The 288358-nt window shown below is 43.6% G+C and overlaps 1 protein-coding gene across 2 annotated transcripts; it reads right to left on the bottom strand.

Moving 5' to 3' along the window:
• Positions 1-768: 768 nt before the first annotated feature.
• LOC119655049 (CCR4-Not complex 3'-5'-exoribonuclease subunit Ccr4) lies at positions 769-243363 on the bottom strand. 2 transcript variants are annotated; one of them, XR_005249873.1, is made up of 4 exons: positions 241204-243363; positions 8014-8174; positions 1878-2046; positions 769-1824 (listed from the first exon to the last, which is right to left on the bottom strand). XR_005249873.1 is itself a non-coding variant. In XM_038060736.1 (3 exons), the coding sequence occupies exons 1-3, from the start codon at positions 242000-242002 to the stop codon at positions 1987-1989; spliced, it is 1020 nt and encodes a 339-aa protein (XP_037916664.1). In that variant the 5' UTR covers positions 242003-243363; the 3' UTR covers positions 769-1986. The 2 variants fall into 2 exon arrangements, 1 of the variants encoding a protein (XP_037916664.1); XM_038060736.1 differs by having other exon boundaries at positions 769-2046.
• Between the last annotated feature and the right edge of the window lie 44995 nt (positions 243364-288358).

Raw genomic sequence — 288358 nt, forward strand, 5'->3', positions numbered from 1 at the left:
AATTGATTGTTTAATTACACGTTTTTCCTATTTATTTTTTTTAGATTGAATTTATTTATTGAAATTCACCCAGCTTTCTGTCTTATATTTTATTTAACTGCTGAAAATTACAGGCATTTTTCCTGGTTCGCTGCTCTTTATTCTGAAATATAGATTTTCTCTTATTCATTTTTTAGCATGTGCTATAATTATATTACATTTTCAGTCCAATCGCCAATGCCCGTTGTCCATATATTTCAATGGCACTTTTTAATTATCTTTGAAACTCTTCGCACTTTATACATATATCCTTTCAACTAAAATGCCACTCCATTGCTCATGTTCACTGCATATTATATGTTCGTATTAGATGTGTATATGTATAGTTAACACTAATCTCATTTAATAATATAAAACGGTGGAAATCACAGAAAAATATCAATGCATTTACATATACATGTGAATGGTTTAGCTCGAAGAATAAATATAAAAAGAAAAATTGTTAAATAATTAAAATTGTTAAAATAATAAAACGCTAGATATTATATCCTATCCAACTATTGAAGAAATCAAGCACTTTATCATAATAAAATAATTCTGCTTTTATATTAAATATTTTTTAAAAATATATTACACAAAACTGGATTTTATGTTTTAAGTGATTAATATCACTGCAATTCTTTTTTTTTTTTGTATTTTTAAATTGTTTTTGAGTTTTGTTCATGAATTTATTTAAATTTAAAGTTTTAATTGAGATATAACTAAAAAATATGTTCTTATAATAAATTTAATGTATATATATATAGATTTTTTTTCAATAAGGTTTTGCATTAATTTTATAAATCATTCATATATATTTATTCATATTACTTTAAATATATTTATCTACACGTTTTTGTTTTTATAGCTGCCATCATTTCCATGAGAGTAGTTTTATTCATTTTCCTTGTAAATGTGTATGTATGAATACAATTGATGGTTATGCTGAATGCTGTTTTTGGATATTATATGTTTCTTCGGAAATTTTTTTAATTTCAATTTAAATTCGGCGGTTGAAATTCGTCATTACTAGAATAATATAATTGTTTTTTTTTTTTTTCAAACTTCTTGGGAACTGAAAGGGAATGAAATAATGGTTGTTTAGTAAAAAAGATACTTTAAAAAAAATAAGAAAAAAATTAGCATTTGATTGTACACATTTTGGCCTTCACATGCTGCTTTTTAGTTTGAATTAGTCACATAGATTTATTGATTTAATGGATTTTCTTTCAGTAATGGTTTAAGAAGAAATGAATAGCTGGTAGAAATTCACATTGAAGTATAAATAAATGAACATTTAGATATAAACAAATAAGATCACTACATCAATATTGTTTGTTTATAACCTTGCCATTATTTATTAGTAATATACAATTGATTTAGTTTACACATTTAGAAAAAAAATAGCAAATTCCTAAAACATGACTTGTTTTTACGTTTTTATTTTTCTCTTCACTGTTTGTTCATTGTATCCTAATTGATTAAGATAGGATTCATTTATCTTAACATTAGATATCCATTTATTTTTTTTCTTGTTTTCTTCGTCTATGCTGATCATTGATTTACTTCTACTAATTCTGTAAGTCTTATGTCCCTTCAGTAAGTTTTACATTATAAATAATATTATTGTTATTATTTCGTAAGATATCCTCTTCACTTATGTTTCGGTCAATGGTTTTTTGGGGTAGTTTCATTGCTTTACTGTGAAACTTTCGATCGTGCTGGAATTTCACTTAGTTTTGAAGTTGTTGGTTTTTTTTTCTTTGTTTTTATTGAGTAAATTTAATAGTATAATTTTGTGTATTACTACAGATATATTTATAAATACAGGTTTTTGCTTTTTTATATAATTTATATACCTATATATATAATTTGTATACCAGTCATTTCGCGTGAGATTTCTTCTTGTTGCTTCGCTCTACTCTCCAGATTTGTTTGATCGCTTTACATAGAGTTGGATTCGAGCCTTTAGCGACCTCGCGCCCAACGTAATAACGCATCGGCTAACACATCTAGATGGGCCTTTGTCTGAAATAAACCAAAGAATAGAATAGTCTTGCTAGCCCATGCGTATATGATTTTAGGGTGTGAGACTACTCACTTCAATGTGATACTGACATTCTGTTATAACTAAAAGCCTGCATTGAAAAGTTCGTAAATTTGAGCCCCTTTTTGGCACGCACTGGAAGCAGAACTCTGTCACTTTTTGCTGAAAATTGTTCAGGGCTATTCCGAGATAGAGAACTTTAGCCATGGCAGGAATTCCCGCAATAACAAGGGAAGAAATGCCGAATATTTATAGCAAAATGGGACAGAACATACCAAACAAAGGGGGACACTTTCGTGGAGTCTGTCTTGGATTACTTGGTGGATTGAGTGTTCCCTGCGTTAGTGCTTTGCATTAGACTGATAAACCCCTTAGGGGATCATTATTATTGACTCATACTCCTATTGGACACTATAGAGAAACACTTGAGCGAGCAATCTATAATATATTGCCTCCCGTTATTTAGAGTCTCAACATTTTAACAGACTGAGAATTCGGTTTCCACAGAGAAAGGATAGGCCCTAGGACCTGCATGGTTTCGCGTTAGATTCACTATTCTAGAAAGAAAGTATAATGATATAAATAATGTTCTGCTCGCAAAAGAACCCTCGCGTCGCTCACGTCAAAACATACCGACCCCGTTGACTTGCACTTATCCGAAGTAATTGCTGCTATAAAAAAACAGCTGAAAACACAGTCTTGGCACCTGCGAAGAACAAAATTGAGCCTGCGCCAATTACAAACTCGCACCAGAAAATGACTGCTTCCAACATTCTAGATTGCCATATCATCATTTCGAGCGGATGGTCAAATACCTTGGGGTGGTAATAGACACTGAGATGACCTTGGCAAGTATAATACCATACATTGGACCTACGTGATCTATTTGTAAGATGCTTCAAGCCAATGGTTAATCCCATACTGCTTTTGGCAGGATCAGTTTGTAATTGACCAGTTGGAATCAGGGAATGCTGCACTCTTAGATCCGCCTCAAACGCTAGGGGACATGCAATTTCTGGAGGTTTCTCCCCTGATCGGCGCACGGAAAATTCAAAAAGAGAGATATCTCTGAGTTGGTGGCAACAATGATGAAAATGAACGGATAAATTAAGGGAGGCATCTCTCCTCCTCTTTTTACGAGGCACGAAAGATGAGGTATCTTGCATGCATAAGTCTTCTTGAATTATCCTAGATTCATTGAGAACAGAATAAAATTTTGCGAAAATACTTCGAAGAGCGTCTTTCTAAGTGGGAAATTTTTTAAGTAGCAGTAAAATGGCAATGTAGGTAACCACATGGAAGAACGCTTTCAATGTGGACTAGGGGAAGAAGGGGTGAGATAGGAGCATTTGCCATGGTTCCGCGGAGAAGAGAGACATCATTTAAGCGGCATCGCTCGCAGTTACCCGAAATGCGCTTTAATTCCCCCCAACACTCTCCGAGAGGCTCGCACTCCCACTCTACTGTTCTGTGCCAAGTGCCTTTGAACCGAACCACTCGTGGGCCACCTTGGGAGAGTGGATTCCACTTCATGGCGCGTTCTTAAAGTGTGACCTATCCACTGCCATTTCCATCTTCCGATCACAGTGCATACGAGTGTTAGGCTTGTGATCTAGTTCTCCGTCTCAGTGGGATGACACGACGCAGACAGATAACGGAAGAGAATACTAGCACAGAACCTTGACCTTGGTGTTGAGATAACTTGATTTCCAGATTTTAGACAGGGCAGCAAAGCGGATCTAGTATTATCAATGCGTCGGGCAACAACTAGTTTGGTACCACAATCGACAAAAACCACGCTTCCTAGATATACAAATTTATCAAAACTTTCGATGCTCTGCCCATTTATGTAGATAGGGAGAGTTGATGACCTGTCACATTGAGAACCTTGGTTTTGTTCAACTCCAGAACCAGTTGGCCAAGATCCATAGCCCGGTAAGAGAGCAGACAGATGTCATCAGCGTTGTCGAGGTGTTTGAGGAAAGACGTCATTGTCCATTGAACGCCTCCACGTCGTCCGCACAAGGTAGCATACGGAACGTCACCGATGACAAGAAGCAATAATATCGGTGACAGGATTCAACCTTGGTAGACTACGTTTTGGACTTCAAAATCTGATAATAACTATTACTTTCTCTAGAATGCCCCTCCTGCGTAGTTCAATCCACATACATTCCCCGTTCACGTCATCGAAAGCTTTTTTGAAATCACTGATGAACATTTGCGGGAAAAGTCTAAACTATTCCAAAATGATCCGTGGGGTATTGATGTGGTCAATGCAGGGGGATCCGGAGCGGAAAGCGGCATGTTCTCTGTCGATTAAGCTTTCGAGATGTTCTTTGATGCGCTTTAAAATTATTTCTGCTATTGCAGCTTTACAGCATACAAATACCGGGGTGCCCTTCTTTGGAATCCTAACGATCATGTATTTCTTACACTCTCTGGCCAAGGTGTCGGATTCCCAAGATTTGCATACGAGTGGAAGTAGCAAACCTGCAATAACTGCAGGTGAAGCGACAAATAACTCTGCCGGGAAACCGTCAAGCCCAGCGACTTTACTCCGTTTGAGTGCATTGATGGCCGAAATAATTTCTCTTCTGCTTGGAGGAGCAGTCCGTATCCGCATGTTACAGTGACTAGCCATTTCACCCATAAGCGGAAGAACCTCACTGGATGTAATACGGATAAGGACCTTGGCGAATTGTTTTTGCCATCTCTTCAGGTACTCTTCATCATGGATAAGAAGTTGACCATTAACGACGTGCACAAGACTATCCAAAAGTTCGCGACCATATGCTAGCCCTTTTGTAATGCGGTATACATTCCTGAAATCATTGCGATCTGCGGCATGTTCTGCTTCCCTGGTTAGCGCAATAGCAAATCCCGTTTTGTCACGTATGCACAACGCTGAACTTCTCGGCATTTCGCAGGGTATCGGAGTTCGAGCGCGTCATGGCTGCCTGTTAGTAGAGCTTTCAACCCTTGCTTTTCATCAATCCGGTTTCATGCTTCCGCAGTCGGCCAGATCTTATAACAACCTTTTGGGACGTGGCCGACGACCACCCGTAAAAATAACACTTTTGATGGCGGCTTAATGATCATCAGTATTGGGTTGGGGTGGGTTACTCAGTATATCTGCCGCTCGATCAGCAAGATAGCTCTCGGGCGACAGCTGGGTCATACAAGCAGTCGCCATTGAATCCATTGGGCCATTGGGCCGCAGCTTTCCAAATCTTCGAGAATACGCAAGCGAACGTAAATGACCATCAGATGGTGATCCCCTTTTAGATCGATGTCAGCGTCTCTCTTGTTGCGCGCATCCAGGAGACAATCCCCAGATCTCTTGCTGATCGCGAAGTGGTCGATCCAATTGTCCGTACTGCTTCGGTGAGTTGAAGCTGTCACCAACCGCCTTCGCCACCTTCGCATTCAGATCAGTTATCACAATGTTTCTTTTACGAACCCTTCCCTCAACTGCATTGAATTGCTCGTAGAAAGCATCCTATTCCATAATATTGGCCTCCGTTGGTGCATTGTACAATTGTGATGCTCCTTAAGTAATAATCGTTGGCGCAACAATTCAATTAGATTAGGGCGTTGAAGTGTGTTAGAACACTTCGTAACGGTACACTGTAGGATTACAGCACCATATAGGAGACAATGTGGTCAGCATTGCGCTTGCCCGAGATTAGTACCTTGATTTGACTGAGAGAGAGTCGACGGATATCCAACGTCAAATCACGGTACAAATTCCCCTACCACCAGTGAGATTTGAACCGTTCCCTTCTGTACGACAGCCTTGTTGTCTAACCAGCTATTCGGACCGGAATCTTGCAGTTAGAAATCTGTCAAAAACCGGCTCTCAGGTCAAGAGAGCGCGCCTTGCGGTAGAAGTCAGAATCCACCTGCCATCGGATTCGCATCTGCTACCACATGGTTTTCCAGACTACAAAAGCACATTGCCGAAAGAGGGAGAGGGGTACTCTCCAAGGCCCCGACGTCATACTTCGCATAGGTGCAGAATGTCCAGCTTATATCGCTGGAATTCCCGCTAAAGTTGGACAAAGCGAGCATTCTGGGGACCCTCGCTACCGTTGTTGTGGAGCGTGTGCACATTCCAGAAACCAATCATGGTCGATTTTCGGTAGTCAAAGGTCGTTGCCCCCCTATCCGAAGCATTGTTGACGTTCACCTCCTACGATAATCAGGGTAGATTTTGAGTGTATTTTTAAACCCCAACTCACAGGGCTAATTCCTGAGGAAGAAACCGGTAAATCTGATATTGAACACCTGCCCCGATATGTTTCTCCTCTTGTTTCCAATCGCAGTGTTGGTTATATCCAACCCATGTCCAAAAGGATCTTTGGTAGATTGGCGTAGGAGGGTCGGTACTGGATATCGAATTTTTTTAAGCTGGCGAATTGTTTCAAGGTAAATCCAATTTTTTTATTGCGTCAACGAGGCCCATGCACTCTACCTCAGCCTTTCTAACCTGCTTTGACTGACGAAATTTTGGTTTTGCGCCAACAATTAGCTTGTCCATGGTCTTTGATCGAGACCATTTTCTAGTGCTACTATGTGAGCTTTTTCAACAGACACGTGGAAGTCAGCGACGTAGAAGACTGGATAGTTGGTGGAAATCCTAGTCATTCCACATCCTAGTCCTTCCACGTAATCGTTAGCTTAACAGCCCAATTGGATCCGGGTCTTGAAACGAACTGGAGCACTTTCTTTAAAACTGTAACGTTACACTAGGAGGCGCTCGCCTATGATTATTACCCTGGTTTGACCGAGGTATTCAGTTGAGGAACTTTCGATGACTACAGGAATTTATTGTCAGTTCCTAACGCGGATGAAATAAAGTAAAGGACTCAAACAGATTTTCGAGGTTCTATTAATACTAACAACTGGGAAATCATCAAGCCACCGATAACATAAATATCACGGGTGCCATATTGATCTCAAGAGCCAAAATAAAGCGCTCAGGATCATCAAAGGTAGAAATACCCAATTAGTGGCAAAATAATTCGGCAAGTAACCGGAGACCAAACTTTTACGACTCCACGATTGGTTGAATTCACTATGGCTTTTATTGAATTTGACATTCATGTCTATGAACTAGACATCTCCAGAGCTCGTATCAATGGGTTCTTGAACACGACTCTTTAAATAAAGGCACTCAAACCTGTTCGTTTTGAGGTGTCAAACGAATGTTGGTACCAAAAAGAGCTCTTCTCAATGATATCCATAAAAACACCTCTTTTACTATCTTTTCGCAATCGTAACGTGGATAGGATGCAGTTAGTCTATTAGTCTTCCAGTGCAACTGAAAGGCTCAATTGAACGTGGATGGCGGGGTTAAGCCACGTTTCGGTTTCTAAGGAATTTTAAGGTCACCTTTGCTTCCACTCAGGGGGAAGCTAGTGATTCTGGATGCATAAGCACCCTTCACGTTGCCTCGTCAAGACTTCTATTATTCCACGGTTTGTTACCGAGTGTTACGAAGTTGTCAAGGGTCCACCGTCGGCCTGTAGAGTCTTTCTTTCCAGCCAGTGTAAATTACCATGCGGATCTTAAACGCGAAGAATTTAACATTCGCTTCAGATTTGCTTTTAAGGGAGGGCACCTTGTATCACCTGCTGTAATCGCTGATGAATCTCAGGAATCATCTAGTACACATTGTGACTAGACTCATAGGTATGGGTAGGAGCACTTCTTGAGACCCGTTTGAACAAAGGGGAAATGGAAGGTGGTAACTTCGAAGTCTGCTTTTGCCCAAACCTGGATATTGGCGTATCTGATGTGCTCAAGCCCATCTAGTCCCTATCGGGGCATTATTTCTGGGCGGTATTGTTACTTCTCGTAAGAGGTAGAAAAGATCATATCAACCTCCTGCCCCTAGAGATATTTTATGAGGATCTAAATCAAAGCTGATAGATTTTACGTACCGTTTTGTAGAACATACAAGCCTGTCGGTCTTCATCTTCACCCTCCGGACAGTCTATGAAGCCATCACATAATACATGGTCGTCTATACATCGATATCTGCCTTGCCTGTCTGGTGTTGGGCACGCAAATCTTTCCATACCATCTATCGCAGGAGGACATTCTGGAAAAAAGAGAAAATATTTAAATTATAGATTAACACCTATTTAGGTTTGAAGTTGGTTGAAGTCGAACTATGAGTCCTATACAATTATCATTCAATTGTCCTAGAAAGGCGAATCGCCCAGTGGAGGAAACCTAACCTACTTTCGATTAACTATGGAATGCTCATTTTGAGAGCATGCAAATATTGGGTAATTTTTATCTCAATAAAATCAGTTCAATGTCTGTCTGTCAGTCTGTATGTATTTTTCCTTTTTTTGAAGGATGGAGGTGGAAATTTTGGAGAGACCAGAAATTGCAGTAGTATGCGGGATTATCACCCACTAAAACCGTCCCCACTCTCTCCTTCCCCTTGGGACCACTGTAAAGCATTAGTTCGCAGGGGCAACTGCACTTTGAGCGTCCAATACTTCGGGTCACTACCAGCCCGAACAGGCTGGTATTGGCCAGATGCTATGTTTCCGACGAAGTTGAAGGGGGACCTTTTGTGACGCGGCCGACGGGTGTTAATAATAGTTTTGCCTGTGCGATCTCGCCCTTTTCTTGCTCACATTGTTGGAGTAACGTCATGCAGGCGTCCTGATTCTTAAGTAGGTCCCGTAGTCGCCGTGAGGTAAGTAATCCTTGCTAGAATGGGGTCAGAATCATGAGAGACGATTTGGCTTTTGGTAATAGAAGCCATGTTAGCACAAGAGTTGCTAGTCCGCTCGAACAGGTCTTTCGTCCCTTCGATGGTGGTTGACTTGGTTTGCCTTCGGTGGCTCTTTGTGTTTCTTGGTCTGGTATTTCCGCCTCATGTGCTTCTGAAGTGGCTCCTTCTTGATTGGTCGTGTCTACCGTCGACTCAATGCCCCTATGGACGGGTCACTTGACAATCCTATTGGCGGTGCGGACCTCAACTACCCTAACAAGGTTGTCGTCACTTGGGAACGTCCTGATCATTGGGCCTAACAGCTATTGCATTGGGGGAATGTTGTCTGCCTTTAGTAAAGGGTTGATACTTTCGAGATGTTATCCTATTTTTGCTCCCATTTGTAGCGGTGCTGCAGTTCATTCATCTGCTCCAGAATTAATGTGCGCTACGAGCTTCCATCGTGTTAGCAGACCGGGTTGAGTCAAACCGCTAGCATAATCAGGAGGCGCATTGAGGGGCTCTCCTATGAGAAAGTATCCTGAGGTCAGAACAGATAGATCATCTTGGTTCGCGGACAATGGAGTTATAGGACGCTGCTTCGACTTCGACTATGAGCGTCTCCAACTCTTCGTAAATTTAAGAGGCTTCGTTGTAAAAGGTGTTCGGCAGACTTAACAGCTGCTTTTTAAAGCCCCCAAAATGAGGGGGAATGAGGGGAACTCGGTGTCCTTGAGTTGACATGTGCTAACAGTTTGGTCCAGTGCATGGCTTGACAGTATGACCTGAAGTAATTCGCGGAGTTGGTTGCTATCCCCCACGAAGTCGGTGGCGTTATCGCAGAATATGTTGTTGCACTCTCCGCGCCTGCCAATGAAGTGGCGTAAAGCACCTATGAAGGCTATAGTAGCTTAGTCTGTGACAACCTCCAAATGTATGGCTTTGGTGGCGAAGCAGCAAAGCACGGCTACGTACGTTTTTTTTTTTGAGTTTCTTTCTGCGCACCTTATAATGGGTCCAAATAGGCCCGAAGAAGTCCACTCCTGAATTGTTGAATGGACGAGGGGGTTTTATTTTTGGTGGAGGTAGGTTCCCCATCATCTGAGAAAACAACCTGGGTTTGACCCGATTGCATCTCGCACATTGCTGGACGATTGCGCGTGCCGTCGACTTGCCCTTTATTGGCCAGTAGCGTAAACGCGTTATGGCTAATAATGCTTGCGAGCCGATATGTAGATTCTCGGTATGGATATACCGTGTGTGGTAATAGGGTTCGAGTATGCCAACAATATGGAATATTTCCTGTCATATTATCTCTTGGCGGCCTCCGCCGTCATAATCTATGAACGGAGCTGGGGTCGACAATGGACTTTGTTACCTCATTATAACGAGTGAGATCTTCTATTTCCTTGGAGAAATGCCACCGCTGCATGCAGCTAGTAATGGTGGTGGTTACTTTATGCAGCTCTGGGAATGATATTCGGTGGGAAGAGATTTTGACCTTTGTTCCAGATTGTGCCTAGTAATTTCTGATCTTTACCGGATTAATGTCTCGCAAGCTTAAGTCTTAAGCTTGTGAACGGGACAAAGGCTGAAGAAGAAGAAAAAGAAGAAGCTTAAGTCAGCTGGACTTTGTTTGGAGTGCCACGTAGCATCACTACTGAGCTATTATAATAACCTCACTCTTATAATACCGTGTTGGTCTATGGATCGTAACAACGAATAAAAGGGGAAGAAAGGAGAAGTGGAAACTAGCAAAAAAGGCATGCTCAGAAGCTAGGCTAAAGTGGGCAGTGGGAACTTTTAAACCACTGAAATCTCCCGGTGTAGACGGCATTTTTCAAGCACTAATCCAGAGAGGCCTAGGAATTATTTTAGAGTCTCTTCTAAGGGTGGTAAGGGGAAGCATAGCACTGGGATACATTTCAAGGGTATGGAGACGGGCAAAAGTGGTCTTTATTCCGAAAGCGGGAAGAAGGATCCTTTTTAATCTAAATCTTTCAGACCAATTTGTCTAACATCGTTCGTACTCAAAACGGTGGAGAAGGTCATAGACAACTATATTAGAACTAACGTTCTAAAGCGTAATTCCCTACATCACTGTCAACACGCTTACCGGGCAGGACAGTCAACTGAAACTGCTCTGTATCAGCTGACAGAGGTACTACGGGACGCCATAGAAACAAAAGAAATTGCATTGTACGCGTTTTTGGATATCGAAGGAGCATTCGACAACACATCGCACACAGAGATACAGGATGTCCTGAGCCGCAAAGGAGTGGGAAACACCCCGGCACTCTGGATGGGCAAAATGCTAGAAAGCAGACAAATAGAGGTACAAACAGGTACAAATTCCATTATCATGAACACCACTCAAGGCTGTCCACAGGGCGGAGTACTATCGCCGTTAATGTGGAGTATGGTAGTGGATGAACTCCTGGATGTGTTAACAAATACTGGAATACAAGTCAAGGGTTACGCGGACGACATTGTTTTAGTCTGTAGGGGCAAATATGAAGATACCCTATGTGACAGAATCTAAACTGGACTAAGGGTTACTAGTGCCTGGTGGGATTGCGGATCAACCCAGCCAAAACCACCATAGTACCATTCACTAGGAGACGTGAGCTTGATCACCTGAGAGCCATAACATTACATGATAAGTCAAATGTTTGGGAATTACGCTAGACCAAAAATTTCTCTGGAAGACACATGTCGGGAACAATTGTCGGAAAGCCACGAGGGCTCTGATGACTTGTAGATACATAGCAGGAAAAAAATGGGGTTGCAGCCCGAAGATACTACTTTGGATATATACCATAGATTAAGGCCAATGATTGCCTATGGAGCGGTAATCTGGGCAAAAAGAACCGAATTCAGTACCCAAGCCAGGGAATTACATAAGCTTCAAAGGCTGGCTTGCGTGTGTATCAGTGGGGCAATGAGGAGCCCAACGGCATACCTGGAGGTCCTTCTGGGATTAACCCCTCTTCATCTGCACATACAGATGCAGGCAAGAAGGGCAATATTCAGCTGCCTAAATCGAAGGAAAATTGAAATTGTTTCTAGGCAGTATCCCGAATTACTGATACCAAGGGATAACATGACAACGAGGTTTCACTTCGATAAGAAGTTTGAAACACATTGGAGTAATAAGACAAACTGGGAGAGCGTGGCTGCGACGTACGGCTTAAACCAGAAACTGATTACTTGGTACACTGACGAATCCTTCACAGCAGAGGAAGCGGGTGCCGTGGTTCAAGGAAAATGTACTTTGAGCCAATGGGCAGGTACACTACCATATTCCAGGCAGAAATATACGCCATAGACAAATTTGCTTCCTTTAATCTGCAAAGGAGCTACAGGGGGCAGAACATAGCTATTTTCACCGATAACCAAGCAGCGATCAAGGCACTTAGGTCCAACCACGTGAACTCTAAACTGGTATGGGAATGCCTTGAGAGACTGAATACCCTCGGCTCGTCCAACAAGGTCTGGATACTTTGGGTTCCAGGACATGCTGGGTTGGAAGGCAACCAGGCAGTGGACAAACTAGCCAAGAAGGGAGCAGGGACGCCTTTACATGGGCCAGAACCCTTTTGTAGAATCGGAAACGGTTTCATGGCTATGATTCTAAGAAATGAAGAGGAACGGCTGAGGGAACTATACTGGGCGGGCCTACCAGAGATGGAGCAGTCCAGGGTGCTTATTGGGGGATACGAACCCCTGTGCACAAAGGATTGCTTAAACCTCACCAAAAAGAACCTCCGAGTCATAGTGGAAATTCTCACTGGTCATTGTCGGCTAAACTATCACCTAGGGAAGCTAGGGATACCTACGGACACTGCCTGCAGGTTTTGTGAGGAGCATGACGGAATACACGTCCTGGGACAGTGTCCGGCACTTATGCAAAGTAGGTCGAGGCATTTGGGAGAACACTTAATACACTTCACACCCACTAAAAACCACCCCCGGTCTCACTAGACCCAGCCCCGCGGGAGCACCATTGAGGTATTACTTCGCGGGGTAGATTTGCTCTTAGGCACTCATCCTTCTCCTATTTGCAGCTTTCCTCCTTCTTTGTTCCTTCAGCAACTCCTCCTGCATTTGGATGATTGCGGAGCCAACCGCAAGCCACTTCTCCTCGGACTCCAGCATCTCAGTAGCCAAGCTCTCCGGGGTCCCACTCCTGCCCAGCACGTGGTTTAAGCTCCTTCTCTCCATCGCAAGCCGTGGGCAGTGAAACATCACATGCTCTGGATCCTCCGGTATGCCATCGCATCTGGGAGAATCATCCAACCCAAAATGGTGCAGATACTGCCTGTAGCAACGACCGTGCCCCGTGAGGAACTGGGTAATGTGGTAGTTGGTCTCCCCATGTTTTGGCTCAAGCCACACCCTAGTGTTGGGAATGAGCCTGTGCGTCCACCGACCTTTCGCAGACTCGTCCCATCTGCGTTGCCAGAGATCAAGCGACTCTGACCTTGCCGCAGTTCTACGCTGTGCATGCCCCTCCATATGTCTTGTATTGCACAGGACACTCATTTCTTTGGCCAGAACGTCAACCGGGATCATACCTGCCACCACCAATACTGCCTCATCTGATGTGGTTCTAAAAGCACTGCAAACCCTCAAAGCCATCCGCCGCTAAACCAAGTTCACCTGCTTCCGTCTCTGAGAGGTTGCAAGCGCCTCTGCCCACTCAGGCGACGAGTAGAGCAGGATGGAGCGCACCACTCCGGCTAGCTCCAACCTCCGGCAATGTTTCGGTCCACCAATATTTGGTGGCACTGGCTGCCTGTTGGCATGCATACTCTAGGTGTTCTCTAAAACTCAATTTGGTGTCAATTATTACCCCCAGGTATTTGATAGCCGGCTTTGATACGACCGTATGTCCACCGACCTCCACTTTTACAGTGTTATTTTTCCTGCGTTTCATTATTAAGACCGCTTCCGTTTTCGCGTTCGCCAAGGTCAGCCCGGCCTTTTCTAGCCAGGACTTTGCCGCTCTCACTGTTTCCGTTGCGTAAACCTCCACATCTTCTGGGTGTTTTGCTGCAACAACCACAGCTAGGTCATCAGCAAAGCCGGCGATCGTAGTCCCCTCTGGGACGGGAAGAGCAAGCACCCCATTATACATGATATTCCACAACAGGAGACCAAGCATCCAAGTATCCCTGTGGTACCCCGGCTGTGACAATGTACTCTTTGGGGCCCTCATCCGTCCCGTACCAGAGAGTCCTCTCTGAGATGTAGTTTTCCACCAAATTCGCTAAGTATCCGGGGACACCTATGTCAGCCAACGCCCCTTTAATTCTATTCTAGTTGGCCGAGTTGAATGCGTTTTTGACATCCAACGCCACCACGGCACAGCAGCCGCCAGAAATCAGTGCACCTTTTGCCAGGTTTACCACCATGCCAATTGCGTCCACCGTAGAGTGGGCGCGTCGGAAACCAAACTGGCGTTCCGACAAACCATTGCTGGCTTCGACGATGGGCAGGAGTCTGTTGTAGATGACTCTCTCCATCATCTTCCCCATTGTATCCAACAGGCAGATAGGACGATAAGACGCTGGGTTTCCAGGTGGCTTGCCAGGCTTCGGAAGCAACACCAACTTTTGCTTTTTCCACTGGGCAGGGAATATTCCTTCTTTTAGATACGCCTCGAAGGTGTTGGCGAAAAGTTCGGGCCTAGTCTTCACTGCCAGTTTCAAAGCTCGGTTGGGGATGCCATTCAAACCTGGGGCCTTGTTGTCACCGAACCTACCACATATTTCCCGCAGCTCCTCCACAGTTACAGGCGGTATTATGCCGTCATTTAGCTGGACAAAAATTTGCCTTCCCTTATTTTCGTGGTGAGGGAACAGAGTGGTAACAATCTGTTTCAGGAGGCGCGGACAAGTCACCTGGGGTGATTTCCGCAGTCTTTTCATCACCACTGTGTAAGCCTCGACTCAAGGGTTTATGTCGGCATGGTCGCACAGCTGTTTGAAGCAGTTCTTTTTGCTCATCCGAATGGCTTCCTTTAGGCGGCCACGCAATTGCTTGTGTGCCTCCTCTCGACCGTCGCCACCGGGTTTTCCCCTGAGCCTCTGGCAAAGCCTCCTTGCCCGAAAACATGCGGCTCGCAAACTTGCGATTTCGTTGTTCCACCAGTAGTTGGGTTGCCTACTGGGAAGCAATCGCCTTCTGGGCATAGTAGCATCACATGCTTCCGTCACTCATCGAGTGATCTGGGTGGCTTTCACTCCAGCCGTATCATTCAGGGATATGTCGGATTTGAGCACCGCGGAAAACGTGTCCCCCTCGAAAGCTTTCACTGTCCAGCCAAGCATACCACCCGGCATTCTGCGAAAACTCTTTTTCGAGCTCGATCCGCCCTTGATCTCTATGCAGATTGCCTGGTAGTCGCTGTGAGTATAGTCCTCACTGACATGCCAAGCGATTCTACTTGCTAAAGTAGCACTCACGTTTGTCAGGTCCACTATAAACCCCAGGCCCCTTCCCCGGAAGGTGTACGAAGACCCAACATTCGCCAGTACCAAGTCCAGCTCCGCGAATGCTTCGAGGAGAACACGTCCCCTGACATTAGTTATCCGGCTGCTGCATTCAAGAACCCACGCATTGAAATCGCCTCCTATTATGATCGGCCAACGTCCTCTTGCATCCAAAACAAGAGCAGCAAGCATCCGCTCATACTCGACGAGTTTAGCGCTGGGTGGAGCCTAACAGCTGTAGATGTGGATGCCCTTCACCTTCGCTCTGATGAAGCCCTCCTCCGGGTGCTCCATTATTTCCTGGAAGACTTGTTCTCCACAAGTCCACAGCGCTGCTTGGCCCGTTTGGTCTTTGACCTAAACGCTACCACCGCGGTTTCGGTATGGTTAACTTAGTATGGCCACATCGATGTTTTTCTCGCGGATGGTTTGCGCGAGTAGATCTTGCGCTGCCTCGCAGTGGTTGAGGTTGATTTGTATCAACTTCATCTGCGATTTGTGCTAAGGGCTCTCCTGTATTCCGGGCACCTGCTGCTGCCCGCAATGTGCCGATGGTCCACACCCTCCTTTCCTTTGCACAGTAGACAATTTGGGTCAGCTCCGCAGTCCTTGCTGATATGGCCGTCCACTCCGCATCTCCTGCATTGCTTTGACCTGTCATTTGGGTTAGTGCATGCCTTCGCAATATGACCAAAGCCAAGGCATCTAAAGCACCGTTTTAATGCCACCTGTTCCCTAAGGCGACACATAACTCAGCCTATTCTCACTCTCCCTGCTGCTAACAGTTTGAGTGCGTTCTCCACTGGTAGGCTGATGATGGCGGTTTGTGTTCCGCCATAGGCTTTCCTTAGCGTTTTCACCACTGACTCTTGTAGTCCGGCAAGATCGAACTGTTTCTCCAACGCTTCGCGAACCTCCTCCTTCGTCGTGATTTCATCTATATCTTTGCAGATTATAGTGATCTCCAGCCTGCTAGCTCTTATGTCGGCTTCCTGCCCTAAAGTCTTCCCGATTTGGCTTAAGAATTTGTCCGCGGTTACATCCTTGGATTTCTTAAGTTCCAACATAAGATCTCCCTTCTGCGACCGTCTAATGCGGCTGACGTTGTCTCCCAAATTGGTGAGTTCGGGGTCTGCATTGACTTTCCCCCCTGAAAGATCTAGAAGTAGGGAACATACTAAAGTTCCTAACGGTTATAGGCCTGTTTGAGATACTATGATCAATAGGCACACTATGACCAGTAAAAGAGGCACAATAGTTCTTTAAGGACGCGGTGCAATTTTCCCTTAACAGAATAATAATAAAAATGGATCGTATGTAAACCGCTGCCCCATATGCCTCATCAGAAGCTTCCAAAATGCATGAATTGGATGGTTACTCGTTGGCACATTATCTTAACTGCGAAATGGAGGCTAAAATCGTTATATACTTTCTTTTTAATTGATTAGATTTAACTAGAGACGGGAATGGACACTTGGGAAGCCATTGTTAAGCAAGAGTAGAATAAGTCAGTTAGGGGATTGTCAAGTATCGTACCCTCCTTAAGGAGCTATTTGTACGAAAATTCCTGTTCAGATACCAATCTAAAATGTTACATATATCGAGGAAAAGGCCATTCTTTACTATAAGAGAATATCCCAGAAGTAGCAAGTGTTTGATGACGATTCAGAATGGGCGGAATGTGGGAAGGAAGTTTGTCTAGGCATAATTTAACCTGCCACACTCATAAATATTCAAAAAATCAGAAAGTGGAGCATTTTTTGAATTCATTCAGTTGATTTTAACATTTTCCAAATTTAGATGAAAATATATCTATAAACAGTTCCGACTTGCCCGTGTGGGTTTTTCATTGCTAAGGCAATTCATTACATCGCCTACAAACCTAATTATGAAGAAAATGAACTTAAAGTTCTAAATCTGTCCTCCAAATAGAACTTTCCATGGAACCTGGGGATGACTTAAAAAAGATAACAATTTAAAGCAAACGAATACGTCCCTCAATTTACATAAATAATGCTAGCAAGATTTTTTTTTGCGCTTTATTCCGCATTGACGTTGCTATTTTGTAACACAATCCACCTGAGTTCATTCATATTCCTCCTCAGATACGAACACGAAGACAATGTCCTATCGCAAATTATATCAGCAATACGTCTTTCGAAAATTTATATTTTTTTTCCCGAAATAGATGTTGTATCTTTTCGTCATCCTAACGAGCAGTCGACGTTCCGTTTCTGCTTTCTCTTATCCACATCGACAATGAAGATGGATAACGAATAGCCGAAAATTGTATTAAAAATAATCTGATAAATAAATCAATAAAGATAGATACAAGAAAATAATAAGAAGAAAAGCGACAATGACGACGATGCGATGAAACCAAATTGCCACAATATTGTCACTTTAATAAGAAAACAATAAATTTATCAGATGACACAAAATCACAATAACCAGAATCGTATTTAGGAGCCAGTTGCTTCTGACACAGAATATTTACGGCAAAGTGAATTTCAATATAAAACATTTATCTAATGCTGGAAAAGATAAATCAGATCAGATAGGAAGGCTTCGAAAGGAATCTCGGTGGAGCGAACATGTCTAAAAAAGATGCGAGGACAGCATGGGAGAGGTAACAACATAGCAGGGAAAATAAGGAGACACCGTATCCTCGGAGCTGTACCAGTGCCACTTTCAGGATCAGAAGTAGTCCGTGTATCCTCGCTGACTTGGGAGCTCACATGAATACCAAGAGGGAGATATTGTAGACATCCAAATGCTCAACTTGTATGGAAAATTTTCAGAAAATAAGATAGAACCTAAGATTAACAGATATCTATTCTGTAGAGTATACTCTTGAATAGTTTGCCAAGTACAGTGTTACGTAAAAAGCTGGCCAAGTTGCTTTTAACCGTTATATTGCTTGCAATGGGAAGGCAAATTGGTAACACCTCGGATTTTCGAGAGACTGGATATCTGTCAGCTAACTATAAAATTAGACTGAAAGATAAATTTGCATAATTCAGCATGACCTTTGAAGAGCGACCAAGATAGCCAGAGGCGACGCAAAAGTTCGCCTAACTTTACCAACGTTTTGGTCAGAGTTTTCGGGGCAAGGGAACCTCTTTTCAGGCACATTTGATTGACCATTTCGTCGAGCGCAAACACTGAATCACCTGGTAGTGGACAGGTTTTCTTTGCCTTCTGCAAAAACGTCTCATAACCATTTAGGGTGGGTGTCAAAAAAGGGAGAAAAGTTTGGTCCAATCTGTCATCGAGTGAATGCGAAATCAGGACTCCTTCAAAGTAGTACAAAATGATTTCTGATTCGGCCAACTGAGGACTAAACCAGGAGGTTTCCCTTAAATATTACGCACTCCTTTGATACATAAGGCAACGGACAGCATCCGCCAACTATTTTTGGTTTGATGTTTCCGGCGCGGAGATGGAACAGATGATTTGCCTTTACCCTAATCGAAACTTTCAGTTATTACTTTTTAAGGTTTTGCCTAAACACGAAACCTTATTAAAATCAGTTTACTGTCTGTCTATCTGTCCATCTGTCTGTCCGTCTGTCTACCTTTTTTCTCGATGGAAGGGGGAAAGCTTCAAAAGCTACCGCAGGCACCTGCCACACGATTATGTGGGACTCTTACCCACTAAAACCGCCTCCTTCTCCTTCCACTCTCCCCGCGGGACTCCCATTTGGTATTATGTCGCGGGGCTAGATCAGAATTTATTCTGCGCTCATGTCAATATTCGTGTTCCTCCCGAGTTCATCATTTCGGATGACTTTTTTCCCCTTTGGCTTTCACCTTAAGTTCCATGATATTTTCGGGTGTATAGTGCTCCCCGGTTGTAGCTTCTAATGTAGCCCTTTGGGCTTCAAATCTGGGGCAGTGAAAAAAAGACGTGTTCTGCGTCCTCTGGAATATTTGGACACTTTAGCCTCCGTGCCCGCTCAGGAATTGAGTTAGGTGGAAACCTACTTTGCCGTGAGGTCGCTCGATCCATTTCCGGATATCCCATATGATTTTGTGGGTCCAACGGCCTTTTTCTGACTCGTCCCACTTCTCTTGCCATTCCACGACAGTTTCAGCTCGTGCGTACTGTCGCCGACGGGTAAGAGATTCTCCGGTGAGGTACGTTCGATCGTAAAGTCGTTGAATTGCTTTCGCCAGGATTTCAACTGGGATCATTCCTGTTATCACGCAAGTTGCTTTATTGGATATTGTTCTGTGCACTTATGCGATACGCAGCTCTAATCTTTCTCTTATGTACTATATTTTCCAATGCATCTACTCATATTGGGGCTGCATACAGCAGGATCGAACTGACCACCTTCGAAATAAGGAGTCGACGGCTCGGCTTTGGGCCACCTATATTTGGTAGCATTCTCACAACCAGTGCTCCGATGTTATATGCCTTGGTTGCTACACCCTCCGCATCCAATCTGAAATTTAACCTCTGGTCAATCATTCCACCTAAGTACTTAAGTGGAGGCTTGGAATGAATTGTTTGTGTTCCAACTTTGATCTTAATGGAAGTGCAGTTTCTCCGCTTGGAAATAGGTACTACTTCCGTCTTATGCTCTGCGAGCTGTAGACCAGCATTCTTTAACCAGGATTCAATCTCATAGACTGCTTCATTTGCATAAAACTCGACTTCTTCGAGAAGGCGTGCAACAACCGTCACACCAATATCGTCTGCGAAACCAATGGAGGCCATACCTGAAGGAAGGTTTAACGTCAGTACCCCGTTATACTTAATAATCCACAAGAGTGGCCCTAGGACAGACCCTTGTGGAACTCCGCATGTCGTTTGGTATGATTTCCTTCCTTCATCTGATTCGCAGCACAGAATCCTATCGATTAGGAAGTCGGCAACGATATGCACCAGGTAGTTTGCAACGCCTAAGTTGATTAGGGACTCAAGTATCTTGCTCCATCTAGCGGAATTGGAGGCATTCTTCACATCAACTGTAATCACTGCCCAACATTTGCCCTCATCAAGTGCGGTCTTAGCTGTGTTAGCTACTAGGACAATTGTATCCGTTGTAGACCTCCCCTCTCGAAAACCGAACTGATTTTCGGAGAGACCGCCATCCTTTTCGGCAATTCGAAGTAATCTGTCATAGATTACTCCTTCGAATAGTTTGCCAGTGTTATTTAGGAGGCATATTGGCCTTTAGGACGAAGCTTCACCCAAAGGTTTGTTTGACTTCGGGACTAGAATTAATTTCTGCTTCTTCCATTGTGTAGGAAATGCTCCTTCTATGTGGTGAACGCCTCGGCAAACATATTTTGAGCTATTTTGGCTGCTGCCTTAGGGGATGCTATCCAAGCCAGGTGCTTTATTTCCAACAATTTTATCCGCAACTTCGAGGACCTCCTTTTCGCTTACTATGGGAACTTCGGCAGTGTCTATCTCGACATTGGGAAGGTTAGCGGTACTCACATTCTGTGGGAAAATATCAGTTACTATTTTATCAAGCAGAGTAGGGCAGGACATCGGTGGGGAGCGTTTCTTTTAACTTTTGATATTATAGTTTTATAGGCGCCACCCCAGGGGTCCGTGTCAGCTTCATTACACAGTGGCTTAAAGTGTTCGCTTTTACTTTTTATGATGGCCACATGCAATTTCTTCCGAGCGTTTTTATATTCTTCACGTAATTGCTCGTATCCAGATCGGTTTCTATTTCGATGACTGCGCCTTCTAGCCTTGAGGCAGACCGTACGGTATTCTCCGGTTTCAGAATTCCACCAAAAGTTCAGAACTTGCTTCTGGGATACAACATACCTTGGCATGTCACATGCTCGCCGAAACTTTTCGCCAATCTGTAAAGCTTTATTTTCTGCGCTTCCTTCAAGTGCTGTATTTTGCTGCAGAACTTCTTCGAAAATCTCCCACTTTTCAGCTCTCATCCGAGACCATTTCATTCGTTTATTATGTCTGATTTCAAAAATGATGGCCTGGTGGTCGCTATGTGTATATTCGTCACTGACATACCACTGCAGATCCTTAGCTAAAACATCACTAACAAAAGTGACATCTATCACGGACCCCATTTCTCTCTTACGGAAAGTGTTCACGCATCCAGTGTTAGCAACTACAAGATTCAGACGAGAAAGAGCTTCGAGTAATATACGTCCTCTTGCGGAGAGCAAAGAGGGGAAAGCAAAGAGGAGAGAGCAGAGAGGAGAGAGCGGAGAGGAGAGAGCAGAGAGGAGAGACAAGAGAGTAGAGAGTAGAGAGCAAACACCAGAGAGCAGAGAGCAGAGAGCATAGAGCAGAGAGCAGAGAGCGTTCGTTTCTCGGCTGCCCCATTCTTCAGCCCATGCGTTGAAATCGCCAGCCACTATCTTAGGGCTATGGTTGTGTGCATCCGTTGCTGGCCTCTCCAACAAAGAATGGAACTCCGCCGTCGTAATTCTTGGAGCCGCATAGCAGTTGTAAATAGATATTCCGCCTATGTTTGCTCTAGTGAAGCCATTCTCGAGGATCTTCGTGGTTCCTTCTATGGCCCGATTTCACCACTGTCTAGATTTTTGTACTACTCGCAGATAATAGCAATGTCGATTTTGTTTTCGAATATCGTCTAGGAGAGCAGGTCCTGAGCCGCTTGGCAATGGTTCAGGTTTAGCCGTAGGAACCTCGTTTGCGCATAGTGTTGATCGCCTTCCTATACACCGAAGATGTGCTACTGGCTGTGAAGTGGGCGCTGTCAATGTCGTTTATTTGCTTGCAGAACAGACAATTGAAATTCTCTTCGCAAACTTTTGGGATTCTCTTCGCAAACTGTCTGTCTGTCTGTCCGTCACACGCATTTTTCTCGGAGACGGTTATAGCGATTGACACCAAATTCGGTGGGAACTGTGAATGCTCAAATTAAAGGACTCGGTTAGTACTTCTCAAAGCCGGTCTTAGTTTTCAGATTTATTGGAAGGGTGGGAAGTGCGGGGAGTTGAAAGTAATCATTTCTTTAAGGGGGCCATTCTCAGAAACTGCCAAACCGAAAAATCTGAAAAAAATCATGATATTGTCACTATAGGTGACTGGTAACTTTCCATACCGATATCTGTTCAAATAAAGTTAATAATAGTATATCACTATAATTTTTTGAAATTAGCTGGATACCCCCCTTAAGTTCATCCTAGAACCATGAAATTTTGCAGTGATGTAGGTTATAATGTAGAGCACGATCTTACCAAGTTTGGTGAAAATATCACTAATACTAGTAAAGTTTTAATACGTCAAAATGGTTGCTTATTTGAAATTTAAAGACTATGAATGTCAATATCACCCGAAAGTGGATACTCTCACATAATATATGGATATATTACGTGCTACTTACTAAGAAGTCCACAAAACCTTTCGTACCTGAAGCGTCCAGCTTCCGGTTTCCCGACTTGTTCATAGCTGTTGTTGTTGGAACGTGCGAACAGTAAGATAGAGATAATCAGATAGACCAGGCCAATAGTACAAGAATGAACATAACCTAGTTAATTTCACTGGGAAGGTATTCGATCGAGGGTCATTTGATCGAGAGAGAGAGACCGCCGCGCCGCCTTGACCCGTAAGCACCAGTGATGTTCGAAGTTAAGTCGTTAAAACAAGGTGCCGATATCATCCCTAGTTGAGCAACAACTAGAGACAACAACTCCCGCGGAAAACTGCTTACATACCTAGGGCCGAAACCCTCGCATATTCCTCAGACTCCGTAGTCTGGCTTTTTTCAAAGACAAACAAGGCAAACCAAGTGGGAAATTCGGCGTCAATTTGTCCCTTTCCATATAGGCAGCGCCTGGCCGAATGCTACCTTCGCAATGCACAAAGTGACGCTCAATTTTTTTATCATCACGAGCGTGCAATCAGCTATAGGAGCTGCCTGCCTCGACCCAGCCTCCTCATTGCAAACAATTTCCGAAAGAGAGAGACGAGAAAAAAAAAACAATTTTCAGTTCATCGGCAGTCAGTGAGCCAGCTCACGCCACTTCATCTCGAACATAAACTGCGTTTAATGACCCGTAGGTCATCGCTGACATGACACCAAAGCATTACCCTATACTTATCATCGAATACAGGCCCTTAAAGATAAGAGATAAGGTTTTCTCAGTAATCAATCTCCGCAAGGCTTTCTATCAAACTTTATTAGGGGAAAAAGACAGCGAAAGTGGCCACCAAAACACGATTCGAACCCTTTTAGTTTACCCGGTCATTTAAGGAACGCAGACGCTCCTGCACACCACACATCACCTCCTGCGATAATGGATGACATTTTCGTGGCAGTAGATATTAACACTTTCGACATTTACGGGTACTTTCCGTTGTCCTATTACAACTAAAGCTACGCGCTATAATGTCCTTACACAAGGTAACAGGCCTTCAATCTCGTAAGTCTTTAAAGATTTTCTGCACCCAAAAAAGTTAATCTTAAGAAAGCTTAACTTTTATCGCTATAGCAATCTAAGGACTGTGGATGTATTAATTGCCGTGAACGGACTATTCAAGGACAATAGGCAAAAGAAGACCTGCTTGGCAAGGATACCCGAAGCACTGTGAAGCAGCAGGAAAGTGCTCGGTGGTATCTCTGCCATTTCTTTTCTGACACTGAACGCCATGCAAGGCTGCAGAAGGGCTTCAAAGCTTCGAATACCTCTATTACCACCGTACTCGGGCAGGATTTTCGCAATAATGTCTGATGTCCCCTAGAGTTGTTCTCGACAAAGCTGTTTGACAAGGTGAAACGCTATATCGCTTACGATCTGAAGTTTCAAGGCTTTCTGAAAGGTCGCTTCTTCACGATGTTCACAAACAATATCTCCCTCAGACAAGCGCATCAGCTGGATTACGTCCTGCAACACCAAATTACGTTGAAGTTTAAAAAGGGAGTGCGAACCTGCACCATCTATCTCGTTCAACAACCAAGTCATTGCCGAACCTAATTGGAAATCCTAGATTGGCGGAAACCTTTCTTGGGCTCATCATCATCATATTCGGGATCTAGACAAGCAGCGTTAGATCCTGATTACGTAAAACATTTTTCGACGTGCTTGAGAACCTGCCTATTTATTCGGAAGTAGGATGGGGCCAGTAATCCAGTCGATCCAAAGCTCCAAGGTAGTTCTGACAAAATAGCAGTGAAAAGGGGGGATTCACCCAAGCCCGAGGTTTCCTCAGAGGCTCGGAATAGAAATTTTAATGAAAAAAAGGAATAATGAAGATCCGCGTAATTTTCTGAGCCCCGTTTTTGTGCCATGCTTCAAGGTGCATCAACGCAACCGTCTCGTCCTAGGAGACTTCGATGCTATGAACGCCCGATTTGATCACTTTCATATCCACTTGATAAAACAGCCATGGATTGCAATATTGCCTAACTATGACCAATCGATTTTTCAGCTTATTGTTCACTATTCTTCCGGCAGACTAGTGAGCCACCACCATTGTCAACCCCCTGTCTTTGTTCTGCATATATGTCTTCGGCTCACTGCTTCTCCTTACTTCTGATTAAGGTGCGTAGTTTGAAGCAGTAATTTGTACCGAGCTGGTTAATCTCCCTGCAAAAACTGAATTAAAATAACTCCGTATCGTTGGTACTCACAAGGTCTTTACAAAGTTAAAGCCGCTTTTCTGTGTAACCTTCACGCCGCACCACTAGGCCTCCTCCGTCTTGGAAAAGCGTTCAATGATGATCACGAGGCATCTGGCGCTGATATGGTTTCAGAATGATGGTTCAAGTGCCAGGCGAACTGACTAAAAGAATTTGAGCCCCTCATCATCTGTAGAAGGTTAATATCATCTTGCCCAGACCATCAAGTCAACTCCACTCTTCAAGCATGTCTAAGACTAAGAAAATCTTTGACTTTAAATATAAAGCGCCACTTTTGTCTATTTCCTTGTACATCCCCATATGTCAGAATTATGATACCAATATCGAACCGGGTCCTGGCGGGCTAACTTACCTCTCCATTGTTAACTGCAAATAAGACATTTCTCTCTTCTGTGCATAATCTTTAGCAAACTTCTAGTTTTCTCATCTTTGGAAAGAAGCTCTCTCTGTCCTCAAGAACGGACGCCCTCCATTAGTTGTGAAGTACCTTTTCACCACTTTTTTCTCCCTTTTGCTTCAAAATCCTTGATGAATACGACAACGAATGGGTGACCATGCATTTTGGTCATCTCATTGTGAAAGGACATCATGGTTTGGTGAAACATCAATCTACCTCCGGATCAAACCTCATGATTTTCACCAATCTTCCTTTTGGCCACAGGGGGTCATCGTCAAGCCTTATCAGAGATCTAAAGACCAAGCTGTCGGTTGTTAAACTGTTTGCGTTAGCATTCCAACATCATGTCATCTGGATTTTTGAAACCTGGTACATAATAGCTGTTAAGTCCCCTCTCCGTGCCGAAATCATCTTTTCCTCCTCCTCCTACGATTCTGTCACTGTAGGAGCCATTTCGCCACGACAATGGAAGGGGGATTTTGTCAAGTCCCGCCGATTTTTTACTTTTGGAGGAGGCGATAGACGTAATGACGGAGTTTGGACAGACAAAGTGGGTAGGGAAGGTATATTCACGTTGACTTGAGTCGGCGAGTGTTTGGCTGACGGGGTTTTGGGTATGTTGAAAGATGTGGAAGGAAAGGAGGAAGAGAAGTTGCGAGATGTTTCCGCTTACCTCATTGTCAAAACGTGGTTCACGGAAGTGAAGGGCGCAGTGGTGTGCTTAAAGGAAGTGGTCTGCGTGAACGTGCAATTTTCTGTGCGCGGATGTTCTCGGGTAGGATCTCGTTTTGTTGGACTGATTGGCCTAAAAGCGGGCAGGTTTTACAGAGTTCTCTGTATGTACCAGGGTTCAGTTCAGTGTTGGAAAGGCGGTTGTGGAGATATTTGGTGTATAGGGCAGGATTCTTTCGCAGATGGACCTGTCCAGTTCACGAATTTGGAAAAGTAGGTGAGAGGATTGCGGGGAGTATCTATTTCTAAATAGTCTCCGTCTGGAGGTCTTTTTGTATTTGATATTGATATACCTTGATATACCTTGATATACCATCAAGGAAGGTAATGAAGTTGCGGTAGTGCAAGGGACGGAGTGGGATCAGTTCGTCACATACTTGCTGAATTGCATCAGTGTATTGACGAACTGTTTGGTAGATGGTGTCGTTGGAGCTTACTGTACAGCAGGATGGAAGTAGGAGGGGTTGAAATTTAGATTTGAGGGCCAGGTTGATGCGTTTCCAATTTGTGCGCTGGAATTCGGGGACCGAGGGTGCGTCGGAACGAATGGCTCTTTCCGGGAGCTTGATGTATAGTATATAAATTACAAGATACTTCTGTCCAACCTCTAGTCTTTAAGCCTCCTCATACCACTTGTTTTATGGCTTGCCTCTTACCTTTCCAACCAATTCTGCCGCGTCCTTTTGATGGCAGTACATCCCGCTTTTTCTTCCCCTCCTCTGGCATCCAACTGAGATTTATTCTAGTTTCTTTATTAGTTTTATTTTTTATTAACGGCTTCCGCTCTCCTTACTTTTGCCTGTTTGCTCTATGCCGAGACCTTAAGCTGTCTTCCGCTATATCCTCCCTTATGGACTGTGTTTGCTTTTAGTCTAACCTAGACACTCTGGTTCGTTGCTGATCTGCTAATAGTTTAACGCTAAACGTCAGGAAGTGTCACGCGATCTGCTGTTGGTTTAAATCTTTACCCACTTCTGTGCTATCTTAGCGGTCATTCCTTACTGTATCTGAACTCCACTCAAACCTCAGAGACACTTTCGACAATAAGCTCTGTTCCGACACCCCCTGTCGCAAAATCACCAATTAAGCAGCAAAATTGAGATTTTGGCGGTATCATGTAATTTTGATTATTTTGCCCTTCAAAATGCGCGACGTAGATTTTCCCCTTCGCTCTCCCTACCCCGTCTTCGCCTTTTGAACTTTCCCTTCCGGCAACAGTGTAGAACCTATCTAGATTTATGCACACTTTTTAAACTTTCCTCGGGTCTGATGGACTGCTCCGCCTCTAACGACATCACCTGCGTCCTGCGTCTTATAATACCTGCAGCGTAGACAGTTTCAACGTGCCCTTCGTTTCGAAGTTACAACACACAACCGCTTGTTCTTTTAAACTTCTCTTCTTTTAGTAGTTTTAACCATAGGTTGGGATTATTGCTTTCTCCTCCTCTTGATTATTGCTTTCTCCTCTCTTGCTTAATTCAGGACAGGATGTACACGCTACTTACACCGATTTCGTCAAAGCCTTTGATACTGTCGACCACAATATTCTCCTCTCCAACCTGTCTATGCTCTACATCCTCCATCGTGGCTTTCCGCATACCTTTCAAACGGATTCTGCAGAGTTTCTTTCTATAGATATTCATCCCGCCGCAGTTTTCGTTTTTTTGGTGTTGTTTATCAATGGTCTCCCCTGCACCCTCACCTACCCTGTTTACTTTATCCTGACGACCTTAAATTATTTTCCTCTGTTTCATCACAGCTGGACTGTGTTCTCTTGCAGCCCAGACTTCATACTTTTATTCGTTGATACTCGGCTAACAATCTGACACTGAATGTCAGCAAATGCCATTGGATAGGTACATGTTCCCCCTACTCCTTTGGTGGACAACCTCGTTCGCTACTGTCCTGCTTTCAAGTCCTGAGTGTTATCCTCGATGACAAACTTCATTTCAGTTTCCAGTTCGTTGACATTGTCAACCAAGTTTCTAAAATGTCTGGTTTTATTCTATGTTCCTCTTCCCACTTTACCTCTATCCAGCCGTCCTTAACGCTTTTCAATTCCCTTGTCAGAAATATCCTTGGATATTGCTGTGTAGTCCGGTCCCTCTTCCTCTGACTGTCGCATTTTTGAAACTATGCAACGTAAATTTAAGGAGACCCTCTCCTTTGAAAAACACTCCCTGTGTGGGCTATCCGGGGAACCTTAAAAAGAGGCGGAATTATTCTACCCAAAGTCGCGAGCCGCACTACAGTGGGAGGGCCGTAGGGTTTTCACCACTCAAATCAGTTTTGAACCGAAGCCAGAGGCTTTCACCAATCAAGGTCGCGTTACTTTTAGCGCTTGTATGAACGTCATATCGCGCCATTTTACAGGTAGTAGGCATGACACTGACGTTTCTTCATTTCTGACCAGAGGAGAAGGCGTCCTCGTCCTTGAATTGACCCTCTTTCTGAAAGTTCGCCCAGCAAAGAGGTAGGGCACGTTTTCCGAGTGTCAACTCATGGCAGAATCGAGTGTTATACTTCACACTTTTCAATTTTTTAATAAACTGAAACTTCACTAATTGTAGGGAGTTTATTTAAATTAGTTCAGATTCTCCTAAATATCTTTTTCTCTCATTTCATAAAGCGTTACTAAAGTATCTATCATGTGAAGATAAGCCACTCTTCCTTCATGCTTTTTTTTTCAATGACTGTATCTAGCGACACATGGTTTAAAAGAAGTGGAAAAGTTTTCAGAGATATAAGTTTACCTGAAATATAAAAAGCTGTTAAGATAGATACGTATGCAGAAATCACTGGAGTTGCTAGGATACTTATTCCAAGATGAGGCAAATACGCCAACTTTCTAAAACACCTTCGAGCTTTGTTCTGTTTCGATAAAACAGAGAACAATTGCACGTCAAGTATTGGTTGGAGTTATTGAAAATTGATTTTCCTTGGGGCGTATATGATTGTGTTTCAAAATCCATTTCAAAATATATTCTGTAGTAAAATACGAGAAAGGATCCTTTTGTCCAGTTCCTGGAAGGCAACATGTATCAGTTTTATATGAAAGTAATGATGAGAATTTCCCTAGAACAGGGTATTACTGTAAACACCTTGCGTACATCAAAATGATTATTATTACCGCCGAGGAACAAGGTGGGGGAGGGGGCTGCTATCATTTTAACACCCACTTTCTCTTTACATGTCTGTTTCCATCAAAGCTGTAATGCTAGATAAGAGCTGCATGGGATAGAGACTTCATGGAAATTTGTTGGAATACCTGCCAGGCGTATGAAGGGTGGGATGGGTTTCAACTGAATGTGTAGGGATAGGGATGTGATTTCAGGTTGTGAATAACGAATGACCCGAACGGATGTGGGTTCAGACTGGTTTTCCATTTAAAATCAATTTTCTTGTCAAGAGCTATCAGGTCTTCTCATTTGTTGGTTTTGATATGTCATCTGATTGGGAATTTATTATAATTTGAGACCAACAATTTGAGGGATTGAATTGAAAGTAGTCATACCAGCACCATTAACTAAAACAGGCCAGCAAATTGTCTCTACTAAAATATTTGGGTTCAATATTTATATCATTGGAATACCACCTCAATGCAAAGTGGTTGGAAACGTTCACCAGGCATAGCCATTTCATATGTTTACCCAAGTGAGAAGGAAACTCAGTGAAACTATAAATCCACTGACCCTTCATTGTGGAAAGCTTGTAAGGAGATCGACAAACGAACAACTAGAGAGTTCTCCTTAATGATAGAGAATTGGGCTAAAGCTGATAAGGACAAAAGCAGAGCATACATGGCTCATTTTTTATTGCGAAAGAAGTTGACATCGGCCGGCGGAGGGACTCGATGGCAAGGAGTTCCATGAACTAAAACCTCCTTCCTCCTCTTCCCTTCCGTTGTCAGAAGAGCTGGAGGGCAAGCCTGAAGTAATGTGTCAAACGGTTCCAGGCTTGTTCTCTGATGACAGGGACATGTTTAGTTGGTATTCCAACGGCGTACTGTTACGGGAGTCCAACACTCTGTGCGTAAACGCAAATCTACTCTCAAAAACAGAGATAGCTCCCTTTCAGTGTTCAGACCAACCGAGCCCCTGATGCCGCTTAGACGTTCTGGATGTCCGATCGGTGCCAAACCAAATCACCTTTAAACATCCTCGAAGCGAGTGAACTCTACCCTGAAAGAGCTACAAAATATGATTTGGTCACTTCTTTCATGTTGATATTCAGATATTTTCCGAACTGTCGGGAAGAGCATGGTTCGGCACTCGGATCTTATTAATACAGTCAAACATCTGCTCCATGGTTGTTTCTATTAGCTACTGCAGAACATCACATTTAACAATATGCAGACTCCCGGTGAAATACGAAGATGTTCTCATTGAAGAACATAAGATCAGAGTAGGGCTCCCTCAGGGGAGTGTGTTTGGTCCTCTACTATACTTTATTTATTCGGTGAATTTTCCCGTTAGTGGTCTAATCACCACGATTACTTTTGCTAACGATATCCCCAATTGAAGTTCAGATGAGGACCCAAAACTATCTTTTCTACACGTGAAATGACATCTAGAGGAAGTAGAAAACTGACTTCAGTTGTGAAGGATGAATCCAATCGAATGGAAATAAGCACAAATATGGGGCAAGCAGTGCATTGCAGGATAGACTGACGCGGAATATAGCTCTCCGGGGTCAACCTACTTCTCTCTGAGGGTGAGTTGTCTCTCCTCCAGGGCAACGTGTGGCTTTCCAGCGGTGAAGCCTCTCCTCTACCAAGGCCGTTAGTGAGTCGTGATGGCCACACCCTGTACAAGGTGACTCTACTATTAACAAAACGCTACGGATTTAGACTGGGGAGTCGAAAAACACCTCTTCCGATCCAAGGTGTCATGCAAACCGTCCCCATTGAATAGTTTTCAGTCGGGGATAACTGACTTCATTCGAACGGAGCCTCACTGATACCCGGTCGTCTCAGTGAGTGAGTTTGATCTTACCGCGCTACGGGGGGCTATGGTTCAGCGGACCTCCTAACCCCATAGTCGTGGGAATCAAATGAGCATCCGTACTAAAATAAAAAAAATACAGCCAAACAATCAAGACCCCGTACCGCGCAGAAACTGGTTAATTAGGCCGAGGCACGTCTTCGAAATACTGAGACCCAGGTGATTACACCGAAGAAGGTAGAAGTTGGGTCGTAAAAGTGGATCCAAGGTTAACATTGGTATACTGTGAAGACAACAACCAACAAACACCACTGCTCAAAAAACACATCTGAGATAAATATATCAGACGTCATGAAGGAGACAGGTCTAAGTAGTGCAGGGGCTAAATGGTAATTGCGTTGTCTGAAGGAGGGCCTCAAACCGAAAGAGGCCCTTAAGAAGACTCAGGATAGAGGTAAGCCATCTTTGTTGGATCCAAGAAAGCGTAGCAGAGTAGCTGAACCAGAGAGAGTAGAATACTCGGGTACATCAGAGGTGAAGGCCAGAATGAGGAAGCCCGCCATTAGCTATGCTAGTGCAGTCAAGGGCATTCGACTGGCCATACCGCCAAAAATGCTGTGGGATTTGTATCGTGATTTGACATCGGATACCAGTCGAGTCAGCTGTGTATGAGTACCTGAGTCAAATCAGGTTAATAAACTCGGGCGAACGTAATGCTGACCACGTTGCCTCTTACAGTGTACTGTAGTGTACCGTTACGGTCTTGAATGAAGTACTCTAACACACTTCAAGGCCCTGATCCATGCGAAAACTGCATCTGCGGTAGTTGTAAGGGCAAGTTCCAAGAAGAACATTGGAATAGTGCTGACTCAGGAGCCCTTGATATACCGGGCCAGATTCGCGGTCTACAAGGAGGAAGCATGCAGGGAATTTGAGACCTTTCTTATGAAAAATAATGAATAAAGGAGGAATAAAGGAGAACTGGAAACTAACAAAAGAGGTATGCTCGGAAGCTAGGATGAGATCGGCAGTGGGAGCTTATAAACCACTGAATAGATGGTATCTTCTCAGCAATAATCCAGAGAAGCCTAGAAATCATCTTGGAGTCTCTTCTAAGGGTGGTAAGGGGGAGCGTAGCCCCGAGATATATACCCAAGGCATGGAGGTGGGTAAAAGTGGTCTTTGTTCCGAAGGCGAAAGGATCCTTTTCACCCTAAATTTTTCAGATCAATTTACCTAGCATCGTTTGTACTGAAAACGGTGAAGAAGGCTATAGACAACTATACTCGAACTAACGTTCTAATCAGCAATCCTTTATATCGGGGTAAATATGCATACCAGGCAGGACGGTCAACGGAAATTGGTCTGTATGAGTGACGGAACGAAGCTTAATAGGATTCAAAGAACCGCGTGTGCAGGTGCTACGGGGGCTCTGCAGTCTTGCCCGGCAGATGCTCTCAATGTACTCCTGCATCTCCTCCCCTTAGACCTCCACATCAAATATGTTGCAGCGTGCAGTGCCGTCAGACTACGTGAGTCCGGATGCTGGGCAGCGAAGTCCTACGGCCACAGCAATATTCTAGATGAAATACCTAGAGAAATCTGGGCATCCCCCACGGACTATGTCACACGCAAGCTGAACTTCACGAGAAACTTTGCTGTGGACCTTCCAACCAGGGCAAAGTGGAAGGCCGGCGGCGTGTTGCAAGACTATGACACGGTATTCTTTACGGACGGATCAAAGAAGGCCTATGGAGTCGGCGCGGGGGTTTTCTCGAATACACACGGTGTATCCAAGTCGTATGGTCCCCCAGGTTTCACCAGTGTATTCCAGGCGGAAGTACTGGCGATATTGGAAGTCTGTCGATGGCTGGAGCGTGATTCGAGCCCCAAGCGTAACATAGCCATTCTGACCGACAGCGAAGCGGCCATCAAGGCCTTATACTCAACGACGACATCTTCCCGGTTGCTGGGGCAGTGCAGAGACACGGCCAACCATCTGGGCGGCACGCTCAAGATCACTCTACTCTGGGTTCCCGGGCATAGGAACATAGAAGGGAATGAGCGGGCTGACGGATTGGCCAGGCAAGACTCTGCTCTTGGCAGTCCCTCGGGGAACACAGTCGGTGTTCCGCTGGCGGCTGTCGGGGGCCGAGTCTACTCGCACTACCTAGCAGCCGCGGGCCTGAGATGGCGAAGGCTTACAAGCTGTGCCAAATCAAGGAAAATTTGGCCCGCTTATAACATAGCCCGATCACGAGAGCTCTTGTGCCAGACGCGTGCAAATGCATTCAAGATTACGGCGGTCTGCACGGGGCAATGGCCCATAGGGGACCATGCCGCTAGGCTCGGCTTACCCTACAACTCGCATTGCCGAAGCTGCGGAGAAGGAAGGGAAACCCTCATGCACTTTCTCTGCGATTGCCCGGCTCTGGCTCGAGTCAGGCTGCGGACACTTGGTAAACCATTCTTTGGGGACCTCAGTGAGATTTCTAGTTACAGGGTCGGAAAGCTGCTTTCCTTCGTGAATGCTACGGGCTGGCTCTGAAGATCCGAGCCAGCTGGACTCCGCTTCCCTGTTCCTATAACAACAGTCACGGTCTTAGGAGTTTGTGGCATCAAAACGGCGCACCAAAGCGCTAATTTGGTTCCTCGGAGCGGCCACTGATACCTAGCCTACCTACCATGAGTGACGGATGTACTACGGGATGCCATTGAAACAAAAGAAACCACACTGTGTACGTTTTTGGATATCGAAGGAGCATTCGACCACACATCGCACACAGAAATACAAGATGCCCTGAGTCGCAAGGGAGCGGGAAACACGCTGGCTTTCTGGATGGGCAAAATGCTAGAGAGTAGGCAAATAGAAGTACCCACAGGTACAAATCCTATTGCCATGAATGCTACTCAAGTTTGTCCAAAGGCCGGAGTACTGTCACCGCTTATGTGGAGAATAGTAGTGGACGATCCATAGACGAGCTAACAACTACTGGAATATAGGTCTAGGGTTATACTGGCGACAGTATTTTAATCTGTAGGGTCAAATATGCGGATACCCTATGTGATAGAATCTAAACTGGATTAATGGTTAGGTCAGGAAGGCGAGGATGCACATCAATCCAGCCAAGACCACCATAGTACTATTCCCTAGGAAGCGTAAACTTGATCACCTCAGAACCATAAGCAGAGGTCAAATATTTGGGAATTATACTAGATCAAAAACTACTTTGGAGGAAGCATGTCGGAAATCAACAAAGGCTCTTATGGTTTGCAGGTCCGTAGCAGGAAAAAAATGGAGTTGCACCCCGAAGATACTACTTTAGATATAAATACCGCAATAGTAAGGCCAATGATTACCTATGGGGCGGTAATATGGGCAGAGAGAACGGCATTCAGCAGACAAGCGAGAAAGGAGTTACACAAACTCCAAAGACTGGCTTGCGTGTGCATCAGTGGGAAAATTATAATATGCCCAACTACGTCCCTGGAGGTCTTTCTGGCATTAACCCCTCTTTATCTGCACCTACAGATGTAGGTAAGGAGTTCAATCTTCAGGATGGCCGGGAGTATCAGTGAGGCTATCTAAATCGAAGGAAGATTGATATTCTTCTAGATGGTACCCCGAATTATTGATACCAAGGGATATCATGATGGCGGGGTTTCACTTCGATAAGAAGTTTGAAGTACGTTGGAGTAACAAGGCAACCTGAAAGAGGGTGGCTCTTACATACGGCTTAAACCAGCAACTGATTCCTTGGTATACTGACGGATCCCTCACGCACAGGGAGCAGGTGCCCGGGTCATTGGTCCAATGAAAATGTACTTGGATCTAATGGGTGAGCACGCTAGCATATTCCAGGCGGAAATATATGCAATAGACAGATGTGCCTCCTTTAACTTCCAAAGGAACTAAAGTGGGCAAAACATTGCTATTCTATTCTGACTGATAGTCAAGCGGCGATCAAGGTACTTAGGTCCAACCAGGTGAACTTTAAACTTATGGGAATGCCTTGAGAAACTGAATATGATCGGCTCGCAGAATTAGGTCTGGATACTCTGGGTCCCAGGCCATGCTGGGTTGGAAGGCAATGAGGCAGTTTACCAACTGGCCGAGAATGGAGCAGGGACCCCTTCATATGGGACAGAATCCTTCTGTCGAATCGGAAGCGAGTTCATTGGTATGACATTAAAAAATGAAGAAGAACGGTTGAGGGAACTATACTGGTCGATCCTACCAGGAATGGAGCAGTCCAGGGTGCTTATTGCGGGATACGAAGCCAAGCGAACAAGGGACAGTTTAAATCTCACAAAAAAGAACCTCCGCATAATCGCAGGAATTCTCATTGGTCACTGGCGACTAAACTGTCCTTTGGGGACCAAGGGAAGCTAGGGATATCTCCGGATACTCCCTGCGGGTTCTGTGTGTCGAAACCAGGAAGTCGCCATCCTCCCCTTCTGAACTTAGTAACCCCAAAGCTGACTTCAACGTTACCAAGGTAAATTACTTTAGTGGGTGATTTAGGTCAAATTTGATCAATAAAATAAACAATGATCAATGATCCAAGAGATATTGAGCTAATTCTCGGAGTTAAAACCTTCGGAGGGATTGCTGAAGAAGGGTTGAGGAAATATAATCGTTTACTAGCTCAGAAAATTACGCTGGGTTGGATAGTTTCCAGGAAGACTATTAATCTCGGATGAGCTCAATTAACCAGAATAACGTACATGATATCGATGACAGAGTTACATAAGCTGATTAAGCAATTTTTCAAGTTCAGTGGAAGTCGAAAATTAATCAAGTCCAGTAGAAGCAAGATGTCAGGAGCTTCATCAGACAATATTCCAAAGAATATCAATCAGCCAAAATTAAGTGAAACTATCACGATCAACCAGTTTCAAAACCCTTAGAAAATTCAAGAAGTGCCAGTATGTCCTTTTAGATATAAGGAACTGGAGAAAAGATAAAGAGCTGGCTGAGATTTATCATGGCTTTCGGGAAAAATGTTGAGGTGAAAGTATGTACCCTATTTGCCTTATCGTCCTGGGTTTAAGCGAAGCACCATCATGCCTAAAATATGGATGGTTTCCGATTCTTCTGCCAAGAACTTTAGTGAGTCTAGCTTGATCACCTTTCTACGAGAGCAGGATATATCCCAAATGTTGTGCAGATGTAGAAAATACGAGCTTGTATACACTGCTGAAGGACGAGGAAGAATATGGCTTGAAAACTGTAACTTATAGCAATTTGACAAGTTCTTAAAAATAACAAAGAGGCAATTGCTATATAATATAGCCGCGATGCCCATTGTCAGGGGCGACAATGAAGCAGGTCTGGTAAACCAGGCTGGAAGAGAGGAGGTGGAAAAAGGGGGATTCCCCGGCCCTCCCTCCGTGTTTCGAGTTTTCGTGGAGGTGTAGAACAAAAGTTTTGATGAAAAAGGGATTTTCGTTCTTTTTTGAAAATTTGGGTGTTTAACCCAACAAAAAAGGAATCCGTGGACCACAAAAGAGGAAGTAAGTTGCTTCCCAAGGGGTCCGGTTCATTACCAAGTGAATGCGGACTTAGGACTCCAAGCATCCTTAACAATAAATTTACTTCGGCTTGGTTTAGGTCTGGACTTATGGCGGATTTCATTTGAATATAATCGGTACTCATTTCGCGTTTGCGATTATATTTAAATGGAGCGATTAACATCTGACGTTACTTTCGGTCACGTTGCTCTCAGGGCAGAGGTGAGGCAGCGCCTGATGAGTTGCCTCTGCCCTGGGCAAAAACGTCAGTCAACTTTTTCGTTTTTCTTTGAGAAAACTTGGGTGTTTAACCCAAAAGAGAGGAGTCAGTGGACTACAAAAGAGGAAGTAAGTTACTTTCCAGGTGGTCCGGTCCTTCACCAAGTAGGAGCGGACTCAGGACTCCTAGCATCCTCAAAAATAAAAAAGAGGGAGTAATGGAGCCTTCCCAAAACCTGTATAAAGGGGCCCGTTTCACTCATAATTTCCACTGGGTTCTCTCTCGCCAGCCTCGGAAAGCTGACATAGTTTTGAATGAGTCTTCAACAGACAGGAATCTTGCATGACTGGTAGTAGTTGAGGCAGTTCTTCCGGCAACATTTTCAAAACTACAATGATCTGGGTGAAAACGAAAGTCGGCCTATATATCGCGCCCAAAGTCGAGACCTATGTTGTCAACGGGGGGGTCACGTCAGGTCTAAGGATAATTCAAATGATTGCGATGGAACTATAAAAAAGTAACACTTATATGGCAGATTCATGTGACTCCATCGTTTTTTAGCAGAGAAGAGAGTCTTGTGACTTCGAAATGTAGGCATATCCGGAATGGTGGAATCATCCCCTTACTTTCTATTCCTTCTCGGCAGACCTGCAGGTCTATGCTAGGAAGTTCGAAAAGTTTTCAAAGAGGTTAAGGCATATTAACTAATTTTACATGATATTCGTATTGTGAATATTAAAACGGTCTTCGTCTACCCCCTGGTGCCAAGCAGATTCTTCTCTACCTCATATTCTACTTTCCTACTTACATGCAAGAAACTATATTTATAGATGGTTGAATTAAGCAATATTAAATCCAACATTTATACCGTCTTGTTTGCCTTTGTTAAAGCGTTTAAACTTGCACAGCAATCATGGCAATTCCTTACACTTGAGGAACTTCCAAGAGAAGCAATGAAAGCACTACATCCACAATATTTCTGCAGAACTTAACAATTTGTTGTCAGAGACGACATGGATTCTTAGCCTGACGAAATGCAATATCCATGCAGGCGAATTGAAGCAAATATTTATGTCCTTCCATCTCATGCAGAAAGTTTTCACTGTCAAGTCAAAGTGAATTCCAGAATATCGTTTTGTAAATTGAATCAAATAAAGTTCTCAACCCTTGACAGTGCTTCAGATTGCATAGCAGAAATAAACACAAATATTGAATCACCTTTGAGAGTCCAGAAAAATTCTATCAAAAATGAATTCTAGATATTCCCATTTCGAATGTTTTCTTTTATATAGAAATGTTGATTTAATTCCCTTTTCTCTACCAATTTAAGAAAATTAAATTATTTATTTAACATTTTCGAATCTATCGTGGCACAGCAAAGAAGCTTCGTATAAAGCACTTCACATATTTCGATTATATTATTATCTAAAGTGGCTACGAGGACATTAAGCTGAAGGACTTTTGCGAAAGATATTTCATAAGGACGTCAAGGCTTTCTGTAAAACAATTTATCTGGAAAAAAAATTAAACCCGTTCTCAATAAATTTTGTGGGAATTTCGAAACTATGCCACCCAGGAAAGGAATGGGACACTTTAACGCTTTTGCTGAAAAGAGCCTCTGGGAATAAGGAGTAGATATTATAGCGGCTTTGCGATATTGGCACCTTTTTTTTACCATGTCCAGAGACAATCTGACGGGGAAATGCATGTAATAATATGCAAGAATCCTTCATTTCCTCCTGTACTAACACCACTTAGCCTTCCCAATTTACTACTTCCAATTTACCCATTCCTATCCCTACATTCAAATTTTAACTGCCAACTTCAACATGTAACTATTAAATTCAGTACTTTTATTTATTTTCTAAAAAAACAAACCACTGGTCCCTTTGCCCTATCCCCCCAAGCATTTATTTATATTTGCACAATTTCAAATTCTATTTTAATTTCCCGAATAGCGCAAGTGAATAATGTGATAATGTACATTCACCACCGAGGCGGCATGAATTTCTAAGTTCGAGGCCCTGTTTACAACAGGACGGGGACCGGCTGATCGATGGACAGTAGAATAGCTGGACCGAGGAGTTCATGGTATATCTTGGAAGACGTGAGACGATGGTCATTAGATCTTCGACAAATCTTATTAGTCATTGCATTTGGAGACAAGTATTTTATAAAGATTGCAGTGTAAACTTAACTCAGGCAGAATCTTCTGTTGGGCTCTCAGGAATCAGTGCGTAACTTTTGTAAATTTTTCTCCTGACCACTTTCTTAAAGGAAAGAAAAAGGGAATAAGATTGCCAAAAAATGGGGCTTCATGGCTTGGGCACCACGTACACATAACATATATATGTCCTCAGAATTTGAAGCTGCATTTGCATGTGCTGACCAAACGACTATTAAAAACATGTAAACATGTGAATACACTAGTTAGCTCGGAAGTGTTGGAGTCTCTTGACAGCTTGTGTCCCACATACGACATCTACCAATTATCATGTATTTTGATTCTGTTGCCTCTGAATTTTACAACAGGTGAATTAAAAATCAACGCAAAAAGGACACCATTGAAGACTATACCTGGAAAACGTGCCAATGAGGTGGCGCATATCCTACGGAGACAATTACATTGGGCTCAACTCAGAGGAGTCACATACATACGAGCTTCCTCCATCTCCTTTTTTCATTTTATTTCTTCACGTGCACAAGCTCATCTGATTATTTTGAAGAAGTTTCTCCGTTTAATGCAGAAGTTTCGAAAATGTCCTCTTACTGTTTCAGATAATGGTGTTGAGTGGCGTTAAGGTTCAGGAGGGAGTCTGGCTTCCGATATTTCTTGGTAAAAAATGTGGTATTCTTTCGTGTCTTTCGAACTTTCGTCAGGGAATGGATTTCAACATTTTTCAATTCAACAATTTAATGCGTTTGTACCAACTTTTTACAAAGTCAAAGTTTTTGAAGCTTCTGGGCCATGTTATCCTTTGGCGTAACAAAGGAATTTTCCTTCAAACGACCCCATAAAAAGTGTTTGTCAGAGCTAGACCAATGGGTGAACTTATAGCTGAATCGCCCACTAGCTTGTAAAGAAAGTATCATTGGTTCATGATTTTACCAACCCCGATTTATCTGGGAGAATTAGCGTCCTAATAACCTGTAAGGATTTCTTCAAGGAGATGCGTAGAAGCAGGCTTTTAAAACGGTTCTTCTAGTGTGAACTTATTGTCCTCTAGGTTACTTATAGGTTCAATATGGTTTTTATTAAAATTGATTTACTGTCTGTCTATCTGTCTATCCGTCCGTCTGTCTGTCAATATGCTGTTCTACCCTTACTTTAAGGGGGGCGTTACATATATGCTAAAAGGGTTGTTGTTTCACTGAATATGGTCTTGAGAGGTATCAAACGAAATATCTCGATTAGTACTTTCTAAAGCTGGCCTCAGTTTTGTTATTCAATCATTGATTGATGTGCACCAAATTTTTGTTGACTCCAAGCAGACATACGCAGTTCCAGCCTGCGGTTCGTAGTCAGGAACATAAAGGTGAAAGTGTTCCGCTCTGCAAAACTGGACGATAGCCTGGATCCAACTGACGCCTCCAACGAGCTGTTGGAGGAGATGAGGATCGACGGTCTGACGCGGAGTGATGAGCCTCCCCAAGCAAACTCTATATGCACGGTTTTCTGTTTTTACCAATCTAGTCATAGTCAAACTGGAGCAGGCGGGAGCAAAAACCGTGTATATTTTGCCGGGTTATATGGCTCACGATCGATAAGCTCAGCCAGAAGAACTGCAACAGTTGACGACCACCATAGCAGGTCGACTTTTTACCTGTTGATATGCTACGATGCCAATGCAAGGCATACGCTTTGGGGCTGCTCGGAAATCAATGGAAAAGGTGAGTCATTGTTTGATTTTATTATTAATACAAATCAACCGGTGTGTAACAGTGGCAGTACACTAACCTTCCATTTTCCAAGCTCGGAAAACTGTGACGGTTGGGAGGAGGTCCTTGATATTGATCCTTGCCTATTAACTGACAATCGGATTCTTAAGGTGGAGAGCTGGAGAGTATCTGACCAGAGATACTTCTCAGATCATACTTCGTGTACCTTTCAGTCTAAATCTCGCTGCAGAGGTCTCTAAACCCTTCACAGATAGATAGGATCGACTGGAGGAAGCTCGGTAAAATTATCAATTATAAGCCCCGGTGAGTAAATTGGCAAGAAGACACTGAGTAAAGATCTCTCCAGCCTCAGGAAACTAATCAGGGAGCTTTTCAAAATCTGCGACAGCCATAAATATTGGCAGCCATAAACAGATCACCTGAAGCAGTGCAAGTCGGCCACCAACACTCCTATGAGGCGGTTTTGGTTGGACTATTGTCAAAACATCGAAAGCATCAGCGAATCCGTAAGGCTCAGTAAGATTCTGTCCAAGGAACATAGGAGCCCATCCTTTCTTAAAAAGTCGGAGGGCTCCTGGACGGAATTTTCTGGCGAAACCTTGGAGCTGTTGGTTCAGATGCATTTTCCTGCAGGCGAGGAGGACTGTGAGCTAGAACCTTGCTTTGAGGTTCTGCAGTCGCCCCAGCCGAGCGAGACTATCAAATCGGTAATTACCGAAGATAATATCGGTTATGTTATAAACAGCTTGTTCGGATTAAATCTCCGGATTCAGATGGCCCAATACCAGTCATGCTACAAAAGTAGTAAGAAAGGGTTGTGCTGCGGGTTGTCGAGATTTATCGGAGCTGTATCTCTTTACGATACGTACCACATTCTTGGAGACGCGCAGGAGTGGTTTTCATGCAGAGAGCAGGTAAGTGCGGCCATAAGTCCACGAAGGACTTTCAATCAATCAGCCACAACTCTTTCGTGTTGAAGACCCTAAAGCGTACCCTGGACATTCACTTAAGGACGATTATGGAGAGAATGCCTGTCTATAAGCCCCAGCATGCCTACTTCAAAGGCAAATCCACAGAAATTGCCCTCCACGAAGCAATTGCCATGGTTAAGCTATCATTGCAATTCAATCAGTACCCTCTAGCTGCCCTCTTGGATATACAGGGAGCATTTGACAATGTTAGTCCCACCCCATTAAGGAAAACTTGACCAATATTGGATTGGAGGGGTATTTAACGCATTGGATAATGTTTATGCTAAGTACCAGGATAATTCAGTCGGATCTGGAAGGCAACCACTTGGCCAGAGCTGTAAACAGGGTCACGCCAGCTCTCCAGTGCTCTGGTTAATAGTGATTGTCGAAATTTTGCGAATTTTGAACAGGATGAAGGTTGTGACGTATCCCGACGAGTTGGTTATATTAGTGTCAGGGATGTTTCCCTCTATATGAGCGACATCATAGAAAGAGCGTAGGGGAAGGTGTGCCTGTGCGCCGCAAGATGCGGACTCGGCATAAACCTACCCAAAACAGAACTTATGCTATTCACCATAAAACCAAGGATACCCGAATTTCACCTACCGCGGCTGAAGGAGCAAAGGTTGGTTCTTTCCTCCAATTAAAAATATCTTAGTGTTATCTTCGATCCAAAGTTAAATTGGAGATTGAACCTTGCCTGCAAGAGAACAATTGGAAAGAAATGGGGTCTCCTGTCGAGGTTTGCTCTCAGGATGTATACAGTTGTGGCGTGCCCCATCCTAACATACGGCTTTATTGTATAGTTGAGCAAAAAGTACAATAGAAAGCCTTAATAGGATTCAAAGAACTGCGTCAGCAGCCGCTGTCGGGGATCTGCAGTCTTGCTGGGCAGAGATACTTTCAATATACTCCTGCATCTCTTCCCCCTAGACCTCCATATTAAATGCATTGTAGCGTGCAGTGCTGTCAGACTACGTGAATCCAGATACAGTGTATCTGACTCATATGGTTTCCCAAGTTTTGCCAGTCTATTCCAATCGGATATCCTGGCGGTACTGGAAGCCTGTTATTGGCGGGCTTAATCCAAGCCCGAAGCATAACATAGCCATTCTGATCGACAGCCAAGGTCCGTATTCAGTGGCGATATCCTCCAGGCTGGTAGGGCAGAGCAGAAACGCGCTGAGCAGTCTGCGCGGCTTGTTCTAGGTAACCCTCCTCGGGTGCCTGGGCATAGGAACATAAAGGGGAATGAGCGGAATCTATTCGCACTACTTATCAGCCACGGACCTTAGATGAAGAGGGTTGAAAATCTGCACCAAGTCAAGCAGGATTTGGCCCGCTTATAACAAAACCCGATTGTGAGTGCTTTTGTGCCAGGCACGTGAAAAGGTATACAAGATTACGACTGTCTGTACGGCCCATAAGAAACCATGCCGCCAGGCTCGGCTTACCCTCAGGCACCTCCTTTGCAATTGCCCAGTTCTGGCTACAGTCAGACTACGGACACTGGGTCACCCATTCTTCAGGGGTCTCAGAGAAATTTCTAGCTTTTTTTCATGAATGCCAGGGACTGGCTCTGAGGATCTTAACCGGGTGGTCTCTTGTTCAAATTTTGCCTGGGCTTGTCGGCTACAGGTTCTTAGTACAAAAAGTCTAATAGAACTTTCTGAATTTAAATTCAAAACTCTCTCGTCGCACTTGCTCCCCTCTATATTCGTCTTTCAATAATAGTATCACCAAATGATCACCGGATGTGGATTCTAATTTAGTATGTGTTAACGCCGATTTCCCCCCGATTTCTCCAGAGGTTTTTCCTACCCGATCGTGAAACAACGATGCAACTTACTTTTTCCGGAAGGACAAAATGATCGCTCAATCACTAATCCTTTGTCTCCGAAAATGAACCAGAAGTTCATTCCGTCGAGTTGTCTTTTGTTGCTGGGATTTTTGCCCTTTGGTATTAGACGAAAAAAATTCTCTATTACCTCAATCGATCCGTTAGATGAAATGCATAGAATGGTATATTATTTAGGACAAAAATAGAAGGGCAGCGATGATGGAATTCCGAGAATTTGGAATGGGATAATAAAATGAGAGAAAAGTTTATTGGAGGAATGAGGCCATGTTATATGCAACCTAGTAAATTTGTCTGGCGTTCGAGCCAAGATGATAAAGAAACAGATGTTTGACGTGATACGGAGCCTCGTAGACTACAGACTTATATCATATATAAGACTTGCAGAATTTGTCAAGAGGGCAATCTTTGAATGTATTTCGTAGTTAAGTAGGTATTGTCCATTAGTTATCATGTAGCTATGGTACTTGATCCTTTTTCGTCATTTTGATTCGTTGAGTACTTTTGTCATCTTTGGTTTCAACAGGCATTCCAATTTGAATTCTCCCTCCAAAAAGGAAATATCTAGTAATGAGACTTAGAATCTCTAAGAAGAAGAGGAAGCATGACTTCTCATCTGTAAAGAAGGTCAAGAAGAAGTAAAATATCCTTTTGTACTAAGCCCTGTCAAACACTCGGCTTCAGTGCAGAGTAGTAACTCACCCCAAGCTCAATCCGTGCAAACACTATCTATAATTAGCTTTTGAACTGTTCATCCCTCTAACTTTAGAAAATGTTACCGAATTAATATTTTACATAGATACTTACTCAAAGGACATGTTTAAACATTCAATGAATTTTATGGTATTCCACTCATCCTCCTTAGGAGTGTGTACCTTGTATCCCATACGACTCTTTATGAAGCATGACAGCATTTTGAAATTGCCGTGAAACGAGTTGGTTACATCGGCAGAGATATACGAGCGAATAAAATGCTAATGATTGGAACTAAGTAGGCTTTTAGAGAACAAAGTCATTAATATGGATGAGATCCTCAAGTGAAGTTGTTATAAGTGAAATATATTTGAATGGATAATTAAGGATAATGGGATGAGCGATTGGGTGGGGGGAGAACGTCGGGGGAGCCAAGTGTAATCGAAGTTGGTTAATATTCAAGTGAACTAAATGAAAATGAGAAACTTCACGGAAATTTATAAAGTTTCTAATTCAATAAGGACACTGCATCTGTTAGATATTTGCTGACTTAAATTGTGAATAGAATAGTTCTATGTATGATATTGTAACCTCCTTTCAATCATTGGAACACTATCTCATAACCGTGGAAACCTTGCTTGTGAATTGTAATCACTAAACGTGGTTGGCAGTGGTCTAAAGGCCGTCCTAAGTGGCCGGAGATGACCAAGAGGGGAGAGCTATCCCAAAACCTAAAAAGATGGCGAAATCGACTGTAATGGTCCGTTCGCTCCATCGAAATGCCCCGTCGATACCTACTTGTACCCCTCTGTATTAGCCAGGCTCGGGAATGTGGGGAATCCTTCGAACACTTCGATTCCCTAGGTGTCATTTTACAAAAAATTAGGTGCGCACGCAAGCTGAACCTAAATCTAAATAAAAATAACAAAAATTATGGATCGACCGCGCCTGTGGAACCGTAACACTCCGGACCCCATTGCCGTAATCGAAGAAGAGGTTCCATGATGGACCACATCCTTGATTGATGTTCTTTCTACCTCCAGTGTATGATGAAGCACGACCTTCGAGGTTCTCTCCCTGCCTTCGCATCCTCAGGCCATAATATTCGAGGGTGCTCCTTTTCTCTAAAAGAGTTTTCCGGGACTAAAGGGGCAAGAAGGTCTTCAAATTAAAAAGAATTTAGCTCGAAATCTTTTGAAAATATATTCTAAATCATGAATTTAAAAAGAAATACTAAAAAATATGTAAATAAATGGCGCATGGAATCAACCGGCCTAACTTCTGGCTGGTGAAAAGATACGAAGAAAAGTGCTCAGATACTAGCAGCAAGAGAAAGTTTCGTTGAGTTTACTCGTTTGCTTGACTAGATAATTTTTTGTTAAGAAGGTTTCACTTCCTTTTTCTCGTTTTTACATGAAAAAGTAGGAATCAGAATTGACAGGAGTAACAAATACGAAATCGAATCCAGTTCACTTCCTCAGGGAAAACCAGGACTCAATTCAATTGGGAACATTTTGTTAAAAAAGGAAAATTTTATATGTACTGTTAATAGTGACGTGGTCTTATGTAGTCATTCACGTCTTATGTAGTCATCACGTTCTTGGGGACTTCGCCCAATATCATCAAAGGATCGGAAGGATGCACAGTAGTTGACTATGTAGGCACACTTCTGGATGGCAGCTTCCTAAAATGCTCTTCAAATGAAAATCTTTTCAGGAAGGCTAACACACTGAATAAGTCCCAAAAATAACACGTAAAGTTATCGCGCAATATCTTTCACTGTAGCCTGTCCCAGACCCGAATCTGCACGGGGACTCATCTGAAGTAGCAATTTGGTCACGAAACCTTACCAGGGGTATACTGGTACCATGGGAACCGAGATAGCTCCTGGACTTTCGTACTTCGGATGAACTCCCGTTGTATGTGAGTACAGCTCGGTTGCTTGCGGTTGGCTCCCTAGTGGGAGTTTCATGAGGGTTGTGGTTATGCTCAAGCGAGAAGAGACCTTTGGGCCTCGGTGTGGTGTTGCGTTTCAACACGGCTGCCGTACTCCCTAGTTCGGTAGAGATTTAGGTAAGTCTTGCAGCCAGCAGTATGAATGCTAGGCCATGCACTTGGTATAGACTAGTACCGTTGTTGCTTGTCTCAGCGGGACTTTGATTGTGACCACAAAATCAATCCGTGTCCGTGGGATTAAGTCGTTCAGACAGGTGCTCACGTTAAACCCTCAAGGACTTAGCTGTAGCCTGTCCCAAACCACGGTTGAGAAAGTAGGGGGGAGGGCTAGCTATAGCCTGAATGGCTAAATTACACCTAAGCGTCTCAGATAACTAGGGTGTCACGAATTACCAAGCCGGACCTGCAACATAGTTGTTTGAACTCTGGCACGTTTTGAATCACCCAACCATGTAAAAACCACTCCATGTCAAGAGAACTAGAACACTGGCCTCGGATTGGATGGATAAACGACGACGACCAAACAAGCGTATAACGGACTATTCTTTTGGATCCTGAAATGCACGCTCCCTGAACAAACAAGGGGCGTCAAGCCTCTCTTTAAACAGGTCGAGATTCATAAACTGAGCATGATTGCAGTTCAGGAAACAAACTGGATTGGTAGCGAAGTAAGCGATGTGAATTCGCACACAATTTTCAAAAGTGGCAAACCATCGGGTCACAAGGAGTTTGCGGTTGCATTAATAGTGAGTAAACAGCTCAAGCTGCACATCATGGACTTCAAACCTATTATCGAAAGGTTGTGTGCGATTCGCATCAGGACTCGTTTTTTCAACCTGCGTCGATGTGTACGTCCCAATTGAAGTCAAAGAAGGTGCAGTCAAAGACAAGTTTTATGTAAGCCTGGAGACACTGTTTGACTCAGTCCCAACAAATGATGTCAAAATACTGCTCGGGGATTTTAATGTGAAAATTGGAAACGAAAGCTGGCATCGTGCAACTACTGGAGGACACAGCCTCCATGAAGAATGCAATCAGAACGGTCAACGATTAGTTGACTTCGCCAACAGTAGAAATCTTGTGGTAAGGTCCACATGCTTCTCGCACTGGCACATTCAGAAACAGACCTGGAAATCACCAGACGCATATACCGTCAATCAAATTGACCTAAAAGATGGGCGTCCAGTGTATTGGACGCACGATCTCACTATGAGCAAACTGCGATTCAGGCCATCAGTTGGTGAAGGCAACATGTCAGTGCAGAATCTCCTCAGTGCATCGGGAATTAGCCCTACCGAAATCTTTGTAGCTGATAAAATCCTAAGCGATGCTACGATGAAGGCATATACAGTCGCACATATCTTTGCTATACGACATCAGCAATCCAGATGTACACGGGTTTTAGGGAGAATTTGGAGGCACCATCAGGAAAGTCACAGATATGGTCATCGGATACAAATCCTGGTTAACGCGAATTGACTTGTTTGAGGATGAATGCAGAATATCACTCGACGTAAAGATCGAAGCCTACACGTCAAAAAAGAAAAGTATGACAAGCTACGGCGCATTTCGAATACAATAATTAGACGTAAGAAACGGAACTATTTTGAGAAGGACTTGCTGACCATCAATTAAACCTTAGCCAATAGAAACATCAGACAAGCGTATAGACTAATGAACACAATTAAGAACGGTTGTCAGCCCAGGACTAGCCTGTGCAATGAAATAGATGGAAACATCATCATCGATGCCGATAGCATCAACAAATGCTGGGAGTCCTACTTTGAAGAGTTTCTGAATCCGACACCTGGCGACCCCATACAAGTAGCCCAAATAGATAGGTCTAATGGTGATCCTGGCCCCACCAGACATCTTTCGACAGCAAAAGAGCTTGATTCCACTGGGTGGTCACTGAAATCAAACAAAACACCGAGCTGTCAAAATCCGGTGGAACAAATCTACTAAATGCGATTCACCAACTAGTCCTGCGAATCTGGGAGGATGAGGAGATCCCAGACTAGTGCAAGAGTCCACAAAAGGGAGATAGATTACGTTGTGAAAACTACAGAGGTATTTCACTAGTCTGTTCGTCCTATAAAATATTGACGAAATTTCTGGAGAATAAAATATGACCATACGCCGGACGACTCATTGGCGATTACCAAGGCGGTGGCGGACCACCTACAATCGACCAGCTTTTTCAACTTCAAGCAGGCATACGCAGTATAGATGGTGGAGTACTGTACAACATAATGTTGGTATACTGGCTAAACTAGTACGACTAACAAAGATGAACATGACCAACTCCATCTCATAGGTCAGGACCCAGAACAGGTTGATTGATCCTTTTGGTATGCATCCTGGTTTAAAGCAAGGCGATGGACTGGCGTCGACGTTCTTCAACTTTGCACTGTAATGCGCTATCCAAGCAATATATACCAACACCAGCGGGACGCTACTTATTGAGTCGACATAATTGTTAGCATACGTAGATGTCATCAACATCATGTCCCGACAATTGCTCGACGCAGAGGAACTTCTGCATACCCTTGAGGCGAAAGAAGCTGGACTACAAAGCGAAAATAATGATGCAATCAAGAGGCAGTAGGCCAGCTCACACGAGCATCAACGTAAGGGACCTTAGCATGGAATTCGTAGACAGCTTTATATACCTGGGTGGCAGTCTGTCAAAGGACGTCAGTGAGACTGACGAAGTCATGTCCTTTCCATAATGAAATCGTAGCATGTGCACAGAAATACGAAGCTCCGCGCATACAAAACCATCATACGATCAGTGCCAGGTTATGGGTGCCAAACCTGGATCTTAACCTACACCTCTGAAGATTTTCTAAACTCATTCGAAAGGAAAGTCATTCGACATATTTTCGGAGCAGTTTGCGACCGTGATGGATAACTCATCCGGTACAACCATTAGTTGCATGAACTGTACGATAAGCTAGAAATTCATTAAACTACAACGCTTTCAGTGGGCAGAGCATGTCCACCGAATGAGGGGCGAATACAAAATTTATGAACGGACGACGCGTCGACAGAGCGAGACCACCAAGAAAACTGCGAGCACAATACATATGGACGAGGAGCAACTACTGGGTTTCCAAGATTGCAGGACGCGGTCACGTGAAAAAGATTACTGGAGGACAACGATCCAGGTGGCCATATAATGCCACAATGATAATGATGATGATTCTGAAAGAATGGAAATTAACTCCCTTTTAATTCGCTATAATTTTTCTTAGGTCGGAAGAATTCTCAATGAAAGAGCTTACATTCGCAATGGCACCAACAATTTCCCATGCAACGTCCGGCTGATCAGCTGGCAGCCCAATCAGCCGATGCCGTTCTCGTTCATTTCTTATCCCGCCGACCTTGGCCTTCAAATTCAAATTATACGTCGGCTTAGCGGAAGGAAAACGTTACACAAGTGTTGCATGACCTATGATTCAATAATAAATAATCGGGGCAAGTTTAGATACGAGAAAAGAGGGTCAACGTACATTTTCCCCGGTCAGTGTTTAATAACAATTAAATTCAAATTGTTCAAATGACATTGGATTCCTAAGTTTAAGGGAAAGTGACCAATTGTTAGGCGTTTTCAAAAATGTTGTACCTAAAGTAATGTCGGAATAGGAATTATGCAACTGAGAGGCGTAATTGGGAAAGATGAAAACTGTTATATTAGTAGGGTGTGCCATCTGAAACCATCTCAAATAGCTTTCAAGTGTCCTTTGTCACTGGCGTTCATACAATTATCAGAAAACAATTTGTTGATATTTTCAGTGATACGAGAAAGGATGCAACTTACTTTATTCCTCGAATTTAAAAAACAAACAGATCCTGAAGGACCAAGTTGAATTTTATTGTAGTACCGAAAAATTCTGGGAACAGAAAAATTGAAGCGCAATCCCAGTTTTGTGAAGGACTTCTAGCAGTGTATATGTAGTACTGAGGGTAGGTACTGCTTGTAAGTAGTGGAGGAGTTGTCCATCAAAGCATTAATAAGTGTGAACAGGGCACGTCAAGTGAATGAGAGCCTTCAATGATGGAACTCAGGGAAATTGAGTTATTCGCAGTTGAAGCAGTTTTCCAAAGAAAATAGTCTGGGTAAACATACGTTCAACTAGTTCAAATACGGCGCAATATTCATAAATTTGAAAGGGGAATCCCAGAATAATATTTGCTTATTAAAATGGAACATTGAATTGAGGTTAATGGAAATAAGTCTAGGGAGGACTTTGAGTGTTTAGCAGTAATTCATGGATGGTTTCATAGAATAAACTGAAACTGTCATTCGTCATTGACATGCAGCGGCCACAATAGTATGAATTATTTGAAGTAGCTGGTAAGGAACAAAGGAAATAAATCAGGTATCGGGGATAAAATCTGAAAAATTGCACGGTACCGAAAAATTTGCAAACATAATTGAACAAGTCTAAAACCGGAAGGACGATGCTGCAGGTATGAAAGGTTGTGTTGGAGTTTTATGTAAGAACCTTTGGCTTGAAGGTGGTTCCACTTATCTATAGCCCATTTCAATATGGTACGGATGAGATAAGTTGGGAGTAGTAATTTGACCCGAAACGGGCAATTTTGACCCACTATAACTGTGTAAGTAATAGTGGGATTTCCACCAAACTTTCCAATATTATACTTCCTATTAAATTTCTTCATGCTGCACTACGCCCCCCCCCTTAAATTTAACGTAGAACAATGTTATTCACTGCATGCAAGAAGATTCATAGCTTCCACCTTTCCACCAAATTTTGTATCAATAAGAGTAACCATTTCATAGGAAATGTGTGTGAAAACTGACAGACGGACGGGCAGACAGACAGGCAGTAAACGTGGTGGGCGACATTCATATCTGAGAGGCCTGGAAAATGAAGATTTTGGATCATACGAATAGAATCAAACGAATATCATTAGAAGCATCTATTTATTCAAGGGATCACAGGATACTAAATTTACTGAAAATGGAAGAGGATCGGCCAAAGCTATAAAAAATGACTGCAAAAAAAATTGACTTTTCGACTTTTAAGACATGGCGAAATAATATGATATTTCCTGCCGGTTTCGTGGTTGCAGAAAGTCTCTCCCTTTCATGAAAGCGGTTAATCCTTTAAAACTCCTATTCATATTGACCTTATGACTACGACCTTTCACTACCGAAAACGGACTACGATTGATTTCTGGAATATGAGGGGTTACCCAGAATGCTCGCTTTCTCCAACTTGAGCGAAAATTCTAACGATGCAAGCTGGATATTCTGCAGGATTCCGGTTCAGGTTTAGAAGCATCACAATTCGTACAATGCTATTCACCAACGGAGACTTCCAATATAGTGAAGAAGAATGATTTCGACGAAAAATTACATGCAGTTCAGGGGAGGCTTCCTAAAGGTAACGATGTGATCGTGATGGATGATCTGAACGTGATAATGTTGGGGGCTCGTGGCTTTCTGCGCTTCCCCCGCCTCTTTATTGGTAGCAAATTGTGTGAGCACAGAGCCTGCCATAAGATCAGTCAACTGGCCGACACCACACGAAAAATCAAATCGACCACTTCGCGATCGGCAGTAGATTTAAGAGTTGTCTCCTGAGTAACCCATCTGAAAATTTTTTGAGGGGTCGTCAGAAGATCGGGCTGACCGCAAAATCATGGAACCGAATGGGCGAACGGATGGGGTTAAAGGCTCTCTTAACCGTTACAGGGGATGTTAAGCGTGACGGCCTCGGACTCCGACACTGAGCGAAAGCCCGGGGAGTTCAGTGTGAGAGAAAACGCGCTGGTCGGGGAAACGGAAGATATCACAGAACATAATGATTTCAGAAGCGTATATCGCTTTACGAAAGAGCTTGCATGCAATTTTTGATGATCCTGTGAAGGACGTTAATGGTCGACTTGTCATTCACCATGACAAACAACTGGAAAGGTGGAAAAAATACATCACTACAATTCTTAACCGTATCAAACCTGGTGAGGTCTGTCCTGGTTTAAATGGCTAGTCATCGTAACATACGAATACGGACTATTCAACAGCAAGCAGATGAGAAATCATTTTGGCCATCAATCCATCCAAACGGGGAAAGCCGCTAGGTTTGACGGTCTCCCCGCAAAATTGGTTACCGTTTCACCTGCAGTTACTGCAGATCAGCTATTTCCACTTATATGGAAATCTTGAGAATCCCAGACCTTTCTTAGAGACTGGAGCCTGGGGATGATTGTCAAAGCTCCAAAGAAGGGCACCCGTTTTGAGTATGACAATTTCAGAGGTATCAGGGTGCTCCCTACCGTCGCAAAGATTGTAGCTAAAATAATTCTGGAATATACACAACATTTCGAAACCTTGATCGGCAGAGATCAGGCTGGTTTCCACTCCGGATCCTCTTGCATTCACCGCATCAGCACATTACGGATAATTTTGCAACAGGTCATGCAAATTAGATCTTCGATTTCGAGGAAGCTTTCGCTAGCGTGAACAGGGAGTGTATCTGGAGTGCTCTGCACCGAAGCGGCATTCCGGAGAAACTTGTAGCATTACACTATTGCACTCTTACGGAAAAGCTGTAAGCCATTCTCAGCACCTGTCTGCGTCGGAGTATCGGATTAACCTGTCCTGATACTACCTCAAACCATAAATTTGGTCGGCGCATAGCTCTGCCACTCATAGGCACTGTGATCGAAAGATGGATGTGGCAGTGGATGGATCATACATTAAGGAGGGGAGACATGTAGTGGAATCTACTCTGTCATGATGGCCGATGAGTGGATCGACCCAAGGGGACTAGGCTCTGAATAGTAGAGGAAAAGTACACCTGGGGAAATTGTGGGGGGAGCTGAAGCGTATTTTGGGTGACCGTAAACGATCGTACTTAGGTGTGGTTGACGCGCTGCACCCCACCAAGGCGTAAGTGACAACTATATGACAGCCCCTGTGTGTCAATTATTGTATGCTTTTCATGCTTTAACATAGTCGAGCCGATGGCAAGGAATAGAGATTTGCTCATGGAGTAGGTGTAAGTGCTCCCCAATCTTGTTCTGATGACAAGCGAAACAAAGCCGTGCCTACTATTTTAACATCTTTAACATACTTGGCGATGTGACCTGGTGCGAACTGACATTTTTGAATGCTAGTTGGCTGGGATAACAAAGGGCAAAGGCCATGTCAACGATTTACTTTTTAAAACGCACTGACACATTTCGACACGTGGTTTCAGTCAAATTATTGCAGAATATGGTTATCTTAGCGTCTCAGTTCGTGTGGAGGGAGTGGACACTGGTGCAACTCTTTCTCGTCTTGCTGTGCTGCGGCTATGTCTTGGCTAGTGATAATGCTTCTCGTTGACTACAAAATATTTTTGGCCTGAGTATTAAAGTTGTCACTCTTAACTGGGAAGAGCTTGCCCTAGTTTCTACGTCAAAGCGAAGGAGTCTTTCTAGAGAAGCGACAAGCGGCTCTAATGGCTCTTCTGCCATTGAGAAGAGCATATTGAACAAGCTCGCCTTGCATGCGGTTGGGCTTTTACAGTGTCTGGCTTCCACGTAATCAGTTTTTTGTCCTACACCTTCTTGCCTTTGTTCTTCTACTTAAGGTTTTTGAGAAAGTCATGCAGCACCGTTTGCATTTCCGCTTCTTCGTGGAGAAACTTACTCTATTGTCTGTGATATTTGTCAATAGTTCGTAGTCCCGGGTAGCTTCAACCTCAAATCTTACCAGGTGAGCCTGAAACTGAATTAAAATTTGCAAACCCTCACAAAGACGGTCCTCAAATGGCCTCTGCATTATTGCGATGACTTGGAAGCGAAGATGTTTCCGATGTACTTGGAACAGAAATTCGAGTAGTAGAATTAGGCATTGGACCCGTGGAAGATTAATTTTTACCGAAAATGAAAAATTGCCTGACGCGGAGTAATCTGTACCAATCGAAATTGGTAGTGAGTTCCATGCTCCGTATCCAGCAGTTTACAAGCTGTTATATATGAGATCACTCAAGGTGGATAGTGGGTAATAGCTGACCAGGAGATGGATCTTTTGCGGCCAATAATTTCTACCATCATTTGGCAACCAAAATATTGGCAAAATAGTTTTTGAGGTATAAGTGGCCGCTCCGAGGAATCGAATTAGCGCTGTGGTGCACCATTTTGATGCCAGAAACTCCGAAGATCGTGAAAGGAATGAAAGAGACACGAAGACATTATTCATCACTTAAAAGCGTTCCGGTCAAAGAGACTTCATACATGAAGAGCACATCAAGTTTCTAGGTAGCACGGAATGTCATTGCAAATACGCAGGTTACTGTGTGCTTCCCCATCCCATGTATCACATACACGATATTAACACCAGACTAAATGCGGGAAATTTTTCACGCGCAAGTGATTGAAAAACGTAGAATGTTTGCAATGCTCTTTTCTCACCATACAAATTCAAGCAATGTGACGGAAGACAAATCTCTTGTATGCAGTCTTCTTGGTTCCGGTGTAAGTTACGAGTACATATCTGTTAAGATTTCAAGTCTCGAAAATTAAAATATTCCGAAAGAGAAGGACAGTCTATCGACAATGATGGGCGTTTAAAGGAGTCTCACCTAATCGCTATAAAGGCAGGCTGGTCGGTGTTTTATCGAAAACTATTCATTAGGTTTTGATTTCTATGAACAAACAGAGGTGTCAACCGAGGATTTTTGAGAATGACTAAGCTCGCTTTGACTGCGTGATTTGATTAAAATGAAATTTCGGCCCCAACGGGTTTGAGTCGTGGAATCATCATCATCATTACCTTTACATATCGCCCTGGAAGAGGTGAGTAGCGAGTTCCATTGATACATTAGCATTCACCTGTTCTCTCTTCTAAGGATCCACATTTCCTTCATTGTAAATTCGAATAGCCCCGAAGAACCTCTTCAAGATGGAGGAAGCATGTGATCACTTCTTTATGTGGAACCTGGAGCAACCCAAAAGGATAGGCCCTCATGGGATTCACTGTTGATTGGTGACCAAGCAAGGAAACTTCTTAATTTTGGAACTTCGATTATTTAGGGCATTATGAAACATTGAATAATGACAAACTGATCCGCGTTGACTGATTATTCAAAATCTTAAGTTCTCCATTCGTTGCAAGGACCTACACTTAGAGGCTTAAACTGTAGGACCCAACAGAGACATCCTTTCAATTTCAGAGGGGAAGGGTCGTATAGTGGCCTATGGACCACAGACATACTATTAGCAACAGAGGTACCCTGCAAGCTCCTAGAGAAAGGAAAAGTCCTGTGTGGAGCTGCCAAATTCGATAATCCGATTTGAACCGATAAAAGTATGTTACGGTAGTACGCGCGACCGTTGTATTATATAAAGCCTAACATAGATATGTTGTAGGTTATCTATTCTATACACCAAATAAGATACAGGTATGTCATCCCTTTTTAAAGATGTGAAAAAATAACAGGAAAGTCCCACATTGGGCGCCATATGGAAAATGTTGCAAATTCATGATATGTAATTGTTTTAAGGGCACAGGATATATTCAGGATGCTACAACAGCGTCTCATCAGCCATTATGAGGGTAATTGTTGGTGTGATTGTTGTTTCTTGTTTATTTCAGCAGCTTGAGGGGTATTCAATTGAAGGCAATGAATACCATAAAATTTAATATTTTATTATGTGATATTTCGGCAGGTAAACGCAGAGCTGAATTCGGATTGTGAATTTCGCCTTACCATCGAAAAGCGTATGGGCGTTTGCCGCTCACGCTTATATGTAAAAGAGACCAACATATATTTACAAATCTATACTTCAATGGCCCCATATAGTGATTCATTCACGCGCCATATATCGGGGGTGGAACTGAACTATAGACTTTTAATGACATCAATTATTCTCCCAAAATGCATTTGTAGCCCCGGGATTTTTGCTTCACTGTTTCCAACCACCCTCTCTTGCTAGCAATCGAGCAAAACTGAATCATGTGCACATCTCCGAATGGATAAAATCTGTGCAAACAGCCACCCCCAATTGTCTGGACATAGCGGCGCCACCCTATGATCTACTCAATGGCTTTTTGCTCCCGATTTTCGGGCAACGAGATAAGTAAACTTGAAGAGAAACTTTCTTAGTGATGGTACCTGAATCTAAGAATTTGAATTCCAGAAAAACAAACGAAAAGGGGAGCTAATTGGTTGTGTAGGTGATTCGGGTTGGAAGCTAGTGGGAATCTGAGCAGGGATGTATTTCCATTAAGGCGGTTTTGTTTAAACACGGGGGCCAGTTACAATTCGGCAGTTTAGTTTTTCCAACCCCTTGAAAATCCGGGGTCCAACAGAGAATTCAAAATCAAGTTGGCTTCACCCTTGCTGAAGTTATTGCGACCGAGCTCGGGTTCAGTATTCCGGCATACAATACCTGGTGGAATTTGTATTGATCGGCTTTGGGCTGGAATATCCTCCACACACCTTGCCGTCATCCACTTTGTTCCAATGCTTCCAATATTGCTCGTCTGAAAAGCAAATACACATTTAAGTACGACATGTAATAGGTTACCGTGTGCACCGTTCCTGCCACTTCCTCCCCGTGCAACTCGGCTCCTCATCTCATGCATATGCATCCTCTGGCCACACTGTAGTAGTCGCCCTGGAGGAGTCGGTGTACAGTGTCTAAGGATATGTCTCCGATTCACTTCTATTTTTTTCTCATCTTGGTTCATGCCATCCTATAATATGTCCTTCAGACTACTATAGACAGGAGCAGTCTTCAAATCCACCAACTCATTCCCGCGTGGAGTGCACCGGATCGAACAGAATCCTTTTCATTTCCTATTTCTTATGTACACATATATGTATGTCGTGCTGATACAACGAGCGCGAGGGTGTTGAACTCGAATTTTCTTCGGGCATAGCTCTTTTGGATTTTGCCGATGTCGTCGTAATGGTTGTTGTTGTCGTTTGTGCAATCTTTAGTTGGTCCTTAAGTTCCTTGATTCGCTCTTGTTGCTGCGACTGTTTGGTTCCGCTCTCGACTAGTAGTTGTTTGCTATACAAGGATACTAATGATGAGGATGATGATACATGGTCTACAATTTCTTTGGTGACTCTATTAATGGTATGCGTTTTCCTGAAGGAGAATGCTTAGACAAGGGAAGCCCTCCGAGGAATTGAAATTACAATATAGAAATTGACTTGGGCATGCAATTTGTTGGATGCAAAAACGGCTTCCTTCTTTTGGAAATGCAACTCAAATGAGAATTCGATAAATCATTACTCCATTTCCTCTTGGGGACAGATGTGCCGTCGTAAATAGGAATGCTTGGGCGGACTATGTTGCAAGGAAGTGGAGCTTAATTGTGTGGGAAGGGGATGCATGCAAATTATCTTTTGGGAGGAAAACTTGTGATAGATATTCGTATGGCTACAAAATGGAGACGAAGTACCCTGCACATTCATTGTTTGAAGTTTGACTTTGATTTTAAAAGGGAAGGATCCTTTAGTGATTGTTATAGGTAGTTTTCCAGGTCCTTGAGTAGTTGTTAGTTTTCCTATACCAGCTTGCCCTTTAAATTGGGAAAGTAGAGATAAGTAAATGAAATAGCCTGGGAGCGGTAAAGCCTGTGATCACTGAGACTCAAGTACCAAGTACCCATTGTATTCCCCAGTCTAAGAGAATATCCCGGATTCGTTTAAGTATCGCAGGATTTCCTTTGGTGGATGTGACGCGACTGGTTGGAGAGTTGCTGGAGAGAGTACCAAAAACCTGATGTCTGATGTGTTCATAGGCGGGGCACTCACATACAAAATGTTCAAGGATCTCGCTCCCTCATTCCAGGATGGACGCGTATCATCTTGAATAATCCCTTCAGCCCATGGGATGGTATAGCGCGTCAATCACACCTACATGCTATCGCTTGCGCTTGCGTGAAATGCCCTTCAGTTCCCCTCACGACTTTCCGAGACAATCGGACTCGTCCTTTACTGTTCTACGCCAAGCGCCCTTAGGGTGACCCACTCGTCGGACAAAGTAGATTCCTCTGAATGACATATCCCGCAATGCAATTGTTGTTCTTCCTCAATGTGTCACCTATCCACTGCCACTTCCGTCTTCCTATCACATCGCATACGAGTGCTAGGCCTGTGCGGCGAACAAGTTCTCCGTTTGAGATAATGTCAGACCAGCGTGCTCAGATGATACGTCAGAGACAGGTATTGCCGAAAACTTGAAGCTTTTGAGTAATAGTGAAGTTCACTTTCTATGTGCTACTGCCATGTAGCAACACGTAACGTAGGCTAGCATAGAACAGCCTCAACTTGATCATAGCGTCGAGATAACCATATTTCCAGATTTTAGACAAGACAGTAAAAGTGGATCTAGCGCTATTAATGCATCGGGTAACAACTAGTTCGGTACTGCCGTCGACAGGAACCACGCTTCCTAGATATACGAACTGACCGAAATTGATGCTCGTTTCATTAATGCAGATAGGAAGGGTGTGATAACCCGTCAAACTAAGAACTGTCATTTTGCTGGTGGTTATCTTCAGTGCAAATCTACTTGAACCTGTATCCGAACCTTCGAATCATAGTGGGAATTCTCACTGGTCATTGTCGGCTGAACTACCACCTAGGGAAGCTAGGGATATCTACCGACATTGCCTGCAGGTTCTGTGAGGAGGAGGACGAAACCTCTATGCACGTCCTGGGACAGTGTCCGGCACTTGTGCAAAGTAGGTCGATACATCTGGGAGAACACTTAATACCAGATGTAAAGCTGAAACTTCTGGAAGTGGGGAACATACTAAAGTTCCTAACGGTTACAGGCCTGCTTGAGATACTATGATCAACAGGTACACTATAACCAGTAAAAGGTGCACAATAGTTCTTCAAGGACGCGGTGCGACTTTCCCTTAACAGAATAATAATAATCCGAATCCAGAGCTATTCCGCCAAGGTCCATGACCCGGTGAGAGAACAAGCAGACGTCATTAGCGTAGTCGAGGCGTCTTGTGATAGATTTCGTCATCCATTGAGTCCCGCCGCTCGTCCGGACAAGGCATCATGAAAGACGTCACAGTTAATAAGAAGAAGTCTGGCGGACTCTGCTTTATACCTCAAAATCTGCCCAGATTTCACCTCGGTGCAGTATGTGACATTTTGCGCCATCATATGTCGCCCTGATAATAGCTATTAGTCTCTCCGGAGTGCTCCTCTTGCATAAAACACTTCATATATACTCCCTGATCACGCTATCGAAAGCTCTCTGAAATCGATGAAGAGCAGGTACAGCGAAGGCCTATATTGCGCACACTATTCCAGGATCCGGCGAGGAAACCAGCCTTTCTCGCTGCTCTCTCTCTCGATCAAGGTTTCGAGATGATCTTTGATACTTTCCAGAATTATTTTAGCTATTACCTTTGAAACGGCAGGGAACACGAAGATACACCTCTAATTGTCACACTCAAAACGTATGCGCTTTTTTAGAATCTTAACTTTCATCCCCTTTCACTCTCTGGGAAAGGACTCGAATTCGCTAGATTTCCGTACAAGTGGAAGCAACAGATCTATGGTAGCTGCAGGTGAAGCATAATTCTGCTGGGAAACCGGCAAACCCAGCGGCTTTACTCCATTTGAGTGCATTGATGGCGGAAATGACTTCTCTTCTGCTTGGGGGGCAGTCCATATCCGGGTGCTACGGTGGCTAGCCATTTCATTCGCAACTGGAGAAACCTCAATCGATGTGAGACGGTTAAAATCCATGGTGAAGTGTTCTTTCCACCTTTTCAGTTGTTCATCATCGTGGATGAGAAGTCTACCGGTGACGTCCTTCACGGGACCATTGAAACATTTGCGACCACATGTAAGTCCTACGCTGAACTTTTCGGGATTCAGCTTTGTACCACAGTTTGAGCCCCTGACTCCCGCCTTCGCTCGCAGCAGTCAGTAGAACCTTCAACCCCTTCTGTTCATCGATTCGTTTCCGCGACTCCACCACAGTCAGCCAGTTCTTATGACGCCCTTTCGGGACTTGGCCAACGACCTGTGCAGACCCTGAGAAAAGAACATTTTTGATGGCGCCCCAATGCTCATCGATATTTTCAATCGCTTTACTCAATAAATATGCCGCTCGACCAGCAAGATAGCTCTCCCACTTTCGAGCGATAGCTTTGTCATTCAAACGATCGATGTTGAAGTTAGGGGGTCAACCTATGAGAAATGGTGAACGTATCACACATGATCCCTTTCAAGGCCGATGTCAGTGCCTGCCTTGTTATGCACATCCAGAAGACAATTCCAAAATCCACTGCTGATGGCGAAGCAGGCGATATGATTGCTCGAACGCTGTTAGTCAGTTGAAACTCAACTGACCTTATGGCAGGCTTTGTACTCGTACCTCTTACCGTTACGGTTGCCAAAACCGTGTTTCCCCATCACAAGCGCTACTAAGGTGTTGTCAGATCCTACCCTGATATCAAGATCACAATGTCACCTATAGGAAGCTTGCCCTGACCGGAAGGTGTTATTAGATCCCACCCTGGCATTCAGATCACCAATCACGATCACAATGTCACCTTTTGGAAGCTTCCCCGGAATCGCGTTTAAGTGCTTGTAGAAAGGATTCTTCTCCACTGCATCGGACGCTTCCGTTGGTGCGTAGCATTGTGCAATTGTAATGCACCTTAACTTGGACGGAAACTTCGCAGTGAGAAGGTTATCATAAACTGCCCCCCTACCAAGAGAAACGCCTCCTGTATTTTAACATCGACAGCTCCGCACCTCCATGCGGTGACCACTGGGTATTTTGCCATCAAAACAGCAGATGGAGGAGAGTAGAGGTGAGCTTTCCGCGTTTTAAAACGGAAACCTATTATCCAGAGTGGCCTTCCTGGTAGGGAACTCCAGACATCCCCGTTTTTCGCTGAGGTCCACCAATTCGATATACCTAAAAGTTGTCTGGCGTCCTGACCTACGCTTTCGCTCCATCTGAGATAGGGTCTGGCACTTCTTCTTTTTGATTACCTGCCATTTCATTGCTGTATATGCGCTACAAGGTGCTGATGAATATATATATATCGAACCACAACTGGGAGAGTATATAGACAACATCAGCGGAGAATACCAAGGTGGCTTCAGATCCGGACGATCAACAATGGACCAGATATTCGCAGTTGAAAAGTGCTGGGAATATAACATGGATGTTCACCAACTGTTCATCCACTTCTGTCGACGATACGATAGTGTAAATCGTAATGTTCTGTACAGAATAATGATTGAGCTACAAATCCTCCCCCCCCCCTCGAAACTAATCCCACTACTTGAAGCCACAACGATTAAAAATAAGGACCAGGTAAAAATCCAAAATCAACTGAAACGAAGCTTTCTAATAGTGTCAGGACGTAAGCAAGAGAATGGTCTCGCCCCAACCCTCTTTAACTTGGTACTTCACTACGCCGTCAGGAAGGTGGCCCCAACTGATACCAGAGGTGCGTTACTGGTAAAATCTGTGCAACCGGTGGCGTATGTAGACGATGTGGATATTCCTGCCCAATCCACACTTCGTGCGAAAGAAGTGTTTGAGTAGTTCGAGTCAGCAGCGAGTGAAGCGGGGCTCAGGGTCAATGTATCCAAGACGAAATATATGACCTAACTTGAAAGTCGGCTACTAGTATGCAAAACATTCTAATGAGCGAGCATAATTTTGAACAGGTGAACCAGTTCGTCTACCTAGGAGCTCTACTCTCGAAGGACGAAAACTAAAAGCCCGAAATCCAAAGGCGGATTACTATTACTTATAAAGCGGTTTGTGCGACCATTCCCAAGATACAAAATATTAATTCATCCCCTGCTGCTGTTTGGATGCGAGACATGGACCTTGGTGCAAGTGTCGGAAAAGCAGGTCGATATCTTCGAGAGAAAAGTCCTCCGAAAGATGTTTGGAGCCGTGAAGGAAGGAGATGCCTGGCAAATCAAATACAATCATGAACTGTATGACCCACTGGCATCGACGCTAGTCAAAATCCTGAAATTGCAATGGGCTGGGCACAACGAAGGGATGCACTAGGGAAGGGTTTTGAGATGAATCCTGAAAGGCAGAGCCGATGGCAGCCGACCCAAAGGGAAGGCCAGGGAAACGTTGGAAGGCCTCAGTTGGCGCAGATTGCAGATCAATTCCAAGACTTTCTAACTGGAGGACGCGGTCTTTGGATAGAGATAATTAGAGGCGATGCATCCGCGAACCTAAGGCTCGATTTGGGCTGCAGCGCCTTCGAAGAAAAAGGAAGAGTTTTGAGTGTTTCGCGACATTAAGGCTTTACCGTTTGCCATTATAGGAAGCTTGCTCCCAGTTAATCCTTGAATAATTTCCAGGCATACAATTCCAAGCAACATTGAAAAAACTCTTCCCAATTTAAACCGGGCTAAAAACAATTACGTTCATAACATTTACATGTCCAAACACATCTCATTAACTCGCAGCAAAACCAATACCACTTATAAAGAATATCCTCAAAAGAAAAATGGAGCGAATATCGAGACATGAACTTTATTTGATTTGAAGCTTCAGCATAAGCGTGGAATGGAACGTCTAACCAAAATGACTACAATATCGTGTTGACATGCAACCCAGTACTTAACGTAATGGCTCGAAATGGCCAAAAGAATAGTATCGAGAAAGTTAAGAAAAGCATGGAGTCTGGAAAATGGAAATGAATTGTTTCTTATGCTCCACATTTTTCCGGTTTCCCCATACTAAGTTTCAAGGATTTTCTTCTGCAGAAGGAGAAAATTGACGTCAATCAAATTAATAGCCGAACAGGTCGATTTGAGGCATATGACTTGGAAGTTTTGAATACCTGACCTGCCTATCGTCTATTTTTGGAATTGAGGTAAATATAATTTGTTTTATTTATTTTTTCAAGGCTCGTTAGATTAGTTATATTTACTAAATAATTCGGAATGATAGCGAGTGTAGTAAGGTATAGCGTTGGTCTCCCCCGGGGACAGTTGTGGCTTGATTTGTGTTTTAAGAGTCACAGTAACAGGTCATCGTTTTGTAACGAACGAATTCGTAAATTGGGAGATACTTAGCTTAATTAAATACAAGGATGGGATGAGAATAAGAAGTTTATTCGCAAAATCGAAGCAGATATTGGGTATTAAATTGCCGATAAAAAGTTAGGCTATATTGGAAAGAATGCGCGAGGATGGCCCTGCGGGAGCATAATATAACAATTTAATATCGACTTATTTGCTTGGTTAGGGGACATGATATCATATTTCGAACACGTTCACATTCTTGAAGGACCTTCATATTCGTCCTGTGTAACTGAGTTCCACGTTGCAACACGCACAAATAAGGTTGTCCTTCCTGCAAAAGCTCAAATGAAAATCAGGTGAAGATTGCTTCAATGCAATATTTTCTCAATGCCGTTAAAAACAGGCTACATCCCTACACCCAGTTCTGACACTCTTACGTACAGTGATCGGAAGACTGAAGTGGCAGTGGATAGGTCACATAATAAAGACGGGCGACAATTGCTTTGCAGGATTCGTCATCCAGTGGAATCTACTCTTCCAAGATGGCCAAGACGAGCCGGTCGCCCGAATGGCACTTGACGCAGAACAGCAGAAGGGGGGAGGGGGGGCGGGGTGCATGAGTCCCAGGAAATCGTGGGAGGAGTTAAAGAGCATTTCAGGTAATCGTGAACTATGGCGTGTAAATCTGGTTGACGCGCTATATCCCATCAATGGGTGGAGGGCAACCATATATATTTAGCTGATGCGGGGGTCTGCACCAGATCCTAAAAAAACAAACTAACAAGGGGATTCCCGGGAGTCTATCGACAAACTAACACGTCAGCCAACGCTGAATTATGAAATAAAAAGAAAAATAACGGCTTGCGCAATCGAAAGGATAGTTCAACGGTAGATCTCATCTTCATATGATGATTTTCCTCTCAGATATACAGTGATACGCGGCTTAACCCATCTGAACCTTATTGCTGGTTTCTTTTGCTATGAACGAGACGATTAGATCCCAATATGAATGATTAGTAAATACCGCATCCACACTAGCATCAGATCCTCGCATGAAATTTCACAAAATTACCCTTGATATTTGCAATCATCTGCCAAATTATAAAAAATATCGCTATTATTTAGGCTACCAAGTAAAACATTGCCAATAAGGTACTTTTGAGTTGACAGAGACATGCGGAATGGGGTACTAAACCTCCAAAAATGCCCACATTATTCAAAGGTCCTTGTCGTACTATTCACATGAGCCGATCGTATATTACAGTCACTAATTAAAGATCTCCCTCCGAATTTCCATGAACACTCCACAATTGTCAACCGCCAAGCTAGGACCCTCCGTTCTGCTCCCACTGCACGAATCCCAATCCTCTTCCAATTGGCACAAGGAAAATTTCCATCCAATTCCGAGAGGAGATGGCAAACAACGTCACTGACTTAATCGCCTTTTTCTCTTATGTTTCACTTGAAAATGGGAAAAAGCGGGTGAGTTTGTCAATGAGTTCCCCTGGTTTTTCTGAAGACACACCGTATGCTTTTGCTTCCAGAACCCAGCTCCAAGGGCCACTTATTTCCAAAATCGAATGCCAACTTATTCTCCGAATTGATTTCCTTTCATTGAAAGACAAAATCGATTTTCCGTGCCACGTCCAGCTGTCAACCTCATCAGCCGGTCCCGATCCCCTTAATTCTGACTTTTGCTCATCTCCACCTTGAATTTCAAAATTTAAAGTCAGCTCAGCAAAACCGAAAGAAACAACAAATTGTATTGCATAACGGCATGCAGATTCGTCCCAATGAAGACCAATCGCTTTGCCTGCAACCAACAATGTGTAATCTAGGCAAGTTCAAGTAAAGGCAGAAATGTCAAGAAACGATTTATGCGGTCAATTAGCGCTTTCGATATTCGAAAATTATTAGGAAATAAAACTTGGAAATGTTTGAATGAAAATCGATTTTTGGATTTAGGGGAAAGCGACCAATTGTTAGGCTTTTTGCTAATAAAATAATATTGGAAATCTGACATTCATTGACGGGTTGGGAATTGAGAAATTGAAAGAAGTAAACGAATCATTGGAGACAATAACCTAAATGTCGTCTAAGATACCCCTCCTTCAGGAAGAACTCATACAGGGAAGCCCATGTAAGCAAACAGATAAATAAGATTATTACTCGCCTCCTTGGATAATCTCAAACTGAAGGATAGATATGAAAGTCCTGGGGGTTTAACGAGGGTATGAGTAATCCCTCTGCTCTCTTCCGACGTCGATTGATTTGAAAACTCTTATCAAAGCCCCGTTGTGAGTGACTCAGTGGTACTCAGCTTATACTGAGTTCCAAACCAACAATCATACCAGTGGATGCGAGGCCTACCTTTCACCTCTGCATTAGCTAAAATTTTTCACCGCAACACGATCTCAGCCCCCAAGCAACTTTGTCCGCACATCGACCATAAATCTCCAACCACTAATAACTGGGCCGGAAATACATCTTCAAGGAATTCTCCCAAAGCATGTGCTATCAGAGGGCCATCGGGATTCCCATGGTACCACAAAACTTTCGGTCAAAATTCGTGGCGAGAACCACTTTAGATGAGTCTCATTGCACACTCTTCGAGTACTTGGATAGATCAGCGCAAAAGTATAAGCGTACATACGGCTCCTATTTATCGGAAAAATTACTAGGTTCTGAATGAATAATAAGGAAAACTCCATCTGGAGACGAAGCCCAAAAGATCATTATTCAGTTTGTTACCGAAACTTTTAAAACGAAAACAAGATTTGTCAACTTTATCCTAATAACGGAAACTCTACCCACTGTGAAAACAGGCACTGCATTGTTGCGCCTTTGTGAAACCGTGAAGCATAGTGGATCAGCAGAGCTTCCAGGTCGAATCTGGATCACTGTTGGGCGAATTTTCAATTTTTCTCGATTTCGGCCAGGCCTTCCCGCGGTCAATTTTCTCCAATACCTCGGGTTCCCAATGTCGTAGCGTGGAAACTCTCCGATTTCTTGAATCTGGGGCGCACCCCCGTTCGAAAGAGGTATCTTGGGTAGGAATCCGACGATTTAGCATTTTTGGTCATTTTTCCGACCCCGGAAATTTTCAATTTTCCTCGATACCGGCCAGGCCCTCCAGTGGCCGATTTTCTTCAATATCTCGGGTTCCAGATGTTGTAGCGTGAAAATTCTTGGATTTTCTGAATCTGAGGTGCATCCTCGTTCGAAAGGAGTATCTTCCGAAGGAATCCGAGGATTTTGCATTTTTGGCCATTTTTCCGACCCCGAAATTTTTCAATTTTCCTCGATTGCGGCCAGGCCCTCCAGTGGCCGATTTTCTTCAATATCTCGTGTTCCAGATGTCGGAGCGTGGAAATTCTTGGATTTCCTGAATCTGGGCAGCCTCCCCGATCGAAAAAGGTGTCTTGCGTAGGAATCCGACGATTTTCCATTTTTGGCCACTTTTCCGACCCGAGTATAGAGCAAATTTTCAATTTTCTTCGATTTCCGCTAGGCCCTCCAGTGGCCGATTTTCTTCAATATCTCGAGTTCCAGATGTTGTAGCGTGGAAATTCTTGGATTTTCTGAATCTGCGGTGCATCCCTGTTCGAAAGAGGTATCTTGCGTAGGAATCTGACGTTTTTGCATTTTTGACCATTTTTCCGACCCGAGTATCGTGGAAATTTTCAATTTCCGCCATTTCTGCCAGGCCCTCCAGCTTCAGATTTTCGCCAATATCTCAGGTTCCAGATGTCGTAGCGTGAAAATTCTTGGATTTCTTGAATCTGAGACGCCTCCCCATTCAAAAGGGGATCTTGCGGAGAAATCCGACGATTTTGCATTTTTGACTATTTTTCCGACCCGGGTATCGTGGAAAATTTCAATTTTTCTCGACTTCGGCCAGGCCTTCTCGCGGCCGATTTTTGCCAATATCTCGGATTCCAGATGTCGTAGCATGGAAATTCTTGGAATTCCTGAATCTGGGGCGCATCCCCGTCGTAAGGAGATATCTTGCGTAGGAATCCGACGATTTTGCATTTTCGGCCATTTTTCCGACCTGAGTATCTTGGGAAGTTTCAGTTTTCCTCGATTTCGGCTAGACCTTCCCAAGATAATCTTCAATATCTCGGGTTGCAGATGCCGTAGGTAAAGATGCGCTGAAGCCACACAAACCAGAAACGGCGAAATCTGGGATACTCCAAAACTCAGGTGGCTCTAAATCTGGGACTGGAAGCACTTGCAGAGGAACACAAGTTGCGATAATTAACCTTCAATAGTAGAAAAAGAACAGTTCCGCTGGATTGCCTGTCGGATCTGGAGGTAAATATCGCTGAAGAAGTGCATTACATGTATGAAGTTTAGGGTTACTTTGCTGAAGACTGAAAAACTCTGAATACAGAGAGAGAAACAAAGAAAATTGCAGTGCTCTGATCACAGGCAGCAATAGATATTTATTGCAGCTCTGCTGTCAGAACTGTAGAGGGACTTCATCGTCTATACAAAATATTATCTGGATTTGAAGTTCCTTGCGAACCAATTAAGCCTTTCAAAAATTGTACTACCTAATTTTTTAAAATTCGTTGCATTAAGCAAAAGGGCCTGATTTTTGTTTTACGGATGTGAAGAAATCCTTTGTTCTTCTTTTACTGTGCTGAAACCAAGGAACCTAACTAAAATGGATGACTACCCACTGTCAAGCTATAGGTCACAATTGAGCGAACTCGTCGAAAATTCTCTCGTCCTAAGTGAAAAATGACTGGAGAGGTCGGCATTAGCGACTTCAGCATCCGCACGGTTCTCAGAATGGAACATAAGATCAAGTCTTTGTAGACTCCGAGAGTCCAACATGATGATAAAAAGCCCGAATTACTTCTGGAGCGTTGCTGACAATCTCAATAAAAAGTGTGCTTCTCAGAAAAAGGTTCTTCAACATTATTCAAGCTCACAACGTCAAAAAGGCTCTTCTGAGTCTCCAGAAGCCACCAAAAATGGACTGGCATACGACTTGCGGTTTTGTTTAGAGCAGAGGCAACTCGTTAAACACTGCCTCACCTATGCTTTGGGAGCAGCGTGACAGAAGTGATCCTGAATTTTACAATGCAGTTTTTGTCTTCACATGTCGAGTTTTTGATCTGATATAAGGAAGCAAGTGCCACCTTGTAACCACTTCGGTCACGCTGCTCCCAGGGCAGAGGTGAGGAAGCATCTGATGAGTTGCCTCTGCCCTGGACGATACGGCAAGTCATATACTTTTTGCAACTTGGGTGTTTGCCCAAGAATGAGGGTTCCGTGGACCACAGCAATGGAACTATATTGCTTTCGAACTGGTCCGGCTTGCCATCAATTGGATGGCGAACTTAGGAATCCTTCGTTTTTCAAACAAAATTAATGGATTGGTAGTTTTGCGAACTGGCTGGAGTCAAAACCATGTCGGCTGGAGTGTTAACAAAGGGTAAAACCGGGTTGGTTTTTAAGGAAAACGCCATTAAAGTCAATAGTTCCGTTTAGCAGTCAAGTATTTCAAAAATGGAGAAGCAGCATCTGATGAGTTGGCTTTCCCTTGGATGAGACCTTATGTCACCTGCGCTTCGTTTTAATGCATGGTACTAACTTAAAAAAGTCAGGAAACCGGAAGCTGGACGCTTCAGGTACGAAAGGTTTTGTGTATCTCTTAGTACGCAGCACGTAATATATCCATATATTATGGGAGAAGAAGCAACAACTTTGACTTATTATAACTTTGTTAGTAATAGTGCAATTTCCACCAAGCTTGGCAAGATCATGCTCTACATTAGAGCCTACATTACTGCAAAATTTCGTGGTGCTAAAACGTACTTAAGGGGGGGGGGGGGGGGGGAAGTCGGGAAACCGGAAGCTAGACGCTTCAGGTATGAAAGGTTTTGTGTATTTCTTTTATAAAGAGATTTGGGTGTGCATTTGTCCCATTAGCATGTAGCACGTAAAATATGCATATATTATGTGAAAATAGCCACTTTCAAGTGATATTGACATTCATAGTCTCGAATTTGCAGAGAAGCGACAGCTTTGACCTAGTATTACTTTGTTAGTAATAGTGCGACTTTCACCAAATTTGGCAGGATCATGCCCTATGCTGTAGCCTATATTGTTGCAATTTTGTGATTCTAGGGTGAACTTAAAGGGGGTTTTCCTGTCAATTACTAAAAATTATAGTAATGTACTATTATTAACTTTATTTGAACAGGTATCGGCATGGAGGGTATTTCGGAGCCTAGGCACCATATAGTGACAGCCCCTTGATCAGATTTTTCGGTTGAGTAGTTTCTGAGAATGGGTTTGTTAAAAAAATGACCACTTTCAACCCCCCCCCACCCCCCACCTTTTCAACAAATGTCGGCTTCGAAAAGTACTAATCAAGACCTTTAATTTGATACCCCACATGACTATATTTGATGAACAAAAAATGTACACCCTCACTTTGCATGTATGGGGACCCCCCTTAGATTCGTCGTAAAAGGATGTAACTCACTATATGCGTGAGAGTTCACAGTTCCCATCTTTCTACCAAATTTGGTGCCAATCGCTACAACCGTCTCCGAGAAAAATGTGTGTGACGGACAGACAGACAGACAGACGGAAAGACATACAGTAAACCGACATATGGTACTGTTATTAACTTTATTTGAATAAATATCGGTATGGAAGGTCTTTCGGAGCCCAGGCACCATATAGTGGCAGCCTCCTGATTTTGAGATTTTTCAGATTTTTCGGTGGGGTACTTTCTGCGAATGGCTCCCTTAAAGGGAGGTCCAAAGGTGACAGCCGGTGACTTTAATGCGTGGGCTATCGAGTGGGGCAGCAAAGAGACTAACACAAGAGGGCGGCCCTAATTAGAAGCATTTGTCCAGTTAGATGTAATTCTGGCCAACGAAGGCGATGTAAACACTTATTGGAAAGGGGGAACTGGTTCAATTGTAGATCTGATTTTTGTCAGCCCTGCGCTGGCACGTGACATGTCCTGGCAAGTTAGCGAGGACTTCACGTACAGCGACCATCAGGCAATCACCTTTGAACTATGGACGGAGCCACAAGGCAGGATACGCGCACCCCGGAAGCCGAAATCCAAAAGAACAAGAGGATGGTCTGCAAAAGCGATGGATAATCAAACATTCATGGAAGTGTGGCTAGATCTGTCTAGCAAAGCAGGCACCTCCACGGATAGAGCTCTCCATGTTGCGCAAGCCATCTCTAAGGCACGTGACGCGTTGATGCCTAGGAAATGCTCATTCTCCACTAGAAGACCCAATTATTGGTGGAATAGTGAACTTGCCAGCCTTCGATCGATTTGCCACAGAGCCAGATGAACGGATCAGAGGGTAATAGATAGGATCGATCGAGGGCAAAAGGAGCATGCCTATAGGAAAGCTCGCAAGAACCTCAAGCTCGCCCTTCAGCGGAGTAAGAGCGAATGTTTTAAGGAGCTCTGTTTTGATGCGGGCATAAATCCGTGGGGTAGCGCATATAAAATCGTGACAGGACGATTCAGAGGCCGATCATCTCCGCAGATTACGTGTCCTATGCTCTTGTTAAAAATAATCCAAGGGTTATTTCCCCAACAAGAGCGGGGTACTAACACTTTCCAGCGCCCTATGAATGTGATGCCGATTCCACTAGTCACGAGGGACCAGCTGCTGGAAATCTGCAAACGAATAGGCGACAGCAAAGCCCCGGGTCTGGACGGCACACCAAATAAGCCCCTCAAACTTGCCGTCAAATGTAGACCGGATATGTTCGCGGAGCTGTTTGAAACGTGCATGTCCGAGGGTATTTTTCCAGCACCGTGGAAGCGGTAGAAGCTGATGCTGCTGCCTAAGGCTGTCGAACATCCAGGGGAACCGTCCTCCTATAGACCCATATGTCTTGTAGACACTATGGGGAAAATGTTGGAACGGGTTATTTATAATAGACTACTCCCAGTCGTCGAGAGCCAAGGGGGTCTTTCAGGTAGGCAGTATGGGTTCCGCAAAGCCAGATTAACCATTGATCCCATCAAACTGGTTACTGGCTTAGCCGAAAATGTAATTCACGGAAGGGGTTGTCCCTGAAAATATTGCGTGGTGCTGACCCTGGATGTGAGATGCATTTAACTCGGCCAATTGGAACCTTATACGAAAGTCTCTGGCGACGATTGGTGTTCCCACCTACCTCGACGCTATTATAGATAGTAATTTGCATGAGCGAACACTCTGGTATAATACCGATGATGGACCTAAGGAGTATGTTGTCTCCGCGGGTGTCCCACAGGGCTCTGAACTGGGCCTCCTACTGTGAAACATCATGTTTAATGAAGTGCTTAACTTTCAGGTTCCGGAAGATGCCACGGTGGTGGGTTACGCCGATTATATAGCACTGGTTTTGGTCGCAAAGCATCTCAAGGATGCTGGGTTGTACTCAAGCGAAGCAATCCGTGTTGTTAAGGCTTGGTTAGAGAGTGCTGGACTGGCATTCGCGGAGGAAAAGACGAAAGCGGTCCTCATCACTAAGCGCCGCAAATAATTGGTAGTGATGATAGACGGAAAACTTAATTTTAAGCAGCACATAGAGCATATTTGCGAAAAAGCATTCACCACGAGTATGGCTCTTGGAAGGATGATGCCGGAGGTAAGCGGACCTCGGCATACTTGCAGGCTGCTCATAGCCAGGGTGCTGAGTTCTATCACGCTGTATGCAGTCCCAGTTTGGGGAAACGCGCTACAGGTTTTAGGCAATGCATATAAACTTAGTACGGTTTACAGAAGAACAGCCTTAAGGGTGTGTTCTGCCTTCAGGACCGTTTCAAACGATACAGCGTTCGTCATCTCGGGAATGATGCCGATTGACGTCCTAGCAACCGAAATGATGAACATTTATAACACCACGTCCATCTCTCCCTTATTGCAGGTGAAAAAAGCCGAGGAAGAGACATCCATAAGCAGATGGCAACAGCGATGGGACCAGTCGGAAAAGGGTCGTTGGACTTACAAGTGATCCTTTCCATCAGGGAGTGGCTGGAGAGAAAGCATGGGGAGATCAATTATAATCTCATCCAGTTTCTCATCGGCCATGGATGATACCGTCAATACCTGTACAGGTTTAAATTGGATACTTCACCTAATTGTCCAAACTGCGACGGGGTCCCAGAGGACCCAGCGCGCATATTCTTCCAATATCCTAGGTTCGAGGAAAAAAGAAGGAACCTCGAGGAAACTCTAGATTAAGTGCTATCACCGGAAAATTTTGTCCGGAGGATGACAGCTTGCCAGGAAGACTGGGATGCGATCAATTCCATGATCGCAGTAATCCAGGAGAAACTGCGAAAAGCAGAGGAAGTGTGGAAGGCGCGGTTACGAACCCTACGGGAAGACGGAAGGAGACCTAGCTAAAGTAAACTAATTTCGCCCCGTGATGTAATACCTAAAGAAGGTTCCCTAGGGGGGGGGGAGTCGAGTGTGGTTTAGTGGGTAAAAATCCCACAATCTGACGTGCCCAGGCCAGAATCTTTTGAAGATTTCCACTTCCTTAAAAAAAAGGACGGACACACAGACAGTAAACCGATTTTAATAAGGTTGTTTGTTTACACAAAATCTTAAAAAGTGTGGTCCGTGGACTATCCCGTCAACTATATTGAAAAAGACAAGAAAACTGCAGAAGAGTATTACATGAAATTATTAGATGGTTTGAATGAAGAAGTAAAGAAGGACAAGCAGGTAACGGTGACTTTGCAAGGATTACAGTAAGAACTTGCTCATCCACCGTAACGTCCAGTGATTACTATTTATTTTTTAACTTGAAAAGATGTCCTGAGAACAGGATTTCACTCGAATAAAAGAGCGAAACTGCAAATCGAGGTTTACTTTGAAGCGTTTGTCAAATCGTATCTCTATGGTATCTTAGAGGATTCAATCTGTTAGAGAAGAAGAGAATAAACGTACTACTCTTGAAAAAGAAAATACATTTTGACAAAAAGCTTTTTTTTCTCGTAATCAGTCCGAGGGCTTTTAATTCAATGTGGTAAGAATATCTTTTCACTACTGCCTGGTTGGTATCTAGCCCACGAAAAAAATTACACATTTGTACTAAGATACACTTCCACATTACACAATTGTATTATACTCCATGATTAATGGCTACGTCGGAAGTCTGTCCGTGTTTCTACAATTGATGATAGTCGTCGAAGTTAGTCCTGCTCTCCTTTCAAATGAAAATTGTCAACCAACAGTCAGTGCATGGTTATTTGCTCATTGTTCCCTCCCATATCCACGTATTATCTTGAAATTACCTCAGTTCTTACACTGTCGTGCGTATCCTTACTTTATTCCCTAACCCAATGATTTAGGGCGTAAATAAAAATATGAACATTATATATTAACGACGATATTTCAAGCATAAATATACAGAACCTTGTATGGAGTTCATGAACTCGTGCCATCTAATCAACTAAAAGTATGGTTTTATGACTGAATGTGACGTCAAATGGGCGGAAAATAGAAGGAGGAATGAAAAGAAACGACAAAGTTTCGGAATAGCTCTGAGACAAGATTAGGTGGATTGAATTATTTAGAGAAGAAGTCCTACGTTCTATGCGGCTATTATTTATGCAAATTAAACTCAAATGTACTTTCCACGAAGGACGGAAGTCTTCGCTTAAAATTTATTCACACGCCATTTAAAATTAATGAGGGCTGGTCCGTTCTTCAATGGAGCCTCAAGCCAGCTATGCACAGGCAAATCGTTTCAAACTATTTAATTCAATGAAAATTCAACCACCTCCACCGCAGATTACGCAATTCTGGCCCAGCTTCATTTTTGGCATCTCAACTCAATCAAAGAAACCCGAAAAGTTTTCCCCGAAAGCCCGAGGAAATTCCGTGCATCCCCACCCACCGATTATCTCCCCGGCCGACTTTTTTTCCGTTCGATTAGGAAAAGACAATCACATTTCATCAGTTTATAAATATCATCAAAGTAACCCTAAAAGTTTATGTTCACATATTATTTGACTGCATTGGAAATGGAGCATCAACAGAAATCGAAGGACCTCCAGGGACTAGAAACTTTTAATACAGAGGCAGGGCAGAGAGGAGCCGGGAGAACGACTGCTCTGCCAAGTTAGCATGGTTACGAATGGTATTTCTGAACAGGTGTTTTTCTACCGTCTTCTATCACGCACCTTTTCACTCCCATCGTAGTCCTTCGGCCCCTTCATTCAGTTCTCCAATTACACTCCATAAAATTACTTTCCTTCCTCTCTCCTTTGTGTTCATACCAAAAGCGACAGGATTTCTCCACGGCTACTGTCCCCGTCGTCCCTTACCTACCGGTGATACCACTATGTTCTGAGTGTCGCTCAAGTTGCTTTCCAGGTTGTTTTCTTCAGTCGGAGAAGTTTATGTGCGAAAAGCCGCCCCTTGGAGCTATTTTTAGCAGCAGAGCAACAACGAAACTACCCTTATATTGCTTTTCTGTTAACGTTGAATTTCATCTGTTTTCTTGGCAACTTTTTCATTCATTTTGGTTTTTTATCGTCGTTGGTTTGTTCGCATCTTTTGTTATTTTTAGTATCTTCTTGGGATATATAGTTTCTATGGATCTGCCCGTGTAGGCTATTGTGGAAAAGTGCAAACCAATTCGAAATGAAGTAAAACCAATTTTTTTATTTCCAAGGGTTCGTGGGGGAAAACATTTGTGAGCTTTCTGGATGGAGGAGTTAATGAGAAAGAAATGGAAGAAAAATCGGAAACATTCCATTATTTACTAGGTCTTTCTAAACTTCACAACATAATACCTTCTGCAGGATTTTTTTTGTGTATCTGAATTGGGAGCTCAATAATGCTTATTTATCATGAAAACTGAGGCTTATCTATGATTTTTACATGAGGGATTCTTTTCAATCATAATCGGTTTCATCTATCATTTCCCTTGGAGGTCAAATTTTTATTTTATGTTTATAGATTTGACCAAGTTGGCTTCATTCTTATGGTGAATCTTTACAATTGACCCCATTTCCTGCTGGTTTATTTGAGGTCAAATTTCCTAAAAGGTATTCAAATGGGATATATTTTGAGGCCCAGATATCGTATAGGTACGCCCTTGTGAACTTTTTTCACATTTTTTGGTTGAATTGGTTTCGAGAAGGGGACCTACTACACTTTCCACGGCTTAAAATATTGAGTATTGAGTCCTGATCAGTTTCGAAAAGCATAAATCGAACCCTTTCATTTGATACCCCACATGACTATATTCCCTCAAAAAAATTTACACCCCCCTTTCGCAAGTATGGAGAGCCACCTCCCCTCCCTTATACCCAGCACTAAATGACGCCACTCATTGGAGGTTAAGGGACTCACAGACTACATGTCCCCACCAAAATTTCATTACAATAGGTTCAGCTGTTTCCGAGGAAATCGAGTGTGACATACAGACAGGCAGACGTTGACTTGATTCTAATAAGGTTTTGTTTCGCATATTGCGTGCTACCTATAGAGTCCTATTCAATTTAAAGACAACATTAGCAAATGCAAAAAGAAAACAAGTTGGAAGCCGGAATCTCAGCACTTGAAGTATGGAAGGTTTGTTTCTTCTGTAAGTATTCTTCTGTGTGGAACTACCCCATTTGTCTGTAATGTATATGCATTTAGCATGTCAGACTACTTACTTTAAGGTGATATTGACATTTAGTACTTTCATCATCATCAACGGCGCAACAACCGGTATCCGGTCTAGGCCTGATTTAGTACTTTGGGTTGCAGTAAATTTACACGGTAAAGACAACTTGGAGCTACTGCAACTTTGACAAAACTAATACTTACGTCAAAAAGTACTAATCAAAACCTTTCATTTGAGACCCAACATGACTATAATCTGTGAAAAAAAATTGTACAACCCCCTTTTCCGTGTATGAGGTCCCCTTTAATCTCAGCCTAAAAATATGTAACTCAGTGCATGTTCGTGATTCACAGTTCCCACTTTCTCACCAGATTTTGTGTCAATCGGTACAGCCATTTCTGAGATAAGTGCGTGTGATAGACAGACAGACAGATTTTTCAGTGAAGCAGTCAATATAGATGGAAGGCCCATCGGAGGTCATATTCACCTTCGACGTTGGTGTAGCGATCTCTATCCCGAGTTGGGTTTCCCCATTCTGCCATGCTTAGTTTATTTCAGCTTTACTGAAAAATCACATATGGCTAATAACGAATAACCATTCAAAAAAAAAAGCATGAGGATAGTAAGATCACCACCAAGTTGAGAATCAAACCAAAGGAAGAGCTCTGCTTTCAGCGTAGCTAATGTGACAGAAGAACCAAAAGGAGAAACCGACACCAGGAGAAAAGAAATAACGCGGCCAACATGAGACAACATAGCCAACACCAGCGCAAATTCAACCAAAATGGATGAGTTAACCAGGCTGGGTTGACTAATCATGCAGCTATTGGAATACGTCAGCACAAGGAATAATGTGCACTACATCATCAAAAATCAGGTGCGGGCCATACGAACTTCTTATAATAAAGCCCGTGAGGAACTCTTCAATGATTGCCTAACACTGCCAAAAGAGACGATGGCAGATAGAGCAACACAATCATCCCCAATGACGCTGTTTCATAGAAAGAATCTGACCGAAATCCGGGTTTAGAAGATCCTTTCACAGCCAAGGCACGAAACACAAAAGTGTGTCAGGGAACCCGTTGACGATGCAACCGTACACAAACAGGTACAAAAGAATAAAAGAAAGGATTGCCCTGCAAAATATGGGTCAATGCTGGGGTAAAAGGCAACAACTAAAGGGATCCGTACCCAAGTTGGACTCTGGTTAAATCAAGGAAGAAGCGGGATGAAGCAGGGACAATGAATTTGAAATGAAACTGCCAAGGAGCACTGGTAATAACAAAAAAAGGGTATGTCCCATGTTGACATTTTACGAAGGGCTAAGGCAGATCAAACGCTGAAGGAGCTTAGTGTCAATGTAGCTCGAATTCGGGGAATACAAAAAGGAGGATTGCTGTTGGAATTATCGAAGAAAAAGAAGGATCACGGCGACTTATAAAAGAATATCGAGGCTTCACTCGGCGAGCAAGCGTCCGCCCTCGTAAGTCGACTAATAGTTACGATAGAGTGTAACGATTTTGAGGAGGTCCCTACTAAGGAGGAAATTTGCGTAGCGCCCAAAAACCAATTAAAACTGCAGGACCTGCAGGAAACGGATATCAAGAGCCAAAGGAAAGCGTACGGTGAGACTCGGGCAGCGACCCTAACTATGTCTGTGAATCGCTTTAAGTAACCTGCCTAATAAATGAGAGTCATCCAGCTGAATCTAAATCACTGCCAAGCCGCCCAGGACCTTTTAGGCTCGGTTGTGGTTCTTACTTTCGTAAGTGATTCGCTGCTCAGCTGTCTACACTGGCATGTTAGCGAAGAATACACGCATAACGACTACCACGCGATATATATTGTGCTACTATTGATAAGGAACCCAAAGTAATAAATCCTCACCTGAAAAAACCAGAAACAGGTTGGTCATCAAGAGCACTTTATGAAGATATATTTCTGGAAGTTTAGTGGAACAGCCATAGAAAAAGCATCCCAGCTGCCCCAACAGATATACCGAGCATATGACGCTTCCATACCAAGACATGCACACTCTCGGAAGGGCAACCCTAACTACTGATGGATCGCTGAAAGAGCAAAGTATCGTACGGAATGCTTGAAGGTGAGAAAGCGGAGTCAACGTCAAAGAAACCCGCTAGTGTATGGACAAAGACACATCAAAAATATGGGAAATCTAGCTGGCTCAAATCTTTAGAGCCACCTCGTAGCATTTAGAATGACAGAAGCCTTCCTGCCCTAAAATCAAAAATGTCTTGGTGGTTACCAAAGAATAGTTTACCTAGTGTCCGCTGCCTGGCACTAGCATTACTCCTCCCCGCAACTCTGACAATTAGGATTGTAAGGTATGCCGAGTTTGGCGGTACAGCCATATACAGGCCAGTATTTCGTGCAAAACGTTTTATCTTGAACGTGTGATGACACAATAGAATTCTGATACAAAAATTGAACCTGCGTTCAGAAAAAATCATGAAGCGGATGAACCTATGTTCAAAGATATAAAAATAGCAAAATGAGCCCACGCCCATAGAACTAGATAGAAAAAGAAATAAAGAAGAAAAACAAATGAAGAAGAAAACAAAGAGAATTAGAGAAATGAGCCCAGGTTCAACCGAAAAGTACCAAAAATTAGGTTGCGCTACGCTTCAAATCTCTTGCAAAACTCGTGGACGACCGAACAGCCATCTCAACCTCAAAATTTTATTGCAATATGTGCGCAGGAAAACTCCCGCCCACAGTGCTTATCAATGGAAAAACACCAATCTAGTTGGCATCCGCTGTACAATAGGAGAATGAATAAGTAAAACACAAAAAGGAATACGTGAAAATCCACTCTGCTTTGTCTGCAATCCGTGAACGAGATGAGAATGCACCATTGGGAACAGCCGGACCCAGCATCTAGCTGCGATCTCTGTTATCCAACCAAATGCCATACACTCATCCGTTCGTTCCTCCCTACAAAGAGAGAAGATGATACCGAAGTCATGACGAAATCCGCGGCAATCTAATCTTCGCTGTTTGAAGTCGGAAAATAAGCCAGAGATGAAGTATTGAGGACAGCCACACGCTACCGCCGTTTTCAACCGAAGGCTGGCCACCAACCGACATCCTTCTCCTGACAACGATGAAAACGTCTTTTTAATCATCATGCATATTGAAACGCGACCATTTTTAATTCCATGTATGATATCAGGAGCAAGAAAGAGCGGAATTTTAGGGTTGGTCAGGACTAGTGTCTTGCTACAATCTTCCATTTCCAACCTAAAACGCGTTCACACCGCTTCTTCAACCCGACATAGAAGTAAAAATGTTTTAGTTTTGACCTTTCTACCTTGCATAGATTTGGAAAGTTAATCGCATCCGAAGCATTGGGGACGGCGGGGCATGAGACTTCGTCCTTGTCCCCCATTTCCAAATCAATACCTGCAACCGTCAGTTTCTTCTTCGCCATAAGAAGGAAAGGATCAGTAACCGCGTGCCGAAATCTAGAAAGCATTTTTATTCACATAAAGGCAAGAAAAGACAGTTCCCAAAAGCTCGGAGGGTACAACCTTTGAGCCTCCAGCCGACAAGGCCCCTATTCCAGAGACTTAAGAGATGTTTCCTTACGAGACCTAAAGCCTCAAAACACAGCACAAAATTAAGGTTAGGGCAAGATACTCTACAAAGCCTGGACGCATCTCCAACGACATATGAGAGGCTTCCCTAGTGCGGTCTACACCTTAGCCTTTGGAACAAAACTAAACACACTTATCAGAATGACTCAACTTTCATGTTATACTATAAGGAAAGGATAGGACAACTCTACTTACTTACTTGTTTTTAGGGAAAAAGGAGTTAAACCTCAAACTTGAAAGATGAAGTCAATTGCACGCGGAGCCTACCCGAGAAACTTTTGTTTCTCTTTCTAGGCAATCTTCAACTGATTTGAGGAACCTGAAACTGGGAAATGTGTTCGTCTGAGTCTATGAAATATTGGGCGCCAGTTGTAATGACAAAATAGAGATTGCGATGATCAAACGACCATTCAGAGTGGCCGGAGAGGACCAAGAGAAGAAAGCTAACCCAAAAACATAAAAAGATGGTCCAAATATTGAATATTGTACTCCTCTGTGCTAGCCAGGCTCGGGAATATGGGGGGATGGGAGTTCTTTCAGCGCTTCAATCACGTGTCATTTTCATACAGTTTCACGTGTCCTTTTCAGTGCGAAATAAGTAACATGTGAGCTAAATCTGAAAAAAATTTAAAAAAAAATGGGTTCGATCGTGTGCCTGCAATCGTCAAATTTAGAATCGAATCGAAAAGGAGGATTCGCGACAGATCACTTCCTCGACCGCCGCTTTCCCTGCCTCAGATGGTTTGTGACGCACGGTATCTGAGGTTTCCACTTTTCCTGTCCTAAGGATGTCAATGCTCAGGCTGGGCGTCGGTTCACTCTGGAAAGAACTCGTGAATCATCGTGAAAATGACCTAAACTCTTCCGTGATCCAACCTTGTGATACTAGCGCCAAATTCTCCTTTACTTAGCGCAAATAGTGAATTTTCGTCATACGAAGTTAGCGGTGGTTAGGTTAGCCGATGAAACTTCAAATGCACCCACCGAGAAACTGTCTAGATGACAACCCAGCCTAGACAGTATTTCGACCTCTTCATTCCTTTCTATGGCCTATGACGGTGAACCAATAGGACTTTGAGTGTGCCGCCCCGAATGTTGACCTTGTCTCAGAACTAGTCCAACAGCCTGAAGGACACAATCAATAATTCCATTTATACATTGGTGACAGCTTAATTTCTGGCAATTGGCTTGTAAATTGGCCACTGACATTACTCCAAAGCTCGTCATTCTCTGTCTCTCTCCCTGTGTTAAACATCTTGAAATGCTTAAAAATAAAGGACCAACTGTTTTAGATACTAGTGACACGGATCAGTGGTAGTAGGGTAGAGGTAGCGCACTTGATAGCATAGCATAGGCCAGATAAGCGAGAGAGTGTCTCCTCGTAGTGTATCGGAAGACGCTTATCTACGCATAAGAAACGAAAACGGCCTACGGTTCTGTCCAGGGGAGAGGCTAACTTAACAGCGACACCGGGGTTGTTCGCAGATCTTAACATTCCCTTTTTATACGTTCGTAAAACACAACGTCGGGGTGAATTATAACGATCGTAAGTCCGCCATAATTCAGAGGAAAATTTGGCTGGAGCTAGATTTTTTGTTTAGGCCTTGAGGCATGCTAGCCTAAAAGTAGGGCCTGTTAACCAAAAAAAGTAGGGCAAGGTTCTTTCTATTTGGTCCGGTACAAAATCAAGCAGAAGCAGACTTCGGATCTCTTAATTACTAAACAAACAAGTCGGGAAACTGGAAGCTGGACGCTTCAGGTACGAAAGGTTTTGTGTATTTCTTGGTACATAGCACGTAATATATCCATATATTATGTGAGAGTATCCACTTTCGGGTGATATTGACATTCATAGTCTTCAATTTTCAAAGGAGCAACAAATTTGAGATATTATAGCTTTGTTTGTAATAGTGCGATTTCCACTAAACTGGTAAGATCATGCTCTATATTATAGCCTACATCACTGCAAATTTCATGGTACTAGGATGAACTTAAGGGGAGTTTCTAACCAATTACAAAAAATTGTAGTAATATACTATTATTAACTTTATTTAAACCGATATCGGCATGGAAGGTATTTCGGAACCCAGGCACCATATAGTGGCAGCCTCCTGATTTTTTTCAGATTCGGTTTCGGTTTGGTAGTTTCTGAGAATGGCCCCCTTAAAGAAGTGATCACTTTCAACCCCCCGCGCTCCTCACCCTTCCAACGAATGTCAAAACTAAGACAAACAACAAAAGTGCTAATCGAGACCTTTAATTTAATACCCCACATGACTATATTTGATGAAAAAAAATTTTACACCCCCCTTTTGCATGTATGGGGACCCCCCCTTAAATTGGATGTAAAAAGATGTAATTCACTGTATGCGTGAGCGTTCACAGTTCCCACCTTTCTACCAAATTTGGTGTCAATCGCTATAACCGTCTCCGAGAAAAATGCGTGTGACGGACAGACAGACAGACAGACAGGCAGACAGACAGTAAACCGATTTTAATAAGGTTTTGTCTTCACACAAAACCTTAAAAAGGAAGAATCGCCCTCCAAAATATCGGTCAACACTGGGGTAAAAGGAGCCAACAGCTAAAGGGATCCGAGCTCAAGTTAGACTCTGGTTAAATCAAGGAAGAAGCGGGGTGAAGCAGGAAAAATGATTATGAAACAAAGCCGCCAAGAAGTGCTTGTAATAACAGCAAAAAAGGGTATGTCCAATGCTGGCATTTTACGAAGAGTTAAGGTAGATCCTACACTGAACGAGCTTAGCGTCAATGTAACTCGAACACAAGAAGGATGATTGCTGTTCGAACTATCGAAGAAAAAAAAAGGATCACGACAACCTACAAAGGAACACCGAGGGTTCACTCGGCGAACAAGGGTCCTTCCGCGTATATCAGCCAATGGTTATAATGGAGAGTAAAGATCTTGATGAAGTCACTATCAAGACGGAAATTTGTGCAGCGCTCAAACACCAATTGAAACTAACGGACATGCGGTAAACGGACATCAGGAGCCTAAGGGAAGTATACGGTAGGACGATGACAGCGTCCCTAACTATGTCCGTAACTTAAACTAGAAAAGCACTGTCTGCGGATAAAGTCCACATTAGTTCGGACCTGTGGAGGCTACACGAGCAAATTGCATTAAAAAGGTGTTTCAATTGCCTCAGGTTCGGATATATGGCGAAAAATTACGCTAGTACCGCTGGTTAATCCAAACTGTGTTGAAGATGTGGAGGAGAAAATCATTTGGGGAGGGACTGCAGTGAGAACTCCCACTCACTGAAATAATTAATTTATCTTGCAAAGACCGATATTTTGGGAACCACTTGGGGGAATAAAAAATTGCTATTGCATCCACATAACGGATAGGACTAGGTGTCCAGTCGACAGGATCGCTTTAGGTACCCTACCTAATAAATGAGAGCCATCCAGCTGAATCTAAATCACTGCTAAGCCGCCCAGAATCTGCTAGCACAGAAACTGTACGCAAAAGAAATCAATGTTGCTATTGTCTGCGAACAATACAATAGCCTCAAAGAAAGCGTTTAACAAACAGACATAAGTGGAAAGGTTGCTTGGAGTAATCGACCCTTGCAGCAGCAATGGAGCATCGCGAACATGATATACTGAGTGTTACGACCGATGATCTCTACATTTACAGCTGTTATGCCGCTCTAAGTATGACAATACTAGAGTACTGGTACCGGATTGACAACCGAGAGACGAGAAAGATTGCAACCCCAAAATTATTGCTGGCGACTGCAACGTTTGGGCAATGGCGTGGCGAAGCCGGGAAGAAAATGGAAGGGGAAGAATCCTATTTGAGGTATTCTCCTGCTTAAACGTCACCCTAGCTAATATCGGAAGCGTAAACACTTTTAGGTTCTGTTGTGGATTTTACTTTCGTAAATAATTCGCGGCGTCTACACTGGCATGTTAGCGAAGGATGTAGGCATAGCGGTTACCAAGCGATATATATTACTGTTGATTAGCAGCCCAAAATAATAAACCCTCACCTAAAGAAACCACAAACAGGTTGGTCGTCAAGAGCACTTGATGAAGATACATTTCTAGACGTATCCCAGTGGAACACCGAGTTCACTGGAACGGCGGCAGATATACGGAGAATCTGACGCTTCCATTGCCAAGACGTGCAAACTCTCGGAAGCGCAACCCTAACTACTGGTGGATCATCTGAAGGCCAGCTGGCGGGGTCAATGTCGATGAAACACGTCAGAGTATGAAGAAAGGCACCACGAATATAAACAAGCACGCCAAAAAATGCAGTGAGCCATCATGAAAAGCAAAATTTGTTAATTCAAGTGACTCTATTATGAGCCAAACTCTGATCCATGGGGAGGAGCGTACAAGTCGGTTATGTAGGCAATAAAAGGCAAAAGGTTTTCTCTTATTATGTGTATTAGATTATTATGGGAGATAGTTTCAACATTGTTTCCTCAATGCCCTGGAAGCTATCTTCCAAATGATACCAACGAGTGCCGAAGACATCACTCCAGTAACCACAGACGAAGTCCTGGACATAGTGAAAAGGGTCTGGAACACGAATCTCCAAGAAAGCGCTGAAACTGGCAATTAGAATGGCACCATGCTCGCACAGGTAATTACCGACTGTCTAATAGATGGATACTTTCCCGCAGAGTGGAAAGTACAAAAACTTCTATTGATACCGAGGACATGTAAGGCCTGATTGTCCGAGAGAATATGGTTGACACATTTTAGCCATGAAAGCATGCAGGTCTATCGCAAGCATCTCCACTTGGCAGTGGTTTATTATCCTAGGGGTTGTCACAGGTCGTATCTCGGGTTCACTTAGGAAAGATTGAGTAACATGATAGCATTGGAAAATCTAGTTAGAGAAATGTTTTCACACGCAGAATAGACGTAGTTAGTTAAAAATTAGTCCTCCCCGCGATGTAATATTTTATGGTAGTTCCCGGGAAGGGAGGAGGTCAGGCGGATTTAGTAGAAATAAATTCCACACATTGACGACTAATGGGTCAAAATCTTTTAAAAACCATCACTACCGAGAAAATAGAGTGTTGCTTTACAGAAAACTTCAAAAAGAAGGTTGCGAAAATAAAAACGGAAGGTCTCTACTTTGCACATTCAGCAAGATTTGGACGATAGTTTCTAGAAACAACTGGAAGTCGTCAGTTGATGATCAAATATTTCCAGTCAAATAAATGAACGAAAATAAGGTAAACCTCATTGCAAAACGCTGAGAAACAGACTGGCATGTTGAGCAAGTTAACCACTCTGTTTACCTAGGGTGCCAACTTTATGGATAATATTAGTTGACGACGACTTTACGGTTTTTAATTAGGGCAGAGGCAAATCGTCAGACGGTGCTTCACCTCTTTCGTTGATCATTTTAAAAATTAAATTTTTAGTAGGGATGGGAATTAGGAAATTAGAGGATTTATATTCAAGACGCTAACGTAAGAGGGCTGCATATTAGCAAATGCATTTTATTGTCAGATTGTCACTGGACAAGCCGAATAAAATGTTGCGCGTGTCGCAAAACTGCGTTCACTCTCTAAATCTTTAAACTAAAAATGAATAACCGTTTTTCAAATTTTCTGTGAGGGTGACATGTTTTTTGTTCCCAGAATTTCCTCATCGACTTAAAAGAAAAGATTCCACTCTTAATAATTTTTCCCTGGATATGTTCATTTTTCACCCGTTCCTGTATTTGACCTTTTATTACGTTATGCATAAAACTTTCTAGAAATACCATGACTAGTTCCCAGAAATCCCTAGTACCAGCTTCAAACTACCCCCACTATCCAATAAATTTGGACGTAAACATTTATACAGGATGCAGGCACGGAGCTGCAAATATTATCTATGTAGCAGCGCTAAAAACATATCAATAAAACTTTAAGTCAGAGATTTCGACAAATCCACTTGAATTAAGTTTTCAGATGAAGCGCGGTTAGGAGCAAGGACGAAATCAAGGGTGAGTGAAATTGCCGAGGCGAAAGAAAAGTTTCGCTCTGCATGTTTACGATAAAATGTGCACTTTCCCGGTAATATATAACTGTAATGTATTGGAAAAGTTTACCACGGAATATGTATATGGGAACTGTGAAAGTGAGTACATCTGAATACGTACATATATAAAAGCATGCACTTGCTGTGGCTGCGTTTCAATGCGAAAGCCATAAGAATGCCACTCCCTGGCGATAGCGACGTGATGGTTAGCGAAATATCCCGGAAAACGGATGCAACGAATCGCTCATTTATTTTCCGAATTTTAGTTTAAGCGAGTCCTGTCCAATTTATTTCGAGGACTATTCGAATTAATGTAGAATCCGAAGGTTGTCAGGGAGAAATTTTCGGCTCTAAGGGCTGGTATTTATGACAAAAGTGAGGGTTGGCATGTGTGACAAAATTTTCAAGGGTGGTACTTTCTACGTTTTCATGGGTATTTCGGATATCGAACATTGCAGCAAAAAATTATCTTGCCTGTGACTTTGGACATGGAAATATACAAGAGGCAGCCATTGATGCAAGTCATGGTAGAGCATTTTTTTCCATGCACATAGCTGCATGCAGGTTGCCATTGATGGGTTTCCAAAATGTCCGAGAGTTTGTATTTAACCGAAAAATTCAAAATTTTATCAAGGATGTAGGTCCGAATTTTATATATAGCAAGAAATCCTCAGTGATTTTCGAGAATTGTAAAATTATCATCCCGACAGGAACGAGATATGTTTGTCCGTCGTATTGTATTCTACCCTGGCACGAGGTAGACATTTTTTGTCACAGACACCCTTAGGAGTCTTCCTAATTATTATATTTCGAAACCTGCCACAATTGAAACATTGCTTGGGGAGCGAAATCTGCTTCCAAAAAAATAATCTAGGGATGTCGACTTCAGGAACTACCTTCTTGTTTTGGTAGAGAACAAGTTCTTCCGGGTTATCCGGATTTGTTTTATTAAGACACGGTTCACGTCTCCAATTTTGATCCTTAAAGGGGATTCCCTTGATTATGCGAAATTTAAATATAAAGCTTTGAGGAATGATAAGCGTCCGACCCCTAGCTTTGCTTTACAGACGTTGAACATTGAGTTACATCGTTCTACGTGGAACCTAAGGGGAGTCGCCATATACGCAAAAGGGGGTGTAAAATTTTTTTTGAACGAACATAGTCATGTGGGGTATCAGACGAAAGATCTCGATTAATACTTTCTAAATCAGGCTTTAGTTTTGATTCCAATTGGGAAACGGAAGAGTAAGATAGTCATAAGAGGATCACTTAAATTAAAACGCCATTTTCAGAAACAACCCCCCAAAGATGCCTCTAGATGGTATCTAGGCTCCGAAATACCCTTCATACCGATATCTGCTAAAATGAAATTAATAATAATATAATAATATATTTTGGAAATTTACAGCGAACCTGAACCTTAAGGGTTCATCCTAGACTCGGTAAGATTTTGTATTAATATAGACTTTAATAAGGAGTCGTCTACTGGAAAGTTTGGTGGAAGTCCTAATATTATTAACAAACTTACAGTGCAGGTTAAAATTGCTTCTTTTGCGCACAGTCCCTAAGTCATAAGAGATAAAATGTGAGTACCACATCGAATTGAATATTGGATACGTTCAGCGTCTACCCAAAGCGTTTCCCGACTTTTCTTTCGCTCAGACTTATTGCAGTCCCTCTTAAAATGATTTTGCGTTGATGACCCTAGTTTCAGGGCCAAAAGCAATGGAATTTTCGGTATTTACAGGTAATTTCATGAATTCTGTGTTAATCCAACCTCTGTCTGGAGGAGTATTTTCATTCCCTTCCATACCTACATACCTGGAAACTCACCTTACTGAGGAAAAGTGAACACGCCGTAGACTAAGGGTTTTGGTAACCTCGGGTCAGAAATGTTTTCCAGAAAACTCGATTTGATAGAAGTGACTGTATAACATGGATCAGATGCATCAGATGCAACAGAGCAACCGGAATAAAGGCTACATGATACATAGCAATGTTACTATAACGAAGTAGGGGGGGACTAAGTTGAGGCTCCGACGAATGATGGAAGATCGTCGTCTTCTACTTTGGAACTTCAGCTTGAAATGACTCCAGGGGAAAAGTATTGGAGCGGTGACGTTTGTGTCATTCATGGGACTGAAACGCGCAGCAGCAGAGGTGTTATAATCTGTTCCGGATGAAAAATGAAATAGTTGCTCAGTAAACTATATGGTCTTCTAATAAATAGTACTGCACGGTATTGAAAACAAAGACGTTGTCTTGGACGAGTGGCGTAATATGCAATGATCTCATCTGTAATGAGGGCAAGCTAGATCGATATGTGGTTGCATCGATCATGACCTAATTTCTAAAGAAGCGTTTTCAACGGTATGCACATGTAATTCTAGTTCACGCTGATGAACACTCACCTGTTAACTTTGGGCTGAAAATCAAAATCAACGAAAAACAATGAAAAGGCCGACGAAAATAAAGAAGACTTGCTACGCTAGATGGTGAGCCTCTGGGCTCCATGTAGATCCCAAATGGAGTAATCGATTGAGAAGAGCCGATCCAGCTTACAAACAGAATAAGGGCTTTTAAGGAGATAGAAGGCGACAGAACTCCAGCGGAAATAGAGGAACCAGCATAGAAAACAAGTCTTCCAAATGGAGTAAAACACTAGGTCTCAACGAGTTATTTAATCTCTGCGGGAATCTGCAACAAAAATGTAAAGGATTGCACATGGCATACGCAGATTGATCAGGGGACTATATTTGTGAAAGGTGATTGCGACTCTGAAAGAAAGTGAATGACTATTGGCTTTGCAAAAAAAACTTTGATGAATACTGTTTGGACTGCACTATTTTCGTTAGCTGCTTCTGTAGTATATTAGCCCAATTTCAAAGCGCGAGAATGCGGATTGTGAAAAGAATGGATTCACAATGATTCGCCGTTTAATGAAGATTTGGGGATGGTCAGCATCATCATCATTTTCATCAACGGCGCAACAATCGGTATCCGGTCTAGGCCTGCCTTAATAAGGAACTGTAGACATCCCGGTTTTGCGCCGAGGTCCACCAATTCGATATCCCTAAAAGCTGTCTGGCGTCCTGACCTATGCCCTCGTTCCATCTTAGGCAGGGTCAGCCACAAAGTAGTGAAAGCCAGTTTAAAGGAGCCTGAGTTGACTCCCATTATGGACTGCCGCAATATGTCTATTTTGTAGTCTGCACAGAATGTAAATTGTCTGCCGGTGGATGGGGTTTAAGAAAACGGGCCTCTACGGAAAGAAAATGACACACAGGAAGTTTCTTTCCCAGCGCATTGCTTGAAGTTGTATGGTGGACAAAAATCATTGCACACGTTCGAACTTCTTCGGTACTTACGCGAGAAAAATTTCACGCATGCATATAAGACAGAGTATTTGTGTGGGGCATGTGGTTGTGTGGCTGCCGGCATAACTGTTCATGGCTTCTTCATATGGGATGGAGAATGCATATAAGAAGGCCATCTAGACATTATCGACACACCGATACACCAATACATGAATTACAAGGGCAACTGGCCAGATAGTCAGCTCGTTTCCACTCCACGAATAAGCAAGGACATTTCGTGCTCACTAACATGGAAGTGACATTGAATGTAAATTTGAACTTGGGCTCTGAAAGAAGTTCGCTGTGGTTAGACGAAGTAATCAATGACGACTCCAAACGGGATTGGTGCTATAAAAGGATTATATTCAGAAGCTACAGGACAGTTGGAGGCTAAGCGGAAAAGAAAAGCAAAAAGCTGGGCTGAAAAACTACTATGGAGTGCTTGTTAGAGAAACGGTTGCAGAACTTAAATTGTAAAGTACAGAATTGATATAAGTGATGGCGGTTACCATTTGCAAAGCAAGACGAAGTGGAAGAGCTAATAGAAGAAGCGTAACCCAATAAGATCATTGAGCCATCAGCAAATCCAAACTATATGGATTTCAGTGATGTTTCCGAAGAAAAAGGAGACAATACTCAATTCTGTGTGAATTACGGAGAGTTACCCGCTGCTTCGAATCGTTGATACTTGGGACCTTACACCTTCGAAATAGGTACTGAACGGTGGAACTTTTGAAAGATTAATGGAACGTGTCTTGAAGAACTTGCGGTGGAAAGATGTTTACTTTACCTAATCGACATTATTGTTACGAGAAAAGGCTTCGATATTTCAAAGTATTCAGGAGGCCAGACTCGAATCCCAAAGAAGAATTCGTCGTCCAGAAGAAATGTCCATAAAATTACGGCGAGAGAAACTCAAGCTGAGCAGATACCCACCGCAGCGAGATTGAGATCGTTCAACTATTGCGCCTTTAAGAGTGCCGGCGAAGGTACTGATGAAGGTAAAATTATTCCGGCGATAAATTGCCAAGATGCAGAAACAAGAGCTGGTAAGCTATCTAGGCTGGTGTATAGCCGATTTGTACTTGGATGGACCTTGCGAGTAGTCGACAGGAGCGTACTAGAAAGGGTCGTTAATATTCTTGAGGTGAGGGACAAAAAAGTCCTTAGAGTTGTAAGAATCACTGGTGCTCAGAGGTGGCGGTGAGGAAGACGGGGCGGCGGCCCTGTCGGGCAAACCAAAACCAAGTGGCCGAGGAGAACCTCCATAGTGATGGCACCGGGAGACGGTGTACTCATTTTGGCTTGCCGGCCGTGATGCAGAAGGCGAATGCTCCAAAGGCCTAATTAGGGCGATCAGACCCGAGTCTGCACGGGACTCATCTGAAGTGGCAATTTGGTCATGAAACCTTACCAGGGGTATACTGGTATCATGGGAACCGAAGTCTCATACTTCAGGTGAACTCCCATTGTATGTGAGTACAGCTCGGCTGTTTACGGTTGGCTCCCTAGTGGACGTTTCAAGGGGGTTGTGATGATGCTCAAACGAGAAGTGACCTTCGGGTCTCGGCGTGTTGTTGCGTTTCAACACGGGTGCCGTACTCCTTAGTTCGGTAGAGATTTAGGTAGGTCTTGCATCCACCAGTATGAATGCTAAGCAATGCACTTGGTATATACTGGTACCGTTGTTGCTTGTCTCAGGGGGGCTCTGATTGTGGTCACAAAATCAATTCGTGTCTTAAGAAGACCGTGCGATTAAGTCGTCCAGACATGTGGTAACGTTAAACCCTCAAGGACTTAACTGTAAGAATGACTTTGCAGTGTATCAATTTTAGCATACCCTATTCTGGGAAAAAAAGTCTAGTCGGACACTGATGTAAGTAATTGCGGGATCGTTGGAATTCTACCACAGGTTATTGATCAAAAAGGAAAACCGATACCAGCTTTAGCAAAATCCTGATTAAACCTAGGAGGAAATGCTGTCAAACGTCGCAGTTGTAGATAGTAATTAAATCCGTAAAACAGTCATGGCTTAAAGGTAATTGCTCCAAACTGAGAATCAAGCGGAAGCAATTGATTCATTGGATTGAGAGTCTCCAAAAGTATGAATGAATTCAATACTGAATACCGTAGAAGAGGTGACCATGAGAACGCAGATGCACAGTCAAGTCGGCCCTTTGATGTGGAGTACAAGTTCTTTAATCACGCTCAGGGAGAAGAGGGAATCATCGATGCTCGTCTATTAAAGATTCTACCCCATTAAAAATGTGCCAAGGAACTCTTAAGAAAACCCCAGAAAGTTGATACTGAGTTAACCACGAAAAACTGGAAACCTGTTTGTGAGGAAGTTACAAGTGAAAGTCCAACTTCAAGGGGTTATTGGGTTCAATGGCAGAGGTTAGGGTTTGAATATGAATATTTTTAGCATGTCTGGAAAGTGAGCATGAAGAAACTATACCAAAGCTGATCATCGTTCCAAAGGCAGAAACAAAGTAAATTATTAGGCTCAATAGAACAAGTTGTACGCATCTGGGTGTGACAAGGTGCGTAGGGAGAATTAAGCATCAATTCTACGTTCAAGTCGGATGTCAACAGTCCGTGGCAAACTAGATAGAAACATCCATACAATGCATTTACAAAAGGACCGATAAACAAAAGACCAGGCAAACTATCAACATATTTTATTTCAGGACAATTGGCATGAATATAGCAGGATAATTTCTTAAGAACATAAGATATTCCCAAAACGAAAGTATGCTCAAAAAGTTGTAAGATGTTTCGTCACAAAGTAGGAAAGTCGTTTTCTCGCAAAGTATTTGTGTTTCTTTTTGGAATATTCAGCGGTTTACTATCGGGTCTAGGCAAGAAGACTACACACAGGAGGAGCTAATCAAGTTTATAGGCGACACGATATGTCATTGCAGATATGCTGGTTTTGTAAATATTTTTTTTTTGTGTATGCTTCCCTATATCTCATGCATGACATTTATGACAGTAACACCGGAGAAAATGCGCGATTTTTTTCACGCAGTGATAGCAGCATTTCGAACATGTGCAATGCTTTTGTTTCACCATACAAATTCAAGCAATGCATCGGGAGAGGAATCTTGGGTAGTCTTCTTGGATCGGGGGTTCACTCTTAGAGTTAGGATGATAATTATCCTGCTTTTAATTCTGGGATCAATTTACATAACGCTACGTAATTCAACGAGTTTAAGTACCGAAGTCTCGGCATCTACGGAGGCATACACGTAAAAAAATCAATTGTATAATATTTTCCTTTAAATTAACAGCTGTTACGCAAAGGAGCCTCGAGGATTTTTACCAGGATTGAGCGAGCTTGTGATACCAGAATCCAGCACAAACATCCATGCTATTGGTTGCTTTGGGATTCTTGAGAGTGTGATGAACATAGATAATCGACTCATTGACCAGGGTTTCTCCACGTAGAGCTTTTCATTCAACCACGCACAATTTTAGCAGTGATTAGGCCAAATGCTGAAATGCTGAAACCATCCGGAAAATTCCCAGAATACTTATTCATCCAATATCATTTTATTGGAGGACATCACGTGAAATTATTTCAGCGATTATTTTGTATCACATCTCCTGACTTCCACTGCTTGATTATGCCCACGTCCAGGTAAATTAAAGTAAATATTAGCAGAGGCAATTATGAAGCGTTCCCGCACCGTAGAATCCCATTCTATAAAAGTATTAAAAAGGCCATAAACGGCTCGAATGTAGCTATGTCATCAACTTGTTGGATGTTTGCGCAAACATAGAGAAATGGTTACGGCATACAGACTGGCCAAAAATAATACGGTAACGATGTGCGGCCATGTTGGCGGTGGAAGTAGTAAGCGGTCCCCCCACCGAAGCAATTCTGAAAATGTGAAACATGAAATTAACTCACCCTTCTGCTCAGTAGCAGATAAAAAGTGTTATTTTTTCTCAGTAATTTTATGAAGTGTTACGTGCTCTTGCTGACCTTGTTCCACCCTTATTTCGAGTGGTATTTAAACACTTTATATAAAATAGAATTTCATTATGGTTTTATGGTGAATGCCTTCCTCTTTATGTAGACCCTCCATTTAAGTGTGTATGGAAAACATTTCAGCAAATTTACATTTCACGGAATCCTCGCTCGCAACACTCTCCGGGACGTGAGTCCTTTTGAAAGACTCACAAGTGCTTGATAGTTTATATTTTCATATTTGCATGAGAGCGTGCTCTCTTGTGGGTCTGCTTCACAGGTGGCGTATTGCAGAGTTCAGGACGATTGAGGTGCTTTCCTGGTGCATAACGTAAAGTTTGTAAAAGTTTCGCTCACGTATCCTGGCTATACATATAAGTATGTGGACAAACAGCGCGATTTATCCTTGCACTTGTTTTCAGGTATGCATTTCGAAACTGGTGAGTTGAGTTTGTTGCAATGTTTTGAATATGTCGCGGTTGTTATTCGTAGCTGCACTTGGCCTCTCAGGATAGCATGCATACCGTGGGAAAGGTAGAGTGAAAACTCAATCTGATATGAGGATTGAAAATCTACGTGAATTGCTAAATTGTTGCTGTTGAAGCATGTGTAGATATTGCAGATACATAAGCATCAGGTTACTGATGAAGTTTGCATAGTTTCCACAATTTTCCATAAATTGGGATTTTTTAAAAATTAGATAAAGATATAAGTGGAGATGTTTTAGTTTTAGCTGGTAATCCTCATTTATTAAGAATGTAGTTAGGTTTAATTAAGGTCACTTTACTGCACGGAATTGCTGCACATAGTAAAAGCGTATTTATATATATCGGGACAGTAAATTTCCTTAAGAAAATCATTCATCAGGGGTGAAGGAATTGGTGCACCTATCGAATGAACTGCAGTGGCTTGACTGCGTCCCCCCCCCCCAAAATATATTCCCTATCCTAACCATGGTAACCATGGGGCTCTGGAAGTAACATTAGGACTCTGTTGCAAGGCTGATTGCTTCCTCACTCCTCGTGGAAGAAATTGAGGATAAGACTTGAAACTCTTTTAATAGGACTCCAGGAACGGAAGACCCTTGCGTCGGATGACTTGGACGAATCAATTAAACAAATTTATCATCCGCGGACTGAACAAAGGAGCAACCCGAATACTCCACCTGTAAGGAACTCCATGAACCCGGTAGTCAGGGAAAGCTTAGTAACAGAGGGGTTTCCTCTTCTCCTTTAGCTTTTGCCTCGTTTGCAAGCAAGGTCGGCTCATCTGCTCACTGGCCTGATCTGGATGCAGTCGCAAAACTTTCAAATCACCATCAGCGTATTAAGCCGTCATTGTTTCGGTCAGCCTTTTGGTCATTTACCAGCAGCTCCACTGATCAATTGGATGAATTTTCGTTAGCAACAATTATGTGACCATTGAATACGTCTCTCTCGCAATTTGTCCACGATCGGTGCAACCACATGTCAATCGTGAATATTACCATTTCAGATATGATCAAGGCGTATTTCTCCACTACTCCACCGAATTCACAGAATATACTGACATTCTTCCAGACACCAGGCCAAAGATCCCCAAGAACTAAACTTTACTTCGGCAACTACCAATATTATTGCTGCCGTTGACAAAGTTTTGAGTAATGTTTTGGCTAGCGAGATTAGTACGACAGAGGCTAATATCCTGAACTATGTTGCGGCTGTCACGGCTTTTTATTTCCATGATCAATATCTTGGAGGTACACGAAAGAGGACTTCAACGTCCTGGGTGTTTTGACATAACAAAAGAGTCGGAAAGTTAAGAAAGGACAGTGGCCGTGTCTAGCAAGCACTTCTTGGAAATCCATTACCAAAAATGCTCAGATATGTGTCGCGGACATTATTGGAAACTCCCATCTTCCCAATGGTATGTCAATCCCTGAAATCCTCGAGATACCGAAGAAGAAATTTGCGGTATGCTCCTATCGTATCCGGTAGGTAATAAAAGAGCATTCGGCGAAGGAAAGACAACACCTCGGTTTTCCAAAACCAAAGGCAATTTTATTAAAATCTCACGAAATCATGTTGGGAATGTAACCTCGATCTTGACCAATTAAAAAAAAATTTTGAAACAAGCCAACCGTTGTAATGTAGAAGCATCGTGGTTTTCACATCCTACGCATTCATACGAGGCCCTCCCCGAAATTACTAAGCCTGATATAACTGAAGTTGACGTTAAAGTAGCCTTTGAAAAGGCAGGTAATTGGAAGACCCAGGGACTTCACAAAACTCATAACTAAAGGCGAAGAGCACTCACAGGGCTGGATTATGGGCTATATATATAAGGATGCAAAAAGCCATCAACCTTGCAACCTACGCCGTAATCCAAAAAGTCCTGTCCGATAACAGTCTGGCCAAGTGGGCTTTACTCCAGGTTTGCACTGTCTTCTATATACGTTTTATATGTCTCTGCAGCTTGGAACCACCGCGTCATGGCTTGAAGTGTTTGAAACAGTAAAGAATGTAGCGATATATTTTCCATTTTCAGTCCAGGCTGGCCGAAGCAGAATTGATTTTTGTTTTGAAGGAGTTCTGAGTCCTTGCACTTGATTGAGAACTGGATTAATTGGAGAGAAACTGTCTTTTACTTTCTTGGTTTCCCTCCAATCGGTATGGCTCGCCATCAAATGGATGAACCTAAAACTCCCCACCCACCGAATATTTTTGAAGATGTCCTTCCATTTCTTTGCCACTCTGGCTTCAAACTTTGGCGTACACGATTTAGAATCGACAGTAGGGTTGGCAGTGGAGATATTATTATTAAAAAAAGGATCAAATTTGAGACATATAAAAGAAAGTTTGAAGCGCACGTAGAAGAAGCAGCGAATCGTGAACGAGGAGAAGTCAATACGCTTAGATTGGCATCACTAATGCTTATTATCCAAAACATTCGGAGCCAAAAGATAATTTCAAACTGGTATGACGCAATAACCGCAACGCCTATAAAGCTAAGTAATTTAATGGTGGACAATCTCTTCTAGATGAAGTACGACGCATCAACCATACCTATGCGTTATCACTCCTCCTTTACTGTTTTCCGACATGTACTTCCAGATCGACCCGCTCATTCGCCACTTAGCAAAGGTGGATTGCAATGCATGGCATAGTCAGCAAAATATTTTTCACCCTTTTTTAAAGTGTACCCTATCCACTGCCCCTTCCGCCTCCTAAATAACACATCAACCAATACCTAGACCATATGACGACTCATCTAATTGTCCTAGATTTTCTCAGGCAAAGATACTCAGATGACACGGCGAAAACAAGTGTTATCAAAATCTTGGGGCTGTTGAGTAACAGGGGTTGTCAATTTCCTATGCTATTCTCATATAACAATAAAGGGGGAACATTAGCCTGGAATAACTTCAACTTGATGTTGGTATTTAGGTATATGCATTTCCAAATTTTAGGGCAAACCGTGAAGGCAGATCTAATACTGTTAGACACCCTCGATCTGGCTGTTAATTCATTTATAGTTTATGCCTCTAAACCTTAACTGAATTGGTCCATTCATATCCTCCACGTCTTCCAGTCAAGGATAAAGTCGAGGAATAATATCGACAACAGGATGCAACTTGCCAAACTCCACCTTTCACTTCAAGTCATCAGAAATTTCGATTAAATGTCGCTCTGATAAAAGTTATTTGATTTTTTGGAATGCCCCTCCAACGTAGAACCCATTGCTTGCTCTGTCCAGCTTTCTCCAAACCGATGAAGTGTAGGAGAGATGGAGATCTGAATTCCCCCACTGCTCCAAAATAATCCGAAGTGCGATCATGTGGTCAATACAGGAGAATCTAGAGTGGAAGCAAACTTGCTTTCTGTCAATCAAACTTTCGAGATGTTCTTTAATGCATTTCAGGATACTTTTAGCTACCATATTTGAGACGAAATGAACCATGGACCACCCCAATTGTCGCGCTCAAGACCAAACCTTAACGATCAACTGATCTCAGGTAGCTAGTATTTATGGATGAATGGGAGAAGCAACTCTGCGAAGGCAGCAGGTGCTCCAATGAGCCAATCAGCAGGTATACCGCAGAGCTCTGCTCAGACCTTGCCCGGCTTGAGAGCACTATTAATCGCGATAATTCCCTTGTATTACCCATTTCATCCACAATAGGTGGAAGTTTACCATATGTTATAAGGTAGATGGGGAGCCCCCCCCCCCCCCGTTAACGTTCCTGATAGGACATTGAGAGACTTCATGATGTTTTCCGTGGTATTGGAGCTCAAACAAACCACGTTTTCCTCAACTTATAGCAGCAACAAGAATCTTCCGTTTTCTACTGTCCTTGATACGTACACTCCTCCCCCCCCCCCTGTTGACAGTCAGCCAGACTTTATGATGCCGCTTTCTAAAGTGATCAATAACCCAATTTGCACCGACGAGGAGAGCAATTTTGAGTGGGGGGGGGGGGCAGTGCTCTTGAGTATTTTGCGGTGAAATGGTCCAAGATGTCTGTTGTTCGATCAGTAAGATAGTGGCCCCGCTGTCAAACGACAGTTGGGACTCCTAAACGACCCATGTTTGGGGGTTGAACCTCCCCACCACCGCTGGAAGGTACGGACATTATACAAAAGCTAAAGCGGTTACTCATGGAGAATCACCGTGAGAAGCATCGCCCTCTCTACATTGCCTTTCTTGATCTAGAGAAAGCGTTTGACCGTGTACCACACGAACTCATCTGGTATGCTTTACGACAACGCTTCGTGCCAGAAGAAATCGTGCGCTGGGTTCAATTGCTCTACCACGATCCGAAAAGTAAAGTTCGAAGTATGGCCGGTGTATCAAAACCGCTTCGTGTCTCTGTTGGTGTTCATCAAGGAAGTGCCCTCTCACCACTCCTCTTTGTCCTTGTTATGGACACCGTCACACGGGATATCCAACGTCCAGCGCCCTACACACTGCTTTATGCAGATGATGTTTTCCTAGCATCTGATAGCAAAAATGATCTCGAGCAACTTGTTCAAAAATGGAATGATCGCCTCATGCAACACGGTCTCAGATTGAATTTAAACAAAACTGAATTTTTGACGACCGATCCCCATGAAACAGGCACAATCACTGTCAGCGGCAGTGATCTGCCCAGAACTGAGCGATTTAAATACCTCGGGTCAATGCTATCAGCCAATGGAGAACTGCGTTATGAAATTGCTTCACGCATTAACGCAACCTGGATGAAGTGGCGTTCCACAACTATTGTCCTTTATGATCGACGTCTTAAATCTAAAATTTACCGCAATGTCGTCCGTCCAGTCACTCTCTATGGTTTTGAGTGTTGGCCGACCATAAAAGACAATGAACGGCGTCTTTCGGTAATGGAGACGAAGATGCTACGTTGGACTAGTCGCATCACATGTTTAGATCACATTCGAAATGAGAATATCCGCGATCGTTATGGGGTTGCACCGATCGTGGAAAAGTTGCGAGAGAGGCGTCTTCGATGGTATGGTCACGCAATTCGTGCAAACGAGAATTCACTTGCGAAGATTGGTCTGATCATCGAAGTCGATGGTAAACGACCAAAAGGCAGACTTAAACAACGGTGGCTTGATTCGCTGGATGGGGATTTGAAAGCCTCGAGATTGCACCCAGATCAGGCATTCGATAAAACCAAATGGCGAAGCCGATCACGACGAGCCGACCCCGCTTGTGAACGCGACAAAGGCTGAAGAAAAAAAAGAAGAAGAACTAAGGATTTGGAAATACTGAAGGGAACTATATGAATGAAAGAGTATTTCGGGGGTAAGATATCCCTGTGGGGATATTTTGTGATGGAAGGTATATATTATCATGAGTCTTTTTAGATTTTTCGTAGGTAGCTTCTAAAAATGACTTCTTTCGAACCGCCCACTTGGTAACTGTTGTCAAAGTAGAACTTGCGTCGAAAAGTACTGACCGAAACTTTTCATTTGATTTCATTTGTTGCATTTCTTCTCTTAACTCCTTTGTGGACTATAAGACATAGTATTAGTTTTCAATGAGACCTGTGTTTCAGTTTCATTATCGCTACACTTAATGCTGTGTAAATGACAAACCTGTAGCAACACATCCAGCCATGGCGACTGGGATTCGAACCTGAGGTCATGATATTGAGACGCTAGCTCTCAGCAAACTCGACTATCGTACCTGTCATTCCTTGCAAGAATTTTTTCTTTCCAATCCAAGCTTGAGTTCAACGTATAATAATCAAACTTTCCACTAAACCTTCCACTGAAATTATGTTCGATCATGGATTAGGCTACCAATCTTCAGCATTGTCAAGCCCTCTACCTCCATTCCATTGAAGCATCAAACAGTAGGACTCGTTCTTTAAATTTTGCCAAGGGTATTTACTGGAGTGTATCGAAACAACCACTTCACAACATAGGGTACTATGGGGACGATCCACTGATGTTAGTTCTTTGTTCTGCAGGTTTTCTATAACCATTTGGATCTAAGGCAGGCATCTGATTCTAGGTGAAGAGGATTCGGAGTGTCCATAGCTGGGCGAGGTTTTCGGGAACCAGTGAGTATTCTTTCAATGCTTTTTCAGTAACAAACAAAAGAGATCCAAAATACCTAGCAGAAGCAAGTGGAATTGATAAGGTCCTTGCCTTGAGTTTTGAAACGCCTACATTAACCCAAAAACGAGGCTAGTCAATAGACGTTTCACGAAATAAATAAGGGATGCGAAATAGGCTAGAAAAAAATAATGGAAAGACCATCCAGTCCCTGGTTGCCAAGCATATAGTAGATGAGTGACACCGAAAAGACATTAGCAACTTACAGGCGCTTAGGCAACTTCAAAGCTTCAAGTAATTAGACCTGCCTTAAAACCTTTGGATCAGTAGGCCACCTATCAATACGGCCCCGCAATGCTACGGCGGCATTTACACAAAGTGGGAAACCAAACTACTAATTGAAGCAATTGGCTTTGACGTATCGTCCTTCCTCCTATTAAACAGACTTTTTGAAATAGCAATGGGGAATTCAGACCGCCGAGAGCTAGAAAAAAAGTACCGCGATCTCTAAAGTCAATGCTGATTGAGTGCAAGGACCTAGATGGGATCACTACGAAAGTGGAGATCGACGAGGCCTTAAAGACTCAACTCGGGCTAGATTCGATCCTTGAGGCCAATATGATCATGCATATGGTGGTACTCGGACGGCCACAATAGCCTTATCATTTGAAGCAGTAAAAAAGCTATTGTTGCTATTAACAAATATCGACTACGAAAATAGATATGGCCAAAGAGGAGGCTAAATTGCCTGGAATAGATCTAAGTTGTGCCGAAGATGCCGGGGAGAAGGACATATTACCAAAGAGTGAAATGGGTATCCTAAATGCCGGCTAAGCAAATAAACACAAGAAGTCAGTTACAGATGTTCGGCGTTAAAAGTGACAATTTCAGCTTTAACCGATATAGAAGAGCGAGGAAAAGATTGCAATCATATCTAGATGTAAAACTGAACACTGCAAAAGGTTATGCAATGAAGCGAACCCTGACCCATGAGGCATGACATCAATCAAGGTTAAGCTTATCACCAACCCTGATTTGCTGAGGGAAATAATTAGTATTCTCTTTCCACAAGTGTCAAATGAATCGATCCTACCCTTTCCCCAGGTAGATTCCGATGAAATTCCTTTGGCAACCACTGGAAGCCGCGAAGAAGATTGACGAAACTTAGGTTTAGATGGCATTCCGCTTCCCAGCTCCGTTAATCGGTCGTCAAAACAATTCTAAGCTGGTTCCCTGAAATATTTACGACCTGCTACAAAGAAGCGATTTTCCCGAAAAAGTGGAGGAAACAAAAGCTCGTTCTAATCTCGTCCTAAGCCAAAATAAACTTTTGGATGATCCTTCGTTTTATAGAAAGGAAGGAAGCAATTGAGGCATCTTGCGTGGTAGTTACTCTCCATGAGAAAAATGGCTTCAATACAAAACGGAACAAAATAATTGTGGCTTTACTCAAATTAGGCACTTTCGGATACCCGGTGCATATGGTCATGGAATTTCTCGGGGAGAGGCCATTGCGATTGAGACGATGGACCCAAAACGTATTCATTCAATGACCGCAGAAACAGCTGACGAACCGACATGAGACTGGGGCGAATAAAATTCAGGGATGACAGTTTGGTGTCAACAAGAGAGTCGAGCCACGGCGGTCAACCAGAGAGAGTAAAAGCAAATGTAACATTGACATTGAGAACATATCTGAACTTAAGGAAGAAAGAAATGTAGTACTAACGGAATTGATAGAATATATTATGATGACAGTGATAAGCAAAAGAAGTCTTTAAATTTCGTGTCACTAAAGAGCCATGGTCGATGACAGACTAAAATTCAAGCTGCTGGTAACCCTAGGTTAAGCCCTATCTCCAGAATTCAACAACAAAGTTTTCCGAGGTTGTTACAGTTTTAGCAAAGATGTTACCGAATATAAACTGCCCTTGCAAGGCCGTCGGCTCCTTATCTCAAAAGTTTTCAGTTCCATTTTGTTTTATGCGGCTCCAGTCTGGACACCGAAACAAACAGGAGAAACATTGCATCCCCATACCGATTGAGTATATCAGACGAAGAAGCATGTGTGATAGCAGGCATGGTTCCCATTGACATCTTGAGAACGTAGGTCGACTCCTTCATAACCCATCACATGCAATCAGCGAGTCCTGTACCTACCGTCGGAAATTAGTACGAGGTGAAGCTATTTCGGAGTGGCAAAAAAAAAATGGGATGATGCAACGGACTCAAAATGGATCAAACGAAGACACGGTGAAGTTATGTTAGCTACGGCCTAACTCAATTCTTAAGCGAATGCGGCGGTTGCCGTGCATAGCTTTATGGACCACTCTCCCTATCCGAGGTTCTCCACACATAGGGCGGAGGGGGAAATTGACACCGGAATGCGGTTATCACCAGAAAATATCGTGGACCATATGTGGAGGGCGGTGGAAAAAATTAATAAAACTCATCCTGCCCCGCGACTTAATACCAAAATGACAGTCCCGTGGGGTAAGCGAAGAAGGAGGTAGTTTTAGTGAGTAAAAATCTCACATGATCATAGGGTAGCAACTAGCGGTAGGTTTTAAGTTTTCTTCCAATAAGGTTTTGCTCCACTCAAGACCTTAAAGATCAGTTTAGAACCATTCGGATAAGCCTCAATCCAAAAGGAAATTGGACGTATTTGCCCCGAATGGGGGAAAAGCCAGGAAGTCTTCTGCGATTTGCTGGGAATCATATTCTATGACATGACCTGCTCTTTAGGGCGAAACTGCTAATTGAAACCTGTATTGGCAACAATTAGATCATTTGAAGGAAACAATAATCATCCTTTAGCTAATAGAATAGCAACTGTGTTTCATCAGGACAACGCCACGCAGCAAACCTCGGTTGTAATTCGACGGAAGCGCAGGGAGTGTAGTTGGGAGATTCCTTTTTAATCCGTCTTAGAGTCGGCCTTGGTACCAAGTGATTACCGCCTCTTCTGGTCCGTGGCGAACAGTTTTGTGGGCAAAACACCACTTTAAAAGAGACTTATGAAAATGGGCTGTCCCAGGTTTCGCTAATACCATTACCATCGAAATGCGCGAGAAGTTGTCGAACAAAACAGATCATTCTAAGTATGCTGTCGATAACTTTTTGCCCAAGAAGAACCTCAGGCCGCTTATCTCTCGGTTTAGGAACTTCATCCATTTTTACGTGGTTTTGTTCTAGGTAATAGTGGACAGTGCTATGAATCGTAAGAGAATGAAGGTTAATGTAAAGTTAGTGGAGTTACGGCAGGGAACTTGACTTAGGACCTAGGAACCTGACCTAGGAATATTGTTAGCATTAATGAACATATATAAACTTCGCATAAATATATGTACATCTGCACATGTACCTGACAGAACATTTTATAAAAAAATACAAACTGTAACATCCTACCCCCCTGGTCTCCCAGATTTCGCCAGTGTATTCCAGGCGGAAGTACTGGCGATATTGGAAGTCTGTCGATGTCTGGAGCGTGATTCGAGCCCCAAGCGTAACATAGCCATTTTGACCGACAGCCAAGCGGCCATTAAGGCCTTGTACTGAACGACGACATCTTCCCGGCTGGTGGGGCAGTGCAGAGACGCGCTCAACCATCTGGGCGGCACGCTCAAGGTCACTCTCCTCTGGGTTCCCGGGCATGGGAACATAGAGGGAATGAGCGGGCTGACGGATTGGCCAGGCAAGGCTCTGCGCTTGCAGTCCCTCGGCGAATACAATCGGTATTCCGCTGGCGGCTGTCGGGGGCGGAGTCTACTCGCACTACCTAGCAGCCACGGGCCTGAGATGGCGAAGGCTTACAAGCTGTGCGAAGTCAAGGAGAATTTGGCCCGCTTATAACATAGCCCGATCACGAGAGCTCCTATGCTAGACGCGCGCAAATGCATTCAAGATTACGGCGGTCTGGCCCATAGCGGACCATGCGATTGCCCAGATCTGACTAGAGTCAGGCTGCGGACACTGGGTAAACCATTCTTTGGGGACCTCAGAGAGATTTCTAGCTGCAGGGTCGGAGAGCTGCTTTCCTTCGTGAATGCTACGGGCTGGCTCTGAAGATCCTGCTCCCATAACAACAGTCACGGTCTTAGGAGTTTGTGGCATCAAAACGGCGCACCGCTTTGGTGCTAATTGGGCTCCTCGGAGCGGCCACTGGTACCTACCTACCTACCTAACATCCTACCCATATAGGGAATGACGTAATTGGATGTCGAATTTAGGGGATTTTACAACGGGGGAGTAAATTTTTTTGTTTTTAATGTGCCCATGTAGGATACGAAATGAAAGGTCTTGATGAGTACTTTCCACAGAAGATCTTAGGATTGATATTGATTAGAAAGTCGGGGACTGAAGGGTGGATCGGTACAACCTTAAAATCAGACATGACTAGTACCCCGGAATCAAAAAATCACTTAACCAAAAAATCTGCAAAAAATTGTAGTGATACGCCTATAAAAAATCTAGGCGGCAAAATACAACCCTTTCAGATGTCTGTATGTATTCAAGTAAAGTTGAGGATTTTACACTATCATATTTTGGAAAATTTGTGTGAAACCAATCTTAAGTTTACGTTGAAAGTTCAATTTTTGGATATTTGCTAGGCCCATTTCATTATTCCGTCGTGAAAATATGGGGACTTGCTTGCATTGGATATACGTTTCTGTGACATATCATATCATATCCTTCGTTTAAAATATTAATTAATATTAATTTCTGAGAAAAAATGGCATGAACTTTTCCATGTTCAGTACACGCGTATGCAGGAGTATCTACGACATATAATATGTAGATACACTTTTAACCAACGATTTTCATCTCAATTAAGCATTATGTGCATACCATCTTTTAGTGAACATACTCCAGTTATGCATTTCGCTTCATTTCCGGAAATATCCTTACGACAGGAGTACACTCGTACATCCCAGAATTAGGGCTTAAGCCATCGTTATCTATCTTGAAGAGGAATACCACACAAGGCAAAGTGGAAGGAGAGCAAACTGCTTTTATAATGAGATTGCCTTCAAGAATATTCTTCCTCATTATCGTGGATATCTGGTTTAACAAGAAAATTGCTCAGAGAAATTTGATTCCTTGCAATAGGAACCGTGGAATCTGAAAGTAGAATCAACGGTTTCATGCAGGAACCTGATTTATGAAACTTTAATGATTTGATAAATTGAGAAGTGCAGTTTACGTTCCAGATAGGATCAGTGGAAGGATTGTGTAAATTCCAAGGATTCTATCTGAACATGACCTGGTATTCTGGTTGCCCTTTTCACTTATTGAGAGAATACGCATCTGGATGTTGATACCATCTTTTTAAGGAATCATGATGTTTGCTTTTAGAAATGTACATACACGAGTATCTTTCTTTTGAAGATTGAACAAATTTTCCGAAAAGATTGGATGAAAAATTCCATTGTTTTATTGTAATTTTTAAGGATAATTCTGTTGCTACCGTTTGTATCCTAAATGAATGCAGTAAATGCTTCTGGCACCGCCACAGGTGGCCTACCCGAAAACAACCGTATTTGATTTCAGAAAAAGGGTTGAATATCAACTGAAACGTAACGAACTCTATCTAAAGTTAGAGTTACCTTGAACTCATGTATCTTATTCTATTTGTAGCAATCTCATTTGAAATTCCGCAATAAAAATTTGAAGAGCGATTGTAGCAAAACCAAAAAGTAAACTCTTTCAATTTTGGGCCGGGTATGAATTGCAGATGGAAAAATTCACGGTGAATATCCTACGCACTCACATGAGCAAATAATGTATTTTCCTTTGAATTTTTTACACCCACAGTTAAATTTCTAATGTATAAGGGAGAATGGTGTTTTCATCGATTTCTTTGAATATCAATTGATTAAAACTGGAAATGGCAGGCGTAGGGGGTGAAAAGGAATTTTGTTGATGCCGGCGGAAAGCAAATGTGGTTCCTTTGTAGGTTTGCACTTGTGGCTGATCGTTTTTCGTAAATGATACTTTGCTACTGATTGCCTTAGCCATAGAGAATCCTGGACAGGTGGATTCGATAAGACGTGGTAATATTCTGTCCTCTTCGGAATTCACTTCATGGAAGATACAAATTTAATTTGTTTTAGTCTGCGCTTAGTGACGACAGCGGATATAGAATGGAAGAGCTTCCATATTAACTGATACAAGTAGGAGGGGAAGGAGTAGGTATACTCATTGGTTTAGTGCATTTTCTGAGGATTCGATCCGGTTGTAGTGAATAATATACGTAGCGACCAACTTGTCTGCCTTTAGTTCGAGAATTCATTGCACTGAATTAAGAAGGATGAAATTACGTTTGACAAAGTTATAAGTGAACTCGACTGCGAAGGATTCACTTAAATTGCGGATATATCCCGATTCCCGGAATAGGGCAGGTACGATGCTTACGCAGTTCCGGAGAAACATGAAATCCACTAGCTGTTAAGAGACAAACGAGAGAGGACGTCTCCTGAATCCCGAGTTGGATGTTGGGAACTCACTTACGTTCAGAGGGAGAGGCCTGGGCTCTATTGTCGACCTCACGTACGTGGACGCCGCGTTGGCAAGGGGAACTGCCTGGTATGTCAGTGAACATTACACTTACAGCGACCACCAGGCGAACTTTTTTAAGGTAGGTAGGTAGGTATCAGTGGCCGCTCCGAGGAGCCCAATTAGCACCAAAGCGGTGCGCCGTTTTGATGCCATAAACTCCTAAGACCGTGACTGTTGTTATGAGAACAGGGAAGCAGAGTCCAGCCGGCTCGGATCTTCAGAGTCAGCCCGTAGCATTCACGAAGGAAAGCAGCTCTCCGACCCTGCAGCTAGAAATTTCACTGAGGTCCCCAAAGAATGGTTTACCCAGTGTCCGCAGCCTGACTCGAGCCAGAGCTGGGCAGTCGCAGAGAAAGTGCATGAGGGTTTCCCTTCCTTCTCCGCAGCTTCGGTAATCTTGAATGCATTTGGACGCGTCTGACACAGGAGCTCTCGTAATCGGGCTATGTTATAAGCGAGCCAAATTCTCCTTGACTTGGCACAGCTTGTAAGCCCCCGCCATCTCAGGTCCGCGGCTGCTAGTTAGTGCGAGTAGACTCGGCCCCCGACAGCCGCCAGCGGAACAGCGACTGCATTCGCCGAGGAACTGCCAAGAGCAGAGCCTTGCCTGGCCAATCCGTCAGCCCACTCATTCCCTTCTATGTTCCTATGCCCGGGAACCCAGAGGAGAGTGACCTTGAGCGTGCCGCCCAGATGGTTGAGCGTGTCTCTGCACTGCCCCACCAACCGGGAAGATGTCGTCGTTGAGTACAAGAGCCCCCGTAGCACCTGCATACGCTGTTCTTTGATTCTTATTAAGCTTCGTTCTATTGTATTTCTTCTTCAAAACCTGCCACCATACAATAGAGCCGTACGTTAGGATCGGACGCACTACAGCGGTGTACATTCAGAGAATCATCCTCGGCCGGAGCCACCATTTCTTTGCAAAGGTTCTCTTACAGGCATAGAAGGCCAGGATTACAACCAGATACTTTACATTAGAGCAAAGAACTAATCTTTGTTCATTCAGCCGTGGTAGATGGAATTCGGGTATCCTTGTCTTGGTGGTTTTGGTTGGGTTTATGGTGAGTCCGCATCTTGCGGCCCACAGGCATACCTTTCGCAACGCTGCTTCCATGATGTCGCTCATAATCGACAGAAACATCCCTGATACTAATATCACCAAGTCGTCGGCATACGCCACCACCTTCACCCCGCTGCTGTCCAATGTACGTAAAATTTTGTCCATTACTATTAACCAGAGCACCGGGAAGATGGCACCACCTTGGGGCGTGCCTCTGTTCACAGCTCTGGTCAAGTGGTTGCCTCTCAGATCGGACTGGATTATCCTGGTACTCAGCATGGATATAATGCAGTGCGTGAGATACCCCTCCAATCCAATACCGGTCAAGGTTTCCATGATGGCGTTGGTACTGACGTTGTTGAAAGCTCCTTCTATATCCAAGAAGGCTGCAAGGGTATACTGCTTGTACTGCAGCGACCGCTCAACCGTGCTAAATACCTCGTGGAGGGCGGTTTCTGTGGATTTTCCTTGGAGGTAGGCATGCTGGGACTTAGAGAAAGGCGTTCTCTCCATAATCGTCCTTAAGTGAATGTCCAGGACGCGTTCTGGGGTCTTCAGTACGAAAGAGGTCAGGCTAATTGGTCAAAAGTCCTTCGCGGACTCATGACCTCGCCTGCCCGCTTTCGGTATGAAAACCACCCGTGCGCGCCTCCAGGACTGCGGTACGTATCCTGAAGTAATGCAGCTCCGGTAAATCTCAACAAGCCACGGCACAACCCTTTCCTGCTGCTTCTGTAGCATGACTGGCATTATGCCATTTGGGCCTGGAGATTTGTATGCGGAGAAGCTGTTTATAGCCCAGCCGATCCTATCCCCGGTAATTACCGATTTGATAGTCTCGCACAGCTGGGGTTGCCGCAAACCCTCCAAGCGAGGTTCTGACTCACAGTCCTCCTCGTTGGAGGGAAAGTGCGTTTGCACCAGCAGCTCCAAGGTTTCGCTAGAAGATTCCGTCCAGGAGCCTTCCGACTTTTTAAGGAAGGATCGACTCTTATGTTCTTTGGACAGAATCTTACTGAGCCTCGCGGATTCACTAGTGCTTCCAATGTTCTGACTATAGTCTAGCCAAGACCGCCTCTTGGCGGTCCTGATGGCCGACTTGTACTTCTTTAGGCAGTCCTTGTATGGCTGCCAGTAGTTTTGCCTGTAGCAGATGTTGAAGATTTCTCTGGTCAGCTTCCTGAGACTAGAGAGATCTTCGTTCCACCACGTTGGCAGGGTCCTTTTGCTGTACTTAGCAGGGCACGAGACTTTGAAGGCGGTATCAAATGCCTTCTCCAGAGCCTCGACCTTTGACTCCAGTTCGTCTGTCGAAAGTCTTTCAAAATCGCTGATGGGCCAAGTGGCGGGTTGAATGCTCGCAGAAAGCGAGTAGGGATGCCTGGCTGGATGAAGAGGGCGTTCGAGCAGGATACGTTCTCTGCAGCTCTGGCAGGTCATGACGACTTGAATGGCACGGCGACCGAAATGGCATCGAGAATCACGCGATGGTTGACCGAGGCATGCGACGCTACTATGCCCCGGAAGCGAGAGTTTGCAAGCAAACAGCTAAGATCGGCACGCCGTCGAGCAAGAAGGCAGTTCCAGCGATCTAGGGGAAGACCCGATCACGAGGAGCGCGAAAGGGATTATAGGACGTTGCGTGGCAGAATAAAGGAGGCCATTCGTAGGAGCAAAAGAGATTGCTTTAGGCGACTGTGTGTGGATTCCGACATAAACCCCTGGGGCATGGCCTACAGGCTGGTTATGAAGAAGTTCGAGGGGCAAAGGTCGCGTCAGGTGACCTGTCTACGGCTTCTACAAAAAATTTTAACCACGCTCTTTCCTCACCATAGCATAGCATCCCTAATAAAGCGCTGAAGCTGGCAGTGGGGACCAGACCTGATTGGTTCATAAATATTATACCTTCGAGGCGTGCATGGCGGAAAGCGTATTTCCCCAACAATAAAGAAGGCAAAAACTGGTGTTGGTGCCCAAACCCGGCAAGCCAGCGAGGGACCCAGCATCCTATTGGCCTATCTGTTTGTAGGACACTATGGCAAAGATTGTCAAGCGCATCATCCACAATAGATTGCTCTCAATCGTGGAAGACGGGAATGGTCTTGCAGATGAACAACATGGGTTCCGAAAGCTCGCTCTGCTGTTGGCGGGGTGGGTAGAGTGGTGGACTTGGCTCGAGAGGCAATGCTTTCTGGCAAGTACTGTGCCGCGGTGACGGTGGATGTAAAAAAGGCGTTCAACTACCCCAACTGGGGCCGCATTAAGGAGCCATTGGCCAACATTAATGCACCTGCTTACTTGGATAAGCTAATCGAGAGGTACCTGTCGGGCAGAGCTCTCTGCTCCGGAACGTGATGTATAACGGGGTGTTCTTGCTTCCCGTTGCATGGGAGGCCACGTTGGCCGGTTTTGCAGATGACCTGGCTATAGTGATCGTTGTAAAACTCTCGGAGGACATGGAGGTTTACGCCACCGAGTCGGTGATGGCTATAAGGTCGTGGCTTGAGGGGGCCGGACTGTGTCTGGCGGAGGGAAAAAAACGGAGGCAACCCTCATTATAAATCGCAGGAAATGAAATACGGTCAGTCTGTGGGTTTGAAACCATATGATCGTCTCGCTGCCAGGCCGAGTTTCAAAGGTTATATATCAAACGCCTGTGAAAAAGCTGCAAAGGCCACCCTTGCAGGGTGACGCCGAACGTAGGGGGCCAAAACAGTGTAGCAGGCTGCTGATACCTGAGATCATGTGATCCATATTGTTGTACATGACGCATGCGTGGGCGGAGGCTTCGGAGAACGTACAGAACTGGAGGAAGATGAATTCTGCCTACCGTCTGATTGCACTGAGGGTACGCAGCGCATTTCGAACTAGTTCGGATGATGCGGTGTTCATAATCGCAGGGATGGTCCCTATTGACCTATTAACGAGAGAGATGCGATGGCTGCATGGACGGAGGCAGGGGGAGTCCATCAGGAGCGGAAGCACATCACCGGCGATCGGCAAGAGAGGAGTCGCATAGACTCTCGCATCGACGGTGGGACGAGTAGTCCAAGGGTCGGTGGGCATATAAGCTAATTCCTCATATTAGGGAGTGGTTTCACCGACGACACAGGGAGGTGAACTATCACCTCACGCAGTTTTTCACTGGACACGGTGGTTGCTACTGAACGTATCTACATCGTATCGGTGTGGATGATTCCCCGAACTGTTACAGACGTTGTGGGATCCCAAAAGACCAGGAGCATGTGCTGTTTGAGTGCCTGAGATTCCGGGAGGAGAGAAGAAGCCCGAGCGAGGCCCTGGGAGTCGGCGTGAGCCCCCAAAACTTTATCCCGGAAATACTCGGCTCGAGGGGGGGGGGGGGGGGGGCAGTATGAGTTCCGTAAAGCCCAATCAACAATTGATGCCATCAAAATGGTTATTGGCTTGGGCGAAAATGCATTTCACAGAAGGGGTTGTACCAGCAAATATTGTGTGGTGGTAATCCTAGATGTGAGGAATGCATTCAACTCGACCAATTGGAACTTTATATGAAGGTCTCTGGCGACGATTGGTCTTCCCTCCTACCTCACCGCTATTATCGATAGCCACTTGCAAGAGCAGAGATTCTGGTATATTACCGATGATGGACCCAAGGAGTACATTGTCTCCGCAGGGCTCTGTACTGGCCTCACTAGTGTGGAACATCATGTATAATGATCGTCCGGTTCCGGAAGAGGTGGCGACGGTGGTGGGTTACGCCGACGTAATAGCGCTGGTTCTGGTCATAAAGCAGTTCGAAAATGCTGAGTTGTACTCAAGCGAAACAATCAGTGTTATTAAGGCTGGGTTTGAGAGTGCTGGACTGGCACTCGCGGAGGAAAAGACGGAAGCAGTCCTTATCACTAAGCGCCGCAAGAGAAATTACGCCTGCATTACAATCGGAAATCGTAGCATCAGTGTCAAGCGGGCCATCAAATACTTGGGAGTGATAATAGACGGAAAGCTCAATTTTAAGCAGCGCATAGAGCATACTTGTGAAGAAGCATCCACCACGAGTATGGTATTGGCAAGGATGATCCCGAACGTAGGAGGACCGCGGTGGACTTGTAGGCTGGTCATAGCCAGGGCGGTGAGTTCTATCTTGTTGTATGCAGTCCTAGTTTGGGGAAAAGCGTTGCAAGTTTTAAACAATGCACATAAACTGAGTACGGTATACCGGAGAAAAGCTTTAAGGGTGTGTACTGCCTTCAGGACTGTCTGCTGATGATGCAGCGGGAATAATGTCGAATCACATCCTGGCAGCCGAGATGACGAATATTTATAACACCAGGTCCATCTCTCCCTTATCGCAGGTAAAAATAGCCGGAAGGCGGAGATCCATAAGCAGATGGCAACAGCGATGGAACCAGTCAGAAAAGGGTTGTTGGACTTAAAGGTTGATTCCTTCCACCGGGGAGTGGCTGGAGAGAAATCATGGGGAGATCAAGTATAATTTCACCCAGTTTATCATCAGCCTTGGAGGATACCGTCAATACCTGCACAGATTTAAATTGGACACGTCACCTAATTGTCCAAACTGCGTCGGGGTAACAGAGGAACCTAGAGAAATCTCTAAGTCAAGTGCTATCATCGGAAAATTTTGTCCGGAGAATGGTAGCTTGCCAGGAAGATTGGGATGTGATCAATTTCATGATAGTAGTAATCTAAGAAAAACTGCGAAAAGCGGAAGAAGTAAGGAAGACGCGGTGGTGAACCCCACGGGTAGACAGAAGGAGATCTAGCTAAAGTAAGCTAAATCTGCCCCGGGATGTAATACCTAAAGGTGTTTCCACGGGGTAGGGGAGACTTGGGGGCGGTTTTAGTGGCGTGCCCGGGCCAGAGTCTATTGAAAATTTCCACCTCCTTACAAAAAGACAGCCAGACAGAGAGACAGTAAACCGATTTTTATAAGGTTTTGTTTTACACAAAATGGGAGATGGGTATTTTAATACCTATCTGGGTTATATTGCAAAGCTGAATCTCGCTGCTTTTCGGGTGATGCAAAAATAGATAATGAACAGCGGAAGGTGGTGAAACTGGATAACAACGTTTGAATTGACAACTGGTATACCCAATATTGGCAGCATGAAGACCCAAACCAAAGAGCACTGGAACATCATTCCAAAATTTATTAAGGATGTTTTTCGGAAAAAAGAAACCGTATCTGGATGAAGAATCCCGAAGGCCAAGTCAACTAAGCCAGTAGGGCCTCAAAAAAGAAAGTCGAAACCAAAGACTTCAAAAAAGTTTTAGAAGTCATGACAGAAAATGTAGGCTTACACATGGCTTTGATTAAAAGGCAAAGGCACGGGATATATAAAAAGGTGACCCGCCTCGAAGTAATCCAGGAGTTGCAGGAGGAAAATTTCACCAAACTCATCAACAAAAAAATGCTGCTGGTGTACAAATGGAGGTCCTTTTTTCAAGTGAGTTATTATTAGAAATCAGTAGATTATGTTCCATTGCCTTCAGGTTATTAAGTGTTTTCGACAGGAAAAGCGCAAGGTCCTTAAAGATCCATCATGATTCCATTGTGCTACCCACTGTTTCAGTCAGTTTTAAATAACGTTATATCTTTACTGAGTTTGAAGCAGCTAATTTTGGTTAAATATAATTGTTTCAGATAAAAGGGACCATGCTCTTTGGTCTTATGATTGTAGGTTCTTATTAAATTGCCTGGAGACAGTTTTTGCCGTGGGGATTTCCCTGTTTGATTCGTAAAAAGTTTGATTACTCAAAGATTATATGATACTTCTTTATTGCGGCAAGTGGTCCTTGAGCTTGACACTGTATTTCATCAGGTCCACAGCTTGCAAGGGTTTGTGTTCAATCCCATTCTTCTGGAGGTGCAATAAGCCCAATCACATAGGTTTCCAACCCCAATTTCCTTGCCACCTCTCAAGAGCTAATCCATGCAAATGCAACCCTTCCTTTGAACCTGCAAATAAAGTGCTAAACTAATTACCCTTTGGTCTATCCAGTCAAAGTGGAATATCTCTGGTGTTAAATTAGCTGTGATCTATTAAGAGGCGGCTCCATTGAAGTTCACACATAACACCCTCATGAGTGTATCCTTATTGGCTTATTTCGCGATTCAAAAATGTATCCACTGACACGTGAAAACAAAACGCACAAGACAACCACCTGAGTTACTCTAAATGGTGTAAAGAGTAATTTGTCTGGCAAACAATTCAGTTGAATGTAATAGGTGTGTTCACACTAGGGGGCTGACAATCCAAAGGGAAGCTTGGCGATTGTTAAGTGGATTGTCTTGTGCATTGCCATTGCTTTGATGTTTAGACAAGGGCGAACTGGAAGGAAGTACTTTACAAGAGACTTAGAAGCCCTCAGGCAAGGAACATGGTGGAGATGGAATGGAAGGCCTAACTGTCATGAGAATAAATTCCTCATTCTCCACGCCGTAGAAGGAGAATACCAAATGGAATACAATGTCGAAATCATTGAGGAAACTCGTTTCCACCAGTACAATTTTCATTCACGTGACTCAAGGCGTGTTCATGCCATTTTCTTTATTAGCCAAATGTTCCCTGAGGGTCATCCAGCTGTTTAACATATCCTAATTATTGGACGAAGTTTTTCCATTCCTAATCTGCAAAAGTTAGATGAACACAAAAACAAAACAAGGACGAAAATTCGGTAGCCTAATTGTGCAATAAATGATTCCCGGTAACATTAAGTGGGCTTCCTCGCAGGAAAAAACAATCTACTCGTAAGAGCATATATCCTTGTTCAATGAATCCCCAATGTTTCTGCTCCCATCGCTTTGCACATGAAAGGACATAACCTGTCGGCGGTTGATGTAGGATTATTCCCCCAGCTTAATAGCTACGATACACACCAGCACACCTTCGCTTCTATAGCACAATTCAAAAGAGTCTCCTGAAAGGATGAGTGGTTGCTTTATCAGTGCTATGTCAGTGTTCTCTGCTCCCGGGTAGCGAACGCTTTCAAGTCCTGTAGACAGTATAAGAAATTATTCATAGCCGAGCCTTAGACGCTCGATACTTAAAAAAACACTTGTAAATAACTTGATCCATTTTTTTCCAGGACATCGAGAGACAACGTATAATCCTGGGATTAGACACCGACCGGTGATGACACCCCTAATACTTTAAGATGAAGATGATGCTGCTGAGAAGCAGGAGGGGGTGGGGGGTGGAATGGAATTAAAATTAATTTCTGAGAATTAAATGACGGTTTCTGAGAATATTTCGTCCTTTTGTTCATGTTCTCAGCATTCGACGGGAGTTTTCCTTCTTCCCTGCTCGCTATTAAGCAGGTTAAATTCTATATCTCTGTACACATCTCGCAGGATTGCGTTATGTGTTAATTAACGAGATTTTCCAGGGTGCAAGTTTCGTAGTGCGTGAAGTACTACCTGATATTGTGATATTATCAAGCTCGCTGTGGGTTTAATATGAAAACGCAATTGTTCGGGATCTGAAATTGTCAACACTTTCTCGGAACTCAAGTTGAAGAGTTGAAATTGGCTCGAAATGTTAGTCTACGCTCCTTGTTCAAGCTGTCATCCTACCAATTACACAGCTCGTAAATGAATATTTTATTGAAGTTCAGATTTGCTTCAATCTTAATGAGAAGAAAATCTGTGTCTGCATCACGTAGTATTTTGAAAACTGTATCCCTCATTCTGTATTGCTAGTTGACATTTCAAGGAATTTTGCGAAAATTTCATCCAGGTCGGTTCTGTTCTAACGACGGATTGAATCACATGGTCGATGAAACTGCTCAGCGTTGGTGAAGGCACCTTAATTAGTGCAGGGATCAAACCAGCTTTTTTGGTTACTCGCATCGGCAGGTTCAATCTTTTTCTGGGGAGCAAAATTTTACGTACAGTAACGATTTGAGTTATTACCTTATATAACCTGAATAATTTATGAGCCACATCATTTGCTAAGTAGACAATATTTCTTATAATGAAAAGGAGCAAAATGGATTGAAGGGAAGAATGAAAATTATCTCTGAGGTTAAATGTCACAAGGTGGGATCGGGGCTGCTCTTCGTAACAAAAACTTGGGCAAGACGCGCTTATTTATAGTGGAAAATCCTACTAACAAATCCTATCTTATTCCTCTTTGGATATAGGCAATGCGAAACAACAGAAATGAAAGAGGGAATGGTACAAAAGGGGGCCGAACCTACAGGATCGCTGCATACCAGGCTCTAATAGGTTCACAGAAAAACTAAATATCATGGAGCCTTTTTTATCATTCAATAGTCTATTCTGCTTTTTGTTCGATAACCTTTTGCTATCTTTTGGTGAACTTCATGCTATCCCGTACCTAGAAGGACCTACTTTCTGGTGAAAAACTGAGAAAAGTGCTGATTTACCGGCTCATCTGAATTTAGCGTTACTGCATTCAAGGAGATATGCAGACATTAAAATAAGTGTAAGTCTGATGACGCAGGGTCAAGCCAGTATCCAAGGTGAGGCTGCGCACCTCATCCAAGCTCCAACAACAGATCACCAAAGATGTGACCGTGATGGAAAATAATTCTTTTACGATTGACGTGCTCCAGCGCTTCTAGATGATAGATGCGTCCAAACTGCCAAAATGCTTGGAATACTCACGCAAATGGATCGTCCGTATTTTTCTTAGGAGCCCAAAAAACACCAAACTCTTCGAATCTGGCTCTCAGGGCATAGCCTTCCTTTGACGAAGTCCTACTTGCGAAGTCACATGAAGCAGTTCAATGGCATTGCCTTTCCAGAAAAGGATTGTTTTATTGATATTCCATCTAATAGACTTCAGTAAGTTCATAACTTTTGACTTGGCCCATGCTATAATTTTGTCGTTATCAGTCTTGTTGGTCCGCCCTGTCCGAACAGCATCTTCAATATCAAAATTCCAAGCGCGAAATTTGTCAAACCATTTTTGGTACTGAGGTTTTATTAAAGCATTGTCATTGTAAAGTTCTGTGCTTCACTCGTGTTTTTCCCTTCACGGAATTAAAAGAAAAATATATAACGAAAATGCGTAATTTAGTCTTCCATTTTCAACTTGTTGTGAATAATCCAAATTTCAATCAAATCAAAGATTTAAACCAGCAGCTGTCAAACGCCATATGTCAAACAGGTATACAAACATCACTTTTTACTCAACTCAAGATATGACATCCTGCTCCCGCATGATAAGCATATGAAATACCGTATTTCGGGAATTACTTGTTCTCTTTCCTGGTGCTTTGTTCCTAGGGATTACCGAAATACGGTGTTAGTTTAGTAAGGATAATGGAAGCCAACAAAGACGAGTGACTAACAGGCTCACTCTAAATAATTGATAAGAAGTTCATACCGGGCGACTTGAACGCTATCTTTGGGGAAGAACAACTGCTGCAAACTTTAGGGTTAGAAGTCAGCTTCTACGACATAACCAATGACCAGTCAGTTAACCGAGTTTTATGGAGAAAATTCCGTACAGGGTAAAGAAAATTCAGTGAAAGTTGCACCGAAATTCGCAATGAGGGCTGTCAGTTTTAGACATAGTAATGAAAAGTTTGACAGCAGCGATCAGAGGATCACGATTCGAGAGCTTGCTGTTCGGATTTCTAAGATTTTCAGTATCACAATTCACAAGATTTTAACCGAAAAAGTAAACTATTATATGGTGGGTACCGAGAGGGTTCGAAGAGAACCATAAACATAAACGCTTCCAATGTACCCTTTGATGCATCCATGAACAATAATAAATTTTGACAGATATTGTGACACCAGAGAAGAGGACTGTGCAATGGTGCGATGCTACTGCCGAAGGTGTCAGGCTACCTACTGACAGATTTCGGCTGGACAGTCATGGGCCACATTCTTTAAAGTGCTTACCTAGCCGCAAACGGTTACCAATTATTCTCAGAATGATAGGTCAGGTCGAAATACATATTGCACATTACGACAAAAATGCATTTGGCCTGGTATGAAGAGAGACATTGTAAAGTGGGCTAGAAACTCTATTCACTGTCAACGAGTTGTGTCCAGTGACCCAATAGACTCAAACCAAATCATATGGAAGCTGCAGAGAATCACTACAGCCATGCGCACATCGATTTAATTGAATCTCCAATAATAAAGGGAATGTGATACTGTCTCATCATAGTGGATCGTTTCTCTAGATCCCCAGAGGCGATACCCTTGGCAAACATGACAGCAGATACGGTCGCTTCAGCATTTTACACGCATTGGCTATGACGCTTCTGTGCTGCACCGTCACATCAGATCAATAGTCACAGTTTGAATCAGCCCTGTTCTCAGCTTTAACCAAACTAGTAGGCGTTGACCGAATTAGGTCAACCCCGTATGACCTGGTATCCAACAGATTGGTAAAAAGAATGTATCAAACGCTAAAGGCTGCTTTGATGCGCGAAGCCCATATACCATGGCCGGAATTGTTATCAACAGCTAAGTAGGAATGAGAACCGCATTCAAAGAAGATTTCAAGGCGATACCTGCAGAGCTTCTATTCGGTAGCACTATACGAGTACCAGGAGAATTTTTTGTTAACGTTCGCCCTCGCCCGATCGATTGTGTTTCTTCCAGATGCGCCTGAAGTTAAACAGTCCGGAAACCTACAACCGACGTTGTCAGTAGTGGCGACTGACAGCGTCCAGACACATAGCCGCCTTTACATCTGGGGCAAGCCAACAAACCTTTCTTTTTTTTATTGACACTGGCGCTAATATCTCGGTTATTCTGCACAACAGCGAAAGCAGTACTTTCGGACAGCAGTTATTAACAGTGAACTTGGTTTTCGGCGAAAGCTTCCCTGGAAATTTTGCGTGGTTGACGTATCCCGACCAATCATAGACGCGGATTTTATTCGCGATTTTGGCCTCATTATCGACATTCGAAATCAACGTATCATCGACCCGGCCGCAGGTGAGTTGTTTAAAGGATGCCGGATACCGAACAACGGCTGATCGTCACCGTCGCGGATCAAATCCGTTTTCATAAGATCCTTAAGCAGTTACCGACACTAACTTGTTTGAATCCATCATGAATAACCCGATGCTATTCGTTTCGACACCATTTAGATCCCTGCAGCTCGCCAGTGACTCAACGAGGCTGACGACTCACGCCCGAAAAGCTAGCGGCAGCTAAGGTGGAATTTGAATACCTTTTGAAGAAGGAACACTGTCGGCTGTCCAGCAGCCGGATCATGGCGCCCTTGCGCGGATTATCGCCGCCTCAACGCAATCACGCGTCCTGACCGCTATCCGATGAGGCACATTGAGGGCATTTACGCAGGTTTTAGTAAAGTCGACCTGATGAAGGCGTTGGATTAGATCTCGATTGCCGAAGATGACCCCTCCCTCGCCCCCCGGGCCTATATAAACTCACGGTAATGACTTACGGCCTGCGTTACGCCGCGCTATCATTCCAGCTTTTCATGGATGAGACACTTCAGGGGCTTGATTTTTGCATGTCATTCGTAGACGATATTTTGATCGCATCGGAAAACCCCGACCAACACAAAAGGCACCTGCGCGCATAATTCGAGCGACTTGGCAGCCGCCGAATCATTATCAACATGGCCAAATGCGTTTTTGGAGTCCCGGAAGTTGAGTTCGTGGGCCACATCATGGAGTTGCCCGCTACCCACCACATTCAAAGACCTGCGAAGGTTCCTGGGCGCTTTCAACTATTACCGACTGTTTGTCCCTAGTGCTGCATATCTGCAAGCCCCGCTGCACGATTTATTAGCTGGAAGACCTACTGGCGATAGTACCAGAACTGCTTGGCGTTGCCACCAAAGTTGGTACTATATTGCTGGTTTATTTTGAACCTAGGAAGCCCTTGTCGCTAGTAATCGACGCATCAAACGTAGCGGTTGAAGCAGTCTTGGAACAGAAGTACGGTGACAGGTGGCTACCGCTTGCATACTATCAGCAGAGATTATACAAAGCGGAGCATATCTATAGTACGTACGATCTATCTACGAGCTGCTAGCAGTGTATATCAGCATCTAGCGTTTCCAGCATCTTCTGGAACGAGTTCAGTTCGAATGACATGGCGGGCGAAGAAGCCTATGATTTGGAGTTGCAGCAGCTGGTCACTTTCGGTATATCCTCATTAGCCCCCGAGCTAGTCTCCATCAAAGAGGTCGATATCTGGTGCCACCTTTCTCTTCGGACCCCTAGTTCAGTTGTCCCCAAGACACTACCTAAACGAACATTTGACATAGCCGATCGCTGTTCACATCTAGGAGGGCAGCCTGCCTTGCGTGCAATCGGTAAGAAGTTTGTGTGACCTGGAATGCGTCGTGACGTGCGACAATGGACACGTGAATGTATTCAGTGTCACCGGTCTAAAATCAGAAGGCATACAAGAATCGAAGTTCAGCGCTTTCCTCTTACAGACAAAAGATTCCAGCAGGTGCACGTCGATACTATTGGTCCTTTTCCTTCATCAAATTTTCGGGTTGGCTGGAGGTTTGCCCACTCAAGGACCAGTCAGCGGAGTTGGTAGCCCGAGCTTTCTACGTAGGCGTCCCGTTTAGGCATACCGAGTACCATCACTACTGATCAAGGGACTCAGTTTGAGTCCCCGCTTTTCCGAGCATTAGCGAACCTCACGGGGTGTAAGTGGACTGGCACCTCGCCATACCATCCCGAGTCTATTGGACTCATAGAGCGATGGCACTGTTCCTTCAAAGCAGGATAACGCCTACACAGAAGCGCTATCTGGGTGTTAGCCTACGAACTTTTCAGTCCAAGTGTTTCATGTAATTTACTGATACAACACTTAAGATGTGCAAGTTATGCTATATCTTAGTACTGAGCCAATTGAAGCGTTTTTCCTTCTCTTTATATTAGTACGTGATTTACCCTTTTGGTTCAATTTCTTGCCCTACTTTAAATTTGCAACCCCCATTCCAATCCTGCAGATATTATAGTTCAAGTTGTAGTTCCTCTGATTTGTTTAACCTGACCTGCATATACTCATATAAGTCGTTTACCTCGCGTAACTTTGCATGCCATACTCCATTACTTCTGTTTCTATTTATGTTCAATATTATTCTAAATTTCATATCAGAAAGCAATTTTGAGTGTCTCCATGTTTTTGAGCTCGAATTAATGCTCGTTGATGTTGAGAAAAAAAATAATGACTTTTCCGATAACAATTACTCAATTAGCTTCTATAAATATACGGAGCTGAGTGAGCTGAACCGTGTGCATACTAGACGGTAGTTGTTTTTATATTTAATTGGAATTTCACAAAAGATTGACTGCATCATGGTAAATAATGCATTGGAACAGTTTTCCCTGTTGAAGAAATAGCCTAGCTCCAATTATTTGGTTCGCCAATTATCGGTAATTGAGGAAGATGAAGATTGGTCTCGCACGCTGCATTAAACGAGGACAGTGACTGAGTGACATCATGCGTCGAGGAAAAACGTTGGTGAAACGTTTATTTTAGGTCCTGACAATTGAAAGTCCTGACAATTGAAAGACGTCATAATTTTCTAAGAAACAAAAGCTAATATACCGATTCGTATGCAAATCCTTGTCACTTTTCAAGGAGGATTCATCATCATCATCATCAACGGCGCAATAACCGGTATCCGGTCTAGGCCTGCCTTAATAAGGAACTCCAGCTATCCCGGTTTTGCGCCGAGGTCCACCAATTCGATATCCCTAAAAGCTCTCTGGCGTCCTGACCTACGCCATCGCTCCATCTTAGGCAGGGTCTGCCTCGTCTTCTTTTTCTACCATAGATATTGCCCTTATAGACTTTCCGGGCTGGATCATCCTCATCCATAGGGATTAAGTGACCCGCCCACCATACCCTATTGAGCCGGATTTTATCCACAACCAGACGGTCATGGTATCACTCATAGACTTCGTCGTTATGTAAACTACGGAATTGAATTTTTGGCCCCCTACATGAGGATGATGTAGGGGGCCAAAAATTCTTCTCTCGGACGCGGCCAAGAGTTCGCAGGATTGTCTAACGAATATCTTGCTCGGAGTAAAAATGATGCAGGTTCTAGTAGCTTACAGGTTCTTAGCTTATCGTGGAGACTGTGGATCCGACACCACCTCACACCCTACAACCATCACAGCGCCCCTATCAAGCTATACTGCGGGGAGGAGTTAAATTATAAAACCTTTCCAATATTTTCCTTTGGGTTGCATTGGAAAGAAATTATAAATCTATAATGAAATTTAAGGAAAACACGATGGGCAAAGGACCACCCTGGTTGGCCGAAGACGATCTAAAGAGAAGAGCTATTCCATAAACCTAAAAAGGTGGCGAAATTGACCGTGAAGGTCCGCCGCAAATACTGAAGCTTCATCAAAGCGTTCGGTTGACACGTTCTGGCACGCCTCTGTGCTAGCCAAGCTCTGGAATTTAAGGGGTCCTTTGAGCGCTTTGATCCCTCACCTGTCATTAGTACAGAATTAACGTGTCTATACCGATGCGTATCAGAAGTAGACTCGCTGAAGCGATACGCGCTGCCGGAGATTTATCTCCCCGGCAGTTTGGTTTTAGGGCAGAGAGATCGACAATTGATGCTGTCATGCAGGTCGTGGACGCCGTTCGACGAGCAGAGGCACATAGCCGCCGAACTCGACGGGTGGTGCTCCTCGTAACGCTTGACGTCAGAAACGTCTTCAATTCCGTAAGATGGAAAGACATTCTAGACACACTAGACAATACCTTCAACGTGCCGAACTATCTCTTACGGATTTTGAGGGACTATCTGAGGAACCGCTCCCTGCTCTATGAAACACTAGAGGGTCAAAGGTGGATGAAGGTCACGTCGGGGGTAGCACAAGGATCCATCCTAGGGCCGGACCTCTGGAACGCTACATATGACAGTCTGCTTAAACTCGACATGCCAGAAGAGTCGCACCTGGTCGGCTACGCAGATGATGTCGCAGCGCTTGTTGCTGGACGCACTGTCGAACAGGCACAAAGCAGACTCGGCATATTGATGCGACGGGTAAGCGGATGGATGACTACTCATGGTTTCAACCTTGCACTGGAAAAAGCCAAGGTAGTCATCCTGATTAAGAAGAGAATTCTGACCCTGCGTCCCATATCGTTCGGCGAGTCGATAATCGAGTCAAAATCAGCGGTAAAGTACCTCGGGTTGACTCTTGACTCAAAGATGAGCTTTTCTGAGCGAATCAAAACCGCAGCGAACAACGCTGCAGCTGGAGTTTCGGCGTTAAGTAGGCTAACGGAAAACATTGGGGGTCCTACGTGTAGTAGGCGACGTCTCCTGATGAGCTCAACGCAGTGTGCCCTGCTCTACGGCGCAGAGGTATGGGCTGGCGCTCTTAATAAGGAGGTATATCGTAGACGCCTCGCGCAAGTACAGAGACGGGGAGCTTTACGGGTGGCGTCTGCGTACCGCACAGTCTCTGAACCGGCCGTGATGGTGATCGCGGGAGTTATCCCCGTTGCCCTTCTTGCTAGGGAGCGTCAGGCCATATACAAGCGCAAGGGGGATGAGCCAAGGGAGGTGGTTGCTCGCGAAGAACGGTAACACACTCTAGACGAGTGGCAGCTCTCTTGGCAAAATGAAACTAGAGGCAGATGGACTGCGCGGCTCATCGGCAACTTAGGTGCGTGGCTGAATCGGAAGCATAGTGAGACTGACTATTTCCTTACCCAATTTTTAAGTGGACATGGAGGTTTTCAGTCTTACCTGCACAAGATTGGAAAGGCGCGTTCTCCGGATTGTGTGTTTTGCAATGGAGTTGTGGACGATGCCCACCACACTTTTTTTTCTTGTGGAAGGTGGGATGGGGTTCGTCAGCAGTTCTATTTAAACACAGGGGATCTCTCCCCAGACAACATTATGGAAGAGATGCTGAGGACTGCTGACAGCTGGAACCGTGTTGCCCATTACGTTCGGGCCCTTCTCGCTGCTAAGAAGATAGAACTCAACCGGTGGAGGAGCCGGATGGCAGGGGGTTCCTTGAACTGACAGTTCCCTTCCTCCTCTACCCTCCCGTTGGTGAAAGGAATTCCCTGATTTGAAGGCTCCGCAAAGCGGAAGAGTTCGGGGGCTGGCCCGAAGTAATGTGACAAACGGTTCCAGGCTAGCTCTATGAGGATGGGGAGGTGTTTAGTTGGTAGTCCGACGACGTACCGAATCGGGAGTCCAACACTGTGTGCGTAAATGCATTCACCTACCCTACCCCAAAAAAAAAAAAAACCGATGCGTGGGTCCGCACCGGAGCTAAAAATGAAAAAACAAACAAAGGAATTCAGGACGGCCTAATGAAATACACCAAAACGCTAGCTAAGCCTGGAAAATAAGAAAAAAAAAGTCCTTCCAAGCGCGCGGAGCCGTAAGTTTCCTGGCCAAGCGCCGCGATCGAGAGGGAGGATCCACGACAGATCACAGTCCCGATCATTGTTTCTTCTGCCTCAGATGGTTGTTGAGGCGCGGCCTCTGAGGTTACCTCCCATCCTTGGCATCCTAGCCTAGTACACCTAATAAGGTTTTGCGGGGTCAAGGAGGAGGAGAAAGGAAGGAAGTCCTCAAGTTAAACAAAATTTGACCCGAATTCATGCTACCCTTGTCTCAAAAAGAAAGGAGGAAAATATATGTAAATGGAAATATGAGAACGTACTGAATTGAAGGCATAAATATACCATTACGGTATATTTTGTCTTTTCCTTGTTTTAATTCTCCGTGATCTTCCCGGCGAGACACATGCGAACGAGAAAATGTTTCACGCATACTTCGACTAGAAATTCTTGGAGGCTACAAATGTGATATTCTCCGGATGTCGCACACTCAAACTAAAAAATTGTTCCAGCTTAGAAACTCAGGAAATTCACATCAGCGCAGCAAAGGAAGCTCCTCTTTGACAAACGTTTTGCCGTTCGTTAATCAGGTCGTCTTAGTACACTATGTTTTCTTTCGCTCTTCATTCTGCCGCCTTACTCCCATGCATAAATTTCACGGAACTTGATTATTGGTAATTATAAAGTAGAAAGGATCGGCCATCTTCACAACATCGAAGCTAGCGGTAAATAGCTAGCTCATAAAATTAATTCCCCGACTTTCCAACTACGCCTTCACGATATCCATACCCTTGCTCGCCAACTTCCTTCCGCAATCCCAGCGTTTTCCAACTCACTTCTTATCAAAAAACTCCACTGGGATCCACCAATGCACGAAGCTGAAACTCGGGAGACAAAGAAACCAGCGATTCGACAACTCCACTCTAAACGGTTCCAGCGAAATTGACGAAATTTTTAAATCCCGGTATTTACTTCCTTTTTTCTCCAAAATTCATTCGAATTCAAAAACCGATGTAACATGACATGACAACTTCCATTCACTAAGAAAAAATATGATTCAATCCTAAATCTTGGAAGACTTCTGTCATCCACTGTCTAGCTCGCGAAAAAATTTTCAATCCCACCGGCCGTTGATCAGCTGTCCATTCACGAACCGGTCTCCATTTCGCTACGCTCGCCTTAAGCTCGATTTAACTCCGAGAGTTCATGTTGCAGCAAAATGCACGTACACCTACGGATGCGACAAATCAATCCCGTCTGTCAAGATATCGATTCGCCCGAATGCATTCAATACTGTGCAATCTGCGGCGAAAGTTAGGATAATTGCACATTATGGAATGCATTATTTGAGCAAATTAATTCAGCAAAGGCGAATGAGATTCCGGTCCCGTCGCAAGGCCGCGGTCACCACAAATCTAAAGATTTTTTCTTTCTTGACATTTCCGTTTCTCTCCATACTCTCAAACATCCTCTTTCTCTCCCTTCATTATCAACTTCTATCAATAGAAAATCCTCCCTTGGTAGGTGTTAACTTCCAAAATATTCCACCGAGCACTATTTCCAAAGTTTGATCTTTCCCCAAAGGCAACTAAGTGTTGAACTTGATACAAATTCCATGAAAACATCCTGTTGAGAATCCATGGATTTTGTGGACGTCCTATTGATTAATTACACAAACTCAATACGTCACAAGAAACGGGATCCCACAATCTTCCTCCGGTATCCATAGCTATCATAGAATATTCACCCCATTATGGATAATTTACAGGGTACGTTTTGCATGTTCCCGCTCCCTTTTCATTAAGGTATTTCCCTCAACCTATCCTGGTTATTGTTATTTGTGGAGGATACAAAATAGTATGTATCATCAACTTTACAACCCGAACCTGACCTATGGTGCCTTTATCCTTAGGTAAAATAATTTGATGGTAGATAGGAACAAGTCCTGATAAAGTGAACAACCGGAAGGATAGTATCTGAAAACGTGTTCAGTGTTAGCCGGAATGGTTGATCGGCTTACAAGCTCTAAAGATGATATGATGGAAGAGGATTACGTGTACATACCACCAAGGTAAACAAGCCATCAATCACAACGTTTACGGAAGTGAGAATGGATGTATCTACGTGTATACATATCTGAATCACTCACTTTCAAGGAATATCAATGAAACTGTTAAGGAAGCTTGATGTACTCTCCTGGATTGTTTTAATGGATTGCAATCTTTGCTTTGGCTCTTCTGTATCTACAGCTTAGTTAAAATAATTGTCCTTTTTGGTGCATCCTGCGCTTCTGGATGGATTATATTGTATTGTAGATATATGCAATTTTTTTATCCTTGTACCGACCTGTCCGCCTTATTGTCCTTACTGCCTTACTACGCAATTTAATTGAGATGGATTTAATTTCCACCACGACATTTAGGGAGAGAGCGAGAATTGCGTATCTTTAATAAATGGCCTGTGTTCAATAGAGTCCTCAGGCAAGTAAACTTATGCGGTGTATTGAAAGGATAATCTCAATTAGTGCTACCTAAGATAGCTTCCAGGGGAGAAGATTCGGCGTATCTATAACCATTTTTGCAAAGTCGATCGAACAGAGAAATCTCAACCAGTACACAGCCCCCATCCAGGACTATTTCGTAGATAAGAATATTCTATTCCAGAATATTCCAGTCAGTTTGAAAAGGTCCTGCTTCATAAAGGGAATAACAAGAACGGTCATTCCCAAAGTTGTGATCCCGAGTTCGAAAGAAGAATTGCCGGGTTGAAGAAACGCAGTGGCAACTACAATGACGAGAGCACTCAACAAAACTGTAGACATGAGTACGACTCTGACCGCGTTAAACATCGTTCCAAAAATTCCCGGGCTTTACTCCACAGGAGACCGAAATTTTATTCCAAATAGTGGAGGATCGCTTTATGAGGTAATAGGAGACCCCCAATAGCAATATTTCCAAGTCACAGAAGTGCTACCAGCGCGGTATGCCACCGAAGTCCATGACAAATAACTTTGAGTGACAGCCAGAAGGGGAACACAAAGCAACTTATTGGAGAGCACATCCATGGGTGACGAGAAACCCTCCCACTTCCTTCGCACCCGCAGTGTCTCGGCAGTTCCGCAGTTCCAGAGCTGCTAATGCGTAGTCTATGGGTAAGATGCCTACTATCTGCTCTTCAACCGGTTATGACGACAATGAATGGTGGGTCACTACACACTGCAGCCAGTATAGTTGATAAGGTCTACGCCGCGCTTCCTTCTACACCAACCATCGCAGAAGTAACATCAGACCTGCAAACATCCTTTCCTTCAGCAGCGGAAATGTACGTAATCCAGCTAGTTCAACAATCATTAAGTCAGCTTGCAGAGTTGCTAGCAAAGATATGCGCAGTTAAACAATAGATACACTTCGTGAATTTATCCAGACGGAAACCCCAACGTTCTCGGTCCAGGGAGCGTACACAGCGCATTTCCAAAAATCCTCGTCCCAAGGTACCACTCATGGTTTAATTCCCTGCATGAAAAGGTGAATGAGAATGGCCCTGTTCCATCTTTTTCACGACGCCTGTCTATGTCCACTCGAAAGACGGAAATACGGTTGTCTTTAGACACACCCGCCGATGCAATCATTTACCCGCGCTCAAAAATCCAAGGACCATATATAAAGAAGCATTCCCCGGCAGTTAGACAAGGTCAACAGCATCAGTAATCCAGGAGGTGTGGCGTCAATATCTGCGCAACCGATTCAACACAGCACGTCGCAAAATGAACCTGCAAACAGTGCTGTTGTCTTAAGTTTGCTAGACAGTGCTCCTGTGGCAATGACCATCGCGTCTTTTAGTACCATCGACTGATTTGCATCTTCTTATGCGATTACTAACGACATTGAAGGAAACCCGATCTTGAACCAACATCAGGAAAGTATCACGTCAATACACGCTCCCGGGAGGGACATCCCAAAAGTCGATCTTACTCCGGTTCAACAAGGTGCAGTGGCAAGCCCAATGGAATCCAACAGAAGAGTTCGATTTTCTGATTGTTACTAGGCAGGACTTCATTAATGTCGTACACCACCTGCAGTTCAGCAATCACAACACCACAAGCCCTCAGCTGACGTCACGGTGTGGCCAGATGAATTATCGTTATTTCCTTGCTCTTCATCATTTCATCACAGGGGGTTGTTGTGGCGGTGCAAATTACTCCCAGACGCCTATAACAGGGGTACTGAAATCGGTAACCCCAAATCAACAGTATCCTTGAACTCAGACAACATTTCCAAAATTGTCCTCCTTTGTAGCCTATATATCGTGCGCTACAAGGATTGACTCATCTTACTTGGATTTGCTACGTCCCTCGATCGTAAGTAAGTCATTGCTTTAGCCTGCGATTTGTAATCTGCGCAGGATGCATGACCATACGATCCAAGAAGCTTCTCCCGCGAGGAGGGCTCTATATTGGTCACTGCTGCCCTGAACTCGTTCGTGATCATAGCGTGATCCAATGCAATATCTGCATTTTCATTGATGTGAGATGATGACTATTGTTTTTGGTGATCGCCACGACACAGGATCATATAGGACAACAGTACAAACAACGTTATCGTTGTCGTTGATGTTCAATTGTCCCTTCTGAACCTCGGCTTTTACAATGCGCCCTCTCCATAAATCTTGATCCTATGATCATTTTCACAAACTCCTGAATCCGAGCACTGTAGTTCTATTCTGGTCTATTGATTTGGCCCAGCGCTTTCTTTTTATCCTTGAGGGGTTAGACAGTGAAATGAGCAACTCCGTGTGTCAAGTTAGTCTCCGGTGGTTCGCAATATCATCGACTACTAGGGTAGTATCAACAAATCGTACATCCTGATGGAAGACAATACCAAACGCCTTATTTTAACCTCATCGGGATCACCGATTGCCTCTTGGCTCCTGAATGCTTGGCAATTGCTAAAAAATAGTTCGAGGCAATGGTCATACTAGGAATGGCACCTTGTCATGTAGCAACTGGACAGTGCGGATGTACATGGCCCCGAGAAGGAACGGAGATTGGCGACCCTGTGCTGTCTACAAGTGGCTTAATTCAGGCAGGCACCCTGATCATTATCCAGTGCGCCTCATCTATGACTTTGAGCAGCACCTCTGTAGGACGAAGATCTTCCCATAGATTGATCTCGTGAGAGCCTTCAATCAGCTACCCATCGCCGAGGCTTAGGTTCCCATCATCACTCCATCCATTCAAAGTCCAGGTTCAACCAGAACAAAGTGTTCCTCCTTGGTTTTATCGTCTCGAGCGTCGGTATTGCTCTAGCAAAAAAACTACTCCAATTTGTCGGTGTGCTCAATTTTTACAGGAAGTACATACCCTATGCAATGAAGGCACAGGGTAACATTAAGGATATTTAGGACACCAGCCTCTCGTAGGGCTTTTCAAAAAACAGGGACGTGCTGTGGAAACAAGCGCAATTTGCTGACACAATAGGATTCCATTCCACTCCTCGACAGTTCCCCAACGCTCCCTTCTCTAGCGGTCCTATGACCGTAATCGGGTTGCCATCGAGTTCGAATATTGCCAATACTCCTCCAAACACCGCTCCGACTTAGGTGGAAGTAAACCTTGTGTATATGGGCGGTTTCGCCATACTCTATCGTACCTGATCCTAAACATTGACTGGATCCTCAAGGTTGGGGGACGGACGGGGGACGTCGTAGCTACAAAGTGATCAACGGAGCTGAGTTATGCAATGTTAGCGAAAGCGAATCTTAACTCAGGCAGAGAACCTTCTGTAAAATGGGGAGTGCGAACTTTTCACGAAGGCCCAGATGGAGTCAAGGCATAGTATGATTTATGAAAAAAGAAGGAGGGAAGGAGCGGTTCGGGCTGAAGATGAATGCGGCATCAATTACGAAAAGGAACTATAGGAACTCTACGATGAGCCATTATAAGTAGCTTAGACTGAATCAAGGTAAGTTGCTTTCAATACTTCAAGAGTTTCTGTGTTTTACTCCAGCGGTTACCTTAAACTAGACAATCATCCTAGAAGGCTCCGAAAATGTCGAATTTCCTTCACGTCCACTCTCATTGAATCAGATTAAAGCACCCTACACGGTCACAGGAGTATGTGTTTTTGCTTTGTTCCACGAGGTCTGGTTTACAATGACTCCCGAGGCAGCCTGTTGCCTATGATGCCAGCGGTATGGAATGATGTCAATAGGCCACAAAGTTGGATGTTGAAGTCCTTCCTTAGTGAGGTTCCGCGCCTTAAGAAGAGGCGAAAAGAGAGGCTAAAAGTTTCTCCTTGTTGAACGGATGTGGAGGGTAAGGTTATGATAGTGTACATTGATGTGTGAATCTGGTGTTATCAAAAGTGGAAGCGCAAAGAAAAGAAAAATAAAAAAGCGCATGATGGTGTGGGTACAAAATATGACCTGCGAAACATTCTGACAAAAGCTATAAATTTGAAGTAAAGGGAAAAAGGAGTTTAAAGCTAAAGTCTGATTCCAGCTTCTAATCTAATCAGGTCTATCCAAAGGGAGCAATCACACGCGCGAGAAGGTCTAGTGAAGAACTTTTCGAATTAGTCCAATCAAGGGCGGTCCTATGCCTCGAGAATTTATCACACTGAAAGATGTTTCGTCAGTTTAACAGCGGCCACAGGCCGGCAAAGGAACCGCCCCAATCTTGTCGACGAAGACTTTGTTAAAGGAAAAACTGGTGGTCAATCTACTGAGAGTCTTCGCATCTTTCGTATTGAAGGGAATCCTGGGACCAAGGCTTCCTAGGAATGCCATGGAAGACTCCAGCAAAGAACTTGCCTTTCTTCAAGGAGATCAGTTTCGTATTATTATTTCATTCGGAACAAACTGTGTTGTGAACAGAAAGCCATGTGTTTGAGTAAGTAGCAGGAAGGGGCTCTTTTGGTCGCCTCATTAGCCTTTTCATTATAAAAGTTACCGCTATGCCTACGAACCCAGCGGATAAGAAGCTCTTTCAGCGGGTTTCCGTCATTTCATCGTATGCTCGAGCGGCCAGATAATTGGTCGTGGGTTTCTTAGCTTTAATGGTTTGTAAGGCATCTATGATGATTAAAACTTTATATATCTTTTTGACGCCTGACAGTTTTATGGCTTGCACGATGGCGGGGAGCTCAGCTAAGGGTTCCGAAACTGCGGATGACCTATACAGGGAAGAGAGTGATTCGAGATTTGACAAAAACGCGCATCTGGAGTTGGCAGAATTATCTGAAACATCGTGTGCCAAAATTATGTAATCTAAGGTTTGAGCCTCCTTTATAGAGCGAGATGTAAGGTCAGGTAAAATGGTAGAATGTGGAATTTAATAAAAAGAATGGATAAGACTATAAAGGTGATATAATAGTGTCTGACGAGGAAGTAAACGGTAAGATTGCCGTTCGCATTTAGAATTTACCTTGCAGCCAGCAGGATTCTCTGAAGGTGTGGAGGAGATTTATTTGTTAGAGCAAAAATTACATTAGTTGGGGTGGGTCGGATGAGGCCAAGACATCGCGGCAGAGAGGCGGCTGTGAGGGATTTTATCTTCTTCTCGAGGTTCTTGGGCGCGAAGGTTTAAGAGGAAGCGTAGTCCAGGACAAGTGTTGCTACCGCTCTAAATAAATTGTGGGCCTCTCGGATGAAGGCAGAAGGGAGAAGGGCTGAGCGGCACAAAGAGCTGTCTGAAGCCGAGGTTAAGGCTCTGGAAGTGGTTTGAATCTGTATCATCCCAGGAATCAAAGTGGTCTTTGTGATCCTGGAGTGGTTTGAGAAGGTTAATCTGTCCTCAGAACTCTTTTCCACGAATTCTTCTTTGCTTCTCTTACAGCGCGACCCGAATTATTTTTTGACTCAATGAAGACTACGGCGTTGTCCTGAATCGCCATCCTTTTGAATTTCCTGACAGCTAAGAGATGAGCCCGAAAGAGGGGTTTTAGATCCGCGCACTACCAGTGTTTCTGAATCGAAACTCTGCCTTTATCCAACGGCATCCTCAAAAGTAAAGAGTGAAATTTGATTTTCTATTGTTTCAGATATGTTATTGATACCGAAGGAAAGAGTGATTGTGAAAAGCCTTTGATGGAGGTGTATGTGTCCGATTTTGAACGCACTATTTTGGGTGACCTTGTTACTTTGGATGAGCCTTGGCCAGTGGTGGCTGTTAGAAATTTCTTCTTCAAGAGTACCCCAATGCCAGTTAGTGGAGACCGAATTAGACATCGTTATGTCGAGGACAGAGCAAGCAGGGTTCTGTCATGCCAGGGACTTGAAAAAGGTGGGTGTACCATTATTTATACGGTGACATTTGGAGTTACTAACTGTTTTCTTACATAAAGGACCAGTCTTTTGGGGGAAATGTCCCGGTGAATTTAGTATGGCATTCAGATCTGTTACTAGGAGGGCGTTTTGTCTGAACTCAATGAAACTGACCAGTTTGTTGAGTTCAATGGTGAAAGCCTCTTTCCTCACTTCAACTGATAAGTTGAGCACAGCGGAGCTTTTCCTAGGGATTTCAAGACCGTAGAGTACAGGGTCAGGATGTTGGTTTTCCGGAAACTTTGACAAGTTACCTTTCAGCAGTGGGTATTGTTTTTTGGGGTCGATGCACACTTACAGCTCCTGAAGAAGGACACCACGAAGAAACATATGCTCTAGCGTCCCATTATCTTCCTTTGATATGGCTTATTAACAAAGAAACACGTGAAAATAGGAACGCAGAACTACAAACGATAGACACACACCAGAAATGCGCCGAGCGAAGGAAATATATCCGAACAGGACGGTAGATGAGAGTAGAGTGGATCAGAGAATTAACAAAGTTCCTTTAGAAAACAGGCGGAACATTCTTAGCAATTAGATGAGACCGGTACGAATGACGAAACTGTCCCTGACAATGCAGAATTTTTAGTCTAGATCCAAAGACAGTTGGTACAGAGCTTCAGCACATACTCGCATTTGGAGCCAGGAAACGATCTCGTTCCCACTGTCCTAGTTTTACCCGTTGAAAATGTAGCTCTTGAGCATATGATCCGAAAAATTAGGAACGCTACTAGTAAAATCTAACTGAGTAAGTGCGCGGATTATGTTTGCATTATGGCTCGCTTCAGACCCGAAACCAAAACCATTTTTCTAGATCAGCAGTCTGCAGCAAAGGTACTTCGATTAAGGATCAACGGGACAAAAAAAAATTAATCACACAAATAAGCAAATCAGCGTTCTCATGACAATAGGTGAATTTTACCTCGAAGGTACTGACAGCTGAGAAGGTAGAAGGTAAGGAAGATGGCGGAGTTGAGTGGAGAATAAGTCCAGCGGTGCTCCCGATTCTGAATCAAAAAAGATACAAAGTAAGAGCAACTTCCACACGCATGGAACAATTGTCAGACATCTGTTACTGTTTGACTATGAAATTCGGACCACGATAAAAACATCTTAAAATGTAGTTAACGTCTTTGAGGGCCCTATGTCTAGCCGGCGACGTCTGCTGATGAGTTCAACGCAGTTTACCCTGCTCTATGGTGCAGAGGTATGGGCTGACGCTCTTGGCAAGAATTTATATCGTTAGCGTCTCGTGGAGGGGAAGCACAATGGGCCTAACAATGGCGTGAGTACTCGGAGTGCTTGGCTCCCCCCAGTAAACTAAACTAAAACTAAAGCGCCTAGTGCACTGTCTCTTTCAGCTTTTGCATCTGGTATTAAGTATTCTCCCAGATGCCTCGACCTACTTTGCACAGGTGCCGGACACTGACCCAGGACGTGTATAGAGGTTTCGTCATCCTCCTCACAAAACCTGCAGGCAGTGTCCGTAGATATCCCTAGCTTCCCTAGGTGATAGTTCAGTCGACAATGACCAGTGAGAATTCCCACTATGATTCGGAGATTCTTTTTGGTGAGGTTTAAGCAATTCTTTGCGCGTATGGGTTCGTATCCCCCAATAAGCACCCTGGACTGCTCCATCCCTGATAGGCCCGCCCAGTATAGTTCCCTCAACCGTTCCTCTCCTTTTCTTAGATTCATAGCCATGAAACCGATTCCATGATCGTCCATGTAAACGCGTCCCTGCTCCCTTCTTGGCTAGTTCGTCCGCTGCCTCGTTGCCTCCCAACGCAGCGTGGCCTGGCACCCAGAGTATCCAGACCTTGTTGGACGAGCCGAGTGTATTCAGTGTCTCAAGGTATTTCCATACCACTTAAGAGTTTACCTGGTTGGACCTAAGTGCCCTGATCGCTGCTTGGCTATCAGTGAGAATATTTATTTACTTATTTATTTTATTTATTTAATTAACAGACAACAAACAGATAGAATTCCAATTAATTATTGTCCTCAGGAGGAGGAGGAGAAAGTAAAAAACTTATCCTACGTTTAAAATTACTTAAAGTAGGGAAGTTAAAAGGACCAAGCTGTTTTGCATTATAATTTCGGCAAAGCCTGGGAATCGGGGAATGAAAATAGACTTCGAGCTCCGCGAAGGGCACGTTGAAAATATCTGCGTTACGGGTGTCATAAGACGCAGGACGGCAGGTGATCTCGTCAGCGGCGGAGCAGTGCATCAGGCCCGAGGAAAGTTTAAAGAATGTGCATAGATCCAGATAGGATCTACGCTGTTGTAGGAAGGGAAGGTTTAGAAACCGGAGGCGGGAGGGATAATCCACACGAGGGAGGCTTTTCTTAAAGAAGAGAGAACGGGTGAATTTACGTTGCACATTTTCAAGGGCAAGACAATCACAGTTACGAGTGGGTGACCAGATCACGGAGCAATACTCGAGGGTATTCCTCACAAGGGAATTGAAGAGAGCTAAGGAGGGTTGGATGGAGTCAAAATCAGAGGAGGAGCGAAGAATAAAGCCTGACAATTTTGCTGCTCGATTGATGACATCGAGGCAATGGGTGTCAAAGCGGAGCTTATTGTCAAAAGTGACTCCGAGGTCTTGAGTGGAATTTAAGCAGGATAAGGAATGCCCGTCAAGCGAGTAGGAGAAAGAAATGGGTGAGGATTTTAGGGAGTAGCACATAGAGTGACACTTTCTAACGTTTAGCGCTAAACAATTAGTCGAGCACCAACGAACCAGAGTGTCCAGGTTATTCTGAAGGGAAACACAGTCTATAGGTGACGATATAGCGGAAAACAGCTTAAGGTCGTCTGCATAGAGCAAACAGGGACAAGTAAGGAGGGGAGGAAGGTCGTTAATAAAAAATAAAAATAGCAAAGGACCCAGAATAGACCCCTGTGGGACGCCAGAAGAAGGGGAGAAGGAGCGGGAAGTACAGCCGTCAAAAGAGACGCGGCAGGATCGGTTGGAAAGGTAAGAGGCAAGCCATAAAACAAGTGGTATGGGAACGTTTAGGGACGAGAGTTTGGATAGAAGTATCTTGTGATTTACAGTGTCGAAGGCTTTCGCAAAGTCAGTGTAAATAGTATGCACTTCTTGCTGTGAATTTAGACATTTGGCGACAAAGTTGGTAAAGTCAAGCAGGTTGGAGGCAATGGACCTACCTTTAACGAAGCCGTGCTGTTCTTTCACTATGTGATGGCCAAAGTGGGCGGACAACCAGTCGCTGACATATCTTTCCAGGATTTTGGAACAGGAGGAGAGGAGGGAAATGGGACGGTAATTCTCGGCAAGAGAACGATCGCCACTTTTGTGAATGGGGATAATGAGAGCCTTTTTCCACAAGCTGGGAAAATGATTCTCTTCAAGGCTTTTGTTGAAAATAAGAGATAGGGGAAGGGAGATGGACTTACCAGTTTTAAGCAAAAAGAGGTTTGGAAGACCATCGTGGCCAGGTCCGACCTTGGCATCAAGTTCGCCAATGAGGTATTCGACAAGGATAGGGGTAAGTAGGGGAATGGTAGGCGATGCGGGGCAGGCTACATCTACTATCGGGAGGGATTCGGAGGAAGGAGGAGGAACATAGACTGACGAAAAGTAGCGGCAGAGTAAATCACAACATCGTTGGGGGGAGTTAGCTGAGAAGCCAGAGAATTTAATGGACGGAGGGGATAAGTGGGCAGGGCAGCGGGAGTTGCGAATGTGGGACCAGAAAGGTTTCAGATTTCCGCGCTTTAATGAGTCTTCCACGTTGGACAAATATTCGTGTCTGGACTTACATATTAAAGATTTGACCGAGGAACGAAGGGATTTGAAAAAAACTAAGTCAGCAACGTTTCTAGAAGACAGGAACTTCTTTCTCGCAGTCTGTTTTTGACGTAGTTTTTTGTGAATTTCAGTGGTGAACCAGACGGGGTAAGAGCGTAAGCACTTAGGAGAGGAGGGAACGTAACAAGGAAGAAGATCAGATAAAATGGTATAGAAAGTGTTGAGTGCTTGGTCACATGTAAATGGAGTGAGCAGGGGGACCCAGTTGATTGACGCCAGGGCTGAGTTCAGACTTTCGAAGTTCGCCTTACGAAAGTTGAACTTGGTAGGCTTGCGAGCGACAGGAGAGTGGAGTCGGGATATCTGAACATCGAACTCGAGAGCAGGATGATGGGCGTCAGGGGCAACGTAAGACGGAGCATGAAGGGATTGGGAAAGATAACCTACAGGAAGATTAGAGAGGACAAGGTCAAGAGTGCGATCTAAGTGATTTCTAGAGAGGTTAATTTGGAGTGCCCCACAGGTGTACATGAAAGTGGATAGAGGAAGGTAAGGGTGGGTCGAGTTATTAGGGAGGGAGGGAAGGCCAGGTGTAACGGGCCAGGAGAGCATAGGAAGATTAAAGTCACCACAGAGGATGAAAGGAAGTGAGGGAAACAAAACGGTTAGGGCCTCTGATAATCTGTCGAAGAAATACTCGTACAGAGAAGGCGGGCTTAGGCAGGGAAAATATACACACGATATGATAAAGGGACATACGTTTGGCGGAAGGACACGTATGGTAACAGAATCGTAGGAGGAGGAGGAGGAGGAAAAGATGATTTCGGCACGGAGAGGGGACTTAACAGCTATTAGGGCACCTCCGCCAGTTGTCTTGCCAAGCGCAACGCAGTCTCTGTCACAACGAAAGACAGAATAACCTTCGAGGAGCTCAGAATCTAAAATCCTGTCATCCAGCCAGGTTTCAGAAATGCAGATGACATGATGTTGGAATGCTAAGGCAGACAGTTTGAAATCCGACAGCTTGGTCCTTAGACCCCTTACATTTTGATAAAATAGCGTGTAGTTATTGGAATCATTCAAGTTCGGCGAGGCAGGCGGGCGGGCCGGAAATTTTCGCGAATCTTAGACCTCTGATAAGGCTTAACGAAGACCCCTGCGGCTAAAAGCAGGATTGGACGATAGCATCGAAGTCATGGGAATATGTCACTTTGAAGGAAGCTATCACTCGGTCAGGAGAGCCATCCTTCGTCAGCTAAGAGAATAGAGAATAGGTATGTTTTGCCCCCTATAGTTGCTTTGCAGATTAAAGGAGGCACATTTGTCTATGGCGTATATTTCCGCCTAGAATATGGTAGTGTATCTGCCCATTGGCTCAAAGTAAATTTTCCTTGGACCAATGACACCGGCACCCGCTCCCTGTGCTGTGAGGGAACTGTCAGTGTACCAAGTAATCAGTTGCTGGTTTAAGCCGTATATGGTAGCCACGCTCTCCCAGTTTGCCTTGTTACTCCAACGTGTTTCAAACTTCTTATCGAAGTGAAACCTCGTTTTCATGTTATCTCTTGGTATCAATAATTCGGGATACCGCCTAGAAAGAATACCAATCTTCGATTTAGGCAGCTCCCCGCCTCATTCATACTGAATATTGCCCTCCTTGCTTGCATCTGTATGAGCAGTTGGAGAGGGGTTAATCCCAGAAGGACCTCCAGGGATGCCTTTGGGCATGTCCTCATTGCCCCACTGATACACACGCAAGCCAGCCTTTGGAGCCTATGTAATTCCCTGGCGTGTGTGCTGGGTTCGGACTCTAGACGAGTTGCAGCTCACTTGGCAAAGTGAAACTAGAGGCAGATTGGCTGCGCCGCTCATTGGCAATTTAGATGAGTGGCTAAATCGGAAGCGTGAAGGCTGACTATTTCCTTACCCAGTGCTTAAGTTGGCATGGAGGTTTCCATTTTTACCTGCACAAGATTGGAAGGGTGCGATCTCCAAATTGTGTGTTTTGCAATGGAATTGTGGGCGACCCCCTTTGAAACCTTTCTTTCTTGTGGTAGGTGGGATGGGATTCGTGAATTTAGACAAAGGGGATGTTTCTCTCCAGATAACATTATCGAGGAGATGGTGAGGAGTGCTGACAGGTGGAGCCGCATTGCGCATTACGTTAGGGTCCTTCTCGTTGCAAAGACGATAGAGCTCAACCGGTGGAAGAGCCAGATGGCAGGGGGCTCCTTGAACTGACAGTTCCTTTTCTCCTCTCTCCTCCCGTTGGTGGAAAGAATTCTCTGATTCGTAGGCTCCGCAAGGCGAGAGAGTTCGGGGATAAGTCCGAAGTAACGTGACAAACGGTTCCAGGATAATTCTCTGACAATGGGGAGGTGCTCAGTTGGTAGTCCGACGACGTACCGATGCGGGAGTCCAACCTTCTGCGCGTAAATGCATTTACCTACCCCACCTGAAAAAAAACCGTCCTTGAAGGTCGATTGCTCCGAACATTCGATCCGATACCGAAGGGGTCAGGCTGGAGAATCAGGTGCAATGAGGAGTGGTATGAAGTTTTTGACAATCAATTTCTATCCATTCTAGTCAAACTTTCCAAAGGGCAGTGGGAAGGTCATGTGGGGCGTATGGACGACAGATAAATCTCCAATTGCGCGCCGAAGGGTGAAGTTCGAGGAAAGCGAATAGTGGAAATATCCCGGAAAGATGGAAGATGCGACTACGTTAGGAAGGATGCGGTCAGCGGACTGAGATTTTTAGACCGAATCCTTTTTGGAGACCAAGGTTGTCTCATTATTCCTGAAATCATTATAAAGATGAATTTTCCACCCGACAAAAGATTGGGAGACAATTTTTCCTAGGATTGGTGCTGCCTTCCTGGAAAGGACACTTATCTATGCCCTTACTGCAGTCATTTCGTATATTTTTTCCCCGCTTCTCTCCATCCACAGTGGCTTATTTCTCACCTCATTTCCGCCTTAACAAAATTATGCAATAAATTACAGCTACGAAAAGTGTAATTAGGAAGAACGACCAGCAACGCCATAAATGAGATTAACGACTGTTTGTCCTAATAACTACGTAATGAAATATCCTCCCACCTGAGAATAACGACAGTCATTAAATAAATACATCAATAAAATATTGTAAATTCGGAGAAGAAAGCCTGAAATAAGAGCTCACATATTTGCTTTAGAAAAGCCATTAATCATTTGGCTGCCTTGACCAAAGAGTGAAGCACAGGAGACAGACACATCCTTGTACCCGACCAAGGAAACACAACATCGCAATTAGTTAAAAGCATCATAAAACCAATACAAGCCATTGATATTTGCTTTCATCGCAAACCACCTACGTATATCCTGCTGAAAAGACCGAGGATGTGGCTGAAAACGATAAGTGGCATTTATTACTTGGCAGGTTAAAGGAGTTCTGGAAAAAAAACGAGGAATGAAAGCTGGGTCCATTTACCATTCGATGGACTTCATAAATATACCGTTTTGGAGTAATTTTAGGACAATTGATGATGTCATATCCTTTCGACTTGGGTTTCATGACAACGAATTGCGAGGAATTGTCTACGGCAAGGTGCTAACCTGGAGGAAAAACACTGCCTCCATCCGTATTATGTAGGATTTTATGACTCTCTTTTGTGTAATACTAAAATTTCATAGGAGAAGGAAAATATGTGGTCCCAAGGGTAACGTAAACTGTCAATGTAATAAACTTAAGGATATACGACTGTAACGTTTCCTGTTAGGGGATAACATAACACGGACCTACCCCTCTAAGCTAAAGATTGTTTGGTTTGTTGCCCTTACAAGGACAAAACTTCTAAGCGACTGAAAGAATATACTTTTCGTATCTCCCAAAATAGTCTCAAGGATATTTTCTGGTGAACGGGGAAAAAAAGATATACCTAGAAAGCGGTGGAAAGGATCTGGGGTGCTTTCATTTTGTTTTTACTTTCATGATCGAATCGAAGATGAATTTTTGTGGATTCACTGCTGACAAGATACTGGCATTAGTTGTGGAGCCTGGAGCCTTCCATGATAATGATTCAACGGATTAGTGAAGTGTAGAGGGCAGGAAGCGTAGGTTGAGGTTCAGTCCGTAGAGAACCGGATTTAACCCAGCTCCCGAAATAGGATATGCAGTTGATTCCGAGGAAGAGGTTCTACGGACGCTTGAAATCCTGCGAATGATATAAAGATATATTTGGACGCAGAAGATGGATTCCTGCGAGGAGCACAAATTGTTTGTGTTATATGGCTCAGTGAAAATTAGCTCAGTTTCCTGTTTCCGCTGGAATATTGACAGTCCATTTACCGATAAAAGGGTTAATACTCGCCCACATAACTGGTCCTCGCCGATAGCTCCACATTCGGCCATCGACTAAGCAAATCCATTTAACGGAAATGATTTTTATGGTTGACGATTTCATCTTAAAAGTCATAAATAGACTGAACTCAATAGCGCTAAAGGACATTTGATTTATTTTTATGCTTTCATGCAGAAGATAAATCCGCCTTAAGGCGATTCAATATATCTCTATGTGCGCGCCTGTAACCGACGTATTTATCCCAGAGAAAAGCGCGAAGTTCCTTCCACACGAAGGTGAGAGGGTGAAATGCAATTTAGTTTGTTTCGATGGGGGTTGCGAAGGCAATCTTTTCAGCTATTTCCCACTCCCACGTCGTCCTCATTCGCAGTTTTTCACTAAATGTTGAATTCTTAATGGAAAATCCAATGGTGGCGTGAAAGGTACTAAAACCTGGGGAAAAGCTCGTTTGACGCGGAACTTTATGGAATATTTAGTTAGCGTCAAGTTACTATGAAAGTTGAAGCGTGGTCGTGGCCTCGCTGCACTTAATTCTCCTCTAGCGTGCATCTTTTATGTTTGCCAAAGATGCATCTTGGCTCGGGCTGCATCTTGCCAATGCACGGCTTTGTGTTCACCTTCAAGAGATAAATTTTTAAATGGAAACTTTGCGTACCGTTCTCTGCCTCTTCAGTCGCTCTTGCGAGTCCTGTTTTTCTTGCAAGTGTAGGATGTGCATTTGCAGGAAAATCTGCATGTGGAGAAGAAGATATCGTGACTTAATGTTTCGTTGCAATTTCGCTTGGTATAGGAGTAAGTATGTTGCGGATTTGCTGCCTGCATGTAGGTAAATGGACATAGTATGAATGCACCCCCTTTGGGGAATTTCCGTGATGCATATTTCATGATGAGTGAGTGGGTCTCTGAGGGATTTTCTTCGAGGAAGCGTATACGATTACCATTTAAAAGGAATTTCATGGTAAAAGTAGGATTTATGGCATATTGAGTTAGAGTTTTCCATATGGAAAATGGTTTCTGACCCAAGCACGTGTACAGGTTTCATGGAAATTGATGCAGCTCATTAAGTGTTTGCTTATTGGTTCACCGGAAGTTTATGATGAGTTCCCAAGAAGGAATGTGTGTTTTCTGGCTAATGGAAAGCTCTGAAATTATCTAGGGCACAACTACTGCTAATTGAGTCTGCTCAACTTTTTCATTGTTAATTAGGAATCTAACACACTTCAAGGTCCTGATCCAATATGGATTGTTGCGCCAACGATTATTATTATTATTAAGTTGTTGCATATGAAATGGCCGATTTGGCAATTAAGTGAAGTTAGTTGCGTTTTTGGTGCATCAAACCACCACCAGTTGGCGCTGTTGGTGTCGGATAATGAAGTATAAATATTCCTACATTTAATCAAGGAGTCAGTTCAGTTTTGACCATCGTTGTGATAACCATGAATGAAAAGGAAAAAAGGATGGAAAAGAGCCAAAAACGTATACTTTTTTTTGTATGAGTTCAAACTCGGTCATAACGCAGCGTAGGCGACCAGGAACAGCTGATACGGTAAGCGAACGAACCACACGGTGGTGGTTCGAAAAATTCCGGTCAGGCGACGTAAATCTTCAAAGTGAGCTACATGGACATCCAGGACCATCGATTGAAAACGACGAGCTGCGTGTACTTGGCAAATCTGACACACGTCAGTCTGTGAGAGACATTGCGGAGAAACTGGGCGTACACTATTCGACAAATAGGTACCGCAAGCCCTTACGGAGCAAAACATGGCGTTTCGAATGGACATTTGCAATTCTTTACTCTCTCGCAATAGAAGCAACCCCTTTTTTGCACAGAATAGTGACATGTGATGAAAAGTGGATATTATACATGGTGCGGCAACATAACTTCCTTTTTTAAAATGCGCGCTACTCAGTTAGTTGATGTCATAGCGGAGCGCTAGTGGTCTCGTTCAAGAGGGGATACTGTAGAGTTTTGTCCCGACACGGTTCAGTCGCCATCATGCGTTGGAATAGTGAGGAGCGTGCCTTTGCCGTTGGGGTTTACTTTTCAAGCGGATGTTCGGTTATTGCAACACAGCGTGCATTTCGGAAACGTTTTAATTTAGCCTCGTTGGCTCCCGTCCCAGACCGCAAATCAATTGTTACATAGGTCACTACATTCAGACAAACTGCAAGTGCGACAAAAGGAAGAACTGGAGTCCCTCGGCCCGTTAGATCACCTGAGAACATTGAAGCAGTGAGAGCGTCAATGTTGCGATCGTCACGGAGTTCTGCGCGACTATCCGATCGTTCTGTGAGAAGAATTCTTCGTGATGATCTTCATTTTCATCCCTATAAGATGGAGATAGTGCAGGAACTTTCAGAACGTGGCTGTTTTGAGGGAACACTTTCCAGAGCGCCTTATCTCAATTAGAAGCGATGTGGAATGGCTGGCACGTTCTCCCGATCTGTCCCCTTGTGATTTTCTTCTATGGGGTTTTTTGAAATCCCGTGTTTATGTGAACCGTCCAAGAACCCTACAAGATTTGAAGACCAATATCCGAGAAGAAATTGCCAACATAACACCTGCTATGCTAACAAGAGTCATGACAAACGCCAGAAATCGGTTTACGCAATGTATGGAGAATGGGGGACTTCACCTAACAGATTTGATCTTCAAAACAATGTAAATAAAAACTTTAGACAAGTACCTACATTATAAAAAATAAATAAATATTTTCCGATGCATACAATAGTTTTTATTGAGTTTTGAAAAAAGGAAGTTATGCTGCCGCACCCTGTATGACAATCGTCGCCGATCAGCGCAATGGCTAAATGTTGATGAGCCACCGAAGCATATGCCGAAACCGAGTCTCCATCCGAAGAAGGTAATGGTGAGTGTTTTGTGGTCTACAGCTGGAGATATGCACTATTCTGTTTCGGCACCTGGAGAAACCATAAATGCACAGAAATACTGTTCCCAACTCGAGGAAATGCACCAAAAATCGAGTATTCAACGGCCAAGATGGGTCAACAGAGATGGTGTAGTACTCCTTCAGGGCAACGCATGACCTCATTTATCCAGAACAACGGTTCAAAAGTTGAACGAATTGCAGTATGAGACTCTGCCTCATCCACCATATTCATCGGACCTTTCACCAACCGACTACCACTTTTTTAAGCATTTGGATCATTTTTTGGCGGAAAAACAATTTAGGAACGAAGAGGCTGTCAAAATTGCCTTCGACGAATTTATTAACACTTGACAATTGGACTTATACGAAACTGGCATACCTGCTCTTGAATTTCGTTGAGAGAAGTATTTTGAAGCGACTGGTACCTATTTTGATTAAATAAATAAATTTTTGTAAGCTTTACAGTCGTTTTAAATTTCAGTACCAAAACGGCCATTTCATTTGCAACAAGCTAATAATTAGGAATCTGGAGCCGCGTAAATAATTTTTTTGCCAGTAAGTGGACTCAAGCAGTTTGAAATTACTTTTGTTAAGAAGGTCATTTTATGTGAGTAACTTTCTGGTGCTAAACTTACATCAAGGAGGAGGGTTTGAGGCAGTTGGCAACGAAGAAAAGTGGTGAACAAATTAGAAATAAACGTCCTAGGCTAAAATAACCACACCGTATTAGATCGTAGCTGATTCTTCAAGCTGAGGGTTTAGCCCGGTAGGTGTACAGCCGTCAACCATAAAAAGAAGTCGGAACACCAGAAGCTGGCCCAAACATTTCTTGCTCGCCCCTTTATCCTATACATCCATAGCTAGGGACACTACTCGTTCAGCCGTCAGCTTTTAATCTAAACTCAGAGATCTAGGCTCTCTTCGACACGTCCAATTCTCAACTTAAAAATAGGGACTAACGGTTTCGTCCAGGGCAGAGGCAACTCATCAGACGCTGCCTCACCTCTGCCGTGGGAGCAGAGTGACCGTAAGTAGCAACAGATGGAAAACGCTCCTTTATATTTTGGCAAAAACACGCCAAGGGTGCGAATTAGATCCAAGTGGAACCACCAATAGTTTGAGCCTAAGCTAAGCTAAAGCTAAATTACTGTTTGTTTGTTTGTCCTAAACAATTACCCAACTTAGCTATAGCCAAATATAAGACCCCCTCCTCTTCAATGAAGAAACACCTAGCATTACTCTTTTTCCTCTGTCAAGTCTCCCCAAACAATGTCTGCTAAGGTCGTTCTGCTGAATGTCAACTCAGCAATCAGGAGACAGAAACGTCACGAATTATCGAATTTCTTCTCCACTCATAAACCTGACTTCCTCCTCCTTAACGAAACTAAACTTAATCCCAGACGTAAGTTCTACATCTCAAATTACACGACATACTGCTCCGATCGAACTGGCAGCGGAAACGGAGGAACTGTTATCTTGATAGTAACTCCCTTTCAAGCCCAACAAATTTACCTTTCAACTACAATCGCCCCTTCCCTTGAGCGAACTATTGTCTTCGTCTCCACCCAATCATCCGTCGTATTCCTCGCCAGCAACTATTGTCTTAACCAATCCCTCGATTCTGCTGATATTAGACATGTATCCAAACATCTCAGAATACACCCAAAAGCCAACAATAAACGAATCTCCCTCGTACTAGGTGGCCATGAACCGGAACGGCAACAGGTTGGCCAACTGGTACACCCAAAACTCCTTTTCCTCCAACTAATCCTCCTTCCCACCAACCGACCGCCTTTCCACCATCCGAACATGCACTCCTGTTTCGGCTCTTCCTAGTAAGCAACAACCTTCTTACTCTGTCCAATGGCACCACCACTCCTATGGATTTTCAAAACATCCCGGGTCTCACCACGATGGTCACCAACTCCAGCGCGGCAGATACTCTCCACATTTCAGCCACCTTAAAGTCCGCCTACACATCATTACCCAAAGTATCCGATCCGAAATCCAACCCCCATATGCAGACCTATCCCTCAACCAGCATACATCTGCCCCGTCTAGCCAAACCCAGATCATCCAGCTCCCTCCCACAAAACATCGCTCCTAAAGATCACGCAGATTGCATTGCCGAGACTTTCCTTGCAGCCCACCATATCTCGCTCCATATTACCATCCTCGATGTCGACGCAACAGTACGCCAATATATCCACCTCACAGCATCCCGTCCCCCTTCTCAGTTCCCGATCCTTCCACCCGACCTTACAGCTGAATTCGCTGAATAATAAGAAATTTACAGGCCATATCCCGAATATTGTTATAAAGAAGTGTGCTAAGACTCTTAGCCCTTTGTTATCCCAACTATTCAATTGATGCATCCTGACAGCCCATTTCCCCACAGCCTGGAAAAATGACTTTGTATACCGCATCCCGTAACACTCCAGTTGCTCAAACCAGACTTAACCTCCCCATCCATTCCCTTAATAAATTCCTTCACTCTTGCAAACTCCTTCTTAATCCAAGTGGAGCCAAATTTACCCGGAAGATGAAAGATGACATACGAAACCTCGACCCACTCCTTCAGACACTATTCCACTTCCATAGACCTCCTCAACCTTCTCAACCAAGGGCAACATTTATCGCGAGGATAGGCCAATTCTACTGCCGACATCGCCTTGGCCTGGTTTACTCCCCCGCACAATAACCTCAAGTTCCCTACGTAATCTTACTTGTTTCTCTCCGAAGTCGCCCTAGGGGAGCAGGAGAAAAACGGCAGAAAAATTTATTACCCAGCGACCCTTGTACCTCGGCGTGCAATGGTTCAAATGCGGCCAAAATAACTTTATATTACCGAGGAGAGACCATGGATTGGGAAGACCTGAGATCGAAGGATTTCCATATTGGAATCGTGGCTACTGACCCTAGCTTTGTCCCCCAGTCCCAAGTGTTCATCATTTGGCGGGGACCTGAAGCACTTTAAGCCTTTTTACAGCATCTTTCATTTATTCTACGGAGGGTCCGGCCGCAGGAAACTAATAATGCTTCATGGCAAGTGGAACGAGGAAGAAGGTTGTGAAGAATTTTGGGGCGTGTAAAGAGAACCAAATAAAACTTAAAGAAGGCTGCATTCAGCTCTGAACCTGGTGTATATTTCATTTCCTTTGTTTTTACCCGAAAATAGGAGTCACAACTCGCAGGGTCTTCGACTCCCCATGACCATTGAGGGTATTGATAAATTCTTGGAAAATCGATACATAAGTATGTCCCTCGGTGGGTAGAATATATGGGAAAGGCCACAGGATTTTAAAATTTCCACAATTGGAAGTTTGGAAGTTTAAAGCACTGGTCGCTCAATTTCGTTGCCCTGGGTTTGTCTTACTACTGTTGGTTTGTCACTTGCACAGTATCAAATGTGATTATAATGAAATTGTAGCGTAGTCTCATAATGTGGATATCCTATACTCCACCAAGGAGAGAAAAGGAGATAAACAAAAACAGTCGACAATCAGCAGCGATGAAGAAGAAATGCTAGGACGCTATAATCCATGTAGATTCTGTGCCTCCCGCAAGTACCAGCAAGGATAGAGTGTTAAAGGTGGATGCATTTGAAATGCGCGGTTTGTCATATACAGCCCGAAACGGGGTTGCATCCTGACACAGCTCAATATGGGGTACCAGTCATACATGGTGACATTTTTCGTCACGCTGAGAATTTCACAGAACTGGAAAATTCCGACACTATTTTACTATTTTCTAAGAGTGAAAGATAGATGCCACCACTGAGGGACATTTTGTTTTTAAATGGCTAAAAAGGCTCTACGATCAGCTCCGGATGACATGACAATATTGCTGGGCTATCTTAAAACCAAACGTTGTTCATAATAGTAGGGTTTTCACCAAACTTTCCATTATGGTGCTCTATATTGTAGATATATGTGTAGATATTCTACTGAAAAGTATTTTGAGGATATGGTATGTGGGCACCACCATGATTTGTTTTCAGATTTTTCGGCTGGAGAATTGCTGAGATTGGGTACCTAAAATCATCAGGGCCCTATTTTGAACGCCCAAGCTCCTGCTTTCAAAAGTTGTGTTAAAATTTCAAGAAACTGCTAGTTGATACCTTTTGTTTGGTACCCCACGATACTAGACTCGGTGAAAAAGTGTTACCTCCTCCCTTGTGCCTGTAGAGGGATCTTCCTCATTGAACACAAAGTCCGGCAGGGTCATTTACCTGTGAAATAAGTTCGTATGATAGGCAGGCAATCTCACGCATGTATTTTCACCGCTCGTGCAAACAAATTTTCCGAAAGCGTTGACTCTCCAACATTGGGAGAAGTGGAGTCTTCCGTTTGGGGCAGAAAAATTAATAAGGTGCCTGTCATTGTTGAAATTTCTGCGTAATTCATCAAATTTAGTTTCGCGGTCAATTGTCCATGAATGCCAGTTGCAACTCCAAAATTGCCCAATTATTTGAACAACAAAGTTGACTGCATTTTGCTTTCAATGGAGGGAGTCCTGAATCCGCAACCACTCGATGGCAGGCGAGACCAATATGGGGGAAACTACTTCAAACTTTTTTTGTTTATGGATCCTTGGCGTTGGGCACTGGTCTGCAACAATCTGAAACATGTTTATTAAGTATATCCCCGGGTAAAACAAGGGGATGGGTTGGCTCTACTCCTATTTCTATTTACTGGAGCACATCATAATACAGCTACTAGCGGCCACAAGAAGCGCTCCATCAAATTATTGCACAGGTGGAAACAAGAACCTTCATATAACCTATCAATACATTGACTCCTAGAATAGGTTTTCGAACAGAATGAGAATTGGAACCAATGGCGAAATAGTACAATCAGGGGTGAAATATTCACTGAACGTAAGGAATATTGAGCTGACAAAGTCTCAATACGCTCATTACGTACAATCCATAGATGACACTTAGATACCCGAAAGAGCGTTTGAAATGGGGAGGGATGTACGAAGACCCGCAGGAAAGTCGAGTAATCGCAACGTGATTTAGAAATTTGGGAAGGGGGACGAATAAAGGAGAAGAACTTTTAGGATCAGAAAAATTTAGAATGAGAGATGCCCATTCAGACTAGATAAGCGAACCTTTTCGCGTATAATGCAAATGCTCTCGGCCGCGTTCGAGAGAAGAATCCTCCGAAGAATTTTTGGCCCCCTACATGAGGATGGACGATTTCGTAGCCTAAATAACGACGAAATCTATGAGCGATACCATGACCGTCGGGTTGTGGATAAAATCCGGCTCAATAGGTTACGATGGGCGGGTCATTTAATGCGTATTGATGAAGATGATCTAGCCCGGAAAGTCTTTAAGGGAAATATCTATGGTAGAAAAAGGCAGACCCTGCCTAAGATGGAGCGATGGCGTAGGTCAGGACGCCAGACAGCTTTTAGGGATATCGAATTGGTGGACCTCGACGCAAACCCGGGATGTCTGGAGTTCCTTATTAAAGCAGGCCTACACCGGATACCGGTTGTTGTGCCGTTGACGATGATGATGCAAATGATCCTCTTTATCAGTCTTTGAGTAGTAAGCTAAATACCCTTCAGAAATGACTTCAGACCAAATGTATGCCCAGGGTCTATTCAATCCTTATTGATTATTATCCAGCAAAAATACCGGCATATAAAGAGTTGAACCAAATTTGCTTGAAATTTCAAGTCATTATCTAGATGTCCAGATGAACCACCCATTTTTGGGAAAGATGACCTGCCAGTTGAATTCCAGATAATGGCTATCGTCGACAGCTTATATGAATTATCTCATCAGAGAGAAGAAGTTATTGCCACTCAATTAAAAGTGATTGCGAGCTTTCAGTCGGCGATTCAAGGTACCCTAGAGGCTGGAGTTCATGTTCAAGCCTTGTCAGGCTCTAGTTAAATTTTCACAATGCATTTCTTGGGTTTGTCTATAAAAGTGTAACCAGGCTCTGTATTATGTTTGATTTTGTGGTATTTCCAGCCATTTTGGAACAAGCCTGAGTTACCGCCAAGCCACTCCTATCTTGAATGTGATTTGGTGCTGGCTTGGTCAGGGCACGGTGTCAATTAGCAATAGGTATCAAAGAAATATTAAAAATTCCATTCAATCCAATTTTTTTGGCATAGCAGTAGTAATTTCGGCTGCAATTTCCTGAGGGCAACTGTGCAAATAATCGAAAGTTACCGTGATGGAATCATGTTAACTGGTGGGAAAACTTAGATACTTATATTCACTAGGGACTGTGCGTGGAACAGCTAGAGGTTATCCCCTTCGTGAGGAGTGAGAATCCAACTGACATAAATGGTCACATCCTATCCAGGTATGTAAAATTCAAGTTTGTTCAGACAGCTAAGTTGCGTTATCGGCACTAGTTAGCGGCGCTATATTAAACAAATTTATGTAGTCGACTGAACAAAACATTCCTAGTGTAGGTGTTAGGACTCTTAAACAACATTACCAATAAGGAAACTGACAGGCTGGCCCGTAAGGTTCTTCTTCTTCTTCTTCTTTTTCTTCAGCCTTTGTCCCGTTCACAAGCGGGGTCGGCTCGTCGTGATCGGCTTCGCCATTTGGTTCTATCGAATGCCTGATCTGGGTGCAATCTCGAGGCTTTCAAATCCCCATCCAGCGTATCAAGCCACCGTTGCTTAGGTCGGCCTTTTGGTCGTTTACCATCGACTTCGATGTTCAGACCAATCTTTGCAAGTGAATTCTCGTTTGCACGAATTGCGTGACCATACCATCGAAGACACCTCTCTTGCAACTTTTCCACGATCGGTGCAACCCCATAACGATCGCGGATATCCTCATTTCGGATGTGATCTAAACGTGTCACGCCACTAGTCCAACGTAGCATCTTCGTCTCCATTACCGCAAGACGCCGTTCATTGTCTTTTATGGTCGGCGAACACTCAGAACCATAGAGAGCGACTGGACGGACGACATAACGGTAAATTTTAGATTTGAGACGTTCGTTGATACGTCGATCACAAAGGACACCAGTTGTGGAACGCCACTTCATCCAGGTTGCGTTAATGCGTGAAGCAATTTCATAACGCAGCTCTCCATTGGCTGATAGCGTTGACCCGAGGTATTTAAATCGCTCAGTTCTGGGCAGATCACTGCCAGAATTTGTGTTAACATCAAAGTCTATACTAAAGGATGAAGTTGCCAGACACATACAACCGAGTTAAGAAATTTAAATTCATGCCTGCAAACAAAAATCTTTGTATAGGGACACGAGGCTTCAGCGTGGTATTTTTTCTTGTCTTTTACGAAGCGAGGAACAGATGAGGCGATCATTCATTCCATGTACAGCGACTCGACATTCTGAAATTTTAGGCGAAGACTCCCGTAAGGGCTTTTTCATCGGAAGAGCTGCCTACGGTCAGATTCGCAAGAGCCTGAGCACACCGCAAACATACCGTCGTTGAATAGGAGATTTCAGGGGATAATACAATAGATCTACGTGTCTGGAGTTGTGTATTCCCGCAGTCTCTCAATCTAACTTACTTTATTAAATTCTTCATAAAAAAAGACACCTCTGAACGGCATAAGAGCCGTAGAAGGCATAAAGCACAAAATCTTTAGATTAACTGCAGACATGTCCTCTAAGGAGTGCCTCTAGCTTGGTCCACACTTAGACCAGGATGTTTTTTCTTCTTTGGTAATATTTAAATAAACCAGAAAACTACTTAGGTCTTATCTACGATATCCTAGATAACGCCGTAACTCTAGTCAGAACTATACAAGTGCCAACCCAGGGTTCTCTATTTTGGGACAAATATGGCAAGGGACAGGGTCAGATTGCGCTAGTATTACTCATTTTCAAATCATTTTAAAGCGTATGCCACAATACGCGATGGAGCAAACAACTGAACAATGGACGTGGGTCTGCACCAATCTCGGTAAAAGTTATACCGATATCTAATGACAGACCTACCAAATACACGAGTACTATGGTATAAGTTTCAAAGACTAGGAAGAGGTTATCGACAGTTCGTTGACCGTCTTTTCAGACAAGGTGCAGGCAAAAGTTAAGCAACTGAACTCGAAATATTTTGCTGGTACTCCCGATCTGTCATTTTCCCAACGTTTTTGCTTATGGGTAGTTCGGATCTGGGACCGAAATTGAATCGATAGGAAAGTTAGTTTTTGCTAACTTTGAATTTTACCGGCCATTTTTTTAATTTTGTAATTTAACTTCGTGCCAAGCAACTAAAACCTTTGTAAAAACTGATAGTGATGATAATAAACTATCCTGATTTATCAAATTTCCTCAGCGTTTTCTGGCAAATTGCATCCGGTGCTAGGAATTTTTACGCGTCCTTTAATGTAATGTGTAGGACTGCATCGGAATCTGAAATACAGAAGGCAATATTGTGTGATATCACACATCGCTAATTTGGAGCTTGTCTTCTTCATCTATTCCTGACCCTTCTCTACATTTTTAAGCTTTCTACGAAACTTCACTCAATTTCGCTTTTGCTTTCAGTAGCAATTACTGACGCTGTAGCTCGGGTGATTCTTTTTCTTTTTTCGCAACTTTCTCTCCTTGGGCCTTTACTTTGTACTGACTTATACCGGCAACTTATTAAAATTCAAATTTATTTTAGTTTTGGGAGAGCCATTCACAACTTTTAAGATTTACTACTGGTTCTTTAGCACTGGTTTCGGGTTGATTTTCATTACACGAATGAAGGGACGAAAAAAATCCGCGAGATTTGTACAAAATTCAAAAACGGTGGACAAAGGCTTAATCACATTTGGTGACTCCATCTCCTTATTACATGACTTCAAAAACTACAATTCTCAGTCAGTTAATTCCCCTAGTTACCGAAAATCGAAAAACAAAACATCGTCAGTAGTTCCCTCGAACAAGTTTCCAAAATTTTTATCACAATTTTTGGTTGCATGTGCTCAGCAGTACACAGATAGATATATGTTTCGCAATTGCTTAAGCCGATCCGCTAGGCAAAAGTGAATTTGGATAATGATTTAATAGATTTTGTGATTTCGTTTGATTTAAAAACGGGAAGGTTTTGATCTAAGGACTTTAAAGAGAAATGAAAATGATTACCGAGAAATGAACATGTTTGTCTTAAACCTTTATTTCAAAGATTTAGGAACACTTTCTGAAGAAATACGTAAAGATTCGTTTCAAATCGCTTATATAATATTCGTCCTTCGAGTATAGTCCGGGACAACTAATATAACTTGTAGATCTCTACACATGTTACTCCCCAAACTTCAGTTCAACTTACACATCCAAACATTTCGTTCGGGAGCGTCCATTTCTGTGACCTTCGACTAACACACTCCAACGTTTTTCAGTTAAACTGGCCAAAGCAAGTATCTGAATTAGCTATTCAGGAGTCGTATTATTTCTATTTCCTCACCAAAAAGCATTATTCTGCAAGAAAAACGATCTCGTTATGAAATGCGTACTTTTTCCCTTCCATGCGCCTCTCTGTTCTCCTACTCCGTCCGAGAAAAATTCTATTTTCACAGCTGAGACTCCAGTGGCATAGGAAAATTCTCCTGGGAAATCGTTTTCCTTTTTCCAATATTTTACTGACTCTTCGTGTGTTTATCAAATGTAAATTCGAAGCAATAATTCCAAGTATAAGAAGCTGTTATAAATTTATACATTCCGGAAAGTGTTTTCTTTTAGATGGATAGGAAACGGGCGCGGGGAGAGGGAGAACTAGTATTCCGCTCATAATCCGGTGCACTTGTGCGTTCCATCAAGGATCTGAGTTAAAGTGTTTTCTCCAGTGAATCCCCCCCCTACTTCGGATTGTTTGTTGAGCTCTCCTATAACGCCATCATGTGATGTATTGGGTATAAGAAAACTGATTCCGACGAAAATTATAAATAATAAATCCATCAATTGTTTTTTGTAAGAAGATACAGATTATTCAGCTGAGAAAATAGTATGAAAACTGACAGCGTCTTTTTCGAATCAATAGAGCATTTAACAAGGCCCAATTTAATTTTGTCCGATTAAATCGAATTAAGGAAGCTAACTGTCAGGGGAGAATAATGAACTTCGAAATTTTGACTAAGATTGGGGTAGTATCAGCCTGATTGAAAACTGACGAAAGTTAGATGGATTTTGGGGTTGTTTTCTCAAGGAAGTGAGTTGGACGTTGAACAACAAATTACTCCAAGGAAAATTGCAACATTTAAATTAGCTCCGAGCTTATGAATAAAATCAAATTTTTGACTACTCCCCTATCATAAACAACCCCCTTTTCAGCCCAATAAATCAGGACGTTAGAAGGACGTGTTCAAAATTACTTTCTAATGCCTGGAAGCAGTTCCTGGTTTATTTTGCTAGTTGGATTCGAAATTCATCGTAGGATATGTGTTTTTCTCGGAAGTTGTCTATCCTACTTGATATTTGCAAATTTTGTTAAAGGGTAAAATAATATTTTGTTTTCCTGCTCCAGGACATGAATTTTGTTTTTTGTATTCACTTCCCGTTTTCACGGCTCAAATTTTTCTTGGTAACCACTGCCTTTACAGAATTTCAATTCGTGGAAAACAAGACTAAACAATGAAAGGAAAAACAAGGACTAGGAAGTGTTTTTTTAAAAAAGAAATTAAAGTCAGAGAATTTTTTTATTTTCCCAGCAATAGGTGTCCTGTTTTTCCGAGGTTTTAGATACCCTCTGTGTATGTTTGTCAGTTCATTCACAAGGCAAGGCATGGAATTCGATGGAGATATGGTACCAATGTATGTAAACTAAGTGAATGAGGAAATTTTGTAAGGGTGTTTCCCTCTATATTTAAGAAGGTAATCATATAATTAAACAAATTCTCCGTATGTGAACACGTGTCTGAAATGACGTAGGTATTATTTATATTTGCAGATCCAACCACAAACTCCTAAGGCCGCAAGTTCCCCAAAAAAGTTACCTTGTTTTTTCTGTAAGAAGTTCTGAAAGAGGATGGCAGAAAGCCTTCTAAAAGAGCAGAGGGACATCACGAAGGGCACTGAACCCTTCGAGAAAAATTAGAAAAAGCATAGACCTGCTCGGAAATCTCAGGAGTATCCTTCGAAAAAGCTGCAGAACCTCAAAGAGTTAGTGACCAATTTTCGGACAAATCACCGGAAGTTACTACGCCTGCTAGAGGCGGAAGGCCAGTACTTTGGGGAAGGTCAGCCAGTAGCAACGTCTGCTGACAATCGGACACTTTTCCTCACGTGTTGCCAAAGCTGCCGCCCATAATCCATTCTTTACTGGTCTCAGTAAGAAATGGAGTCAATTCTTAGATCTTTTTAAAGCCATGATACATAGGTAATAACCAGGCGTTAAGTAACATACAGAACCTGCAGTATTTGCTTGGATACTTGGAGGGGGAAGTAAAAGAAGCGGTGAAGCACCTCCAGTTATTCAACATAAACTACTAGTTTACGCTACGTATACTTGAGGAATATTTTTCTGATCACCGCCAGGCTGCGAACGAGTATCTAGACCAGATAATTGACGTCAGGAAGATGAGTTATAGGTCTGCCAGTGATATCATCAATGTCTATAATTTACTTCGCAATCGTCTAGCTGGATTAAGACACTTGGGATATGAGATGTTCCAATAGGGCCCAATTCTGGTCTAAATTGTCATGCGGAAAATGGATAACGAAACATTCCGCTACTTAGAAGAGTCTATTGAAGGAACTAAAATGTTACCTTCCGTCGACAACCTTTAGGATTTTCTTCTAAAGATACGATACAACCTCAATCTTCGCCCTCTCAGCCCCTCAAGGAGAATTCTTTTTCTATATTAACAAATAAGAGTTTCGCATACTGCAAGGGAAGCGTTAACGTTAGTTGCCTGCGTTCGGAAGTCAGTTAAAGTTCGAATCACACCTAATTTCACATCGAAATTTGGTTTTATAGTCGAGGCGTTTGTTTTGGAAACATTGACGACATTTCTTCCAAGGGAAAGTTTGACTGATTCAAAACCTGTTTGGGGGAAGAGACTGCAGCTTGCAGGCCCAAACTACAACAATTACCCGGGTATCGATTTAATTCCAGGAGCCGAAACCTTTAAAGAAATCATAGAGCCCCAAATCATGAAGAGAAGACCTTTACTTGCCCAGAAGACGAAGTTGGGTTGGGTCCTTTCCGGAGAGGTGCTATGAAGTCAAGGAGAATACGACCTACGTATCCCACATATCTACGATAGGCCAGGCCGCACTTAAACGTTTCTTCGACTCGGACTAAGCTCCAGGGGATACGCCGTCTGATAATGAGTGCGAAGTCATTTATGAGTGTACACTTTGCCGGCAAGCGGATTAAAGGTATCTAGTTACACTGCCCTTCAAAGATGAACCCAGTATACCTACATTGGGAAACTCACGAAATAGGGCATTGTTACTTTTACGACAGTTAGAAAAACGGCTGGACAAGGACAACGAATTGCGAATAATGTATCATAAGGCGATCTAAGAATACATCGATTTAGGCCATATGAAGTCTTCGAAGGAGAGGACAAGGATGTGTATTACCAGGCACGTCACCCAGTCATTAGAAAGGAACGTGCAACGAGCAAAGTCCGAGTGTCTGATGCCCTGATGAAAACTTTGACAGAAGTTAGCTTGAATGATCAACTCCACATTGGTCCCAAGTTCCAGGATGATTTTATATCGATTATGTTAAGATAGAGAAGTCATAAACAAGCTTTCTCATCAGATATCCAGTTGATGTTCCGCATGATTAACATGGAGCTTAGTCATAGGGATTTCCAAAGAGGCCAATGAAGAATATGCCGGTTCAGGAATACGTCCTTACAACAGTTTCGTTCGGCAACACTCCAGCCACATTCCTCTTAGTCAGGACACTATACCAGCTGGCCAAGGATGAAAGGAATACTTCGATAGAGAAATTGGAAAGGGATTTTTTGTATGGATGAAACTACTAATGCAGAAGATTTGGCAATCAAAAATTGGTGGCCCTTCCTCCGGAAGATATTATGGAACAGTGGAGGAAGTATGACGTCGAGCGTCCAGAGCTGTAATCTATTCGTATACCACGGTGGATCCATTATTCAATGGGAAAGCGGTGGGGGCTTCATTGTTTTTGTGATGCATCGGAATCGGCGCATACTGCGGTCCTCTATAGCGAAACAATAGAGAGATTTGGGAAGGTGTCTGTGTCCCTACATTGTGCAAAGGCCCGTGTGAAGCCTTTGAAAAGGAAGTTCACGCTTCCAAAGCTGGAGCTGAAGGGCGCCATGCTTTTAGCAGAACTCACGAAAAGGTAACTTCCATCATAAAAGTAAAGGAGGTAGTAGTGTATTGCTGGTGTGACTCAACGATAGACTAGTTTAAGAAGGACCCAGCGAAGCTGGATAGTGATGTCAATGAGCATGTGGTCCAGTTAAAAATGCTTGGTGGAGATTTCTGGACTTGGGACGATTTCAGGTCAAAGAAGCAGATTGTGCTTCCAGGGACATAAGTTCTCGTGGTGAATCATCCTTCATGGTGGAAAGGCCCACAATGGCTGGCGGACAAGGAAATCACTAAGCAGGTCGTCAGTTCCATCAGTGTCAATCATTTCTTCCATTTATTGGAACGATTTTCAAACTTTCCGGAGCTAGTAAGAGTTGTGACTTACGTACTTCGATTAGCTACTCGTTTTAGAGGTCGACTTTCTTCCGAGAAATATGAGCAAATTCGACGACTTTGGGAGAGGACCGTACTGCTACCCTGATCAAGGACCGCACCTGGGGGTCCTAAGCACGCATCCACTTGATGTCAGATTAAATCAAGTAGAGGCAAACTCACTCCCAGTTTTCTTGCTGCACAGACCTCTCGCTTTGTTCTTACCACCCAAATGGTACGAAATCAGAGAGGAAAGTGGATGTGGACTTAGGACCTCTCAATTCTCCAAACATATTTGAATATTTTACAATTAAAGAACCCCTGGTTTATGGAGTTTTCATATTTTACCGTATCCAAAAATATAAGTCCAATTTTTGATTTAAATTTCACGGGTCAATCGCTTTTATTTTCTTACAGTGGGTTGGTAGCATTGTGCCTGGCATCTTTGCTAAGCTTCGTGTCATAAAGGTCATTAGATGTCGAAATACATTTGACTCTGTAGGACGAAAACAGTTACTTCCTCGATTTTTATAATGTCTGAATTAGTTGAGCTGATATCTTGTATCAAATTTTGTTTGCGGAATGCCTAGTCGTATGGGGAAACTTTGGGGTTATTGCAGCAGGCCTTCGGGGAGCAGACAATATCGAAAAGGAATGTCAAGTGGTATAAATATTTCAAGGATGGGCGAGTACTTGTTGAAGAGAGCGCGCGTCCCGGTTGACCCGATGGTCATGTGGGTGAAAAGGCAGACGGCTTGATTCGCAATAAACGGTAATAAATAGCCAACATTGAGGTGCGATGGTCTCATAGAAAACAGCTTAGTAATCAGTGACGATGGTCAAATGTCGGCGTCTTATGAAAATGTAGTCGATTTCGACTACAAAATGTAGGAAGATAAGACGATCGTTTGATGAACCATGTATTCATAGGTACAAGATCATCGGTGTCCGCAAAATTGACGCCGCATTGCGCGCTCCAAATTCCTTTCCCCACGGCACTTGTTACCGTCTGCCTTTTCACCCACATGACCATTAAGGTCGCCTGCAATGATGATATAGTCATCAGCGGACACATTACAGGTCTTTGCATCGAGAAATTACCAGAAGGCATTTTTCTCGGCACCAAGTCGACCTGTCTGTGGTGCATATGCGGCGAATAAGTGAATAATGCGATCAGCTGATATAGTTGTGAGGTTCATCAGCCGCTCGAACGTTCGACATCCTTAATAACTTGGAGGAACCCCTCAGAGATTGCAATGCCAATACCGTATTGAGTGTGTGGGTTACCAAAATAAAGGAGTTTACAGTCATTTTTACCACGTTCGCGTGCAGTGTTGCAGCTTTAGCACCAGACCATCGGGTTTTTTGTAAGGCACAGATATCAATACGGCTTTTCCGAAGGGCTCTTGCGAGTTCCTCAGTCTTTCCAATTAGAGTGCCAATATATAACGTGCAGACACATATTTGTTTTGCTCCTCCTTTTTCCTGACGCTGTCCATGCGTCAAGAACCCTCCTCCATTTCTCAACAGGACTGTCCTGCCGGGTCGACTGAGGTGGACATCCAAGCATTTCTCCGAGGCTCATTGTTACTAAATTTGATCATTTTGTTTTTAACGACATCTTGGTCGCCCTGTCGCGAGACCTGTCACCAATAGAGATCAGATAGAATTAAGCATGGCACTTTTCTTTTGTTTTACTGAGCATGGTACAAAGTACGTTGCGTCATACCGTCCTTCCTGGGACTAACATGTTATGTAAACAACACTTCGCGGATAGTGAACCTTCTTCTCAATTTTTCATCGATTTTTCAACCGCAGCGAAGTGACTGCAATTTTTTTCATTTAATTTACGAGAAAAACAGCAGCTTCTTTAAGGAAAATTGACCACCTCACTTTTTCCAAATTCATCTATCGACCTCAAACAGAAGCTAATCATTTCACCAGAATTCATTCCTCGTGAAATTCAAATCAGTTTTTCCAAATCAATTTAGTCAATAGTGTCTTTTTCAGCATTTGTGTAGGTTTCAGACGCAGTGACGCTCAATTACTAGTGAACAATGATAAAGGATAAAATAAAGGTTTGGTTACTCAGCAAGCGCGATTTGATACATTGTGCGGCAGCATAACTTCCTTTTTTCAAAACTCAATAAAAACTGTTGTATGTATCGGATAAAAATCGGGTAAAAATCTCGGGCGAGCGCAATGCTGACCACATTGCCTCCTACAGTCTACTGTAGTGTACCGTTACGGTCTTGAATGAAGTGCTCTAACACACTTCAAGGCCCTGATCCAATATGGATTGTTGCGCCAACGATTATTATTATTATTATTATGTATCGGAAAATATTTATTTATTTTTTATAATGTAGGTACATGTCTAAAGTTTTTATTTACATTGTTTTGAAGATCAAATCTGTTAGGTGACGTCCACCATTCTCCATACATTGCGTAAATCGATTTCTGGCGTTTGTCATGACTCTTGTTAGCATAGCAGGTGTTATGTTGGCAATTTCTTTTTGGATGTTGGTCTTCAAATCTTGTAGGATTCTTGGACGGTTCACATAAACACCGGATTTCAAAAAACCCCATAGAAAAAAATCACAAGGGGACAGATCGGGAGAGTGTGCCGGCTATTCCAAATCGCCTATAATTGAGATAAGGCGCTCTGGGAAAAGTTCCTTCAAAACAGCCATCGATGCTCTTGAAGTGTGTGCTGTTGCATCGTCTTGTTGGAACCAAGTGTCCTCCAAATCCAAATTTTCTAGCCGTGGGAAAAAAAATTCTGTAGCATGTTTACATACCGGTCCGAATTCACTGTCACTGTAACCTCATTTTCCTCAAAAAACCAGGGACCAATAATTCCAGCTGAGGAAATTGCACACCACACTGTGACTTTGGGTGAATGCAAAGGCTTTTGATGCAATTCTCGAGGGTTCGTGTCAGCCCAGTAGCACATGTTTTGTTTGTTAACCGACCCACACAAATTAAAACGGGCTTCATCTCTAAAAAAAACAATAGAACCCTCGGGAACGACATCAAGAAGAAGCTCACACGCGTTCATCCGAGAATTGAAGTTACGTTCTGAAAGTTCCTGCACTATCGCCATCTTATAGGGATGAAAATGAAGATCATCACGAAGAATTCTTCTCACAGAACGATCGGATAGTCCAAGGGCAGATGCGTGTTTGCGCGCAGAACGCCGTGGCGATCGCAACATTGATGCTCTCACTGCTTCAATGTTCTCAGGTGATCTAACGGGCCGAGGGACTCCAGTTCTTCCTTTTGTCGCACTTGCAATTTGTCTGAATGTAGTGGCCCATGTAACAATTGATTTGCGGTCTGGGACGGGAGCCAACGGGGCGAAATTAAAGCGATTCCAAAATGCACGCTGTGTTGCAATAACCGAACATCCGCTTGAAAAGTAAACCTCAACGGCAAAGGCACGCTCCTCACTATTCCAACGCATGATGATGACTAAACCGTGTCGGGACAAAACTTTACAGTATCCCCTCTTGAACGAGACCACTAGCGCTCCGCTATGACATCAACTAACTGAGTGGCGCGCATTTTAAAAAAGGAAGCTATGCTGCCGCACCCTGTATTAACTTTGAAATATTTAAATCGATTTTTGAGTTTTGTGGTTAGTTGAAAGGGTTTCGTAGGAAACATAGTAAAAAGTAAAGTAAAAGTAATGACAATTTTGTAATTATTGTTTCAAAATGAGTGAATGTCGGAATGGCAAATGGAAAATGGAAAGTGATGGAGGCGTCGAAGGGAGTTAAGAAGGAACTTCCTATATCGGTTACGTGGAAACCGAACAATTAATAACTGAATAGTATTATGCGTCGTCATACTAGTGGAGGTTGAGTAAATAAATTAAGAATAAACATTCTAATTTCTAATTGAACAATTGAAATACCAATTTTTCTCCGGATGGGGCTTTCAGTAATTTTTTTCTACTTTTGAACATAGTTATTTCAAAAAATGAAAAAAAAACATCTCCTTTCTTTTCTAAGGACTTATTGAACAACGCTCGTAAAAGCACATCTGATGAACATGCATGAGGCGTGAGGTTAATTAATACTGACTGGAAGTGCGGAAAATTTAAGAACTTATATATGTATATTGATTATTTGTTTAGTTCAATTCTTTTTTGAAATCATAATTATTATTAATTTAATTTTATTGTAATTTTCTGAATCACAGCGTTTCCGCATAATTGGTTGAAAAATAATATTTTCATTTTCAAAAATAGATTTCATAATGAGATGAAAAACATTGAAAGTGTCAATATTTTTTAAAGTACGTACATATATGTGAACTGGTCCCTGACATTTTCCAAACTTCTTCTATTTTCCACGTACATATTAAATTGGATAAACTGTCAAATTTCCACATTTAGCATATATTTCGATAAAAGATATTGAATATGCAATCAACCTACAGCACAGTGCAATCACTTATGCATATGTAGAACAAAACGATTGTGTTTTCCGAGGGTGGATGTTTTCCGCTCCGTAGCGTTAGTCAAAAGAGCGGAAAACAGTTCAATTTAAATTCGCGCCTTAGGCAATTTTCGATATCAATGAACACAGCGAAATATGTTCAACGTCACATCATTCGGAACTGAAAAACTACCACGATTGGCAGAACACTTCTAGGATGTTTACCCTTTATCCTTTATACTCGGGTACCATTTTGGTGCTTAAAGTCAAAGTCAGTGCATCTAGTAGTTTGGAACGTTTTTATGGAGCTTGTCGGTGACAGATTCAAGATAAAGCTTTTGACGTTTAGTGAATGAATCTTTTCTAACTATTTTTTGTCACTAGCGGGTTTTTGAAGTTGTTTCCTTTCTTTCAGAGGCAGGAATACTATATGCTGCTTGGCATTACGTTTTCCAGTGTATTTCACACAACAATGGATAAAAATAATTGGGTTTCATTTAAATAATGAGAAAAGGACAAAGCAGTCCCCATCTTGTTTCAGGAATTGTAACCTTAAATTTTGTATCTTTTCGGTTTGCTGAAGAATTCGTGATTCTTCCCAAGCAAAATTGATACTAGCTGAAGTGACAATTATGCAGACAAAACCTTGTTTTAGATGCAATGTCGTGTATTGGTGGACATGATGAACATTTGTATTAACAATAACCTACATTTCACCACATTTTTTTTTATATTTATATTCACTGACACGACACGATACGATATTATTGATAAATTACTCCTCAGTTTATATTGATATATTTATTTCAATTAAACATTAGCGTCTTTTGTATGTGCATCCAAAACGAATAAAAGGGGATGGAAAGAGAGCTGGAAACTAGCAAAAGAGGAATGCTCAGAAGCTAGGCTAAGATGGGCAGTGGGAACTTTTAAACCACTGAAATCTCCCGGAGTAGATGGCATTTTCCCAGCACTTATCCAGAGAAACCTAGGAATTATCTTAGAGTCTCTTCTGAGGGTGGTAAGGTGGAACATAGCACTGGGTTACATACCAAGGGCATGGAGAAGGGCAAAAGTGGTGTTTATTCCGAAAGCGGATAAAAAGGATCCTTTTCACTCTAAATCTTTCAGACCAATCTGCCTAACATCGTTCGTACTCAAAACGGTGAAGAAGGTCATAGACAACTATATTAGAACTAACGTTCTAAAGCGTAATCCCCTACATCACTGTCAACACGCTTACTGGGCAGGACGGTCAACTGAAACTGCTCTGTATCAGCTGACAGAGGTACTACGGGATGCCATAGAAACAAAAGAAATTGCACTGTGCGCGTTTTTGGATATCGAAGAAGCATTCGACAACACATCGCACACAGAAATACAGGATGCCCTGAGCCGCAAAGGAGTGGGAAATACCCTGACACTCTGGATGGGCAAAATGCTAGAAAGTAGACAAATAGAGGTACAAACAGGTACCAATTCTATTATTATGAACACCACTCAAGGCTGTCCACAGGGTGGAGTACTATCGCCGCTAATGTGGAGTATGGTAGTGGATGAACTCCTGGACGTGTTAACTAATACTGGAATACAAGTCCAGGGTTGCGCGGACGACAATGTTTTAATCTGTAGGGGCAAATATGAAGATACCCTATGCAATAGAATCCAAACTGGATTAAGGGTTACTAGCGCCTGGTGCAGGAAGGTGGGACTGCGGATCAACCCAACCAAATTCACCATAGTACCATTCACTAGGAGGCGTAAGCTGGATCACCTGAAAGCCATAACATTACATGATATGGAGGTGAAACGAGAAGCAGAGGTCAAATATTTGGGAATCACGCTAGACCAAAAATTACTCTGGAAGACACGTGTTGGAAACACTTGTCGGAAAGCCTCGAGGGCTCTGATGACTTGCAGATCCATATGGGGTTGCAGCCCGAAGAACCCAACTCAGCACACAAGCCAGGGAATTACATAAGCTCCAAAGGCTGGCTTGCGTGTGTATCAGTGGGGCAATGAGGACATACTAAACGGCATCCCTGGAGGTCCTTCTGGGATTAACCCCTCTCCATCTGCACACACAGATGCAGGCAAGGGATCAATATTCAGGATGGCCGGTAGTATGAGTGAGGCGGGGATCTGCCTAAATCGAAGGAAGATTGATATCCTTTCTAGGCGGTATCCCGAATTACTGATACCGAGGGACAACATGACAACGAGGTTTCACTTCGAAACGAAGTTTGAAACACGTTGGAGTAACAAGGCAAACTGGGAGAGCGTGGCTGCGACATACGGCTTAAACCAGCAACTGATTACTTGGTACACTGACGGATCCCTCACAGCAGATGGAGCGGGTGCCGGTGTCATTGATCCAAGGAAACTGTATTTTGAGCCAAAGGGCAGGTACACTAGCATATTCCAGGCGGAAACGCCATAGACAAATGTGCCTCCTTTAATCTGCAAAGGAACTACAGGGGGCAGAACATAGCTATTCTCACGAATAGCTAAGCATCAAGGCACTTAGGTCCAACCAGGTGAACTCTAAACTGGTACGGGAATGCCTTGAGAGACTGAATACACTCGACTCGTCCAACAAGGTCTGGATACTTTGGGTTCCAGGCCATGCTGGGTTGGGAAGCAACGAGGCAGCGGATGAACTAGCCAAGAAGGGAACAGGGATGCCTTTACACGGGCCAGAACCCTTCTGTGGAATCGGAAACGGTTTCATAGCAATGAATCTAAGAAACGAAGAGAAATGGTTGAGGGAATTACATTGGGCGGGCCTACCAGGGATGGAGCAGTCCAGGGTGCTTATTGGGGGATACGAACCCATGCGTACAAAGGATTGCTTAAACCTCGCCAAAAAGAACCTCCGAATCATAGTGGGAATTCTCACTGGTCATTGTCGGCTGAACTATCACTTAAGGAAGCTAGAGATATTTATGGACACTGCCTGCAGGTTTTCTGAGGAGGAGGACGAAACCTCTATGCACGTCCTGGGACAGTGTCCGGCACTTGTGCAAAGTAGGTGGATACATCTGGGAGAACACTTAATACCAGATGCAAAGCTGAAACATCTGGAAGTGGGGAACATACTAAAGTTCTTAACGGTTACAGGCCTGCTTGAGATACTACGATCAATGGGTACACTATAACCAGTAAAAGGTGCACAATAGTTCTTCAAGGACGCGGTGCGACTTTCCCTTAACAGAATAATAATAATGCGCATCCAACTTGAAAACCTCCGCAAATACCACCCTCATGACGATATATGCTATATGAAAACACTGCGGCCTTACGGGCCTATATTGTTTCGTGTCGATAGTGCCGATATAGTGATCGATTTTATTTATTTATTTAATTTAAGGGACAACAAACTGAGTAAACGCCAATCAGTTATTGTCCTTAGGAGGAGGAGAAAGCAAAAATCTTAACCTATGTTTAAAACTACTCAAAGTAGAGAAGTCAAAAGGACCAAGCTGTTATGCGTTGTAATTTCGGCAAAGCCTAGAAATCGGGAAATTAAAGAATACTTCGAGCTCTTCCAAGGGCACATTGAAAATGTCTGCGCTATGTGTGTTATAAGACGCAGGACGGCAGATGATGACGTTAGCGGCGGGGCAGTCCATCAGCCCCGAGGAAAGTTTAAAAAATGTTCATAGATCCAGATAGGATCTACGCTCTTGTAGGAAGCGATGGCTCAGAAAACGGAGGCGGAAGGGGTAGTCCACACGAGGCAAGCTTTTTTCTAAAGAAGAGGGAACGGGTAAATTTCCGTTGCATATTTTCGAGGGCAAGGCAATCACAGTTACCGGAGGGTGATCAGATCACGGAGCAGTACTCGAGGGTATTCCTTACGAGGGAATTGAAGAGAGCTAAGGAGGGTTGGGTGCAGTCAAAATCGGAGGAGGAGCGGAGTATAAAGCCCGACAATTTTGCTGCTCGATTGGTGACTTCGAGGCAATAGGTGTCAAAACGAAGGTTATTGTCGAAAGTGACTTTGAAGTCTCGAATTTAAGCAGGATAAAGAATGTCCGTTAAGAGAGTCAGAGAAAGAAGTGGGTGAGGATTTTAGGGAGTAACACATAGAGTGACACTTTTTGACGTTTAGCACTAAACCATTAGTTGAGCACCAACGAACCAGAGTATCTAGGTTCGATTGAAGGGAAAGACAGTCCATAGGTGACGATGTATCGGAAAACAGCTTAAGGTTGTCTGCATAGAGCAAACAGAGACAAGCAAGGAGGGAGGGAAGGCCGTTAATAAAAAATATCATAACAAAGGGTTCAGAACAGATCCCTATGGGACGCCAGAGGAGGGGGAGAAGGAGCGGCAAGTGCAGCCTTCAAAAGAGACGCGGCGGGATCGGTTTGAAAGGTAAGAGGCAAGATTTGACACGACTCGACAATTATATAGCGATGTTTATATGAGGGTGGACGATTCCGTAACCTATATAACGACGAAATCTATGACCGATACCACGACCGTCTTGTTGTGGATAAAATACGGCTCAACAGGTTGCGGTGGGCGGGTCACCCAATCCGTATGGATGAGAATGATCTAGCCCGGAAAGTCTGTAAGGGTAGTATCTATGGTAGAAAAAGAAAGCGAAGCAGACCCTGCCTGAGATGGAGCGATGGCGTAGGTTAGGACACCAGACAGCTTTTAGGGATATCGAATTGGTGAACCTCGGCGCAAAACCAGGATGTATGGAGTTCCTTATTAAGGCTTGAATTTTTCAATGTTTGGCAGACGGGTTTACTCGAAGTCCTCTGGAAGAATTCTAGGTTCTCTTCCAAAGAACAGCTGCACTGGCTGTTTACCCATACTAGAATGGATGCTATGATTATATTCGTTCATATCGCGCTCTAAAAGCTCATCCTCGTCCTCCAACATTGCGTTTACGGAGGCACAGTTTGGTGCTTTCTCGTTGTCGATTTTCGGGAATGCAATAATAGAATAGGATGTCTCTTAGGCGACGTCTGATGTCTGATGTCTGATGTCTGAATTGAACGTAAGGGTATTATCTTCGCCTGGGCGAATTTAGTCAGTTTGTCAATAGCAGTTAGAACCGGTTTCTTTTGGGTAGAAAAGATGTTGACGTGCACTGTATGCCCAGGATTTTTCGGAGTTGGTTTTAGATAGCATTTGTTAGGGTGACGATCGTACTCATTTTCCTTACATACTCTACAATTTTTCGCTAGTCTTTTGATTTTATGAGACATCCTTGGGAAGTAAAAGTTTTCCAGAAGTTGAATTCTGTTTCCTTCCGAGTTTGGATGATCCACATGGAGAATTCTTTTCTTCTATTCTAACTCATCGGGAACATCTTCCACCATTTTCTGTATGTACCTAACTTTGTAGTCCCTGAAATGGTAAGGATAGATCTCTTATATTTTTCCCATATTACCCTCGCTTCTTTTTACATCCTTGACAGTATTGGGATTTGAATATCGCTTGAAGAATTGTATGTAGTCTGTATCACTATACTGAGGTTTCGTAATCATATGACGAGTATAATTGTTAAACGGGTGAGTAATTTGGTAGCTGTCCTCCTCCCCTCCCCCCCTCCCCTCCCCTCCGCCCCTCCTCCCCCTCCTCCCCGATGTTCAGGATTAGTGGATTCCTGAACACGTTAATTGGCACTTCGACGGTGGGAGTCATGTCGTGCGATGAACTATCCTCGTTATGTTCGGAAGAGGTTAGTGAATGAACAGCGTCAATCTGAAGAGGCCTTGGTCGCGTAATTTTCCTCCGTCTTATTTAACGTTCGAGACAAGAAGACAGGACTGCGCCGATTGCATGGTAATTCGACCTCCCTTTTGAAGTCCGGATATCTTACTACAACTTCATTGGAGAAGAGACAGTTCTTCAGTTTATTAAAGGCCTGCACAGCGTCCTGGTCTAAATGTATAGGTTTAGTTATAGAGTTATTTTTGGGCACAAGTTCACCCTCTCCCCTTAAAAGGAATGTCAAGGCTTGGAGATTTTGGATTAATCCGTAATGAAGTGCCTATAATAACCCGACATTCCAAAGAATGATCTGAGGTATTTGAGGGTTTTCGGTGGTGGGAAATTAACTATTACCTCAACTTTCTTTGAGTTAGCCCTGACACCGTCCTTAATGACAATGACATCCAGAAATTCAACTTCATCTTTAAAGAAGTCACACTCGTCCATTTGTAGTTTCAAGTTTGCGGTCTCTAAAGTTCGTAATACGATTAGCGGGTTTCCGAAAAACTCGTCTTCGTCTTTCTCATAGACCCCACAGCGCTTTCCGATATGTTTCCTCAAAACATCATCTAAAGCGCGATGGAAAGTACGGGGGCATTTTGTAGGCCAATGGCCAGGCGAGTAGATTCGAATTTGCCGTTGGTGTTTTTCAATGTCAGACTCTAAGAGGGGTATCTGATGGAAACCGCTCTTTAGATCCAAGACGGCATGTTTTTTTTTGCTAAGACTAGCAATTATCTCGTTAATGTGACCGAGTTAAGTTCGATATTTCTTCATGCCTGACGGGTCCTGTTTTTGGGACTATCCAGATTGGTCAATTGTACGGAGATTTCGATGGACGAATAATTCCGTCTTTGAGCAGTTCAGCAACTTGCTTATCTACCTCATCCTTGAATGCTCGAGGATAGAGACAAGGAGTATACAGGCTCTTTAGTGGTGGTGTGTATCTCACCCTTGACGTTGGTCGTGCATGTTAGTTTCCGATCGGGATCAGAAAATATATTTGGACAATTGTTTAGGATGATGTTGGACAGGGCCAAATGGGGAGCAACTTACTCCCACGTTTTTTAGTCCACGGATCCCTAGTTTGGTGCATAGCACCCAAGCATTCAAAAACCAAAATAAAAATAAAACAAAAAAGGATAAGTGTTTTCGTCCAGGGCAAAGGCAACTCTTCAGACGCTGCCTCACCTCGACCCTGGGAGCAGCGTAACCGAAAGTGGAAACAGGTGGAAAAACGCACCCTTATATCATCGCAAAAACACGGCAAGCTAGGCTAAAGCTGGATAAGTGTTTAGGATATGGGGTATCCTGAGTCCATATCCAGATGATGTTGGACCGGACCAACTACCTAGCTTAGAGTCAAACAACTGGCGGTTTTAGTTCAATATAATTCGCAAACTTGTCGTGTTTTGGCGATGATATGAAGGAGCGTTTTTCCACCTGTTGCCACTTTCGGTCACGCTGTTCCCAGGGCAGAGGTGAGGCAGCGTCTGAAGAGTTGCCTCTGCCCTGGACGAAACCGATAGTCCTTTTTTGGTTTTTTTTTGACATTTGGACATGCATTAATTTAGATGTTTGCTCCTTGCTCATGGGGGATGTTTTTATGTTTAGATCGTTGATCTTTAGCGTGAATAACCGCCCCTAATTCGTTCAGGGTGTCGTTCCTGATTATTCGATTGAAGTAGATGAGGGTCTGTAGTATAAAAAAATGTAATTTTCCTATTTCTGGCCCGAAAAGGGAAATCAATGAATGATGACTAATTTTGATGTTTCCTCCTACCGAATTCGCGTAGAAGCTCTTTTTGTTAGGGATGGGGTACCTGATGTGCCTTGGTTGCACTTAATTTTTATTTGATCCCGTGTCTATGAGGAATTTCATTGTCTCTCCGCTTCTTGTAATGCACTCGAAATAAGGAAGCAAAGAGGACGTTAATCCAAAAAATAAACATCGTCCAAATATTCTGGTTCCCCAAGTTGGTTATCTTCAAGTTCGCCAACGTAGTCCGCAAAGTTTTGGTCGTGATTGTCGTCTTTTTGGTCCATTATTTCACTATATTTGGCTGAAGTTAGGTCAGTCTAGTCCGTCTGTTCTGTATAGAAAGTCCTTTGTAACTTATTTTGTCCATAGGTTTGCTGTGGAGTTTGACGCTTCGGGGCGAACACAGGTGGTGAGTTTTGAGGTCTGTTCTGATAATTTATCGCCGCTGATCTGGCTGAGGTGTCGACCTCCATTGGTTCCGGCTGAGGTCGTGGCTAGGGAGGAATTGGTTGAGGATTATAAAATTGTTGTTGTTGTTGTTGTAATTGAGGTTGATAAAATTGATTTCGCTGTTTGAAATTTGGAAATGAAAAATGTTGTTGGGGGTTCTGAAAATCTGATCTGCCGCTTAGGTTCGGGGTCTGAGGGTTTTGGAAAAGTTCTGAGTAGAACACCTCTGATTCCTTCTTGGCGGAAAAGGTGGTGCACCTGAAAAATGTGTTCTTTGAGTTGTTAGCATGTTGGGTGCGGTAATAAATATTCTGCAGTTTTAGACAAAGATGGAGTGCTTGTGGCAGATCAACTAGCTCCCAACACTTAAGAATTTAGGCAAATCACCCCCTTGCCCTCAAATATCCCCTAGGCCTCAAAGCTTTGTCTCAATACGCCGGGGTCATGAAGGTTATAGTCTCTGAACCCAAATCCATCGAAGACAACTTGTTAAGAATAAGAGATAAATGGTGATAAACAAGTTGATAAAATTTGGGTATACCCCTTCTACCCTGAATCAAAGTGGCCATCTGATACTTGAGAGTGCCAATTTCTCTTTTATCTGCATAGTGCATAGTGAGACATTTGGCTAATCTTTCCCAGATAAGAGGGGTGTTGTAGGATTCGAGAGCTATATTAGCGTGGCCCACTATCTTGTTTCGAATTACCGAAATAATCTTGAATTCGATAACAAAATGCATAAAAATTTGCCGTTTCATTTCCAATAAATTCAGGGACAAAAATTGTATCAAAAGAATGAGTTGTCCATACTTGGCCTGGTAGTGGGGGGACTTCAGCGAGTTGAGGGTATTAGGTTACAGAATACATACATGAATGTCCATGTGAGCAAGATCACCATTATCTCCGATATGAACGGGGACATCCTCATCGCTTTGGGCATCAGAAGCAGGATTTATGAGGGCGCTTTGTAACTTTTCTGGTTTCTAGAGTATTCTTACTAAGCAAACTTGATACTAGCTGAAATGACTACCATAGGGGGTGAAACCTTTTTTTAGGTGCAATGTCGAGTATAAGTTGACACTATAAACTTTTGTATTAACAATCATCTAAATTTCATAATCAATTATTTTATATTTATATACACCGACACGACACGATACGATATTATTGATCAACTACTCCTGCAATGTAATATATTTATTTTCATTAAACATCAGTGCCTTTTGTATATGCATCCAACTTGAAAACCTCCGCAAATACCACCCTCATGATGATATATGATATAAGAGGACACTGTGCCCTTACAGGCCCATATTCTTTCGTGTCAATGGTACCTATATACTGACCAATTTGACACGATTCGACAATTATATAGTGATATTTCCATGCTGTTTTCAATTTCCATCCGTATACAAAAAGGACTTTTGTTTAATCAATATTAAGATAGCAATAATAATTTACAATGTAAACAAAGGGACATTTTCCGTATCGTGCTTTGTCGGAGTGTAGAAATGTAAAAATTTGTCGTGTTATGTGTGACCTTTGTGGTTGCAGTAGTTTCAGTTCAGAAATTTTTCCGATATTCGTTAGGGCTATACACACGCACATAAAATCAAAACATGTCATGTCATATGAACTATTTTACATTGTTCAGCAACATTCTTGCAAATTCTGCACCTGATCCAGGAATCACGGATGGAAGTGACATTGAGACATTGTCTCAAGTTTTCGTCTATTTGGGGTGAAACTTGTATAAGACAAACTGCGACGTCACTCAACGTACTTTAATCCACTATATAGCTGGAAGCAATCTGTTATTAACACACTTATCATGAATATATTACCCACGTCCTTCGTTATGCGTGTTAGTAACTCACGCGATGATGTAATCTTATCATTTTGCTCTATTATCTAATTTTCTTCTATTAATCTAACACATAGGAAGGGGGATTTAATACGAAATCATTTCATAGTACTCATATTTCGGTGAGGAAATCCATTGCCTGAATATGTATAAAAATAAATCAGATATCGAATATACGTTACGGTTACGAAGGATAATGTCCTTTTCGGCCTAATGAAAATGAGGAATTATGCTGGAGTCAATACCAATATGAAAGGTTTGTAAATATCAATTACTGCATTTATGTGATATATTCGGAGACGCGTGGCGTATTGGGATAACCTAGATAGATGTCTTTGCTGATCGGAGTGGTTTATTTTGATATTAAATGTTTCTATTGTTATCTGGATATATTTTTGGAGACGTATAAATACTAGAACTGTTAGCGCTTTCATAATCAGACAAAATATTATTTCCGATCTTCCCACTTGCATGAAACCATTTATAGATTGACCGAGTTGAGTAGTACGTAAATTCTAATTAATAATACACATGGATTCAATTTTAAGGTAAATCTCCTCCCCTCTTTTGGTGTACGTAATCATTTTTGATATCGTATATGGTTATTAGTTAATTCTGAAAATGCCAATGAGTTCCGCGGAGCTTTTTTTCAAGTTTGAATGTTAGGAGGCTCAGTTTCTTCAAAGGCTTAAAAAAGGAAAACAAGTCGGGAAACCGGAAGCTTGACGCTTCAGGTATAAAAGGTTTTGTGTTTCCCTATGTGAGGAGCTTAACGTAGTTCTCCATTGGCTTATAGCATTGAGATATGGAAATCGCCCAGTTCTGGGCAGGTTACTGCCATTGCTAGAACTGAGCGATTTAAATATCTCGAAGGGCAGGTTACTGCCATTGCCAGAACTCAGCGATTTAATTAGCTCGAGTCAATGCTATCAGCCAATGGAGAACTGCCTAATGAAATTGTTTCACGCATTAATGCAACCTGGATGGAGTGGCATTCCCCAACTCGTGTTCTTTGTGATCGCCGTATCAGCGCACGTCCCAAATCTAAAATTCACTGCAATGTTGTCCGTTTGCCGCTCTCTATAGTTCTGAGTGTTGGCCGACTATAAACGACAATGAACGGCGTCTTGCGGTAATGGGGACGCATTGCACTGGTGGCGTGACACGTTTTGATTACGTCTGAAATGAGAATATCCGCAATCGATATGGGTTTGGTAATTCACGCTAACAAGAATTCAACAACCAGTATTGGTTAGAACATCGAAAGCGATGGTAAGCAACCAAAAAGCCGGCCAAAACAATGGTGGCTTGATACGCTGGATGGGGATTTAAAGGTCTAGAGATTACATCCTGATCAGGCATTTGATAAAATAAAATGACGAAACCGATCACCACGAGCCGATCCCGCTTGTGAAGGCTGAAGAAAAAGAAAAAGATGTGACGAGCGACGAGTGCACGACAGCTCCGTGTAATATAGATAAAAAATTCCATTGCCCTCTATTTTCTAGAAAGCGATTTAAATAAATCATTTGATGGAAAGCCCTGTGTTGATAATAGTCAACCTCATACGCTTCCACTCTGAGTTTAATATTATTAGCAAATGCCAACAATTTAACCAACATCAAATATAAAAAAGGGATAGAGAGAATTAGGTTCTTCTTGAATGGAATTTTAATATTTCACTCGAATTTCAATTATTCTCGTTAATTATGAGGTAAACATCTTATTTGTATGGCTTAGGATGCTGTTAATTAGCACGAAATTGATAAGTTTGAACTGCTATAACTTTCCCAATAATAGTCGGATTTTCATGAAACTTGGCATGTGTATCCACGAAGCTGTCCTCTATGTCGGCACAAAATTTAGTACGCTTAGGATGAACTTAAGGGGAGTTTTTTAGTCAATTTCTAAAAGTTGATAATATACTATTAGTAAATTTTTTTGAGCAGATACCGGAATAGGATATCTCTCGAAGATTAGATTTCACATAAGTGTTTTACACAAAATCTTAAAAAGAGCTGCAGATAAATAGATTCTTCATAAATGCGACTTTAATATTTCACCCGAATGTCAATTATTCCGGGTAATTATGACGTCAGCATCTGATTTGCATGGCTTTGGAAGCGGTAAATTCGCGCGAAATTGCTAAGTTTGAACTGCTATAACTTTGGCATTGATTGCCAGATTTCTACGAAATTTTGCATGTATATACGAAATATTGTCCTCTATGCTGGTACAAAATTCGGAAGTCCTAGGGTGAATGTAAGGGGGGTTTTTCAGTAAATTTCTATAAAGTAGTAATATACTATTAGTAAGTTTATTTGAGCAGATATCGGAATGGGACATATTTTGAGGCCTAGATTTTATCTAGCCACACCACTCCGATTTTTTCCGGATTTTTAGGTTGTGTAGTTCCCGAAAATGAGTCCTGTCTCACTTCAAGTGCGTACATTTTGACTCATTACTCACGCACTTTGCAATTTGTGCCAAAACTAATGTCAATTTCGGAAAGTACAAATCGAGACCTTTCATTTGATACCCTACACAACTATATCCGGTAAAGGAAAATTTTGAATCCTTCCTTTGCATGCATGGGGAACCCCCCTTTAAACTCCCCCTAAATTTATGCCATTCACTGTATGCGTGGGATTTCGTAGTTCCCATCTGTCCACCAAATTTCGTTCGGATCGGTTTAGCCGTTTTGGAGAAAAATGCGTGTGACAGACAGACAGACAGACATTGAATCGATTTTAATAAGGTTTTTTTTTACACAAAACCTTAAAAGGGGAAAAGTTATCTCCGTAGAAACTGGAAGATCTGGATACATATCCAATTTAAACCATAATTTGTTCTTTGGAAGCACTGGCTAACGTTAAGTTCACCTTTGATATTCTATACACATCAGCAAAGATTACATCTGCGTTGGCAGAAATTAACCGTGATTAATGACTAAAATTTTAATCGTGACTAGCAATTACTCGAAGCTAGTAGACAATTGATTAGTGATTAGTGTAAGCAAATCATTAATCATGATTAACTCTGAGTGAAATTATGCGATGTTTCCAACGATTAATTAATTGAAATAATAAAAACTTGTTGTTTCTTTTTCGTTGGTGTGGATATTTATTCTCCCCGATATTTCGGGAACCACTTGTTCCCTTCATCAGTGCTAACAAGTTTGCTCAAATGTAGGCATTAATTAATCGTTGGAAACACAGCATAATTTCACTCAGATTAACATGGCCGTCAAGCCTCAAGCGGTTTTTAATAGTTTGCTCAAATTCAAAAAAAAGCACGGCTGCACTTGGTGAAGACATCAAATTTCTCAAAACTATGCTTGAAGTATGGTGTCACGCCCAAGTCCCATGTGGTTAGCATTAAGTCAGGTTTAAGTTTACCCTCTAATCTTACTAGATCAGTCGAAGAAACCTTAATTAGGTCTAGTGTTAAAAAGCTGCATGCAAAATTAGCCTCTACCACACTGAAGGCATATAATGCACACTTGCAATTAGCAGCAACAGAAAATTGTGCGGAGTCTACTTTCTTCAAAATTCAACGGTGTTACGAATGTGAAAAGGAACGCAAACGTTGATAAAAACCTCCCCGCACACTAGACAGGAAAAACCAACGGTAAGTATTATTCCTAATCAAGTTATTAACAAATCCTCTACTAGTTTCAGCAAGTAGGAAATGAATCTCCTAACCAAGGGTTGGAACTCCGCTGTAAAAACGGACCTGCCAGTTGAGCACGTTGCAGTAGATGTAGAAGGAGTTATAAAGTTGATGGGCAATGAAGCAAAGGAGGAAATCCGGCATGAAATGTCAAAAGCCATTGCTCACCAAAACAGGATTCGGAACGCTGCTAACCAGCGAGAAATCAAGATCGTACGAGAACTGAAGAAGAAGTCGGTATACTACTTAAAAGCGGACAAAGGTAATATGATCGTAATTATGGACAAGCAACATTACGATAACCTAGTAATGGAGAAGTCGACTGGAGGAAACTACTTCGAACTAAGGAACGACCCGCTACCAGGATCCATAAAACGAGTAGAGAAGGCCCTCAAAGAATGCTCTCTAGTGGTTGATAACCCAGCCCGGCTGCGGATGCCAAACCCCTAGTTACCTAGAATTAGACGCCAACCAAAAATACACAAATCAGGCAATGAGATGAGGGAGATCATTGCAGATTCTAACTCCTCTACATACAACATTGCAAAATGGTTGATCGAGGAATGCCAAAAATTGGGGTCTATTAACGGAAACCAATCCGTCAAAAATTCGGAAGAATTGATTGATAGATTGAGTGCAGTGGGGGCTTTGGCGGATAATGAACGCCTAGTGTTATTTGACGTCAAAGCTCTATTTCGTAGTACGCCTGTAAAAGAGGCCATAACAAAATTTGAAGAGTGGCTACTAAGTTTTGGTTCGACACCAGAATGGAGGAGAAAGGCTAAACAATATGCGAGGTTGGCTTCCTTCTACATGAGTGAAAATTATTTCACATTCAGGGGAAAATATTTCAAAACGACCTCGGGTGTAGCGATGGGCAATCCCCTCTTCCCACTCCTAAGTGAAATCTTTATGGCATCACTAGAGGAAAAAATGAAGCAGGATGGATTATTATATGGTATATATGGTTCAGGTACGTGGACGACATTTTGACAGTGATCCCGGACATAAGTATCCAAAATATGCTGGATAAAATCAACACGCTACACCCTAAAATAACCTTCACTCATGAGATTGAAGTTAACAACCAATTGACTTTCCTAGATTTACTAATCAAACGTCAAAACGGACAATTTTCTTTTTCTATTTTCAGGAAACCGACCAGCACTCAGCTTATAATCCCGCCCACTTCGTTCCACAGCTACCAGCACAAAATGGCTGATTATGGCACTATGATCCACCGCCTTCTATGATAACTATTCCTCTCACAGAGGAAGACTACCGGAGCGAAAAACTCTACATCATGGACACGGCTAAGAAGAAATCTGTCGAAACACATGCAAAGGATATTGAAAACGTTTGACTTACAGCTGGTAGGATCAAGCCGTATCTACCAGCTAAAATCCCAGCTGGCTGGGGAAAAAGACCGAAAAACGGTTGAGGAGATAAGCGGCATTTATAAAATCGCCTGCTCAGATTGTCCGAAGGTGGGGGCAAACAAAAAGATTGGTAACTACCAGATTTAGGAAGCACATGAAGGAGGCAGAGCTGGCTGTCAAGTACTCCCGAAAACCCACTAAATCTATGGTGGCAAAACATATGAAGAAATGCGGCCATAAAGTAAGCGCCGAAGATTTGAAGGTTCTAAAGCAGGTAAGAAAGATTAACCAGCTAGATGCTTATGAAAGCTGGTTCATTAGCAAACAACCGGTTGACACTAGGTTGAATTCAGATCTAGGTAATTGCTATTCCCCATTGTTTAAAAAACTCTTTAAGAAAACTAAATGAACCTCTTCTCGTTTCAGGATAGATAAATTAGCTATTAGAATGTAATTAAATATTTATTTGTTATTCTTTTTCAGGACCTAGATGTTATCTATTGATCAGGTTCTGGCTGGGATCAGGATGGGTACGTCTGGTATGCGTTTTTCAGTCGTGAGATATTCATAGTAACCGATTTTTACTAACCATGCAACTTATGATTTCACATCCATATATTGATAGAACACAATTGATTATTATCAATTCAAGCATTCATAAATGATTCCATTATATGAGCTAAAAACCTTGCCTCTTACCATTACTGGTGACGAAACAATTCTAAAAAAAAACTTGTGAAATCAGCCTTAACTAAGCTGGTAATCTCAAAGAGAGAGCGAAAGAAAGCAAATTTAACACAAGAGCACACTACTAGCGCCGTCATGACCAAGCAGGAATGATAAAGTCACTGAGAAGCCAAAGAAAGGTGACATCCCTATGAAAAGGAGGCACCTTCTACCGGAATCCATCAAATTGATTGAAAAAATCCCCAGTGAATGTGTAGTTGAAGTGAGTAGGTTATATATATCACGTACCTATATCATAACATCTTCTGGTGTAATATGGCATTTCCATCAGAATGCGATCCAAACATTATAACATCACCACAATATTTAACATCACCGTATCACCAAACATCACTGCATTACCTAATATCATTGCATTAGAAAAGCGACGTTGATATTACTGCCGTGATCGGTAATGTGAAATAATGTGATATCGCAATTCAAAGATAACCCAACAGTAGTTTTCGAGTGTTAAGTCGATGCCGACGCCAAGTGAATAAAGCTTGTCGTTATGAATTGTTGCGATAGTAAAGTCGGCAAAAGTGCGAATAATACTAGAGGTACAAAATATAACCTGCCTTTCCTGAACCTTAAAATAGGGAATTTTGAATACGAGTTCCTTAAGAAAGCAACACATACCTTGTGCACTATTAAATTTACTCTAAATTACGAGCACAGGCCGAAAATGGTAGCATATAATGCTATGCAACACAAAAGGAATTGAACGTCTGTCATAAAAACAGGCACACAGTTGTATGGAATAATAGAAAATAGATACAAAGATTGAAAATAACACTAAAAATAAATAATCATTCCCAATATAACAGATTCGGAAGGGTGTTAATTCCATAAGGCAAATTTTAGGTCCTTGCTCCCTTATCTTCTAGCTGGTATTGAAGGTTATGCTAGCACTAACTGAGCTCTATTTATTTGACACCCCCATCCTTTCATCTCACTACTCTAAGAAATAAGGTTTTACCCCTTTCGTATGGTCCTCTAACGTGACGATGTGGAAGCAAACCATGCCGGTTGAACCAAAACCACGTGGCTAAGGAGAATCTCTATATGGTGTAAACCGCTGTACTCATTTTGACTTCTTGGTTGTGACGTAGTAGACCAATGGTCCAAGGCTTAATTAGGGCGGTCAGATCCGAGCTTACACGGGGACTCAACTGAAGTTTCTTCAGTCACGAAAGATCGCCTTATTGGTACCACGGGAGCCGGGATAGTACCCTGGAATTACATGTCTCAAGAGAATTCTTGTTTTCTGTACTTTCAGCTCGGTTGTAACCGTTGGCCTCCTAGTGGGAGTTTCATGGGGTTGTAGTTACGTAAAAGCGGACAAAGAGGCCTTTGGGCTTGAAATGTGGAGTTGCCTTTCAACTCGGATATCGTACTCCGTAGTGTGATAGAGATTGAGGTAGGTCTTAGAGATCAATACCGACTAGTACCGCTGTTGTTTGTCGCATTGGGGTCTCAGTCTGGTTGGAAAATCAATGCTTGTCTTAAGAAAACCATGAGGTTAGGTTTAAATGACGGGTACTCAGGTAAAACCATCTGGACATGACCCCTTTCGTTAGTAACGGGTGCTTCCCCCTTAAACGTAACACGGTGATAGGAAGGCCAACAAACAGACAGATATTAAACCCATTTTAAAAATACTTTGTTATACATGATTGGGTATTTCCTTAGGGATGGTCTACATGTTTTTGAGAATGCACTCAAAGTATGTCCTGTTTGTCTTAAGAAGCGACTAAAAGCATAGATATTTTCGGGTTAGAAAACCTCGATAACTGTGAATCCTTGTTCTTACTGGAACGTCAACCATATCTCTTATAGGGTTACGATCTGTAAAATGTGCATGCCTTCCTTGAAAACTCCTGGCCAGGAGTGCAACAGATGACAGATGACAGATGACAGATGACAGAGGACAGAGGACAGAGGACAGAGGACAGAGGACAGAGGACAGAGGACAGAGGACAGAGGACAGAGGACAGAGGACAGAGGACAGAGGACAGAGGACAGAGGACAGAGGACAGAGGACAGAGGACAGAGGACAGAGGACAGAGGACAGAGGACAGAGGACAGAGGACAGAGGACAGAGAACAGAGGACAAAGGACAGAGGACAGAGGACAGAGGACAGAGGAGAGAAGACGGAGGACGCAGGCCAGGGGACGGAGGACAGAAAAAAGAAAGAATTTTCGTTCGATCTGGAGAAATTGAACATGTGGAGGTACTTGATATCGTCTTTGGGGAGGGCACATACATTTTACAGATCGTAGCCTTGAAGTAAGAACCTACTCGAGGCACGTTTCACATTCCAGAAAGTCTTGAGATAGAAGAAGTTGTTACTGACGCCACTATAACCCGTTTTCTGACAGCATCTTGGCTACAAAATTTCGGTTCAGATATAACAAAAGCTACTAAAGACAGTGCAATAGATGCTTCCTAAAGTTGACACTTTAATCGCGATGGGTGATCCAAAAGAAAAAGTGGCTTCTGCTAATAGGACGGACTTGTTTCATATTTCTGACTATGCCCAGCGAAGAGTGCGACCACTTAGGTGCTAGGTGCTCATCGAACGTGCCAACCAGGGAAATATCCAAAAATACCAAGGAGACTAGAGGCAGGAGAAGTTTTTCACAGGCATGGCGAAGAAATCCTAGAAATGACTAAAAATCTTTAACGATATTCTTATTTCGACAATTCACAAAGGGAGCGGTGCTTTTGCAATGGGAAGAGATCTGAACTGCAGCCTCTACTGAAAATTGGAATGATCTGGGAATGTGTAAGGCTAATGATCCAATAACCCTGCTTTAAACCAAGAGTGATTAATCTGATGAAATTAAGCCATCGCACCGAGAACTTACGGACGCATATAGACTTTCAGTACTCGCGAAGCGCTCTTCTTTACCGTACGGCTGAGATCTCCGCTGAGGAGTATAGAATTCTCGGAAATGGATCCTTTGCATAGACCGGGTATTCCCAGGCTCTATGAATCTTCAGCAATGCCGGGAAGTGATTCATTGTTTGAGATCGTGTGACAACATTGCATCTCGGCTGTGTGCTGATGTGTCGCTGGTGCAACTACAATCGCTTGTGTATTGTGGTGCAGTTACCGCTGTCAGATTGCACTGTCAGAAGGTTTGCTTTCGCGTTATTGGTTTAAGTGACCGAAGAGATCTACCTACATACGCACATAACTAGCATGAATCATGTCATAAGTCAGCTGTGAGTGGAGGAAATACCACTCTTTCTCACTGAGGAAATTACCTACCTTGTCCCTAAAAAGGACACGGGGCAGGGCCTCACCGACAGAAGACCTATTTTACCAGCTTATCAACCTTCTTCAAATTCATAACGTTAATTATTAGTAGAAGGATCAATGCACACCTCGAAACCAACAAAATTTTGTCCGAGGAGCGGAAGGGCTACCAAGGTGGGTCAAGGGCTTGTAAAGAGCAATTATTTGTGGCGCGGTAGTTGTAGGACTGGCAACTAAAGGCCAAAGAAATCTCTTCAGTTGCCAAGGTTTTTGACAGCGTTCCGTCCGTATCGCATTGATCAGAAACTAATAAAGCTCTTGGCGACAGTCATGGAAGGGTGGCATACCTCACTATCAGTGCTTTCATCTGAGGATGCCAACACCTTAGAACCTATCTGTATAAGGAGGGGTATTTTCCAGGGTGATTTGTTGAGTCCCCTTTGGTTCTGCATGGCTACTTAATGATGCTAGAGAACATGGTTTTGCAATAAAGTAATGCCTACGTGCTAAGTGCGAACTGACACACTTGATGTACTTAGATGACATCAATTTGTATGCTGGTACTGATGGAGTTTGGATTAGACAAGTGCCGAATCCAAGCCATCCGCAAAGGTCATCACAAGTTGCATGTCGGACATAGCATTGGTGACCTCCACATCGAGACAGACTTCTACAAGTATCTAGGAATTCTGCAAAGAACCCATGCTCGAGCCGATGATCTGAAGGATGCTCTGCTGTACGAATTCCTGTCACGTGTAAAGCTGGTACTGATATTAAATCTCTCAGGGAAGAATAAAATAGGCGCATTGAATGAATTCGCTACCTTTTTACTGGATTATGCATTCCGAATATTGCCGTGGACGAAAACCGATCTGGAAAACGTCCAGCAATGGATACTATTTTAAGATTCCGAATACATCATCCAAACTCTGCCGTGGAGCGAATGAACCTGCTTCATGACATAGGAGGTAGGAACTTGGTTGACGTGGCGGCACAGCATCACCCTCAAGTCAGCGAGCCGCTTGCATGCGGCTTTTTGTAAGACAGACCACAGTCTCACAAGCTGGCTCCACTTAACTTGAAGGGTCGATCTTTTGGGTGAATTCAGATCAAGTGCGGATCAAGGAATGGAAGTTGAAGGCAATGCACGGTAAACACGTAAAATGTCTTTGGCAGTCATTTGTCGATTTAAATTTGTCGTACAGAAGGCTGTGTGCTGGGAGCTCTTTGCTGAGACGGAGGGATTTATGTGTGCCATTCAGGAGAGCGTGGTCATCATCCGAAAGTATAAAAGGCTTATGATGAAAGGAAGGGTGGAAAACGAGGAGTGCAGAATGTGTGGTTCGACGGTAGAGACGTTGGACCATCTCACTTCTTGTTGCACTGTTATGACACCGGTTCAATCGACGAACAGGTATAATCCTGCATCTATGTCGCCACATTCCACACAATAAGCCTGACGTTCTGTTAATTGACAAGGCAGATCACTCCACGTATATTATTAATGAACATGAATACATGGGGAAGAATGTGAAAAATGAGCCACTGCTTGGGGAAATCAAAGAAACTTGGCCTATCGAGCAGGTGGTTGTAGTTTCCAAAATATTGTCAGTTACAGGTATTGTACCTAAATCCTTCGCGGCTTCCCTTGATGTCCCAGGACTCTCACACAGCCTGGTTCAAACCATACAGAAGTACACCATTCTGCATACGTCTTCGATGTTGCGGAGAGTTCCCGATGGATTCTCTCATTAACCTACCACCGGCCATCCCCACCAGCGTCACTTTATTTTTTAAGTAGGTAGGATCGTCCTAGGCTCAATTTTTGGCACTTAGTGCGTTGCGATTATGTTGGAAGGAGAGTGTAGACATTTTTGTGGATAATCTGATAACAAGTGATATAAGGAGGAACTGGAATGTTCCCTTCCTTAGTCCCTGATGATCCTGAGAAAAGTCGGGGAAACGTCTAAGTAAAAACCAAATAAATCTTTTTTTTTTCGTCTAAACTCGAAGTAACATAACAGGGTTGTAGGTATACTTGACAATCAACCTCTTATATAACAGAATATATCACATTCTTGCGTAATATAATTCAAGCTTTTGCATTATCCTTTATTGAAAGTATTTTTCCTTCATTATTGATTCAAATCTAATGACCAGAATAGCTACGTTATATCCTTTCGATTTGGAACTCGCCATAGATTTCCTCCACATAACACATACATGAACTAAAATCAATGGTCCTTCCACCTCTCCTCCTCGCTCCTTGTAGATGGCAAGCTTATGCAATATTTTAAGCTTAAGTGCCTTTGCCCAACACAAATTTATGCCCATCGAGTTCAATTATACAAAATGGAGAGCAGTTAGTCCTGGAACTAAGTCCTGAATTGGTGCAGTTGACGTACTCGAAGTATTAATTTTCTTCTCCATCCCCCGAAACAGCAAGAAAAAAAAAATCTGTTGATTATCGATGTCGGGTGGATTTCATTTTCCTCCCTCAAGGATATGGAGTAGGATAGGAATTCTTGCAAAACCGAGGCGATAGTATTACCTGATTAGTTTGCTAAAAATAAAAGTTGTTTGTTCGGTTGATTTCAACAGGTGGCGAAGTATATTTTTGGATATTTTAGTGTTGATAAACACGCAAGGGGGCAAGATAAAGAAAAAAAAAGTAGGGAAACACGAAAGAACGCTAGAATCATTGAACGGAGAGAGTTTTATGGGCTCAACGCTCCTGGCCTTGTGGTGGGGGTGGTATTGCTACCCCTTGGGCGATTTGTGAGAGAAATATGGAACTGGCAAATAGCCGATACCATCTATGGGACAGTGCTACACGTGTTTCACGCCCGCAAATAAATCAACTCAACATTTGAAGTGCGATATCAACGCTTGAATGGACTCTCAGAAAATGAATGTATTCACTCTCGATTGTGTGGTGGTGGTTTTTTTCCGATTCGTGCCAGGATTGAAATGCAGCTGAGGGAAATCATGATTCCTTATAAATGTTTGAAAAGACAATTATAGGGGAAGAAAGTTGGAGATATGAAATCGATACCATTCCTTTGAACTGAGCAGATAATTTTCCGGTCTCCAGGGGAACCGTCGTTCAAGGAACTTCCTACTATTCACTGAGAGGTGGGATTCAGGATAAGCCAATTTGCAATACTAATAACGTAACTTGGCGGTGGTGGATAAGTCAATGTGCGATCTGGGAGGTTGTAATCAAATATGATGTTCAATTTACAACTTTCTCTCAAGGTCCTTTCTAGAAATATTAAAATTAAACAAGTTCAGTGCTCCTTTGAAAAGTCGAAAGGATGTTCGGAGTTGTATCTTATCCGACTTCAAAGAATCCTTAGCGACATTGGTTGATTAATTCTTGTTCAACTTTTATAATTTTTGTAATTCATTTTGAAGTTTGGGTATAGGCATGTGTACAAAGTCAGTGACTCCTTTTTCCATTCGCCTGGTACTTTCGTCAGTTATTCAGTGTGATGGGGTTTCAATTAGAATGAGCTTCAAGTCCTGCTTGCTTATCAAGGTTTATCTCTAATTGGAGCAGCCTGATTCGGCAATTACCTATCCCGCTATCGTGAGATAGCTTAGTGCGGAGTAAGTGGAGAAGCTTGAAAAGTGGTGTCAAGACAAATAGAAACTACCTTGCCGAAGACTAATTGGTCACAGGGATTAAAATGTGGTGGTGAGCGATGAAATATGGTTGGCCAGTAACGACCAGTTTCAATTAGGCTTGTCTCGGCAAAAAGTGTCTCAATTGAGACTGATCTATTTTTATTTCGATAAAACCAAGGCCACGGAACTTTATCCTGGAAACTTGGAAAAGTTCAAATTTGATAAAATAGTGAAAATGCGCACAGTTTAGTAAACTATCCTACCCTAAGGGCATCATGGTGCGCCTGAGGTTGAACTCAAATCCATCCTCCACATAGTCCATTGGGAAGCAATCCAGTTGGGGCTAAGTTCTTAAGGAATTAGCCAAACAGGCCCCTTCTGTCAGTATTTTTGACACCAGAGTCTATTAAGCCTTACTCACGTTTGCTCTTAGGCAAGCACTTACCAACGGACAAAAATAATGTCTTCAGGCAAACCGTCAATCGCCTAGCCACTTCTGGGCCTCCTACAACTGTCGGGATTCAGACATCTGTGGCTAAGGGCAAAAGCAAGAACGGCAACAGAGAAGGCCTAGTAACGGCTCAGTCTTTATTTTCAGTAGCAACTAATGAAACCACTGGATGGGTGTTGTATAAGGTTACCAATCCATTTGGGTGCGATGGTAAACATTGGAAGCAGGTTATGGTGAAACCCCTCCTAGCTGGGAACCCGATCGTTTGGTTCAGCTGCTACTGCTACTCCCTTAACGATGTATGTATGCGTGTGCAATTTCTAATCTCAAAAAGGCTGGTGAGAGAAGAAGGGGAAATGTAATACGCTGCGTCGTCTTCCTTAAGAAATACTGCTTTTTCAAGCAACTTTAGCAACATTTTCAAAGAAATGATGCCTCATACCACATTGTCGTATTTTTGGATTCCCTCATCACGCGGCTTCATTTCTTAGGACAGAAAGATAATTTAAGAACATTCGCATTAGTGATATCATCAGTAACTGTCAGAGGATCATGTGTTTGTTAAATTCCTAATTAGAAGATACCAACAGTTGTAAGCCAATTGCCTCACAGTGAGCCGTCATTTCAGCACCTGTGGGGCGAGTTTTTGTCGAAAATGTTAATGTAAGCACTACAATTTCGCAGGATACAAAAAGTACCTCGGATTATAGTCATGGTGGGCCCCACTTGCCAATGACTGTTTCCTTCATTGATCTGCCCACAAAACGACATTTGCTTAAAAAGAGAGGATCCCATTACTCGAATTGAACCAACGCATTGCTACGCCATTTCCCTATCCTAGATGGGGGGGGGGGGTTATCCCTGCCCTAATCTTGACATTTGCTTCCAAGCAGCTCCGTCTTCCTCGTCCTCAATATTCTGGCCACTCCAGATCCAAGCGAGAACTACCTCTGAGTTGGTGAAGGCTGCACATTTGAGGGGAATTGGCCCTAGCCTTCCTCTGACAACCCGAAGTAACTCGGTTGATAGCACCACCATCAATAAATCCAGCTTGGGAACGGTACAACCAGAGTCTTCATGAGGTGTAACTCGCCCCTAGCTGCGATAAGTTGGTTGGACTGCATATCCACATTCTGAATTGGACTTACTGTAAACAACTGCAGCATAACCTTAACCTACCTGACGCATCACTGGAACCAACTAATTCTTCATTGTCCCGGTTCTTCAGACACCCTAGGTAGTGGGAAACTTGGCTACTTTGGCATCTAATTCTACAAGAGATCTTAGTGGAGTGCAAATGAAATCTACACCGGAACCTTTCCGCAAGAGCTCAGAATTTGGGAGGGTGCGACTGAGCGCAGCATTATTCTAAGGCAGCCGAGATTCGTTGCGGGACTCGGAAAGGAACTTGGATAGTCCTCGGATTGACATTATTACCGATACTTTAAAAGAAGAGCGTACAACGCAGAAAACTGCAACAGGGTTTGTTTCGCTGAGTTCACCAAAGGTGGAGGAGAAGAACGCCTAAGCGTCATGTGGCACAGATGCAGGTGATGCTTCCTCAATATAAGGAAGGTGAGATTGTAGGTAAACGGAGTAGGGACGGAATAACCCCTTAGTGCCCAGCAAGTGGCCAAGAAAAAAGCCTCCCCGCCGAAGAAAGTCGGGCCTCCAAAAGTTCCGGGTAGTTCTTCGATTACGGCCCAAGCGGGGCAAAGTCTACAGCTTGTAAGCCCCACCAATGAACAAAGATGGACAGGAGGAAAAGAGAATTCGTCCGGAAATAATCAATATTTTTAAGAAACAAGATATGCCTTACACCGATATCCTTCGAAAGTTCAAAGCCTATCTGGAATTGACACACCTTGGTCGCATTGTCAGTCATATCGGGGGGAAGCGCGATCTGACGCAGGAGCTAAATAAATCCAGCGAGAATGTAGCGGATAATTTTTTTTGGCCAGGTTGAGAAGCTGCTAGATGAGCAGGCTTAGGTAGAAGCTTGTAAACAACAGATAATAACCGAGTGCAAAGACCTAGGCGAGGACACATCACGACAGGATATCTCTGCTGCGCTAAGGGAATGAGCTGAAGGAATGAAAGCGAGATAAAGAGAATGGAGAAGGCGTATGGAGGTATACAGACCATCATTAGTAGCTTCCGGTTGGGTCAGTGACCAAACTGATTACCGAGGGCAAAGTGAAAGTAGGCCATGTACAGACTTAGGGAGGAAGTATCTATTAAGGGATGATTCAGATGAGTTGATTTCGGTCAATTTGCAGGAGCATGTACTAGTGACCACGATAGGTTGAGAAGAATGGAGGAAGTGTGGAGATAAGGGCCATCTTATCAAATACTGCACTGGTGATCCTTGATGGATGTTGTACGAAGGAAATAAGGAAGCGGACGACCGGTGTCTGGTGTCAGATCGCGGTATATAGGAGTTAGCTGAATCATAGGACTAAACGAGGTTGATTCAAATCAACCTCAACCATTGCGAGGCAGCTCAAAATTTGTTCTCGCAAAATAATTGAAGAGTCGAAGGAGTATGATAAATGAGGCAATGCTACGTGGGTGAAAGACTCATCTGGATATGCGGCGATATGGGCATGCTCAAGACAAATCATTAAAAAAAAGGTTGACTGGCGGTTTCGTCCGGGGCAGAGGCAACTCATCAAAGTGGCGACAGGTGGTAATCGCCCCATCGTGTCCTTAACTAGGTCGAAGTAAATTTTTTTGTTAAAGATGTAGGAAATCCGAAGACCACATCCACTTAATGACGGACAGGACCACTAGGCCGGAACATACGACGAATTTCACTTCAATATATGTAATTCGCCCTCATGTCGTGTTGGCGATTATATATCAATGGAGCGATTACCATCTCTCGCCACTTGCATTCACGCTGCTCGCAGTGCAGAGGTGTGACAATGTCTGATAAGTTGCCTCTGCCCTGGACGAAACCGTAAGTGAACTTTTTTTTTAAAGAAAACTTGGATGTCTAACTCAAAACGGGGCGTCCGTGGACCACAAGAAGCGAAGTAAGTTGTTTCCCCCTTTGGTCCGCCATCAAGTGAATGCGGACTCAGGAACCCCTGCATCCTCAACGGAGCAATGGCATCCCCGGGAGCCAGTTTTATACGGGTAGAAGTCAACGACGTCCATATCTACAGCTGTTAAGCTCCTCCTGGTGCAACGTTAGCGCAATATGAGGAGATAGAGCCCACAATCTCAATGTCAAAACATTGCCAGTGATTTCAACGCGTAGCCTTAGGTTGAGGAAATCAAGTGACGAACTCCAGGCGTCAAATCCTACTTGAAATCTTCACGGAGCTGGACATAATACTAGCCAACGTTGGATATGTGCCTATCTTCCGAGGCAGAGGACTAACCCGCTCAATCATTGATCTGACATTTCTCAGTGGCTCGTTAGTAAGAGGGATGGTCTAACGGGTGAGTGAAGACACACAGTGATCACCAGGCCATATTGCTCGATATTAGAAACGGGAAAGCGACGGTCGAGAGAGCAACAGAAGTGGAAACACCACAATAACTGGGTGGTCCACTGAAGCTTTCGAGGAAGAGACTTTTCCGGGAGCTTTAGAAGAAGGTCATCACAAGAAGGGAGCGGCGTTGGAAAAAGTAAGGCAGCTACGTCAGCGGGTAGCTGAGATATGTGACTCCATAATGCAGCGACGGAAGTTCCGCCACAGTAGGGAACCATACCACCGTTGGAATCAATAAATCGCGTTGTTAAAAGCATCGTGTCTTTGAGCGGGGAGGCTTCGCCAAAGGAGAACAGCACAGAAGCCAGAACATCGTCAGCCGGAGCAAGAATGCCGTGATCTTCGAACTAGCCTTAGAAGGCTCTACGTGAAAGTGAGCGGAAATACTAGAAGCAGTTATACAAGTATGAACCAGTTGGGCACTACGAATAGGGTTGTAATAAACAAGATTCTTGAACAAAAGTCACCCTAAGTGGTGTGTCCGCGACTCTTGTTCCCAATAATTGCAATCCTTTTCCCGCGACAGAAAGAAAGCGGACCTCAGCAAACGGCCCAACAGGACTCAATTCCCGGGACAACCGAAGAGGAACTAGGAGAAATTTGTGAACGAATTGGAGATAATAAGTATCCCGAATTATATGGCATTCCGAATAAAGCGCTGAAGTTGGCCTGCTAAGGTTAGGCTCGCAGAAGCAAATTTGAATCGTGCATGGTGGAAAGAGCGTTTCTCGGTCAATGGAAAAGGCAGAGGTTAGTTCTGCTATCAAAGTCCTAAAAACCACCTGTCGCACCCTTTTCACATCACCCTATCCGTCTTTTGGATACTATGAGAAAGATGTTGGAGAGGGTGATTGGCTGTTTCTGTCCGTCGAGCTAGCGGGTGGTCTATCGGAGCGGCAGTATGAGTTTCGCAGAGCACGGCCCACTGTCGATGCAATACCGATGGTCCTGAATTTGGCACGGAAGGCATCGGGTGTTGGTAAGTACCATGCGTTGGTGACGCTGGATATCAAGAATGCCATTACTTGGGATTGGATTAAGGGCTCCCTGGCTAAACTAGGTGTCCTTGATTATTTAGCTTGGAAAATCGAGATTTACCTCTCGGAATGACTTTTCTGATACGAGACTGACGACGGGCCGATGAAATATGTTATGATAGCAGGTGGTCCCCAAAGTTCTATATTGAGGCCCCTGCTGTAAAACGTAATGTAAGACAGAGTGCTCCGCCTTAACGTGCCAAAAGATTGATTGGTTTTGTAGACAACATTCGGTGGTAGTAGGTGCGAAACACTCCTAGAATGTGGAACTGTATGGAAGTGAAACCACTCATGGCATCATAGCATGGGTCGGAATGGTAAAGCTACCATATTACCAATCGCAGAAAAAACAATACTGTCAAAATGCGGGCTGGTAATCACAAGGTTGTTTCAAAATCGATCATTAGATACCTGGGGGTAACGATCGATGCCAAGTTACCAAGGGGTACCAGGATTATGCACGCAAAAAGGCAGCAAAGGCTAGCTCATTTCCGCCAAGGTTGTGCCTAATATTGAAGGGCCAAGATCTATTCGCCGGCTGCTTATCACAGTGGTGGTGAAGTCTGTCTTGCTGAACGCGGCTCCTGTCTGGCCGTGCGCATTGGATAACATAATGAACCAGGGAAGGGTAAGTTCGGCATAACGGCCAATCGCGCTAAGGGTGTGCTGTGCATGTAGATCAGTATCTGGTAAGGCAGTGTGTACCATCGCGGAGATGATTTTCTTGGATCTTTTAGCGAATGAGGCATACTGTCTTCACTAGAGAAGAAGGGCGAAATCAGCCGAAGTGGGTGCGGGATTCCAGAAGCCACTAGGTAGGAGCTGTACAAGCCATGGCAGTAACGGCGTACAGTTACAAAAAGGGTCGCTGGACTCATACACTGATCCCATGTATTGAGAAATGTGTCAAGCGGAAGCATGGAGCCTTGAATTACCACCTTACACAGCTTCTTACGATGCACGGTCGATCAGGAGGTGCTTGAATCGCTTCGGATTGGATGAGTCCCCAGATTATTTTGAATGCGTCGCCACACTCGAGGAGCTGGAGCATGTTATGTTATAATGTTCGAGATTTGAAAGAAGGAGGTTAAACGATGCCCTCAACGTCGTTATCGGACCTTACAATTTCGCGGAGGAGATGGTGAAATCGGAAGCAAATTGGAGTGTGATAGACGCAACGGTAACTGTGATACAGGAAAAGCTGTAAGAACTGGCTTGAAGACGGAAACTAGAGTCCCCTCGCAAAGTAATATTTCACGGTGGTTTCGCGGGGATATGGGCGGAGAAGTGGTGGGGGATTTGCAACCTGACGCAGTAGCCTCCTTGTCCACCCATAGAAAAAGGTGAAGCCAGCCCTGAGGGTCTGCTTCTATTGATTCCTAAGAATAATTGAAAAATGCAAAAGTTTTCCTTAAATACCCAGAAATGCTCTAAGCAGGCTCAACCCTCCCCGTCAATTGATCTATTTGTGAAAACAGAACATTTCAATGAAAGAGAATTGCAGAGACGGAAAGCGTCCCCTCAACGATACCAATAAATGGTTTTGTGGAAAATATCGCATAAATTGGAAAATCTCACCACAACAGTTGTTTTCTTAGAAATAGGATTAAATTGAATCAAAAAAAGAAAAGAAACTGAGAAGATGTTATTTATTTTCTGCGTCTGTCGTCTGCTCCTTTGTGGGTATCAAATACACATATACGCTAACAAGGTACACTTTCTGAAAGTCAGTATCCTGCAGCGAGATTTTTGTTATAATTCACTTTTTATTTAGGTTTACCTTCCGCCGGTTGCGTTATCCTGCCACTGCCACCTCAGTGCGTTCATGTCTAACCTCAAAATTGCTACCACCATCCGTGTAGGGTAGCATTCTCGACTTCGACACCATTCTCCTCGAAGGATCTACAGATACAAGAAATAAGCAAACCGTAAATCTTAACTAGAACCTCTCCAGCGAGAAAGAACGAGCCTGGACGTCGTTGAAAAGGAAATAATACATATTCAAGGTACATGTGTACATATATGGCGCATGGAGTCAACTCGAGTCAGTGGCACCTTTTGCCACACCTCACAAAATATATCCAATTTCGATGTTTGTTCAGCGCCAGGTTTTCCTTTTTTTGCAATGCGTTTTCCGGACGTGAACGTATCATAGCTGTTGTGAGGTGGGCGTATTATGACAGACAAACATATAGCTGTATGTGCTCCTTTGTATCATTCAGTTCTCACATATCCTGTGTTCCTGAAGCTGAAGCCAAAAATAAATCAATTGGAAATTTATTATTCCACGGATTTCTAGTAAAGGATACGAGATGTAACGTTTCTGAATCCACATAGAAGAAGTTGGGAGGAAGGTGTTCACTGCGGATCAGGACACGGAGTGGATGTATCCCCGAGATTAAAGTGAATTGGAATTTTAGGTCCTAAATGCGACTTTTGGGAAACAGCTCAAAGGTCATACGTTCCATAGCTCAACTCGTACCTCCAAAAATCCGAGGAAAATCCTCGCAATATACCCCGTTCATATTTCGTCCCAGTCTCCTCTATCCCGGGCTGTTCCAATAATCAAACACGGTAGTACCAAGTTGGAATGGTTTTCCCTCCCCTTATTGGTGTAGCCACAAAAATGGCATTGTGGGGCTCGCCTGTTCCTTTCCAATTTACTATCCTCCTCCTCCCCCCCCTGAAATATTTGCACAGTCATCAATTACCTGACAGGTGACACTTAAACGAGATGAAAGATGTGATGTCCTACGGCACGGTAGCAACAATACCAGCAACACGGAAAGGCAGAATAGGGTTGTGGAGAAGGAGGTGGCTGTGGCTCTTGGTACTCGATGGAAGCGTTATACGAGATGTAATGGGTGCTCATGAATGAAGTAATGATGATGGCATTCAAGTGAACAAATTGAGTAAAATATCACTCCAGAGTATTTCACGTTAACTTGGTAACACGACTGTGCCCGGCCCCGCCGATAGAGGGTGAGATGATGGGGATGATGGTGAAGGGTTCATGCATATGAAGATATTTTTTAGGTTTACATTTGGGGGGGTAGTAACAACGTTTTTCAAATGAAGTGGAAACCTCTTGAAGTTCCAGAAAGGGATTCGTGCTCAAGGGGACAAGAATAGAGGCGACTGATCTTTTGTTTGTGTGCTCGGGATTGTTCCTGAAGCACAAACTTAAATGCCCGTTTACCGCTTCTATTACGACTGTAAATGGTGAATCTTGAAAATTGTGGCGGAGACACGTATGAGCTTCGAGGTATTCCACCTTATGGCTTTTACTCAGGATTCTAATTACGATTTTTATCTTCAATGCCGACCCGAAAATTCAAGGACTCACCTGACTAACGGATGGAATTGAGTAATTGCGTTGATTGCTCCTTGGTATTTATGTATCTCGCTCACCGACTCAAATCGTATCCGTTCTAATTAGTTGAACACGGTGATGCTGTAACCATCCCATTAATGACTGTAAGTGGAACATAGGTGGAATCCTGTATGAAAGGACTCATGCACCAGCAGGCCTCTGACTAGCCAACAGCAACTTCCGATCGAATAAGGGTACCTGGCAGACCATTTACGATTTACGGCTCCCAGGTATGCATTATTCGACCATATCAGGGATAATGAAGAGGAACTGGACTCAATATCATTCGCTGAACTTCAGCCTATACAAATGTTTACCACATATTGGCCAATTATGCGAGCTGATGAGGTAACCTTTTGTGCGGTTATGGGGAGTTATTCCAAGAATACATGTCGCTGCGGTAGTGTGTGGCCTTCCAGAATGAGTACCGGGCACGAGGAGCCTAAATTGCAATACAATGATTTCAATCTAACCCGCATCAATTTTGGATTGAGTGGGTTCAAGTTCGATGCGTAAAATTAGCGAAAGGAAGACGGTATCCGGTGAAAGTCCTCCACGTGAAAAAATATGCGCTCGTTTAAGGGATCTTGCTAAATTTGGCTAATTATGTCTGGGAATCGACAGGCAAGTGTAGTCTATAAATTTGAATGTAAACGGAAATAGTTGTCGAATTGAGGAGGAAATATATCATTAGTAGATATATGGAGCGAAATAGGTACCATACGAGGTTTGTGCCTTGTCCTGCCATTCGGTTGATTAAATATCCGTATCAGCTCGTTGTTAACATTTTGCTAAAATCTACCGCAATGTCGTGCTCTATAGTTCTGAGTGTTGGCCGACTACAAAAGACAATGAACAGCGCCTCGCAGTAATAGAGATAAAGATGCTGCGTTGGAATTGTGTGTGAAATGAGGATATCCGCGATCGATATGGAGTTGCGTCGGAAAACTGCGAGAGATTCGTCTTCGAATGAATGGTCACGTGATTCGTGCTGATTAGAATTTATTAGTCAAGATTGCTCTCAACATCGAAGTCGAAGGTAAGCGACCAGAAGACCGGCCAAAAGAACGGTGGCTTGATTCGCTGGATGGGGATTTAAAAGCCTAACGACTGCATTCAGATCAGGCATTGGATTGAACCAAACTGCGAAACCGATCACGATGAGCCGACCCTACGTGTGAACGAAACAACGGCTGAAGAAAAAGAAGAAGTGAAAGGTGTTTTTTAGTAATTAATAGTGTATTACTCAGAAATTCCAAGTGTGTGTGGAGGTAGGTTTGGTTGGCTAAGCAGTGAGTCCTCTAAACGAACCCTGCTCTGTTGGAAACAGTAGAGTTTGATTAGGAAATTCAGAGAGTCTAGGGTCCGCCAGTCACTGACTGCGCACGGTACCAATTAGGAAGCAACCTTCTTTCACCGTTATAATCTTTGGATCCTTGAGTCTTAGGCAAACATCCAACACACAACACAAGTTTCACATCATCAGGAAGGCCCTCTGCCAGTAGCCGAACTGAGAATGCCTAACCCATCCTTGCCTAGAATCAAATGCCTCCGCAAAAGACAAAGTCAACGAAGTCAGAGGGACAACATCAGCAACGAAGTCACCGACCTAAAATATTGCGAAGTGGTTCTTCGAAGAAGTCGAAAGATTGAGATTCAAAATGAGAAAACGGGAAGTGGGAAAAAGCAAGGAAGTCATTGTATAGAAAACTGGCCTTCACATGCATAAGTGAATCCCATTTCATTATCAGGAATAAATTTTTTAAAATAACCTCCGGAGTAGCAATGGGTAACCCTTCTCATCGGTGCCATGCGAAGTATTTATGGAGAACCTGGAGAATTAACTCGAGGAGGCTGGGGCACTTCAAAAATTCCGGATCAGATATGTGGACGGGCAATCATTAAAAGGGAAGAAGCAGGGATGATCCTCGAGAAACTCAACCGGGCACACAGGAATACTGAGTTCGTTATAGAGATCGAAAAGGAAGAGGAGACACCGAGACTTTAAAATAATCCGGGAATGACGGGATTTGGAATACAATAACCTCGACAAGTTCGCCTGAATTCATATTTAGGCTAGCTTTACCGATTGTTTGCCAAGTGCAAATTTGCCTTTAATCCCCAAAAATATCAGACAATTGTCTTTCGTGGGAACAGAATGAGGATGACTCCGAAAATGGTTTCCGTTATCAAAAAACTGTCCCTTGACATCAACTTGGTTAAAAGTGGTCTCGCCTGGAGAGGCCCATGTAGGTTTATGCGCAAACCATGTATTTCAAACAACTATCTCGTGCGACACTGCTATTTGAAAATTCCGCAGTCCATTGTCCTTGGTCGTTTTGCGTGAGCTATGCGAGCCAACGTATCGCCTGTATACGGGGTCTGCCCCTACTTTGCTGTTATAATCTGGAAGTATGATTTTGATATCACATCTAGAATAGGCTTCGAGAGTTCGTTCTACTGCCTCCTAGAAGGCATCCTTCCTGACTCTGACGTCTCCTTTGCAGGAGCTTGAACGTTAATGAAGCTTATATTTCATTTTTGGACTTACTAGCCCTCTCCTACTCAGGGCACATGGCTTACCGGATATCTCTTCTCCCGCAAACTGTCCCCTGTCTTATAACGCTGTTGCATCAGCCCTATATTAGGACAGTGAAGCCTGTCGTGAGACTTAAATCCTACGGTCCTCTTAACACACGGATTGATTTTGTGACCACAATCAGAGCCCCGCTGAGACAAGGAACAACGGTACCAGTCTATACCAAGTGCATGGCTTAGCATTCATACTGATGGATGTAACAATTACCTAAATCTCTACCGAACTATGGAGTACGGCACCCGTGTTGATACGCAACACCACGTCGAGGCCTGAAGGTCTCTTCTCGCTTGAGCACAACCAAAACCACCATGAAACTCCCACTAGGGGGGCCAACCGCAAATAACCGAGCTGTTCTCACATACAACAGGAGTTCACCCGAAGTATGTGAGTCCAGGGGCTTTCCCGGTTCCCATGGTACTAGTATACCCTGGTAAGGTTTCGTGACCAATTTGCTACTTCAGATGAGTCCCCGTGCAGACTCGGGTCTGATCGCTCTGATTAGGCCTTTGGAGCATTCGCTTATTGAATCACGACCGGCAAACCAAAGTGATTACAGCGTCTCCCGGTGCCATCACTATGGAGGTTCTCCTCGGCCACTTGGTTTTGGTTTGGCCGATAGGGTTGCCGCCCCATCTTCCTCGCCGGCACCTCTGAGCACCCCTATATTGGGACAAGATGTCGGCTAGTTAGGTAGCTTTTTTCTATACAAGGATCACACGTTCCATGAGGAAATGCCCAAATCATTAGTCCGTTTTCTTCGCCGGGTTTGTCGTTGTGTAGGCAGTCTAGTCAGTGGGCAATTTTAGGTGCCGAGGGACATGTTTGTGTCCTTCTTGACTGCTGCGCTAAACTTATTCTGCCCATTCAATCTATCCCTCGAGAGTACTCATTGGTTGGACAATATATAGTGGTATAGTCCAGTTTTTTTAGCGTTAGCAGTTTTTCTACGTACTGAATCTATTATGAAAGTAGTGGGACTGCTTTTTACCGGGCGACCAGGCGGACGAAAAGCGGTCTGCATGCGTAGGATCGATGGGGTGGTTATTGGAAATCGGAAGTGACCTCTCAGCCGGTAAAGAAAGAAGGTCGCTTGTACTGTGAGTCCCAGTTGAAACGCCTCGTCACGGAAAATCATGGAGTGTATATTGGAGCATTGTGTAATGCTTGGTAAAACGGGCGAGGAGACTTACGAAATAATTAAGAAGGCCTACAGTATTGCTGCCATGGGTAGGTCGGGGCTTTTTGAGTGACACAAGTTGTTCGGATAGAGTAGAGAAATAGTGGAAGACTATGACCGCTCTTGACATCCTTTAATTAGCAAGACCCACGGAAAAGTGTCGTTATTGAAAAATTTACTGAACAGTGATCATAAGATGAGGTATTAAAATGTTTGCTGAAGGCTTAAGCTTAAGGAAGGTGTACGTGAAGGCAAAAGGCCAACCGAAAACCTATCTACCAGGATCTTACTCATCATTTGAATGAGGACCTAGATTTCTTGGACAATGTGGCGACTGGTGAGGAGCCGAGGGTGTTTGAGTACGACTCGGAAAGTAACCTGAAGAGCTTAGAGTGGCCCACACCTTGCTCCCTTCCCCACGTCCATGTGGGTACAATGAGGATGATCCTGGAGTCATCGTGTTGGCTTCAAGAGAAAAAAGAATTTTGAAATTGTCAGTGTCGTTCAAGTGCGTTAAAATCTGTTTGCTACAAGAGCTGGTGTCAGGTATATTCTTAGGTAACGCTATGATGAAATCCGGTGACATAAAATCTTTGTGGTATTGGTGAATGTAAGAATTCATCAACTGAAGTCGGAATTCAGGCCGATAATGGATTATAGGCTGTATAATTCTGGAGCGGAGCGACATAATCAGGGTAGGACAGCCAGGCTGAAAAGGTCAGAGAATTCTTGGAGCTACCGAATACGCTTAATGAGAGAGAAAGAGGCATTGTAACTGAACTCTGCCTTGAGTTTGATGTCATATTTGTGTTCAAAGGGGGCAAGTTGACGTTTACTCCTATTAAGACCTCTGCCATGCCATTGTTGTCAGGGGCGATGCTTCGAACAAATCTCAATATCGAAGACCACATACTCATCGCGGAGAGTGCAGGAAGAAACTTAAAGAGCTCCTAGAGGATGACATAATAGAACCGAGTGACTGTCCATATAGTTCCCCGCTTGTTTTGGTGTCGAAGGGAGTGCAAAGAGTTTCGGGCTATACGGGGATCTTAGGGACCGGAATACTAAGGTGGTCGCCATGCCTAAGGACAAATGATGTTCTCGATAAACTTGGAAACTTTCAGTATTTTTCTACATTAGACAGTACAGGGCTATCACCAGGGTTTCATAAATGAAGATTATAGAGGGAAAAATACATTTATTCCTTTTCTTTAGCCTTTGTTTCATTCACAATCTGGGTCGGTTCGTGGTAATCAGTTTTCCCATTTTGTTCCATCAACGGCCTGGTGTGGGTGACGTCAAGAGGTTTTCAAATCACTACCTGGCGAATCAAGCATCGTTGTTTCGACCGATCTTTCGGTGGCTTTCCATCGACTTCTTTGTTCAGAAACATTTTGGCAAGTAAATTTCCGTTGGGGCCCATCGGAGACGCCTGTCTCGCAATTTTTCCACAATTGATGCAACCCCATATCGATCGCAGGTATTCTCATTTCATATATCAACGCGTTTTCGTCTCCATTATCGCAAGACGCCGTTCATTGTATTTTATGGTCGGCCAACACTCAGAACTATAGAGGGAGGCAGGGAGGACAATGATAAATTTTAGATTCTTTCAGTCCCTGCGGAACCAGATTCTAACAGGTCTTCAAAGTATAAAATGATGTGTATATCTTCATGATGTCATTTTCTGTTAAAATTTTGACGAGTATAACTAACAAGGAAGAACAAGGAAAATTGTTTTTGGGTTTTGCTAATTACTATCGCGAATTCGTACCAAGTAACATGAAAATTACAGCGACTATTAACTACTGGCAGCGGAAGGAACAGAAGTTCATTTGGAGCGATGAAGGTGAGAGGACATTTATGGAACTGAAATACACGTCGGCTTCCCTACCTGTGCCAGTAAATCCAAAATTTGAGGAGAAACTCATATCGGTAGCGTATGCTAGCAGTGAAGTTTGCGGGCTGTATTAGAGCAGGGGAAAGGTCGATTCGATACCAGTAGGATACTTAATGGGGCCGAGAAGACGGTGCGAGAGCTTCTAGCTATGCGGTGCAGGTACTATTGACGCTATCTGCTGTGAGAGCCCTTCCTGGTTGTAATGGATCATAAGCTGCTTAAAGGAAAGTTAAATGCCTAGGATTCCACCGTCAAAATGTTAAGGCTGCAACAAAATATGGTCGAAATATGATTTTAAGCTGATTATCAGTCGGGATCTGCAGTAGGCATTGCCGATGCCTTAAATAGATATAATAATTGGGTGGTGACCGTGAAGAGGCTGGATCGGGTGGTTCGTTTTTGGACAGGAGGCGCAACTCGCATGGGAAATTATTTCAGGCTGCCAAACTCTCGGAAGGAGGCGTACGGTAGGTAGAATATTCCAAAAATGTCCAGTTGGTTCTTCAGGACTTTTACGATCTTAAGTTCGGAGGAGATTCTTCAGGTGACGTGGAATGAAGGAGGACATCTGGCATGTGTTGAAGTGCGAGAAGTGTCGACGGAGTAAGAACCGCTGTCGCTGGTGCTTACGCATGTGACTAGAAAACCTTTCGAGAAGATATATGTAGACCTGGAGGGACCGCTGCCTGAGACGTCGAGGTACAATAAGTGTATCCTGTCTATGATGGATGATTTAACACGATTTAACACGATTTCGGGGATATCTCGGCGCAGGAGACCTTTGCCAAAGTTTTGTTTGTTGAGATAATCAGCTAGCTAGTATTAGAAGGAAGATGTTCAAGTTCCTCTGTGAATTTTTAAATGTAAAGAAATTGCAGACAACCTGGCAATATCCGCAGGCTCATGATGTGGAAAGACAGTATTCCACCCTAGGAAATAATCTGTGCTGGTTCGTGGGCGATAAATCTCAAGATTGGGATGAGTATCTAAGGACGGCAGATTTCGTATAGAATAATATTTCGCATTCAGGCTAGAAGCTTCATAGTAGAAATTCCTGGTTGACTGGAAAGGAAGCCGGTCTATAATGATGACCTGTACTGCCAATTGGTACGTAAAAAACTTCAGATGTCGTTTAAGATGGTGAGGGAAAATCTGGGACTACTCAAAGAGGTTTTCAAAAAAGGACCATGATAGCTTGGGAAAATGCTGATTTCAGTACTTTGAAGGTTCCTATACATACTATTGATACTTAGGTGTTTGACAATGTGGTATTATACGTTATAGAACAGGACCTCAAGAAAGGGGGGGGGGGGTTGACAGCTAGGCGAATCTTTTCCGTGAACAACCCACCTCCCTTTTCCAGACAAAGAGAGTATATTGTCCTGTTATTTGGTTAATAAGTTGTATAGTCTGGATATCTCTGGGGGTCCTTCGAAGACAGACCACACCATGATTACGGCGCATTGTTCACATATTTGAAATTGTCCCAAATTCATTCCTACCAGTTTTGCTAAATTGGTGAAGTTTTCGAAATATAATGCTGAGTATTCCTCCAAAGATAACCGGCTTCGATACCGCAAATTCCTAGGAGCAACCGGGGCCGGATTATTCGGTTTTTCTGATATTCTCCGCAAAGATTAGTGTGGGGCCTTGCCGAACTGAAAGCCTTCCATTTTTATCTGCAAATGTTCCTATTCCTGTAATCCAGTGAAAGAACCACATTTCACCGTAAATAGTACCAGTTTGCCTTCCGTAAAAAGCGTACCTATTTTGAGAAACGTCAATTTTTCACATCCGAGACATTATTCCACGCGCTCCGATTAGATTTTCCCACGGCCAAAAATCCTGTCTTTTGATTCAGGCGGACATCCATACAGATACATATATTTATATCCAAACATTCGAAGAAAACCTTGCACTCGATTTATTTATTCCAAATTAGCTTCTATTTTTGTAAATCGATCGATTTATATCACTCTTACTTCACTCCAATGAAAATCAGAAAACATAGTCCACGAAAAGCAACCGAACTTCCCTTATGCCTTGCAACCACATATATTTCCATCCTTTGGAAAAACGGATACACAAAGACTTATATTTTCAATGTACATCCATGAGCCTGCGTGTTTCAGTTGAATTAATTGAATCTGGTTCAATCAAACGGCCATTGTCAGTTATCGTACGAATTTTATTGACTATCCCATTTCGATAAATAATTATTTCCAGCCATTTGGTTTTAAGAGAAGGAAGAGAAGGACACCCAGAGCAATTAATTCACGCAACCAGTCGAAATAATGTGGGGAAAAATGCTTGAAAATTCGTCAATTTTTAAAAATGGAAAATGCGGAAAATGAATGTAATTATGCGGAAATATACGCCATAGACAAATGTGCCTCCTTTAATCTGCAAAGGAACTAGAGGGGGCAGAACATAGCTATTCTCACCGATAGCTAAGCAGCGATCAAGGCACTTAGGTCCAACCAGGTAAACTCTAAACTGGTATGGTAATGCCTTGGGAGACTGAATACACTCGGCTCGTTCAACAAGGTCTGGATACTTTGGGTTCCAGGCCATGCTGGGTTGAAAGGCAACGAGGCGAACTAGCCAAGAAGGAAGCCGGGATGCCTTTACACGGGCCAGAACCCTTCTGTGGAATCGGAAACGGTTTCATGGCTATAAATCTAAGAAACGAAGAGAAACGGTTGAGGGAACTACATTGGGCGGGCCTACCAGGGATGGAGCAGTCCAGGGTGCTTATTGGGGGATACGAACCCATGCGTACAAAGAATTGCTTAAACCTCACCAAAAAGAACCTCCGAATCATAGTGGGAATTCTCACTAGTCATTGTCGGCTGAACTATCACCTAGGGAAGCTAGGGATATCTACGGACACTACCTGCAGGTTTTGTGAGGAGGAGGACGAAACCTCTATACACGTCCTGGGACAGTGTCCGGCACTTGTGCAAAGTAGGCGAGCCATCTGGGAGAACACTTAATATCACATGCAAAACTGAAAGATCTGGAAGTAGGGAACCTACTAAAGTTCCTAACGGTTATAGGCCTGCTTGAGATACTATGATCAATAGGTACACTATAACCAGTAAAAGGGGCAATTTCCCAGAAAACTCTCGAACAGTGAAAAACGTTACAATGCCTACGATCGAGAGCTGCTCGATGTTTTCATGGTTTCACCGACCATTGGCCCTGCTTTACTCTGCTCCGCAACTTCACCTAGATATGTACGTCGACTGGCTACATCCTTCAGCACAAAGTAGCCTTCAAGTTCGTCAATCGAATGGACAACAAGACAGCAGAAGCCCTCTCGTGAACATTCATCGCCGCTGTGCTCTATAGATTTCGTCCCACGCCGAAGCCCCACCGAGCAATCAAGAAATTCCCCATTTAATTGGCAATCACAAGATGGCGTCAATAATTCGACGTTGGTGGCCAAAGAAGTATACGCCCAGCGGCTTGGTATCCTTCGATACATCAACTTATTGATTCAATCAGCAGCTCGTTGTTCTCCCAGGCTAATGAGCTACGATTGTCGCCAACGTCCTATACTCACAGTGAGTTTGTGTCTTTGGTTCGCGCTCAGATTTACGTCAGACCAAGGTCTGCAGGCAGTTCGAGTCAACGATTTTCACCGAGCCGCCAAGCTCCCCGGCGCCAACAGGATCCACCGTATCAACTGCAATCGGATGGACGAGGTTCCAATGTGTAGACGCACATTTGTCATTGCCATCGATGCCTGCCACCTAATCTACCTAGAGCTAGCACAAATTTTATTAACAGTCCTTCCGACGTCAACCTCCACATTTTGATCAGATTACTTGCAGTCAGATAATCAATCAACCACCGTACCCCCAAAATCACGTGTGTCTCGCACCACATGCAAACCAGCGGAAAAAGTATTATATAAAGCGGGAAGTTTCGTTTTGTCCACAACTAGTGACAAGCACTAGAGAGAGAGAGTGACTGTGGAGGCTTCGACGTCCATTTCAGCTTTACACCGAAAGTAAGTGTGACGTACCGTTCTAGCGCATCTAAATCTCCCATCGTGCCATCTTCTGTGCAGGAAATACTCGATTTCCAACTTTAAAAGTGAAGTGTAATGACTCAATGGTAGGTTCGCATGAATAAAGACTAGCTCCTCCAATCTCTGCGCCTTCACAACCATAAGGAGGATTCCCAGGTGAACAGTCAACTTTTTCTACCCCCTATAACCAAAAAAAGCCTGGTCGCACTGGAAAAGGCGGAGCCAGGAACATGCTTTTCTGTGGCTGTATCTGAATTCCATCGATCTGACCGTGGTTAAACTGAGAGAACTGTAACGGGTGGAAGGAGATCCTTGATGTCACCTAATTAACCGACAATGGCCTTAATAAGATTTGAAAGTGCTACTAGTGATCTCCTGTCCTGCCCGGCAAAAATACACTGTAACATTTTTTTTTTGTGCGTACACGGAGGTGGAAAATCTTAGAAAGACACGTCCGCCGCCCGAACGGCGGAACTACAGCGGGCGCGTGTGGGATTCACACCCACTAAAAACCACCCCCGGTCTCTCCAGCCCCAGCCCCGCGGGACCACCATTGAGGTATTACTTCGCGGGGTAGGTTTGTTCTTCTTTGTTCCTTCAGCAACTCCTCCTGCATTTGGATGATTGCGGAGCCAACCGTAAGCCACTTCTCCTCGGACTCCAGCATCTCAGTGACCAAGCTTTCCGGGGTCCCGCTCTTGCCCAGCACCTGGTTTAAGCTCCTTTTCTCCATCGCAAATCGTGAGCAGTGAAACATCACATGCTCTGGATCCTCCGGTATGCCATCGCATCTGGGACAGTTCGGAGAATCATCCAACCCAAAGCGGTGCAGATACTGCCTGTAGCAACCACCGTGTCCCGTGAGGAACTGGGTAAGTTGGTCTCACCATGTTTTCGCTCAAGCCACACCCTAATGTTGGGAATGAGCCTGTGCGTCCACCGACCTTTCGCAGACTCGTCCCATCTGCGTTGCCAGAGATCAAGCGACTCTGACCTTGCCGCATTTCTACGCTGTGCATGCCCCTCCATATGTCTTGCATTGTACAGGACACTCATTTCTTTGGCCAGAATGTCAACCGGGATCATGCCTCCCACCACCAATACTGCCTCATCTGATGTGGTTCTAAAAGTATTGCAAACCCTCAAAGCCATCCGCCGGTAAACCGAGTTCAACTGCTTCCGTCTCTGAGAGTTTGCAAGCACCTCTGCCCACACAGGCGACGAGTAGAGCAGGATGGAGCGCACCACTCCGGCTAGCACCAACCTCCGGCAATGTTTCGGTCCACCAATATTTGGCAACATTTTTGCAAGTGCCGTGGTGGCACTGGCTGCCTTTTGGCATGCATACTCTAGGTGTTCCCTAAAACTCAATTTGGTGTCAATTATTACCCCCAGGTATTTGATAGCCGGCTTTGATACGACCGTATGTCCACCGACCTCCACTCTTACAGTGTTATTTTTCCTGCGTTTCGTTATTAAGACCGCTTCCGTTTTCGCGTCCGCCAAGGTCAGCCCGGTCTTTTCTAGCCAGGACTTTACCGCTCTCACTGTTTCCGTTGCGTAAACCTCCACATCTTTTGGTTATTTTGCTGCAACAACCACAGCTAGGTCATCAGCAAAGCCGACAATCGTAGTCCCCTCTGGGACGGGAAGAGCAAGCACCCCATTATACATGATATTCCACAACAGGAGACCAAGTACCGATCCCTGTGGTACACCGGCTGTGACAATGTACTCTTTGGGGCCCTCATCCGTTCCGTACCAGAGAGTCCTCTCTGAGAGGTAGTTTTCCACCAAATTCGCTAAGTATCCGGGGACACCTATGTCAGCCAACGCCCCTTTAATTCTATTCCAGTTGGCTGAGTTGAATGCGTTTTTGGCATCCAACGCCACCACGCCACAGCAGTCGCCAGAAATCAGTGCACCTTTTGCCAGGTTTACCACCATGCCAATTGCGTCCACCGTAGAGTGGGCGCGTTGGAAACCAAACTGGCGTTCCGACAAACCATTGCTGGCTTCGACGATGGGCAGGAGTCTGTTATAGATGACTCTCTCCATCATCTTACCCATTGTATCCAACAGGCAGATAGGACGATAAGACGCTGGGTTTCCAGGTGGCTTGGCAGGCTTCGGAAGCAACAACAACTTTTGCTTTTTCCACTGGGCAGGGAATATTCCTTCTTTTAGGCACGCCTCGAAGGTGTTGGCGAAAAGTTCGGGCCTAGTCTTCACTGCCAGTTTCAAAGCTCGGTTGGGGATGCCATCCACACCTGGGGCCTTGTTGTCACCGAACCTACCACATATTTCCCGCAGCTCCTCCACAGATACAGGCGGTATTATGCCGTCATTTAGCTGGACAAAAATTTGCCTTCTCCTATTTTCGTGGTGAGGGAACAGAGTGGTAACAATCTGTTTCAGGAGGCGCGGACAGGTCACCTGAGGTGATTTCCGCAGCCTTTTCATCACCACTCTGTAAGCCTCGCCCCAAGGGTTTATGTCGGCATGGCCGCACAGCTGTTTGAAGCAGTTCTTTTTGCTCCTCCGAATGATTTCCTTTAGGCGGCCACGCAATTGCTTGTGTGCCTCCTCTCGACCGTCGCCACCGGGTTTTCCCCTGGGCCTCTGGCAAAGCCTCCTTGCCCGAAAACATGCGGCTCGCAAACTTGCGATTTCGTTGTTCCACCAGTACTTGGGTTGCCTACTGGGGAGCAATCGCCTTCTGGGCATAGTAGCATCGCATGCTTCCGTCACCCATCGAGTGATCTGGGTGGCCTTCTCTCCAGCCGTACCATTCAGGGATATGTCGGATTTGAGCACCGTGGAAATCGTGTCCCCCTCGAAAGCTTTCACCGTCCAGCCAAGCATACCACCCGGCATTCTGCGAAAACTCTTTTTCGAGCTCGATCCGCCCTTGATCTCTATGCAGATTGCCTGGTGGTCGCTGTGAGTATAGTCTTCACTGACATGCCAAGCGATTGTACTGGCTAAAGTGGCACTCACGTATGTCAGGTCCACTATAGACCCCAGGCCCCTTCCCCGGAAAGTGTACGAAGACCCAACATCCGCCAGTACCACGTCCAGCTCCGCGAATGCTTCGAGGAGAAAACGCCCCCTGACATTAGTTATCCGGCTGCCCCATTCAACAGCCCACGCATTGAAATCGCTTCCTATTATGATCGGCCAACGTCCTCTTGCATCCAAAACAAGAGCGGCAAGCATCCGCTCATACTCGACGAGTGTAGTGCTGGGTGGAGCATAGCAGCTGTAGATGTGGATGCCCTTCACCTTCGCTCTGATGAAGCCCTCCTCCGGGTCCTCCATTATTTCCTGGAAGGCTTGTTCTCCAAAAGTCCACAGCGCTGCTTGGCCCGTTTAGTCTTTGACCCAAACGTTACCACCGCGGTTTCGATATGGTTCACTTAGTATGGCCACATCGATGTTTTTCTCTTCATCTGCGATTTATGCTAAGGGCTCTCCTGTATTCCGGGCACCTGCTGCTGCCCGCAATGTGCCGATGGTCCACACCCTCCTTTCCTTTGCAGAGTAGACAATTTGGGTCAGCTCCGCAGCCCTTGCTGATATGGCCTTCCACTCCGCATCTCCTGCATTGCTTTGACCTGTCATTTGGGTTAGTGCATGACTTCGCAATGTGACCAAAGCCAAGGCATCTAAAGCACCGTTTTAACACCACCTGTTCCCTAAGGCGACACATAACCCAGCCTATTCTCACTCTCCCTGCTGCTAACAGTTTGAGTGCATTCTCCACTGGTAGGCTGATGATGGCGGTTTGTGTTCCCCCATAGGCTTTCCTTAGCGTTTTCACCACTGACTCTTATAGTCCGGCAAGATCGAACTGTTTCTCCAACGCTTCGCGAACCTCCTCCTTCGTCGTGATTTCATCTATATCTTTGCAGATTATAGTGATCTCCAGCCTGCTAGCTCTTATGTCGGCTTCCTGCTCTAAAGTCTTCCCGATTTGGCTTAAGAATTTGTCCGCGGTTACATACTTGGATTTCTTAAGCTCCAACATAAGATCTCCCTTCTGGGACCGTCTAATGCGGTTGACGTTGTCTCCCAAATTGGTGAGTTCGGGGTCTGCCTTCACTTTCCTGAGAATGTCGGCGTATGACCCTTCGCCCCGTTTGGAAATGAAAATCACCTCCGGTCTAATCTTCCTCCGATAATTTCTTTTCCGCGGTTCTACCTTCCTCTAAGTTTCCGCATCCACCTTTGAAGGTTCGATCCCTTTTCTCCAGTTAGCCACTGCAATATTTTCACTGGCAGCTTCAGACGTACTTTTCATGAACTCCGCCTTTTTGGGAGTTGAGTCCTTTTTTCTTTTCCGGGTTTGCTGGCCTGTTGAGTCATTCAACTTCTCGCGCAGCCTCTTCCCCGGTTTCTCCCCTTTTATACACTGTAACATGCAGTGCAGTCAGAATACATAAGTCCAGATGTTGGACAACGAAACCCTAAGGGTATAGTTACATACTAGACGAATTACCGCGAAAACCCTCTCTCCCCAACCAGGGCAGAATGGAAGGTCACCGACGTGTTGCAAGGCTATGACATAGAATTCTTCAAATATGGTCTGTAGAGCCGGGGTAGGAGATTTCCGTATACACACAGTGTACCCGAGTCGTATGGTCTCCCAGAATTCAAGGACGCGGTGCGACTTTCCCTTAACAGAATAATAATCCTCTCAAATGAAATCTGCAAAACCCTGCCCCTTTAGTGGATCCAGAATTGATTGCACTAGTGGTAGTTATCGTCCTGGATATACTACCGGTCATATTTCTTGAATTAGAAATAAAAATATCTTAAATTCCCTATGGTGCCTCCAGATATAAGTACAATAATAGGGTCATAATGAGCCCAAAATTCTTTAGAAGAAAGTGCGTCTGATTATAAATTGTCCTTTGCTTTTCCTTGAAAATGCTCATTGGATTTTCCTTTGAAATAGAAATTTTCTGACGTCAACACGCCCATTTTAAATATTTACTTTTCCATCAACAGAGCTCCTGGAAAAACACTTATACATCGAATATATTAATGAGAAAGTTACTTAAGTCTGAAAAATTCAAAGAAATCCTGCGATGTTGGTACGATTACCCGAAATCATGAAAGTGAAATGCAACAATGGAAATCTTCCAGTGACTTGATAAAAGGAGCGTGGATGCTTAAAACCTCTTATACAAGAGAAAAACAAACTAGCGAAGCAATTTTTATTGTAGCCTTGAAGAACCACTCAGCATGCAAATAAAGTTGGCGGTAGGTACTACACTCTGATGAGTTGCCTCTTCATGAAGGACACTCGTCAAGTTTCGACCTTTTCAGCTCTCTTGCTTTCATTCTTCTCTCCAAATTTGTCCTTTTCGAAGTTTTTGTGCATTTTTTTTTGTTTACAGAAGACATAAAGTCCTTAGTCGAAATGTGATAAGAATGCAGTGTGGGAGAAAAGGATCTTCTTAAACTTAATCTAATTTGAATAGTTTCTCTGTTTTGTGGATTGAATTAGAGCTAAGAAGGAATTCTAGATTTTCACGGAAATTTCTTTGCCGGAATTGTACCCTTCTTGAATCTTCAAGGAAGCTCAAGGAATACTTGTATAGGCGTCATTGGTCTATAAAGCTGAAGCGGTCAAGTTTAAATGGGATTCAGGGTCCATATCTGCCTCCGTAATTTGAGACGAAGTCACTTCTTTATCAATTTAAAACTGAATCCGAAATTCAAGGAAAAGAATTGGCAAGCGGAACGAATAGCAGCGCGTTATCCAGATGAACATTGAACAAACTTGCTGCCCATATTCAATAGTTTCTAATAGAGCTTTCCTCAGGTTTGGGCGTCTGAAAGAAAAAGGAAGGTCATAAGGAAGCGGCGAAACTTTCATTATACGTTACAGAGGCATCCAATATTCCTACCTACCCAGTTTCGTCAGATACTTGAGTCATCATGGCGTTCGGTAAAATCACCGGCAGGACATTTCTGGGCATCCCTTACAGCAGCCTTGTGCAACTTACACCAATTGCCAGCAACTTTGAGACAATCCATGTGTTGGTTGATATCATTGCTTTGTGGCTTCGTAGCAGACGCATAATTCCATTGTCATTGTCCTGCGACGGGCTGATGAGAAGATTTATTAGCTTATGCCCAGCATTTCTCCTTTTTTTTACTATTTAGCATCTTTTTACGCCCCCATTACCTTCCTTTCAAATTCCTATTTCCGATTCCGATATCATGTTACACAAAAGGGATAATACTAGCATAATTTGTACTTCCTTTGACTTTTTAATCACAAAACCCATCTTTTTGTATTTTCCGAAACCAGAAAACCCATTCCTCCATACCGAATTCTAATACAATTTTTTTTCGACTATGTAAAAATGATCATTAACCTTTTTTGTTGTTGTTTTCTCAATGTACTGCATGGCTCGGCAATGAGCCTGCCATGCCGTGTATTCGCAAACGCATTTTTAGCGTTTGTCTCGGGTTAATGCGAAATAACTAATTCTGGGTAGATTTTTGTTGCGGACGTCCGGTTTAGGGAAAATTCCATTGGAGGCTCTGTGCTGTCTTTTTTGGCAGTTGACCTAAGGAAATTGGGTTCCGCCTAGTGTTGTTTGGGAGGCAATAGAGTAATATGTGGCAATTTGTTTCCTTTAATTTTACATATTGTTTTTGTGTAGTTTGGACCATGAAGCAATAATTTAAACTCTTTGGAGCTTGTGTGAGGGGCGAAAGGGATGCAAGGAGAAATCAAACCGATAGCAGGTGGTAAGAAATCTACATTACGAATTAGGCCATTAGGCATCACGCTGGTTGCGGGTACGGTATTTTAAATGACGAAACTAGCATGTGTGTTTCTGTATATGAGTTTTGAGAGAGACAGAGCTTCAAGAGATTCGAGTGCAATGGACCACGTACTCGAATCTCCCGTTTAATAGAACATCCGGGATCCGTTTATGTATAGTAGGATTTCCGTAAGTTGATGTAATGCTACCCGCTGCAGCTGGCGCATCTCAGCACCAACTCACATTGAAAATGTTCCGTGGGTTCTGATTCCTCATTACAGGAGGAACACGCACCATTTTGAAGAACTCAAATTCTGAAAATCAGTCCAATTAGGGAATTATGGCCAATCTGAGTGCCCGCAATACTCCTAAATGTCCTCCTGGGTTTTGGCAGGATAAACTTTGCAGTATGTTTGTTTGGTTCTGATAGGAAAAGTTTGGTGTATTTAGCAGCATTAAGTCACTACCACCTGCTGTTATGCGAAGCTTGTTTCCATGATAGTAGCATTAACCAATGCTATTAGCAATTCCATTTCTGGTATCGGTCAAGGCATGTGGAAAACTGAACCGCTTCTTACTAAGGCATTCGAGATTCATTTTTAATCTACACCAAAATGACCAGGTTCTCAGATTATTTCGACCATTTTGCATCGAGAAATAGAGTTCAATCGGTTTTTACACTGCAATGCCCACAATAGAGCTTAACTATCGCTACAGATTGGGAAGCGTCTGCCCTTCAACTGTCAATCCACCAGGCTGACATCCTGAAAACAGTTCACGTTTATAAAGCAAAACTGTTCCATCGAATTCGAAATGGACTCATAATTATTAGACTGAAGAAGGAGGCAGGACGATCATACCAGAAATGAACTAATTTCTGGGAATATTTAAACCAAAACAATCGTAGGATTGTTTAAACCTAACCAAGAAGTATCAAACCACCGCCACGTTAAGCAAATAGCATGCTCGTTACAAGCGCAGTAATAGACGGAGGGTCGGAGGCCATATATTTAAAGAAAATTGACGATAGGACCAATCACCAGAATTTGCAAGAAGACAGCACATTGCTGCTAGGATTTTGGATAGGAGATGGTTGGACGCCTGACATTTTGAAGGCCAAGTGCCAAAATAGGCTGCAGAACCTTGATGATGACAAAACGAAAGCGACATCCAATAGAATGCGCTTCATCAAACCCTAAGACCAAAGAAGCATCGAAAAAGTATTTTTTTTGTGCGTACACGGAGGTGTTAAATCTTAAAAAGACACGTCAGTTTTAGCTCCGCCGCACAAAAGTCGGAAGTAGAGCGGGCACGTGCGGGATCCGGACCCACTAAAAACCATCTCCTGTCTCTACAACCCCAACCCTGCGGGACGATCATTTAGGTATTACTTTGAGGGTTGGGTTCACCTTTCAGCACTGGTCCTTCTCCACCTTTCGGCTTTCCTCTTTCAGCAACTCCTCCTGTATTTTTACGATTTGAAAGGAAATCGTAAGCCAGTTCTTCTAGTAACTAAGTTCTCCAGGCTCTCCTGCGCAACGCTTGGCCCTGATTTCTTCTCTCCACTGGGGCAGTGAAACATCACATGCTATAGATCCTGCGGTATGCCATAGCATCTAGAACAATTCTGCAAAGCGGTGCAGATACTGTCCATGAGAACCACCGCGTCCCGTGTCGAACTCGGTGATGTAGTAACCGGTCTTCCTATCTTTCCGTTTAAGCCATATCCTAATGCTGGGAATGAGCCTATGCGACCACCGACCCTTTGTAGACTCCTCCCGCATACGTTGCCAGCAATCATCCAATACTGATCTTGCCGCATTTCCGAGTTATATGTGCCCCACCATACGTCCTGGATGATACCAGAATGTCGACAAGGATCATGCCCGGTACGACCAGAACTCCCTTATCTGATGTCGTTCTGAAAGCACTGCAAACCCTTCAAAGGTATCAGCCGGTAAACTAAATTTACCTGCTTTCGTCTTTGAGAGTTTGCAAGCGCCTCAGCCAACAGAAGTGACGAGTAAAGTAGGATAGATGGCACCACTCCGTCGAGAAATAACTAGCGACAGTGTTTCGGCTCAATAATATTCCACAACATTTTTGTAAGTGCTGCGGTGACACTCTAGATGTTTCTTAAAACTTAGTTTGGTGTCAATTATTACCCCCAGGTATTTGATAGCCTTGCACAATGTCCTTTTTTCTGCGACTTGTTGTTAAGATTGCTTCCGTTTTTGCGTCCATCAAGGTCAGCCCGGTTTTTCCTACCCAGGATTTTACCACTCCCCGTTTTCGTCGGGTATATCACCACATCTTTTGGGTGCTTTACTGTAGCAACCAGAGCTAGATCAACATAGTCCTTTCTGGGCCTGAAAAAGCAAACTCCCCTTATACATGATGTTCCATAATAGAGGATCCAGTATCAATCCCTGTGGTAGCCACGCTGTGAGAATGTCTTCCTGGAGACCCCTATCCGTTCTGGACCAGAAAGTTCTAATTTTCCACCAGATTTGTTAGATACCCAGGAACACCTATATTAGCCAATGGTCCTTTAATTATGTTCCAGGTTACCGAGTTGAATGCATTTTTGACAGCCAGTGCCAAACGGCATTGCAAATGCTAGAATCCAGTGCATCTTCTGTCACCCACCGTAGTTGGCGCTCCGACAAGCCATTGCTGTTTTCGACGATTTCCCCATTGTATTCAGCAGGTAGATCGGAGGATATGATGCAGTGGTTCTAGGTGCATTGTTTGGTTTTGGAAGCAAAACCCAATTTTGCTTTTGCCACTGGACAATGAATATTCATCATTTCAGGTACGCCTCGAAGGTGTTGGCAAAACAGTCGGGCCTAACTTTCAGTGCAAACTTCAACTGTGCATTAAGGATGCCACCTAAACCTGAGGGCCTTATTGTCGTCGATTCTATTAAATATTCGTCACAGCTCCTCCACAGTTACTGGAGGCATCACACCGTCATTGAGCTAGACAACTGTTTCCCTCTCGCTTTTTTCGTAGTGAGGAAATAGACTGGTAACAAACTCTTTCAGGATGCGTGGACAGGTCACCTGGGGTGATTTCCGCATTCTTTTCAATTTCCACCCTGTAGGCCTCACCTCAAGAATTTATTTCGGCATGATCACACAGCAGTTTGAAGGAGTTCCTTTTGCCTCCCTTCTTTGAAGCGGCCACTCACCTGCCTGTGAGCTTCCTCTCAACTATCGCTGCCGGGCTTTCTCCTGGGCCTCTAGTCAAGCAACATATGGCTAGCAAACTTGCGGTTTTGTTGTTTTACCAGTAATTGGGTTGTCTACTGGGGAGCAATCGCCTTCGGTGTATGGAACCTTCGCAAGCTTCCGTCAACTTTCGGGTGGTTTGGGTGGTTTTTTCTCTAGCCGTATCATCCAGGGATATATCGGGTTCGAACGACGCGGAAAACTTGTTCCCTCAAAAGCACCCGGCATTTTTCATGAACTCATTTTCAAGGTGGACTCGCCTTTGATTTCCAACCAGATTGCCTGGTGGTCGCATTGAGTCTAGTCGTCATTGACTTGTCTAGCGACTCTACTGACTAAATAAGCACTCACGTATGTCAGGTCCACTGAAGACCCCAGGCGCTTTCCCCTGAAAATGCATGAAGCCTCAACATTTGCGAGTACCACGTCTAGCTCCGCGAGTGCTTTGAAGGGACACAGCCGTTCACATTCGCCCCATTCAAGAGGCCACCATCGACCAATCTTGCATCCAAAACAAGAGCGCTCAACATCTGCTCATACTCTGCAAGTGTAGGGATGGGTGAAGCAATGAAGGTGTAGTGCATCAAGGATCTTTAATCCCTCAATTGTGGTATTCAGGATTTGAGTTTTTTGTCTCCGCGCTTTCAGTTGAGACGTCATTTTTTTCTGTTGTTCCAATGCGGCTTTTCTGAACTTCTCCAATATGGAAGGACTTTAAAAGTGTGATTGGTGTGAGTTTCAAAGTTACAGGCTTTAGGACGAATGGAATTTTTATATGACTTCTAAGGAGCACATTACCGAAGAATGCAACCGCGTGTCAACGGGACACTTAAATGAAGGCGCACTTATGTGCCGAATGGCTGGCATAGTAAATGTTAACCATTCCCTTCACCTTTGCGATACCTATTTTTTCCCATTCAGGCCCATCCTATATTTCACGAATCATCACAATACGTTTACGTTTAAGGGTAGACCTTTCAAATGTACTACATGCGTGTGTCGGAAATGGCTTTTTAAGCGTAGGTGTACATGTCAATCAACCATACCATCCGGGGCTTTCCCTAAAATTAAATATTCTACTTCTAATAGCGTTCGTTCACCTGCTGCAAATTCAATGGGCAAAGTTCTATTTAGATCTGTATCGGAGTTCCTTCCTCTTCCTCCTTAAATGCTATGCTGGCCAAAAGCAGTTTCATTCGTCTGTCAGGTATCAGTAATACTGAATTTATTCAGATTACCCAAGTCTTTTTGAGCCTGTTACTACCGTTCTCCGACGAGTTATAGATTACAGCAATTATGGTATCATCATTCATTAGCATTAGAGAAATGACAGAAATTTAAAATTATATGATTCCTTGATGACCAGACAAAATTGCCACTTGTCCTTGTTCTGTCACTTCATTCAGTGGAGCCTACAAAAGTGCGACTAATTACTTCAATTCTATTTTTAAACCCCCATTCATTCTTGACACTTAGGACCAACGCATAAGTGTGTATGTGAATATTGCTGACACACGTACTTGTCGGTATTATTTTGGCAAGTAATCACCAAAGTGCGGGAAGTGCTGATACCAGGACGAATATTAAACCCGAAATACAGGATGATTTATTCGTCCCTTTAATGGAAGGTATGGCACCGCTATGACGTAGTTCCGCATCGCGAAAAAGGAGGTAAGCCTGTCTGATGGGCTTGTTTCTGGTCACTATTGTACATTTTTGTTTTATCATTATTATGGGGCTGAATTTTTGAAGGGGTATGCTATGCGGAGTGGAGCTTTAATGAATTCATTTCGATGGCATCGATGGTCCCAGGATAATGCTAGCGTGAACTAGCGAACTATATCCGTGCATTAAGTACAAGAAGCTGCTTACCACCAAAAAGCATTGACTGGAACATTGAAGGAGTGGGATGTCTGCTTTGTAGCGAAATTAAGTGCATTTCTCCATAATGGAAGTTAATCTAGGGGAAACCATTCAAAGCTAAAAGTCTTGCAAGCTAATTCCATCCAGAGTAACTATGGATGTTTCCCTTTGTAGTGTGCCACTTACTTAGGTGCAAAAAATGAAACTAGAATTAAAATTACATTTTCCGTAGAAAAATACATATTTGTGTGGCCTCCCCCCACCCAACATATGAGAAAGTATCTGCATGTTCCTTCAAAAGCCTCTTCGTGTCGACAGTACGCTCCCATACTCAGATTTTATCTTTAACATGAACACTTCAAAAGCATACACTTAAATGAAAAATCCCATCCCCCCCCCGCAACACGACAACGATGAATGCCAGCTTAGCCCAACTACCAAGTCACAAAGGTAGAAAAGTTGGGTAGTTGAAGAGGGTCACAAACCTACCCTGAACTAGCACCTCGAAACATTGCCCGGTCCTAGACACTAGGTGAATTTTAAGTAACTGCCTGCCAGGAATAGGCCTAGGCACGAAAACTTCTAGCCTGGAAATTGAGGAAGGGCTGCAGAATGTGCAGGGTGGATGGAACCTACCACTTCTTAGTTTCACTAACAGGCGACGGCAATGTGTGTCCTGCACGCTCAAGTCGAGGCTCCTTCTATTATACGATGCCTAACTTCGGCTCTGTCGTGGTTGCCCTAGTCCCATTTTCAGGCTGTTTTCTAGTCTTCGGGGTGGCATTCCTCACAACGGCGACATCTAAATTTAGAATGTAATTTCACTCGGCTTCATGTCGATACTCACAGTTACTGAGCTACATAGGCATTTCACCTGTAACTGTGCTCCATTCTTGGGGTTGTTGTCGCCCCCTTGACAATATTTTATAGTTGTCTTTTGTTGAATTTATATTCCGTCTACGTAGATTGCTATAAACGGCGCAACTAAAATGGGTTACGGAATAGAATTGTGTTATAGCGAAGGAATGCCGCTCTTGTCCTAGGCTTGTGAGCTGGTAAACTTGTTAGTAGGAAGCAAAAGTCCCGGATGGCATAAAGTGCTAAATTAAAATTTACAAGCCGAAATGAAGCTGGAATTCCGATGAGTATAATTTAAAGGACGAACTTAGAGTTCCAGGATTCAGCTTGAGAAGGTCTCATCCCCTTAGCTTGCTTGACGCACACCGAACTCGGCTTAAAGTCGCTTTTAAATGGGTGACCAGCCTGTGAGTGTCAATCCACATATACTCTATGTGTACAATAAATGATTAATAAAAATTAATTAATTTCCCATCAGTCAAACAATTTCCTTAAATAACCAACCTTGAGGCAGGGCAAGGTAAGTGCTAGAAAAATAAAAGCGGAGACGAAGGTTGACAATTCATGATTGACATGGAATACCAAAAATAACCGGATTTAGGGTAAGTTCGTATGACGTCAGCAAGTTACTACGTACATATACTTTCACTTTCATTTGTTCTTTCCCCCCAAACTTGCCGTATCTTAGCTCTGAACATATATACATTATAGGTTGGAATTAATTTCGGGTCAAATTTCAACAATTTATCCCCTAGACACGACGACGACAAAAGTGTCCTTGTAAATATCGGTTAAGAATAAAATCCAGGCGAATTTATGTATTATTCTAATGTTCGACTTAATTCTTGTTAAATTTTGATATTTGAATATATCTGACGGAATAAGATCAATTTAGATAATTGCACTGAAAAGGGATCAACAATTTTGAATTTGGATGAGATGGGGTGGAAATTTTGTCACACAATTTTGTACCTTTGAAGATTTTGTGTTAAGCACAACCTTACTAAAATGGATTCAATGTCTGTCTGTCTATCTATCTGTCTGAATGAAGCGAAAAGATTGTTTTTTGATTAGGACAACCCTATTGTTTTTATTGGCAGATATGGCTGGTCAAAGGCTGAAGAAAAAGAATAAGATATTTCGGGAGCCAGTTGATCCCTTCCTCAGTGCTTATAAGATTGATCCCTGATCAATATCTGAAAATAAAAGCAATAGGGTTGTTCCTAATCAAAAAACAATCTTTTTGTTTGATTGAAACACTAATGGCAACCGGAAAGTTCAAACCCTACAAACCACATATCTGTCTGTTTGTTTGTCTCTTTGTCGATCGATCTGTCATACCCGATTTATTTGGAAACGGTTGAGGCTATAGTCACAAAATGGTGACAACATATAACCTGCAAACCCCTTTAAATTTAGCAAATGGCGCCATTTTCTGTTGAATTTAAGGGAGACTCCCCATACATGTGAAAGAGGGTATACATTTTTTTCCCAAGGAATATGGTCTTGTGGGGTATCAAATGAAAGGATTTGATTAGTACTTTTCAAAACAGATCTTATTTATGATAGGGGGCTGAGAGCACAAGTATGCCATGGAAAATGCAACAGGTTTCGTTTTCAGAACCCATTCAACTGAAAAACCTTAAAAAAATTCAGATACATCCCATTCCAACAAGAATAGAAAAACTCTGACCTAATTTTTATGATGACGAATCGATGGCCTTAAAACTGGAGTGTCAGATCAATGTTTCGTTAACCTCTTCGAGGGAAAACTAAGATCAGGTAGGATTTATTAAAGTATACTAAGCGCCCACGTATATCTTTGTGGAGACCGCTGTCACAGAATCTGCCACTGCATAAAATTTTCCTGCAGCGAACTACTAGAGCGACATGCAATGAGTGCGCCCGGTTTTGCGAAGAAAAATTCGTTCGATTTAGCGGTAAGGCTTTACTACTAGATCTGACCACGAGTCACTCCCTTAGTCGTCGTGCACTCCAAACGAGATTGAGATTGCCACACCTCCCATATCAAGGAAATCATCAAATCAAGAAATGTTCGATTATCGTTACGGTAAGACCACGGAAGAAAACCCCAGGGTCATCAAATCTCATGATACTGCCACTGTCATCCTCGCTGCAAAGAAATCAGAGGCTGACCATCGCTATCGATGTGAAATTGATACTAAAATTAAGTAAGTACTTTTTATAAATTAATAGTAAATACTCCAATAAAAAGTAAAAACTTCGCCGCAAAAGTTGGCGCGAAGCTTTTGATAGTGTCCTCCGCTCTGTCTGTCTGTCTGTCTCCCATGTCGCTTTTCCGTTTACGACCCCCCGATCAGAGGCAAATATTTGATTTATACAGGCACTAAGGTTTCGGTTTTCTCGAAATCCAAGTACTATCGATTAACTCCTCAGGCTTTAAAATTGGCAGCACCAAATTCATCGCCGACCCGCACCTATGGCTGCAGGCAAGTAGCTCTGAGTTTGGGACTTCGATTCACGTATTCGTGGCGTTTCATCATAGCGGACGTTAGCACTCCTATTTTGGCCATTATGCTTTGTTAGTGGATCTGGAACGCAGGTCCCTCATTGATTGATTGATAACAAACCTTGTGTTATCACCCATCTGGCCATCCGACACTCTATTCATCATTTTCGAACAGGTTGCCAACCAATGCGCCGGTGCATTTCTTCAAAAATATCGCAACATAGTTACCAAGCGTAGCCTCTTCGAGCCAGTAAAACACGATGTTCAGCACTACATCAAAACCAGTGACTCTCCGAATCTTCTCTTTGCTGCGTCCAATATCAGCATTGAAACTCGCTGGTATATGCAGGGTATATGCAGACCATCGGACAGCAGTTGGTCTCCGCAACTCTACATGGTCCAGAAACTAAACAGTCTTTATTAGACCTTGTGGCGACTACAGACTATTCTGGACAAATATGTAATACCGTCGGTAGTCAACCAAACAACAGCTGGGGGCCCCACGCTTCTGACATTTCCTCTAAAAGATGCACCCCTAGCTGTTTTCGTCGCCATAGGTGCTGTTTTTCACCAGAAAGGTGAACCAAACCTTATAGCCGTTTAGCTTCTCCTCAAAACAGTTGATAGTCACAGCGCAATATTTCTAGCCGTCCATGAACAAGGACACCAGTTCTTTTCTGTCAGAAGGGTAAAACTTTGAAGCATGTGAAAAAAAAGTAGATGTGTTCCCCAGGTCCACCTCCTAAACCATCCACCACGATATCATTGGCTTTCGCGAGACTCGCACGGTTTCAGGTCTTGCCCTTCAATCATCAATAGGTTTACGCGGTGGCCTGAGACGATTCCTCTAAATCGTATTATGGCACCACCATGAGCCGAGGCTTTCTGGCGAGAGTGGATTCCACGCTTTGGTGTGGCGGCGAACATCATCATCGACCAATGAATGCAGCTTGAATCCTTTCTTTCCACGGAGTTAGGCAAACTCATGGGCTTTAAACGCCACCAGAGAACTAACTGCTTACCACCCTCAGTTCAACAAGATGCTCGAAAGATGGTACAGGCCGCTAAAGGCCGCTATAATGGCGCAAGACAGTCCTTCCTGATCGCATGTCTTGCCTTTCGTCCTACTTGGCCTACGGACAGTCAGCCGCAAACCCCTCAGAACTTCTTTACGGGGAGAACTTGAAACTCCCCAGCAGCTCTGAGGAGAAGACTGAACTATTGAAGGAGTGACGGAAGCACTTTCCATTATCCAGCGTCTACGGAACATAATCAAGGTGGAATTTGAGTTCACGGCCTTCTATACAAAAAGGGATATTTATAAGAAGGTTACCCGCCAACTAATCGGGAGCTGCCGTTATCGTCCAGGGTAACAAGAGCATAGAACTCTGCGAATTTATCAAGGAACATCGGATATAAAGATCATGATAAGAGGCATCCGTTTAGGGTACGGTGAGGGCAGGGAAAGACAAGTGGAAGTGAAAAGGGGGAAGAGGAAACCTGGCGACACCAGCAACGCCCATTCAAATCACGGCAGAAAAGAAACCAGGTTAGACGCTGTGTGGGCTGTTGAAAATTAATGTAGATACGAACAGGATATGGGGGGAGTTTTTTATTATATGAAAATTAAGTGAAGGATCATACATTATCATTTTCAGGGAGTGACAGTAGGCCCAAAATGCAAATGAATCCTTGACACAAACCGGAAGTGGGGCTGGGGTCTATACATGACCTGACATACGTGAGTTCCACTTTAGTCAGTAGAGTTGCAAGTTAAGGGGTACTATTAACGCAGGGACTGCCAGGCGATCTGCATCGAGATCAAAGACGAATCGAACTCTGATGATACGATGATGGTCCCCGATGATTTGCCACTGCCCTTTAAAACAAAATGTTCCCATTCTGCTCCCTTATTTCCAGCGTAGCGAAAAGTAAATGGTGGACTAGCTCAACAAGTAGTTGGTTCCTCTAGTTACCGAGGAGGACTGCTTGACTTCTACGATGACATTCCTAGCAAAACTTGGAACCTGGGGGTGAAAACTGGCCCCAAACCTTTTAACCAAGACCTGCGAGCGTGCCTGAAGGGAGGATTTTTCGTGCTCAATGGGAAAGCTCCTACCTCTCAGACCCAATAATTCACCTGGAGATCCAGCATGGTATCACCCGATCTTCCTGCTGAATTCAATGAGGAAGACATTGGAAAGAGTCAGTCATATACAACAGGCTGTTACCCATTTTGATAGTGGCTATGGCCTGTCGAAAAGTTACTATTGTTTCGGATCACCCTCTCTGTTAGATGCAATAAACATGATGATGAATCTGTCAAAAAACGTGCTGAATTCTGATGGCTGATGTACCGTGTTAGCATTTTGCTCCGCCAACTAGAACCGAATTAAAGATACATTTTCTGACATAGGCGTTCCTGGATGGTAAGAAATTACTTTTCATAGAGGATTCGCTTGTTCGGATAAGAGTTCCAAAGAGTACATCATCATATCGGAGGTACCACAGGGTACGATACTTGGTCCCATCCACGGAATGTCATGTAGCGCTGATCCTTGCGGCAAACGGAAGCGGGTCTGAATAAAGAACTGTAGAAAGAAAAACATTGTGGAGGTGCAAATCGGTGGGTGTATGGTCGCCTCCAACCCGGCTATCAAATTCCTGGGGGTAAGGAGTGACACCCAACTGAGCTTTAGGGAGCATCTAGAATGTGCACATTAAAAAGCAGCTAATGTCTTCACAGCACTTCCAAAAATGTTGTTGAATGCGAGCGCGTCGAAATAGACGAGTGCACCACTCCACACCACTCCACAACACTCAAAAACCTTACTATTCCTCTCCCAGTTTCATCAAGTTCTTAATCACTTCTGCTGACACAGCTAAGTGATCTGGTGCCTTATTTAACAATTACTTTTTATTGATTTTTCTTTTTCTTTTCGCCTCAGAATTGGTGCGGCCTACCCTGCATTTTCTGCCCTTCTTATAGCTAAAGAGCAACACTGATTTTTTAAAAATGGTCTACTGCTACCAGACGCCCAGGTTTCACCGGCTTCGTGGCCAAACAACTAAATTATTGCTAGGAAGTGCACACTATGTGCATCCAGATAGGACTCTAGGGGAATCTAGGGGGTATCTCGAGTCATTGATAACGTGGGATAGTATGTAGGGTAACAGGGCGGTTAGATAGAGAGAGACTGCGACCTGCGGCTTGAACCAGAAATTGACGACCCGGTATACTGATAAGTCCTTCACAATCAAGACAAGGGTCATTAAGGCCACTGAGCCAAGTAAAAGGGAGTGCCATCAACACGTACTTGAGGAAAGTGATCAGATCTGGCTCCGCAGTGGAACTCATCTGAAGTGGCTCTTGGAGGCATTCCTGGAGGCTATGTTCTCGGTCCATACCCATATCGCCCGCAGAGCTTTTTGCGGGCTCAAGCTTGGAGTTGCGCTGTACAATCCAAATGCCATACCACTTAGTTGTGGCTGAAGTGTTAGCCGAAATATTGTCGGAAGTTGCTTCCATTCGGAGTGGTCTGGTGGTGGAGGCGCTAGCAAATTATTGGAGGAAGAAGCAAATAGATTCGATTTGCAGTCTTGAGGGTTTGCAGTGTTTTTCGATCTCTATCAGGTGAGGTACTATCGATGCTGGTGTGCATGATGCCAGCCAACACTCCAGCGAAATATCTGAGTATGCTGTACCATGCAAGACATATTGAGGGACATAGAACGAAGAAGTGCGGCAAGATCGAGGTAGCATGATCTCTAGCAATGCATGGGACGAGCCTTTAAAGGGTCGGTTGACGCATAGCCTCATTGCCAACATTGGTATCGGACTTAGGTACCCCGTTTCTCACAGGGCACAGTGGTTGCTACTGGCAGTTTCTGCATCGTTTTGAGCACGGTAATTCCCCAAATTATCCTGAATGCAGACCACATACCGGGGGTTCCAGGGTATCTGATCACTGTCCACTGTCCAAGGTTAACGACAAGAGACTATAGCTGCGGAGATGGTTAGATCGACTTACTGTACGCCTTACCAATTCCCAGGAGGAAACCCAAAGGATGAGGAGCACCAGTACCCAAGGCTCCCAGAAGGCCAATCAACCTCACCAAGTTATACCTAAATGGTGGTCTACGAGACTGGAAAGACGGGGCTAGTATCTATATTACTACGATAACCGTTGATGGTTCGCTATAATGACGTTTTACAGTACTTCCATTATCAGCAAAAATTGATTAGATCCGCATTGTTGAATGTAGACTGCGTTTATCAATCAATCAAGGCAATAGAAAATTGTTCCATTTTCCATCCAATTTTCCTTTCCTATCACAACAGTACGTCGGAAACGGTTTGATTAGTTTCATAAAGGTAAGAGCAAATACCGCGCTAATTACATCTAAACCTGGTCTACAATAACAACTACAGATATGAAGCCAACGCTACGTAGTAAAATTTAATTATTTGCAAGTCAATATTAGATTGCTCATTTCGTCCGTATCGGAATAATGGCTTCGAAGTCAATAAAATCGGGCCCTTTACTAAGGGTGGAGTGAAAGATTGTATATAATTGTGTATGTTGTAGATACAAGTATGAATGATTTGGATTCTATCTTTTATTAGTATCTTTACAATTTAAATCGCATTAACTAAATTTTTCCCTGGAAAGATCTGGCCCCCAATTTCAATTTCGCCTAGAGTTAATGTTCACCTCAAGGGATTTATCAAAGCCCCATTTCCCTTTGATACGCATCTGATGATAATCACCAAAGTTTATCCTTTTGGTCAAAGTGAATAAAGATGTGTTTCTTCGTATTTATATTTCTGCTCAAAGTTGCTGAGCGTAATTTCCTTTAATTCTCTTACATTTTCCCCCATAACCTAAGAATCATTGGTGTGCAATGCCAAGACGGAAAATTGCTAATAAATTTGGTGAACGCTTTTCGTGCCTCTTGGTAAAGATTAAAGTAACATAGAAAACTAATTACATTTCATTATATCTGTTGGTAATTAGATATTAAACTAGCTGAAGGTCGAAACTTGGTATTTTGGAAATGGAGGGTTTTGAGGTTCCTTTGTGGAATAGGATTTTGGAGAAATTCTTTGGACACTTAGGAGGCATCTCGAAATAGCCACATAAGATATTTTATACTAAGTCAAGTCAACTCTATATTCTATGATTTCAATTAACGTCTCGAAGTATCTTTAATCATATTTCTCCATAAATCTAGTACGGGGTCGCCTTACTTTATAAAAATATCCAACTGTCAACTAAAATCTGATGACTACAGTGATATGTTCCCTGGAAAAAGTCGACCCCGAGGGACGGCCAGACTGTCAAACCGAATAGGCCAACAATTCCTACAAAACCCTAACATCTGAGCAGATTTATGTATTTCTGATATCTATTAACTAATCTACAATTTCGTGGCTAATTATGCTATTTACGTGTTTGTCTTGTCTATTATTGGAAAACCTTATAACCTTTGCAAATGACATGATTCGAGTGAAAGTTATTTGCGCTCTTCCACGTAATAATCAAATGGAATTTCAGTAAAACGAGAACCAGTAAAACGAAATAAGGACTGACCTTTACTTTGGACTGATTATGATTTGGTTAAGGAGCATTCACTTTACCAAATTAGACTTAATTTCATACAAATATGAGAATTAGATAGAACAGTTACGGAAAGCTGCTTTTCATTGGAAATAAGTGGAGTGTCAATTTTGAGATTGAAAAGTTGATATGATGTCAAAGCTAGAAAGTAATTTTGGATATTTGTCGAGTGTGTTGGAAAGATACCGAATTGGACTTTGTTATGAATTTCAGTATCTAAGTTTTTGTCGAATGTTGACGTTCTTTTGGTATAGGCAGAGAATTGACAACCTGGATTTGAAATCCAGAATTGGCCATAGGTATGAAGGTAGTACTATAAGGCCAAGGTGGCCAGCCTTCGAAACTCCACGTGAAAAATTGGGGTCTGTTCTGCAAATTTTTCTCAGTGAAAGGAGAAGTCAAATGACAGTAAGGATCACAGGTCGAAACCGTGAGCTGGTACATGGCTAGCACAAATCCTGCGAAACATCTCCTGCATTTTAACATTGACAGCTCTGCTATGAAATTCTACTTCCACCTCCATGCGGTGACCGCTGATTGTTTTTCCATCAAAACAAAAGACGGAGGATGGTAAAGGCGAGGTTTCCGCACTTTAAAACGAAAAAAAAACTATCCAGACCGGCGCTCCTCGTAGGGGGTTGAACGAAGCGCTGACAACGCCTTCTCATAAAGTATCAACATGCCCAGGAACCCAGGATGTAGCCTCGCATTGGACGGATGAAACGACAGCGACTTAGGCAACGCAAAATAGACCACTTTTTTGGGTCTTGGAATGCAGAATCCTTTTTTCGAATGGGTGCGCTGCGGAAGCTTCTCCAGGAAGTATCTTGTAATAAAGCTAGCATCCCCGCATTCTAGAAAACCCAATGTGTCGGGGCGAAATAAGTGATTGCGAAACTTACCAGTGGCAAAGTGCGAGGAAGGAGAGAATTCGGTGTCGCCAAGTAAAAGAGGGACGAATACGGCTACGTACGAGGCCAGAGGCAACTCATCAGACGCTGCCTCACCTTTGCCCTGGGGGCCGCGTGACCCGTTAGCTTTGGCCAAGCTTCAGTCTGAACTGGGGGGTGATTTACGTTAAATATAATTCGCGCTCTTGTCGCATTTTGCGAATTATAAAAGGAAGTGTATAACATCTGCGATCCGCTTCGGTCACGCCGCTCCCAGGCCAGAGGTGAGGCAGCGTCTGATAAGTTGTCTCTGCCCTAGTACGAAACCGTACCCGTCTTCGTCCCTCTTTTACTTTTTGAACCGCGGGTGTTAAGCTCAAAATGATGAGTCCATGGACTATAAAGTGTGGGAGCAAGTTGCTCTCCATTTGGTCCGGTCCGGCATCAAGTGGATGAGGATTTAGGACTACTTATTCTGCTTCAAGATAAAGTTTCCCAATGTGTGTCAACTGTCATGCATCAACGGATGGCGAAGACGATGTCATAAAAGGCGAATTCTATACCCGACTGGGCAGGATTTTTGACTGGTTGCCCTCCATTGACATCAAAGTATTATTAGGAGATTTCAACGCCCAAATTGATAATGAACTCTTTTATAGAGGTATAACTGGAAGGCAGAGCCACCATTATCAAACAGACGATAATGGCCAAAGACTCATCGACTTCGTCAGCAGCAAACATTTAGTTGTAAGTTCCACTTGCTTCACCCAAGGGAACATAGATAAAATGACGTGGGCATAACCGGAAGGACCACGTCTTCGCCGGAAAATGAACTGCCTCAAACATATTGAACGTAAGGAAGCTAACTGTGACTCGGACCATTTCCTGGTTAGAAGGAAATACCGCTGTCGAATAGCCAAAAAGCAACAGATCAAACTGGAACCACAGGAGCTGGACTCCTAAAATCAATGTGGAATTTTGAAGGCGCACGGAAAAAGTGGCTTACATGTTGAAAATCAAGGCACATTTCGACGCACTACTGAGGAAAGTGGTGCGGCGAAAAATTAGGGATGGTATCCAGAGTAAAGATACAAGCATCCTTGATCATGTCGAACGGAGGAATTATAATGAATGGTTTATTGATGCCAGCCTGGAAGCGATTCTTAAGAAAAACGACTACTAATCGAAAGATGAACACGAGCCAGAGAAGAAAAAAATCATGAACCAAGGCGCTAAGAACATCTGCAGACGAGAACAACGAACGTTTAATGTCAAAAAAAAATAACACTTGATGACAGCTTGAAGAAAACGGACGTTCGAGTAGCGTCTAGCGCGATGAAACAGGTGAACATAGGTTTTCAACCACGAACCACCCTTTGTAGTATCAAAATGGTAATATCATCTATGACCTGACTCAAAAAAAAGCGACACATTTCCATCCCTTTGTCATTCGGTGTGACTCAAACTGTGAACATGTGTCCACACCCCCGACTTTGTATGAAGTAGAGGCAACGGAACATAAAGTTCCCGAAATCGATGGTATCTCCACTAAGCTTTTAAAAGATGGGGGGGGGCAGAGCTCACCAGTCAAAACTACAAACTAATCAGGAGAATCTAGAAAATCGAACAAATACCTGGCGACTGGAGGAAAAGTGTGATTTGTCCAGTGTACAAAAAGGGTGATCGTCTCCGTTGCGAAAACTGCATGGGTATGTCATTGCTGTGCACGTGACACAAGGCGCTGTCGAATATAATCAAACGTCGACTGAGATAGTATACCGACTATATCATCGGGGAATACCAAGGTAGCTTCAGATCCGGGCGGTCGACAACGGACCAAATATTCGCAGTTAAGCAGGTGCTCCAAAAGGGTTGGGACATTGACGTGCGTCAATTGTTCGATGACTCTTCTGAGGCATACCATAGTAAAAACCGTAATGCACTGGACAAAATAAAGATTGAACTAAAAATCCCACGAAAGCTAGTCCGGCTGCTAAAAGCTACAATGATTGACAACGAAGGCCAGGCAAAAATTCAAAACGAACTGACACAAAGCCTCCCTATAGAGTCAGGACTTAGCAAGGGGATGGTCTCACTTGAGGTGCAAATATGTCATCAGGAAGGTGGCGTCACTTGATACCAGAGGCACGTTACTGAAAAAATCCGTGCAACTGGTGTTGTATGCAGTCGACGTGGATAGTCTTGTCCGATCGATGCTTGGTACGAAGGAAGTGGTCGAGCAGTTTGAGTCAGCAGCGATTGGGTCAATGAATCCAAAACGGAAAAAATGACCCAAACTCGAAAGACGCAGCTTGTGTGTAGAATATTGGATTGAGTGGTAGGAGTAGGAGTCCTAATCTAAAGACGGGTTTCTACGGCTCATAAAACATTCATTCGTCCCGTACTACTGTATGGATGCGAGACGTGGACCTTGACGCCGGTAAAGCAGATTGACATCTTTTTGCAAAAAGTCTTCCAAAAGATGAAGAAAGAGATGCCTAACGAATTAGATACAATCACGAATTGTATGAATTATTTGACGACTCACCAGCACCAACAATAGTCAAAATTCGTTGCAATGGGCTGCGAATGAACAAGGGAAGAATTCTAAAAAGATTGTTGAATGGCAGAGCCGATGGTAGCTGACCTAAAAGGTCACCCAAGGAATGGTTGGAAGGGTTCAGTGGGTGCGGATTACGGATCAATTCTAGGATTTTCTAACTGGAGGATGCGGTCTTTAGATCAAGATAATTGGAGACGATGCATCCGGGAACCCAAGGCTCGATTTGCCCTGCAGCACCATAGAAGAAAGAAGAAGTCGATAAGTAACAAAGGTCAAGGATGTGATAAATATTTCGAATAATAAAAATCGATTGCGCAATAATTCAAACTCAAAACAGTACACTAAAAGGTCAGCCACTCATCATTAGGCTTTCTTGTGATTACTATCCTTATTCACAGCTGAGTCGGCTGGTATCAGATATCTAGCCATGATAAATGCCCCTCTGCTACCAATGAGATTTAAGACGTGACCCTACTATGCAATAGCTTTGTACTTTGGCCGCCAGATCATTCTTAAACAGATATTTAGAAATAACGTTCAAAAAGGTTCTCATCAATGTTCTTTCTGGCACTTGAAAATGGTGAATTCATGGTCGATAGCTCTCTCCAGAGAATCTGCGAACAATTACCACAAATGTTCTTAACTTGCCAAGGTGGTTCACCGTGCAGAGACCTGTCTGTGATCCTATGGTTTTTCTTACTAAGGTTTTAACAATGAGGTGAGCGTTTTGGTTTCCATATTACTCAATGAGCACCCTGGACTATTCCATTCCTTGTAATGGGTCTTAAATGCTTTCCGATTCCCCATTGGTCTACATAGGGGCGTCTTTGCTCCTTTCTTCGTCAACTGCCTCATTGCCTTCAAACCCAATATGGGCCGGAAGCTAGAATACCTATACCCTCTTATATGAGAGTCGAGCATATTCAAGTTTTTACTTCCTTTATCTACCAATTCCTGACTTTAGCCAGAACTAACGATATATCAATTTTGGACTGCGATACAAATGGTTGCATGATGAATTTTGTGAGTTTTCTGTGTGGAGTAAAAACGTGTGATTGACAGCTGTGTCTTCTTTGTGAAAAGGTGTCAAATTAATGATATTACATAACTATGAATTCAAAATTAACCATTAAGGTACTTGTTATCGTCAGTAGATATGGAATAAGAGATCAAGACCTTCAGTCGAAGCATTTGCAAGGGAACTGAAGATACATTGCTTAATGTTGAAACTCATTAGTAAATTTCAATGAGGTTCTTCGCCAAGGCTAAACAAAGGAGGTTATAAGGGGTATAAGAAGAAATAAATACCAAAATCCCGTAAAAATACGCGACAACCTTCAGCATATTGACAAACTGGAAATACCCTCAACAACTATTTGGCGAACATTGTCAAATTTTAGCCTTACAGGGAGCGCGAAAATTGAAAAAAAATAAACCATTTTTAATTGGATGGCCGCGAATATGTGTTGAGGAATGGTGGAAGGGGGAATACAACCAAAAGAAGTGAAGAGCAATTTTTTATGTGGCTCAATTATGGTTTGGGACTGTATGACAAGAAAAGGAGCTGAGAAATTAAAGGAGGAATGACAGAAAACTCATATATTAAGGCTATACAGGATCATTTGTCTAGCAACTGGGAAGATTCAAGCGTTAATGCTTCAAATACTCTCTGCCAACAGGATAATGATCTTTAGTGCGCAACGAAATCGACCACCAAATGTCAAGAATGCTACCCCGGCCTCCCCAATATCCAAACCAAACTCCTCCGAACACCACTGGCCTCAAAAAACAAGGACCAGCGGTTTCGTCCAGGGCAGAGGCAACTCATTAGACGCTGCCTCACCTCTGCCCTGGCAACAGGTGGAAAACGCTCCCCTATACAGTCGCAAAAGCATGACAAGGGTGCGAATTATATGCAAGTTAAACCCCCAATAGTTAGAGCCTAAGCTAGGCTAAAGCTAGATTATTGTTAGGATATGGGAGATTCCAAGCTCACATCCACACGATGTTGGACCGTACCAAATGGAGAGCAACTTACTCCCACGATATAATTAGTCGTGTTTTTGGGGTTGTATAAAGGAGCGTCTCCCACCTGTAGCCACTTTCGGTCACGCTCCTCCCAGGGCAGAGGTGAGGCAGCGCCTGATGAGTTGCCTCTGCCGTGGAGGAAAAAGTTGGTCCTTGTTTTTGAATGCTTAGGGGGCATGCCCTAAATGAGGGGTCTATGGACCAAAAAACGTTAGAGTAAGTTACTCTCCATTTGGTCCGGTCCAACATCATGTGGATGTGGACTTAGAATCCCCCATATCCCAAACAACCATTGGATTGTTTTAAAACGGTCGGTCAAAGGCAAGTCTGGAAGAATAACCGAATCTTGGCCAAATTTGTAGGATGCACGGAGAGAATTATCACAGGCAATTTGTGAATATCTAGTTTCTAGTCTGACTAGGAGAATCCAGGACATATTACGTTCACGGTGGGGGTTACACAAAATATTAGCTTTAGTTTTCCCACATAGTCGTGTAAAGTCACAAATTTGACCACTTAGGAGTAGTATTTAGTAAGTATTTAGTTTTTTTGTGGTGCTGAAGAATTTTAATTAAATTATTTTCCCGCTTTCGATCCTCTCTAGTTTATACTTCGAATCAAATAAATATTTTAAGAAAATACCAAACAAATTTTTTCAGTTTTAGTAACATTTCCCATTTAGAGTGAAAGCGTGATTAATTTTGTGAGTCACTGTGTGTTTATAAGTCTAATTGAAATTTTTCCAAATCAATTTCACAATTTTCTATTTCTGCTCCAAAATCAGAATTTTGCATTTTAAATTCATAAACGTTATAAAACTTCTTGTAAAACTTTATAGTTAAATATTAACAAAATTCTGAATTCGAAATGGAAAATTCTGATTTTGGATCGAAAAAGTGTGAATTTGAAGTGAAAATTCTGATTATGGAATGGAAATGTCTCAATTTGAAATGGAAAATTCTAAAATTGGTTTGGAAAAATCAGAAGTCCAACTGAAAAGTCTGAAATAAGTATGTGGATTATGGCACATTCGAGGTCTGGGAATTCCTTTACCTACATAGAGCAAGTGGCACCATTTCGTTGAGTTTGAGGGGAGGGAGAGCACCCCGTACATGCGAATGGGGTGTATAAATTTTTTTATAGAATATGGTCGTGTGGGGTATCAAATGAAAGGGCTCGATTAGTACTTTTCGAAACTGACATTCGGTGAAATTTAGGGAAGTGTGGGCTCAAAATGTTGTCCCCAAAAATAAATCTGGTCTCGTTCTCAGAACCTATTGCATTGACCAGCAAATATGCGTTCAATATTGGAAAACAAAAGAAGGAAAGCTTTAGCAAATGGAGCGATTCTGATTGAAATAATTGAAAGGTTCTGAAAGGTAGTATCTCAGCTCTCCATATTCAGGGTCATGATCTAGGATTTTTTCCAAATACAGGAAGCCCAAAACCTTAAAGCCCAATCTAATGAAGCAGAGTTCTCCTGCTTTCGAAAAGGATTCACCACACAGTAACCCCCTATTCTATTGGATAAAAGTCCTGTCACTCATTGATATAAAAAACAGAAATTCCATAAGCTTAAGACAAGAGTATAAAAGCCATTGTGAAATCCCAAGGGACAAATTGAGTTCAATTACGGAGACAATTGATTTTGATTACAGCTTGATTAATAATGAGTCCAATTAAGGATATACCGAGAAATGATTGAACATTCGCCAGAGTATGGGAATTCGAATTGCGGGGATCATTTTAATGAATCACTGAAAATCGGCATCGATATCACAACCTGAACATTTTTATTTGCCAAATATGGGTTACATTCTGGAAAATCAATGATATCACTTAGTATTTAATAAAATTCAAGGACTTAATTATTGTCAAGAAGAATTGTGTTACATTGTTGCGATATGCTGGTGGCATTTAGTTTAAAATTTAATGATTAAGTCTCGGTCGTTGAAATGATATAAGGAAAAGATACTGTAATTTGTGATTCACAGAAACGGAGGTTTTTGTCGAAGGTTGACGTTCTTGCAGTTGATAACCTGGATTTGAAATTTTGAATCGCCCATTGGTATGAAGGTTGTACTATAAGGCCAAAGTCGCCGCGTTTGAAACACCACATGTAAAATTAAGGTACGTCCTGCATTTTTTTTAGTGAAAGGAGAAATCAAATGATAGCAAGGATCACAGGCCGAAACCGTGATCTTTTGCACGGCTAGCATAAATCCGAAACGTCTCTTGTATTTTAACATCGATTGCTTGGCTATCGAATTCAACCTTCATCTACACGTGGTGACCACTGGCCGTTTTGTCATCACAACAGCAGACGGACGACGGTAAAGGCGTGGTTTCCGCGCTTTAAAACGAAACAAAAAACTATTTAGACCGACCCTCCTGGCGGGGGGTTTCTCGGAAAATATAAACGTGTCCAGGAACCCCTTGGATACAGCCTTGGATTGGACAGATGAAACGGCAATGATTTAGGCAACGCAACATGGACTGCTCTTTTGGGCCTTGGAATGTATGATCCCTTTTTCGAACGGCTGCACTGCGGGAGTTTTTCCGGGAAGTATCCCATAACAACGGAAGTAACCCTTATGGTCCAAAAACCGAAATCGTTCCGGAGCGATTTAAATATTTACAGAACTTAAACAATATTTGCCAGCGGTAAAGAGCGAGGAAGCAGAGAATTCAGTATTGCCTTTGTTACAAACAACGCATTTAATCAGGTGCCAACTGATTCCAAACCAATCTGTTTATCCGCTTCAAGATGAAGTTTCTCAATGTGTAGTATATCAACTGCCATCCATCAACGGAGGACAAAGATGATGTCAATAAAGACGAATTATACATTCGACTGGAGAGAATTTTTGACTGCTTGTCCTTCAATGACATCAAAGTACTATTGGGAGACTTCAACGTTAAAATTAGCTGAACTGTTTCGTATACGTATAACCGGAGGGCGGAGCCTACATAATGAAGCACCGGAACCTAGAATATCCGTGAATACCCCATTAAATGAGTGGACCTTATTCAAATTTGAACCTCCATTAACAACATATTCCTGAGTTTAGCTATCAATTTTGTGAGTTTCGCTGTCTAGACTAAAAAGGTATGATTGACAGCTGTGTTTACTTTGTGAAAAGGTGTCAAATTAAAGGTATTACATAAATATAAAGTTAAAGATTTTTAAAATTAGTAATTAAGGCATTTGTTATGTTACATCGGTAGATATGGAATAAAAAAGCAAGACCTAAAAGTGACGACAGTTGCAAGGGAATTGAGGAGGTGCTGCCTAATAGGGAAACTCATTAGCAAATTGCAATGAAAGTTGGGATCCCTGATGTAAAAAAATTTCCGATTTATCTGTAAAAGTATGGATTCTTATCCAAGGCTAGGACCAGGAGCGCGTAACGGATATAAGAAGGAATGAATACCAAAATTCCGTGGAAATACCCCACAGCCTTCAACACATTGAAAAACTAGAAACATTCTCAGCAACTGTTTGACGAATGCAGCGAAATTCTGTCTTGTGGGGCGTGTAACAATTAAAAGAACTCTTGCTGACGGAGGGCCACCAGAAATTTTGATTGGCATTCGCAAAAAATATAAAACCTGGGCTGAAGATGACTTCGAGGAGGCTATTTGGGCCGACGAAACTAAAATAAACCGTTTTGGATCAGATGGTTGCGAATATGTGTAGAAGAATTATGGGGGGGGGGGGGGGAGGGGCAGTGCGTGGAGCACTCAAGTTGGCATAAGGTTTAGTTATAGATAGGATTGTATGACAAGAAGATGAGCTGAGGGATTGGAGAAGATTCAAGAAGGACTGACAGAAAACACTTACATTAAGGCTCTACAGGATCATTTGTTTGGCACCACGGAAGATTAAAGCGTTAATGCTTCAAAAACTGCCTGACAACAGGAGAATGGTCTGCAGTGCGCAGCAACGTCGGCCACTAAATGGCTGCAGAAGTGTGAAGGAAAAATCTTAGACTGGTCTTTCTAATATCCAGACCAAACCCCGCCAAATACTACTGGACTGTTTTAAAACGATCGGTCAAAGGCGAATCGGGATGGCTAACCGAACCTTAGTCAAGTGTGCAGCATGCATAGAGTGCCACATCTCTTGAAATTTGTGAATGCCCACTTTCTAGTACGACTGGGAGGACTCAGGACATATTGGGTGTAAGAGGGGGTATACAAACCATAATCTTTAATTTTTCCACGTAGTCGTGTAAAGTCACAAAATTAGTAACGCTTTAATAGTATTTAGTTTTTTGTTGTATTGAGGAACTTTAATTAAATTCTTTATATGCTTCTGCTCCTCTCTAGTTTTTCCATTTCTAGTAACCGATCCCATTTACACTAAAAGCGTGAGTCACTGTATGTGTGCGAACCTAATTCAAACTTTTCCAAACCAATTTCAAAATTTTCTATTTCAAATTCAGACTTTTTTGTTCCATATTAGAATTTTCCATTTTAAATTCACAACTTTGTCAGTATTTGACTATACAGTTTTACACCAACCTTTTGCCACTGGACAAGGATGGAGCTGTCATTCGTTTGGAAAAAAAATCCGAGCAGCCGATTAAATGTGATCCTGTCATTTTTTTTTTTTTGGCATGACATTTAGACATAAAATCGTGCACTTGCGACTGCAATTAATTCCACTCATTCCTGATGAATCTCAGTAATTCAGACTATTCACTGGAGCAAGCTAGAAATCGGTATCTTTCATTACCTTATTTTCAACCAAAGTTGTCTTCCCTTGAAAGTTGCTTAATTACTTAATTCAGTGAAAAGAGGGACGAAGACGGCTACGGTTTCTTACCAGGGCAGAGGCAACTCCTCAGATGCTGCCTCATCTCTCCCCTGGGAGCAGCGTGATCGAGGGGGCTCGTAGGTGTTGTACGTTCCCTTTTATAATTCGTCAAACACAAAAAGGGTGCGAATTATATTCAGGGTAAATCCGTCCATAGTTCGGACCAAAACTTGGCCGGAACTAGACAATTTCTTTTTAGGGATTAATGGATCCTGAGGCGGCATCCATTTAATGTCGGACTGGACCAAATGGAGAGCAACTTGCTCCCACTCTTTATGGTGAACGTCCTCGTCCGTCTTTTCATTTTTGAGCTTTGGATGTTACCCTAAAAAGAGAGGAGCCCTCGGACCTTAAAGAGTGGGAGCAAGTTGCTCTCCATTTGGTTCGGTCCGAAATTAAACGAAAGCGGAGTCAGGACTCCACAATTCCTAAAAGGAGATTACTTAATTAAGATGAACTTCGTCTCAAGGAGGTGACCACACAGGGTTGAATCCGAAAAGCACACATTACATTTTCAAAAAGTATGAAATGGTTACTAGCATCCTAGATGATGCCATAATGGTTTATCAAAGCGAATAGTGATAGAAAATTGGGGCAGCTCAGATTTTTTTTTAAGAATCCCAGTTTTATCCTTATCCTGTGTCAAATATTGACAAATTTCTGAATTTGAAATGGAAAATTCTGATTTTGACATGGAAAAGTCTGAATTTGAAATGGAAAATTTTGAAATTGGTTTTGAAAAGTCAAAGGTTAATTTGAAATGGCCTAGCCAACCCTTTTGTGTATCAGCGAGGCTGAGGTTCGACAAGTCGAAAAAGTAACTGGATTAAAAAATATAATTGGTATATAAGCTCAAATCTAAAATTTACTGCAATGTCGTCCGTCCAGTCGCTCTCTATGGTTCTGAGTGTTAGCCGACCATAAAAGACAATGAACGGCGTCTTGCGGTAATGGAGACGAAGATGCTACGTTGGACTAGTGGCGTCACACGTTTAGATCACAATGAGGATATCCGCGATCGTTATGGGGTTGCACCGATCGTGGAAAAGTTGCGAAAGAGGCGTCTTCAATGGTATGGTCACGCAATTCGTGCAAACGAGAATTCACTTGCCAAGATTGGTCTGAACATCGAAGTCGATGGTAAACGACCAAAAGACAGACCTAAGCAACGGTGGCTTGATACGCTGGATGGGGATTTGAAAGCCTCGAGATTGAACCCAGATCAGGCATTCGATAGAGCCAAATGGCGAAGCCGATCACGACGAGCTGATCCCGCTTGTGAGCAGGACAAAGGCTGAAGAAAAAGAAGATTTGGTATATAAGCTATTACATTGAGTCAGGAAGTAAATAATTACTGATTAGAAATTGTTCTTGGAAAAAGTATAGCTAAAAGACTCCTCCACATAAGAATCCCCTGCTTCCTTCAGTGAATAAAAATCCTGTCAGTCATTGATACAAAAAACCACAAATTTCATAAGGTTCAGACGAGAGTATAAAAGCCATTGTGAAATCCCCGGGGGCAAATGGAGTTCAATTACGGAGACAACTGATTTTGAGTACAACCTGATTTATAATGAGTCCAATTAAGGATGTGCCGAAAAATGATTGAACATTCGTCAGGACGTGGAAATTCGGATTCCGGGGATCATTTAAAAATCGGCGTCCATATCACAACCTGAACACTTTTGTTTGCCGAATATGAGTTACATTCTGGAAAATCAATGATATCACTTAGCATTTAATAAGGACTTAATTATAGTCAAGAGGAATTGTGTTACATTGTTGCGGTATGCTGGTGGTATTTTGTTTAAAATTTAATGATTAAGTCTCGGTTCTTAGAATGATATGAGAAAAAGATACTGTCATTTGTGATTCACAGAAAAGGAGGCTCTTGCAATAATGAAGACGACTCTGTAATCAACGGTGCAGGATAGGACAGACAAACTTGGTGAATTGATTTGAGCACTCCGAAGCAAAAGTTGGTCCGATGTTGGTGAGGATAGACGTGGTACGTAAAGTTTTCATTCTGCATAGATTAGTTGCCATCAAGATCTGGACGAAGATGAAGTGCGTGTTTACCTTCGAGCGGTAGTCTTCTGACCACACTCAATCAATACCAAGCGCCCTGCATTAAGAAAGGACGACTGAAGATTTCGTCCAGGGGAGAGGCGCTGTCTGACTTCTATCCTAGGAGTAGCGTGGCCGAAAATGGCCACAGGTGTTGATTGTTCTGCATTACTTTTTTGTAGATGTTCAATTTGGATTTTTGTGGGCACTGGAACTTCAAGGTGATTCGGGGCTTACAACCCTTGCAGGAAAAATTTCCCAGAAGCGGACCATCACCGCTCTCGGATCATGTAAGTTTGAAAATTCCTTTATACCTGTCCTTCATCTCCCTTAAAAATGTCCATCTTTTGCTACGGTAGATGTAAGTTTTTTCAGTTTTGGTATTTGTTTATGGAAGAATTCGCTGGCATCTCCTTTGGAATAAGTTCCACAATCACCCCATATTGTCGATGGTATACATCCACGGAATATAAATCCAAGGAAAACTGGAAGAAAGGGATCTGTCTCATAACCCGTAACTATTTTGACATAGATAGTTGAAACTGCTTGACATATGAAGAGTGACACTCATGCCTTATATGTTTTCACTCCTTGCCATTTAGATGTTTTGGAATTGAAATGACCAACATCACCTACTGTTAAATAAAAAAAAGCTCTTCGTGGTTTAACCCTAAGAGCTAGCAACTGTACCAGTATCTCATATATATTATGCACTTTAAGGTGGTCGTCTTATAAGATTCTAAAACTGGTAGCGAATGTAGCTTAAAGTTTCTTGCGTTGATCCATGGATAGTTTTATAGTGAACTTGTCATCAACATTTAAAGTGGAAGTTTGTTGAACAGAATGTAGGCCTCTCTGTCCGCTAGTGATAAAAGAGAACTGCTCAAGCGCTTCTTCCAACCCATAGCATCCTATATTCGCCAACGAAAGATAAAAGATTTGTAGATCGTGGTAGATCTAATAGTTGAATCTTGGAGTGTGCTGTTGAAATGTTTATCTATATCTAAACATTTCATTGGTTCTTGCAAATCTTCTTCAGTCTTTGTCCCGTTCACAAGCGGGGTCGGCTCGTCGTGATCAATTTTGCAAATTTTTTTTATCACAAGCGTGATCTGCATGCAATCGCGGGGCTTTCAAATCTCCCGTATCAAGCCACCGTTGTTTCGGCCTGCCTTTATGTCGCTTACCATCGCCTTCGATATTCATACCAATCTTGGCGAGCGTAAATTACATGACCATACCATCAAAGATGCCTCTCTCGCCATTTTGCCACGATTGGTGCAACCCCATAACGATCGCGGATATCCTCATTTTGGAAACGTCTTACGCCACTAGTCCAACGCAACATCTGCGTTTCCATTACCGCAATACGTCATTCATTGTCATTTATAGTCGGCCAACACTCAGAACCATAGAGCGCGTCCGGCCGGACGATACTGCGGAAATTTTAGATTTGAGACGTTCGTTGATACGTCGATCACAAAGAACGCCAGTTGTGCACTGCGAATCCCAACTATCTTCATAAACTGACATTTAACGGTACATATATTCGATGTTGCTTGGAAATATGTATTTGGATTGATGGATCCAAATGAATACACCAACCATATAGCCATACAGCCTAGAGCCGGTGCTGTCGCAGTTGCTATAAACAACGTTGTTGATCGTTTTTGGCAATGTGCCTTCGCTTCCTCCATGACTTTCCAAGAAGCTTGCATTGTTCTCCTGCATTCCTGGGAAAGTAGAATCTATAGCAGGGCATAACCTGCAATGGATTTTTGGCCTCTCTCAATGTATCACATATTTACTGCCACCCCCTCTTCTCATGAAAACATCGACGATCATCTGTCCGAACGCCTTCTCAGGCTGGAGCACATCGATTACACGAATTGATGAAAGATTGGTGCTTTCTAGTTACAATGGCAATTCCCTTTCATATATACTCTCATAAAATAACACACAGAGAAGATAGTCGTGAAACAACCTTAACTTGGTGCTGCATTTCTAAATTGTTGACAAAACATCCTAGGTGCATTTAGCGTTGCTAATATGTCGTATTCATTGCCATCATCGGCAGGAATAATGCTACTCAGGTATGAAAGCTATTCAATATTTTAGATTTTCTGCCCGTTGTTGGTGATTGTTTTCAGTGCGACTTTGCATATCTTGTTTTCTAAATCCAGAGACAATCGGCCAAGGTTTACATCTTCGTGGAAAAGCAAGCAAATGTCATCAACGTAGTCGTAGAGGCTCAGGAAGGATGATATAGCCTGTTGTAGCCTTCCACTTCCACCGGATAAGGTCGCATAAAAGACATCAGCGATAGCTAGAATAAATGCTTAGGAAAGCAAGCCTGTCATATTAGATTTAAGGTTTAGATCCCTTCCTTAAGAGCATGCCATTATTCTGTTCTTACACTCCATGGAGAAGAACCCAGACCCAATTTGAGACTTCTCGCAATAAGCATGTATGGAGTCAGCAAAAAGAAGCCAATTTTGGCTCTAGTGAAACTAGCGAGATATTGCAAATAGAAGGGTCATAGGAAGGAATAGCAGAGTGACTTCGCTATATTAATGCAAGCACCAGACTTTCGATATGGGGGAGGACACATTAAGAACATCTATAAAACGGAGCCTCGAAACAGAGTCCAAAAGAACGGGCAGACTCGCCGAGGATTGGTCTGGCTCTCCTCCCATAGATGCGTTCATCCAGCCTTTGCTACTGAAGATTGAACTGTGCTATAACATCTGTCATGCGAAGGATTTAAAAGTAGTAGAACTAAAGGGGGAGTTGACGAAAAAAGCACTATAAACTACTGGAAGTAAGGCTCAATTTGTCAGCCATTTAATGCAAGTCATGGAAGCGTTGTGAGGGTGAAGAAAAGTAGCCTCATTGGAAAGTGTGAACTGATTTCGGAAGTGACCAGAATTGATGATGGTCTCCAGGAGTTACCAATGAGCAATGAGAAGGCGAGGAAGAAGATCTCTGCAGGACTTCTATGGACCAGTAATCTACAAATTGATCAACTCAAATTGATCAACTCCAACAAGCAGTAAAGCTCTTGGAGAAATTCATCGACATTTCTTCTATTGGAGATGGCGATCCTGGAAGGACCAGCTTAGTGAAACATCGGATAGATGTTAGTAGTCCAACACCGATACGACAACCTCAGAGGAGGATTCTTATGGCAAAGCTAGGCAGAAGAACAAGGCGAGGAAGAAGGTCACTGCAGTGCTCCTACGGACAAGTAATATTCAAAGTGATCATCCCTAGAAGGCAGTAAAGCTCTTGAAGAAATTCTACGATATATTTTCTATTGGGGATGACGATCTTGGCAGGACTAGTATAGTGAAACATCGAAAAAATGCTGGTAGTGCAACCGATCCGATCCGAAAACCTCCGAGGAGGATCCCTCTGGTAAAACAAAATGAAGCCACCTTGCTGATTCAGACGATGCAGAAAGAGGGTATCATCGAGGAGTCCAAAAATCCGTCACCAGTAGTCCTCGTGAAGAAGATGGACGGCGTACTCGATTCTGCATGGATTACCGACTATTGAATGAAGTGACTAAAAATGACAGTTATCCTCTTCCGAGAATAGTTCTCTACTCTTAAAAGTGGCCACTGGTAAGTGGAAATAGTAGATAAAGAGAAGGACAAAACCCATTTTTTCTGTGGGCAATGGCATATGGCAATTCAATGTTATGCCGTTTGAACTTTGCAATGCACCAGCGACGTTCACGTTACGCAGTCTCAATTGGAAAACCTGTCTTGTTTACTTAGATGAAGTCATTATTATCGGAAGGGCCTTCGAGGAGCACGTGAATAACTTACAAGAAGTGCTTCAACGGTTGCAACTGACAAAGTTGAAACTAAATCCAGAGAAAATGTCCACCGTTCTGTAAAGGAGTCAAGTACGTTGGTCATATAGTATCTACCAAAGGTGACAAAATGGATTCGGAGAAAACACTCGCCATAATGAAGTCCCTTATTCCGAAAAATGAACATCAGCTTCTTTGTTTCCTGGGATTAGCCACATATTGAGCATTGGTTTCTTCAGCTAACGGAGAAGGGCAGATACTTGGAATGAACAACACCAAAAGTCTTTGAGGAATTGAAAAGACATCTGTGTGACCCCGGGAAAATTTTTATTGTAGATAGCGATGCAATCAACGTTGGATTCGGAGCGCGTTGGAGAGAGAGCGCTATCGTAATAAAGGGTACTGTCACAGCCCGAGCGAAAGTATTGTGTAACTCACAGGGAGTTGAGTTATTAGAGGTAAGTATTTCCACAAATATCTCTATGGTCAAAAGGTTATTCTGTGAACGAATCATGCATCGCTAAAATGGTTATTTCAATTCAAAAATCACAAAGGTCAAGTCGCATGGTGGATAGAAAGACTTCAATCATACAACATCAAGATTGTTCATCGAAAGTGAAAAGTTCACGGAAATATGGTTATCCTGTCCCGCAGAACATGTTTCCAGAACTGTGGTTACTGTACTTGTCAAGAGAAAAGATGTATCTTCGACGATTTGCGGTTGCCGACCGTAAACTCGAATGATGGATCGAATTCTCTCCAATGGAAGGAGGCTCAGCAAGATGATCCCCATATATCGCCAATAGTCGACTGGAAAAGTCTAGGGAAAAAGCCTGAGTGGAGACATATATCGGGACGAAGCAAAGTCCAGAAAAGCTACTGGGCCCAAAGGAACTCCTTTCAACTGGGCTATGTAATATGAAAACGGAAATGAGAATCTACAGACGGAAGTCCACATGTTATGCGAATAATTGTTCGATGATCCAAGGTTGCAAGAATATTGATAAAACACCACGGAGGGATCTTGGGTGGACACCTTGAAATCAACAGATCGCTAGCTAAAGTACGTCAGAAGTACTATTGGATCTATTTACGTGCTTCCATGGAGGAGGACAGGTCCCTTAATTGCACCACTTGTGCTTCAAACGAAGGTCAACTACGCCGATTAAGAGGTGGAATGCAACGGTACAATATGGGAGTACCATTTGAAAGAATAGCTACCGATATTGCTGAACCATTTCCGGATTTTGAAAGGGACAACAAGTACGTGTTGGTTGCGATGGGTTACTTCAGCAAATAGCCCGAAATATACGCCATTCCAAATCAGTTCCACTGGAGTTCCACGGGAGTTACCTAAGAAGCTTTGAATCCGACATCTTAAAACGAATGTTCAGAGCACTTGGGATTCATAAAACCAGGAAAACACCATTTCACCAGCAGTCGGCCCAAATGGTCGAAAAGTTCAACAGAACTTTGAATGCGAACCTACCTAAAGTGATCAGCGATGGACAACGAGACTGGGACCAGTACATACCACTGTTTTTGACGGCCTACAGGATTTTGGTACATGCGGCACCTGGAGAAACCCCAGCTAGAATTCTATCCGGTAAAGATATCCGAATTCCTGGCGACCTACCCGATCTGCAACAATGCCAATACATACATTCATGGTTCTACAAGAAACTAAATTCCTTTGGCGACGGACCACATGAGGACCTGGTATGACTTAAATGTCAACTCTTCTGGTTTTCAAGAAGGTGACTTAGTAAGACTGCACAACTTGCGATGACAAAAAGGAAGATCGACCAAATTGCAACGCTACTGGTAAGACCCCTATATAATAATCAGACGTCGTAGGTACACCGGATTCAACTACATGGAAAGCCTCAGACAAAAATGAAGGATTGATTGACAAAATGTCAGAGCAGCGTTTTCAAGAGGACAATCTTAGTTCGGGACGAATAAGAACGATGGAGGGTGAAGTGTTGCGAAAACCTAAATGTCAAAAATACGTCAAGTTTTGGTATAGAAAATAATAAAAGTGTCCGTTTTTTAGCCCTAGCGAACAATCTTATATTTTCTTTTGTAAAAGATACAAAATGTCAAGTATCTAAAAATGTTTCCTTTCAGATACATTTCTCCTAAGTGTAAATATGATTGCTAGAGTCCCAACCTTTCGAAAATATTCAATTACAAAGATATCTACAAGCCAAACCAACCCTAGAATATCTGAAGAAATTGGCTTCATCCCCTACCTTTGTTGATTAGAACTTTCCAGTGTTTGGTAAATTGCCAAAGATTTTAAACTTTGACCTGAACTTTCAAGCGGCAAACGCTCCAATTATTGGGTCAATAAAGTCAAGATTGTGAAATGAATTTATCACTTACAATCCTTGAAAGCGTTATTTAGAACGAGGTTGGTGCTCTCTTTCAATAATCATTTGCGATATCTAAGTTAATTAGGGGACAATTCAGATATTTTTCATTATTCAAAATTTGTAAGGCGAACTTAAAGTAGAAAATTTCATGGAAATCGGTTAACAATTGCGTGGAATTTTATCAACGCTATTTCAGGACCAGGAATCGCTGTTTAGATTAAATTTTATAATAAATTAATCCAAATCTAGATAGATATATCTATCAAATCCCCGATGTAAGAAATTGGTCTTAAGATAGAATACTCGCGACTAAGTCAGGAGGTATTTTTTTCTTGGAAAATTTTTCATAAATTTCTCAAGTTTATTGCGAAATCCAATCTTAGAAGGGAAAGGTTTATCTTATTCACAAAAATTATCTATTTCTGTAAACTAATGAATCGCTCTATCTCAGGACAGATGGATATCAACGTCCGAGTGCGTTTGTCTTGCAAAATTAAGGCATTATTTCGACCACATTTCATATTAAAAAAATATCCTTTTTCTCGACCCAACTTACGGAGTAAAATTTCTTTAAAGATGCAAATATCTATATCTAATTTTGACTTACCAATTTGTGGAACATCATACTGTCGCTGTCCGCGAGGACTGCGCAACATCAATTGACTGGCAATTCCGTGTGAGGCCATTTGTAAGTCAGGTGGTCCGTTGTTTCCTATTCCGCCAGGACCTCCGCTGTTGGGAATGGGAGCCCGTTTACTCTGATGAATCTGTTGCTGCTGATCATGCAGTTGTTGCATTTGTTGCTGCTTCTGCTTTTGTTGCTGTTGTGACTGTTGTTTCTGGTTCTTCTTCTGTTGCTTCTGTTGCATCCTTATATCGAATTTCGCATGTTGTTCGACTATTGGCTCATCTAATCGACTAGAACTATCGAATAATTCCTGTAATGCTAGCGGTGGTTCGAGTCTACGATAGTCGTCGATATCTCGTCTAGCGATATCGTCGTTGTTAATGTAGGCGGGTCGCGGAACATGATGTCCCAACAAGTGTTTACTGGCGAATTCATTTTCGCGGAACATCGATGAAAGCAGAGGACCACTAGCGTCAATTAGAGTACTTTCACCGTCCAGATTAGGTTTTGCTATTGACGGTGGTGACATCGATTTGTCCATACCACCTGTCACTGAGGAGGCGCCTACTAGTAGGGGGGAAGATTGCAAGGACTTACTATGTCCGATAATACTGGCGCCGTTCTCACTATCGCTAGAAGACAGTCTACTGTTCGCTATTTCGACTATATCTAAATCGGGCATTTGTCGACGATATGAATCCCTGGCCATGTGCAACGGGTAGGCGCTTCCGTAGAGCACACTAAGGTATGCCAACATTTGTATCGTTTCGCGTAACATTTTATGCGGGACTTGAAGATGAAACGTGGAGATGGGAGGGATGGGCTCAGTTATGTTAACTTCGGGGGGGCTAATGAAAAGGCGGGAAAAGGAGTAGGTTTTCCGGCAGGCCTGAAATGCTTTTATTGTAGACTCAGGAAACGTAATATCCCAGTTGACAGCTCAACTACTAATGCTCAGCGATCTAGATTTGGTCGCTCCTTTTTCGTGGAATGATCTTCCTTCTATTCCGGAATTTGTCTACCTACAGATGAATGGAAAAACACCTCGTACTATTGTCCAGTCTCGGGAGTAGTTAACTGGTCAGCCTTTGATTTAGATTCTTCTATAGTTTTGTTGTCCCTTGCATTTGGATTTCAGTGCTTGTATTGGAATTCCACTTGACGATTTGCCAAAAATCGGTTAAGCTTTTCGTGAAGGATTTCTTCAAAGGTGGGTTCTGAGCACATGTGGGAGAGATGGTTGGCTTGAATTTAGAGTTATTGATGTTCTCTGGTGACAAAAGCTATTTTCTTCCAGCAGATGAAATCGTCCTTTCACTTCGATTATTACGGGCTAATTAGTCCATTACGGGGCACCGATGTTCAACGTAGGTATACCTTTGGAATTTGCCGAATGTTGATGGTAACCAGCATTGGAACAATCTCAAATTTGTGACGTAATTTTGAAAAAGGATCAACCGATCAACGAGCCTTAACACTTTTCTATTATCTCACCAATTCCGATGAGTTTTTAACACTTCGCGGGTGATTGAAGGAATTTGAAAGTGTATCCTTCCGAATGCACTATCACTATGCAATTTGTTTTGAATGATTCTTACACCGGATCTGGTTGGACACTTACAGAACGAATCTGCACGGGATTAACAAGAAAACGAACCTCATTCTTTTCACTAACAAACCAACGAAGAACAGTATCTTTTTTTTTGGTTAAATGAAATCCTTTCAAGCCGGATGAGAGAGAATTCGTTAGCCTTTCGGTTTCGGCGATGTTTTAAAAGAACTACTCGCGATTTCGACCGAACGCGTTTTTTGGAACTCGTTTGTTTCGGATTGCGGTTACAAGTTGGACTGTTTCCTACAACTTTGTTTGGGACTCGATCCTTATCTGGCTTCGAATTAGAATTTTACTTTCGAAATTATATTACAATATTCTACAGATAACTAAGGGGGTTAAAGTGACCACCCTGCAAGGCCGTTTTGGCCATGACGCGGCTTTGCAACGTTCTTTGCGTAACTTAAATTAATATTGCCTGGCTAAGGGATGAAACGCGAATGATGTTGCGATAACTCCGTTCAACTTATCTCGGGCGAATCATGAACGAACCGAGTCAGAAAGGACATGCTGTGTGTGTAGAGAGGGGGTCGAACAATAGTACACAGAGAGGCTTTCTTCGTTTTTCTACCTCCGCTTTCACCCCGTAAGCTTACTTGTTAGCCTCATCAGAGTAATAAAACTGCCAGGCCACAAAACTGAAAGGAAAGCTTCGTATGGGCCAGCGGACGTAAGGACCTACGAAGCTTCTATTTGTCTGGACACTACTGACAAACTGACGTGACAATCCCGTGAAAGATACAGAAACTCTCTCTCGGAAATACTTTATGTGGATACAGCTAGTATGGGAGAGTGGAAAGAAGGAAAGCTCTCCTTCTCCGTCCTGATTAATGCTTTTAGGATATCTGACGATATCCTGCCGACGACGATGGGAGCAATAACGATGACGATGCAAGAAAGGGACATGGAAGTGAGGCTGCCCTAGTAGACGAACAAGGTAGAGAAAAGCTCCCATGAAAAGCGCATGACTAATTTCCGGTATACAAACACATTGTCATTTGGTGTTGATGATAATGAGAAAACATTATTTTTGCACCGAATTCATTTCCCAAATCGAAAGTCATCCCCAGTTACTGTCCAGAATTTCTAACTGCAATTGCCTCCCATTCACTGAGTTAGAGATGCATTTCAACGGAGCCAGCTGGATATTGCTGGCATATCAGGATACAACGGGGCCGAAAAAAAAATCAAGTTTAGATTGTGCAGTGTCCCTAACTTATGCGAGCTGCTGTGCCGTAGACAAAAAGTCTATCCCAGTATTGTTGCCGCTGGGTGCGCCAGCTGACGCCCACGCACATCTGTGACGTAAGCGACGAGGAGGCTAGCATGGAGCAGCTTCTCGGTGTAAAAACAACCACGAGTACCATTCACGACTACAGCAACTCCCGCAACAACAGCCCATATGTCCCCAAACTATCTGCGTATCTGCAGGAGGGTAGGTGGGGGTCTCCCCCACATATAGCGGAGGAGCGACAGTATAAGAGCACAAGTCTCGACTCGGCAAACCATTTTGGCTGTAGACACGGTACTCGAATACTAGGAGTTACCGAGAAGCTACATTGCGGAGTCGTCCTGTTCCCAGCTCTCTCCTTTTCAGCCATTGCTGGCGAAATGAAGTGTTAGTCCTGTTGAGGGAATACAATGCAATTTATGTTTTGAAAGGACCGAAAAGGCAAACACGGAATATGTTACGGTGGGTTGTAGGATGGCAAGTGGCCGGGGGTGGCGATTGACGGTAGCGGCGGGCGGTCGACAGTTTGTGGAGCTACCAGCCAATAATTCGGCAGTTGGATAGTCTTTATGTGTTTCGCACTGGCTTACAGGCCTCGCAGTTACAATGCGCCGCAGTACGCTATGGTTGTGTTTGTTTCCCGAGAGGAAAGCTAACAAAACTGAACAACCTCCACGCACCCTTGCACCCTTCCTCGTTGTTTACACAAATAACGAATTCTGGTGTTACCATTCGCAAATGAGATTTAGGAAGCATAGTACATGGATGCTGGCGGAACTTTTCATTCAGGCCCAGCATGAATGAAGTATGTTGACTACGTGTAAGCCTATTCCATTTGTAAGGGAAAATTGTTACATTCGCTTTTCAGCTAACCTTTCGTGGTGAGCAGGGAACAGAGCGCTCGTCAAAGTATGCCTATATGAGGGAGACAAGTCCAAGGGAGGAAAAGACCGGATTGCTTGTTAGATCCAATGCTTGATAGAGGGATTTTCGGTTTCTGTTCGTTATCATACCCATCCTCAATGCTGGCTCCTCGTTTGTTTTTTTTAGGATTTTAATTCAGTTGCATTGATACGCAAGGTGAGGGGTTGATACGGAACTTCAATATGATTTCGTTTAGAGCTCCATACGGGATTACTTTCAATATAAATCGATTTGAATCTAAATATCGATATTTTGATATCAGCGGTAGCATTCCTCGTTAATCAGGTTAAAGCTATTTATAGGTCTTGCGTTTTATGTCTGCACCACACGGATTTAATTTGCTTTTTAACTTTCCGAGGTAATATCATGAGTAAGAAGATGGGGTAAGTAATGGGGGTGAAGCAAAATAAAGCGAGAATTATCTTTTATTCCCTTTCTTTCTTTACCTGTCTTCAAATTTTACTGGGGCTCGAAATCAACCCGAATGGGAATCGAATGATAGAATTTAGGTATGTAACCGTAGTACTTTTTGTATTAAGCTTAATTTTAAAGATATTGTCGAGGTTTGCTGCTGAATCGGGCCAACTAATCCTTCATAGCTCACGATAGTACAGGGGATTTTTTCGGCCTACTCCATTATCACCTGCAAAATAAATCCATCAGTATTCATCTTTCCTCCTTGTGAAGAGAGCACTTTATTGATTCTGTTCACTCCAAATTTCTACTTTTTGACTCCATATCTCGACCCTTCACAAATAAGAGTCAAAAATATTTTATTTTTCGTTAAATTGATTGATTGAAGTTTATTGCTTTCTCAACCACCGTTTATATAATAGTTTATTACAATAAATATTTGTTTAAATTTGATTTCCCATGCTGTTTTTGTTATGCTATTGCTGCCATAACGGGCAACTAGATGGACGATGGAGGTATGGGATAGACGGGTCCATGGTTGCAATACTGAATGTAAACTGGGTATGAATAGAATTTAATACAACGGGGGTTGTTGGCGGGTAAGTAGGTAGGTATCAGTGGTCGCTTCGAGGAGCCCAATTAGCGTCCTGGTACGCCGTTTTGATGCCACAAACTCCTTGGACCGTGGCTGCTGCTTTGAGAGCAAGGAAGCAGAGTCCAGCTGGCTCAGATCTTTAGAACCAGCCCGCAGCCTTGACGAGGTAAAGCAGCTCTCCCGCCCTGCATCTAGAAATCTCTCCGTGGCCCCCAAAGAATGATTTACCCAGTGTCCATAGCTTGACTCTAGCTAGAGCTCGGCAATCGCAAAGGAAGCTCCTGAGAGTTTCTCCGCGGCTGCTAAGTAGTGCGAATAGATTCTGCCCTTGACAGTCGCCAGCGAGACATCGACTGTCCCCATCGAAGGACTGCCAAGAGCAGAACTCGCGTCGTCAATCCGTCAGCCCGCTAATTGTCCTCTATATTCATATGACCGCGATCCCAGAGGAAGGTGATCTTGCCCAAACTGTTCAGCGCGTTTCTGCGCTGCCCACCAGCCTGGAGGATGTCGTTGCTGAGTACAAGGCTTCAATGGTCGATTGGCTGTCGATTAGAATCTCTATATTACACTTAGGGCTCGGATCATGCTCCAATCTGGGAAACCATACGACTCAGATATACTGTGTATATTCGAAAAAAACCCCGCACGGACTCTACATACCGTGTTTGACCTGTCGGTTAAGAATACCATGTCATAGCCTTGCAACACGCCACCAATCCTCCACTCTGCTCTGGTTAAAAAGTCCACAGCAAAGTTTCTAGTGAAGTTCAGGTTGCGTATGGCACAGTCCGTGGGGAGTGCCCAGATTTCCCGAGGTACTTCGTTTGGAATGTTACTATGGCCGTAGGGCTTCGCTGTCCAGCATCCGGACTCACGTAGTATGACGGTACCACACGCTACAACGTATTTAATGTGGAGGTCGAGGGCGATTAGACGCGGGATTATCTTGAGAGCATCTGCCGGATAGGACTGCAGACCCCCAGAAGCACCTGCACATGCGGGTCTTTGAATCATATTAAACTTCGTTCTATTTCACATTTTGCTCAAAGCGTGCCACCATACAATAAAGCCATACGTTAGAATTTGACGGACACACACAGCTGTGTACATCTAGGAAAGCATCCTCGGCCAGGCATCGCATTTCTTTGCAAAGGCTTTCTTGCAGGGATAGAAGATACTCCCGTCTTAGTGGTGAATAGCATCAGTTCCGTTTTGGTTGAGTTTATGCTGAGACCGCATCTTGCGGCCCACAGGCACACCTTTTGCAATGATCCTTCCACGATCTCCCTCATAATGGACAGAAACATCCCTGACACTGATATCACCAAAGCGTCACCATACGCTACCTTCACCCCCCTGCTGTCTAATATTCGTAAAATTTCGTCCATCACTATTAACCCGATTACCGGAGAGATGGCGCCATACGGGGCGGGCCTCAGTTCACTGCTCTGGTTAAGTGGTTGTCTCGAAGATCCGACTGGATTATCGTAGTTCCTAGTATGGATATAATCCAATGCGTAAGAACCCCTCCAATCCAATACTCTTCAAGGCTTCCTTGATGACGTTGGTACTAACATTGTTGAATGCTCCCTCAAAATACTAGAAAGCAGCTAGGGTACACTGCTTGTACTGCAGTGACCGCTCAATCGGGCCAATTACCTCTTTTAGATCGGTTTCTGCGTATTTGGCTTTGAAGTAAGCATACTGGGGTTCCTTCGACGATTACCTACCTTGTCGTGGTGAGGGAGCTCAGTAAGGAAGATCCTCCAGGAAACGGGAGGTGACACCTGAAGCCAAGCGGTAATCAAAACCCCAAGCCAAGGTGTGACTACCGTGCCGAGGGCTGAATGGTCACAGGGGTTAAGATGTGGCCGTAAACGGTGAACTCTGGGCACCAGGCGATCCCCAGTTTCAACTAGCCTTGTCTCGGCAAAAAGAGGCTCTGCCGAGATCGACTTACTTTCCCCGGAAAAATTGAGGCCATGGCAGCCAACTATGAAAAAACAAAAAAACAATAACATCAGGTGTCATCAGGTGCTGCTGAAACTTGGCCGACTGAACGAAACATTCCTGATGTGGGTGCCGGGGCACTCCAACATCGCCGGTAATGAGGAAGGTGACAGACTGGCTCGCCGAGGGTCTGGATCCACAATGGTGGGGCCAGAACCAGCTCTTGGAATCCGACCATCTACTGTCAAGTCTACTCTGAAGGGTGAAATTGGAAGGATTCACGCAACCGAGTGGAGAAATTTGGACTCTTGCCGGCAAGCGAAAATCCTTGTGAAGGAGCCTAGGACCACTAGAGCGGCATTTTTGTTGTCCCTTAAGAAGTGGGTCATGAAAACCCTAGTAGGGCTTTTGACGGGACACTGACCCTTAAACTACCATATGGAAAAGATTGGGGTAGTGGTTTCGGCTGTGTGCAGCCAATGTGGGTAGGAAGAGGAGACAGCCCTGCACTTTTTATGCAGCTGCCTGGCATCCTCAGATCTCAGACGAAGACCCCTTGGCAAAGTTTTTTTCAATGAAGAATCTGCACACTCTCTGCCTCTTGAGAATGTTCTCAGATTCGCTAAAGCCTGCGAACACCGTAGTCGGGAAGCCATTGAATAGGCAACTTACGGGGATAGTACAATGGGCCTAATAATGGCCTGAGTGCTCGGAGCTGCGGCTCCCCCCCGTTAACTAAACTAACTAACTAACTAGGCATACTGGGACTTAGAGAAAGGCGTCCTCCTGAGGCTGATCTTCATTCCACCACTGTGGCAGTGTCTCCTGGCTGTATTTAGCAGGGAACGAGAATTTAAAGGCTACATCGAATGCCTTTCTCAGAGCCACGACCTTTGACTCCAGTTTGTCTGTCGTGCCAATCTTGTGCACCGGAGAGTTTATTCTTGGTTACTTGACAGAACTTCATCAAGTCGATCCTCGTGGGGTCTCTGAAGGACTTCCGACTCAAGGCTCCTGTATTAGTGTGATGTCGATATTTTCCTCTAGGGCAAAGACAAGCAGATTAGTCAAAGCGCATTTTGAGTGCTGCAGATTTATCTGCGTTATCCTCAACATAATCCGCTTGCATGGGATGTTCGTCAGTCCTCGTCGGACCGTCGGTTTTGCAGAGCGAAATACTTTCACCTTTTCGTTCCTGGTTCCGAACCACACTTTATAGTCCACCTTTGCCAGTATCTCCAGACACTCTCCGTTTATACTGACCAGAAAAGTTTGGCTGTTTGTCTGGGGTTTCTCTTCCTTGATAACTTGTCAGCAGTCCATAGGAATCCTGGGCCTTTAAAGGTGCGGGGTTTGGACGAGCTTGTCCTTATCCATGCGTATCTTCGGCAACCAGATGCGAGCGACCAATCCCCGGGGAATCTCATCGCAGGGGATGACTTTGAGCTTTATGCTCTCCCAGCTATCGCTGATCTTAGCGACGCAAGCTATAACGTGAAACCCATGGACCACCTGAGAGGAATCAAAGCAGGGGATGGATCCAATGTGTTTGCCTTTGGCGTCCGAGAGATGCTCATCGACGATCTCCGACAGTCTGGCCCCAACACTTGTCCACACCTCCGGCCCTAGTTTGCCACTAGCGGAATTGCCATACGTCAGCGCCACACGCGGAGTGAGCTGGCAGGCCTAACTCTCCTCTATTTACTTTTATCGGAAATCACTTTTTGTTTCCCGGTCCGGTATTTTATAAAATAAACGAATGAACAAACACCGCAGCCGTTCGACTCTATCATTTTTGTATGGTGATCTCTTTACAACTCATCATACCAGAAGACCCAACATTAAGCCTGGTGGTGGTACTTCGGCTGTGACGGTGTACTGCCTAACTCCCTGTACCTTATCATGTGAAAGTGTCCTTTGCGAGAGGTGTCTTTCGAGTTGTTTAGTCAAATAACTAGGGACCCCCGTTTTACCCAATAAGCTTTTTATTCACTTCCAGCTGACTGAGTTCGACGAATTTTTGACGTCTAATGTTATCACGACATAACATTTATTTGAGGGCATCGTGCCAATCTTTGAATGAGCTTGACGAAAGCCAAATTGTCACTTCGATAGGTGCTCCCTGTATTCTGTAATGACCCTTTTGAGTAACTTTCTAAGCATGTCGATAAAGCAAATTGTGAGGGTATAATCATGGATGTCGCGGTTTGTTTTTGGTCTTCAGGAGCAAAAACTAGTTTTTCTTCGCTTCCAACAATCGGGCAAATTATCTTCCACCATGCATGCCTATAATAAACTGATTAACCAGTCAGGTCTGGTCTTAACAGTAAGTTTAAGGCAAGGAAGCTCCTTGAACTATCCTCGCTTGCTGATTCGTACAGCCTGCTTAACCAAACCTCGAAAGTCCATGCATACTTCTCCCTTTTCGCCTGCAATTACTCTAGATCGTTGGCAGATCCTTCTTGCTGGGAATCATGCAGCCCCTAAATCCGTGATCTCCTCATTTCACCAATGTTTTGACCGCCTGATGGTGAGGATTTTCTGTTTCGGCATGGCAGCATCGCAGGGTCTCGTTATGTATCTCATTTTCTGAAGCCATTCCATTATGATCATGACCCTACAGTTGTAATCAATAGTATCCCTCCAAAAGTTTTTATGGACCAGCACTGATTTAGAACTCCGCTCGAACGCATCACTTCTGAAGAAAATTGCTGGTCGCTATACTTTCCATTTCTTCGAATTCTCTTATCTTTTCGCCCAGACGAATGCAACTTCTGCAAACTCCACCGCTCCTTGAAGGGTTTGATTTCCACCTGCCCATATTGTCACTTTACTGATTAAATCTGTAGCATCACTTTTTACATATTGTTGCGATAAGGCCCACTTCGACTCCCCTTTCATAAATGGTCTATTAAAGTAGCTTTTGCGCTGAGTCGCAATGTTAAGGTTGACTTTGTTTCAACCTCATTTCTTCAGTGCATCCAAGGTTCCTCTAAACACTGGGCAACTGCTGCTGACAGTCGACGCCCGTTTTACCCTTTGCAAAGCACGCATTCGAGGTCAGTCTTGGACTCCTTGAATATATGGTCTTCTTCTCTATATTTTTTGCACCTTTTGACCTATCAATCAGTAGTTCATTTTACCGCAATATGGCCAAATTCGAAGCATCTGAAACAAAGCTTGGGGGACACCCGTCCTCTGGGTCGACACGCAACCCAACCCATTTTTACTTTACCAGCCGCCAGCAGTTTTAATGCTGCTTCAGTCGGCAAACTTATAGTTGCCGTTTGTCCCCCTTCATATGCCTTCTGAGTTCTCTGATTACGGACTCCTGCAAATCGAGTAATCCGAACTGTTTTCCTAAGGCCTCATTGATGTCCTTCTTAGTAGTGACTTCATCGGTGTTTTTCCATTATATCACAATCTCCTGCCTTTTGGCCCGTATTTGTACCTCTTCCCTTAAAGACTTCTCCACCTTGCCGAGGAAATTTTCAGCCGTCCTACTCAGAGAATTCTCTAGCTCCTACATCTAGTCTCCTTTTCGGTTAACAGTTTCTCCAAAGTCCATCAGTTGAGGAATGGAGTTGACCTTGCTGAGAATATCGGCGTCTGTCATACCTACTCTTTTAAAGATGAACAACGGTGGCTTGATGGGGATTTGAAAACCTTGCCGGTCCCTCTTTTGAACGGAAAAAAGGCTAAAGAAAAAGAAGAAGATCAATTCGGGTCGTGTCGCGTTCTTTTTCCACTAAACTGGGTCCATGCTTCCCCGGTTCCTTTTCGGGGATTTACCTCTCTTAGGATCATTGAAGCCAGTGCCGTTGTTTCCACGATTTTGGTTCCCTTTTTTGGTCTTTCCTTTTTCTGGATCCTGGTTAGGACGCGGCTGGCCTGTCAGTTTGGAAAATAATTCGGTCAATCGGCCAGGCATGTTTATTTAGGCTATGAACAACATGTTCATATTTGTTTAGGCTTTGAGGGCAACGGGGGGGGGGGGGCATATTGATCGCTGGTAAACATTTTTATAACTGCTCATATCAAAATATCTCAAATTTTTCTCTCAACGCTTTCCACGTCCAGAGTTGAACCAATGATGTTGCTTGCAATGCCGATACATGAACGGTTCTTCCATTTTTTTGTTTAGGGATTGAGGAGCAACTTACTTCCACTCTTTATGGTCCAGGGACGAAGACGGCTACGGTTTCGCAACCAGGACAGAGGCAACTGATCAGATGCTGCCTCACCTCTGCCTGACACTTTCAGTTCAACTTGTGGCAAAGTGCAATGCGGGCTCTTCTGGCATAACTGGCTAAGTAAGTAAAAGCCCCCGAGCTTATCACTATTATGACGTCACGTCAATATTTGCTTTACCAAATTGAAACATTACCACTGAAGATTTAAAATATTGGTGTCAAAAAGTTGTCCCAAAAAAGACTGTACAGTAAAACGGTGGATTTAAAAGGGTTTATTTAAAACTTAAGAAGAACGAGTAATATAGCAAGTGTGCATTCATATCGCCATTCTTTAAACTTGTAGCTAAATTACTACTGCTCCTGCTATACCACATGTACTTGTGTTCAGGTTTTAATCTCCTGTAATCGTAAAGGTCTAATACGATTACTTCTGCTTTGATCTTCAAGGAGCTTTCGTTATCTTCAACCGGGAGGGAGTTCGGCTCATTTACTCATCTATTGTAAATGCTACATCAGAGCGGGCACCAACTTGGAAACTGAATTAAATTCCAAAGACGTTAGTCCGCTCGAATGAAGATGCAGCCGAGCTGAAATCAGGTTTCGTTTCATCCCGAACCTTTTGCAGTTCAAGCTATACCGCCCGTTAGTCACCCCCAAAATTAAATCACTACCACATTCAATCAAATTTACTCGAAAAAAAACTGGAACTTGAGGGAATTTCATACCTCATTTAGCAATCAGCAATGCCGCGCAGATGACTCCTTTACGTTTCCAGTTAGCTTTTCTCAGTAATTTTATTTTTTCCCGAATGGGGAAAGCCTTCAGATATGACCAACTGTTACGTTACCATAATACCTTCCCTTATTTGCATTCGAAGCACGTTCCAAATATTTTCAACAAGTTAAACCCGAAGCGGCCACAGGCAGTTAGTGATACTGACTGGCGATACGCTTGACATGGGTTGAAATTGTTGATTGGAACCATTCCGCAAGCTATTTTACAAACATTGCAAAAGATATTGAGAATATACTTCCCAAGGAAAAAGGTTCCTTCCGATCGTAAAGAAAGACATTACCTCGGTAATGGTAGTTTTGCACATAACCTGGAATATCATCATTTCAATGAATACGCATTGGCTGGCCAACTGGATCCTATTTAAATTGAATCCTTGTTCAAGATTGAAAGGGAGCAAACTTCGTTGTCACTTATTGTGTCCTGATTCGAACTTTTCTGCGGTTCTAGCTAAACAACTGAGAAATTACTGAGAAGGCTTCTACTTTAAGATACTTAATTAAATTGTGGAGGACGAAATACAAGCTCGGCTGCTTTTAATCAAGAAAGCAACCCAGGAATTCCCACATTCAATTGAGAATAACTTTTTATATCATCTACAGATACTGCAGTGGAAGCTAGGAATACGAGTCTAAGGTACCAATGAACCGTTACGTCCGTGCCGAGATCCATAAGTTCTATTTCGGGTCCTTGGAATCCATGGATTATGATTGGTTTCAGGAATGTATGCTCCTCGCTAATAGTAGTGAGGGTTCTCAATGGGCCTCCGGAGTGTACTCCTCTCCTTCTTGAAACACACAAGAAAATGTGCTTTTCTGCTCTGGCAAGCCAAGTGGTAGTAGAATCTGGTGTCGGGTCCGGAGAGTACTCCTTTCTCTTGACCTGAAGGATGCCTTCTACGGGTAATTACACGCAGTTCAGAGGCGGCTTCCTAAAGGTGGCATTGTGATCGTGATGGGGGATCTGAATGCCAAGGTAGGATCTAACAACACCTTGGTCGGACATGTGATGGGGAAACACGGTCTTGGCAATCGTATTGGTACAAGTTTGTAAATCTCTACAGCTCCATCATCGTGTCACATAAGGTTCGAGTGCAGAGCCTGTCATGAGGTCAGTTGGGTTTCAACTGAAGGACACCGTACGAGCAACTAGATCGACCACTTCACGATCAGTAGTAGATTTAGGAAGTGTCACCTGGATGTGCGTAACAAGAGGGTCGCTAGCGTCGGCCTCGAAAGTGATCGCCATGTGATGGTTGCTTATGTTCGCTTGCATGCTGCCTCCGCCACTTCCCGCAGAGTTGGAGAGCTGCAAGCCCCAAGCTCAAAATCGACCGCGTGTATGATCTAGCTGTCGCTTCACAGTATGAGAGCTATCTTGCTGATCGGGCGGCAGGTATACTGAGTAACTCATCTATGAATATCGATGAGCATTGGGCTGCTATCGAAAATGCTCTTTTCTCTGACTGTGGAATCGTGGAAGCAAATCGATGAATGGCAGGGATTGACAATTTTAATGACCGCTGTTAATAATGGCGGATGGCTACGGATCAGAATAATGCACCGAGTTTAGATTTCTCCGATTTCAAAATAACTTTCGATAGCGTAAACAGGGAGTATGTCTGGAGTGCTCCCCCAGGGGACGTTCGTGCCGAGGAACCATTAGGCCTTATTAGAGCAACAAATGTATGATGGCGCAAGGTGCCACGTGCGGTATGGAGGTAGAACCTCAGAAGATTTAGAGATCCAAAGCTGAGTCCACCATGGTTGCATTTTACGATTGATATTATTTCTTCTTGTTATCGGCGACGTTCTTCATGCAGCCTCACTTGGAGGACGCAGAGAAATTCAGTCAGTCAGTCAGTGTGACATCTCTTCTCAAACACCTCGACTAGATTGCTGGCATCTGTTTGTTCTCTCACCAAAATCATGGGCATTGGCCAAATGGATTCCGATTTGGAAAGGGAGGCAAGTAGAGTTGGACTGAAGATAAACGTCAGCAAAATCCCACTGTTACCAAAAAACTCCAGCAGCTTTTGTCAATACCTGCATTCCTGGCTACCGGCCGTGGAATCCACTTTACCAATATGTTCGAAGGGGTAGGTCGCCCCCCTGCGCACTTGGCGCAGAACAGTAGAGGAAGAGTACGAGCGCGAACCCCACCAAAGGGCAAATGGCCCTTGGTTGGCAACTTTTTAGCGAAATTTTACCAATGACCGAGCTTAATATGCAAAGACGGAAGTATCATTTTGTCCCCTCCATCAAGAGGAGCATTCATGATGTTGAAACCAGGAGACGTGTTTTCGTCTCGTAGTGACCAAGTGTGTCGATTCTAGTGTTGGAAGCATGGATACTTTGTATTGTCGCCTTGTAGTCCTAATGGGAAAAACGCTATTTTGAGATTTCCATAAATTTCCCTGGTCAACCAATCAACAACATCGCACCGCACTGGTCAAACAGGAATAATAAGGATAGGAGAATACAACTTTGAGACCGTTGATAACTTCTCCTATCTAGGGTCGAAAATCACAACCGATAACAGCTACAATGATGAAATCCGCGCAAGGTTGTTGTCAGCCAACAGACCCTATTTCAGCTTACAAAAACTGTTCCGCTCGAAACGTCTCACCATAGGGTCAAAGCTCTTACTGTACAAGACGATGATCCTGCCAGTCCTCATATATTCCTCGGAAACTTGGGTTCTTAGCAAGAAAAATTGCGAACTCTTGGCCGCGTTCGAGAGAAGAATTCTCCGAAGAATTTTTGGCGCCCCGTTGTGGATAAAATCCGGCTCAACAGGTTACGGTGGGCGGGTCACTTAGTCCGTATGGATGAGGATGATCCCACCCGGAAAGTCTATAAGGGCAGTATCTGTGGTAGAAAAAGAAGACGAGGCGGACCCTGCCTAAGATGGAGCGATAACGTAGGCTAGGACGCCAGACAGCTTTTAGGGATATCGAATTGGTGGACCTCGGCGTAAAACCGCGATGTCTGGAGTTCCTTATTAAGGCAGGCCTAGGCCAAATACCGGTTGATGCGCCGTTGATGATGATGATGATCATCATCATCAACAACATGCGCTCTGGCGGCATCACAAAGTTTTTGAAAAGGCGCACAGTCAAAAGCCCCTTCAATCTCCACGAACATCCCCATCGCGTACTCACCATTCGAAGTTGCATCCTCTATCTTTGTGACCAAAGAATGAAGAGCATACTCACAGGACTTTCCACGTTGGAAAGCATGTTGGTTTCCACTAAGTGGGTGTGACCTAAGTGCGTTTCCACGAATGTGACGTTCCACCAGTCTCTCCAGACCTTTCAGCAAGAATGAAGTCCGGTTGTTGCGCCCTTGATGATGATGATTGACCGCTGCGAGTGATGGCGGGTGTGACGCCTCGAACTCTGATATCGAGCGAAATGCTGAGAAATTCAGCATAGGGTCCGTCATGGCAGTGGGAATTTTCTATTGCGCTGGTGGAGAAGCGAAAGATGCCGCAGAAGGCAATGATTTCAGAAGCGTATACCGCATCCCGAAAGAGATTACATGTAGTCGTAAATCTTTCAATGGGCTTGTGAAGGACGTCAACGGTTAACTTCTCATACACGATGACGAACAACTAAAGAGGTGGGGGGAAAACTTTACCACGGTTCTCAACCGTATACCATCCGGTGAAAATCCGCCCTCCGAGCAGAAGAGAAATTTGGCCATGAATGCACTCAAACAAAATAATGATGCTGGACTTGACGGTCTCTCCGCAAAGTAATTTCTCGCTGTACCTGCAGGTACTGCAGATCTGTTGTTCCTACTTGTACAGAAATTATGGGAATCCGACACTTTTCCCGCAGAGAGGAAGAAGTAGACAATCGTTAAGATTCCAAAGAAGGGCACCCGTTTTGAGTATGTCAATTGGAGGGATATCTGCGTTTCTCTGCTCTTGCAATGATAATGGCTAAGATAGTCCTGGAACTTATCAAAAAACATCTCGAAAGCTTGATCAGAGCAGACTGGTTTTCACTCCGGATCCTCCAGCATTAACCACATCAACACCCAACGGATCATTTTGGAGCAAGGTACGTAGCTTAGATTTTCGCTTCATTTGTTCTTTATCGATTTCGAGAAAGCTTTCGATAACGTGAACACGGGGTGTCTGGCATCATCATCATCATCATCAACGGCGCAACAACCGGTATCCGGTCTAGGCCTGCCTTAATAAGGAACTCCAGACATCCCGGTTTTGCGCCGAGGTCCACCAATTCGATATCCCTAAAAGCTGTCTGGCGTCCTGACCTACGCCATCGCTCCATCTTAGGCAGGGTCTGCCTCGTCTTCTTTTTCTACCATAGATATTGCCCTTATAGACTTTCCGGGCTGAGTCATCCTCATTAAGTGACCCGCCCACCGCAACTTTGCCAGCCGGATTTTATCCGCAACCAGACGGTCATGGTACCGTATCTTCGCCCATCCTCATACGGGGGGCCAAAAATTCTTCGGCGGATTCTTCTCTCGGACGCTGCCAAGAGTTTGCAGTGTTTTTAGCTAAGAACCCAAGTTTTCGATGAATACAGGAGGACTGGCAAGATCATAGTCTTGTACAGTAAGAGCTTTGACCATATGGTGAGACGTTTCGAGCGAAACAGTTTTCGTAAGCTGAAATAGGTTCTGTTGGCTGCCAACTACCGTGCGCGGAATTCATTATCATAACTGTTGGGTGTTAGGTGTCTGGCATTCTCGACGCAAGAGAGGCATTGCGGAGAAACTAATAACGATATTTGCTTAATAAAATGATCACTACTAGCGATGGAGATATGATGACATGTTTGCCCTCTTTCTGGGCCAAATTGGCCAAATGAATCCTGATCTGGAAAGCGAGGCAAGTATAGTTGGACTGAAGGTAAACACCAACAAAGCCAAGGTAGGGACAGGTCATCGAACGCTACCTGTCTGCATTAATGAGCAGTGCATCGAAAGCGTTAATCAATTTGTACATATATCTACGAAGCGTGGTTTCTGCCGAACTGGATTTACGACGCATTAACAGCGCTAGATTCGGTTTCGCTGCCTTGTCTAAAATCTGTAAATGCAGTTATGTCAACACCGAAACCTGAAAGTGCAGCTATCTCACACCAAAATTGTTCTATGCTAGTGTTCTTTTTGTGTTGCGATATGGGAATAGCATATGAAAAGTGAACCCCACTGTTACTCAAAAGCTCCAAGGCTTCGTGAACACCAGGCTGCCTCGTATTATCGGAGTATGCTGGCCTGATAGTATCTCAAACGAAGGATTTCTTTCCGCTGTGATCGGAATACCGGAACGGCAATGGATAGGTCACACATTAAGGAGGGACAACAACTGCATTTCTGGCTACGCCATGCGGTAGATTCATTTTCCCAAAATGGGCGACGGTTGGGTCGTCACAAGGGCACTTAGCGCAGAACAGTAAAAAAGGAGTGCAGGGATCTCGGGAAATCCTGTGGGAAACTGAAGAGGATTTTAGGTGACCGCAAGCGATTCGCAGGTGTGGTTCACGCCCTATACCCCACTAAGAGTAAATGGCAACCAATATGGGGTGTGGCTCATCCAGACTCCAGAGAGAAAGAGATTCTCGTACGGCACTCGTAGTTTTAAACACTGGACCCGCGCCAACGTTCCGGCGCCCAGACTATAAAGAAAGCATTTGTGACCTTGGTTTTAATCAGTGGTGTTGTAAGGGCGGGCTGCAAGTTCTGGATGGCTTTCCGACTAACGACCATCAATACATCGCTTTCGAAGTGGGTGACGCTATCTCTCGATCTGGCGGATACTCTCTCTTCACGTGGAATGTCGCAAGAGCGAATATTGCAAATTCGTCGAAACTCTTAGAACAGACAGAGCCATACTTGATGAAGCCTCGAGAGGTGACACTGTTGTAAATTGAGTAATTGTAGCGAAAGTCTACGAAGCTCCTATGCACTGCAGGACACCGTACATTGCTGACCTGCGGAAAGAGCGTCACTAGTTTCGCCGATTGGCCAAGGTTTTGACGACAGGGAGGTGGCACGGACCTTAATGATAAATAGGATAAACTAAAAGCAGACTCCACAACGTGATAAACATAGGGAAGGTCACTGCTGAGCACAAGTTTGATAACGAGGTGAATGGAGACCTGTTCCGATTAATGACAACAGCGTAGAAGGCGCCGAGAATTGCGCACTTTTTACCATGAAAGACTTGGTAGAGTACTTTTGCCTGCCTAAAAGAGTTCAAACTTTTCCATTCGGTTGCGTGAGTTCTTGAAATTTCACCTTTCAGAGCAGACTTCCTGGCTGGATGCCAAAAGTTGCTCTGGCTCCATCATTGTGGATCTACACAATCACTACACACCTAGTCTAGAGGTATTTTGAGACCACGATGCTAGAGCGGGATCTATCATTCCCATTGGCGTACAACAGGCCAGCATGTCGGAAGTTTAAGCCCTTGACTACCTGACGAACAACCCCTGGTTCTCATATGAAGTATATAAATGTCTTTGAATTTTTGATTCGACGATAGATAAGTGGAGTCGCTACTTTTTCTATAAGCTAGAGGAAGCAGTTTTTGAACGATGGCAGTTCAGGGTTAGTCGTGCACCCTCTCACACATCATTGAGGAAGCAGCGCTACTGCTTGAGCCACTCGCTATTGTTTTTGTCATGTTCTCTGCCGACTCAAAGCGAAGCTTAATGCCTTGCGACGATGCAGCCCTTATAGCTAGGAGGAGCTCCCTCCTAAGCTGTACGCACTGCTCAATATTGTAACCGGATGGTTTGGCATCGTCATACAAGACCCATCCATCCACCTCGATAGCTTGGATTGCAAATGAAGGTTTATTCGTTGTTAGCCGCGTCGTCTTTGCTGGTTTCTGTGTCGAATAATTGGAATGGTGCGTTGACCGCTACGGTTTCGGTTTGCCTTTAATCGCACACCCCGGACGCTCCTTTCCTCTCAAATTTCGCAGGTTCTAGGTTGTGATTTGCCCGGAGATTGTTTGCCAGATGGTAGTTTGCCCGTAGGCGGTTCACCAAAATTTGGTTTCCCCGGAGGGCGGTTTAACCGTAGGTTGTTTGCTGTCCGAAGACAGATGCTTACATGTAGGTAAGACTAGCCTCAGCAGGGTGTCGCCGATTAGAGCCCGGAGTGCGAAGTGCTGACAGAAGGGTTCTGATGCAGCTCGTCCGTTAAAGACTGGGTGCCAATAGAACTGGTTCTCACTTTAATAAGTAGACCCTAGGGATGTCCCTACATTCAGGGGTGGATCGTCACGATTGCGATTTAATTTTAGTTTTTTAAGAACTTTTTGATTTGTGGTTTTTTTAAAATTGGCCCCCATGGCCACAGTTTTATCGGGAAAAGTAAGTCAATCTCGACAGAGCCCCTTTTTGTGATAGACAAGGTTAGTTGAAACTAGGGGTCGCCTGTTATCCAGAGTTCACCGTTCATGGCCTTATCTTAATCCCTGTGACCATTTAGGCCTCGGCACACCTTGGTTTGGGGTTTTGGTTACCGCTCAGCTTTAGTTGTCACCTCTAGTTCCCTAGAGAATCTCCCTTGCTGAGCTTGTCGAGGGAGTTGTATTCCATTAATAAATACTGCGAAAATCTGTCAAAAAGTGTAAAAGTTCATTTTAAATTCAATTGCATCAAAATTTTGACTAGAAATATCTGGTGATATTCAAACCACTATATTTTCTTCCATTAGTAGATACACAGAACTGCATTATCCACGCTACTAACCTTAATTTACTTTACCTCTTAGCAAGCAGTTCAGCTGTTTTTCGGTAAGAGAAAAGTTATGGTAATCTGGATCCAGCTTGATAGTAGGACGTACAAACAACTTGCGTATTATGGGGATTTTTCAATGACGTAAACTTCCTAAGCTGGAAATTAATTTTCTTCATCTCAGAATTTATCAGAAATCCCCTTTAAAGTTTAGACAAACTTTGATAATTGGCAAAATATAATCAACAACAGATCAAGGAATGACGCCTATCGATAAGGGGAAAAATTCTTTGTTCAAAAAAAAAGATAATCATCAAAAGGGAGCAGTTGCTAAGTTAAAGAATGAAAAATTGAAAACACATCATAGTGAGGCCATGGTCCTGAATATCCTACCTCGAATACTTTATGGTTCAATAAACATCGATTCATCTTCAATGGAATGTCAGAAAAATGCAAAAGGGTATTATCCGGAACCATCAGCCACTTGATACTAATGCAGGAAAGCCGGTTCTTTCACACGAGAAGACTCCAGTAAATCAGTACAAAAAAGATTGAAAAAATAGATTGATATAGAAAATGACAGATTCCTAGCCTACAATTTGGTAACAACTCCGCACACGCTTCCCTAAATTGATCGAAATGAACTACGTTCAATTAAAGAAAATAAGAAATTGGAGATGGCTACGCAGGGATGGCGAGCATGATGTGATGAAACTAGGATATGTCGTGACCTCATGTCAAACAGGAAAAAGGAGGGGATATCCTTTTGCGCCGCAAAACAGCCAAAACAGCTTGACAGGATGACTAGTAAATTGAAAGTTGTAAACGAACTCCCTGGGAGCGATACGAGACAATGTTTTTGGCACAAAATATTGAATCTGTTCTCGCGAGTTTTATCCATCCATACACAGATCCTTGTCTAAAAAGTAAGAGCTTCATGATTTTTTTGTTATCAAAAAAACCTTCTTAAAATCAGTTCACTTTCTGTCGGTTTTTTCCTTTTTTGACTGGGAGAAATCCATCATGGATACGCATCTGGAATCTAGGACATGCATGCCGGCTAAAACCTCCCATATTTTCTCAGCACTTTCCCCGCAGAACCACCGTTCTGGTTTGCTTCACGGGGCTGTTCAGTTTTTAACTGTTCACTCTAATGAGCTACTACATACTTCTGTGCGTAGTGTTAATTACAGTTGCTTCCCTTTTATACCTCCGTTGTGCTTCTGCTTCCTTTTTGTGGATTCATTTCACCCCTCCCCCTTTAGATTCCACGTTGAATTATGTAACTCACTATATACATGAGCGTTCCGAGCGATTATGACAGAGAGATAGACGGAGAAACAGACAGACAGACGGACCTGTGAGAAGTTGTCAGATCCCTCATTAGGCGCGTATCCTCGTGCGGATAAGGGAATACTCGGTGGATGCGTATGAATATGTGCTTGTACGCATTCGAAGGTGTGCATCCATGAACACGTTTATGAGCAGGTCAGGTAGGTGGGAGACGCCCACCCGTGGATAAAAATGGCTATGGAAGGTTACCCTGAATAATAAACCAATATGGACGAAGAAAAGGTGTATAACCTTACGGTGCAGGGGCTTTGAACCCCAGTATTGGCGGCTTTTGGGATTGGGCAAACAGGCTACCGGTTATCGATATCCCTCAGTCGTGGACAGCTTCGCCACCGTGGCATTAAACGCTACAACCAGGTTAGACTTAGGAGGGGTTTAAACCGAGCACGTCACTCCCTAGAACACCCATAGAAAACGCGCAGACGAATGTGTACAGCAAATCGCGGGAAGATGAGAAAGATTCGAAGGAGAACCCTAAAATTACTCCTTCAATGGTGACGCAGTCAACGCAGGTAACACCCAAACGTATACATGCTGATGAGCAGAGGAAAGCACGGTTTGGTAAAAGGAAGACGAAAACATCCAGGAGATCAGCAGGTTCCCAAAAACCAGAATGGCGTACTACTTGCTTTGAAGAAGGGGCCTAAAACCTCGGTAGGCGGGAAAATAGTGCTCAAGACACCATCAAAGAGCCGATGTCTCAAAAAAGAAGCTAAAAACGAAAAAGGAGAGAATGAGGATCCGTCCTGAAGCGATCATCATTTTAAACACCGGTAGGATGCCTTATGCAGACATATTAAGAAGAGTGAAAGCTGACCCTGATCTCAAAGACTAGGGGGGGGGGGGCGGGCGGTACAAGCAGGATCCGGAGAAACCAAAAGGAAGATCTCATGCTGGAACTGAAAAGGTCTAAAAAGAGCAAAGCCAAAGGCTTCCGCAGCCAAGTCAAAAATTTACCTGGGGAAAGTGCTGTTTTTGAGCACACATTTGAGATCGCTATACAGCGCAAGGACTTAGATGAGGTTATTTCTAAGGCAGAAATCTACACTGCCTTAGCGGAGCAGTTCAAGCTGAATGACTTGCCGGAGGCGTGTGCAGTGGATGTAAGCCTTAGAAAGACGAATGGAGGTACACAGATTGCGACCATTCAGCTGCCAACAGAAGCATCGCGCAAGCTGCTGAATGTCGGGAAGGTCCGTATTGGATGAGTAGTCTGTCGCCTTAGAGAGCAAATCTCATTTGAGAGATGCTTCAAGTATCTTTCATATGGAAATCTAGCGAGAGTGTGAACTAGTGAGGTTGATCGATCTAGCCGATGCAGACGTTGTGGTGAAACAGGTCACATTGTGCTGGATTATAACAATGTTTTGTGATGAAAAGAAGGACCTGAACACCGGGGATATTACCGGAAGCAGCAAGTGTCCCGAATTCAAAAAGGCGTTAAGTGCAGCGAGGAAATGAGATTCATCCAAATCAACCTCAATCTCTGTAGGGTCGCGCAAGATATGATCTCGCAGACGCCCCATGAATCATTGGATAGAAACCCTAACAATAATGTATGGGCAAACGATTAGTCCCTTACTAGGTCGCGATATGTCATAGTGATCACCAGGAAATAGACTTTGACTTGAAGAGTAACTCAAGCGTTTGGAAATCTATTCAAAAATGAGGAGAACGTCAAATTGACGAGGAGACATTCATAGATATGTGGTTGGACGAGGACACTTTACAAGGTACACCATCGCGATGGCACGCGACTCATCGATGCCGATACGTTATACTTTCCCCAATAGAAAGCCTAACTGCTGGTGGAATAATGAATTGTCAGATCTTCCATCGACGTGCCATTCGAAAGTAATTAATCGTTAAGCAGGCGACAGCAATGGCGAGAACAGGCGGAAAAGGGCCGATGGACACACAGATCGGTTCCCAGCATCAAGCTGAGGACGCAGAGAACATATGGTGCGATAAACTATGATCTCACGTTGTTCCTTACGGGACACGCGGCTACCGTAAATACCTCTATAGGTTTGAACTGGACAGCTCACCCAACTGTACCAAATGCGACGGTATTCCGGAGCATCCGAAACATGTGTCCTTCCATTGTCCTAGGTTCGCTGAGGAGAGGAGACATTGGAGGAACAGTAGCACCGAAAAACATAATTTGGAAAATGCTTGCATGCCTCTCTTGGAATAGAATCCAATGAACGACATGGTAGGGCGAATTCAGTGCAGATGAAGGGAAGCAGAAGAGGCGAGAAAGGGGTGGTTGTGAGTGCAATCGATGGGCGAAGGGAGAGGCTGGAGCCATGTCCACCCCGCGACGAAATACTTTGTGGTAGTTCCGCAGGGAATAGGACAGGAGTTAGGAGATGATTTTAGTGGGGAAAAATTCCACACGATGGAACATGTGTACCATTGTCTTTGGAAGATTTTCTTCTCCGGAAAAAAAAGACAGAAAAACGGACAAACGGAGTCCCAAGGTGATTGCTGGTGATTTCAACGCTTAGACTCGTGAGTGGGATAGCAGAGAATCAAATGCCAAGAGGCGCACTTTATTAGAAGCTTTTGTGCAGATGTACATAATTTTGGCTAACGAAGGTGCTGTGAACACTTTTCAGAAAGGGGGATCAGGTTCGGTTGTAGACTTGACCTTTGTGGCATGTCCTGGTGCGTTAGCGAACGCTACACCCACAGCGGTCACCATGCAATCTTCTTTGAGACATGCATCCAGCCACATGACGAAGACGCATCATGCCCGATTCCGAGAAAGACTAGAGGCTGGCCTGCAAAAACTTTGCATGAGTGGACTTTCACAGAGGTGTGGTTAGATCAACCTGATAAAGCATCGCCAAAGCATGTGACGCGTTCATGCTTAGGAGATGCTCATTTCCCAGTAGAAGACCAAACTGCTGGTGGAATGGCGAACTAGCTGGCCTTTGATTAGGCAGAAAAGCGACTCAGAAGGCGGTAGGTAGAGTCGATCAGGGGCCAAAAAGCGCGCCTAAAGGCAGCCCCCAAAACCCTATAGCTCGCCATCCAGCGAAGCAAGTTGAAATTCTTTAAGGAGCTCTGCACAAAAGCGGAAGTAAACTTGTGAGGGAGTGCCCACAAAATCGTGATGGGACGATTCAGAGGCCGGTCATCTCCGCAGATCACATGTCCCACCCTCTTGCTGAAAATCATCCAGGATTATTCTCTCAGTAAGAGGAGGGCTGCGACACATTCCAAACACCTCTGAATGTGACGGTAATTCCGCCAGTTACGAGAGACGAGCTACTGGATATCTGGATGATGGCAGAATAGGACACAATAAAGCATCGGGCCTGGCCGGGCAGCATTCGCCATCTCTGGAATGATCCGAATTGACATCTTGGCAGAAGAGACGGCGAACACATACAATGCGAAGCCAATCTCTCCCTTATCGCAGAAGAAGAACGTTTAGAGGGAGAGATAGGTAAATAGATGGCATCAGCGTTGGGAACGATCGGGAAAGAGCGGTGGACTTACATGCTCATTCCTGCCATCAAGGAGTGGTTGGAGAGACGACACGGTGAGATTAATTATAATCCCACCCAGTTTCTCAGGGGGCACGGAGGATATCGCCAATACCTTCACAGGTTTGCATCGGAAACCTCACCCGATTGTCCAAATTGCGATGGAGTCCCAGAGAACCCAGAAAGTGTGGAAGAAAGGAGGAATCTATGAGGAGATTCTAGGAGAGGTGGGATGCCGTGAACTCCATGATCGCATCTATCCAAACCAAACTGCGAAAGGCAGACCATCATCATCATCATCAACGGCGCAACAACCGGTATCCGGTCTAGGCCTGCCTTAACAAGGAACTCCAGACATCCCGGTTTTGCGCCGAGGTCCACCAATTCGATATCCCTAAAAGCTGTCTGGCGTCCTGACCTACGCCATCGCTCCATCTTAGGCAGGGTCTGCCTCGTCTTCTTTTTCTACCATAGATATTGCCCTTATAGACTTTCCGGGTGGGTTTATCCTCATCCATACGGATTAAGTGACCCGCCCACCGTAACCTATTGAGCCGGATTTTATCCACAACCGGACGGTCATGGTATCGCTCATAGATTTCGTCATTGTGTAGGCTACGGAATTGTCCATCCTCATGTAGGGGGCCAAACATTCTTCGGAGGAAATAGGCTCTGTTGGCTGACAACAACCGTGCGCGGATTTCATCATCGTAGCTGTTGTCAGTTGTGATTTTCGACCCTAGATAGGAGAAATTGTCAACGGTCTCAAAGTTGTATTCTCCTATCCTTATTCTTCTTCGTGTTTGTGTTTGACCAGTGCGGTTTGGTGTTGTTGGTTGATTCGTCTTCGGTGCCGACGTTGCCACCATATATTTTGTCTTGCCTTCATTGATGTGCAGCCCAAGATCTCGCGCCGCCGCTCAATCTGGACGAAGGCAATTTGTACGTCTCGGGTGGTTCTTCCAATGTCGACATCGTCAGCATAGGGCAGTAGTTTGGTGGACTTGAAGAGGATCGTACCTCTTGCATTTACCTCAGCATCATGGATCACTTTCTCAAGGGCCAGGTTAAAGAGGACGCATGATAGGGCATCCCCTTGTCGTAGACCGTTGTTCATGTCGAATGGTCTTGAGAGTGATCCTGCTGCTTTTATCTGGGCTCGCACATTGGTCAGGGTCAGCCTAGTCAGTCTTATTAATTTCATCGGGATACCGAATTCTCTCATGGCTGTGTACAGTTTTATCCTGGCCATGCTATCATAGGTGGTATTAAGGTCGATGAAAAGATGGTGCAACTGAGAGAAAATCTTCTTTCCGAGAATGGGTCGGTTAAAAAAATGATCATTTTCGACCCCACCTTTCCAATAAATGTCAAAACTAATACCGGCTTCTAAAAGTACTAACCGCGACCTTTCACTTGATATCCCACATGACTACATCTGCGTGCTGTGTCCTTTGTAGCGAACGTGGTCTGCAAAATAAAAAATGTAGCTCATGTTCCCAGTTCTGAGCGTGATCAGGTCTGCAAGGAAGAGTTATAAAAATTGTCAAGCACCATGACGCACATCCTGGAAGCAGGAGTGCAACTGCTCACGACCTGATGAGGCAGATGGGACAGAAAGAAGAGTTGACTTGTTGCTTCTCAGCGAACATTGCGAGTTAGGAGCTCATCATCATGGTATGCCTATATATGTGACACTGTTGCCATCTGGATGAGAGACACGGTTAACTAGTGTTGAGTTCGTTGTGTGAAGTGACATTTTTCAGCATTTACTTCACACCGAATGAATCTAAACAAGCTTCCCAGAATAAGCTCGCCGCGAGAAGACGAGATTAGAAACACGGAAGGCAGGATTCTAGTTGTAAGAGGCTTTCACGACGGAGCCCTCGAATGTGGTATCTCTCGAGCAGATTCTTGAAGTCCACAGGTTTTAGAGATGACAGGCAAAACAGGATTTATTGGGCGGTAGTAGTCCGACATTCCAACGTCTTATTTGCCGGGTCAATATCCCTGAGTAACTTTTGCTACGGAGTCCTTAGTATCAATGGTACAACGATGGAAGGTACTGGAAGATTTCACGGCCGGTGATCATCAGTACATTTCCTTCGAAGTTACAAAACGGCTATTTCCAATGTTCTGCCGTTCGGCAATATGGACGTGGCAAAATTTATCGAAGCCTTCTCAAAAGGGGTAAATAAGTGACAAGACCAATGACCAGATAGAAGAGCCGCAACTGAATCGCTAGTTCTTTCAACAATGGGCCTTATTACCCCAGCTTGCAATGCATCCCAAAAGGGAACTGCGTCTTAGGAATTTACCTCGATGCAGGAAACACCATTAACGGCGGTACGACATGCTTGAGGCGCTGGAAAATCGTTTCTATTCTCCAGACTACCTATTGAACTTATTGGGGAACTATTTAAAGGAGATCCGGGAAGGACAGCTCCGAATGAAGATAACATCGGGTGCAGCTCAGGGTTCTATACTTAGTTCGGACTCTTGGAACGTCTTATACGATATCCTTCTACGAGTCAAGATGCCTGATGAATCGCATCTGGTTGAATTTTTGGATGGCACTGGTTACCGCATGTACGATTGAATAGGCTTAGCGCACACCGGGAATGGTGATGCGGCGAGTAAGCTGATGGATGGTTGAGCATGGATTCTCCCTAGCTCTGGAGAAAACTAAAGTCCTGACTAAGGAGAGAGTTATCCCTATTCAGATCGGTGAAACCATGGTTGTGTCGAAGCCGGCGATGAAATATCTGGGAATCATGATAAATACGAAGATTCGCAACATCGCAGACAAGGCTGCGGCTAGAATGTTTGCGGTTTGCCGGCTGATGTTCAATGTTGGAGGTCTCTTATCCAGAAGGTGTCGCTTGCTGATGAGCGCGGTTCGGTCCGTCCTCCTTTACGATTCCGAAATATGGGCTGACTTCCTCAGTAAGGGAACGTACCGTGAAAGCCTAGCGCAAGTACAAAGGCGAGTGGCTTTGCGAGTTGCGTCCGCCTATTGACCCTCTCAGAACCAGCGGTAATGGTGATAGCGAGAGTTATTTCAATTGCTGGCTATGCTGAAAAGCGGAAGCTTATATACCTCAGGATAGGCAAAGGAAATAAAGAAGCTGCCGCTTGTGTAGAGAGCCCTTACTCTCTGTACATATCAGCAACCTTGGGAGAGAGAATCGAGAGGTAGATGGACCGCATCTCAATAAAGACGCGCGGTTCAATCAGAAGCCGGGTGAGGTTGACTATTACCGAACCCAGCTGCTCAGAGGACACGGGTATTTTCAATCTTACCTGCACACGGTAGGGGAATTACGGTCACCCGGCTGTATTTATTGCATGGACATGATGAATAATGTCTGGCAGACCTTTTTCTTCTGCAGAACGTGGGAGCACTGTCACCTTTCGATGGAAGGGTGTCTTGAGTCCGCGGACACCATAATTGTTCCAGAGCGAAGACACATGGTGCCGAGTGGCACCTTACACTGAAGGTATTCTTGCGACGAAAAAGAGGGAGATGAATGGGGGAGCTGCTAGCGGAGCTGAGGCTCCGTGAATCCATGGGGTTTTGGTCTTATACTGAATAGGCCTGGTTAGAGGTAAAGTGTCAAATAGTTCCGTGTCATATTTCTTAACCCTCCAGGGGGATGTTTTAGCCAGTAGACTGTCTTTGACAAGAGTCCGGCACTTTGTGCGAAAATGCATTTAATTTCCTTGCCTCATCACTTGAAGAAAAACTTTTTATTTTTCCACCTACGTAGTAAGAATTCGCTTCTGACACTGCCCGTCTTGGTATCGAAGCATCACAAGCCCAGTATATTTGTTGGGATAGCTGTGACGCTTTTTCCACGACTGTTCCAGTAAACTCGGTACAATGCCTCCAAAAACGTATCCTCGTCAAGTGCTGTTGATGAGCAACCTATTTCTGGTTTCTTGAGGTGAAGATTTATTGTTCTAGGTCTCTTATCAATGGTAATATATACCGCCTGGTGGTCGCTATGCTTATGTTCCTGTATAGACGCTTGACCTCCAATATTGGCCAGGGTGACGTTTAGGCAAGAGAACACCTCCCGTAGAATTCTGGCCCTTTTGTTGGCTTCCCGGGGCCCCACTCCAATTTCAATAATTTTAAGGTTGAGATCTTTGGCGTCTCTCTGTCTATCATGTTCCAATATTCTGGGATTGATATATTTCAAGCAGCATAACAGCTGTAAACATAGAGATCATCGATCTTAACTCTTACAAGGTCGTGTTCATGATGCTTCATTGCTTGCTTCAAGAGTCGATTACAGCAAACCCACACTGCAGCCTTTCCACTTACGTCTGCTTCCCAAAGCTTCCATGGGGACCTTTGTATTGATCGCAGACAATGGCAAAATCGATTTCATAGACTTGGTGGTAGCAGGTCCTGGTCGGCTTAGCAGTGGTTTAGATTCAGCTGGATAACTCTCATTTATATAGCGTACTTAAAGCGATCGAGTAGGCTGGGCTGCTTTGGTTGATTTTTCTATACGGAAGACAGTGAGGGTTCATTGTACAGTCCTTCGTTCTTCGACGATCTATCGGCAATGCTAGTGCAACCTTTCGCCTTACGTCCGAACCCGTTGCATTTGAAACATTTTTTTTAGTGGAATTTTCTGCCGTAGCCTGCATACGACCCATCCAATGAGGACTTTAACCGCGGACTGTGCTTTTGTAGTCTGTCTGTCTGTCTGTATGTTTGCGGTCTATGACAATTATTTTCCTCAGAAATGATTGTACCGATTGACACGAAATTCGGTGTTTAGGTGGGAACTCCCACGCAGGCAGTGAAATACGTTTCTGTACGCTGAACTTAAGGGGAGGTCCCCATATGCTTAAAAGAACGGTGCACAATTTTTTTCACCGAATATAGTCGCGTGGGATATCAAATGAAAGGTCCCGATTAGTATATTCCGAAGCGGATATTAGTTTTAATGTAGGTCGCAAATAGGAGGAGTGCGGCGGTCCGAAAAGGGGCAATTACTTCAAGGATCGGTGCTTAGAAACCACTCAACTGAAAAATGTGAAAAAAAAATTATCGTGGTCCGTGCACATAGCGTTTAGGTCTCAAAACAACATCTGCTCAAAAATAGTTCAAAGTATATTTTGAAGTTTTGAAAATTTGCTGCAAACCCCTTAAGTTCATCGCAGATTTGTTAAATTTTGCCTTAATAGGTTTAATGTGAAGTAGCACACTGGAAAGTTTGGTGGAAATCCTGCTATTACTAGTAAAGTTTCTGCAGGTCAAAATTGCCTCTTTCGCGTTGAACTATTACTCCCTACATGCTGAAATGTGAGTGCCACATCGAATTGATTAAAGGGTATATTCAACGTATATATACTACGATATATCCTTGCATAAAAAATCAAATCAAAAAACTCACCTGAATCTTCGACTTCATATTCAGCAGCATCGCAACCCCTTAACGTGTTATTGCTAATGAACAGGATACCGCCATTGCCATCATCGAAGTTGAAACTGCCAGCGTCAACCCTGCTAGCCTCTATGGCCTCCATTTCGAAAATAGGCCCAGTGAAGGCCCTCTTCCGAGGGTGATGTTGGTAAATATACCCGTCTTTTGAAGGGGATAAGACCGCTGTAATCTTTTAAAGGGGCTGAGAAAAGTGCCTCCGAGGAGGGAAGTTCAAACTTAGACCTCACCGTTCCGTTGCATGACACCCCAACAACGAATAAAAGGGGAAGAAAAGAGAGCTGAAAACTAGAAAAAGAGGTATGCTCAGAAGCTAGGCTAAGATGGGCAGTGGGAAATTTTAAACCAACCCCGGAGTCGACAGCATTTTCCCAGGACTCCAGAGAGGCCTAGGAATTATTTTAGAGTCTCTTCTGAGGGTGGTAAGGGGGAGCATAGCACTGGGTTACATACCAAGGACATGGAGACGGGCAAAAGTGGTCTTTATTCCGAAAGCGGGTAAAAAGGATCCTTTTCACCCTAAATCTTTCAGACCAATGTGCCTATCATCGTTCATACTCAAAACGGTGGAGAAGGTCATAGACAACTATATTAGAACTAACGTTCTAAAGCGTAATCCCCTACATCACTGTCAACACGCTTACCGGGCAGGACGGTCAACTGAAACTGCTCTGTATCAGCTGACAGAGGTACTACGGAATGCCATTGAAATAAAAGAAATTGCACTGTGCTCGTTTTTGGATATCGAAGGAGCATTCGACAACACATCGCACACAGAGATACAGGATGCCCTGAGCCGCAAAGGAGTGGGAAACACCCTGGCACTCTGGATGGGCAAAATGCTAGAAAGCAGACAAATAAAGGCACAAACAGGTACAAATTCTATTATCATGAACACCACTCAAGGCTGTCCACAGGATGGAGTACTATCGCCGCTGATGTGGAGTATGGTAGTGGATGAACTCCTGGACGACATTGTTTTAATCTGTAGGGGCAAATATGAAGATACCCTATGTGATAGAATCCAAACTGGATTAAGGGTTACTAGTGCCTGGTGCAGGAAGATGGGACTGCGGATCAACCCACCCCATTCACTAGGAGGCGTAAGCTAGATCACCTGAAAGCCATAACATTACATGATATGGAGGTGAAACGAGAAACAGAAGTCAAATATTTGGGAATCATGCTAGACCAAAAATTACTCTGGAAGACACATGTTGGAAACACTTGTCGGAAAGCCACGAGGGCTATGATGACTTGCAGATCCATAGCAGGAAAAAAATGAGGTTGCAGCCCGAAGATACTACTTTGGATATATACTGCAATAGTAAGGCCAATGATTACCTATGGAGCGGTAATCTGGGCAGAAAGAACCCAACTTAGCACACAAGCCAGGAAATTACAAAAGCTCCAAAGGCTGGCTTGCGTGTGTATCAGTGGGGCAATGAGGACATGCCCAACCCTGGAGGTCCTTCTGGGATTAACCCCTCTCCATCTGCACATACAGATGCAGGCAAGGAGATCAATATTCAGGATGGTCGGTAGTATGAGTGAGGCGGGGAGCTGCCTAAATCGAAGGAAGATTGATATCCTTTCTAGGCGATATCCCGAATTACTGATACCGAGGGACAAAATGACAACGAGGTTTCACTTCGATAAGAAGTTTGAAACACGTTGGAGTAACAAGGCAAACAGGGAGAGCGTGGCTGCGACTTCTTCTTTTTCTTCAGCCTTTGTCCCGTTCACAAGTGGGGTCGGCTCGTCGTGATCGGCTTCGCCATTTGGCTCTATCGAATGCCTGATCAGGGTGCAATCTCGACGCCTTCAAATCCCCATCCAGCGTATCAGGCCACCGTTGTTTAGGTCTGCTTTTTTTTCGTTTACCATCGACTTCGTTGTTCAGACCAATCTTGGTAAGTGAATTCTCGTTTGCACGAATTACGTGACCATACCATCGAAGACGCCTCTCTCGCAACTTTTCCACGATTAGTGCAACCCCATAACGATCGCGGATATCCTCATTTCGGATGAGATCTAAACGTGTGACGCCACTAGTCCAACGTAGCATCTTCGTCTCCATCACCGCAAGTCGACGTTCATTGTCCTTTATATTCGGTCAACACTCAGAACCATAGAGAGCGACTGGACGGACGACTTGTGGTAAATTTTATATTTGAGAGGTTCGTTGATACGTCGATCACAAAGAACACCGTTTGTGGAACGCCACTTCATTCAGGTTGCGTTAATGCGTGAAGCAATTTCATAACGCAGTTCTCCATTGGCTGATAACTTTAACCCGAGGTATTTAAATCGCTCAGTTCTTGGAAGAACACTGCCGCTGACAGTGATTGTGCCTGTTTCATGGGGATCGGTTGTCAAAAATTCAGTTTTGTTTAAATTCAATCTGAGACCGTGTTGCATGAGGCGATCATTCCATTTTTGAACAAGTTACTCGAGATCATTTTTGCTATCAGATGCTAGGAAAACATCATCTGCACAAAGCAGTGTGTAGGGCGCTGGACGTTGGATATCCCATGTGACGGTGTCCATAACAAAAACAAAGAGGAGTGGTGAGAGGGCGCTTCCTTGATGAACACCAACAGAGACACGAAGCGGTTTTGATACACCCGCCTTACTTCGGACTTTTTTTTTCGGATCGTGGTAGGGCAATTGAACCCAGCGCACGAGTTCTTCTAGCACGAAGTGTTGTCATAAAGCATACCAGATGAGTTCGTGTGGTACACGGTCAAACGCTTTCTCTAGATCCAGAAAGGCAATGTAAAGAGGGCGATGCCTCTCACGGTGTTTCTCCATGAGTAACCGCGCAGCGTGTATTGCGTCAGTAGTTCCGCAGTTCTTGACAAATCCGGCTTGATTCACGGTTATTTCAACGATTTCGCGAATACGGTTGTCAAGAATGCGTTCAAAAATCTGCGGCATGCGGCTTAAACCAGCAACTGATTACTTGGTACACTGACGGATCCCTCACAACAGAGGGAGCGGGTGCCGGTGTCATTGGTCCAAGGAAAATGTACTTTGAGCCAATGGGCAGGTACACTAGCATATTCCAGGCGGAAATATACGCCATAGACAAATGTGCCTCCTTTAATCTGCAAAGGAACTAGAAGGGGCAGAACATAGCTATTCTCACCGATAGCCAAGCAGCGATCAGGGCACTTAGGTCCAACCAGGTGAACTCTAAACTGGTATGGGAATACCTTGAGAGACTGAATACACTCGGCTCGTCCAACAAGGTCTGGATACTTTGGGTTCCAGGTCATGCTGGGTTGGAAGGCAATGAGGCAGCGGATGAACTAGCCAAGAAGGGAGCAGGGATGCCTTTACATGAGCCAGAACCCTTCTGTGGAATCGGAAACGGTTTCATGGCTATGAATCTAAGAAACGAAGAGAAACGGTTGAGGGAACTATATTGGGCGGGCCTACCAGGGATGGAGCATTCCAGGGTGCTTATTGGGGGATACGAACCCATGCGTACAAAGGATTGCTTAAACCTCGCCAAGAAGAACCTCCGAATCATAGTGGGAATTCTCACTGGTCATTGTCGGCTGAACTATCACCTAGGGAAGCTAGGATATCTACGGACACTGCCTGCAGGTTCTGTGAGGAGGAGGACGAAACCTCTATACACGTCCTGGGACAGTGTCCGGCACTTGTGCAAAGTAGGTCGAGACATCTGGGAGAACCCTTCCTACCAGATGCAAAGCTGAAACATCTGGAAGTGGGGAACACACTAAAGTTCCTAACGGTTACAGGCCTTCTTGAGATGCTATAATCAATAGGTACACTATAACCAGTAAAAGGGGCACAATAGTTCTTCAAGGACGCGGTGCGACTTTCCCTTATCAGAATAATAATTCGTTGCATGAATAGCCCACTTTGGGAGCAAGAATGTTTTAATGAAAGGGAGTGACCACTATAATTCTTCATAAGGTTGGAACGAAGGGGCCTTGCCTGCGTCCTCCTCTACCACAAAAAGTGCTAGTTTGAGGCCTCATAACTGCTTGGGAGGTAGCGCGCTAACCACCACACCCGGCCTTCACCATTGCCCTGTAGAGTATACGTAGTGACGAGGCAAATTACTGAATTTACCAGCGTCAAACAAATTAAAACGCATTTTGAATCTATATCCCGTGTTTCGACGATGTTTCCAGATTGAAAATTCCCTTCAAATTTCTTTTTAAGGGTTCCATAGCATTGTGGTTAGCTCCTTAGTTTAGCTTAAAATAATCGATTTTTTTGGAATTGTTTCATCGTTCCCACGACTCCACGCTGAATGCCAAATACCGAGTCACCTTCAAATGACGCCCAGTTGTGTGTGACTCAAAGCGAAACCGACTGGCACCAGCATGAATGAATTTTAGCTCCACGGAGGGGATAAATTTGAAACCGCCAAAACTATCCACTACTCACTTTCCGCCTTACTACTATCTTCTTTGACTGAGAGTTGACTACAACAAAATAGATGGAGATGCCCTCGAAGATTTGCGTGGGAATAAAGTGATGGCATTGCAAAGGATGGTAAAATAGCAAAATGGATTCATAAAAGTTGGCAAAACTTTTAGAAGTATCTTAAGCAAGACAAGCGTCATTCGAGGATAAAAATAAAAAGTCATCATACCACCATCGCAAATTCGATTGCTGATTCGAAATAGGATAGGAGCCGTTGCTAACTTCAACACGAAATCCCGGAGCCGACGGGAGACGCTTAAGGAACTGGAAACATGGACAGAATTCCCCGTGAAATTTATGTTAAATTGATTATTTAGCATCTTTGTTGCGAACTGGGGATAGTCGACTACTTCCCTTGTGGAGCTATGGATTCGGTCCACTTTTATCTAGGATGTTTCTCTGGAAGACATTTCGTTTTGTTGTGTTCGAATGTATTCTGTATCCTTTTGCACCTTCCACTACACTTTTAGTGAAACTTCTCTGTAGTCAGCAGTTTCCGGGAATCCCTATTTACGGATGTGAAAACCCGAGGTAGGAAACGGACAATAAAACATGTGAGAGGTCCTTTAGCATTCCGTGATGATTTCAGATGACTCAAAGAGTGATTTCTTGTGATTCTTCTTTTCGAGCTTCATTTATTGATCCATGACACTTCCACTGTTCCTCGTAATAGTTCCATGCAAGCTGCCTACACTAACCGCCGAGTCAACCGCTTAGAAGGTCCTCGTCTCCACGATATCTCCATTCTCCACCGACGTAGTGTATTTATGAATGAAAATGAGTGCGTTGTTTTCGGAGGAAGCAGAGGAGCATTCTTATAATTTACGGGTATGTTCCGAAATGATGTATTTTGAATGGAACTTTTCGCGTCTTGTACGGCGCCGGGATGCCTTCTTTGCATGGTCTAGCGTAGAAGGGACGCCCACCAGATAGTATCTAGTTTTAGCCACGCATTAATCCACAACATTTGTCCCAATTTCTTCGCTGTTCTTTTTTCAACCCCGCACGCTGTAATCCCTTAACAATCGTCCTTGGGGTGGTATTAGGAGCCAGGAGTTGGTTCTTAGAGACTATTTAGCAGAGCGTGGCGGCCGGCGTCCAGCTATGACGAATTATGTTCAAATAGTTGTATTGACCGATGACGTTCGTTTGAATGAGGATATTTCACAATTGCTGCAAGAACATAAGGTGGGGGAAGTGTCCAGCTCGTGGTATGAAGTTGAAAAGAGTTACCCTCTGGGTGCTGTTGATGTTTATGGTGGGACGATGAGGGGTCATTCGTGGGAGTTCTTATTTTTGTGTCATATGGAAATCTGGTGAAATATTTTGCTTGCTGGGCGAATGTGGGGAATAGTTCCAGATACTTACTTTAATCTCCGAGATAATATAGATATAAAAATCTAACGACTTCTGATAGAATCATGGATTTGCAATAAACACATCGGATCATTAATAGAAGGAGGATACATAGATGGTGATAAAAAAAATTTTCATTATACAACATACAAAGCTGTGGCAGATCTCTTTCAAGCCAATGAGCGCTAACGGTGAATACCCAGACCACTAGGTAGAAAATATCGCGGACGTCAATGAGGCCGGGGAGAAAAAAGAGACTTGAGGAGTCAGTTTCAATCAGCCGATAAGAACGGAGGTTTTCAACGTCAAAAATCAATTCACCACTAAATTAAAATTCGTTAATAGAGGAGCATTCTGTGAATCCTGTAATCCTGGAACGCATCAAAGAACATCTCGAAAGCTTGATCGACAGAGAGGAAGCTGGTTTCCGCTCCGGATCCTCCTGCACCGACATCAACAACCTAGGGATCATTTTGGAACATGAAATTTAGATCTTCGTTGCACCTGCTCTTCATGGATTTCGAGAAAAATTTTGATATCATGAACAGAGAATATATCTGGAGCGCTCTACGTAAAATCTCGTAAGATTTTGAAGTTTAAAGCAGAGTCCGCCAGGGTTACATCCTGTCACCGACATTATTGGTTCTTGTTATCGGTGACGTTCTTCATGCGCTCTGTCTGGAGGACGTGGTGGAATTTAACAGACGACGACAACTTTCCTAAAAACATCTCGACTACGCTGATGAGATATTTTTGGCCTCTCATTGGGTCATGGATCTTGGGTAAATGGCTCTGGATTTGCAAAGAAAGTCAAGTAGAACCCGACTGAAGATGAACACTAACAAAACCAAGCTTCTTAGTTTGTCGTGGGATGACTAGCATTAATGGCCAGACCATCGAAAGCGTCTATCATATCCAAGAAACATAGTTTCTGTCAACTGCTTCACCGAACTAACAAGGTGTTCAGCATCACATCAACACTACTATCTACTCAACCTTTTCGAAGGTGCGTCCTTCACCACAGCAAAAAGTTTGCTGTTGTACAGATAGAGCTTCGACAACGCCTTGAGCAAGATATATACGAGCCTTGAACAGTTGTTGGTCGGCTGTGCAAAGCGACGCATACCTTAGGGTTTTGTTCCGTCTATTTGGATGATGTTCTGGTCGCTCCCTATACCGAATCGGAGCATTGGCACAACTCGGATGAATATTTTCCATCATCACCTAGTTCTCACTGTTGAAAATGAAACCTCCTTCAACCGCAAGAAAAATTTCTAGGCGATTCCATCATTACACTTTTCGCTGTCCCTCAACAGGATGCACCCTAGCTGTGTTCCCACCACCGCTCACAGAGGTGATACCAATCCGGACATTGGTTACTTCCGGGAAATCGCACTTGATGGTCTTTTCTACTTCGTTTTTTTCTGTTAGTAAGCCAAAATCTTGCATTTCCAGAGAGCACCTGGGTAGTAGGCTAGAGATGCGAGCTTTCTCCCATAGCAATCTCTTAACCGCCTTTATTTGTTGTCTTCAGGTCTAACTCGACGACCACCCTTTGTTTTCTGAATGGTAGTCGCTTCTGATCCGCTATCATTCAGCTTTGATACTATAATTGATTTCGCTGCACGACTTCTGCAAAGGTCTTGCCTTCCATCGCCTCAATAAGCAGAGCTGGCACTTTGCGAGTCATTTTCTTTATTTTTGCATCCCGATGTCTCGTCGGGTTTTTTTAGCCCTTCGTTGAGTTTTTCGGCCTCGAACAAGCCGCTATAATCTTGTACGCATTTGGTCGCGTCTGGCACAGGAGTTCTCGTGATCGGATTTTTTTTAAAAGTGGGCCAAATTCTCCTTTATTTGGTACAGGTGGTGAGCCTTCGCCATCTGAGGTCCGCGGCTGGTAAGTAGTGCGAGTAGATTTCCCCCCTGACAGCCGGCAACGAGACACCGACTGTACCCGCTGAAGGACTGCCGAGAGCAAAGCCACGCCTCGCCAATCCTTTATGTTCCTATGACCGGGAACCCAGAGAAAGGTGACCTTGCGCATGCCGCCCAGACTATTCATCACTTTTCTGGACTGCCCCACCAGCCTGGAGCATGTCGTCATTGAGTAAAATTCCAAAATGGCCGCTTGCCTGTCGGCCAGAATGGCTATGCTAAGCTTGGGGCTCGTATATTGCCCTAGCCATTGACAGGTCTCCAGTATCGCCAGTGTTTCCACTTGGAACAAACCTGGGAGACCATACGACCCGGATATATAGAGAGTATTCGAGAAAACCCTCGCGCCGGCTCCACAGACCATCTTTGATCGGTCGGTGGAAAGTATTCTGTCATAGCCTTGCAACACGCCACCGGACTTCCACTCTTACCTGGTTCGAAAGTTCACAGCAAAGTTCCTCTTGAAGTTCAGCTTGCTTGTGGCATAGTCTGTGGTGCATGCCCAAATTTCCCGAGGTACTTCGCCTAGGATGTTACTTTGGCCGTAGGGTTTCGCTGTCCAACATCCTGATTTACATGGTCTGGCAGCACTACACGCTACAACGTATTTAATATGGGAGTCTTGGCGAAGGATATTCAGAAGTACATTGAAAGCATCCACCGTGCAGAACCACAGAGCCCCAGTAGCACCTGCAAATGGGGTTCTTTGGATCCTATTAAGCTTCATTCTATTGTACTTTTTGCTCAAAGCCTGCCATTATACAATAGAGCCGTATATTAGACTCTAGGCGTGTCCTGATCAGTGTCCCCTATGCTGTTAAATAAATTATAATATTTGCTTTGGAGTCCATTGATTGCTCGGTCGCTTCCGATCCAAGACTCCTATACTAGTGCGATGTCGATGTCTTCCTCTAGGAGAAAGGCCAGCAGATTAACCGCGGAGCAGTTTGGGTGCTGCAGATTTATCTGTGTTACGCTAAGCATGATCTGCTTGCGTCAGTCCCCGCCATCTCCTCCAACAGGTCGTTGCGGGTTTCGATTGGATCCAGGGCATCGTCCGGTTTTGCAGAGCAGAACACTTTCACATTCCGAACCGTTCTTCATAGTCTACCTTTTCTAGTGCTTTCAGGCACTCTCCGTTCGGCTGTTTCCCTGCGACTGGTCTCCTGGGAACCAAGTGATAGGGAAAAACACCTTTCAAGCGTTGCTGATCTTAGCTCCCAAGCTCTTGCCAACTTTGCTCTGCTTCTGCTTTTGTTCAAGGTCGTCTTGAAATCGATTGCGTTAGGGAGTGGTGGAGTTCGCTTTCTGCGCCTCTGCAAGGTGCTTACTGTTATATGCTTCAACAATCGCGTGGTATTTAGCGAGGTCCTTTTCATCCCGCTCGTTGACAGTACCGGCCTCCTTATTCTTTACAATCTTCCTGAGAATATGCACCTTCGTTTCTTAGCCGTGACTAACGTTTTGTCGGTCTTTGCTTTTGATTCAAAGCTGGAAACCACTAGTCCGTCTATCTCTGCCGTCAAGGAGGTCCGTGCGGTTAGTTTCAGGACAGCGGGGTTACGGTTGGCACTAATTGCACTACTTTCGAGAGCAACTGTCTCCTAGCTGCCAGCAGCTCGTTTTCCGTTGATGCAGCTGGCATCGCCGTCTCTTTTTCTCTCGTCGGTTTGTTATTTTTATTTTTGTTAATTGGGTCCATATCCTGGTCCCACGATTAGTCCGGGAAGAATGTCCACCGTGGCTAGTCCAGTCACCAGGATAAGGGTCTTATTTGAAACTGAAGGTGGCCAAGGTATTCAGAATTCGCATACTAAACACCAAGCTCCCCATTGACCACGTAGCCCTCGGCATATACTATTCCATCTTGGCTCCTATTAGCACCTTTCTAGTGTAGAGAAAATATCCCCAGGCTGTTTCTTCGGCTCATCCCTGCATCAAATCTACTTGTCCCTAGCACGTGAACAGCAGGCAAAAAAAATCCTTGTCAGTTGAATGAGCCTACTTTTCGCCGGCCCTATACATTATTGGCTCGTACAAAGACGGTTTCCAGCGGCCACCGCGAGAAGGTCATGTGAGAACTTGTCAAATTATGTAATTTATGACCTGAAGCATAATTAGACCACGCCGCCCTGGACCCAACTCCTCAGCCCTTCTGCTTGTCGAACTGAATATTGGTAGTCTCAAGGGATGTATTGACCCTTCCAGTAATTACGGAAATTATGAATTTGTGGAGGGTTGGGAAGCAAGTAATCACTTTTCGGCCTGTGGGGTGCTGTACCGTGTTCTTTTTATGGACAAAGAAGGTGATCTCCGCAGGAAGGAATGGTGGAAATCACTTAGGCCAACTAATGATCTGTTCTGTGCTATGTATCAATAAAAGTAAAGTTTTTATATCAGAAATTCTGCACCCGGGGGTTCGTTGAACTTCCTCTTCGGTGACATCGGCAAAATTCATGCCAGGCATAAGACCTCCAGGTGGTCAAAGGGTAGTATAGGTTCCAAGGCGAAACGTGGATTGGTACCCACGATGGAGCATAAAACCTGGGAAATGCCTGCTGAACCAACACCAACAGCTCTACTACCAAACCCTATCTCCACCTCCACGTGGTGACCGCTGGGAGCTCTTTCTTGACGAAAAGCTGCAGACGGAGAAGGATGAAGCCGAGTCTCCTGCGCCTGAAAACGGGGCAAATTGTACCAACTGGTCCTCCAGGTTGGGGGTTGGGTAGGGCTGACAACCCTACACGGAAAACAACTCGTTACGAAGCCACAACAGGAGCCTCGGACAGGACGGATTTTAAAATGACGGACCCGGCAACGACAACGGAACAACGATTTGCGCATTTTCTCATGGAACGTGCGCTCCCTGTACAGAGATGAAGCTGATGAGCAGCTAGCCGATACCCTGCCTGATATGGAGCGATGGCGTAGGTCAGGATGCTAGCCAGCTCCCCTAAAGCATCCCTAAAGGATGTCGAATTGGTGGACCTCGGCCCAAAACCGGGATGTCTGGAGTTCCTTATTAAGGCAGGTTGTTGCGCCGTTGATGATGATGATGATGATGAAGTGCTGAACTTTAACTTTGGATTACTAGCCAACAAGAAAGGTTGCAAAGTTGCTGGGGTACCATCGGCAACTTCGTATTTTTCGTAGAGAACTGCCTTTTCCAACCCTTTTATAGAGAAAAGTGAGTGATCCTTAGCGCCTACCGTGCTGCAGTCATCAACCCATACGAGATGTGCAGAGAATAGGGACTGAACAATGCGATCCATTTGCTCGGATTTAAGTGAACAGGGTTTCTGTGGAGTCCCAATTTATCAGGTTACTAATTAGCAGCGAAGTCTGAACGGGTCCGGGATGCCTTCTTTGCATGGTCTAGCGTAGAAGGGATGCCCACCAGATAGTATCTAGTTTTAGCCACGCATTAATCCACAACATTTGTCCCAATTTCTTCGCTGTTCTTTTTTCAACTCCACACGCTGTAATCTCTTAACAATCGTCCTTGGGGGTGTATTAGGAGCCAAGAGTTGGTTCTTAGAGACTATTTAGCAGAGCGTGGTAGCCCGCGTCCAGCTATGACGAATTATCTTCAAATAGTTGTATTGATCGATGACGTTCGTTCGAATGAGAACATCTCACATTTGCTTCAAAGAATATAGGATGGGGGAAGCGTCCAACTCGTGGTATGAAGTTGAAAAGAGTTGCCCATTATGCCCGTAATATTTACCATGTCAAACTACTCACTTCAAAATTTGTACACCCCCTTTTGTATGTATGAGGGTCCGCCTTTAAAATCAACATAGATAAATGCAAGTTACTGCATGTGTGGGCGTTCACGGTCCCCACTTTGTCACCAAATTTCGTGTCAATCAGTTTTTTTCTAAGAAGAGTGCGTGTGACTGACAGACAGACAGACGGACAGATTGGTTTTGGATGCAAACCGACGGAAACCAGAAATCATCGCCGGTGCACGAGCCACTGAATGGGGAAGTTCATTGACGAATTCAAGAGAGCATTGTCTTTTGGAGGCTTCCGCGCAGTTAGATATCATATTGGCTAACTACGGTCAGGTTAATACTTACCGGTAAGGGGAGTCCTGTTTGACTGTGGATCTGGCTTTTGCTAGTCCTTCACCAGCTCGTCATATGTCCTGGAATGTCAGTGAGCCAGATCTTTGACGTTAAGAGCTAGTCATGCGATTGGAAATCTGCTCGTCCAAGGATGAGGAGAGCGCCAGGCTGGTCTGTGTAAGCAATTGACGACCAACCATTTGTCATTGGAGCTGGACACTATACCTGGTGCACCCTCGGGAAGAACCCGTCATATCACGGAGTGTACCGCGAAGATATGTGATTCATCGATGCTGAGACGTAATACTTTCCCCAGTAGAGGGTCCATTTATTGGTGGAATAGTGAATTGCCTGGTCTTTGGCCAGCGTGTCACCGTCCAGACGAGGGCTCAGAGAGCAATGAGTAGGATTAACCAGGAAGTGAATCAGCAAGTTTATAAGGAAACTCGAGGAAACTTGAAGCTGGCTATACAGCGAAGCAAGAGGGACTGCTTCAAGCAAGCATGGAGAAGTGCATACAAGATTGTCACGGGAAAATTTAGATGTCAGGCAGCTCCGCAAATTACATGTCCCGATCTCCTACTGAAAATTGTTCATGGTTTGTTCCCTCAGGAGAGTACAAGTTACAGTCTGCGAATATCTATAGATGTGGCTGTAATTCCTCCAGTAACAAAAAAAGAGTATATGAGATTGACAGTAGGCGGGGGACAGCAAAGCATCGGGCCTGGTGGGCATGCCAAACAAAGCCCTGAAGTAGGCCGTTAAGTTGAAGCCAAACTTATTCATAGAGTTGTTTGAAGCGTGCCTGGCGCATGAGACCTTTTCGAAGACATAGAAAAGACAAAGGTTAGTGTTGTTGTTTGAGCCTGGTAAGCCTCCTGGTCACCCATTATGGGGAGAATGTTGGTGTGGATAATCTACAATAGATTGTTCCTGACTGCAAAGAATCTGGGAGGCTTATCATACCGATAATTCGGCTTCCGAACTGCCAACTCAACCGTCGACTTCATCAAACTGGCCACTAATAATAATAATTGTTGACACAACAATGCCTTGAAGTGTGTTAGAACACTTCATTCCAGATGATAACGGTACACCACAGGATTACAGTACCCTATTGGGGGGCAGTGCGGTCAGTATTGCGCTCGCTCGAGATTATTACTACTCAGGTACTCATTCACAGCTGAGTCGACTGGTATCCGACGTTAAATCACGATACAAATCCCACTGTCACCAGAGACTGGAGAGGCTAACTTGTTCATGAACAGATATTTTTACTTGTTCCACATTTTCAGCATCCCTTGAGGTTCTAGGTTAGCCACATTCTAGTTGATTCATCGTTGAATCTGCCTCCTCGAACTTCTGCACCCATTTTCTAATCAGTTGAATCGATGGAGCTTCATTTTTAGGCCGAATGTTGTAATGAGCGCAACATTTTCGTTGCGCTATAGTCAAAGAATCGCTGTTTCGACAGAGCTCGCGAACGCTCCACAAAATGACTGCATGGCAATGAATTCCCATTTGGACTTTTGGTTCACCCTGTATATAAGGAGATTAACCTAACGTAGTGTGCCGGAGTCATCCGCTTATCGTCCTCGTCCTGGCCGAGAGCTCTATCGATCATTTCGATTAATGAGGCACACGCCGGTAAGTGAGATAGCAAAGCTGAATCACTTGCTAACGGGCTTGACACTTAGAGTCCACACTCATAGCCAACTACTGCGAGAAAAAAGCAGTTGGATGAGGACAAAGTCGGCGTAAAACTCTCAAAGTCTTCGAGGCTTCACCGAATACTGGAGGACACTGCTATAGCTGACAAAACTCACGAGGAGCACGCGTGCCTCATGATCGCCGAGGCATCTAGCCAAACCGTCGAAATATGAAAATGGGGCGCCAAATGGCAGCATTCACGACCAATATGTCGGCTTTAGCAGCGTCTGTTCGTTCGCGAAGCGAACCAGAAAAGGTTCGAGATCCACCTCACCAAATGGGTGGCTGGATATTCACGCGCCGCATGCCGTATCGGAATCAGACGTGTGCTGGTACTATCGTATATTTGAATAAAAGTCTGCTAATTGCAGTATCTCCACCCAGTTAAGCATGATGCTCAGCATCACATCAACACTACTAGCTCCTTGAACTTCTCGGAGGTGCATCCTCAACCACACTGGAAGCTCGCTGTAGTACAGAAAGAGCTTCAACAACTCCTTAGGAGTGCTCGGTCTATTTAGATGATGTTCTGGTCCCTTCCTATACCGAGTTGAAGCGTTTGGCACACCTTAGGTGCATATTTTCCAACGCCTTCTTGATCATCTCCTAGTTCCCACTGTTGAAAATGAAAATTCCTCCAACCGCAGGTGAAATTTCTAGACAATTCAATCAGTTTGCTTTTGACATTCTCTCAATAGGATGCACCCTAGCAGTGTTCCCACCATAGGAAGCTTTGGCCTTTGGCATTCACAAAGGTGATACCAATCCGGACATTGGTTACCTCCGGGCATTTGCGCTTGATGGTCTTTTCTACTTCGTTTTTTTCTGTGATTCAGTCAAATCTCAGATTTGCAGAAGGTACGTGGGTTGTAGACTAGAAATCAGAGTTTATTTGTTATCTTCAGGGCTAACCCGATAAGGACTCCAACACCCTCCGTTTTTTGAATGGAAGACGCTTCTGCTCCGCTATCATTCAGCCTTGCGTCTGAACCAGTAGCTCCAAGGTTTCACCAGACGATTCTGTTCAGGAAGTTTCCGTCTTTTTTAGAGATGATGGGCTCCTATGTTCCTTGGATAGAATCTTACTAAACCTTGCGGATTCCCTGGTGCTTTCAATGTTCTGATAATAATCCAACCAAGACCACCTCTTGGAGGTCTTGATGACCGACTATTTGTGCCTATAGCAGATGTTGAAGATCTCCCTGGTCCGCTTCCTGAGTCTGAACAGATCTTCATTCACTAAGGTGGCAGTGTCTTGTTGCTGTATCCCATCGAATGCCTTTTCCAGAGTTCAGACCTTCGGCTCCAGGCCGTCCATCGTGCCAATCTTACCAATTTGCGCACCGGAGAACTTTTTCTTGATAATTTGACTAAACTTCCCCCAGGCAATCCTCCTGGGGTCTCTGGAAAGTTTGGAGACTTCTGTGGCGAGATCTAGACTGAAATTATCCAACTATGGTCTGAGAAAGGTCTCTGGTCAGACACTCTCCAGTTCATCACCCTAAGAATCCCAGTGTCAGTTGGTAGGGTGATATCATGGACCTCCTGTTCTCCAAGCTAGAGAAATGGAAGGTTACACACCGACAGATCTGTATTAATAATAAAATGAAAGAATGACTCAACTCTCTCGTTGATTTCCGAGTTGCCTCAAAGCGTATGCCTTTCATTGACATTGCAGCATATCGCCTTCCTTGTTGCTATAATAATAATAATCTGAGTGAAATTATGCGGTGTTTCCAACGATTAATTATCTGGAATAATAAAAACTAGCACTGATGAAGGGAACAAGTTGTTAGCACTGATGAAGGGAACAAGTGGTTCCCGAAATATCGGTGTTTGCAAGAATAAATATTCACACCAACGAAAAAGAAACAACAAGTTTTTATTATTCCAAATAATAATTGTTGGTGCAACAATCCATATTGGATCAGGGCCTTGAAGTGTGTTAGATCACTTCATTCAAGACCGTGGTGGTCCACTACAGCACTATGTTGCACTGTAGGAAGTAATGTGGTCAGCATTGCGCTCACCTGAGATTATTACACTGATTTGACTCAGGTACTCATTCACAGCTGATTCGACTGGTATCCGACGTCAAATCACGATATAAAACCCACTGCCACCAGTGAGATTTGAACCGCGACCTTCCGTATGACAGCCTTGTGCTCTAACCACTCAGTTATCCATAGCTTGTTGACATGGTGGTCGTCATATGTTGTAGTTATTCTGGTGGAGCTGACCGGACGTGAGCCATGCTGCTTGTGTGCAGGGTTCGTCTGTCCCCGTCAGACCATCGATTCACATCTCCTTCAACAGCTCTTTGACGGCGTCGATTGGATCCAGCCGTCGTCCAGTTTTGCAGGGTGGAACACTTTTACCATTTTGTTCCAGACTCCGAACGGCACTTTTCCAGTGCCTTCAGACACTCTTCATTTATACGGACCAGGAAAGGTTAGCTGTTCGTCTGGAGTTCTACTACCCAGTCATCCATGCGAATCCTGGGGTTTTGAATGCGCGGGGATTGGACAAGCTTGTCCTCATCCTTGCGGAAGTTCGGCGACCATGTTGGGTCTACCCTTTATATTATCCTGCGCCAGAAGGTTCAAACGGACTTCCACTTGCAAGTTGCTTTAATTTAATTTAATATTTTTAGCCTTTTTTAGGATTACATAAGTTTAATTAAAACAAAGCACCGAAACCGATCAAGAAGACACGTCTGCTTACACCGCCGCGGTTGGAACACAAGAGACCGACTTATTTCCATGCGGTCCTTACTGTCCCAACCAACGGCATATTTTTCGCCGCTAATTCTCCACTCTCCCGGTGCGTTCGGAAAATGAGTGAGTGGAGAGTTCGCCATCTACCCGTCCGCATCCACAACATTCGAAATAAATTTCGAATGCCGCAGATCCTGCCGCGCCACAACCAGATGCGAACGACCGCTTTCTTGGGGGTCTCGTCATAGGGAATAACTTTGAGCTTTACGCCTTCCCAGGTGTTGCTGATCTTAGCATCCGAGCTCTTGCCCACTCTGCTCTGCTTGTGTTTTTGTTCGAAGTCGTCTTGAGATCGATTGCATCTTCTGTTCGTCTGCCAGGCGTACGCTGTTATAAGCTTCAACAATCGCCTGGTATTTAGCGAGGTCCTTTTTACCCCGCTCATCGACAGTATCGGCCTCCTTGTGCTTAGCAATCCTGGATTTCTGGTACTGGCTCTCAAGTAGGACTCCAGTGCACCTTCGTTTCTGAACGGGTTTCAAATGACCAACGTTCTTGACGATCTTTGCTTTTGATTTCTAGCTGGAAACCACTAGTCTGTTTGTCTCCTCGCTCCGAGAGGTCCATGCGATTAGCTTCAGGACAGCGGGGCTATGGCTGGCACTACTCTCGAGGACTGTCTGCTGGCTGGATGCCAACAGCTCGTCCTGCGCTGATGCGTCTGACATCGGCGCCTCTTTTCCTCTCCACGGGTTTGTTATTTTTATTTCTGTTAATTGAGTCCATATCATGGTCCCACGAGTAGTACTGGAAAGAATGTCCACTCCGGCTCGCCTGCCCGCCAGGATAAAGGTCTTTTTTGAAACTGAAGGTGTTCAAGGTATTCAGAATTCCCACACTAAAGACCAAGCTTGACCTTGGGGTATGCTGTCCCACCTTGGCTTGGAGTCCTATTAGCACATTCTCCAGTATGATGAGGACGATCTTCGAGCTGCTGCTTGGGCTCATCCCCCTCCAGATCTATTTGCACCTAACGCATGAGCAGCAGGCAAACAAAGATTCTCGTCAGTTGGATGGCTTCCAGCCCGGCTAAACAGAAGACGTTTTCCAGCGGT

This window comes from Hermetia illucens, chromosome 4 (genome assembly GCF_905115235.1).
Source record: "Hermetia illucens chromosome 4, iHerIll2.2.curated.20191125, whole genome shotgun sequence".
Classification (NCBI taxonomy): domain Eukaryota; kingdom Metazoa; phylum Arthropoda; class Insecta; order Diptera; family Stratiomyidae; genus Hermetia; species Hermetia illucens.

Coding starts and splice junctions, on each gene's coding strand:
- LOC119655049 (XM_038060736.1), bottom strand. CDS start 242,002: ATGTTACGCGAAACGATACAAATGTTGGCATACCTTAGTGTGCTCTAC. Junction 8,175..241,203: donor GTATGATGTTCCACAAATTG/GTAAGTCAAAAT, acceptor TCTTTTTTCCAG/AATGTCCTCCTGCGATAGAT. Junction 2,047..8,013: donor CTTGTATGTTCTACAAAACG/GTACGTAAAATC, acceptor GGTTTATTTCAG/ACAAAGGCCCATCTAGATGT.